This window comes from Eretmochelys imbricata, chromosome 3, assembly GCF_965152235.1.
Source record: "Eretmochelys imbricata isolate rEreImb1 chromosome 3, rEreImb1.hap1, whole genome shotgun sequence".
Taxonomy (NCBI): Eukaryota; Metazoa; Chordata; order Testudines; family Cheloniidae; genus Eretmochelys; species Eretmochelys imbricata.
The window spans coordinates 83,493,855-83,776,840 of record NC_135574.1 but is presented as its reverse complement, the minus strand read 5'-3'; the positions used below and the strand labels follow the sequence as shown (position 1 = coordinate 83,776,840).

Sequence of the window (282,986 nt, the reverse complement as noted above, 5' to 3'; positions counted from 1 at the left end):
CACACTAGTAGGTCACACACTAACTGGCCTTGTACACCCTGCTGGTGCACACTACAAGTTCCCTAGTGCATATTAAGGTAGTCCCTATATGCTAGGGAAATGTTAGTGCATGCCAGCGGGGTCCACATGGGCTACTTCGTGCATGGCAGGCAAGTGCAGACTAAAGCAAGTCCATAGACAAGCCTTTAGTTGCTATGCTTAAGCTGAATGCAGTGACTAGCCACTTGCAATTTCATAAGAAACAACTGCACAAAAATGTATCCACCAGCCGGTGGATTAACATAAGTGAAAATACATCCTACTGATACCAGGGACATTTAATGGAAAGCAGCTTTTCTCATGGTAGAAGGGCTAGCTTGTAGCTAAAGAACATGACTATGAGTCAGGAGTAGAGCTGGGCAAATAATGGATTTGTTGGTTTGCTAGCAATTCCAGAAAACTGAAAAAAAGTTTAATTTAGAAGTTGAACCAAAAATGACATTTTGGGGGCAAACTGAAAAAAACCCAGTAAACATTTAAATGACTATGAATTGCTACAGGCATTAGGACAGGGAAAGAGTGACCCTATAGCCTGGTGATTAGAGCACTTGCCTAGGATGTAGGAGACTTATGTTCAAGTCCTTTATTCAATAATTATTTATATGAAGTAGAACAGGTTCAACAAGAGTGATTGAGAGCACTCCACCCCAGAATATCCCATAGCCCAGTAGCTAGGATACCCCCACAGTGTGGAAGATCCAAATTCAAATCCCTTTTCCACATCAAGCAGAGGATAGTGGGATTGAACTGGGTCTCGCACATCTGAGGTGAGTGCCCTAACCGCTAGGCTAAAAGTTATAAGGAAGACAGCATCATTACTTTCCCCATTTGCGACTCCAGCCTGAAAAGTGAAACGTTTCCATAACATCTAAATGACTAAGAGCAAAGAGATCCCAGATCCATAGTGCGTTCTTCCATAGAGACACAATGCTACTTTGTTATATATTCTATAAACACACACTATATAAATGAAACATCCAGAAACTAAACTGGAAATTGGCCTAAATATACAATAGCTCTAACAACAAGGAGTCCTTGTGGCACCTTAGAGACTAACAAATTTATTTGGGCATAAGCTTTTGTGGGCTAGAACCCACTTCATCAGGTGCATTGAGTGGAAAATACAGGCGCAGGTATAAATACATTAAAAGATGGGAGTTGCCTTACCAAGTGTGAGGTCAGTCTACCAAGACAATTCAATTAACAGCAGGATACCAAGGGAGGAAAAATAACTTTTGTAGTGGTAATGAGAGTGGACCATTTCAAATAGTTGACAAGAAGGTGAGAGTAACATTAGGGGGAAATTAGGTTTAGGTTTTGTAATGACCCAACCACTCCCAGTCTTTATTCAGGCCTAATTTGATGGTGTCCAGTTTGCAAATTAATTTGATGGTGTCCAGTTCTGCAGTTTCACGCTGGAGTATGTTTCTGAAGTTTTTTTGTTGAAGAATTGCCACTTTTAGGACTTTCATTGAGTGACCAGGGAGACTGAAGTGTTCTCCTACCGGTTTTTAAATGTTATAATTCCTGATGTCAGATTTGTGTCCATTTATTCTTTTGCATAGAGACTGTCCGGTTTGGCCAATGTACATGGCAGAGGGGCGTCTGAATCTCTTTGCTACAGACATTTCTCATCCCCACATTTTTTGCACACCTTTTAACTCAAAGCCTGAAGCCAAACTATTTCCTGCAAGGTGATAAGCACCCTCAACACCCATTCTCTCAGGAAGTGCTCATCACCCTTTAATTTTAAGCTCTTTGGGGCAGAGACCCTGTCTTTTTGCATGCTTCATGTGCACATATGGTGCTGTACAAGTAATAAATAAATAAAATAAATAGAGTATTTTTAGCAATAAAGGAGTTGTCAGGCAATTTTTGAGGACACCTCAGAGCATTCACAGCTGGAATATGTCAAAAGACTCATAAGAAAGCAATTTGCATTTTAATGTCACTATGCTCTTCCTTGCATTATAACCCCAGTTTGGAGAAAATGAACTTTAATCATGCTCTCAATAAAGAAGTGATACAGATGTGATATACGGCATATTTATGTTTGCTTTAATTTCCTGTCAGCATACTAATCTCTATCAAAGTGAAATGTTTTCCGAACCAATTGCCCACAATGCCTTAGTGAGTAAAAGATAAAGCAAACTAGCCTGTTTTTTTATTTCTGCTTCCCTGTGGATCTGCAATCTGTCAACAGGTCAATGCTGTATTTACATCACCTTCCCACAACAATCAAAGGATATTACAGAACAGCAATTAAAAGGGGAAGAAGTAAGAGTCACTACCTACTATCCCTATGTGCTGGGTGGCAGTGCCCATAATCTATCAACACTGTAAATCACAATTATATATTAATTTTCAAGTTAAGAAAATTCTCTTTTGAATGTCTAATGCACATGACACAGGAACATGGGGAAATAGAGTCAATATGTGTAATGACCCAGCCACTCCCAGTCTCTATTCAAACCCAAGTTAATGGTATCTAGTTTGCATATTAATTCAAGCTCAGCAGTTTCTCACTGGAGTCTGTTTTTGAAGCTTTTCTGTTGCAAAATTGCCACCCTTAAATCTTTTACTGAGTGGCCAGAGAGGTTGAAGTGTTCTCCTACCGGCTTTTGAACGTTATGATTCCTGATGTCAGATTTGTGTCCATTTATTCTTTTGCGTAGAGACTGTCTGGTTTGGCCAATGTACATGGCATAACACATATTGAATCTATTTCCCCATGTTAAGTATCCTCACACCTTCTTGTCAACTGTCTAAATGGGCCATCTTGATTATCACTACAGAAGTTTTTTTCTCCTGCTGATAATAGCTCATCTTAACTAATTAGCCTCTTACAGTTGGTATGGCAACTTCCACCTTTTCATGTTCTCTGTATGCGTATATATATAGATATAGATAGATATCTTCTCACTCTGTGTTCCATTCTATGCAACCAATGAAGTGGACTGTAGCCCACGAAAATAAATTTTTTAGTCTCTAAGGTGCCACAAGTCCTCCTGTTCTTTTTGTCAACTGATAGATGAACTATGTACAGCTGTTTTAAATTAATCGTTTCTACTTGTGTTAAGACAGCTCCTTCCTCTTGAACTGAATTAAAACACAGTCATGGTACTTTATAAAAGAGCTTGGCAGAGACAAGTTTTCAGAATTAGCACTTTTAACTCTCACCGTAATAAATGTCTGACTGCTGCATCAAACTGTAGAAGCATAACTTCTCTTTGAATGATTAGCAGTTGGGCAACTTTGTTAGGATACAAGGGGTTTTGAAGGCTGTCAATCATTTTTTGTAGCTCCTGAAGTTCAGTTCCTATTGTTCCCAGGATAATAACAATAAATCCATCAAATTAGCAATAGGAAATGCATGCTACTATGTATTGGCCTAGTGATCTATTTTAATCTCACCAGGAGACTTGTGCTTCTGGAACAAAATAATTTTTGCTGTCTTCAGACATTGTTTTCAGCCTTGCAAAAACATGCTGTAGGGAAGAAGTTATGGCAATTGGAGGATTATGGGGACATAGTTTGGGCAGGAAGAGAGAGAGAGAGGGACAGGCATAAGGAATAAAAGATTACAAACCTCTTTTAAAAATGGTTCTATTAGCATTCTTACATAAAGCACAAATTTTTAACATACCACCAATGAGAAAAAAGGTTGACTCAATCCTTTGCCTATTGAAGTCAATAGTCATTTTGCCATTGACTTCAGAGGGAGCAGGATCAGCTAAGCCTTTAGTTTATCTGCCCCTGGTCACCCCAGGTCTGTATTATGATGTGATCCCACCAGCCTCTGTTTGTCGCCCTGCTCCAGAAGCACTGGTCTACATAGGGGCCATCAGCAGTTATACCAAGTGTCATGAACAGCACCAGGCAGTTAGAGTCTACCATGTCTGTGTCCTCCTCCTCCATCAAAAGCTCTGTTAAGTGCCTGTGGTGGGTCAGAAAATGCCACTGAAATGTCCACCAGCGTCTCGTGGAAGCTGTGCCTGTTTCCTGACACAGGAGTGAAAGCACAAACAAGAAAAGTTCTTCAAAAGACTCCTCCTTCATGTTGCTGGCTCCAGAAGCTGGGAGTGCACAGACCAAAATGACTGCTGGGCAGGATCTGATAGCAGACTGTTCCGTGCAGGGTGCACAGTCAAGTTTTCCCCTCAGTGCACCATGGTCAAAGGGCTAGAGTGGCCACATTTTGGGAGGACCCCAGGGAGTCTGGGATATAGTTGGTTTGACTTGGGTCTAGGTGATGCAGTGTGGATGCCAGAGTTCCACGTTTGAGTCTGGGTAAGAATATTCTTAACATAGGGTTAAAAATCAATCAGTGTAGCTGCTCTAACCCAGAGTCAGCTGATTAGAGTCCCACTAACTCTGGGCTTACATTGCAGGGTAGACATACCATTAGGGAGCTGATTCTGCAAGGTACAGAGCACTTTCTTCTTCAAAGACACCCTTAGCATTGTAGGATCATCAGGCCCAGTATGTTTAGTTTTTTTAAACCAGCAAAGAACATTTCATGTTCATCCAACACTTTTCATCCTAAAGCACATTATAATCTATTGGTGTATAGAAATCTTCTCCCTAGGTTCTTACGTTAGCACCTGTCACCATACTATCTGAGTGCCTCAATTTGCTTACCCACCACTGATGGGACTCAAACTCACAGTCCCTATCTTAGAACACCAATGTCTTATCCATTAGGCAGCTCAGATCACCATAACTACCAGTGAAATGTAGTCACTTCTGGGCAGAGGGGTGACTACTAATGAACAGTGAAAGAAGAGGATATTTTTGCCAGGGACAATGGGCCAGAACAATCTTATGAAAAGTGTTAAGGGAATATCTAACTTCTGAAGAATCTGTCATTGTATTTATTTGGATTTTTAAAAGTGTGACATATGAAATAAAAATATATTTTACACAACATTCCTGTATGCATTCAATTGTGCGGTTCTGACCGATGATCATTATGAGCTCAGACTTCCTGGTGGTTTTCAGAGCTTATTAAACATGTATTTTGCTCAGCCACATATTCCTTAAATGAAGTCACTAGTACATTTGAGTGTGTTTTTTAGTGTGCGCTCACTGTACTAAGTCCTTTTTGCTAAGTTAAATGACCCAAAAAATTAAAGTCAACATAATTGTATTAAAATAAAAGGGAATGCACATATTTATGATTTGCTATGGTTCTTTTATGCAGTGAACTTTTTTATTTAAAGGCAGACAGACTTAGAACATTTTTTTTTTAAATCAGTTTATTTTGGGTGTTTGATTATAAGAATCCTGCTTATACATCCACATAATAGCATAAAAATTATCACAAGACAAATTCTGCACATATACAACTCTGACTGGACACAGCCAAGGGAAGAATTGGTCTCTTTCATTTTCAAGGAATGAAAGAAATTTCATATTTAGACCTGATTTTTCATTCATTTAAAAATTGTCAGGCCAGAAAGGAAGCTTCCCTCAATTTTTCTTTTAAAATTACACTTACACTATCATAGTCAGATCTCCAGCTGCTCAGTCTTTGAGCAGTGCAAAGTTGTATAGCTACGTAAATACACACACACAAGCATGCGGCTTGAAATGTCACACAAATACCACATATGGCAGCCTACATATGCATTATACACCACCACAAAAATTTTCTGTTGTAAATATGCACAGATGTGTCCAATGTTTTGAGAATGTAGCCCACTGTATACAGGTATAATCCGACTGCTGAAAACCATCCCATTGCTGAGTGCATTTAGAAAGCTGCAATACAGCTTAACTCGAGTCATAAGTAAAATCTATTATGTAACAGATACCATTTCTGCATACAATATACATTTCATCTGTTTTATCTTTTGGAAAAAAGGTTACACAACTGATTTAACAAAGGAAACAAAATCCTGCCTTTTTAATCTGCTGGTCAAAGATAAAATCATTATAAGTTAACCAAGCAACCGGAGGCCAGAATGCAATGCTTTTTGCTACCTTGCTTGGTAGAGACTGAGTGCTGCAGGAGGTGACAGCTCCCATCCCTTGGCATGATGTGTTGCAGAATTCTGACAGTCTACCATTAGTGAAAGGAAGCAAGTAAGTGCAGAATATAAGAATGGGACTTTCTGATAACTTCACACTCCAGTTCAACATGTGTCTCATCTTTAAGATATCTTTCTTTCCTCCCTCAGGATTTTCTGCTTAATTTATGTTTGTGCTCAGACAAATCAATGAATTATCCTGTTTACAAACAGAATAAATCATACAGATTATTCAGAACAAAATCATGCAAACAATACCCAGGTCAAATCTTCATAGCATCACTGCGTGGGGCCTTTATGTGATAAAAATTAGAGCATATTTCTTTAGGCTAGCACTGTGAATGTTTTTGTTCTAAAGATGGACACAGGACTTTAAAATGCCCATCTCCTCTAGTGATGCATTCCATCATAAAAAGTATCTCACAGAAGGGCTGAAGAATTTAAGTTGTGGTAAAAAGGAAGGTCCTTTAGCACTATTTTTACACTGACCAATGTGTTCCAACAGGTTTTGTCCACTCCAGATTGGGGTTGAGGGACACAAAAGTGTCTGAAACATTTTCAATAATTGTTGAACAGTCCACACAGCACACTTTCCCCACAGATAACTGGTGATGCTCAAGCAGGGACGAGTGTTAGGTAAAGCACTGTGGCGCTGCTTCTCAGTTAGAGGAAAGCTTCAGAGCTGGTGAGAGGTCAAGTTTCAGTCTAGGAACAAGAGGAGATTTTAGACCAAAAAGCAAAGTAAAGCCAAAGAAGTCACTATGTTACTCACTCAACAGAGCTGCTTCTTCCATGCATTCGGATATCTTCTGACTCTGATGCCAGATTGACATTCTGCTACTTTTTACTTGTATTAACAGTGCAGAGCCCACAGAACTATCGGGAAGAGAGCTGGATCCTAGTCTGGCACATGCATCATCATCAGAATTGTTAAGCTTCTGTAGCAGAATTTCTGGGCTTGAGTCCCCTCTGATTTACACCCAGCGGAAGCCAGGAGCAATTTCATGGGTGTCAAACACAAACCGCTCTCACATCAGTGCGAGAGGAGAATCTCTTGTTGGTGCTGAGTGATCCAGAATGAATACAGTTTGTCTTTCAGATTCCAGTCTGAGTTTATAGCACTGGCAGCTAGGAAAGCCGTCTTCGCACTTGTAAACTGAGCAGATTTTATCTGAAAAGTTACTGGGATACATTTTTACAGAGATGATGCCATATTTACAGAGAGACTTTTCAGAGTAGAATCTCATTTTACAAGAAATATAGGATGGTTGCAAGGCTGGTTCTTAAACTGTTAGGAGTCATACTGAGGAAGAGTAAAGGTGAGGAGGAGGTTTTCTTGGACGACAAAGAAGGGTCTCAGGTAAAGTCTTCAGATTGGAACGTAAAGATGTCTAGGACTGTCTGTCTGAGGCTTCTCCTATCTTTGCCACAGGAAAAAGTACTGTGATTTCCACGCCACTCCATAATACCATGTAACATCACACACACACACACACACAAATCAACCAAACAGGCTTCTTTATTCTGAAATTTAGAGGTGCTAGTTGTAAACGGCCTTGTACTTCTGTCAGGATAGACATGCACATTGCATTTGTGGGATTTTTCTACGCAAATAAGGCTTTGTAGTAGTCATTTAATCTTAGTTTATTTGGTACAGAATTTCTTTGTGTTATAAGAGTATTTGGAAAGCAATCAATTTTGCAGCGCAGTCCGGACAACTTTCTTGTTTAACCCCAGTTTATTGTACAGCAGCCAAACCCTCCCAATTTAACCAGTGCACTATCCTGTAATCTCTGGCTTTTGGAACATTATTGCGCTAATATTTGCGCTTGACCGGGAGTGAAAGGCTGGTGCAAAAACCAGACATTACACACATGTCCTGAAATTATCAGGTGTTTGTCTTAATTAAAGGGCATCTGCTGTTCAATGGCTCTGAGGCCAAACAAGTTCTGTTCCATTTGCAGAAGCATCATTTCACATTGTAGGAGCCATATGGTAGAAAGACATGGGAAAATCTGACCAGCCCAAAGGATTTAAACAACTAATTATTACTTATTCTGAAATTACATTTATAAGACCTGTGTGGTGGGAGGAGGAGGAGGAGGTGGTGGAAGGGCTAGTGATCAAAGCACAGGATTGGGAGACAGAAGATGTGTCTTCCATTTCTGGCTCTGCCACAGAGTTGTTTTGCGTCTTGGGCAAGATACTTAACTCCCTTGATACCTGAGTTTTCTCATCTGTAAAATGATGCTACTTACTTACTTCACAGGGGCGTGGTGAGGTCACATTCATTCATGTTTGTAAAAGGCTGTGAGATCACAAAATGTGCATGGTGGAATGTACTGAAAGCATATGATATTAGGGCAATTTAACTGATTTAAACCTCAAGATGTGAAAATATGGGGGTAGGCATAAAGGTATTTTCTGGCACTAATACATCATCGTATACTATATATTTAAGGTAAAAGGCAACATTTCAGTCAGTAACGGTCCTCTTTTTGTTGAAAGGTTTTTCTGATCTTGTTCTGACCATTGATGGTGATGTATTTGTTACTTACCGATCCTTTCGTTCCCTCCCCAGTCCGCGGTTAGAGGCTCTGGATTTAGGGAATCAAAACAGTTTGGGGAGTTTCCTAATTGAGCAAAGCTGAAAAGGTACGAAACAATGTAATGAAGCGCTGCCACAGTCTGCAGGCTCTGCCTGAGTGCTCTGTAAGCAGCCTGCAGATAAAATAAACATAGGGAGAAAACACTTCAAATGTGAAAAAAACACATAGCCATAGCAAATATTTATGAATGAAGGTTACTGATTATTTGTATCCCAGTAGTACCTAGAGGCCATAGTCAGGATTGGGGCCCACTGGCCGGGTGCTGGACAAACATAGAACAGAAGACTGCCTCTTCCATGAAGAGCTTACAATCCAAAATGTTATGTTGTACTACTGAGCGTTAGGGCTCCTAGAGTCTTGAATGAGTGTCTTTTTGTACCAGTTAAATAAAAACAACTTTTTTCCCCATGAAAAAGATAAATAGATCAAGAGCAAACAGGCAATTTGTCAGAAGCAAAGAATTGGTATGTTACGATGTCTCCCTATTTTACCTCCTCACATTTTAAACCCCCACTTTCCTCTTAGCACAGTGACTACAGCCAACATCGCTGCTACTTCCCTATACATTTGGGGAAGTGGGGGGGGGCGGAGACAGATGGATGGACAGCAGGGGAAGGGTTAGGGACATGCAGGCTTGTCTGTAGGCAGAGGGGATCCAACATGGCTGATTTTAATAAAGTAACTGCATTACCCAGCTATCCTTTTATCTTTTGCTCCTGTGTCTCAAACACAGAGGATACAACCTTTTTTCTTAATGCCTGTGACCTGACACACTACTCCAATGGCACATCCTAATTGTAGCAGGCATTCTCATCAACACATTGTGAGTTTGTTTATTTCCCAGGGCTAGTCATCTCTAACGACAAAGCAACATTTCAACATGTATGAAGAATGTGGTCTGTCCTCCAGATACATTTATATGCTTTGCTTAAGAAAACAAAATCTCTCTTTAGGTTTGTAAATACCAACCTTCTCTGGCAGCATTTTAAACATAATCAGCACCTCAGAAGGGTGAGGGATGAACCACAAATTGAGGAAGGCTTGCCCATCAGGAGGCAACAAACGATGTGGTCGTGGCTGAAATGACCTGAGTTATATGGGGAAATGATAGATTCCTGTCACTTTGGAAAGTTACAACTAAATAAAAGTCTCTGAAAATAATTTTTAAATCTAAATACTACAATGTTGTAATTTTCACTTAAAACTTGGGCAAAAAAAACCTCTTGCTAGCTCAGGCAAAACTTCCATTTGGGCTTGGGATTTACCCCAAAGATTTGGAACAGCGAGAAATAAGCATATTTCAGAAATCAAATGACCGCTAAAGGCGAGACTCAAAAGCCCATTGAATTCTATAGGAATCTTTCCATTGACTTCAGTGGGCTTTCAACTAGGCCTTATAGTGTACCAATCTAGGAGACCAGAATGCTCTGCAAAAGGCTTCTCTGAACCAAATACACAACTGTCACTTATGCCAAATGGCCTCTCTCAATCAGAGTGGTATTGTTTATTCAAAAATAATAAGCCATGGGCCAGCCCTGCAAAATAATGAAAGAGCAACACACAACAAAAGAGACAAACTAAAGATGAGAGCTTGGTGCCCATTCCTACAAGATCCTGAATGTCTCCTGCAAGGTGCTGAATGGCCCCAATTTCCATTGACTTCAACGAGAACTGAAGACATTTGACACCTCACAAGAGGCACTTTGTAGGACTGGCTCTTTGATCCCGAGATAAAAATGTTCAGCTTTGGCATAGGATAGCACTGTCTTGCATCATTCTCTGATGACTGCTTCTGTTTGCCTCAGGAACAACACAGCCAGGCTCAAGGGAATCACACCCAGCCCTGTTTGGAAGGAGTTGGCCCAATGTGGTGATGAAATGTTATAACGTGGGAGAATCAGCAGGGATTCTCAAGATTCTACGATCCTCCCTCTCTTGGTAAACAAAGTTACATTAGAAATGTAGAACTTGGATAATGTAACTTCCTTCTTCCATAGTAATAGGTAGGGCTACAACAATGAATAAGAATTAAAAGTCTACAATGAATATTTGCTAAAATTCCTGTGCAACTTTCAGTAGACAGCCCAACCTTCTTGTCAGAACATGTTAAATTATAAAGTTAGAATATGCATCATGTATTTTTTTGTTTTTCCACATAAACAAAACAGTCATTTCTTGTCTCAGTGCACATGAACATGAAATACAATATTGAACTAATTTAGTCTCAGGTGAGAGGTTTAAACTCAGTGGGAGCAGGGATGCTGGAACAATTTTTATAGTGCGGGGCCTGAGAGCCATTGAACCAAACTGTAAACCCTGTATGTAGTGGAAAACACTTCAAGTCAGGGGGTGCTGCAGCACCTATGTTCCAGCACCTATGAGTAGGGGAATTAAGTTTGATTTAAATCAAAGTGAGTTTTATACTTATTAATTATTATTGTGATTAAAGAGAGAGGTCAAACAGCAGAAGGAACAACTTGCATCTGTGTGTGGGTGGAATAGCAAATGGTTAACTGCAGTGTGTTGTAAATGAGAGAATTACCTTTGGGTAGGATTTATTTAACCAGCTGTTCATTACCTATTTTGCATAAGGAATGATAAGAACAAACTGTACCCAAGGAAACTGTACTTTACCAGATGACATTACTGTTTACTCTCTTTATCGGTTTCTTCCATTTTACACCATTGCCTGGAAGCCATAACAGCAGGGAGAGACCAAGTATAACAGCTGCAGTTCACCCCAAAGGCAATGCTCTCAGTAGTGAGCATGCTCCCATAGCATGGATATCTGTATATTTAGTCTCTCCATCAAAGAGGTCTGTTTCCCCCCTCTTTGATGCACAGATAGCTCCATTTAATTTTAAATGGTGTTTTCTCCAGAGTTGTTAAGGAAAGAATGCCCCTCCCCTCCCCAAGAGGTCAACGTCATTTATTTCTGCTATGATGTGGTATGTTATATTAACTTTTCAGAAAGATACAAGACAACTTATATAGCATCCAGATGAGGCCCTGGTGATACCTGGGAAATTATTCAGAATTCCACCCCACCCATCATCCTAGCTCCCCTCCCCCCCCACACACACACTTCAGAAAGAGCCAAAGCACAATTTAAACTTAAAGATACTAGGTAAAACAGACTTTCTATAATATAAAACAAATACCAATGTTTCCCTTCCCCCCTCCCCCCTTCTTTCTTTGCCTTCACACAGTAGTTGCCAGAAAATCTTTTTAGAGAGAGGTGAGTGAGGTAATATCTTTTATTGGACTAATTTCTTTTAGAGAGAGAGAGAAGCTTTCGAGCTACACAGAGCTCTCCTTCAGGTCTGGGAAAGATACTAAGAGCATCACAGCTAAATGTTTGACTATCTTAGATAAATTAACAGAATTATCTCAGCATTTGTGCATTTCCTGTCCTTTAGCAGGGAATATTGCTAATACTCAGGTAACATTAGCAAGTTACCTAAGGCAAAACTGTAAAGATGGAGGGTAACCACTTTATTATCCAATTTTTTTCATGGCACCTGATCCAGAGACTCACTGAAGTCAATGGGAGTCTCCACTGATTTTAGTGGGGTTTAGGATCAGGTTCCTTGACACACCTTTTCTTTGTTTTTTTTTTTTTCAATTTTTCCCATTTGGACTAATTCTTCTGTTATTGTTCATTTATTTTTCTCTTTTGAAACCCTCTTCTTTTACTCCTGGGGGAATTCTGTGCCAAAAAAATTAAAAATTCTGCACACAATATTTTAAAATTCTGCACATTTTGTCAAAATAACACTATATAATCATGCCAGTTTAGGTTATTTTGGTAGTTTATTTCAAATACCTGTCAGCAACTATGTCTGTAACAATATAGACAACAACAAAAAATTTCCCCAGGAGTAGAGATTTAAAGAAACCCCTATGACAGTCCCCATTTCTCTGCCCCCCTCCTGCAGAGCCCAGCTATGCCACGCCCCTTCTCCAGACATTCACACCCCCTCCCTCCCAGAGCCCAGATGCAGGGATTCCCCAGCCCAGCCACCCACACGCCTTCCCCCACCCCAGAGCCCACCTGAGGGGCCCCGCCAGCCCAGACACTTGCACCCCCTCCCCTTCATAGCCTAACTGTGCCCCTCATATGCAGATACCTGCATCCCCCTGCCCCAGCAGAGCCCAGGGATCCAGAGTGAGAAACAGCCTGATGCTGTTTCTTGCATGCTGCCTCCTTCCTTCAGGTCGTGCCAGGAACTGCAGCTGTTGGGAACCCTCCAGCTCCATCCCCCTACCCCCCGCAGTGTCTACTATTTGCAAACTAGGGAGCTGGGCTCTGCTGGGTCCAGTGGCCTCTAGTGGCACCCAGCAGCTCTGTGCACCAATTCTGCAGGGAAAAGGAAATTCTGCACAGAAGAGAACTTTTCTTACCTGTAACTGGAGGTTCATTGAGATGGGTGGTCCCGATTTGTATTCCAAACATAGGTGCACATGCGCGCCATGCACTGGAGCTGGAAGTCTTTCAACGGCAGTGTCCATTGACCTGCACGGCTGCCCTATGTCACTACCTGCTCTATGTGAGGTTATAAGAGGTTATGCAGGGTGACGCCCTCAGTCTCCCTCTTTCCACAGCAGAAGGAAGGTGGTCGGGTATTGGAATACAAATAGGGACCACACATCTCAAAGAACCTCCAGTTCTAAATAAGTAATCTCTTCTTCTTCTTCGAGTGACGGTCCCTATATGTATTCCAAACACGGGTGAGTACGGAACAATGATCAGCTTGGAGGTGGGTGCGAGGATGCGAAGGGTAAGACCTGCTGTAGAACAGCACAGCCCACTGATCAATGGTGTAGTGCGCTGTGAAGGTTTGGACAGAGCACCATGTTGCTGCACAGCAGATCTCATGCCAGGGTACATCCGCCAGGGAGGAATTGCGTGTGCCCACGTGGAGTGCACTGTGATTCTGCCTGGCGGTGTTGCAATGGAGTGCACATAGCGTTCTGTAATGCACTGAGAGACTCAACTGGACATACAATGCAAGGAGAGGGCCTGCCCTCTCAAACATTCCCATGATGGTTACGAAGAGGCATGGGGAGGCGTGAAAGGCCAATAGAAGGCCAGTGCCCCGTGGATGTCCAGGGAATGCAATGTCCTATCCACGGGGGTGGCGTGGGGTTTAGAATGGAAGACTGGGAGATGCATGGACTGGTTGAGATGAAACTCTGAGATGACCTTTGGGAGGAACTTAGGGTGAAGGTGCAGGGAGACTTTGACTTTATGGAAAACTGTATACAGGGGCTCAGCCATCATGGCTGCCAGTTTGCTGACCCACTGGGCAGAGGTAATGGCCACCAGGAAGAGGACCTTCATGGATAGGTGAGCCAGGGAGCATGTGGTCAGGGGTTCTGTGGGCACTGGGAACAGGGGCACCAGCAGGCCAGCTCCTGGTACCTAGTGTAGATAGCTTGGTATGGCAGGTATGGGCGCTGCTGGAACTGTGGCTCAGATTGTCGGCTGCAGGTGGAAGCTGTGTAGATCCTGAGGGACCAAAGGGTCGCCCATGAGTCCTTCAAGGAATGCAAGGCCTCGTCCATCTTTGCACAGAACAGCTTGTCATTGAAAGGGAGGTCCTGCATGGTGGATTGGACCTCCCTCGGAAAGCTAAATGACTGGAGCCATGTGTCGCATTTCATCACCACGCTTGTGGCCAGGGAGCGGGAAGACGTGTCCACCGCATCCACCATGGCCTGGAGGCCGACTTTGGCCATCCAACAGCCCTCATACAGCAGGGCCTGGAACTGCCGGCACTTATCTCGTGGGATAACCTCCAAGAACTCCACCAGTTTGGTATTGTATAATTGTTGAAAGTGTACTTCACTAGCAGAGCTTGACAGTTAGAAATGTGGAATTGAAGGACTGTGGAGGAGTAGAGTTTACAGCCCATGAGGTCCAGGCATTTCAATGTCTTATTTGCGGGGTGGAAGAGGCAGAGTGCTGGCGCCCTCATTCCATGACTGCATGCACGACCAGTGAGGCCAGCGGTGGGTGGGAAAACAGAAAGTCAGCCCCCTTAGCTGGCATGAAGTACCTGTGTTCCACTTTCTTGGGCGTGGGGGCGCACGACACCAGCATGTGCCACACTACTTGTGCAGGTTGTAGAATGATGTCGTGAATGAGCACAGCTACACACGTCAGGCCCTAGGGCTGGAAAATGTCCAACAACTGGTCCGGTTGGTCTTAGACCTCTTCCAGGCAGTTGCCCAAGTCAAGGGCCATTCTCTGTAGCAGCTCCTGGTACTGGTGGTGATAGTCAGGAGAGGAGAGGGTAGGTGGGATCAGGGTCTTGTCCAGAGAGGAGAAGCCTGCCATTGGGGTCAGCAGTACTAGCAGAGTTGGATCAAGCGCCAGGTCCTCCTCCCGGTCCAAGACTAACGGAGCCAGTGGAGGGGCTGATGTGGGCTTGTATGATGCCAACGACAGTGGGTATGGGCAGCGATAAGGGTCCCATGTGGGCCAGTGGTGCCAGAAGGCAGGTGTTGATGCTACTGCAGGCCTGGAGCGTAGGGTGCCAGAAAAGGCAGGTGAGCCCGGGAGTCTGCACTACACCTCAGAGTCCAGAGAAGCCTCCATCAGTGGCAGAGCCGTCGGTGTGGGCGGAACCACGACCAGCAGTGGTTGGTCACAGCCGAGGAGGAGCGGCTCGTCTGCCAGTGAATGTGGCCGGGGAGACCAAAAGAAGCGGTGAAGGCAGGTACAGCAGCTCTAGGTGGGATGTGGGGACCACTGGATTCATCTGGCCCAGTGTCCAGGATACATCCCACTGTCTGCCACTCCGACGAGGGGTACACAGAGTGGAACCTGCACAGTCCAGATGTGGCTGAGTAGCGCACTCCAGTGGGCTATTGGGAGCCTCGGTCCACTCAGGAACTGGTGGTTCTGGTGGGTCTTGCTTCTGCTTCACCTTGCCCCCTGCCTTAAGGGAGGCCCAGTGGAGTCATCATGCAATGTCTCACCCGATCAAACCTGGCTTGGAGAGGAAACGCAGTGCGGCACAGAGGTCTGTGATGAGGACTTACTGCAGTGTTCGTGAGAGCACTTGCGACTGTTCTTGTGCATCTTCTCATGTCTTGGTGGTGCTGATGGATCTGAGAGCGAAGCCAAGGGTGGGGTGCTCACAGCCAGTGATGGGAGGTGCACAGCCAGCACTGACCATCCAGGATCAGACTCCGCATGAGGCCAGAGCACTTCCGCCATGAGGAACTTGCAGAGGCACTGACGTTGAGTGTCACGGGTCCTTGACGGGAAGAACTTGCAGATATTGCAGCAGGTGACAAGGTGTGTCTCACCCAGGCAGTAGGGGCAGCACGTGTGCTCGTTGCTCACGGAGAATGAATGAGGACATGAGGTGCAGTTCTTGAACCCTGAAACGCAGGGCATAATCCCTAAAGGGGATCAGGGGAAACCCGGTAAGGGGCTACTATGTACCCTAACTAACTAACCTACCATTTACAGAAGTACAAAGGGAAAGGAAACAGAACTATCTACCTACCTACCACAGACCGTCATTCTCACAGAGTGCACAAGCGTGAAGAGAGGATTCTGACTCTGACCATGCAGTAAGAGGGAACTGAGGGCATGTCGCTCCACACAGCCTCTTATAACCTCTCATGGAGCACGTGGCAATGTAAGGTGACTGTGCAGGGCAATGGACATGGCTGCTGACAGACTTCCAGCTCCGATGCATGGCACACATGCACACCTGCATTTGGAATACATATAGGGACCATCACTCAAAGAAGAGCACTAATTCTGTGCAAGTTCTGCATTGCGCAGTGGCACAGAATTCCCGCAGGAGTATTCTTTCTTCTCTTATTTGGCCTTTCATCTTATATTCATTTTTACTGCGTGTTTTCTCTCTTCCTTCCCTACCGTTCTCTTTTCTTCAGTTTCTACCCCTCTTCCACCCTCTTCCCTCCTCTCCACTTTTTTCATCCAATTGCAAATCCTCCTGTGATGAGAAACTAGAGTGCACATCCTGCTCACCTTTCAAGTATCTGGCCAGTACAAACATAGATGATAGGCTTATTTCAGAGAATAAGAAGGTGCTAGAATTAATTTCCTGAAATAATACTAAGGTAGGATGGAAGCTCTGATTTTCTCTTGAACTGTAACTAATTGACAGTAGACAAGGTGGTCCTAAGCTGTTTTTTTTTTTTTCATTTAAATTATACAACTGATAATAAATGACATACAGAAAGTGTGGACAAAAAAAAGCAGGGGGTGGTGTTGGGAAGTGTGATGGGGGCTATAGGGTGAAGGCTGAAGGAAAGAGGGACAGTTTTAAAATTACTCTTTCCCCAGTTTACAGTCCGGCTGAGTTACTTTTAATTGACTTTCTAGCGTGGAAGCACTTCGCCATTTCAAATGTAGGGAGAACAGCTGCTTGTTGTTTGTTAATAGCAAGCTAATTAAAGCTGTCTTCTAGCATGCCCCAAACTAATGCTGAAAGGGCAGTCAGGCTTCTGAGCTAGGTGGTGGGTGAAAAGGGGTCCAAGTAGTCCACAGAACCTTAAATAAAGGATTGATTCCCTCCACCCCCGCCCCCTCACTCTCTCTCTTTTCACCACAAGCTACATTTCATAGTTGAAAGAGATGTTGTTTAACAACTCCCCCGCTTCCTCACAAAGTATTTTTAAAGAAATGCAAAACTAAAAAACTAAAAGCAATATTGACTCACTTCTTGGATGGTGGAAGGGAGTTGGCCCAATGCATCAGCCAATACCTTATTAACATGCACTCTGTCACGACCTATCGATATAATAGCCCACTGAGGGCTAAATGGCCAAACCATTCAGCAGCAGAATCAATGCTAGACAAGTCTTTCCATGCAGTGTGATGGATGTTTCCGAACTGTTCTATAGACTCTCCCTCTCTACTAGACATCTCCATTTAACCCTAAGAACAGCAACCGGTCTGTAGTATGAACTGCAGAAGGATAAACACCTCAGTAGAACTGTGCTCATCTGGCAATTGTGTGTTTGATTTAGTCCTTGCTAAGCAGCCAGGCTAAGGGAGTCAACTAGAGTCGTTGATCTGTGATTAACTGATGCTAGTTCTTAATCCCAATGGGTTCAGGGACAGAGCTAGAGCTTGTACTTGTTAACTTGTCACTTGTTAACAAGTTTCACTTAACTCTGAAATAGAATAAGACAACTTTAGCTAAACTGAATTAAAGATTTTATTTCAGACTGGAAATAAGGGTTAAATTTTTATGACAAAACTAATTAACCATTGGAACAATTTACCATGCATCTCCACGACTGATAACTTTAAAATCAAGATCGGATTTTTTCTAAAAGATCTGCTCTAAGAATTATTTTGGGGAAGGTCTACAGCCTGTGCTATACAGGTCAGACTAGACGACCACAATGGTCTCTTCTGGCCTAAGAATCTATGAACGTAGGGTTTACAGTCTGGACAAAAACTAGATTAATTTGATTCTCCCATCCATGCTAGTGGAAGTCTTTGGAGTATTTGAATTCCCAGTATGCAGACTTTCGCAGGCACAACCAATTGTGTGCACAAAATCAGAGGTCAACTGGACACTGGCAGAAAATGTGGCTCAAAGTGCATATGGACTATTATCTACACTGTTCTTTTCTCATCTCTGCTTGCTAATTTGAAACTCTGGCAGCCAGGGACAAATGGTTGAAGACATTACAAACCTGGGATCAGCCTCAAGGTTTTCCTTTGAGTCTCTGTTCCCCTTTTTCTCTTGGGATAGCCCAATCATGAAGTATTTGTCTCTGATGACAGGGAAATCTTCTAGCAGGATTTTCAGACTATTGTAGTATGCAATGATCTGGCCTCTCAGGGCATACTGTGACATACGATGGCTCAACCTAAAAAAAGGTACCAAATATTAGCATATAGCCTTTATATAAAAATTACTGTGCAGTGAGTCATCCATCCAGATAAACTGTACTCTTCCTGGCTCTAATCTCTTTCCACACTGACACATACTTTGGCAACTTCTACTGCAAAGTCATCAGATTTAAAGATAGTAATTCTGCTATGCTGTAACACGCAGTGGCACCATATAGCAAAGCTGCTTAATATTTTGTACTGCTGCAACACCTTTCACGTGATATTCTCACAGCCCTTTAAAAACATCAATGAATTAATGCTCACGGCAACCCCTGTGAGGTAGGTATTAATACTTAATTCCTCTATGCCTTTTTGTAATATAAGTGACATCATGAGTTTGTGTTGGACACCTAATTTATTAAACCAGTCTATTCAATGCTGTAAATATGTTTTGTTTTTCTCTTCTCATCCAGTCAAATTATATGCAAATTGCCATCGGTGTTTGTTTTTTGTTTAGTTTTATAGATAAACTGGCATCTTGTTCAAGGATCTAATCCTGCTTCTGTTGAAGTTGATCGCAAAACTCCTATAGTCAGAAATAGAAGTCAGAGTGGGACTTACAGCTGTAAAGAATTATAATACTGTCAAGTCAAAGCAAGTGTAAAAATATCCAACTCAGGTTTGAAACTCTGATTCTTCATGTTCCTCAGTCTCTCCGGTCACCCTAGCACATGGACTGAATTTACAGAATTATTTGTGGACCAAAGCCAGCCACTCCATCACCACTAGGTCATTCTCTGATTTACTGCCAACTACTTACCACAACTCTACCCTCATGGTGAAGACACTCCCCTGACCTTTTCTCACCCACAAATTACCTCATCAACCTCTCTTTGCATCCTGGTTCTAGAGGAAGAATGGCCCATTTCCCATTTGTTCCAGCACACTCTCTCCAATGTTACTTGTGCTCCCTCTACCTCCCCCACAATCTCCCATTAACCACCAGAAGCCTTCCTCTCTTTGCTTTATGACTAACTATAAAAAATTGTGAAAAACACATTATAATAATTATATAGTAATCTAATAGAAAAAGATCCTTTTCAAAGTAAAGCCTTGGCCATTCTCACATTTCAGTTGCACAGGATTTAAACAAAAAAAACCCAAAAAACAAAAAGAATGAAATGTATATATTTGATGTACTCACTTATGACAGTATTCAGCAATAACTTCTCTTTTGATTTTTTCATCTTCATTCTACAAGATAATATTTTCTTCTTAGTGACATTTCTACAGCATTTGTATACCTTGCATCCAAAAGACCATAAAATATATATAACAACATTTCCTATTATAGAAATGCTACTTTATTGATGTATTAAATAAGGTTCTGGTTCAAAGGCAACATTACAAAGCAGTCTAATTCCTTTCTTCATAAAAAACTTCGATGAGAATGAACTTGGAAATGATTTTGGCCAGTACAGCAGATCCTGTAAAAATTTATATCAAGCCAATAGTCAAATTCAACAAAATTATTAGAATAGTTTTTATTCAGGACATATGATATTAAACATAATTTAATGACACATTGAGATATTTTCCAAAAAGTATTCAACTTATAGTTCCCCCACAAATATTCAGTCAGCTTATTGACCTGGTTCCATAGTTTGTGAATATACTAAACTGAATTATGTATTTTGATTAATTTGTTTGATCAAATATTTGATGGGGCTTCGACTGCCACCCCATGTCTGTTCAGGACCATGCCTAACTTGTAATGCATTTAGGAGAAGACTTGAGTCACCAGCAAATTCAAGACAGGATCCAAGTATCTCAGTTTCTAGATACTGGATAAGGATGATTTTCCAGACATATAAAAAATCTGGGTCCAATTTAGAAAGCTCATGGTAAAGACATGTAATCTGATGAGGTTCAACAAGGACAAGTGCAGAGTCCTGCATTTAGGACAGAAGAATCCCACACACTGCTACAGGCTGGGGACCGCCTGGCTAAGCGGCAGATCTGCAGAAAAGGACCTGGGGATTACAGTGGACGAGAAACCGGATATAAGTCTGTCATAAATATAAAGGGAAGGGTAAACCCCTTTGAAATCCCTCCTGGCCAGGGGAAAGCTCCTCTCACCTGTAAAGGGTTAAGAAGCTAAAGGTAACCTCGCTGGCACCTGACCAAAATGACCAATGAGGAGACAAGATACTTTCAAAAGCTGGGAGGAGGGAGAGAAACAAAGGATCTGTGTCTGTCTATATGCTGGTTTCTGCCGGGGATAGACCAGGAATGGAGTCTTAGAACTTTTAGTAAGTAATCTAGCTAGGTATGTGTTAGATTAGGATTTCTTTAAATGGCTGAGAAAAGGATTGTGCTGAATAGAATAACTATTTCTGTCTGTGTATCTTTTTTGTAACTTAAGGTTTTGCCTAGAGGGGTTCTCTATGTTTTTTAATCTAATTACCCTGTAAGATATCTACCATCCTGATTTTACAGGGGGGATTTCTTTATTTCTATTTACTTCTATTTTTATTAAAAGTCTTCTTGTAAGAAACTGAATGCTTTTTCATTGTTCTCAGATCCAAGGGTTTGGGTCTGTGGTCACCTATGCAAATTGGTGAGGCTTTTTATCCAACATTTCCCAGGAAAGGGGGGGTGCAAGTGTTGGGAGGATTGTTCATTGTTCTTAAGATCCAAGGGTCTGGGTCTGTAGTCACCTAGGCAAATTGGTGAGGCTTTTTACCAAACCTTGTCCAGGAAGTGGGGTGCAAGGTTTTGGGAAATATTTTGGGGGGAAGGACGCGTCCAAACAGCTCTTCCCCAGTAACCAGTATTAGTTTGGTGGTGGTAGCAGCCAGTCCAAGGACAACGGGTGGAATATTTTGTACCTTGGGGAAGTTTTGACCTAAGCTGGTAAAGATAAGCTTAGGAGGTTTTTCATGCAGGTCCCCACACCTGTACCCTAGAGTTCAGAGTGGGGGAGGAACCTTGACAAAGTCAGTGTGCCCTTGTTGCCAAGAAGGCTAACAGCATTTTGGGCTGCATTAGTAGGAGCACTGCCAGCAGATTGAGGGAAGTGATTATTCCCCTCTATTTGGCACTAGTGAGGCCACATCTGGAGTACTGCATCCAGTTTTGGGCCCCTCACTACAGAAAGGATGTGGAAAATTGGAGAGAGTCCAGCAGAAGGCAATGAAAATGATTACGGGGCTGGGGCACATGACTTATGAGGAGAGGCTGAGAGAACTGGGCTTATTTAGTCTGCAGAAGAGTGAGGTGGGATTTGATAGCAGCCTTCAACTACCTGAAGGGGGTTCCAAAGAGGATGGAGCTAGGCTGTTCTCAGTGGCAGCAGATGACAGAACAAGGAGCAATGGTCTCAAGTTGCAGTGCGGGAGGTGTAGATTGGATATTAGGAAAAACTATTTCACTAGGAGGGTGGTGAAGCACTGGAATGGGTTACCTAGGGAGGTGGTAGAATCTTGATCTTTAGAGGTTTTTAAGGCCTGGCTTGACAAAGCCCTGGCTGGGATGATTTAGTTGGGGTTGGACTAGATGACCTCCTGAGGTCTCTTCCAACTCTAATCTTCTATGATTCTATGACACAAAATCTATTTTTCTTCCTCTAAAAATTAAACACAAATTGATAAAAATGAAAGTAACATAACAAGAGAGACTTGATAAAAAGTCTGCCTAGTCTAGTATTTTGTCTCATCTGTAACTAAAGCCAATGTTGGATGCTTCACCAGAATAACATGTAACTGAAATGCTGTATTATGGATGAAAATTTCTTCACAATCCCAGCTGGCAATATTCAAGCGTGACCCCAATTAGCCTTTTTAATTTAACCTAGTAATAACAAATCGCAATCTGCGGTTGTTTTTAATCTAAGTATCTATAGTCAGATGTTCAGCTGTGGCGGAAAAGTACCCAGAACAACTGAGGATTGTGGGAGGTTCAAGAGGCAGCCTTTAAACTCCACTGATCCTGGGACTACAGAATTGTAAAACTGAGATTAGATGAACTATTCATGAAACAAACTAAACTCACGTCAAGTTCAGTTTCCTTCTCTGCTAGAATTCTTATTATTATTTTAACATATAGATTCTTTATTTTTGTTCTTTGTAATATATTTTAAAGCACTCTCGCTTAGATACTTCTAGAACCCCATCACTGTAGTATCTGAGCACCTCAGAATCATTAATGTATTTGTACTCAACACCACAGTGAGGTAGGGAAGGTCTATCATCCCCCTGTTACAGATGGGAAACTGAGGCACAAAGAGACTAAATGACTTGCCCAAGATCACAGAAAAGGTCTGTGGAAGAGCAGGGAATTGAACCTAGGTCTCCTGAGTCCCAGGCTGGTGCACTAACTGTCATAGTTCTGGACAACTGCACCTGTATTTTCCCTATATGGTCCTGCAAGGACTCTCACTCTAGACTTCAGGCTCCCCTGCCCATCACCTCTTTTGAGTGGAGACACGCGTCTCTCACCCTTCTGACTGGGATATTTCCAGGCTGCACTGTCCTTTGACTAAGCAGGCCTGTTTCCTTTCTCTTCAGAGGCTAACATCAGAGTGATTGCCAACAGTTATGTTACACACAGCACTTCCTATGTAAGTCTGTTTTATTCTTACGGTAAAAGCACTACAGAGAAAACATACTAAAAAACAATAAAAGAACATATGCACATGCTAATAAGATTACCAGAGTTCACCCCAGCACTAACATGGGCTTTAACAGGAGCAGTCCATCAACATCCCACTCAAGGGGTTTCCTTGTGATTTCAAGTTAATCACAGCTTCAGCTCAGACAGGCACACAGTCTTATGGGGTCTCAGTAGGGCCAGTTCTTCCAACCCTTTCTTAAGGGAATCCTGTCCATTTGCTGGATCAGGACAAAGACCCAGAACCTCTTTAAAACCAGGCTTTTAATCTAAAAATCCTATTTTTGTCTGGTGGTCCATGGAGACTCCAGTTGGGGGGAGGGATAGCTCAGTGGTTTGAGCTTTGGCCTGCTAAACCCAGGGTTGTGAGTTCAATCCTTGAGGGGGCCATTTAGGGATATGGGGCAAAAATTGGGGATTGGTCCTGCTTTGAGCAGGGGGTTGGACTAGATGACCTCCTGAGGTCCCTTCCAACTCTGATATTCTATGATTCTATGAACTGGTGTATGCCAGCCTCTACAAAGGGTGGCTTCAAAAGGCTGATAACTGGAGGAATTACATTAGCATCCCCCTCTTCCTCGAGGAGTTGCATACAATTCCACAACACCACACACAGACTCTAAAAGGTATTAAACTTAACAAAGTTTATCTTAATTCCACAAGATTTGTCCAGGATATTGCCAGTCTGTCACTTTAACCTCCTCTCCTTAAAAGTAATGGCAGGTTGAGAATTAGGTTGATGCCTTTTTACAAAACAATGCTATCAAAAATCTTAATGTAGTGCTGAAGGTCATCAAAATCTCTCTCTTTCTCAAATAATAATTCTTTGGCACACTTACAGGGTTTTGCATTCTGCTGCCCATGATTTCTTTCTTATGAATGAACGTGTTCAGCATCATGTCCCATGGCCCCAGTTTCTCCAACTGAATGGATACAAAAGCTTCTGGAGGCCTGAATGGTAAATGAAAATACTGTATCTGTGCTGCAACTGGGAATGGGAAGATTAAGCCATCAGAAGCAAAGCAAATAGAGCCAATCTGAGCCTCTCAGCTATTGCTTTAGGTTAAAACACAATGCCCCAAAATAGTTAATTTAATAATAAATTCTTTGCACATAGATAACAGAGTATAGTAGCTGAAAGAGACAAAACCCAAGTACAGACTCGCAATACACATCTTTGGTTTCATTGTAAGTGAAATATATGGAAATAGAAACAAAATATTTAAAAATATTGAACCATGGGGTTAGAAGGGACCGCAAGGATCATCTAATCTAGTCTAATCTCCTGCCAAAATGCAGCATTTGTCTCCTCCCCACATTAACAGGATACCTGTGACAGACTGGGAGTATGTCTGAGTGAATTGGGAATTACATGTTGTTTTGTGAATTCCATTTTGTTTATAACCGTCACTTTCCACTGTAACTTTCATCTCCAAGAGGTCTAACCATGACACAGGCAGCAAAAGCCATCAACTCTGATGATCTCTTAACACCCATCCATAAGAGCAATGAACACTACACAGAAGGTTGCCTGGGGAGAGGGTGGGTCTGCAGTTCCTCAGCCTAGACTACACAGGGAAAAAGGGGAGAGAGACTATATTAAAAGGGGGCTGCTTTTCTGAGCTGGGGACCCAAACCACCAGCACAGGCAAGAAGTCCAGGCCAAAAGGGCATGATGGGATGGCCTAAGGACACTGACCAAACCTCAGACCCACAGTGAGATCAGACTTGGCAGGGGACTGCATTCAGGACTATGTTATCTTCCGAAGATCTGTAACTCTCTAGTGCTATGCTTGTATTCCTGTGCTATGCTGTATTCCTTGCTTTAATTCCACATTGTCTTTGAAGGGTTTAACTTGAAACCAGAGCTCCCCAGCCAGGTGATCTTGGAAGGGCAGAATGAGTCTAAGCATCTGGGGGCTCAGGAGGGTCATGCCAGTTGTTCTGTGATTTAAGACAGCTGAACTGCAGGGTCCCACTGCCCAAGGAGGATGTCAGACATGAGGTCTGCACATGGGAGTCTGCCTGAGAGACCCAGAGCTAGGGACAGTTACCAGTCACTAACCAGACTCAGGGGGCTTAGAAGCACTTGGGCCCCAAAATTTAAATGTATTAATATCCATCGAGAGACAGGGACTGGGCCAGGATGTAACAATACATGGTCCAGTGTCCGTCTAAAGGGTGCCCTGTAGAATACGAAGTTGTTGGTGCAGCCACCAGTGACTGTTTTTCTATTTCATTTCCAGATTTTGAATTTCTTCCACTTGCTGAGCTGCTCTGACTCTTCAAACTTAAATTTGCTTCCTAAAATATTAAGAATACCAGTCTGTACTTATTCTAGTGGGAACACTGCCTGTTAAACCAATACAGATTTGTAGTTCCATGAGGCTGCTGTACTCTTATGGTATAATAATTCACCTGACACACTGAAAGCTGAATAAAAAAGTTCTCGGTGAGCATAAGAATAATGAAACCGTGGAGACAAGGAAAGTTAGAGGCAATACACAATTTATAATCAGACAACATTCTCCACACTTCATCAACAACGAAGAAAATGGGGATGCTGGGGTTGTTGGCTTCACCAGAAGAGTAATCCAAAAACTATATTTAAAATATACTGGAAAAAAAAAAAACCAAGGTGAAAGTTCAATCTAGTAGTTTACGTTTAACACAGTACTCTACTGTATTTGCTTTTCCCCCCTCTGTCTCTGCTGCTGCCTGATTGCGTAATTCTGGTTCCAAATGAGGTGTGTGGTTGACCTGTCAGTTTGTAACTCTGTGTTTGTAACTCTGAGGTTCTACTGTATTGACTTGTGGAATAGAACTAGGAGACGTCCTAAGAAGCACTCTGTTTGTGAAGGATGATACTCAGTTCCTCAGAGGAAAGACTTGCAGTCTTTAAGATTCTTCTAGATAAAGTGATGGCAAGTAGGACGCATGTTTTAAGAAACAGTAAGAAAGTGCCACTGGAAAGGGCCTGAACAGTACAGAGATAAGGGTACCAAGGACAAGAATCACAAGAATGGTTAAAACATCTAACCATTTTACCTGTTCTTTGAAATCTGATGACATGGGGCTGATAGGCCAAGGATGTTCCAAATTTTAGATTTAGAACACTTTGTAGATTGGAAATTTGTCCTTCAGGAGTTAAAGCAGAATCAAAGGATATATGCGACCTCTGGATATATATATATTTTTTAAATCAACATCCTTAGAAATTAACCTGTAGAAATATCTCATCTAGTGCCCAAGGTCAAACTGAGTTGTGAATTCCTTTCAAGATGAGGCCCAACAGAGAGATAATCTCCTTAGGATATCCAAAAGTTTGGAAGCTTGGAAGCTGAGAAGCAAATTTTGCACATTAGGTGCAGGGAGTTGTTGATGTACTATAGAACACAGCAAGAACAGTCCTACTTTCTGCATAAGAAGGGGAGGGACAACAGACACTTATATTCAGTCCAAAACCAAGAGGCACCTTTGCCAATATGGTATTAGAATTCCTGTTGCTTTTCCCTTTTTATTTAGAATTGTTTTGTGTATTAGAGGAATGAGGGGAGAGAATGCATACAAGAAAGACTGGCCAGCTTGACAGGGTTGCTATATTAGGTTGCTCTCCTTCCATAAGCACTGATCTGCCTTGGAATACTGTAAACTTGCAAATGTCTCTACTCAGGAACAACCTACCTGTGTTGCTATTAAAAGATAGATTTGTTGAGTGGAGAACCAATTCTGCCTGCTTTACTGACTGTCATTTGGGCCAATCTGCTTTAAAGTTGCTCAAGCGTTTGAAACATTGAGACAAAGGCTAGATGAGATTTTGTACTGCAAAAGATTATCAGAGTTTCTGGTTACTCCTTGGTGACTGATGTAGGATACTGTCAAGGTTCCTTCCCCACTCTGAATTCTAGGGTACAGATGTGGGGACCTGCATGAAAACCTCCTAAGCTTACTTTTACCAGCTTAGGTTAAAACTTCCCCAAGGTACAAACTATTTTACCTTTGCCCTTGGACTTCCACTGCCACCACCAAACGTTTATCTGGGTTTATTTTTATTAGGAAAGCATTGTTTGGAAACGTCTTTCCTCCCAAAATCCTCCCAACCCTTGTACCCCACTTCCTGGGGAAGGTTTGATAAAAATCCTCACCAATTTGCATAGGTGACCACAGACCCAAACCCTTGGATCTTAAGAACAATGAAAAAGCATTCAGTTTCTGAAAAGAAAGATTTTAATAGAAGTAAAAAGTAAAAAAGAATCACCTCTGTAAAATCAGGATGGTAAATACCTTACAGGGTAATTAGATTCAAAACATAGAGAATCCCTCTAGGCAAAACCTTAAATTACAAAAAGACACACAGACAGGAATATCCATTCTATTCAGCACAGCTTAATTTCTCAGCCATTTAAAGAAATCATAATCTAACGCATATCTAGCTAGATTACTTACTAAGTTCTAAGACTCCATTCCTGTTCTGTCCCCGGCAAAAGCATCACACAGACAGACTCTTTGTTTTTCCCTCCCCCCAGCTTTTGAAAGTATCTTGTCTCCTCATTGGTCATTTTGGTCAGGTGCCAGCGAGGTTATCCTAGCTTCTTAACCCTTTACAGGTGAGAGGAATTTTCCGCTGGCCAGGAGGGATTTTAAAAGGGTTTACCCTTCCCTTTATATTTATGACAGATACGTTTGTCATGTTGTTAGAGTATCTCAGGATCTGGAAGCCCAGAAGAGCTAATTTTATTGCTTTCAAGTTCTAAGATATTTATGCCTTCTTTCAACTCTTTTAATCACCCCATCTCTGGCCTCTTTTATGCTGTGTAAAGACAGCGAGGGCAGCACAAATGATTTCTCCACCACAAGAATAGCAGAGGACAGTCATAAGGCTGCCTCCTAAGGACCAGTGCACAAGCCCTGGCATAGGAAATGTCAGGGTGGGGCTGCAGCACTTAGCTTTGCAGCCTGGAGAAGTTACCATTACTTAAGACACAGGCCTAGGTGATTCTTCAGCCCCAGAACAACCTAGGATTGGGAGGGCACAAAGGTGGCTTAAAGCTACTTTTGCCCTACCATTCCCCCTAAGCTATGAGCTCTGTACAGAGCTACTTAGAGTCCTGGCATAGAATCTCACCCCAAGTGCTTTGCACCAACATGAGTTAACCCATCAGCTCCCAAAGCTAGAAGGCTCACTCTTGTTCTAACTACCATCTTCTCTGGAGCTGACACAGAGGACAACCATTCATCAAGCCTGGACCTCTGGAATCACTACCAAAGAGATAATTTATGGGATATGCTTTCTTGATCATACCTGAACTTCAGTCTGGAAATTCAGATGTACTGCTTATGTTCCAGAATTTTGAGCTAATACATGATACAATATGACCAGATGGAGCCTGCTGGATGGTTTCCTGTCTTTCTGTATATTGCCTATGGAGGGCAAATCTTCCTCTAACAGGAATGGAATGCTTGCACTTGATGCATCTCTGTCTTGACTAAAAGATGAAAGAACTGGCTATAGAAAAGGTTTCTTTTCAGATCAGTATGAAATCAGAATCCTGTAGAACTACTGGTGCCTTCAGAATACAGGCTGCTGCTTCCTTGAATGACAAAGCCCAGATCGACATGTCACAGAGGAAAGGGTAAAATGTGTGCCCTGGACACATGGACTGGTCACTGTGATTACTCAGAACATTTGTAAGAACCATGGGAGAATATGACTGAGGAGGTTCTTGGACTGGTAGTGAGCATGGCCATGTGTGACCCTGAGGAAATAATAATGACATTGCCAAATTGGTATGGTGCATGCCAATAAGAAGTCTCCGGAGGCCATGAAATCTCCTGGAGAAAATGCAGTGATTATGGAGGAAAGGATTGCTCTTTGTTTATAATGAAGAAAGTGGAGACTAGCCCCAAGAATTGCTCTGCGTCTGGAACAGACTGCATGGCACCTAAGTTGAAGAGATGATATCTTTCGAAGAATCAAATGTTGTTTTATAGGAATCCTAAAAATTGAAGATTGGATGAAAATCTCTCTGAGCTTGGAACAAGATCAGTTTCTTTCCTTCCTCTTTTGTTGGCGGGAATTAAAGAAATAGCCCAGAAGCTTGTACCAGAGGAGGAATAATGAAAGGAATAGGAGAAGTTAAATTGCTACTGGCATGGAAAACACATGTTTAAAAACAAGGAAAATAGGAGCCCTAATACTGACATGATCATTCTGACTGCTGCAGGCAGAACTTACAGTGGGCCGACAGGCAGACACAACCCAACATTTCTTTAGAAGTGCTTGGGCTGCCCTGGGCTGCTAGAGAGAGAGAACACATGCCCCCCTCAGTAAGGATTAATGGAGGCATTTTACAGAACGCTACAACCATTCTGACAAAATGTGGCAACAAAGCATAACTAGAACCACTGATGTAAACCCAAGATAATACTGGTGGGGTAACAGTGAAGCTTTTGGGACACTTTAATAAAACTAGAGTCCACAGCACTTGGGGACTCTTAAAAGAAGCAAGGATCACAAGAGGATACAAATATTTATTGTAAAATGATATCTGGCCACCATTATTCTTATGTGTAAACTGAGAGAGACTGGGGGCCACATCAACATCAGTCACCATTGTGATAAAGGTACTGACTCTGGATAAAAATCTTTAGCCTATGAATGATGACAATATAAAAAGTTCAGACTTATGGTCACATGTACTGAGGAAAGATATATGGAAATTCACCAGAGTGATTGACTCTGTTTGAATATTGCAAACATTGATTATGAAAGAACATTCCTAAACAACTATAAAGCCAAATCCACCTGAGGGCTCATACTTCTTCTAAGACTTTGACAACCTACTAGGGGTTTCCAACTTACCCTCTTTACCTTTGTGCTGATATATGTAATTTAGACATGCTTTTTCTTTACTTCTTGGTCTTGAATAATTGATGCATGACCTGCCCAAGCCTTCTGCTGTTGCTGCTGCTCTGCTAGTTCTATTAATTGTTCAGGTTTATATTTAGACAGATAATATTTACTGACTGTGAATGAGTAAAATCTAGTCCAGAAACAGATGCAGTAGTAATTGAATGATTTATTGCTGAGAGGAGACGTCTGTAAACTAAATGCATAGTCACCGCCTTTCTAAAGAAAAAAGTCATAACAATTTTAGACAGTAAAATTGTTCTAAGTGTTTGGAAGACCAGTCCATATTAATAGGGGGAAGCAAGTTCTTTCCAAAGTAAAGAATATTCCCAATAGTTGGTTGAGAGTCATGGCAGCAGAACTTGTATTGCATTGCAGGAGAATGATTTGGGAATGACTTCAGGATTAGAGAATTCTCTCTCTCTGGACCGCTCTTTCTCAAAGGATTTTGATATTTCAAAATGTGGTTTCACTGATTTTCACTCTGTGAAAGGGGAGGAGCCCCAATTTTAGGGCAGTCCAGCTGGTGGGCTGCAAAGGAGCTGCAAGCCCAGGAACCCCAGGCTCTGACAGAAACCTGCCTGCGTTCCATTAGAACTATGGCATCTCTGCAAAAGGTTCAGATTTTGCAGTATCAGCTGTTCTATCAGAATTCTCTGGACCAGCTCTGTTCAGGATACCAAATCTCTTGGGTTAATAGTGCTCAGGTATGAGATGGGAAATAATGGGTCTAAATCAGGTGTGCAAGTTACATATTGGTAAGCAAGCCTACTCTGGTATAACTTGTATGCTTCAGGGGCTAGGAAGTATAAGTTTACATCAACAAAGACTCCCTTACATTCACCTCTGTTGTGGGGGAAAGATGAGTGTGTGGGAAAACCTGCTCCTAGAACACACTGCTGGCTGCCATTCAGAAGCACTGACATATACCAGCCATAGGGACATGCAAACTGCTGAAGCACAAGGCAACCCCTTTTCCCATGGCGCCCTAACAGCAGCCAAAGTGCTAGGGCTGAAAGCGGTGACAAGTGAAGTATGTTTTTCCTTTTCTTTTTAACAGAGAAAGAAAGTGAGTGATGAGAGTCTCATGGGAAAAGGGGTCAGCATCAGGTGCCTCCTAATGGGAAGATATCAGGAGGCAGACGTGGAAAAAATGTGACACCATTTTTTCCACATGTAGTATATAGTAAAAGTATATGACATGGGCTTTGCTCAGCATACTGGCTGCAAAAGAAGTAAGTGGGAGTTACTAAAAGAGGGTGCACTGGGGGAACGGGGGGGAACCATCAGCCCCAGAATAAAAGGGTGGACAACAGCTCTCACAAACTATATGCAGGGAGGAAAACAAATAAAGGGAACATTCATAGAGTTTCTTTCATCCTGAAGTAGCTCTATGTATGTTAAAAGTTTTAAAATTATATACAGGGATCACTTAACCCAATCACTGAAATGTAGCCATCTCTGGGTGAAACACAACAGTTGTGTAACAGCATACAGGAATACCATGCAACAGTTTGAGACATGATGGGAAAACAGCTACTGGATACTGTACTTTAAATGCAGAATTAAAACATTGTCAAGCAAGGGATGCAGAACAATGATGACTGTGTAACCTTGGGATGGTTTATGAACCTGTTTGTTTAACTTTAGACAATTATGGTTATCTTCCCATTCAAGATGGTGTTACAACTGTGCTGCCATTTGCAGAAGGCAAGATTACAGAGAGGTGACACGAGTTGCTGGTGCTGTTACATGATGGAAATATCCCCTTCTTAGAAGATCATAGACGTCAAGGCCCGAAGAGACCACTAAGATCCTCTGGCTTGACTTCCTGCACAAGACAGGCCATAGGATTTCATCCAGTGATTCCTGCATCCAATTTACTCCATGCTCCTCAGATTCTTTTCTATGGTATTTTTCAGCTGTACGTGGTCACCTGGATCAACTAATATGCATTAAATGAATCACTGATGTGAAACCTTCTTATTTTCAGGTAATATGTTTGCAAAGAATTGCTAGAGTCATTTTGTATTTTTACTGTTAAGTAAAACAAAATTAATATCTAACTGAGCACCAACAGTACTTGCACCTGACGTTAGCTCCCAAAACCTTACCCAATGGGGTTAGGGAACGAAATGCTGCTGACCTTCATGTCCATTGTACTTGTAGGCCTGATCATGTAACAAAATGAGGCTTGCTGAACAGCAACAATAAGAGCATTTTTTTGAGTGACTTGACAGGCAAGGGTGATCTGCATGTTCTCCACTCCAAACTGGGACAAGAGCTAAAGGGTGAAAACACAAAAGTGTTAGCAATTTCCCCCATAACATAAAGGCAAGTTATATACACTAATTTTTCCTTGCATTAACTAATCTCCAGAAGTGGCATTAATCATTCTGCTATTGGTACATATTCATTTAAACATGGCTAAATGCTCAAGTCACTTCACTTCAGCTGCATTCATAAATTTGTATTCCCCAAGGAACTTAAACCAAAGATCTATACAAATGGCTACGAGAGAGGGATGCCATCAGACTACAGGAGGGGTTCATATAAAGTAAGGTTAGGATGTTGATTATTTTCATGTTGGTGTTTGCAATGGGTTTTTAATTATATATTAATTATTGGTAAAGAACGTGGGTCATGGATGGGGAAATTGTGGAAAGAAATAAGTTTTGAAGGACTGGGAAAGTTCTGTGTCATGACACTCTGCACCATACAATTTTGTTTCTACTTTTTGAACAGTACCATTGTTTTAATGCAATGGTGCAAAAAGTGAAAGATTAACAGTGAAGAATCTGTTACTTTGAAATAGTGTCGGAAATGAGAGATTCTTTTTCTTTTCACCCTGAAAAAAAATCCCTTTTCTGCATTCTTTAAAAAATAAAAATTTATATATATATATATAGGACCAAATCCTGATTCATTTATTTTTTTATTCATCGGTCCTTATACTTTGGCAAAACTCCCATTGACTTCAATGAGAATTGTGTCTCACTAAAGACATTAAGATTTGGCCTTCAGTTATCATACAGAGGATTTGACTGATATTATCAAGGGACAGTTCTGAAAAGTGAACAAAATTACACTGTTACATACAGAAAGACACAAAATAATAAAAACTTGGTAAGAGAAATGTACATCACCTAACACAATGAAGCCAAAGCTAATTGAGGCCTTTAAGTGCTACTGCAATATAATTGTTAAATAATATGTGCAGTGAAAGATTTTGGTTTCCTTTGGAAATAAAAGCATCTAGTCACCTGAATAACACCATCTCTTGTATGAAAGCTAAATTTTCCAATTTGATTATTGTCAATCTCTTGAATGCTTAACAATAAATTAGATGGAATATATCTGCAAGAAAAAATATATAACAATAATCCATAACACAGAGAATGCATCAAAGAAGCCAAACTGAAGGAAAGAAAGGTAATGCTAAAGAGCTCTGTATTTTCTGCCTCCTTCCCTATCACACAAAGGAATGAAGAATTCCTTCTTCAAATAAAAAGGAAGATTAGGGTATTACTAAATATTTCAGAAGCATTTGAGAGAGAAATAAAGTGTTCTGTGAAGTTTGTGGCTGAACACAGAGAATCATGAATTCTTCCCCATTTGGCTCTAGGATTTGGGTTACGAAGTGAAAAATCAACTTGTCAAGCATCATTTAAAATATTAGTTCCTAACCTTTTGGGATGCTGTGCTGTCTTCCAGACAATGACATCAGCCACAACAGACAGTGCCTGCCACTGCCCACAATTCAGTTATGCACATTCTATCCTGGAATGAAGATTCAGCTGCTTGGAATTGTATGTTTGGAGCAGCCCAGTCTCCAATGTGGATTAGACGCAGTGCTACTCAAAGTGGTGGTCCGCGGACTGGTGCTGGTCCGCGAGCCATCAGCTGCTGGTCTGCGCGCACATTGGAAAAAAAAAATTGCCGGTTCCCCACATCAGATAGCTTGAGAAGCACTGGATTAGAGTATATACAACTGATTGGGAGATGAGTAGTGATTTATCATTCAGATGGGGAGGGGAACCTGAATCCTTCACAGACATACTAATGATTGAGAATCACTGATAGAAATTATCCTTGCTGAAACTGGTAAGAAAAATGGATTTTCCTACTTTATTTTCATCCTACCAAAAAACCCTTGATTTTTTAAAATAATTTATTTTATTTACCAGGTTTGTAAAGGTGAAATCAAAGCAACTGTAAAATTTTCAGGGCCTGACACCTGCATGGTTGCATAAGAGGAGAAAGGGAGGGACACAAGTAGTCCCTCCTCTGTGCAGGGGTTGGTTCCAGTTGCAGTCTAGGCTAAGATTTAAAGTTGTTATTCAATGTATAGTAGGATAAACTTTGGAGAGTGATTTCTGTAATCCAGCAACTTTACATTCACAATTATGGACTAACCAGTAATTGGTTTTTAGGGTCCTGTTTCACTATTTGTAGAAGTCTGGGAACGACTGTCTGTCTCCTTGGTCCCAGCTCTCCAAATGAGGGACATTTTGAGAGAGTTATCACCCATTTTACTTCCAAAATTACCTATGTTCCACACAGATTTGGTGCCCCTACCCCCACTTTTATTACTGCACATCTTTACATTAGAAATGCAGAAAAAGTTACCTATGGCTAAGGAATCAAATTACACAGCATTTCAAGTTTCCTGCATGAATAATCTGTGTGTGCCCTTCACTTATGGTGGGCCTTACCAGGCTAAGGGATATGCTTGGTTATGAGCTGTCTGGGAAGATACTTAAACACAACATGTCCTGTGAAACATAGCAAAGTTCTGGTTTACCTGTCCACACTACTGTCATCTTCAAGGAGAGCTGTAATGAATATTGGTGGGGGCTGGTCTGCTTTCTCCTTGTGAGATGCAAATTCAAAGATCACTGGCCTCAAGTATAAATGGAACTCATCAAAACCCATCTCCCCTGCAAATGCTTTGTACATCCTGAAACAAAAATAGGAATATTTGGTAGAGTCGCTTCATTTTTTAAAAAAGTTTAGTACTGCTGTACATACCTACCTAGAAATCCAATATCTATTAAAAATTTATCTAATGTGTGTGATGAGGTTTATAGGTCCTACACTAAACCAGAGCAAGGCATTGGGCAGTACTGAGCCAGGGAGGCCCTGCTCCAGGTGATGGGACAGTTTAAAAAGGGCACTGCCAGCCCAGTGAGATGGGGGAAGAGGTTACAGGCTATACCAGGAGCTGTAGGCAGAGCGAATGCAGCCTTAGTAAGGCCCCACCTGGAGCAGTGATCCATATTCCCCACGGTCTCTTTGGGGCCAAGAACCTATGAGAGGCCCTGAAGAAAAGGATGTTGTCCCCCGGCAAATGAAAGCAGATACTAGAATAACTGAGACCATGCCCCAAAGCAGAGGAGCCACAGCCCAATAGGAAGTGCCCCTATGGGGGGCTAACTTCGAATGGACCAGTGAATGGTCCAGACACTGCAACACCCCTTTAGGGCCTTGGGTCAGGACCCTATCCCCTGCTCACCCTCCCCTCTGTCGTGACAGAATCTTAAGCGGGGAAGATGGGCACACAAGAGAGCCTGAGTGCTGCTGTATACAACCCAGCAGGGTATCCTCCAGGACAGGTAGACTGAAAAGAACTGTGAAGCCACTGCCTGACCATTAGGCCAGCGGCTATTGGACTGACCTGCTACAGTATGATACTTTCCCTAAAATTTTAATGATACTTAGCCTCTGTCATGTTTTCATTGATACCAGAACAAATACTGCTCATTGTGCTGCTGATATTCATTATTTGTTTATCACTGACCATGTGATTGACATATTACAGTACACAAAAATAAAGCAAGGACAAGAAGTTTAATGTTTTATGCAGTGTCTAAGGGAGAGCCTGTGAAGAGATTCAAAGAGGGGTATGAAAAAGTCAGCCTGACATGTAAAGAAGATAATTTTGTCAACCATGTTTTGGATAAACTGGAGGATAGTGCTTGGGAAGAGGTATGGGTGACAGAGAGGAAATTACAGTAGTCAAGACAGGAGATGATCAGACCCTGAACAAGCATTTTTACCATTAGAACAGAAAATCTGTGGAACTTGTGTTGTAGAAATCCTTAGTTCAGCACAGTCAGAAACATTATAACAAAATAGTAGGGGAAGAAGAGGAAGATGATCCCATAGGACCATCAAAATGTTGGCTGTTTGGACACACAGCGACAGAGTAATAAGATAACAACACTTCCTTTTGTCATAACAATGGGTCTCTGAGGAAGACAAATATTATGCCTACTTTATAAATAGGTAAGCTAAGTCATAGAGAAGCTATTTAGGCTATGTTCTACACTAGACAACTTACAGTGACACAGTTAATGCAGTCTAGGCATAACCTTAGTGAATAAGTGGCAATGCCACAAATAGGACCCAGAAGTCCCAATTCCCAGTCCTCTAAACTGTAGCTAACGCTCCCTGGCTCTATGGGAATAGCAAAAAAGTGAAATAAAAGAAGGAAGAAAAGGGGAGGCACAAAAGGGTGTCACATACAAAAGAACAAGGTCACATTTGGGACCATTAAAAAGTACATACACATCAATTAACACTATGTAGGAAGTGTATGATAAAGGAACTCTCAGCTCCAAAACCAAAAGGGCTCGGTATGTTTATGCTACAGACTCAGCTTGTGAAATGAGTTGCTCCTTAGTTCACCATATAGTCAAGTGAGCAATCCATGCAATGATATATTTACTTGTGTGTGAGTGTGTTACAAGGGGACACAGTGGCAAAGAAGGAGAGATACACCAAGAAAACCAGAAAAAGGGGGGGGGAGACAGAAATGTGGGAGGCAAAGGTTAATATGGCAATAAAGGAAACAGAAGAGAACCAAATTGAGACTGAATCCATCCTGTCTCCATGTTCCCCCACATTTACATGTCTTATAATTAGACTGTCTTGACACACTTACTATACGTGGACATTACTAAGGAACAAAGCAAAAAGACAAAACAATGAGCTGTGTGGAATAGTGTAGATAGCATATGTATTTTTAGATATAAATCAGTTTTCACCATTGGAGAGGCCAACAAGTAATGGGTGATCATTCTGGCAGGTCCCAAAAAGTTTCATTAAAGCCCTGGCACACACTAGAGAATCAACAAATTTAGTTTCAGTCACTTCATCTTATTCTGCAAAGCTGAAAAACAGGTTATTTGCCTTTCCGAAGTTTCAATCCAAACCCCAGAGTCTTTCATGGCAGATAGCTTAATGAACTGTGATCTTCATTACATCAAAGCAAGATACAAAATTAGCCGCTTAAAATATCACATTGAATAAAATACTTCTGTTTATACTGATGTTCAATCTACCAGACAGAATAATTTATCTGAAACAAATTATATGTTTAAATTGATTTACATATGCATCTTGATCCCTTATTTTCCCTTCAGACCTTTTTACAAAGCCTCCCTGTATTCCTACAGTAAGACAATTCACTACTGGTATTTTAAGGATGTATTTACTTGCCATCTCACAGATTGCTTGGGTTTTTGTGCTCGTTTTTTTTTTTTTACTGAGAAAATTCCAGATTTCAGATTAGGGTTCTTTGGAAAGATTTCTGTAAAGAAAACTCCCCCCCCCAAAAAAAAGTTTTTCCATAAAACAAAGTATTTTGTGCAAAGCGTCTGCTTTACATATATATTTAAAAAAAAAAATTTAGCCACTGACAACAAACATTTTTGTTGTTGTTTTTTTGACAAAAAGTCAAAATTTTCCATAGGGGAAAAAAATCCCAAACTTTTCCAGCTAGTTCTATTTCAGATCAGTGTGGTCAAAACAGGACTATATTTGCCTGCTGTTCGTTGAATAAACTGTAAGATACTGGGCTTCTTAACCTGTGTGGATCTCTTTGGCATGTTGTCATTTTATTTTTAAAAGAGGCACATGACCTTAAAACCATTGCCACAGAAGAGGCCGCATCTATCTCCACTTGGTTAATGATCAATGTAATTCCCCTTGGTTACCCTACTCCAGTAAGGTAGACAGACCCCCATTTTCACTAGATAAAGGGCCTACTCCTGCTACCTTTTTAGTGGGAGTTTGGCCACTGATTTCAAAGGCAGCAGTATCTAAGTGCAAAAATTTTCATGTATCTTTTATCAACCTTAAGTTGTACCTCAGTTTATTAAAAACATGAACATTTGTAAATGCTACGTAGACAACTCTTCCATGTATCAGGAGGAGAACAACAGGTGGCATCACATGTGCTCTGTGCTAACCTAGCCAACTGTGCACTCTCCAGGGCTGTCTCTATCAATCGATGGCGGAGTGTGATGAGTTCCAGGAGTCTGGAGAAGATATCTAGAATAAAGGCTTGTTTTTCTCTGCCTTGCTTCTTTTCTTCATCTGCTCCTGACTCTAGTGCTAACATAGCAATATCCCGCACAAGGAGTGGGTCTTCTAGCAGCGTGTCTGCAAATAACTGCAAGGAAAAGAAGGGAAGGGAGATATTATTATTAATCACATTTGTTACGGGAGTGCCTAAGGGCCAACACCAAGAATGGGGCCTCATTGGACTAAGCTCTACATAAAAGAAGAGTAGATGGTCCCTGCCTTGAAGAGCTTACAAAACATACAAGACAGCTCCTTGGTAGGAGAAGGGATATAACACACGTACAGAGTGAACAATGGGATGGTGGCAAACAGGATGTTAGCATCATACTTTTCTGTTGTTGGTTTGATGTGTGGAGGGGAGTGAGTTTACATAGGAGGGGATAACCTAAATGGAAAGAGAAGGGAAGGGTGAAGAGGGTAAGAGGGACAGTTGTGGAATGAAGTTGACTTGCATGTTTTTGTTTTTTGCTTGGTAATTTACTTCGTTCTGTCTGTTATTACTTGAAACCACTTAAATCCTACTTTTTATATTTAATAAAATCACTTTTTGCTTATTAACTAACCCAGAGCAAGTAATTAATTCCTGGGGGAGCAAACAGCTGTGCATCTCTCTCTATCGGTGTTATAGAGGGCGGACAATTTATGAGTTTACCCTGTATAAACTTTATACAGAGTAAAACAGATTTATTTGGGGTTTGGATCCCATTGGGATCTGGGTACTAGAGACAGGAGCACCTCTTATGCTGTTTTCAGTTAAGTCTGCAGCTTGTGGGGGACGTGGTTCAGACCTGGGTCTGTGTTTGCAGCAGGCTAGCATGTCTGGCTCAACAAGACAGGGTACTGAAGTCCCAAGCTGGCAGGAAAAACAGGCTCACAGGTAGGTCTGAGCATATCAGGTGGCATTCCCAAGGGGGTTTCTATGACCCAACCCATCACACCAGGGTCTCAAGTCAGGCAGCCAGAAACTGAGGAACAGACAATTAGGAAAAGTGTGGTTTAAGTGACTTGCTGAGCATCACACAGGAACTCTTTGGCACAGGCAGGGTTAGAATCTAATCCTCCTGGTCAGCATTCAACTGCCTTAAACACGAGACCCTCCTTTCTCTTCCTGCAATTCCCTGCTGCATTCACCACGAATCTCAACTTTTTCAACAAAAGAAATAGGGGTCCTGCAGACAACAGATTCCTTTACTACACAACCAGTTTCAGTCTTACTTGTCCATCCAGTCTCAGTTCTTCCCCCTACCCCACTGGTTCTCAGTTCCAGTAATGCTCCATCTCAGTTTCCCTCTCTCTACCCAACCAGACTCCATTTCCAATTTTCCCCACACATGCACTGGCTCCTTCTCCCAACCTACTTTCCCTACCCCACCACAGGTTTGGTTCATCCCCCATGCATTCAAATCAGGCAGCTTCCTCCTCCATGGTGGCTGGGCTAAGTAGAGTGGGGTCATTGAGAGCACAGGAGAGACAGACAGTCTCCTTGCTCTCATTTCAGGTACCTGGATCCTGACCTGGCAACCCCTCACAGCCCAGAGCTTCAACTGCAGAGACAGCCCTGCACAGGCCCAGTGTGGAGCATACACAGTGCAGACAGAAACTAGAAACTGCTAAAATTTAAGAAACCTTGACTGAGCGTGTGTGAACTATAATATTTCACAACAATGACCAATAGGCACTTGCCTGACATAAAGGCCACTCCCTGGCCAAATTTCAAATCCCTGCTCCAAAGCTTGGGGGCATTGGAGCTTTTAAAAGAAAAGGTCACCAGATTTTTATTTATTTATTTATTTTTAAAAACATGAGAAAACAAAGCATTTCCCTCTAGCCTCATTTTTGGAAATTTGGCTAAAAATTTTCCCAAAAATCAACCTGAGGCTGACACCAACCATGAGAAATTTCATCCCAAATGAATAAAGTTTGGTGATGTTATAGGCAACGGAAAATAGGATATTTTAAATGGGAAGTGTTGGGCAATCTGAATAGTAGGCAGTGTTACCAGCCCCACCTATAATAATATTTGTGCATACATCTAACCTTTTAATACTAATAACTATTAAACTGTACACACACACACACACAGAGTAAACATAGGGCCCATTTCTGATCTCAGACCAGTTTTATGTTTGTGTAACTTTTTTTTACTTCAACTGACTATCCTTAAATTATTGTGTTTCGTTGGTGTGAGATCAGAATAAGACGCTTTTTTTTCTTATCCCTGTGCCTTTAAGTTGGGATCTTTTGCATAAGAAACAGACAAAAAGGACTTTGATCAATATATAAATTCCAGTCAAATAACTAAACCAATACTAAAAGATTGTAAAACTAAAACATTAACCACTAAACAAAGAACATGTATGATAGCACCAAGATCTTTCCATCCTTACAACACTTACTCAACTGGATTTACAAGTTACAACAATTCTCACATAAAAAGTACAAATTGAACCTACATCTTTCTGAATTTGAGAGCTGTATGAAGATTCAGGCTTTTCCATGGTCAGCCATTCATCCACTGCTAGCTGAAGTACTTGTTTTTCTAGACTAGTCGCCTCACTGGGTGTTTTTGGTCTACAGATGCTATAGAACTCCTGAGAGACGTACTCAAGAGCTTTCAGGATTAAAGATGCCAGGCCCAGGGAAGGATGAAACTCCAGCAAGTAAATGTTCTTCAAAGTAGGGCTTTAAAAAAAATGACATTCATTAAATTGGTGAATTTATTGGAGAATATGATCACTACCAAAGGAAAAAGATCCTGTTTTATAAGCAATTGGCAGGACAAACTTTTATACTGGTGCAGTGGATGCTGCTTAATAGCAATCCTTATATTAACTTCCAGTTAACAGTAACATTTCACTGGGAACCCATCCCATCGACTTAAACGATAATAGGATTTGGATATCAGCAACATCATGCTGATGGGAACACTGAGCCTTGGGGTGGCTTTGGGGGATCGGACTGTCGCTTTGGTGGGTGTGCATGAAAACTCTGTGGGCATGGGGGAGGCAGTTACACCTTGTGTAAAATTAATATGGCTACTATAATGTTATGGAGGTTAAACTATACGGAAGGAATGTGCATTTTCCCAAGACATGTGCAGTGTATATTGGAGAAGGGGTAAAAGAAATGCAAATAAAACATGGTACTTAAATAAAATCCTAATAGGGCTCCAAAAGGAGCCACAATAGGTTGTGCTTTCTTTTTCAGATCTCTGTGTGATTTGGAGCAGGAGATGAAAGTGGAAAGTAATCAGAACTCTGGTGGAAGTAAAATGTTTCCCTTTTAAGACAGTCTCTGAGCTGCTAACAGCTTTGGATCCAAAAGCAAGCTAGTAAGCCTCTCTGTAAATGCAAATTACCTAGCTGATGGGCACAAAGGAGCTGCAAATAATGAATACATCTGGTCAGCAAACAAGTTACTAGAAGACTCAGATTATGGCCCTCCAGGAAAGGGAGGTGAAAAAACAAGTCAAGCCTGAAAATAAGGGGAACAGGTTAACCTTCAGGTGGGGGGGGGAGGGTGTGTGTGTACACAGTGCTAAAATCTGAAGCTGTGTCTCAGCTATTACCTGAGAATAAACGTAATGCTTGGTACAGCAGAGAAACTATTGCAAACTTGCTCTGTTGTACAAGAGGGGAAACTGAGGTACACCACCTCATGAATTTCAGTGAGTGGGGTAATTCACTAGCCTGACTATAGAACAAAATAAGGACAGCTTGGAGGTAATTCTTCTGTTTTTCCTGCAATTAGCAAGGAAATTTGTAAAAGAAAGTGGTATTATTATTATTAAGCAATAATCTGTCCCCACTAGGGGGTGGTGGAAATTGTTTCTTTTGTTTTTCAGACACTCTACAAGCAAGCTGGCACCAGCAGGAAAATTAACCCAGAATACCATGGATCTGTGTTTTGTGTTTGTCTGTGGTGTTTGTCTTGTTGCTAGCATTGTTGTGTTTTAATGAACAGAAAATCCCATGATGTGAGGGGGGGAATGGGGGGGAATTGGAATCATGTTTTTCTAAGTGGGGGGAATGAGAACAGGGACACAGGTAAGGCTCTGTGGTGTCAGAGCTGGAAAGGGGGACACTAAGGAAGGAAACTGGAATCATGCTTGCTGGAAGTTCACCCCAATAAACATCGAATTGTTTGCACCTTTGGACTTTGGGTATTGTTGCTCTCTGTTCATGCGAGAAGGACCAGGGAAGTAAGTGGGTGAAGGAATAAGCCCCCTAACACATGCTGCTTATTGAAAAATATTTTTGGAAGAAAGGCCCAGGCCGCAGGAAGGTTTGTGGGGTTCAGCCAGGGAAGGAAATCTTGGGATGTGCCTTCTCTGGCTGCAACCTCACAAATCTCCCTGTGCCTGGGGACCACAGAGGACATAAGGGGCGGGGGTACCTGCAACCCTGCCCAGTGGGGGAGCCCCTGCTGGAGTCCTGGTGCTGCAGGCTGGGAAGGGAGGCTGTGGGTAGGGCAGTAGCCAGGAGTGGGACTGCAGCCCAGATGCCAGGGCTTTCCAAAGGGAGCAGGGGTGCTGGGGACCAACAGAGCTGCACAGTACCTCTCCCTGCTGCTGCCCTGCCCACAGCTTTCCCTCCCTGTGGAAAGCCTCGGCATCTGGGCTGCAGCCTCCCTCCCTGCCCACAGGCAGGTTTGTGGGGCCAGTGTTTCCTTCCCTGGCTGCAGCCTTGCAAATCTGCCATACACTTATTAGCAACTGCTGGATAATAGCAACTTTTTGCTGGCAAGTGAGGAGCTGCTAATAAACAGAATCTACTGCATATGTATTTGGCATGCCACTTTTGTAGCACTCAAAAAAAAAAAAAGCTCTGAACTAAATCCTTCTGAAAGTGGCAGGAATAAGTGTCTATTGCAAGTGATTAGTACACAAACTACAATGACTTTAGCCACCAGCTGGAAACTAAGACTTCCACAGGCAGAAATCAAGCAGCTCATCTTAAAATAAAGTAGAGGAGTTAATAAAAAAAATTACATATGAAAGGTATGTAAAAGGAACTGTAAAGTCTTTATTTGTCAATGAAAGTAGAGAATAAAAACTTCAGTCATTCGCTGCTCTGATGCATCTGCATACTCGACCCTCAAACCAGATCACTGTACTATAACTAGTGGTCACACTTAATACTAATACTATAGCCAATTACTGCAAAGATATATCACAATATTGATAGAGTGATTCTAAAGTTATGGGTTGTAAGCCAATGGTCTGAATGGACTCTCCCCTACCATCTATTGATGATATGGGGGAAAGATCTCAGGAGCAGACCATATTTGCCTAGACACACCTACTTTGCCTAGATGACCAGCAGATGCAGCTGCTTTGCCAAAATGAACAATTTTAGCTGTTTGGGGTTAAAATTCACTTAAGTCTTGGATGCAGGGGTAGTGAAATGTTGTTACCTTATTGTATGAGTGAAGGGCAGCAGAACTGTACTTAAAATGCCCTAATTGAGGGGGTCCCCCTAAACTGAACTTCACTCACTAAGCAGGGGGTTGTGATGCCAAATCCAAGTGAAAGTCAGAGAGGGTGGGAATAAGTACTCTTACCTGGTGGTGCAGAGTCTGTTTAAAGGGTCTTAGATACATTTGACCCTCACCCATCAGTGTTTAAAGACAGAGCTGATTTGATTCAATCGAGAGTCTTTGTTACTTCTCAGTGATCACTAGAGCTGTAGGCACTGAGAAGCTGATCTAGGAGCTGAGCCTTAGATCCGGTGTGGGGACAGTGTAGTGTGAAAAGACGACACAGAAGAGGCAACAGCAGTGAGGTTCCCCATTACCCAGTGAAATCATTAATGGGTCTGGGCTAGGTGGTGGAATCTCAGCCTCACAGGTACAGGCAGCAGAGGCAGCAGCTGCAAACCGAGGTGGAGGCACCACTCAACTACCCACCTGAACACACTACTGGATTCTGGGAGTTCACTGACCTCAAACAACCAACTGTTAAAGGGGTGCAGCGGAAGGAAAGGGACATTGGTCCACTGGACTTTCATGCTGCAAGGTGGAAAACTGAGGCAAAGGACTACTGCCCACGATACTGTGGGGAAAGCATTTACTCATTGTTCGAATACTTTCAGATTATTGTTGTGTTTTCCAAAATCAATGTGGTGTTCCCTCTCCCCTTAATAAAAGTTATCTCGTTATACACAACTTTAGTGCTTGCAAGTGAGGAAGTATTGCCTATTAGAGGCACCCAGGGTGGTGATTAGTTTTCCCAGGTTTCTGGGTGTGGGCTCGAACCAGTTCTGTTTTGCAATGTTAAGGGGAACCCCTAGATATTGAACCCAGCCCTTATTGCTGCCACTACCATCTATCGGAAGGTAATATTCTGGGACTGACAAAAAGCTGCAACAAAAAATAGTGATCCTGAAAGTGAATTTTTGACATTAGTATTATATACACCTCTTATAACTGGGAATATTAATTTCCCAATGTAATGCAAAAATGAATGAATTAAATCCACTATCAGGAAAAAAGAATCACTTTTCTTGCTCAGATGTCTCTCTGGCAAACCATAGGGTGTATTAAATAGTAAAAGTCCTAACATGTTAATCTTCATTAGATGGCCCTTCCTCAGGCAATTACAATTTGGGATCCAGCACCTTAGACAGCAAGTTTCATTATCTGAAGACAGAAATCAATTACAACCACTAGAACGTAAAACTTACTTCCAACAAGACTGGCTGTATTAAATTACTCACCAGTTGTTGTTCAGAGAGATAAGTTGCTTAGCAATTATATTATGGGGAAGTCCAAATTCACTGATACCACCTGTTTGATCTTTTCGCCAAATCTTTTGGACATATTCCCACTGGGCATCTATCTGGAAATCAGTAATCAAAACATGATATAAGTGACATTAACAAACAAAACTCAAAACGTATCTATCAATGTTCAAGGCAAAACACAAATTCTTTTGAGTTAAATATTTTATTTAGTTGTCAATTGAGTTATATTAGGATTGTTTGGGCCCTAAATGTTGATGGCTACCATTTTTTTATTAACAGTGCTACTAACTACAGTAAGTTCGCACATGGGGCCTTCTGTCTGAGGATCACAAAGAACTTTACAAGAGTTCACTAATTACGCCTCCAAACTTCCACTTTGCGGACTGGGGAACAGAGAAATGAAGTGACTTGTGCAAAACTACATAGAAAGTGTGTGGCAGAACTTAGAATAGACCCCAAAGCTCATGACTTCATTTTGTACTTTAATTACTTGGCAAGGCTTCCACTCTCTTCACAACTATCTGCCAAACCGTGAAGTGTATTTTAAAAACAAAGTATTAATGATTTTTGTTTACATTTTCTTCAGTGGTGGAAAGGAGCAGCATCAGGCACTCAGACATGAGCTCTCAGTCTCCCATTGCATTGTGAACTTGAGGGTGACCACAGAATCTAATTTTATTTTTTAAATTTCCAGTTTGCTCAGCTTTTCTTCTTGTCTCCAATTTCAATAGATGAAGTCTTTTAAAGTGTGTATTTTAAATAGAACCCTGCAATCTTTCCAACATTCACTTTGTGATTTAAGTGCAAGTCTCAGCTTTCTCCTGTTGACTTATGGCTATTTAATTTATGGAGCATCCATCCAATTTCATTGTTAGACTAATACTGAGACGTTACAACCCAGCTTAAATAGAAGCACTGCAAACCTATACCCAGTACACTTGAGGCTTCTTAGTGAATCAAAGTTATCAGTTCAAGTATCAGTTCCCCCCTCCAGTTCTCCCACAGGATATATTGTCAACAAACCCTACTTACATGTTGGTTGAATATCTCTCTCACCAGCTGCAGCTGAAGCCTTAGGCAGATGCATTCATCATTGTAAGTGTTCACAAAATACCTGAGGCTGAGATCAAATCGTGGGCGTTTGTGCATGATGTCAGTTATTGCTTGGGCCAAAGCAAATCTTTCTTCTGTATCCAGAGCATGCTGGTAAGCCTCAAAGTAACCATCTAGAAGCTGAAGGGATATTCAAAAGTGAGTACAGGTAACAGGGACTTGTTTTCCTTTTTACTAGCCAAATATTCATTTTTTGCTGGTAATGGAGAGATTTCACGTACAACAGAGGGGCAAGCGAGACCAGACCATACCAGTAGTCTGTCTAGTTTGGTATCCTGTTTCTGACAAAAACCAGTACCAGAAGCTTCAGTTCAAGACATTTCAACAATAACCTACCCACATAAGAAGTTTCTTCCAAGCCCCAGGCAATTAGCAGCTGGTTTATATCCTGAAGCATGAAGGTTTTATCTATATAAAATTAAACACCTCTTTAGAGCTTCAGAATCTTTAATGTACTTCTCCTCATGACACCCCTGTGAGATAAGTATTACTATCCCTATCATATTGATGGAGAACTCAGGCAGAGAGAGGCTACATACCTTGCTCAAGATCACATACAGAAAATCTGTGGCAAACCAAGGAATTGAACCCATTTCTCGCAAGTCCTAGGCTAGGGCCCTAACCACTGGACCATCGTAATTCCCCAACACATGTAGACTAGTATTATGCCCCTATCAAGCTCCATGCCCCTACCAGCCTGAAAGTTCCAGCTTCACCTTGAGACACCATATATTTCTATTTGGCAATGGCTGTCACACATACACGATGTTTTCAAAAAATTTGAAGTATCAACCAATTTAAGAAGTGCAAAGACAATGAAGGGGTGATATGATTAATAGAGACTTGCTGAGATAAACAACTGGATATAGATATACATACCCCTTCTACCACAACAGCAAATGCACAGGGGGTTTCTGAGATTTCTGTGTGCATGTATTTCATGTATGTATGTATGAAAATGAATCCATTTTTAGTTAGAGTTCTATTTACTAAACTCTCCTTGCTTGGCACACAGAGACTCCCCTGTGCTCTTTCTGCTGTTGTGATGTGGCAGAGGGCCTGTGCTGGGAATAAGAATGAAGTAGAAATGGGTGATTCAAGTGTGTGAGAAGGGCCTTTACTCTGCTCTTCGGAAGCATCCATCTATGCTTCCTTGCACTGGGCTTTATGCCCTCACGATATAATGCTATCACCACTCTCAGCTATATAAACTTATTATTGTTATTTATTATTTGTATTATTGCTCTAGGCATGGACCAAGACCACATTGTGCTAAACACCATACAAAATAGTTTTAAATCATCCTCCTCTAGGTCTCTTATTCCATTCTTGTCTAATCTTTGTCTTTCAAATTATAAACTCTTTGGGCAGCAATGACCATGTGTATTCATTGGTGTTCTGTCCAGTGCTCTTGCAAGCTAAATTCCCTAAATTCTGTTTTTCCAACTGTTCCAGTGAACAGCAAATCACTTAATGTGGATTTTTGAGTTTGCAAATGAGAAAAGGTTCTGCTTTACGTACAATCCAGTGAGTATGCTTGCTGAGAATGTGAGAGAGACTTTTGTACTAATCCACAGCATTTCATTCACTGATAACGTAACTGTCAGAAGTATTAATATTTAGAAACAACTATGCGATGCAACACATGAACATTTGTTTAGCAATATTGAAAACCATCTCTATCATGTTCTCTAATGTAGCCAGCAGTAGCAGGTTGTGTCAACTATATGAATCTTCCATATTGGAAGATTAATAAAAAAATTAAATAATGAATTGGAGATTAACTGGTATGTATTAATAGTTTTCAGAGTTTCCTCACTGGGTGGGAATGTACCTGACGTTTATTCTCTAAGAGAGCAGCTTCACAAGTCCAAATGTCAAGCAGCACTGCAAAGCGATCCACAGATGCGTGGGCCCATGCTAAGAGGTTGTCATCACTGGATTGATGGTATGTTACATGGCCTAGGAAAGAAAGTGAACAGTGCAGTAAATGTTGGTGTTTTTAATGGGAGACATCTCCAACTGGTCAGCACCTCTTACAAGTGACTAGTCTGATGGGACTTACACAAGAGACAAAATAGAAGCAGGCCAAGATAGGTTTTAGAGTAATTTATTCATACCAAATTTTCTGAAACTTGATGTCACCCTATTTATTTACAAAAAGAGAGACTCTGTTTTACCTTTACCAGAGAATAGAAGGCCAGACAGCAGATTTAAAATTCCACAGGTTCTGGAGGCCTCTATACAGTCTAAAATGCAAACACCAAGTGTCTGGGAAATTTTATTTGAATATGTGTGATCCATCGAACACACACATTCAAACAAATGCTGTTTGGTGTAAAGGGAAAAGAGGGATGGGCACTGTTTGGGAAACTCCAGGTAAAGAGACATAAGTCAGGATAAGATCAAAGAGGTTGAAAAGTACATTTGTTAGTTTGTCAGAGGATTTAATCCTAGTTGCAGTTATCTCTACTTCCTCACCCCAAAACCTCAGAGCTCACAAAGGAAACCTGCATACACAGCAGGAGGCACAGCAGTGCAAAGAGCTCTTCACAGTGCTGAAACCAGAGTCTTACTTTCAGAGGACTTCTTCTTAGAGGAAGTTAATTGTAGTTAGTTTAGTCCTGGGTGTGAAGTAGAGGACAAAACATTGATCTGCACTGGCAGCCAATGAGACTCCTCCAGCAAGCAATGATTCCAGCTGGCTGGTTATGGTTTTATTTCTTAATAAATATATGGAGAAGCAAATCAAAAGTGTCTGCATAGCTCATGAATTGCGTGCCTAGTTAGTTTCATTTATTCTCCCCATTTGGAAAGGATGCTATTACATTAAAAATGTAGTTTGCTTTGTCAACAAAAGATAAATCCCATAAAATGGTCTGAAAACTCAACTTTCTCAGACCAAATTCAGCCTTAGTGCAAGTGCGTGACACTCCACTGGCTGCCCTCCAGCTCCAAATTGCAACAACCATCCTTTATTTTGATAACTGGACAGGACAAGAGGATTTTGAACCCAACACTGCTGTTCCTGAACTGGCTGAAGGGGTTACCATTAAAGCATTTATTGCCTACGATAGCAAAGCACTCTGCCTCCTCATCACACTCAGTCCCTGTTGATCCAGTCACAGAGACTGGAACCAGGATCTGTGGCATGGGAGCGTAAAGAACTAGGACAAAAATAATCCACAACAGGCCATGCATTAATGGACCTTTGGTGAGATGGGAGACTGAAGATTTAAGTGATTTACAAACACAGAAACTGCCATACCAGATCAGGATAATCATCGATCTCAGTACCAGATGCTTCAGAGGAAGGCTTACAAAACCCTGCAGTAGGCAGTTATGAAATAACCTGTCCACAGGGAAAGATTTTTCCTATCCCATCCTCCCCCCACATTAATGCTTGGCTTATGCCCTGAAGCAAGATGTAGGTACACCAGCCTACTAAAGCTTGCCAGGCTTATTGCTATCCAAATATGTGTAATTGATTTTAAAAACGTGTGTGTTAGTTAAAGCTTTAAAAAAGTGTGTTGGAAGGTCATATAACATATCCCTCCACAATTAAAAATAATTCCTCTCCTGTATCATTAGAAAACTTTTCCTCTACATTTTTGAATATATATATATATATATATATAATATGCATGTGTAGCTGTTTATTCATGGTTTTCTAATCTTTCTTCCCTCTCTGTTTCCTTGATTGTTTCATCTCCTTCTCCCTCCTTCCATTTCCCCACAATCCAGTTTCTCTTTCAGCAGCAGTTTGTAACCCAGTCACTTTCAACTAATTTCCTATGGTAAAAAAACTAAATCTGCAATGTGAAATAATTAGCAGTTTAGTTTTTACCACAACAGAGAGAAGGTTAAGAGTGGGTGGAGATGCATGAAGTCCCGACCTGCCTTTTGAGCAGCACTTTCAGAAGCAGCAGTAGTTTGAAAACTATAAACTTTTTCCTCCTCTAGCCCATCCCTGTCACCTTCAGTTGCATATTTTCACCCCACTCTCAGGCCACTTCAATAATCTTTCTTCCCTCATTAACTCTATTTAATATAACGAGGTCCCAGGTGTATCTTGTGGGCAGAGCACTGGAGTGGCATCAGCAATAAGTGACAATCATTCCAAGTGCTCGGACACTGTTGTGATGGATGTGGTATAAAAACCTACATAGAATGAGTAGGAAAGGATCCAGGTGTTCAATCGGAAAAATGGCTCTGCACAATGTCCATAGCCACACTTCAAAAAAGTCATCGCACAAGTCCAGTTTGACTCCCTGCTTTTGAGCTATCAGCATTTGATCTTACTTTTATCTTGTTCAATGTACTGGCTTGCCACGAGCAGCAGCTGATTTTCGAGGTCCTTCAGGTCCTTTAAAGCTATATCGTATATGATGTAAGCCCCTCGCTGGTCCTGTGTGTGAATGTATCCATCTTGAGTGGTGTAAAAGTCATCATGATTTTCCACCTCGGAAAACTCCATGAACTGTGCACTGTGGACCTGTGCAATGGCAAATCCAAAGAGACATTGTGATACAAGCAATCAGTTTTACAAGACATGCAATGATGCAAACCAATATATCTAAGAGCAAGCCTGAGCCTGAAAGAGACAGTCTGCAAGGTCACCAAACAGCAATAAAGTACAGCCAGAAATAAAAACTATACAAGAAAAGATATCACATTTCTGTGCTTCTACCTTATGAAAGCTATTTTGTTATATTGTGATAAGGGTTGTAAATGAGTTTCCATTATTAGCCTGATTTTGCCCTCACGCCCCAAAACCACACACAAAAAAAAGTCATATAGGCCTCAAAATTGGTAGGTTAGCTCAAGATAGATTTTTTTTCTACAAATAATGAATCAGACAAGGGCTTCCTTAATTATAACACTCAAGCAGGTGTTCACAATTTTTTTCTAAAGTCTTCTATCTTTCTGCCACTTTGTAACAAAAAAGCAACAGAGAAGAAAAATAAAATTTAGTTTGTCAGACTCCTTTTCAACTATTGTTTTCCTTATCATCTTTTCCAATTCTGTAATATTGCTTGTCATGCATTTCTGTGTTATATAACATTTTGAAGGATTTGGGTAGAACCCCCAAGCATACAAAAGGTTTCGCCATCGCCATTTGGGTTCTGAAATGGTGTATTAACTGATGTGTGTGTGCTGGATTTTACAACATTTATTTGCAGGTACTGAACCAATGGGATAGTTTAACATTTACCTATACCTTTTATTCCTCTAAAATCAACAGCATCTTTAAAAGAGTTGGTCCAGATTATCTACTCTGGCGCTGTGCCACTATTCAATTCTGTTCAGTAACATCCCTGGCATGAGCTTCACATTGCAATTAATAGGAGTGGTGTGGCTTTCAAAGCAGTAGAAGCGAAACCAGAAAAAAAAGCACTTTTCTTCTAGAATAAAAGTGTCCATATGGGGAGTATGGTATGACAGTTAATTTCCCAGTGTAGACAAACCCTTGGCATACAGCCGCAGGGTGACCAGACAGCAAATGTGAACAATCAGGACGGGGGTGGAAGGTAATAGGAGCCTATATAAGAAAAAGACCCAAAAAATTGGGACTGTCCCTATAAAATCGGGACATCTGGTCATCCTATACAGCCGTGCCTTATTTTAATTTATTTTTTAAATCCAGCAGGGACATGATCTGTCTGGCTGTTTTGGCCCCTGCTGGAGACATCAGTGCCCTGATACCTCTGCTTAAGAAAAATCTGCTCCGGCCAGGCCACTAGTAAGATCTAGTCCTCCAGAGGCCTAGAAGGGCCAGAAAGTGACACGAACCAAGAGGGAGCCAGCAGGCCAGTTAAGAAAGCTTGTCTGCTTCTTGTAGTGCTGGGTGACTCTGGGAGACCGAAGGAACTCCCCAGAGTAAACCCAGACCCCCAGGGCCTTGTTGGGTCCTGGTCTTAAAGTGCTGAAGCCAAACACCTGCTTTTACATTTGTTTGTTTAAAGGCACAGGCCACCAGATTCTGAATCGGTAACTATTTATTGTAAACTGAGGCAGGGACCATCTGCAATGCCATGCCTTGACACAGGGGGTGCAACAGCAGTAAGGGAAACCTCTTACAAGAAGTTACTTTATTTACTTAATATCTTTTTTGCAAGATCCTTATTCTTCATTTATATGCAAAGTCTGTTTTTACTTTTCTGTGTCTAATACACCATCCTAATTCGCACTGTCCAATATTATAGTGTAATATCTTAACACTGCCAGCCTTCCTCCTCTCTTTGGTTTTACTAAGATCCTCCTCTTGACCCTAGGAAATCAGTGATGTCAAACAAGTTTACCTCTCCCAAAATGCCTTCCAAAATTCCATTAGAAAGAGAGATGGGCAAAGCAGAATACTTGCCCTGGGCAAGGCATTAATTTTAATTATGGAACCCTCACCACACCAAATAAATCAATGCATTGCCCAATGCTCTTTAACTGTCTTAGTAGTAACAGAATGTTAACTGCAGAGATCTGTGCTGGACTAGAGAAATATTCATATTTCACTAGCCAGTAAATGCCCACAAAAACCTATGTTTAATTTAAATGTAGTATTAGATCAGTTTGTTAACATTCTTTTCTTCTTTCTGCTAAAATATGTGCTCTTTGTTCTTTACTTACATTTCTGAAGTGAGTATTAAGCTTCAGTGCTCTCAGAAGTGACAGGGTAGGGAATTTGTTAACATTTAAAAAATCCTTTATAGCAGAATCAAGATAAGCTTGATTTAGATAAGTAACTGAGAAAATTTCACAGTGAGAAGCACAATACAAGGCAGAAGTTTTAAGTACCAGTAAATTCCTACATCAGTTGAGGGAAGACCCTGAAATTTTGCTTTTTCACCTTACCCCCTCAATTTTCAATTGGTCTTTGCTATTTGTTTCTCCAATTAGACCACAGTCTGGAAGTGGTCACCACAAAATATTATGAAATATGAGGACAATCCCACAAAATTGGAGAATCCACCCCCCCCCCCCAAACAAACAAAACAAACAAACCAGGGAGCATCCCTGCAATGTTTATGGTTTGGAGCCACATTTTAAATACACCTCAACCAGGCCTTCAACTTGATGCCCACAATTGTTTGTGGGTACAAATAAGGCTTTTAAAAATCCAGCTGTACATCTGTGCCTTCAGATCAGGTAGCTGTGTGTCTAGGAGGTGTTATTAGTGCCCACCATTATTTGTGCCTGTCATTTTCTCCTGTAGCTGTTCAGAGGCACTAAGACCACAAAATCCACATAGGATTACAAAATAAATGTTAACACCCTTCACATACTTCCCTCCTCAGTGCATCACTACACTTGACTCTGTCTACCTTGATTACAGCAGCCTCCAATGAGAAAATGCTGTTCCAAGCCAAATCCTAGGACTGAAGGAGGAGGGATGCAGCCCCGAAGGATTTTTAGTTTCACTCAGTATATTTCTTGAATGCCCTTGCATCCTGAAACTGAGTGTCATGCCTCTGATGCCTCCAGTCTCAACCAGCCTGAGGTTGGAATGTGAAATGATGGCCTTAAATCTGGGTTTCCTGCACAGCAGTGTGATGTATTAACTGTACACTGAATGCCCAGCTCATAGATTACAGTCTTATCAAAATGATATAGTCATAATACAAATTAGCTTGTCCAACTGGACTCCCATGTGGGGTGAGAAGTATAAAACTTGGCACCATCAGCTTGCAAGTTACAGCATAATCAGTTAAAAAAGCAGAGCAGGCTTGAGGATCTGTCAATTAGTCTGCCAGGAAAGCAGTTGTATTATTATCATAAACTTCCTAAGAGACAGCCTTTGCAGTATATTAACAAATCATATTAGAAACTGTTGTTAGGGAAACACTGGAGGATGTGCTACCAATTGCATTGCCAGTTGAACTGTTGTTGGTTTAGTAAATAATATTTATCTTGGCTTCAGTTGAAGTTCAGACTTATACATCAGTACCTTTGAATTATCCTGGGAAAGCACAACGATTATTTCACTATCACTCATAATTACACCCTCTCTCCCACCACCTCATCCTCAACGCCCCCACCTCACACACAGAGTATTTAGCCTTCACTTTCCAGATCACAGAGTGCTGGGAAAAATGTGGTCAGGTTTGTTCCTTACACCATCTTCCACATTTTGGGAGAGAAGGAGAGGGAAATAAAGAAACCTTATGCAAGTGAACTCATCATAACCCTGCTGTAAAGTAGTTCATCCAACTGGTACTATGAAGTATTTTTCAAGCAAAAAGGGAGCCGTTTCAGAAAGAGAGAGAGAATGCAGTATATACTCAGTATGTCCAGGGAACACACAATGGCATGCTATGGTACTGCACATGAATTTGTTATGGCTACCTTGCAGTAGTAGAGCCAGCAGCAAGTTTTGAAGCTCACCCTGAACAGGTTTCATAGTACAAACACATTGTTATAGATAAATAATATTATAATAGTGTTCTGTGCATTCCACATATTTTACACAGGGAAAAAAAATTTATATGTCAAAATGCTTTAAAATCTTATTGAAATTATTTTTTTGTATACCTTCACCTCTAAAGCCAAGTGCCATAGTTACAACATTCCACCTACACAGACCTCAGAGGAAGATTTAAAAAAAAAAACAACCCTGTAACTAATACTTCTCGAGATTTCTAAAATGTTACTTAAAACACCTTTTTCCATACACTGTATTAAGGTCTGCTATCTCAGGGTCCCCAGGCTAGAACCAAATGCCTTACCAACTGCATATACCTCCCAGTTTTAGGCCATGATAGATCACAAGACAACAGGCCTTAAAGTTGTCAGGTAAAGAATCAAAGGAGGAGAATAAATGCAATTCAGATAGGATAAATTGCTGAGCTATCACAACAAAGTTTGCAATGGAGAGAGAAAAAGACTAAAAAAATCCCAAAGAGGAACATATTACATATTCCTATTTCAATCTACGTTTTGGATGACCTTTTTATAGAGTTATTGAATGGATCACCTTGAAGTCAGCTGATGTATAATGGACATAGTGGCGAGAACCAAGACCACCAGAAACACCAATGCCTCCTTTGACAGCATTTACCCAACAGGTATCTTCAGCACTGGGGACTAGATTACCAGCACGCAGGGTGAGACCTGAGGTGCTGATTGTTAAAGTTCTCTCAACAGATCTGAAGTAGTTCAGGATTCCCAGGCAGACCCGCTGAAACAAAGGAGATTCATAAACATACATTACGGTAGCTTAGGTAGGATTACACGGACTTTATGCCCTTGAAAAATTAACTCTGACATGGGCTTTTGTTTTTACCTGGAGGTCTCTGATTCTCAGGTGACGTAAGTAAAGGACGGACAAGTAGGCTCCTTTCCTCATGATAAGGTCCTTATTGTTAGCCTCTGTGCCCTCATCTAATCCCAGCAGCTGCAAGGTGGTTACGTAACTATACCTTTTTCCAGACAGAAGAAAATTAAGTCATTGTTCCTCAAACTGATTTCTAAAACCCATCTAAATTAAAGAGCCCTTTCATGTCCTGTCTAGAGTGAACTACTGCCTATTGAATTAACTGCCATGGAAACCTGCAGCATAGCACAACACAATACAGAAGAGAGGACTAATGTTTCTGGCAGAGTTTGAAGATGGGACAAGTGTAAGCATTTATTTTTCTTTACCAAGAAGAATATAGTTTTACCCTCTTTCTTTCTTCTTCCTGGAAGATCCTGGATTCTTGCTGAGACTGATAGTTTCCATACCCTTCTCATTCATAGCCACAGCAGGATTATTATCCTCTGTGTTTTGATCCTGTTTAAAAAAAAAAAACGGTTTTGAGAAGATGCTTACAGTTCTTGTTGTCAGCATTATACAAAGGCCTTATCATAAAAACCAGGGTCCAGGGGTGGACCTGCAGAGAGCTCATTGCCAGACTGGGGACTAGCATGAGCTACAGCAAGGGAAAAATCAGCATGGACACAGAAGAAGATTGGAAGCAAGTAAATCCCTCAATTAAAAGGGTGACTGGAAACAATTTTAACTGATTTTTAGTAAATTTCAATTATTTGTATCTGAATTTCAAAAGGCCTAAAATCACAGATTTCCCATTCAAATCAAGAAGGGAGCCAACATTAGAATAAGCCTTAATTTATATTTAAATGAGGAATAACAAGGAGTCCGGTGGCACCTTAAAGACTAACAGATTTATTTGGGCATAAGCTTTCGTGGGTAAAAAAACACTTCTTCAGATGCATGGAGTGAAAATTACAGATGCAGGCATTATATACTGACACATGAAGAGAAGGGAGTTACCTCACAAGTGGAGAACCAGTGCTGACAGGGCCAATTCGATCAGGGTGGATGTAGTCCACTCCCAATAATTGAGGAGGAGGTGTCAATTCCAGGAGAGGCAAAGCTACTTTGTAATGAGCCAGCCACTCCCAGTCCCTATTCAAGCTCACATTAGGGACTGGGAGTGGCTGGCTCATTACAAAAGCAGCTTTGCCTCTCCTGGAATTGACACCTCCTCATCTATTATTGGGAGTGGACTACATCCACCCTGATCGAATTGGCCCTGTCAGCACTGATTCTCCACTTGTGAGGTAACCAGGGGTGAAAGTGAGCCGGTACGGGCCGGTACTGCGTACCGGTAAGAACCTGCACCGGCCCGTACCCAGCCCACATTAAAGCATTGCCGCGGCAGCGCTTTAATGTCCCTGCCCCTTTTGCCTCCCCTGGTGGCGACGTCTGGTGGTAGGGTCCGTACCGGCCGGGCCGCCAACAGGGGAGGCAAAAGGGGCAGGGACATTAAAGCGCTGCCGCAGCAGCGCTTTAAGGATGGTCCTTTGCCGCTGCGGCGCTTTAATGTTGCTGTGCCCCCCCGTCGGTGGGGGGCGCAGCAACGTTAAAGCGCTGCCATGGCAAAGGACCCTGCAGCGCTTTAATGTTCCTGCCCCTTTTGGCCCCCCTGACCGCCAACCGGTGGGGGGGGGGCAAAGGGAGGAGCTGCCCTGGGGCCGGCGATTTAAAAGGGCCCAGGGGCTCCGGACGCCGCTGCCGCTACGGCAGCAGCGGCGACCAGAGCCCCAGGCCCCTTAAATCAACACAGGAGCCCTGGGCAGTGCAGGCCAGCCGGACTGGAAGGGCTACCTGGGGGATGCTGACCCCCCCAGCTCCACCCCTTCCATCCGAGGCCCCGCCCCTTCTGGGGGCCGGAGCTGTCCCGTACCGGTAAGTGGCCTCAGTTACTTTCATCCCTGGAGGTAACTCCCTTCTCTTCATGTGTCATTATATAATGCCTGCATCTGTAATTTTCACTCCATGCATCTGAAGAAGTGGGGTTTTTACCCACGAAAGCTTATGCCCAAATAAATCTGTTAGTCTTTAAGGTGCCACCGGACTCCTTGTTGTTTTTGTGGATACAGACTAACACGGCTACCCCCTGATACTTAATGAGGAATCTAATTCTCTCTCAAGTGGACCTCCTCTGAACCTACATGCAGGCATACAAATGAAGGATCAAACCCAGACTCCTAAGGAGACTATCATAATAGTAATTGGAACTATATCAGTCCCCCACTCCACCCCAGTTCAGGGCTGTAGATAATATCTTTGAAATACTTTGTAGTGATGTCTGTTTTTCTAGGCCCCTTCCACAATAAACTTTAAAAAAAATGTAAAAATTATTCAGGAAAGTAGCTAGTACTGCCCATCCATCACCACCTCCATCAAGGCCTGATTCCAATCTCGCTTTCTCTGGTGTCATCAGGAGTTACTCCCCTGAAGTCAATGGAGTTACACTGGTGTTAAAACTGGCATTTATTTCTTAAACCACCCACCCACGCAAGACTAACACATTTATTTGGGCATAAGCTTTCGTGGGCTGAAACCCACTTCATCAGATGCATGGAGTGAAAAATACAGTAGGCAGGCATATATGTTACAGCACATGAAAAGATGGGAGTTGCCTTACCAAAGTGGGGGGTAAAGGCTACTGAGGCCAATTCAATCAAGGTGGAAGTGGCCTATTCCCAACAGTTGACAAGAGGGGGTGAATATCAACAAAGGGAAAATTACTTTTTGTGGTGACCCAGCCACTCCCAGCCATCATTTTCCAGAATCATTCAGTGCTGTATGAACAATCATATATAAACCCACCCCACAATCCTATGAGAAACAACATCCTAGGAGGGAGACCGAGTTTTGGAAGATAGGGAACTTCATGGTCTCCCTACAGAAGCTTTCAATGCAGAGGTTCTTCATCATCACTGATTAAATGAAGGTTTTCTAAAAAAGGAGTTACTAGTCCATACTCATAGTTACACAAGTTTCACCTGATCTACCCCTTCAGAAATACCTGCTGAAGCTCTGAGTTGCTATAAATTCTCTCCCAGATTCGATCATAGTTATGCTGTCTTGAGCGGTGAGAAGTCACAAAACTTGATCGCACTGGACTTGGCTATAGCACTTCTGTAGCATGCTCCTGGAGAACGTCAATCACTTGCTCCATGTCAGAAACCTTATTGCAATCACATCAAATATCCAAGAGTTAAGATTCACAAGGCAAAGCTAAAAGCAAGGCCATCTTTTTTTGAGGAGTTGGGATGAGTTCTAGGGAATTTAGCAAGGCAGCATAGCACCTCCATCCAATCTATTATATACCTGCAAATGATTGCTGCTTCTCTGCACAAGTAAATTGTCTGTTTCCCTCCCTCCCACCTCCCCAAAAGGCTGAAGATGTCAGATGAGACCTCCCCATAGCAGAAGACTACAAGAGAGCCACCTGATTTGGGAGAGAGAGATGCTTCATTTCCTCATGGAGGTGGATTGGTAGAGGGACAAGAGGACAGCCTCTTCCCCTCAGTGCCACCTCCCCTCCAACTTCCTATGCCACCTCTTTATTCCCTTTATTGACCCCCCTCGGTGTGACATACTATACCTTGGGGGAGTGTCTTGTAACCCCCATATTCCTCATCTATATATAACTGTGATATTGCACATAAAGCATGCCCTGTGAGGTATCAGGGAAAAGGCTGTCATCAGCTGAGAGTTACTGTTCTAGCAAAATATGTATATCTTTAGTGCATATGAAGTTATGCGAATTGTGTTGTATGGTTGTCACTAAAACCTGCTGTAAGTTGGGGAATCAGCCAGATGATAGCTCCCCAGAGACAACAGCAAGGAAAGTAACCAACGCCCCGGGCGAGGTGTCAAACAACCATCAGCCGCCATTGTCCAGCAAGGGAGTTACAATTCAATGACTGACCTGCATGAGGCCACACCAGGGGAATTGCTCAACCTTGCCTGGGGACTCAGCAATGCCCACCAGACATGCCTGGACATTGTGTTCTCCAAGCACATGGGATTGAGGGTATAAAACAGAACATAGGGGGCCCACGCTTGGCCTTTTCTCCTGCCCCCACCTATGCTGCAAGCAATAAGAACATGGAGAAGACTTAAGACTCCAACAGAGAAGAATGGCCCAGGTTTCAAGGGTAAAATCTGTGTACTATGAACTGCAACATCCAGTGGGGTGAGAAAAACTGCTTAAATCTAGATGTTGCCCAGTCTAATAGGATTGAGAGTGTAGACTGCATGCTTATATTTTATTTTATTTTATTTTATTTTGGTAACTAACTGACTTTTTGCCTATCACTTATAATCACTTAAAAATATCTATCTTTTGTAGTCAATACATTTGTTTAACTGTTTATCTTTACCAGTGAGTTTGTATGAAGTGTATGGCAAAACTGCTCATGTTTGCAAAGGCTATGTCCACTTTCCATTGATGAAGTGGTGAACCAATTAATAAATTTGTATTGCCCATCTTGAGCAAGACGGTATATTCCTGAGGTACAGTGCTGGGTGGGACGTGGCTGGTGCCTTTCTCTGTGTGATTCATGAGTGGCTCTGAGTGCGTTCATGCAATCTAGCTGGGTATGGGGCTCCACATGCGGCTGTGCTGAGTGATCACAGCACCTGGAGGGGCTTGCTGCTTGTCACTGGCAAGGCATTGTGAGAGACAGCTCAGGCTGGAGAGAGTTAAGGGGGTACAGCAGTCCCATGCTCTCCCCGGGGATCCCGTCACACTAGGTATTTCAGGCCCTGCCCTATCCCAAACTTGAACATTATTTCTGTAATTCCTCTTCTACCCACCAAAAAACAGTAATACCATTTCTCCTCAGCAAGGCCAACAGGATTTTTTTTTTAAGTTTTGAGAAAAAGGCATTATTGAAAAATAAGATCCCCAAAAAGGATTAGCAGATTTTTCACAGTGTCAGTGAGAAGACACTGTTTTTAGTCATCACTTCAAAATTCCTTTTTGGATTTATTTATTTTATCCAAACTTGCTGGAAAATTTCTACTCAGATACAAGATTTGGCATGTGTAATTTCAGGTGGATTTGTTTCTTTGGGGAATTTTTGGTGGGAGGAGAGGGGTTTGAAAATTGGGCCTACAATGAGACGCCTGTTTCAGTCTTACATATGGAGCAGCTACAGTCAGTGCATCATATACATCTTTTCTTCTATATCACATCTTTCTATTCCTTAAAGGGATCCATCAGAGTGAAATCTGGTCTTTTTAAAAAGTTTAAAAGTAGTGTTAAGTACAACCCTTGCCCCCAACTCACTGTCCATTTTGTGGCATTATAGTCATTTAATTAATAAATAAATACTAATAAAACCACCACCCCTATCACCTACCTCGCTATTACAGAGTGAGGTTCATCAGTAGATATTGAAGTGCTTTATAAAGAAGGTCAGTATCATTATCCCCATTTTAGAGATGGGGAAACTGAGGCCCACAGAGCAGTTACTTGCCCAAGGTCACCTAGCAGGCTAGTAGCAAAGCCAGGAACAGAATCCCCCAGTCCAATGCTCTATCCATGAGGCAGCACTGCCTCTCTATCTTCCTATTTATTCATTTTTTTAAATCTCTCCCCTGTCATGGTGTGAAAAGACTCACACAAAATAGAAAACTGACCAACTCTGCTCAGAGGCAGGGAAGCTGAATATACACCAAGTGCTGCCAAAAAGCATATATTAAACAAACTAAAAAAAAAAAAACCCTCTCTCTATTCTTGTCAGTAATTTTATGTGTTACAAGTAACGCTAGTAAATAAAAAAGGAGAGAGATAAATAAGTACTATTTTCAAGTTGATGGTGTCTCTGTAATAATCACTGTTAAGACTGTTGCAGCTCTCATAGGAAGGGTTTCTGTTAATGTAGTGTTATAGAATCATAGAATCATAGAATATCAGGGTTGGAAGGGACCCCTGAAGGTCATCTAGTCCAACCCCTGCTCGAAGCAGGACCAATTCCCAGTTAAATCATCCCAGCCAGGGCTTTGTCAAGCCTGACCTTAAAAACTTCCAAGGAAGGAGATTCCACCACCTCCCTAGGCAACGCATTCCAGTGTTTCACCACCCTCTTAGTGAAAAAGTTTTTCCTAATATCCAATCTAAACCTCCCCCACTGCAACTTGAGGCCATTACTCCACGTTCTGTCATCTGCTACCATTGAGAACAGTCTAGAGCCAAGAATTATTAGAGTTATACTTTAGGAGCAAACATAAGGCTATGGGGTCTAGGATTTTTACAATAAATATTCTGCATAATTCTTTTGAATTAAGGTGCTGGAGGTCATGCTTTGGAAATTAAGGCATAATGATCATTAAATCAAACTTTCTTGTTAAAAATAAATGAACAAAATATAGGCACGGGGACTGAATCAAAAAGAAGCTTTAACAGAGACAAATTAAAAATCAAGCTCCACACAAAAGCACCATTTCTCATTCATTTCCCACATAAACCACAATTTTCTGTCATGCACATTATTTATTGAGTATAATCAATGAGTTCCACCCTTTGCCGGTCTCTTGTTCATACTACCCTAAAATACAGCAAAAGACTAAAAAAAAATTGGACGGTTTTACCTTTACTATCAAGTACTTTTTGTATTCCTATATTTTCCCCCTAGATTTATTTTAAACATTGGTAGAGACTGGGACCAAAAACACAAATAATAATAATAATGCCACCTCACCTATTTGGTAGTCATCAAAACCTGCTTACCAACTGCAGTTTTGGTCAGGCTATAAGGGATCTCTGCAGGTCATCTAGTGCAGTGGTTCTCAAAGCCAGTCCGCCGCTTGTTCAGGGAAAGCCCCTGGCGGGCCAGACCGGTTTGTTTACCTGCCACATCTGCAGGTTCGGCCGATCGGGGCTCCCACTGGCCATGGTTCGCTGCTCCAAGCCAATGGGGGCTGTGGGAAGGGCGGCCAGCAAGTCCCTTGGCCTGCGCCACTTCCCGCACCCCCCATTGGCCTGGAGCAGCGAACCGCGGCCAGTGGGAGCCGCGATCGGCTGAACCTGCGGACACGGCAGGTAAACAAACTGGTCCTGCCCGCCAGGGGCTTTCCCTGAACAAGCGGTGGGCCGGCTTTGAGAACCACTGATCTAGTGAATCCGCCCATGCTGAGGCAGGATTAAGTACACCCTGATACAGGTATGTTTAACCAGTTCTTAAAAACCTCCACAGATGGGAATTCCCCAGCCTCCCTAGGTAACCTATTGCAGTGCCTACCTATCCTTAGAGTTAGAATGATTTTCCTAATATCCAATCTAAATCTCCCTTGCTGCAAACTAAACATCTTGTCCTACTCTCAGTGGACAGAGAACAACTGATCACTGGCCTCTTTATATCAACTTTTTACATATTTGAAGGTTTAGGTCTGCCCTCAGCCTTATCTTCTCTAAACTATTGGTTTTCAACCTTTTTCACTTGTGGACTCCTAAAAATGTCAAATGGAGGTGCAGATACCCTTGGAAATCTTAGGTATTGTCTGCAGACCCCCAGGGGTCCATGGACCACAGATTGAAAACCACTGCTCTGGACTAAACATGCCCTGTTCTTTCACCCTTTCCTCATAGGTCAGGTTTTCTAAAACCCCTTATTTTTGTTGCTCTCTTCTGAACTCACTCCAGTTTGTTCACATCCTTCTTAAAGTATGGTGCCCAAAATGGGACACTGACCTCCAGCTGAGGCCTCACCAGTGTTGAGTAGAGCAGGACAATTACCTCCCAGGTCTTACACATGAGATTCTTGTTAATATGTCCCAGAAAGACATTTGCTTTTATTTGCAATGGCATCACATTGTTGGCGCTCATTCAATTTGTGATCCACTGGAACCCCCAGAGCCTTTCCTGCAGTACTGCTGCCTACCCAGTTATTCCCCATTTTGTAGCTCTGCATTTGATTTTTCCTTCCTAAGTGGGGTACGTTACACTTATCTTTATTGAAATTCATTTTTAATGAACTAGAATAATTTATTCCCTTGCTCCACTCCATAGAAGAGAGAATAATCTTCCCCATTCTTCTCCAGCTGGCAATCCCCGCCCCCCTCACCTTTCATCTCCCCAAAACTATCAATGACATGCCAGATTTCCATATTGTCCAAGACTTACTGCAACAATTAGTGAAGTGTTACTCTATAAACTCATTAGAAACTAGTGTGGCTACGGAATATCCATATCCAATCTCCAAGCCTATAAACAACTACACTACAGGATGTTACAGCACAGCACTACAGCAGTGCCTTAATAATATGGTGATACTACAGTAAAGTCTCTCAAGAGGCTTCTGAAACAAGAGTCATGCAAGATTAATGCACATGTTCTGTATGAGTTTCTGGTTCACATAATATTTCTTTTCCATTTCCAAGATTACACGGGAAGCTGAACTGCTAAATGCTGTGAGAGATGCTATTCTCGTGGTATTTCAGGCCCTACCAGGATAATAAGTGCCAACAATTTCACTAAAGTGCCTGCTCTTGTGAGATTTCTAGATAAATTCTTCAGGCTTAATTCAGATCTAGTTTACAACAGTGTATGATAGGAGTAATGCCATTGACATCAACTGTAAAACTGCTGTATGCAAGATCAGAATCAGGCCCAAGAGATGTAAATACCTGGAGTTTAACCTGAACTATGCTCTGGAAATTTTGAATGCTTAGTCAAGTAACCAACCTGCATTCTGAATCTTTTGAAATTTTCCTAACCTTAATACTCACTGAAAACAGAAGAAAAAAAATCTGCATCAATTCAGTACTGGATCTTCAGTTTGTCTGAACTCTACAGTCTGAAATGTAAGCCTGACACAAGCTTTTTGCACAGGCAAGCTGTTTCTCCAGGGATTTAAAGTTCCCAAGAGCACCAGTAAATAAATAGAATATATTTAAAATATCCTATTTACTTACCTCTAAAAACTTTGATTGAAGATGCAATAGTTCATCCACTTTTTTCCATTGCTTCAGTTTTGTCAAAAGCTTTTGCTGCCAGGGATCTTGTTTGGGCTTAATCTGGTTGACAGAAAAGCAAGGGAAAAATTTATAAATAGGACTTAAATGTCATATGTGGATAGAAGGCAATATACAATAAAGTATACGCATTACATTCATTTTCATTTACTTTTTTGCCTGGAGTGAAAAATCAGAAATAGACCCATTGTATATGACGGTAGTTAGACATGATTCTGGAATTTTTTTTTTAAAAAGTGGTCATTTAAAAAGTAAATGGCTGGAAAGTGTCTTGCCATATTCTGAATTGTAATTACAACAGTTTACCAACAGAGCAAAAAGGGAAAAATCACTTATTTCTACCTTTATAAAAGGAATCCAGTTGGCTCTCTTTTTCAAAACCATGCTAGGTCCTAAAATATCCCAGTTTTCTGACCCAGGCACCCCTGCATCATATACTGGAAAGGTTCTCATTGTCTGCTGTTTGCTGAAGACACTTCGAAATTTCTGGATAACCTGAAAGGCATATGGAGGAGGTTCTCAACAGGTTTCACAAAACAGGACAAGTTTCCAATATTAACCACTGAACAATCAACTACAGTATGTCCTAATCTCTTCCAGTTGGTCATATGAACTCACTGATAGGATCTATACCTGCCTATTGACACACAGTACAGGTATTCTACATTAACGCCCAATCCTGAAATCATTTCTGCACATGCTTAGTCTCAATGAGGTCCAAAGGGACCACTCGTGCTAAATTTTAAGCATGTACCTACGTGGCTATTTTATTAGGGGCAATATACACTTTAGATAGAATTAATATTATGTACCTGCTCTACATCCTGGACATGTAAAGTAGTAAAATAGAGAAAATTGTTCTCAAACTGGTAATTTTCAACCTGCATGGATTTGGTAAAGTAACTCTTAATGACCTGTAAAAGCCAGATTCCTAGTGGTGGTAACTAATGCCTGTAATACATACTAAAACTAAAAGGGAAAAAATTAAGAAATGAGCTTGTGTAAAAGGGCAGGAGGGTGACTGGGTAGAATAAAGCTGTGGAATCCTTCATTTTACTAAGAACAGTAATGTTAAAAACAACACTAGGATGTTTTAGGCTATTACTGTAGAATATGTTTATAAGGGAAGCTATACAGGCTTTTTACTGCTCTCTATATAAATGTACTTCCAATCAAGAACACAGAATTCACAACACTATTCCTGCAATGCAATACAACCTACAATACTTGTGTTCTCCTGCCAAACCTCATGAGCATGCTCATGAACATTTTGTAATGCTTTAGTTACCACGGAAAAAAGCTCCATCTCATTAGCAGAGTTCTTGAGATTCTCCGTATCATAGCAGACACCAAAGTAAGAGAGCAGAAGTTGGAGCTGAGGTTTCAGTTCTTCAGTTTCTGTTGTGTGTTGGGGCAGTGTGAATACATCATCCTTGCCGAGTGGTCCTACAAAAGGCCAGAATCAAACTAACAGCAGTTTGTAGCAGTTACTAGCAATAGCTGAGAAGCAGTGGGTTCTGGAACATGCTGCAGTCCTTTATTGGGGACTATACAGTACTACTGTTTTCTCACTTCTTTTGTATGTACAGATTAAATTAATTAAGATCCAGTGTTTAGTCTGATAGGGAACAACCACTGGATTCTAAATGGATATTTTTATTAAAACCTCCACCATCACCAAAGACAAAATACTAATAGCTATTCTCGATGCACAGGCCTACAATATAACGTGCTGTTGTTGCTGCTGCAGCAGTAGCCATCTGCCAGCACAGAAACAAACTTTACTGCTTGAATTTTAATGACATCATTGTCTGCTTGAAAGCCACGGTGCCAATAGCCTGCCAAATCAAATCTTCACAGTCTACAAGCAACTAAAGTAGATTTCTTTATAATATCTTTATAATAATCGCATGATTATTACCACTGTGAATAATACTGTTGTGATAGTGGTATGAGTTTTTCTTCAACAACATGCTTCCAGAAACAAGACCCGCTCTTCTCATGTCTGTATTACGGATGGGTGAACCAGCTTGAAATAACCCCCCTTCCTCCCAAATAAATCACCCATTTTTAGAATATTTTTGGGGAAGTAATGAAATGGTTAATTGTTTTTTCCCCTTATTCCTTTTTCCAGGAACCAGACCTGCCAAAGTCTTTTCAGCCAACCTAATTATCTGTGTTGCCTGCAAATTTTGTTACCTTACTTTTCTCCCCATTTTTCAGACGTATAGTAAGTATATTAAGACTGGTCCTAGCATGGAACTTCAGGATATCCTCTGCCAAACCTTTGCTATGCTGAAAATTATTAATGACCATTAATTCTTATTTTGTTTGTCTGTAAGCCAGTTTCTAACCCTTGACAATTATTCACTTCTCATCAACAGCTATTTAGTTTCTTTAACAGCAGAAAGTCCAAATAAATATCAACTCCTTTATCCAGTATTTTGCAGACATACTCATTGAATTCTAATTGATATGTTACAATTCACTAAAGTTCAATCAGACTCATGGGGTTTCAGTGGAACTATATATAACCAAATACATTATCTCATTGCTTTGGCAGTAATGGGCCATCTGTGTTCCCATTCTACACTTCACTTTGTCTTCGCTTTTAATGTTTTGTTTAATCATTTGTTGTTTAATCTATGTGGCTCAGATCTAGATAATAGATGGCTGAAGTCTGCAATGTTAATATAATACCGTACAAACATTAGATAACGAGTTATTGAAGTAAACACAAAAATAAGCTAAGCCACCTTTGAGTAGCTTTTTGTTACTATAAGGTCCCATTCCCCTGCAAAGTGAATACCACATGTACTCTAAAACATGCTGCATGGTATAAAATGATGATATTGTGGGGAAGGAAGGCAATCAGCAATATTTCCCAGGATAGCCCACAGTGATAAAACTAACAATACTCTAAAAATATTCTCAAAACCACTGGGTGATCCTTTGCCAACTCATTCTCTACTACAAACTCAAGCAATATGCTCTTCCCCTTCTTGCAGAAATGAGGAATAATTTGTACGAAGTCACAGAAGTGGACATGCCACTCTTGTGCCAGATTCACCAGAATTTTCAGGAAATATAGCCACTAGAATCATAGTAGCATCAATATCCCAGCAGATTTCAATGCATTTCCATTCTCTCTGTTGGCATCCTAGCGCTGTGCTGCTAATGACATTCCAAAATCAGTAACATGTGTGTGAACCCACTCTGACAGTGGTCACAGAGCAAGTGTTGAGAGACATGGTAACTTATGAGGCTCTTATGATCTATGTGTACATGGAAACATGAGGCTTGCAGTGGCTGGTCCTCCAACTTCTTCCCCCTTCTATCAAGCCATCAACCCCTTTCAGGGCAGGTGCTCTGCCATCTTCATTATAGTGGATGGCAGCAGGGGACATTTCATACAACTGCATTTTATCTCTGCTCCAAATCTCATACCCTCCTCTATGTTAGAGCCCACGGATGCATCCTTTACCCTCCTTTTCCCTTCCTCTCCTCTCTCCACCAGAGCATTTTTAATCACTCACTTATGAACAAACACCAACTCCAAGCCAGATTGTGCCCTGCTGCTGTACAGGTGCTCCCTCTACAGGTGATAACCTACATTTGCAGTCCATGTGCTTATTAGTGTTAGCCCCTCCAAATGGAGTCTCCCCTCCTTTCCCCAACAAGTCCCCAACAAGCTAGGCTGACTCTGCCCCTTCACACTGCTCAGCCTAGCTTCCTAGCTGCAGAGGGGAGGACAGGCTGCATCTCTCCCTGCCCCAAAATGTAATAGGTGCCATAGACTCCCTGAACACCTAGGAGTCACAGCTGGGGCATGGGTGGTCTGACCTAATGATCAGAGCAGGAGTCAGGAGTTAAGCCACATCAGATACCAGGAGGTCAGAGTCCAAGACAGGCCAGATGCCAAACCAAGAGTCAGGTATCAGGAGACAAGCAGAATCAGGTTACCAGGAGATCAGTAGGAAGTAGCAGGAGCAGGTATTGCAGGAGAAGCAGTCATAAATAGATTGATCCCAGTTGCAAGGACAACTTTCTGTTCCTGTGCTGGGTTTGTATAGAAGCTGTAAACCAGTCAGGACCTCCAGCATTCTGCCAATCAGATTCCAGGACTGGAGTCCTCTATCAGGGTTCAGCTTCTATTGGGGCAGTTGCTAGCGGGTCACTAGGTGGCAGGTTGGAACTTATTAGTGCCTAAGTGCTCTAAAAGACCTGCAGTCCCTGACATTAGGAGGTCCCAGAGGCACCCCGTGCCTGTAAAGTGAAGTATTGGATTTAAACTCTGAGACAGGGATGTGTTGGCTTCTTTAACCTTCCTAACATGTGGGAATGGTTTCAAACAGCAGTGCCCTCATTTCATATACCAAGCACCCATTGGGTTGGCCCTTTAAAATGGGTTGGCCATTTAAAAGGAGGGGCTGCGGTTTTCGGTTAATGTGCAGCACCAACCCAACTAACCCCCCTCCCCCCCACACACACCCCCAATGCTCTGGGATGATCGCTTCACCCCTCCTCCCACCACATGGCTAAAAGCAGGGATGATTTCTGTTCAGCCACAGGCAAACAGCCCAGCAGGAACAGCCACCTCTGAAGGTCCCCTTAATAAAATTCCCCTATTTCAACCAGGTGACTATGAATGATATCACTCTCTTGAGGATAAGACAGAGAGATAAAGAACGGATGTTGCTTGAATGCCAGCAAACACCGGGACCATATGCTGCCATGCTTTGTTATGCAATGATTCCAGACTATGTGCTGCTGGCTGCCGTGGTAAAGTGTCCTACCATGGAGGACAGAATAAGGCTGCCCTTCCCAGAAAGCTTTTGCAAAGGCTTTGGGAGTACATCCAGGAGAGCTTCATTGAGATGTCTCTGGAGGATTTCCGCTCCATCCCCGTACATGTTAACAGACTTTTCCAGTAGCTGTACTGGCCGCAAATGCATCCCAAGACTTCAGGGCAAACTAGTCATTAAACACGCTTGCTTTTAAACCATGTATTATATTTACAAAGGTACACTCACCAGAGCTCCCTTCTCCACCTTCTAGGTCCAGGAGCCTGCCTTCGGTTGGTTGGGAGGGTACTAGATCTGGGGTGAAAAACGAGTTCCCTTCTCCACCTTCTAGGTCCAGGAGCCTGCCTTCGGTGGGTTGGGAGGGTACTAGATCTGGGGTGAAAAACAGTTCCTGGCTATCAGGGAAAATGGTTTCTCCGCTTGCTTGCTGTGCTTCAACCTCCTCCTCCTCATCTTCCTCGTCCCCAAAATCCGCATCCCTGTTGTGTGAGAGTCCATTGATGGAGTCCACGCACAGGACTGCGGTAGTTGTAGGGACACCCCCTAGAAGGGCATGCAGCTCATCATAGAGGCGACATGTCTGGGGCTCTGACCCGGAGTGGCCGTTTGCCTCTCTGCTTCTTTGGTAGGCTTGCCTGAGCTCCTTAAGTTTCACACGGCACTGCTGCGGATCCCTGTTATAGCCTCTGTCCTTCATGCCATTGGAGATTTTCAAATATTTTGGCATTTCGTCTTTTCAAACGGAGTTCTGATAGCATGGATTCGTCTCCCCATACAGCGATCAGATCCAGTACCTCCCGTTTGGTCCATGCTGGAGCTCTTTTGCGATTCTGGGACTGCATGGTCATCTGTGCTGATCAGCTCGCCATGCTGGCCAAACAGGAAATTAAATTCAAAAGTTCACAGGGCTTTTCCTGTCTACCTGGCCAGTGCATCTGAGTTGAGAGTGCTGTCCAGAGCGGTCACAATGGAGCACTCTGGGATAGCTCCCAGAGGCCAATACCATCGAATTGCGTCCACACTACCCCAAATTGGACCCAGCAAGGTCGATTTCAGCGCTAATCCACTCGTTGAGGAGGAGTACAAAAACTGGTTTTTAGAGCCCTTAAAGTCAGGAAAAATGGCTTCATAGTGTGGAAGGGTGCAAGGCTAAACTGATCTAACGCTGCTAAATCTGACCTAAACTCGTAGTGTAGACCAGGGATAAGAGGAAAGGTCATCTCCAGTCTCAAACAAACAGAGAATTTATTAGCAGTCATCTCTGACAGTAAAAGAAGCTGTAATTAATATACCCAGCTGTCTAAAATCCGAATGTATAAAAACTCAAAATCATCCACAATCTTTTTTCCAGTTAAATACACCCCATTCTCCACATGGCAATGACTACTTGGATAAAAAATTAGTGGCATTTGTGACATCAGATCACCAGTTTACATCATGCTTTTAGAATGAAACAACAAAAACCTTTTCAAAAACAAATTTTTCCTTGTATATTTTTAGGAAATTTAATGCTAGTGAATGTTCTAGATTGACATCCCTAGTTACCTGATGCTCTTGGTGGAAACTAGAGCTCATCAGAAAGTGGAAAGTAACTTTTTCCTCATTTAGCAACAACATCCCAAGTTTTGCACAAGCACTAATTAAAAACTAAGTTAAACATTATTCCTTATTACAGTTTCCCTGATACACACTCGCCTAAAATACTCTCCCAGGCTGTTACAACACCAACCCCCACAACTGTTGCATAGAATCACACTAGCACACAGTAGTTCTTGTGCTACAGTTGGGCCTTTCGCCAATCACAGAGGTTCAGCACATGCCAGAGCAGCGAAAGTTTCCTCATGTGCGCTGCCAGTGTGCATCTACTCTGGTTTGTGGTAGAAATGGAGGGTTGTTTCAGTTTCCATGTCCATTCAGTCCTTGGCCCCTTTTAGGAGGCTGCCAGTAAGTGCCAGTTGTGGTAATGGATATGATCTGGACAACAGTCCACTAGAAAATGCACTGAAACCACCAACTTGTGTCACAGAGATTACCAAGTAGATTGAGTGCTAGTGACTGGCTCCATAACCTATTACCTCTTCTCTGAGTTTCCTGTCTTTAAAAGTTTGCTCAAATATTAAGTAGCATTTTTTTTTTAAATTGATAAACCTGCCATGGTGGAAGGTAGAAACAGCTTTATCATCTCTGACACTGTGCTTCCACACTGCTAGCATAACAGAATGCTGGAAAATAACCATAATCTGTCTGTGTCTACAACCAACAGGATTCTTGCAGTATCCACTTTATCTTTGCTGATATTTTCATTATGTATATTGATTTAGAGTTGGTAAACAATACAGATATTTACAATACAACTGCATAACATACTAACCAGAAAATGCAATCAACAAATTTACTATGCTCACAGTCACTAAACATTTTATATTTAAATCAATAAGAATAGGTTGTCAAGAGGAGCATTTAAACTATTGTACCCTAACATTTATTATTTCATAATGTCACATTTTAGCTTCCACCACTAATACAACTCACAATTTATTTTCTGCGAGAAGTGTTTCTCCTGGAAATGTAAGGAACCTGCGCTGAACGAAACAAGTGCTACATTCTTTGAAATACAATAAATGAGGGCATGGAAAGCTGGAATGGGTAAGAGCCTTCCACTTTCCTGGACTGGACTCGACTCTTCTTGAACTGCTTTTGCTTCATTTTTAAATGATAATCTGTCAGGGAGATTCAGAAGGGGCCTATATTCTAAAGCCTGTGGTTTTCAGCCACAAAAACAGATTTTATTGAATAAACCCATATAATTCCACAGCTGCCAAGTGATGTGGTTTTAATGACTTAGTAGCTTGCTGGGCTAAATGTGCGATTACAGTGTTAAGACCATTGCCATACTAGTTTCAAAGCTCTGGTATTTTTGAGCATTACAGTGACAGGGGCTCTTTACGAGAATGTATAGTTGGACTCATAACACTAAAAACGTCTGAATTACAAGTGGAGGGAAGAAAACAAACATAGTACCAGCAAAATGTTTTTGAAGTTTCTAAACTATATTCTGCTAACATATGGCATATGAAGAATACTTTGGGGAGGGGGTGATATAAAAGGTCTTTCTGATGCTCTTGAAATGACCTACATAATAAATAGTAATGATAACATTTGGCATCTAGTGGTTACCTTTGAAAATAAACCACAAACGTGTACTAAAAGGCCACACGTTTATGCCCCCAAACACTTGTATTCAATTTTCCTTTCCCTCCACTCACAGTACATTCTTAGGGTAGGTGCTGTGTTCTCCTCTCTTGCTGGAAACTGCATAGCACATTTTATGTGCTACCATATGAACACCTTTCATCTGAAGATCTCAGTGCTTTACGGAAGATCCTTATCCTTTATGGCTTTGTCACTTAAGTGCAAGACAGCCATCTCAAACACCATGAACATATCATGCACATATGCAATATTTCTATTTTTTGATTTCCTACCTGATAGAGGGGATAAAGCTGTTCAATAACACTGCTGTGCCTACAAAATCTCTTCCATCTAAGCATGTGTAAATATTTACTCTGGACAAGATGAGTAATTCTGTCTGTAAAAAACTTTAATGAAACCAAAAATAAACAAAGTGTCACACTTGAGCAAATGGTAACAATTTAACATTATGGGGAACTAAAGTAGAATTGAGAATAACATAAGTGAGAGAAATAGTCAGTCCCTTAGTATCCCTGTTCTGCCACCCATCCTCACACTGAGAGGTAACTTTCTCTACAAGTAGTCCTAGTAAAGAAAATGGTTCTACTCATTAGTAAGCAGTGGTGCAAGTAGAGCAGTACCCTCCAATACGCAGTATCAGCAAGAGATTTTTAGTGGGTATGGGATACTGGAAAGACTTGGGGAGGGGGGCGCTGCTGTTTAAAGGTGTTTAAACAGTGTTTTCGATTCTGTTTCTCCCCATTGTTCTGAATTATCCATGACATCCATACTGCATCACATCAAGTCCAAATCATTAGAGGAATGTCTCTGCTTGCACTGACCAGAGGATGTTTGGAGTCTGATGTCAGCCTAGTTCCTCAGCCTGACAGGAATCAGGTGTTGTCCCCAGTGTACACAGAATTCTTCTTTGCAGCCAAACTAGTCTAACATGCATTTTGTTAACTGGAACTGGAGCAGCAAAACAAAGAAAACAAATACCTCATTTTCCAGCTTTGTTCATGAGAGAACTATAAGTGAAGATTACAATGCCGGACACTGACAGCCTTAAACCAGCCAGCTGCCACAAGAATCTGCCTAGAACTTTGCTGAAAATATGTTCCTCATCTTAGCAACGGAGCTAAGTCTTATCACACATTTGCTCGTTTTTATTCGAATGAAGCTCCTTCTGATCTGACAGCTCAGGCATTGTCAGTTTCATCCAGAACAATTTACAAACTTGGACCCTAATCCTGTAAACCCTTAATCATTTGATCAATCCCATTGAAGACAATGGGACTATTTGCATGACTATGGATCACTTTTGTGAGCCGGTAAGAGTTTCAGGAGTCTGTTCCTATAAAGGAAGTTGAATCCCCCATTGAAATGCAATGTTTGAATACAATACCATACAGCAGTTTATGACACAGTTCTACTTAAAATTTGTCTTTTAGCAAGTCATACGTATGCTGAAATGGCTCCTCACTCAAATCCCATATTCCATATAAACAGACCGAATACTACATATTTGGGGGGAAAGTGAGTAGTTAAGCATGCTGATCATTGTATATACAAAGTGGGATGTCAGAGGGGATGGGGAGAGCATGGGAGCCTTGGGCTGGGGCCGGGGAGGAGTCACATGATGTCCCCTTGTGTCCCTCCCATGAGTGCAGTACCGGCAAGAAATGATTTCTATTTGCACCACTGTTAGTAAGGTACTAATCAGCATGAGGAAGGCAGCAGAATCTGTCCCACTAGGATTAGCAACTAAAAAAAAAAAGCTTAAGAACAAAGGATACAGAAACAGATGCGGGCACACAGTAGTACAGGAATGTTGTTCCAGCCCATCCCAGCTGACTTTGATCCCTTTTCAGATTCCAAACCAAGTAGTACAAGAGGTTCCTTATTATCCAAGGAAATGCTTTAAGCACATCCATTTTCAAGATGGCCCTTAGAACAGAATTTTGTTTAATCCTTGCTTTGAGTCATAACTCAGTCACCATCATGCTAGGACATACATGTTGAAACATTGTCCGAGTCTTTGAGTAGCAAATAGAAAAGTTACCTGGTGCAGCAACAGAGGTAAGCTTTCTGCTGTATTCTCTCTTTTCAGACAGCTCTCTAGCTCCCTCTGCATGACATCAGCCTGAACAACAAGAGGTTTTGCCTCAGCTACCTGCAAGCACAGGTAATTAGACATCAAGCAACCTTTGTGGGCAAATACAGATACTCAGGAAAAATGCTATGCTGCGTTCATGTTTTGTAATAGGCAAAACCACCCCTCCCCCCACAAAAGTCTAGGCAGAAGGCTAATTTTTCACAATCTGGAATACAAAATGATTGATTTTAAATAAAGAAAACCTATCGTTATGGGCTTCATCCTGTAGCCGTTGAAGCCAGTGGGAATGATCACATGGGCAACGGCTACAGGATTGGGCCAAAAATTATCAGTATCACAAGAACAGCTGTTGTAGAAAAAATAAAGGGTTGTGTTGTTTCACTACTATACAAACAATTATATTAGTACTCTATCCCCGTACTCCTTATTGTCAAAAATGGAGACAGTTACACTTTTGTTCATTTAAAAAAAAAAAAAAAACCCACCTTTAACTGAAGTTAGTTCTCAGTTACTGTTTACTAGCATGAAAAAAGTCACCTTTAAATATATTCTATAGTCTTCAGTTACCTGTAAACCTTTCTTTAGTATCACCTCCCTTTCTTTTCTGAAATACGAAGCGTCCTTTGGTATCGGAACAGAGCTATAGAAAGATTATCCAAACGAATATTACAGACAGATAGAAAACAATGCAGTGTCAGTTAATTAATATATTCCTTTGTCATAATTTGAAAGGCCCAGTACAATTCAAGTGGTATAAATCAATGGTAAATATTATCCACACTAAATATCCCTTTTTTAAGGCAGAAAAGTTTAAAAAATTAGAGAGAGAGAGAGACAGACAGACAGACAGACAGACCGACCGACCGTGTGTACACCTGGGCAGGGCTTGCAAGCCCTACTCAATTAAAATCCTCACTGAAATAAATAAAGACTTTGCCTGAGTGAGGCCTGAAAGACAGGACCCAGTATTTATTGACACTGAAGACCAAGGCTGTAAAAAGGATAAGAACCAAATCTCTCTCTCTCACACACACACAGCCTATGTAGATATATTTAAAAATTTTACACACTAAAAACTATTGTAAATATTAAATATTTATACTACTAAATAAAAATGAATGTGTATGTTTTAAATACCAACCAAGTGCCCACTCCTCACTTGAGTATGAGCTGCAGAATCACATCCAAAAGCAATGTATAGGAAACCATATTAGAACACTTAAAGACACCCCTCTTCAATGAAAGAAGTGAGAGGATTAATTAAAGCTGCAGGGAGATTTTAAATTTTGTTTTGGGATTTAAAACATAGAACAGCACTGAATTTCCAAAAAGAGTTTAGAATTAGCTTTCCCATACTACACAGTGAGTCAGTAGCAGAGCCAGGACTGAAAGAAAGAGTCAAGGTTCCTGGTTCCTAGGTCTGTGTCCAAGCCTCTAGATCACTAGGCATGTAGGATTTCTAACAAGAGGAAACAAAAGTGCATGAAACAGACACTTATAAAATACATAATTGACATAATCGGTCCTCTTTTCCTCATTCACCAAGAGGTTTTCTTTACCTGTAAGATCTATCTGGTGTTCCCTGAAGTACCCCATTGTCTTCTATTTCTGTCTTCAGCTCTGCCAGTTGAGCAGCTAGTTCTTTTTCCAACTGCTGGACTCTCTCAGTGGAAGAGATCTTGTAAAATTCATCCATATTGTAAACCTCAGTGCTTTAAGTCTACAAGCAAAGTACAGTATAGAATATGACAAGCCTAGAGACAGGGTTTTTCCCCTCAAGAGCACATTACATTAGCTACATGCACAGAGATTTTCTTATATTTCCAAAGACTGAGGTTTAAAAATAAAAAAAAAAACTCCACAGAGATCACAGGTTGTATGTGCTGCATATGAGATGACCATCAGGACATATATTATAATGAACATTGTGAATTTTCTTCTGGTGTGGGAAACACCAGATCCACTTGAATTTCTAAAGAAATCCCGTATTAGAAATAATTTCTATTCCTGACTCTGGAATTACACTCTTTGCATTCTTGCATTTTGGGATTTATTGAGTAAGTCTCATGGAGTTTAATCACATTGTTGCTGAGTGACCTTGGGCAAGTCACTTCCCCCTCCCTGGGCCTCAGTTTCCCGATCTGTAAAATGGAGGGATACTGATACTGGCCTCTTTTGTAAAATGCTTTGAAAGGAAAAGCTCATCGAGGGCTGAGGTGAGGCTTGGGGTTTTTGCTAAACAATCAAAATTGATAATGCAAAGTCACTTGGTGTGACACAGTCCCTCCAAAATCAATCTCTGCTCTCCAGCTGTACTATAGACATTCAGGCAAAAACTGTTCAACTCTGATAACAAGTACACAAATTAGTAATAAGTAACAATAACCAGCATCTTATTCACACTGTATAAGATTATGGAACCAATTTTAATTTCCTGAAAACATATCATGCATTTGTTACATTGCTACTGAACAGTAACACATGCTTTTATATATATATATATATATATATAAGCAACCAAACGTCCACATTCTATAAGGGGATATAGAGTGTGGAATTAAATAACAACCTGGACTTTGAGTATTATTTGTATTGTGATAGCACCTACAGGCCAGGACCCTAATATGCTAGGCATGGTACAAATATATAACAAAAAGAAGGTCCCTGCCCAAAAGAGCTAACAACCTAAGGCCCCAATCCTGTAAACATTTACTCACATGAAGTCAATGATACTATTCTAGAGTAAAGTTAAGCACATGCACAAGTGTTTTCAGAACTGGGGCCCAAATTTAAGACAAGATACAACAGACTGATGTGACAAACAGACAAGGAATGCAAGCGAACAAGTAAGACAGTTATGAACAATGCCTTACCACTATCAAGTGTTTTTGATGCATCACACCATGGGGGAGTTTTAAGGGACAGACCCAAAGTCCACTGAAGTCAGTGGGAAGACTCCTACTGATTTCATTGGGCTTTGGATCAGGCCCTACAGGAGGACAATGTAGTCTCCTTGTGGATTCCCCAGATGTGGGTGAACTGATGAAAATAGAACTTTTAATCTGAAATAAGAACATATGCTCCCATATATCTAGTTTCTTATTTTGCTGCCATAAAGTTATCACAATTCTGTATGGTACTTTTATGTTGGGAAGCAAATGTTTCTCAGTAAATCTTTCAGTCCACACAAACATCTGTAGTTAGTTATATTAGTAAGTATCCAAGTCTTGATGGGATCCTGCCTTGCTATTTTTCTAAAAGTGTTTTTGCCATTCCTATTCCCAGAACACAGTGGATTTATTGAGATGTCTAATGGCCAACCCCTACTTATGCTGGGAAGAAGATTGTAACATATCTTTTCAAACTGAATTCCTTTTGTACGGAGACAAAAAAAATATTTCCAGCAGGTTTAAGTAACAGAGTATTACTGGTTTCAGAGTAGCAGCCGTGTTAGTCTGTATTCGCAAAAAGAAAAGGAGTACTTGTGGCACCTTAGAGATGAACCAATTTATTTGAGCATAAGCTTTCGTGAGCTACAGCTCACTTCATTGGATGCATCGGAGTATTACTGTTTAACGTGTGCTAGTATATTTGATTAAAACTAGAAACGTGAACAGTTGTTGGATACAATTTACTTTTCTAGGTATCCCATTATATTGTTTGGCCTGTATCCTTTGTCCTGCTTTCACAGAATCATAGAATATCAGGGTTGGGAGGGACCTCAGGAGGTCATCTAGTCCAACCCCCTGCTCAAAGCAGGATGAATCCCCAATTCATTTGCCCCAGATCCCTAAATGGCCCCCTCAAGGACTGAACTCACAACCCTGGGTTTAGCAGGCTAATGCTCAAACCACTGAGCTATCCCTCCCCCAACTGAGCTATCCCAGTTGTAAACTATTGCCCTCGATTAGAGCACTAATCAGTTCTCTTGTCATTGATCATTTTATGCAAGACCAATTTGTATAACCCAGTGTAAGGGGTGATTACTCTCCTTTGGGATGGGTCATTGTAACACTTGTCTGCTGCCTCTGTAATAATCAAAATGCGAATGAACATAAAAAGTTAAATGTCCTTTGCATTTGAAACTATTTTCTTTCTTCTATGTATGATTTAAAAGGACTTGTAAGAGATTCCAGACCAAGCCCTCACTAAGCCAAACTTGCTGCTTGAGTAAAACAATGGTTTGAAAACTCTCCTACATATTAATCATTTACAGAATTCAAGACTGGGATTCACAAAGGAGTCTAGGGAATTAGGTATCTAAATCCCGTTGAAATTGAACTCCAAACTCTCATAATAGGCCCTGATCCTGAAAACACTTAGGCACGTGATTAACTTTACTGCTATGAGTAGTTCCACAGATATCAATGGAACGACTCATGCTAGTAAATTTAAGTACATGCCTATATGTTTGCAGGCACAGGGCCTTGGGCTCCTTTAAAAATCCCATCACAAGTAGTTAACAACTGCTTCCAATTGTAAATTTTCTAAATAAAAAATAATTTAGCTAATCTCCCCACTCCAGGCAATGCTGAGATACTACTCCAAAACAAACTCTTGCAGTTGCTGCCTTTTAGGAATGCATTTTTCATTTCTACATTTTTTTCCTCTAGCTAAGGAAACTTTGAGGTTTACATTTTATTATCTATACTTTACCTCTTTTTAATGCATATTACAGTACATCAGTTCTGTTTTACTCTGAGAAAGGAAACCCATGTTGAAAAATGTAAACAGTTCCTGAGAACAAATAATAGTGAGACATTCATGTTAAAAAATGGGTTGAACTGTTTGGTGCTGAAATATAAAACATGCATAAAAGTTTTTGAAAAAAGAAAAGGAGTACTTGTGGCACCTTAGAGACTAACCAATTTATTTGAGCATAAGCTTTCGTGAACTACAGCTCACTTCATCATGAAAGCTCATGCTCAAATAAATTGGTTAGTCTCTAAGGTGCCACAAGTACTCCTTTTCTTTTTGCGAACACAGACTAACACGGCTGTTACTCTGAAAAGTTTTTGATTAAATAAATGTTAAAAAACTGTTTTATGATCAACTCACCTCTTTTCTCCAAAATCTCATCTAGACTCCAAACTGAACACGTTTGACATAAAATTGAGTAAAGATCTCAAGTAACTACCTCTCTGTCATGAACCATTTGTACCTGGTTTCCTATTCAGTCTCCTCCCACTCCACAGAGACAGGCAATCTGAGCGGTGTGTAGTAACCTATTTATGTCGATTAAATATTTTATTACACATTTGCTATGCCATTCAAAAGTTGGCCCTTCCTCCATTCTGTAAACAGAACCACAGCACCAAAATCTCCATTGCCAGCTTCAGAGCCATACAATACCTGCCTAACTCCCCCGAAGTTGCTGTCTGTCAGCCGCTGCTACCAATCAACCCTTGCAGTGAGCGAAGCGTTCCGATCCTCTCCCTGCAGCGATAACACACAACAACAGTCTGTCCCCCGCTTCCTAGAGTTAACAACAGAATCAAAATCAGGGCGCAGAGGAAGCAGCTGATACATTCGCCACTTTCCCAGCGCGTGGACAGGCCCAGGTGTAACCATAGCAACCCCAGTACACTGAACGTTCTAAGGGGCGGGGAAGCCCAGCGAAAGGATCTTCCTGGGCTTCCAGACAGGAGCTGCAATTGCCTTTGATAGTCTCTGGCTCTGAAGGTGCAGGGACTCCCTGGCTTCTGGTGCTGTCATTGTGCAAATACGTTCACCTGGTACTTACACACAGGGGGGGAAACTCTGGTTGTTTCTTGTCTAGAGTTAACAGCAGTGGGCCTATGGTTTATTGCTTAGGTGTAGGATCCCCTGCCCTCTTGCGAGAGCTGACTGCAACCCTTTGGGCTACCTGGGACATGATATGGCCCTTAAGTGTTTAAAACTTTTTGAAAATAGGCTGCTGGGTCTGGACTAGGTACAGGGGTTCCCATAGTAGCAATGTTGGCTCTGCTAGCAACTCACTGTGTGGTAACCTTAGTTTTCCTATCATAGAATATCAAGGTTGGAAGGGACCTCAGGAGGTCATCTAGTTCAACCCCCTGCTCAAAGCAGGACCAATCCCCAATTTTTGCCCCAGATCCCTAAATGGCCCACTCAAGAACTGAACTCACAACCCTAGGGTTAGCAGGCCAATGCCCAAACCACTGATCTATCCCTCCCCTCCTTCTGAGATGTTTGTCTACTTCATAGGGATAGCAGGAAATCAGATGGTTTAAGATAAGAGGGGCTCCTAAGGTGAAATATGAACCTAAAATCAGAGCAGGCTCTTTGCAACTGCAGAATATTGCTTCTACCTCTAGCAATGCCGACTTCAGTGTATAGAAATAGGTTTCCTTTCTTCACCCAAGTCCCATCTGTACTAGGAAAATAATTAAAATGCCTTTTTAAACACTAATGTAGACAGGATTTGATATCCTTAAAAATAAAACCATGTTATCGGATCATGATCAATCCTTGGGGTCAATTTGAGGCTACCCCTACCAGTAAACATGTCTTTAAAAGGTGTGTATGCTAGTGTTTAAAATTGTGTTGGGGAACACATTCTAAAACACAACCTATTTTTCTAGTCCAGACATGCTCCATAAGAGAAATTCTAGATTCAGCCTCTGGCACAATTTAGAGGGAAACAGACCAGAAATAAACGTTCATTAAACTTGCTGGTCTCCCACCAGTCACCAAAGCTTTAAAACAATTCACTAAGTTTATAAGACTCCCAGTTAGTCAACTTTTTAAAAAAATTAATAAATTGTAGTGAATCTGTAGACAATACGGCTCATACACCACAAAACATATGCAGTCTTCTTTCACCACTGGGAGGTCACTAAGCACAACCAATTAGTCCAAAAGTGCTTATTATTTATTTATTCCACAACAGTGCAGTGTTGTCATCTTCTGATTAAAGACCCTCTTCTGACAACACCAACTGCAAATCCCTGGAAACAGAGTTTGGCTCTACTTTTTGCAAGGCCCTATCTGCAAAAAGATTTGTGGGGACCACCCAGCTCTCTTCACACTGGAGATCAGTAGCAGAACTTCACTGAATTGCCACAACACAACAATGTTTTATTTCTGGTGTATGTAGACTTATAAAATTACCCTTAATTAACATGAGTTGCAGAACGCCACTAGAATTTTGAGCTGTAACTGGACAAACCCTTCCCCTTGCTACACTCCAGATAGTATCAATGCTTATAGCCAGCAGGTTGGGCGTAGACAATAATTCCCAGGAGAGAAAAAAAAAAATCTCTGTGTACTCCACGGATCTGGGAGTAGAAAAGGAAGCCATCTTTACAGCAGCTTCTATTCCTTTCCTACCATGAAGCTGCTGAAGCTTGCAGCAGGTGTGGCTAATATGCCTTTGTGTGAAAGTAAAAGGCAATTGCTCCTAGTTAATTTCATGGTGGTGGTTTTTTTGTTTGGTGATTTTGTTGTTAGCTTGTTTTTAATAGGAGGTTTATTTATGCTCTTACAAAGGCACTATTTCCTTGGAAGCTTCTCATGTTGAGAATTAAGGGTCTACCTTGACAAGTTCCTTCCTTCACCTACTTCTGTTTTTAACACCGAACCACTGATTTATCCTCTTCAAAATGTTAGGATATAGCTATATTTTGTTAGCATTACCATCTCTCCCTATCTACTCCTTGGAAGGAAAAAAGCGGTGCAGAGACAGATAGCACTAAATCAGGGATTTATTGCATCAAGGTGATTATAATATCAAGTCTGAATAATTAGCTTGTGCATTCTGCCATATTTACATGAGGGGAAAGAGGAAGTAACCCTGGAGTACACAAGGGGACCTAGGCATTACAGCACTCAGCATTACTGTGCCTAACTTTTAGGTACCTAGAAAAGTCACAAGAACAACACTGTGATCCACCACATTGAATTAGGCACCCAAGGCCCTTTATATAGCGAATGAGGAGAGATAGGCACCTAAAAATGCAATCCACTGAGCCAAGCAACTAGGTAGGCAGTCACCGAGGCCAGTCAAATGGAGATGTGGACCAAAAGGGTGTATCATAAGCCTCATCCCCCCCCTCAGAGATAGATGCCTAAATCCAGGCAGCAGGGAGACGCCCATCTCTGCTTGTGATCCATGAATGGAAAGTTGCTGCATGGCATCAGGCATCTTAGGCACTTTTTGCAGGAATGAATTAAGCACCTGCCTCTCTCCACAATCTCTCCTGTTGAAGCTGTTCCACTAGTGGATAAATAATGAAAGATTAAGAAAGAATCATTCAAGTAGGGGGACCAGACCAAGGTCTCCCATTTCTTAGGTAGGTGCCCTAACAACTGAGCCAGAGAAACATGCTAACCTCCTCTAGCCCAATAACTGGCCCTCTCCAGACAAAGTATAAAAGAATCATTGGGCCAGAGTGCAAGAGAGACAGTCTGTGGCCCAGCAGATAGAGCATCCACTTGGGGGGGGGGGGGGAGACCCCGGTTCAAATCAATCTAGAGAACAGGAAAAACACTGCGTTCCACCAAGCAGTGGGAAATTAATTAGGTCAGCCAGGGGAGGCAGTATGGTGACTCCCAACCCCCACACGCAAGTGCTTATGCCAATCTATAGCTCCACTGAAGCGCTAACAAGCGCCTCACGTTGACAGCACAAGACAAAATAACTTTCTGAGATGTACATTATCTTAAGAAATGTGTTTGAAAGACATACTCATGAGACACCCCTGGACCTCTCAAAACCTACCACTTCACTTGCCCATTAAACTCCCCACTGGACAGCATGCACAAAGCTCAGCTGCCACCAGGTTTCTGCACACACAGGATGCAAATACCCTATATGGTGAATTTAAAATTCCCCCTTCAATAATAGTGGAGGGACGTGATCTCACACTCAGGGAGATGGGCAGAGTAGAAGCCAAGATGAGTTGTCACATACGAAGGCCAGTGGTCTCACAGATACCGTTGACTACTCCTAGGAAGTAGTCCATGGGAAGGCAGCAGTCCCATGGAACTCTGTTTTCCTTCTGGTTGGCTTGGTAAGTCAATGTATTTGTGAACAACTGATTATGGCCCCCAGGAACTGGTCTAGGACCCTGGAGGCTGTAGACTTGCTGATGGCAGTAGTCTGTGCAGCAATCCGCTGAAAGGATCCTGATGCCTGTATCCCCAGAGTGGTGCTGATCCAGTGGCGACCGATAGTGGCTGCCTCCTGTGTACAGTTGTGGAGAGGTTCTCATGAAGAATGTAAAAGGTGTTGGAGAGTGTCTGGGCCCAGCACATAGTACCAGATGCAGGCCCATTGAGAGATCCCCATGAAACTGTGGTGGGATTGGTAAATTCACCAGGTTGGCTGTGGTGGATAGCCTCAGCCGAGGGCTCAAGGTTGGCCTTGGCCTGAGACTGGTGGTTGGGTTGGACTGCCTCTGTCCCTGTTCTTCCTCCTCTTGCTGCCATAACTGGTGCTGCAACATGAAAATACTGTTTATCATGCTGGACCTTGCTCCCTGGCATCCCACTACCCTGCCTAGGAGCAGCTCAGCTGCCCCCCATGTCTCCCTTCTTGCTTCCTAGCCTTTTCCCAGCCCTCTCCCCGCTTCCCTTCCTTGGTTATCTGTGGTTCCCCTTCCCTACCCTAAGCGGTCTCTAATTTGTGCCCCACTAGAGGCCCCATTAGCTACCCTCTGATGTGTTAACCCAATACCTATCCCTGTCCACCTACACCTAGCACTAGCTGACTGCTGTCTCTCCAACAGATCTTGCTTCTCTCTCTCTCTCTCTCTCCCCCCCCTCCCCTTCTGTCACTCAAAACCTTGCTCACGCTCACATTCTGCCCCCTGCGCTGCATGGGCTGGTAAAAGCCAGGTACTAGCTGGTCTCGGAGCACACCTACCGGATCAGGCCCAAAATGAGAGAGAGGTATTCCTCTGCCTAGCTTCCCGATTCATAGATCGCAGTTGGGGTTAAGCAAGCAGTAGGCACCCAGCTGCCTAATGCAGGCCAGCAGTGTACATGCTCCAGGGGCTAAAACTTGGGTGCCTAGGAACTTTTACAATGGAAATGTAGGCACTGAGTCAGTTTAGGCACCTCACAGCTGAGTGGGAGTTTTATTCATCACAGTGGTGCTATGTATGCAAACTTAGGCGGCAAAGTTGCTTTGTAGATCACACCCTAAGTACTAAATATTAGAAGTAGAGTGTACCTCTGTTGTACTAACAGCAGCAAGCAGCTGAGAGTCTGAAAACTCCACAGCTGTAGTGGATTGGGTCATTCATTACATATTTGAGTACAGACAAGGGTTCTAGGCCAGGTACACACAATGGCTTCAGCCATCTTTATACATGTTTCCACTACACGGGTTTATTACACGATTTAGGCAGGCTCTGTTAACAGAGTTCTAGGCTAGGCATCTACTTAGGTTTTTAAGGATTGGTCCCTTCCATGTATCCAGCCAAAATGAGTTTAGCAATATTTATATTAAAAACATGGCTGTGGCAGCAGTATAAAATGGTGCCTTATTAGCATTAATTATAATTAGGCAGCATTAAAGAGTCAGATATGGTGGATTTTTTTTTCTTTGTTTTAATAAAAAGAACCCACACCATATTTGAACCAATACAGGCCATTTAAACCCTATGACTAGCAAATGTGTATAATACAAGCCATTGCACTTTCAGAAAAAGTACTTTGTAGACAGAAGACCTTTTTGCTCTATCACTGCAAGTGACTTATTGCCAAACTCCCTCTGCAAAACAAGCAATCTTCAACATCAGTCCATGAATGCAAGCACTAAAGTTTATGTCCTAGATAATTTTACATTACAAAATTAGTAAGTGCATGTTCATGACAGACATGGTACTTGTCTGCATTAAATTGCAAGAACCCAAGTATTCAGTCCTCACAAAAGGAAGACTCCCACTTACTCCACTGGGAATTTTGGCCCTGTTAGGGCTGCAGAAGCAGGCTTTAAGTATCTCCTTTGAGCATGGAGGAAATGTGATAATCCTGAGTTTCTGACCTACATTAAAGCAGTTTTCCTTTCCTCCTCTACTTCATAATTAATTATTTCAGAGTGTTTGCATGTACGTTGATGAGGAGGAAAGTGGGTAAAAAAACAGATTGCATTTCTTATATATTTCAAAAGATAGTTTTTAATTTTGTAAGTTAAAAGAAATTGGGACACTTCATGAAACAGTTAAAACAGATATTACAAAATATGTATAGCTACAGGGAAAGTGAGTAACCCAAATCTAAGTTTCAACTGAAATTTACTATTCGGTTAGAAAATATTTAGACATGGCATAAATGAAATACTATTCATTTAATTACATTACATATTCATTTAATTCTGTCTAATATTTGTTAAATCCAAACCTATGAAAAAGTGTCAGACTTTTTTTTTTGGCATGCCAGTAAGAGGCACTACCTATATAAATATGTAAAACTATTGTTCCCACACGATATCATCTTTTTTCAGTGTTGACTGAAGTTTCTGCACATTTTTTAATAGCTGAAGCGAGCTTTTGCTTTTCTGCACAGGACAGGATTTTGATGCTCTTCCGCTTGAAGTAACTGGAATTTCTCTTGTTCCTTTTAGGTCATCAGATTTTGGTAGGACATGAGCTGACTGTCTCTTCAATTTCTGAGCTTTTTGCTTTAATTTGTGGACCTAAAAATGAAGATATATGCATGAAAGTTTTAATGCTCAGAAAGGATATTGGCTAGAGACCCAGGCACCACTTAAGAGCAACAATCTCAAACACCAACTATAAATGAAAAGAGAGGAGAGAGAGAGAGAGTTTAGCTTTCCACCACATCAGATCACTCTCCAGTCAACCCCTGTACTCTACCCCTGACGAGAAGAGTAAGGCAAGTCGACGGGAGAGTTTCTCCCATTGACCTCCCGCAGTAACTTGACCTAAGGTACATCAACTCCAGCTACGTTATTCACGTAGCTGGAGTTGCATAGCATAGGTTGACTTACTTAAGGCTATGTCTACTCTTAAAACACTACGCAGGCACAGCTGTAGCACTATAGCTGCACTGTTGCAGGGCTTCAGTGTAGACACTTACTACAGCGATGGGAGCGGTTCTCCCACTGCTATAGGTAATGCACCTCCCTGAGAGGCAGTAGCTAGGGGTTAAGTCAACTTAACTACATCTCTCAGGGGTGTGGATTTTTCATATGCCCAAGAGACGTTGCTATGCAGTGTGACAAGATGGCCATTGTTAGTCTGGTGGATCCTGTGCTTTTCTTGGCAGGGAGGTAAGATGCCACCCCTTGCCCCTGTTCTTGGGGTGTCGATGGCCCCGCTAGTGGCCCAGGAAGGTGCTAAAGGAGGGAAGCTGGGGAGGGGTCTGGGTTTGCTCCTCACTCTGAGCCCCAGCCCCTCTCAACCCCTGTGGGTTCTTCCCCTCTTCCCCCTTAGGTGGGGTACCTGCAGTGCTTAGATGCTGGGGAAGGGAGTCTCCCTCCCCTACTGGGCAGGGTCCCCCTTACTTCAGTTCTCTGATTTTCCAAGTCTTGCAGCAAACCTCCAATCTCCAGTCCTCTCCTCTTCCTCTGTCTGCCTGAAGCAGGGGGGTTTATTAGTTTCCTAACAGGGCCTTAATTGACTGCAGGTGCTCCAATTAACCTGCAACCACCTTCCCTAGTCTACAGGGAACCACGCTTTAGTCTTGAGTTTATATATTTCCCCTCTAGCACTCTCCCACTGCTCCCTGGCCCTCATGTATCATAGATATAACTTTTCAATGTAAACCAGCCCTCATCAGTTATAATATCCTACTTATGGTAATGTTTTCCACTTTAGCTTCTTTCCAGATGTTCAGTATCAGCCCTTGAATCTAAATATTTACCTAAAGCCTCAGCACCTTTGAACCTATTTGTCTTGGAATCCCAACGAGACTGTACATTCTAAAGGTAGGCACTGGCTCTCTCTCTCTAGCAACAGCATGAAAAATTATTTTCATCATATTCCAATAGTTTGCTTCTAAGTAAACTCTTTAAAAATTTCCTTACACTAGCTTGGTGTTTTTTCAACTTAGATATCTGTTCCCCTTTAATTTCCATTTGCTTTACAAGACAATCCAATTCACGTTCTAGGTCTTCACGAACTTCACAGTTTTGAGTTTCTTGTATCTGCTTCAAGAGTTCTTGATGCTCACTGTTAGAGACAAAGATATTAGACAATAGTATTGGTGGTATATTTGAACAACATTCTTCTTACATGTACTTTTGTTACATTGCACAAGTTTCAACTCCAGGAGGTCTCCCCACTAGAGAAATAAAGCAGGTTAATCATCGTGACACACAACTAATACTTTTTATACTAAATAAATACATAAAATAAAATACAATACTCAAACGTTCATATTTTTTCCATTACTTATTTTCCTTCTACTCTGAGCCTGCAGATAGTATACTCATTTTGGTACATCACAACTATTTCTCTATCAAGATTGAGGAAATAAGCACCAGAGAATGTGCTGGTACTGCAGAATCATGCACAATGGCTATTTGGAATGTGAAAAATTAAAGATCCCATTAAAGTAAATAGCAGGCAATATACACAAAAAATGTATACTGGCCAATTCCAACCCCTATCTAAGTTGCCCCAGAGTAAGAGCACTTAACATAATTCAGAAAAACTTGTTTTACAACCACTAATGAAAGTTATAGTTCTTTTGTCAAATTAATCAAGTAAAATTAAGAATTCTATTGGGCAAAATTAACTGCATGGTTTGTTGCTACAGGCAATTACGGTTCCAAACATTTCACTCTACAAACTAATGATAGAAAGTGTAGTTTAGAGCTCCCTAATGCATATAGTAAAGCTAAGCTATACATTAGTTACAAAGGATAAGAACATTTCACAGTTAGAAGTTATTGATCAACAAGTTCTTTGTGGCAAAGGGCCATGCCTTCTTTTATATTTTAATACAATGCCTAGCACAAAGCGAGCACAACTGAAAATAAATAATTATTTCTTCTCTTCATAAATTCCTCCAGCTTAAATTGCTACTCTAAATCAAATATTTTCTCTGATTGGCACACAACTAATAAGGGAGTTATAACTAGATATTTGTGAAGAGATTCTGCAAACAGCTTTGATTAATCAATGCCACGTGTCCTGAAATGAAGATCAACAACTATTTCAGCATGATCTGTAACATAGGAATTTTAAAATGCTATGTGGATTCAAAACACATATGCTATTTACAAGGACTAGATGGACACCAGCAGGACATCTAGTCTCCAACCCATGCAGTTGTCCTTCTGGACTAATCATGTCCCTTTCATCTCGGGCCTCGTCAGTCACAATAAGGTCAAAGCTGGCAACACCCCAACAGCAATATGGCTTACTCTTCTAGGTATCAGATAAAAGGTTTCTCCAAAAGCAAACCTACCATTGTGCTGTGTGTAGCTTTGAGGATAAGGATATCCTTCAGGCCTCATTTTAGACAGCCTGCTGCATGAATATCATAGGTGCGGCTTTAAAAAAAAAAAAAAGCCCCAAAAGTACAAAAGAACCTCCACTATCTACTCGTGAAGCCGTTTAAATGCAAGGGCTATAAAAACTTCCCAATGAGAGAAAATCCTATCTGCAAGATCCACCCAAACCCCACTCCCCAAATATTTTTAGACCCAAACATGCTCTAGTACAACCTCTAAATAGCCCTCACATGGCTTCAGCTTGCAGCCATTTTTACTCAGAGCATCACAGTCTTTTTATCCTTTGGGGGATAATACACAGATACATACTTACAAGCTCATTTGGCCTAGCTCATCTTGTATCGCCAGCAAAAGGTCAGATAGATTTTCAGTGACAGAAGATGATGTGGAACAAGAGGATACAGATTTGCATGCAATAGTTCGTCTAGAAATCCTGTGTTCAGCTGCTTCTGGACACCGTGACAAGACACATGGACTACGATGTTTCATCATATGTAAGACACTTTGTACATTTGCACTAACAGAATGGCTGGAGCTGGCAGACTTGAGAGGAGAAAAGGAAATTTCTGTAAGCAGCTATAATTAAGGTAATTAATGGAAAAATGTTCATTTAAAAAGAACGTGGACACATGTTTAAATGAGAATCTAAATCAGGCTCACCTTCCCAGCCACAAAAGGCAGCATCCCAGCCTTTAGGCAAAATTGTGGAGGATGTACTTTCTTCAGAGCAGATTTTTTCTGACAGACGGTAGACAGAAGACATGTTTGCCTAACAGTGCAACCTTAAAATTATTCTTTCAAATTAGACTGTAAACGGTTTGAAGCAGGGGCTGTTTTTGTTATGTCTTTGAGCAGTGTCTAACACAACAAGGTCCTGCCCCATGACTGAGGCTTATAAGTGCTACCACAATACAAATAATAAAGAAGAGGGTAACCCAAGTATTTTGTCAACAAACCTTTCCTCCCCCCCCCCCCCCCCCAGTGAGAACAAGTCTGAGCTACACTTAGGCAACAAATCTTTCCATACAAAAGCAGTGCTCCATAATAGCTGGTGAAATATGCAGTCTCAATTCATCTCCTTTAATGGGTATTAAAGTTTTCCTACTTCTCCCCAATACAGAAGAATTTCCAATAAGACTGAGATCTAGTACACAGTTAATCTGACAACTCAGTAGTAGATTACGATTTGAGAAATTTAGCACTGTCTCTGTGGCATTTAACAGACTCAGTTTTACAAGTCATGTCATTTTAGCAGACCTGCAATGCCTATGGATGAAAAGAATGCAGTGGGTGAAGTTCATCTTGCCTTCAGTATGACACTTGCTACAGCATTTCAAAAAAAAAAAAAAAAAATCCTAATTCAAGTGGTCTTTGAAAGTAAATTCAAAAATCGACTAAGGGCATGAACACAGGCCAGTGAAATGGCCGCGCATAGTTTAAGGTTCTGCTGGAGTGTGCAAGTTTTCTATTTTAAAAGTAGGCTTTACCACATTAAACATATTTTAGTTATCTAAAGAGAGGGAAAAACAGCATGTTATATTTCCAGAGTAAATGACAGAGTATAGAGAGCCAACAGAACCCCACCCATCACCACTTTTCCAGTAGCATCCCTATCACTCCATGAATGAGATGCTACAAAAATGAGAGGCATGTTAGAGACATTATCACTGTGCAAATGACAAACTTGCATGTTACCTTTGCAGTTTTCTTTTTCCGGTTTTTCTTTTTTGGCTCATTTTGAGGCGACACTGAAGACATTAAAATTCTATTTATCTCAAGCCCAGTTTGAAGCTATAGTAATGAGAATAAAGTATTTAAATATCAAAATTTTTTAAATAGCACAGATTGAATCTTCATCCACACATGAAAGAGGATTAATTAGATGCATTACTAACTGAACTCTCTGGGAGGCAGGAGGATTATAAAAGAGGATATGGAGACTGAATAGGATACAGGATGTCATGGTATCAAATATACCTTGCAACGCTGCCTTAGAGATTGCTATTTCCAAACCCAAGTACAGCAACTGTATCTCTTGGACTACCACAACTAATGCTGCAGTGAGCTAGGGATATGGCCATTTAAAGCGGGAAGAGGTTTGGACAACATAGGAATGGACATACTGGGTCACCAACGGTCCATCTAGACGAGTGTCCTGTCTTGCAACAGTGGCTAGAGCCAGACACTTCAGAGCAAACCAACAGAATAGGGCAACTGAGTGATCTATCACCTGTCATGCAACATTTAGCATCAGTCCCATTGTCCAAGTGAGGGTTTTTTCTAGGGATTACTTTATAATTACTGTTGTCTAGACAAGATTAGTGTAATAGGGCAGTTACCATTCATCCCTTTAAGGGATGAGGCCTCTGTCTTTGCACATATAAGCAGACCTGGCTAAAAGATGATAGTTCTACTGCATCAGCTCAAACTACTCCAGCCAGATACTTCACTGAGCGTGAATCAAGAGAAGGTTGAAGAGAAAAGTCATGGCACCTGACCTGTAACAGAAGGTTTCCCACCCCAAAACCAACTCTGATAGATCCTGGATTATGGTAAAGTCTGACTAGTAGTCAGCATACTGATCACATTACTGCACCAGAGTCCTTTCTTGCACTGATGGAGTCTCTCTGCAGTGGCACTGAAGACAAATTAATTGCTCTAGGCAAGCTTTGTATTATGTATTTTTTTTAATAAGGTCAGACATGCACAGAAGGCTTATGTGCTAGCAAAACCAGTTAAGGGACAGACCCAGAGGATTGTGTTTTGGACTGTGGCATTCAGTTGAGTCCTTGAGGTGTTGGGGTAATTCTACAGTTCCTGACTGATGGAAGCCAGTGAGGTTGTGGTGGAACTGCTGTAGGAGGCGACTGCAATGGTGAAAATGGGTAAGGAGCTAGATTCTCTTATTGTAAAATGCTGTCATATGTAAAACACGGGAGGTAATTGTCCTGCTCTGTTCAGCGCTGGTGAGGCCTCAGCTGGAGTACTATGTCCAATTCTGAGTGCCACACTTTAGGGAAGATGTAAATAAACTGGAGAGAGTCTAGAGGAGAGCAACAAAAATGACAAAAAGGTTTAGAAAATCTAACCTATGTGGAGAGGTTAAAAAAAAAAAAAGTGAACATGTTTAAATCTTAAGATAAGATGACTGAAGGGGGACCTGATAACAGCCTTCAAATATGTTATGGGGCGTTATAAAGAGGACAGCGATCATTTGTTATGTGTTGACCACTGAAAGTAGGACAAAATGTAACAGGCGTAATCTGGAGCAAGGGAGATATAGGTTAGATATTATGAAAAACCTTTATAACTATACAGGTAGTTAAGTTCTGGAATAGGCTTTCAAGGTAGTTTGGACAAACACTTGACAGGGATGGTCTAGGTTTACTTAGTCCTATTTCAGCACAGGGGGCTGGACTAGATGACCTCTTGAGGTCCCTTCTAGATCTACATTTCTGTAATTGTTAGGTCTGTGCAACACAAGAGCTGAAGAGTAAGTATTCTTCTACAATAAACTGCAAAAAGAACTGCCCTCTTTCAAAACGGCTGCTACCTAGTATAGTTCTCAATGAGAAAAGGAGTACTTGTGGCACCTTAGAGACTAACCAATTTATTTGAGCATGAGCTTTCGTGAGCTACAGCTCACTTCATCGGATGCATACCGTGGAAACTGCAGAAGACATTATACACACACAGAGACCATGAAACAATACCTCCTCCCACCCCACTGTCCTGCTGGTAATAGCTTATCTAAAGTGATCATCAAGTTGGGCCATTTCCAGCACAAATCCAGGTTCTCACCCTCTGCCCCCCCCCACAAACTCACTCTCCTACTGGTAATGGCTCATCCAAAGTGACCACTCTCCCTACAATGTGTATGGTAATCAAGGTAGGCCATTTCCAGCACAAATCCAGGCTCTCTCACCCCCCCACCCCACCCCACCCCACCCCACCACACACACACACACACACACACACTCTCTCTCTCCTGCTGGCAATAGCTCATCCAAACTGACCACTCTCCGAGTTTAAATCCAAGTTTAACCAGAATGTTGGGGGGGTGTTAGGAAAAAACAAGGGGAAATAGGCTACCTTGCATAATGACTTAGCCTAAATTAATAGTATCCAATTTGCAAATGAATTCCAATTCAGCAGTTTCTCGCTGGAGTCTGGATTTGAAGTTTTTTTGTTGTAAGATAGCGACCTTCATGTCTGTGATTGCGTGACCAGAGAGATTGAAGTGTTCTCTGACTGGTTTATGAATGTTATAATTCTTGACATCTGATTTGTGTCCATTTATTCTTTTACGTAGAGACTGTCCAGTTTGACCAATGTAAATGGCAGAGGGGCATTGCTGGCACATGATGGCATAAATCACATTGGTGGATGTGCAGGTGAACGAGCCTCTGATAGTGTGGCTGATGTTATTAGGCCTTGTGATGGTGTCCCCTGAATAGATATGTGGGCTCAGTTGGCAACGGGCTTTGTTGCAAGGATAGGTTCCTGGGTTAGTGGTTCTGTTGTGTGGTATGTGGTTGTTGGTGAGTATTTGCTTCAGGTTGCGGGGCTGTCTGTAGGCAAGGACTGGAGGCTACGACTGCTCATAGCGAACATGCCCACTTTTAAAATGACTACTGTCTCTCAGTGTTCTTAGTGTGAGTAAAATCAAGCTGCACTCAGGGAAGATGGTGGCCCTGGCAGGAAAAAATCAGTTCATGGAATTCTTTACAGAAGATCATTTATTTTTCAGCCTCTGATGAAGAAATTTTTTATTTAATAGTGAAAAAATGAATCTTACAAAGAAAAAGGTCTCTAAGTGTAGCCAAATGTACAGGATTTAACCATATGGAAAGTTGAAAGTCTGTGTTATTCTATTAAGATAGTTCAGGACAAAAAGTTTAACTTAGATGCTAAGTTGCTTAATTGACCCATTTTATAATTAAATTTTAAGTTAAACTAAACTATAAAAATTCTCAGAAAATTCATTGTTTATTCAATGAGAATGTACTCTAATTTTGAGGCGAATGTGCTGTATTCTTCATGCATTTAAAAGAAATAAAAAAAGGTTGAATCCCTGCTTTAAGTTCAAAACACAACTCAGCCTTACCTATGGAACTGATATTCTAGAAGAAGCCAACTGTACATAATATAAACCTCATTAAGCAAAGCTTATCATCCTTTGGAGTTGTCAAGTTAGCGTTACAGAATTTTTCCAAGCTAATAAACAGGTTATAAAAAAAAAGTGTCTTGAAGAGAGACACTATTTCCTCAGCGATAAATCCAGTAATTTGGCTATCCTACCTGAGCAGCTTTGTCTTGTATTAACTTACGCTGATGCTCTTCTTCACAAAGTTTTTCCTCCAATTGTTTGATCTTGTCCTGAAACAGAACACTAGTATGGTTAGTCACATTTAAGGCTGCAAGATTTGAAGGAATCTTGCAATAGTCAAAATTACTAATCTTCTTAAACAGGCTTAAATTCCTCAGATTTATAGGAAATGAAGTCTGAGGTAGAAGGCAAAGTGAATGTTGAGATCTTATACTCCTCTGCTGGAGCTACAGTTGATAAATGGTCTGTGTATCTTAGCACAAAATTGGCAACTGTGGCACAAAGAAATTTGAAATGAACTGTAACTGCACATGGTCATGTTAGGATTACTTACTTCTGCAGTTCTCTGTGTAGTGCTAAGTCTGAAGCACTCTTTTTCTAGGACTTCAAGCTTTTCAAGTTTTGCATGGAGCTCCATCTGATTCTGATCTTTTTCCTTTTGAAGCTGAGTCTGGAAAGAATAAGCAAAAGTCAAGTTTGGCAGCTGATAAAATAGTTGACACCCCAAGAAAATCTCTCACCACAGTGAACTTTGTTTTAACAGTTTACAATTTTAAGTATTAAGTTCAGTGCTATGAAAAATGCCAGACAGACAAAGCAGTGTTCAGTTTCCACCACTGTCAGAAGCTGATAAAGTACATGTAGGAACTGAAGAGAAACAGTCAAATGAAAAAGAGTTTCAATTCAATTATATCACATAACTAAAAACTGACAAATTTAAGTGTTTAAGTTTTTAAGTATACAAATGCTAGAAGCCTCCATACTAAGATGGGTGAACTTGAGTGCCTGGTAATAAATGAGGATATTGATAGAATAAGCATCAGAGAAGACTGGTGGAACAATGATAATCAATAGAACACTTAAATACCAGGGTACAAAGTACCGTATATACTCATTCATAAGCCGAATTTTTTTTTTTTTTTTTTAGTAAAAAAGGGAAGCATCAAAGAATGGGGTCGGCTTATGAACGGGTATAGAGGGAGAGGTGGGACACAGCCCCTCCCCCCAACAGAAGGGGCAAGGAGAGGCAGCACAGCCAGCAGAGCCAGAAGGGAAGAGGCGGGGCCAGAGTCTCTCCACTTCTGGCCACGCAGCTCTCCCCCCAGCTGCTGAAGCAGCTGCAGCTCTAGGGCTGGCAGGCTGCAGCCGCACTGCTCGGCCCCACCCACCAGAGCAGGTTGTGGCCATGCTGCCTGGCCCAGCCTGCTGGAACATGTTGCAGCCACGCTGCCTGGTCTGGCCCACCGGAGCAGGCTGTGGCCGTGCTGCCCAGCATGCCGGACCAGCTCTGGCCAGGCCAGAGACATCCTCCCCTGGCCCTCCCCAGATAAGGTGGGAAGGGATGGGGTCATGTCGGGGGTTGTCACCGGGGTTACTCCCCTGACCCCCAGCTTCTCCCCCCCAAAAACATTTCCCCATCAGTTGCTGTCCCGGCCCATCAGGGTAAGCAGCTGGTGCGCCGGGACACTTTGCTTACTTAGGTTTACCTCCGTGCCTGCGGACGCTCGAGGTAAACAAACCATCTCAGCCCACCAGCAGCTTATCCTGATGGCCTGGGAGCCAAAGTTTGCTGATCCCTGAATTATAGGGTCGGCTTATGAATGCTTCATAAAAATTTTCCATTTTTAAACTTATCCATCTTGGTGGGGGTCAGCTTATAAACGAACCGGCTTATGATCGAGTATATACTGTATATAGGAATGACAGAGTAGGTCGTGCTGGTGTGGGAGTGGCATTATATGTGAAAGAAAGCATAGAGTCAAATATAGTAAAAATCTTAAATCAAACTGCACTATAGAATCTCGATGGAGAGAAATTCCATGCTTGAATAATAAGAGTCTACCAGTAGGAATATATTACTGACCATCTGACTAGGATGGGGATTGTGAAATGCTCAGGGAGATTAGAGAGGCTATAAGAATAGAAAACTCAATAATAATGGGAGATTTCAACTATCCCCCTATTGAATGGGTACCTTTCACCTCAGGACAGGATGCAGAGATAAAATTTCTAGACACCATTAATGACCGTTTCTGGTAGCAACTAGCCCAGGAACCCACCAAGGGGAGAGGAAATTCTTGATTTAGTCCTAAGTGGAGTACAGAATCTGGTCCAAGAGGCGACTCTAGCTGAGCTGCTTGGTAATAGCAATCACAGTAATATAATTAAATTTAACATCTTTGTAGAAGGGAAAATACCAAAAAAGCCCACCATAGTACCATTTCAGAAAGGGGAACTACATAAAAATGAAGAAGCTAGTTAAATGGAAATTAAAAAAAAGATACAGTCACAAGAGTGAAATGCCTGCAAGCTGCATGGAAATTTGTTAAAAACACCATAATAAGAGTTCAAATTAAATGTTTATCCCAAATTAAAAAACCTAGTAAGAGAACCAAAAATGCCACTGTGGCTAAACACAGTAAAAGCAGCAGTTAGAGGCAAAAAGGCATCCTTTAAAAACTGGAAGTCAAATCCTACTGAGGAAAATAGAAAGAGCATAAACTCTGGCAAGGCAAAGGTAAAAGTATAACTAGGCAGGCCAAAAAAGAATCTGAAGAGCAATTAGCAAGAGACTCAAAAACTAACAGCAATTTTTTTTTTTTTAAGTACCTCAGAAGCAGGAAGCCTGCCAAACCATCAGTGGGACCACTGAACAATCGAGGTGCTAAAGGAGCACTCAGGGAAGAACAGACCATTGAAGAGAAGCTAAATGAATTCTTTGCATCAGTCTTCACTGCAGAGGATGTGTGTGTGTGTGAGAGAGAGAGAGAGAGAGTGTCCCACTCCTCAGCCATTCTTTTTAGGTGACAAATCTGAGGAACTGACCCAGAGTTAGGTGTTAGTAGGGGAGGTTTTGAACAGATTGATTAATTAAACAGTAAGAAGTAACCAGAACCAGATAGTATTCACCCAAGAGTTCTGAACAAACTCAAATATGAAATTGCAGAACTGCTAACTGCGATATGTAACCTGTCCCTTAAATCAGCTGCTGTACCAGATAGCTAGAGGATAGTTATTGTCATGCCAAATTTTTAAGGTTCCAAGGTGATCCTGGCAATTACAAGCCAGTAAGCCTAATTTCAGGACCAGGCAAGTTGGTTGAAACTATAGTAAAGAACAGAATTATCAGACACATAGATGAACACGATTTGTTGGGGAAGAGTCAACATGGCTTGTGTAAAGGGAAATCATGCCTCATCAATCTATTAGAATTCTTTGAGGGAGTCTACAAACATGAACAAGGGTAATCCAGAGCATATAGTATACATGGACTTTCAGAAAGCCTTCGATAAGGTCACTCACCAAAGGTTCTTAAGCAAAGTAAGTAGTCCTGGGATAAGAGGAAGCAACTGGTTAAAAGATAGGAAACAAAAGGTAGGAATAAATGGCCAGTTTTCAGAATGGACAGAGGTAAAGAGAGGTGTCACCCAAGGATCTGTACTGGACCAGTATTATTCAACATATTCTTAAGTGATCTGGAAAAGGAGGTAAACAAACAGTCAGGTAGCAAAATTTGCAAATGATACAAAAAACTATTCAAGATAGTCAAGTCCAAAGCAGACTGTGAAGAGTTACAAAGGGATCTCACTAAACTGGGTGACTGAGCAACAAGAGAAACAGATGAAATTCAATGTTGATAAATGCAAAGTAATGCACACTGAAAGACATAATCCCAACCATACATACAAAATGATGGGGTCTAAATTAGCTGTTATCATTCAAAAAAGATCTTGGAGTAAATGCGGATAGTTCTCTGAAAACATCTGCACGGTGTACAGGAGAATGTACGCTGTACAGCGGCAGTCAAAAAAGCTAACAATTTTTGGACCCATTAGGATAGGGATATATAATAAGACAGAAAATATAATGCTGCTATATAAATCCATAGTACAACTACACCTTGAATACTGCATGCAATTCTGGCCATCCCATCTCAAAAATGGTATATTAGAATTGGAAAAAGTACAGAGAAAGGCAACAAAAATGATTAGAAGTATGGAACTGCTTCCATAGGAGAGCTTAAAGAGACTGACTTTTCAGATTGGAAGAGAGATGACTAAAGGGGTATATGACAGCGGCCTACAAAATCATGAATGGTGTGGAGAAAGTGAGTAAGGAAGTGTTGGTTACTCTTCCACATAAAAACATATGAACCAATGAAACTGATAGGCAGCACGTTTGAAACAAACAAAAGGAAGTACTTTTTCATACAACTCACAGTCAACCTGTGGAACTCATTGCCATGGGATGTGGTAAAGACCAAAACTACAAGTAAAAAAAAAAAAAAGAAAGAGAGAGTTAACTACATTCATGGAGGCAAGGTCTATCAATGGCTATTAGCAAAGATGGTCTGGGGTGCACACCCCCGCTTTGGGTGTCCTAAGCCTCTACCTGCCAGAAGTGGACAACAGGGGATGGGTCACTCCATAATTGCCCTGTTCTGTTCTCTGAAGCATCTGGCACCAACCACTGTCTGAACACAGGGTCCTGGGGTAGATGGACGACTGGTCTGACCCAGTATAGCCATTATGTCAGCTTGCCCACAGAGCGTGCAGGGTGCAAGCAGCAACAGGCCTAACTTCCCTAGGGCTGAGCTGCTGCTGAACCTCAGCCAGAACCACCAACTAAACCATGCAGTTGAAAGAGGCAATTGTCTAGGGCACTGGAATATTAGAGGCAGCAAGTATTCAATACGTTTGCGCGCACACGCATAAACTATGAATTACCTAGATAAGGACTGCTAGAGTCAGACTGGACCTGGAGGAATAGGAAAATAGTGGTCACAGAATGCGTGAGCAAAGTGCTTGTCAACAAAAGGTCTCAACTGGCATGTTCCCTTCTGCCTCCCACCTTCTAAATGTCATGGACTTGTGTAAAGGAATGCTAAACTCTATTACACAGTTCAGCCACTACATGGCACTGTGTGTAAAATACCTTATTTACATTAGCCTCAGCCATACCTGGCAGAGCATTAAAGGATCTTAGAACGAACACAACTAGTGTGTACCTTGTGCAAATGCAAGTTCTGTAGCCAGTCCATATCTGATATAGGAACATGCCACGGTGTCAGAAGTAAACAGAAAGAACAAAGCAACAAAGGCTGCAGGATCTCATCAACATACTGCTCTTCAGTGCCCAACAGAACTTCAGCTTTGACAAACCTTCACAATGGACAGACAGTAAGATTCTGAATTACAAAATTCAGAATTGCAAAAAAGCTCCACTGGGAAACTGTAGATATACCAGTATCTCTTTTAATGTAGGTGATGGAGAAGAAGTCAGAGCATCTCTTCATATCCTTTGATTTTACAGAAGACAGTCACAAAGAGGACTATGAAAGTGTTCTGGCTATGTTTGATGCACCTTTTATACCCCAGAGAAATGTGCTTTTTTTCCCCCAACCAGCGATTCAAGAACCAGGGGAAAAAATGTTGAATGTTTTATAAGAGCTCTGCATACATTGGATGAAAACTGATTTGGGGAATACAAAACACGAAAAGTAAACAGAGACAGGTTATTGGGTTAAAATATTTCACAGTAGCTAAATAGAAGACAGACTTAATCCTAGCCATAGCTATTCAGAGAGCAAAGCGGTCTGAACTAGTCAAACAGAACACTAGGTAGGAGCAATTTGAAATCCCTGAAATTAGCTTTGAAATAAGACAGACACTTGAATGTTCAAAGTATTACCATCAAGCCCCCAACGCAAGGAAAGAGAACTCCCAGGCTAAAAAGGAACAAATTCCAACCTACATGCACAAGGTGTGGAAAAAGTCATATCCCAAGAGATGATGCATGTCCTTCCAGAGGCACATGGTGTGTTAAACGCATGAAACATGAACATTTTGCAGCTGTTTGTTGCACCAAAGGAGTCGGAGTTGATTGATATGACAGATAATCAAGAGCCATTGTTTCTGGGATCTAGCACTTCTGGTGACAAAGAACCTGCCTGGAGAGTGAAAGTGAATACTCATGGCAAAACTATTGACTTGAAAACTGACTCAGGAGCAGGTGTCACAATACTCTCAGAAGGCACTTACAATCACCTTCAACCTCTCACACAGCTGAAGTCACCCGACACCACTCTGAATAGCCCTGGAGGTTCTCTGAATTGCGTGGGTCAGTTCACCACAGAGACAACTTACAGAGATAAAAGCTTTTCATTCAAAGTGTATGTGATCAAAGAATCACAGACCAACAACCTTCTCAGCTGCAGTGTGGCAGCCATGATGGGCTTAGTGAGAAAGATGGAAGAACTTGGTGGAATATTTGGTAATATTAGACTTTTGCAAGGAGATCCGGTACAAATAACCTTAAGAGACAATGCTGAACCTTATAGTGTACATGAACCTCACAGGACTCCTATCCCATTACTTCATAAAGTGGAAACTGAGTTAAAGAGAATGGAAGGGATTGGCACATTGAGAAAATCTCTGATCCAACAGCATGGTATGCCCTAATGATAGCAGTAATAAGGAAAAATGGAAAAATATGGGTCTGTGTGGATCTTAAAAAAGACTTAATGAAACAGTTGGAGAAAAATATATCCTACCAACACTGGATGACTTCCTCCCCAAAGTGAAAGGAGCTACAGTAACCTCCAAGCTGCATGTCTTGAGCAGACACTGGCAAACTCCTTTAGTCCAAGAAAGTGCTCGACAGACTACACTTATCACACCTTTTGGGAGTTTTTCCTTGTGAAGATTACCTTTTGGGATTACCAGTACACTTGAAATTTTCAAAAAAAAAAAAAAAAAAAAAAAGGCAGAACTGTTAACTATAACTCCATATATGGATCTTCAATGGAAGAATACAACAAAACCTCAAGTCCTAAGCCTAGTCAGTGAGCCTGGACTGAAGCTAAACAAGGGAAAAATGTGTTTACCACCTATCCCAAATCGAGGTTTTTGAGAAACAAAAATGGAATCATTCCTAGTCCTGAGAAAGCAAAAGCAATTCAAGCAATGCACCAACTAACATACCAGAACTGAGACGTATACTGGGGATGGTAAATTACCTTGGTCGATACCTACAAGACCTTTCTACAGTGACAAAACCACTGAATGAACTATTAAAGTCCAACACACCTTGGCTATTGGGGCCAGATCAAGACATTGCCTCCTACGAGGTAAGAGAAATTATCTCAGTAGCTCCTGTTCTCAAGTACTATGATGTGAACAAACCCACAATGGTCAGTGAGGATGCAAGCAGCTATGGTCTAGGTCAGGGGTGGGCAAACATTGTGGCCCGAGGGCCACATTGGGGTTGCAAAACGGTATGGAGGGCTGGGTAGGGAAGGCTATGCTTGGCCCCCTACCCCAATCCCCCCCCTTGGCCCCCGCCCCCTATCCACTTTCCGCCCCCTGACTGCTCCCTTCAGAACCCCTGACCCATCCAACCCCCCCACCCAATCCTTGTCCCCTGACCACCCCGTCCTGGGACCCCCGGCCCCTATCCAACCCCGCCCCCCCGGCTCCCTGTCCACACCCCCACCCCCTGACAGGCCCCCTGGAACCACTGACCCATCCAACCAATCCTTGTCCCCTGACGGCTCCCTCCCGGGACCCCCATCCCTAACTGCCCCCCCCCCCGACTCCCCCTGCTCCCTGTCCCCCGTCTCCCTGGACCCCCGATCCCCCACCCCATATCCAACCCCCCTCTGCCCCTTATCCAGCCCCCCTCCTGCTTACCACACCGCTCAGAGCAGCGGGACAAGCCTGGGAGATGGACGGGTGCAAGCCGCGCTGCCTGCACAGCACCATACTGACAGGGGAGAGGCTGGGGGCTAGCTCCCTGGCTGGGAGCTCAGGGGCTGGGCAAGACTGTTCCACAGGCTGGATGTGGCCCACGGGCCGTAGTTTGCCCACCTCTGGTCTAGGTGTATTTTTGCAACAACATGAGTGGAAGCCAGTTGTATCTTGCTCTCACATTCTCACTGAAACAGAAAAACAATATGCACAGATTGAAAAGGAGTGCCTGACAAGAGTATGGGCATGAGTTTTATTAAACAGGTATCTGTGTGGATTGAATTTGTTTATGATAATAGACCATAAGCTGCTTGTAACCCTCATCAATGGAAGAGGCCTGGATCAAGCACTGCTGAGATGCCAGTGTCTACTGATAAGGTTAATTAGATTTAACCCAATTGCTAAATATGTTCCTGGGAAAAATCTGGTAGAAGCAGACACACTATCAGAGCCCAGCATCGCACTCAAGGATCCATGAGCTGGAAGATAATGTAAAGGCATACGTGAAAGCTATGGATGCATACAGACCAGTGTCAGAACAGACTACATCTGTTACAACAAGCAACCTCAACAGACATGCAACGTGAGCAAATTCTAAGTTACTTTAGGGTCATCTGGACCAAGTATCTAAAGAACAAACACGAAGGAAGTGACAAGAGACTACTTTGTGGTGCAGGGACTATTAAGTCATGAGTAAAGGCCATTTCATATTAATTCCAAATGAAAGGAGAGGAGAAATCCTAATGTCCTTCATGGGTGAAATTTAATGATTAATTAAATGACACAAATGGACCAACCAGTCAGCTTGGTGGACAGGCATCAGCAGGGATGTGAAAAATAAAGTTATTTTATGTGAACATTGCAGAGCTAACAGACCAACACAATACAAAGAACCTTTAGTAACATCACCCCTATCAGACAGGCCTTGGAAAAGACAAGCAGCAGATTTATGCAAATTCAGAGGACAATTGGTCACTATGGACTATTGTGATGCTATAGGATTAAAACATGAATATGTAGATCATTGTTGCTACCACTGTTATACAAATGCAACAAATCTTGTGCAAAAGAGGTCATGTAAGGTGTCAATGGAAAAGTTATGGTTTGCTGAATACGATTATCCTATTTGTATACATGTATCATTTTCATATTTGAAGTTATGAATATTGACTGTATATCTGTATTTCAAATGTGTTTGCTCCTGGTAACACCCTCAAGGTAGTTTACATCCAGTCTTGCCAGCACACTGTGAATAGACTATTCAAGTTGATGGCCCATCAACAAACACAATGGGCCATGGAAGAAGTTTATCCCCGCCTGATAGACTTTCCAGCCAGAATATGGGTAATGGCCCCTGCTATGACTCATTGAAGTATGCAAGGGCATGTAACCACCTCGTGTAACACTGGACTCCATCTTGTGCCTGCACGTTTCCACTGGCTGTACTGAGAGCAGACCCTCCACATGGGAGAAACTGTAAAATGCCCTGGAAATATCTCCATTTTGCCTCTTTCCTGCTTGGATCTCTGGACTATGGACTTAGATTTCTCCCATTAATATAATCAAGGGACTGAGGACCTTCCACTCTTTTGGAAGCAACCAGAGACTTAAGCCAGCAGTTTATGCCATCACTGCTTCAAACCTAATCCAAGAATTTTCAATTATTGTATGTATTTGATTCATTTAACCAATTTTAACTCACACCTTTCTTTTTTCTTATAAGCCAACCTTTAGATATTAGATACTAAAGGATTGGCAACAGCGTGATTATTGGGTAAGATTTAAGTTATATATTGATCTGGGTATGTGGCTGGTAGTTTGGGATCAGAAGAATCCTTTGGTTGATGAAATTGATTTTAAATAACCACTCATCATTAAGTCTAGTGTCTGGGAATTGAAACAAAGACTGGAATACCTAAGGAAGCTGCAGTTCTGATTTCTTGTTAGCCAGTGTGGTGAGACAGAAGTTTACTTTTGTTGCTGGTTTGGTATATCTTATGGAAGAATAACCACCAGTTTTGGGGTATTTCTGCCCTATTTCTCAGCAGTTTGTCCTGAATTTGGTATTCTCAGTTGTGACTCACTGAAGCACAGGTACATTCCCAGGTATACAGAAATAACGTACTTGAAAGATATAACGTTGCATTATTATTGCTTTTGCTCACTTTTGTCCATCACAAGTTGTTCTGGAATACCATGGACCACAATTCCCTGCAACAGAATTTAAGTAATTCTAAACTAAATATGATTTTGAGCATATTAATAGCAGCCCACAATACCAGCAATGAATGGAGAACTGAGAGAGCTATACAGACAGCCAAGAAAATCTTACAGCAGGAAGATCCATTTCTTGCTCTTCTGAGTTACAGATCAACACCAATAGCAGCTACTGGATACAGTCCAGCACAACTGCTGATGAAAAAAACAACTCAGAACTACTGTTTCAAGTTTGGGAAAGAATCTATGAAAAGAGCAGTCAAACTAGATACAATGGCAAAAAGAGCCTAGGAACACTTTTACAACAGACATAATTCAGTTAGAGAGCTGCCAGCTCTCGCGTCTACATAAATCCACAGTACGCGCACATTTTGAATATTGCATTCAGATGTGGTCGCCCCATCTCAAAAAAGATATATTGGAATTGGAAAAGGTTCAGAAAAGGGCACCAAAAATTATTAGGGGTATGAAACGGCTTCCATATGAGGAGAGACTAATAAGACTGACTTTTCAGTTTGGAAAAGAGATGACTAAGGGGGGATATGATAGAGGTCTATAAAATCATGACTGGTGTGGAGAAAGTAAATAAGGAAGTGTTATTTACTCCTCCTCCTAACACACGAACTGAGGGTCACCAAATGAAATTAATAGGCAGCAGGTTTAAAACAAACAAAAGGAAGTATTTTTTCCACACAACGCAGTCAACCTGTGGAACTCCTTGCCAGCAGATGTTGCAAAGGCCAAGACTATAACAGGGTTAAAAAAAATGAACTAGATAAGTTCAAGGATAGGTCCAGCAATGGCTATTAGCCAGGATGGGCAGGAATGGTGTCCCTAGCCTCTGTTTGCCAGAAGCTGGGAATGGGTGATAGGGGATGGATCATTTGATTACCTGTTCTGTTCATTCCCTTTGGGGCACCTGGCATTGGCCACTGTCGGAAGACAGGATGCTGGGCTAGATGGACCGTTGGTCTGACCCAGCATGGCTGTTCTTATAGAAAAAAAAGGATGGACAACTCCAGCTGTCGTAAAGAAAAGGAATTCAGCACCCAGATCATATGTGATCAAGACTGCCAGTGGAGAGTTCAACAAAAAACATTGACATCTACAGTTTGCTCCTCAGAAGGAACAGATAGCAGGTGCAGAACAAGATGACGAGGATTTTAGACCAACCAAAACCAGTCGTTGCAACTAATGGACAGCCAGATGACCAAGTTGTTACAAGTTTGGGTTACGTAATTAGAAAACCAGTAGGATTCAGAGACACTTAACAGACTAAGTTCAAAGACAGTGTGATAGTGTAAATGTAAGAACTTACAGAGGGAGATGTAATGGAATGTGAAACTGTATACTGTTCAGCCACTAGGTAGCATGGTGTATAAAATACCTTATTTTAACAAACCTCAGCCAACACCGGCCAGAGCATTAAAGGATATTATAATGAACATATCTGGTGTGTGTCTTGGCTACAGAGCTTTCTCTGGGCAAGCTACACCTGACACAGGAACATGACAGCTTATTAGAAACTCCACACTAGCAAGCCATTTTGTGTAATTCTCTGAATAGCTCACCGATGATCATCACTTTCCGTCATTACCAATCTGAGCAGAACTGGGGAGATGCAATATGTAGGAAGTACAATCTTGTGCTCTTACTGTTTCATTTATTATACTAAATACTTCACCTGTTGCTCTAGAACCATATTCTTTTCTAGCTCTGCATTGAAAACCATTTTCCTCATGTAATCCAGCTGTTTCTCGAGTAGGGAGCAGCGGGATTGTGCTGCACTTAACTGCACACTAACATCTGTGGAGAGAGACAGACACACACACAATGTAGAATAGTATTTTTGAGTAACATTTAGCCTGCCCCTCACCCTATGTCTTGGAGATTTCAAAGTTTTTGGGTTGGTATTTTTTTAAATATAAAAAAGGGTACTTGGGCTGGGCCAGTGAAGTGGTTAACAGGGAGTATTTTAACATGTGCAAGACTCAGGATGTGTTTCCAGGTCCAGACCCTGATCTGTGTTACTACTAACTTCACAGGAGTTCCTCACCATTTACACCAGTATAAACCTAATCAAATCTGGTTCCCTCCTGCCCCCTCCTTACCTTTCATCAGATTGGGGGTACCATATAAGTAGCACCAAGTTCTGACCTGTAGTGACGTCCTGGTTCTTTTAGGAGTGCCACCAATGGACATCTCATCCAGCCAACCTCAGCAAGCAAAGACTGACTGAGGGGCTGCTCCCTGTGTTGCAGGCTGGAAGCCCTCATGATCACATGTGAAATAGCTATACTTCTCACAGAAACAGCTACTTGATAGGCTTTATTACATTCAGTATCTAAAGCTGGTTTATTCAGCACCAAGCAGAAAAGTAACTCGATTGACCAGATCAGACCAGGAGGATGAGGTAGACGAGGCTTTCTTCGGACAACTAACAGAAGTTTCCAGATCACAGGCCCTGGCTCTCATGGGGGACTTCAATCACACTGACATCTGCTGGGAGAGCAACACAGCAGTGCATAGACAATCCAGGAAGTTTTTAGAGAGTGTTGGAGACAACTTCCTGATGCAAGTGCCGGAGGAACTAACTTAGGGGTTGTGCTCTTCTTGACCTGCTGCTCACAAACAGGGAAGAATTGGTAGGGGAAGTAGAAGTGGGTGGCAACCTGGGCAGCAGTGACCAGGAGATGGTAGAGTTCAGGATCCTGGCAAAAGAAGAAAGGAGAGTAGCAGAATACGGACCCTGGACTTCAGAAAAGCGGACTTTGAGTCCCTTAGGGAAGGGGATCCCCTTAGAGGCTAATATGAGGGGGAAAGGAGTCCAGGAGAGCTGGCTGTATTTTAAAGAAGCCTTATTGAGGGTGCAGGAACAAATCATCCTGATTTGCAGAAAGAATAGCAAATATGGGAGGCAACCAGCTTGGCTTCACAGAGATGAGCTTAAACACAAAAAGGAAGCTTACAAGAAGTGGAAACTTGTACAGATGATTAGGGAAGAGTATAAAAATATTGTTCAAGCATGCAGGGGTGTAATCAGGAAGGCCAAAGCACAATTGGAATTGCAGCTAGCAAGAGATGTGAAAGGTAACAAGAAGGGTTTCTACTGGTACGTTAGCAACAAGAAGGTTGTCAGGGAAAGTGTGGGACCCTTACTGAATGTGGGAGGCAACCTAGTGATAGATCATGTGGAAAAACCTGAAGTACTCAATGCTTTTTTTGCCTCAGTCTTCACAGACAAGGTCAGCTCCCAGACTGCTGCACGGGGCAGCACAATATGGGGAGGAGGTCAGCAGCCCTCAGTGGTGAAAGAACAGGTTAAGGACTATTTAGAAAAGCTGGACATGCACGAGTCCATGGGGCCGGATGCAATGCATCCAAGGGTGCTGAGGGAGTCGACTGATGTAATTGCAGAGCCATTATCTTTGAAAACTCTTCGCGATTGTGGGAGGTCCTGGATGATTGGAAAAAGGCAAATATAGTGCCCATCTTTAAAAAAGGGAAGAAGGAGAACCTAGGGAACTACAGATCGGTCAGCCTCACCTCAGTCCCTGGAAAAATCATGGAGCAGGTCCTCAAGGAGTCCATTTTGAAGCACTTGGAGGAGAGGAAGGTGATCAGGAACAGTCAAGATTGAATTCACCAAGGGCAAGTAATGCCTGACCAACCTGATTGCCTTTTATGATGAGATAGCTGGTTCTGTGGATATGGGGAAAACAGTGGATGTGATATATTTTGATATTAGCAAAGCTTTTCATATGGTTTCCCACAGTATTCTTGCCAGTAAGTTAAAAAAAGTATGGATTGGATGAATGGACTATAGGGTGGATAGAAAGCTGCCTAGATCGTTGGACTCAACAGGTAGTGATCAATGGCTTGATGTCTAGTTGGTAGCTGGGTATCAAGCGGACAGCTCCAGAGGCCAGATTTGTTCAAGATCTTCATTAATGATCTGGATGATGAGATGAACTGCACCCTCAGCAAGTTTGCGGACAACACTAAACCGGGGGCGGGGGGTAGATATGCTGGAGGGTAGGGACAGGGTCTAGAGCGACCTAGACAAATTGGAGGATTGGGCCAAAAGAAATCTGATGAGGTTCAACAAGGACATGTGCAGAATCCTGCACTAAGGACTGAAGAATCCCATGCCCTGCTACAGGCTGGGGACTGACTGGTTAAGCAGCAGTTCTGTAGAAAAGGACGTGGGGATTACAGTGGATGAGAAGCTGGATAGGAGTCAACAGTGTGCCCTTGTTGCCAAGAAGGCTAATGGCATATTGGGCTGCATTAGTAGGAGCATTGCCAGCAGATCAAGGGAAGTGGTTATTCCCCTCTGTTCAGCACTGGTGAGGCCATATGTGGAGTACTGCATCCAGATTGGGCCCTCCCTACAGAAAGGATGTGGACAAATTGGAGAGAGTCCAGCAGAGGGCAATGAAAATGATTAGGGGGCTAGGGCACATGACACATGAGGAGAGGTTGAGGGAACTGGGCTTATTTAGTCTGCAGAAGAGAAGAGTTAGGGGGATTTGATAGCAGCCTTCAACAATCTGAAGGGAGGTTCCAAAGAGGATGGAGCTAGGCTGTTCTCAGCGGTGGCAAATGACAGAACAAGAAGCAAATGGTCTGAAGTTGCACAGGGGAGGTCTAGGTTGGATATTAGGAAAAATTATTTCACTAAGAGGGTGGTAAAGCACTGGAATGGGTTATCTAGGGAGGTGGTGGAATCTCCATCCTTAGGGGTTTTTAAGGCCTGGCTTGACAAAGCCCTGGCTGGGATAATTTAGTTGGGGTTGGTCTTGCTTTGAGCAGGGGGTTGGACTAGATGACCTCCTGAGATCTCTTCCAACCCTAATCTTCTATGATTGGTAAGGCAATATTTGGTTAATTTTTATTAAAAAAAAATTCAGACAAATTATGATGATTGGATAGGACTATACTCCTCAAAGCTGAAACTAGAACCTGCATTGAATAGCAGCTCGCCAAAACATGAGCACTCCTTCAGTTGAGAGAACTAACAGCTATATTGACTATTTCTATTATTAGTATGGTGACAGGTTTGTCACAGAGGTAAAGTTGCCATGAATACCATGACTTTTCTTTGTGTCCGGGGTTTCACAGGTTGTGGAGCTGCGTGGCGCGGGGGGGTGTCACGTGGACCATGGCCCCACCACTTATGCTTCCACAGCCCAATTTGGGACAGGCAATCCAGCAGCGCCAGGGCCAGGAAGGGCGGTAGGGTCATCACAGGAGGTGGACCCTGCCTGGACTCTGTAGCAGAGAGCTGGGCTAGCCCTGTGGGACAGGAGCCATTGCTGGAAGGTGAGTGCGGGGTGGATTCACTCTGCAACACTCCCACCCCCAAGGCCTCTTTCCCCTCAGGGTAGGACCCAACGCCTCTCCACATACTTGTAAATCCCTCTGCTACACTTTAAATGACACACCTGTGACTTTACACCATTTCCTCCTAAACCCATGATTTTTACTAAATTTATTGCGACTGCTCCAGGATTTTTGATTAAAAAAAAAATAGATGACAAGTCTGCAAATCTAATTATCACCATTGGAGAGAGACCTTTTTTCTGTTGTATCAATTCCTCATGTGCTATATCTTTCTCATTTGTTTCATGCTGCAAGGTCTTTTTATACTGGGCAGCCTCAATGGAAAGGCAGCTCAGGTTATCTTCAGCCTGCGACCTCTCCAACTCTAGACGACGGATCTTTTCTTGAAGAGTTTTGAGGGCTGACATCAGAGCTGGTGAACAATTGAAAAATAGTGGATTTTTTAAAAAAATAAATGTTTTACTGCATTGCAATATAGTGTTAGCCATAAAAAACTTGTATCAATTCCCAAAAAACAAACAAATGTTTAAAAAAACCAATAAGGGTTATGAAATGACAGTGTACTTTTTACATAATCAACATTACAAACAACTGATATTTGAAACAACTGTTTTGCTTCCCCCAGTGGTGTATGTGTTTTTAAGGACATATACTCCATTTTCCTTTTTAAATGGAGTAGAAAAGACCATTTAAAAAAGAAGGAATACATGTGATAAACAACTCACCCAATTGTTAGAGAAGAGCCACAGCACCCACTGGAGAAGTTAACAGTGGATCCCATGGAGATCCAGCACATTCAGTGCACACCTTACAAAACGCATTTGTTTTGTATGTCGCTAAGTGAGAATGTGCTGTGTATACATGCATAGCCATCTTCACTCCAAATGCTAGTAAGGAGTGCCAGCAAGTTGTAGCAAATTAAATATCAGACCAAAGACTAGAGCTCAGGTCTCTAAGTTAAACAGCCAATGCCTAACTTGCAATGCCTCCTGGAGAAGGGTGAGTAATCCTTTTTAATTTCTAGATTTCAGAGAACTTTGCAGAAATGGGTAAGCATTGTTTGCCCAGTTTTACAATTAGCCTAAATACAGAGATTGGAAGCAATTTGCATCAGAGGCACAGTGATCTACTGAATACAACATGGGCTTGCTACTGAGATTAGAAATTAAGTCTTGTTTCTGGCTCAGTCGTGTTTTCGGTGTAACCTCTGCACTTGATTTATGCTCTGCTCTTCTGTTACCCAATCTCAAAATGTGCACATTCCTTATAGGTCACAGGGACATTTTCATAGGGATGGCAGGAAGGAGGAGGAGGAGTACATTTTAACAGATCCTAGATTTTTCTCACTTCTGAAAGCCAGTTTGACACTCAAAGTAGCTCAGATATTCTGTTGCCCCTTTTTCTCCCCAATATCTCCTTTATTGAAAGAGAACTACTTCCACTGCCAAATAATGGCAATTCCTTGATTATTAAGCTATTCTTGTCCTTGGAAAAAAGCTTCTTGCATGAGTCAACCTCAACATCTATTTAGGATTCACTTATTGTGGCATCATGTGATTGTTTTGGACAGATCGAAGGGAAAGTTAGACACTTTGGAAAAATGTCAAGGAGGAACTATTTTTACATTTCAAAAAAGTATTTGTTCCCTAACATAATGTGTGGTTAAAACTGTGCTTTCAAATGTTTATGATGAAGTATCACCACAGCTACAACTTTTACTCCGAAGATGCTATTGCCTCTCCATAGTCACACGCTTACAGAGAAAGGGCCCAGTTCTGACACAAACTAAGCACTCTTTGTGACATTCCAATAGCACACACAAGCCTTAAGGTTTCCCGTACACAAACGGAGGACTCCCTTGGTGGGGGGGAAATAATGTCCCCGCTCTCCCTGCCAGCTACCCCCATTTTCCTCAGAGCATGGTTGTTGGCTGGATGATGTTGCAGTGACCCCCAGCTGGCACAATGGCCCCTAATGTAGAGAGGCCTAAAACTTGGAGCAATACTGCCCCTAAGATCAGGGAGTAGAAGGCAGAAATGTGGTATAAAACCACCTTAGATCTTCCCCTAGGTGTACCAGGCATTATTCCAGTGTACCTGAAGACTAAGCTCCAGAACTGTAGTCCGACAGTTTAAAAAAGACAACCCAACACACTCTCTCTCTCTACCTAGTAGCAGAAGCTTGTGTAAGAACCCTCTTAGGAGTCAACTAAAGAAGGAGCCTTAGGTTCTTCCTATGATTAAGCCACAGTAGAAAGAAACATGTTCACATACATAGTACCCAACGTTGCTCCCACCAAATGTGAATTATTTGCTATTGATTTAACGGCAACAAGACTTGGCTCAAAACTATCCATAACCAAAATAGTTTATAACTTTGGTTCTTTACAATGTATTTTCTCCTCAAGTTTTCCAGGGGATCTTATGCAGGAAGTTAAGTGATTTTTGACCTAGAGGGAAGCAAACAATGTCACACAAAAATCAAAAAGAAAAGGAGTACTTGTGGCACCTTAGAGACTAACCAATTTATTTGAGCATAAGCTTTCGTGAACTACAGCTCACTTCATCGGATGCATGTAGCTCACGAAAGCTTATGCTCAAATAAATTGGTTAGTCTCTAAGGTGCCACAAGTACTCCTTTTCTTTTTGCGAATACAGACTAACATGGCTGTTACTCTGAAACAAAAATCAAAGTTTCAAATCAAAGCAATGCTAAAAAGAAAGTGATAAACTTCAAACTCTACAGAAGCAATCTCCAATTTTCAAGCAAAACAGATTTCACAGCCAAAAAGTTAGGAGAGGTGGCAACCAGCTTCTAGGATACAGCCCCCAAGTCTGGGGATACTACTCATTCTCCACACAAGCCTCCAGTCCAATGAACGTTAGTCATTTAGATCATAAGTAGAACAGACAAGGCAATTTGCTTAATAGAGTTAAAAAGAACACTTTTTTTTGTGGCTTTACCTTGGTTGTTTGGGGCAGGAAGCATGTCACCAATGGTAGCTGTTGCCTTCTTTGACTTGCTCTGACCAAAGGTAGGAACAAACATTTTATCTGGAGGCTGCAGAAAGCTTCCTATGAAACTTTGCTTTGATTCAGAACCCATGGTCTGTAGAAGGAAAGATATACATAATGCCATTATTTCCTAAATGGACTATTATTATAGCACCAACAACTAATCCAATGCCCTGTCTTGAACAAGCCCTAAGTTTGTATCAAATGAAATCAACTGGGTTGGAAAGAACACTGAGCAAGTCAGCTGGTCCTTCCCTCTACATTGTGTCAAGAATACTGCAGCTTAAATAACTCCCAACAAATTCCTTAAAAAAAAAAAATCACCAATGAGAGAAATGCTACAGATTCCCTTGGCATCTTGTTTTATTACCAAAAAGATTCTTAAAATTTTTCCTTCTTGACTTCTGAACACATTTATTCTGTTTAACTTTTTGACCAGGGAATAATGCACTCTTTTCCTAACATCCTCATATATTTACAGGACACTTATGTCTGATCTTTAATGTACAATGAGCATGCCTTTTTCCCTACATATACTTTACCCCACCCCAAACCTCTGAATCCACCAAAGCAGGTGTTTTTTAAATAAACATGTGGTGTCCAAAATTTAATACAGCTGAAACCTAATAATGGCCAAGCAAAAAAACCCCGCCTTCCTTTTCTTGATTTAAATATGCTGTATTCCCATTAATACAATCCAGTAAAAGAATTCCTCCTCCCCCCCGCCACACTCCTCATTTTGTCAGAAGCAGATTTTCAAGGGCATGTTTATTCTGCCTAAAATAAAATAAAAAAAAAAAAAGACAGTTTAACTGTATTTGAGATACAGACAATGAAGTTTGGACTAGGTGATTTAGTAAAGTTGACCCTCAGAGCTCAGCCAAAAATGTTTATTCCAGGATAACTAACTCAAGTTCCATTCAGATATTTAGATTAGAAATTAAATATTCAAGATCTGACTATTAGTTATATATTCCACCCAAATGGAGAAAAAAAAATTGACAATAAGAACATGAAAAATGCATTTCTTAAGTGTTTTTCAGATGTGTTGGATTATTGATTGTGTATAAACAATATTTTGCTTACTGCATTACTTTACTTCTAATTTGACCTTAATGATGCTCAAGACAAAATTAGAAACAAGTTTTAAGAATGTCAGTTGTTTCATGGTTTCTTAACCCTACTATTTCTTACGGTGCTTTATTTAAATATATCTGTTGGATATAGAGAGGCCTAACATCAAAACTCTCAGTCAGAACTTCACAGCTCAAGTTTACCTCTATTCAGTTTTATTGCAATCGTGTTTTAATGACGAGTTCATAAAACTGCCCTGCTACTGTAACTATGGATTGTTTGGAGGATTGTTACAATCCTTGTAACATAATAGTTACTAGCCATCCATTCTTGACTCCTTACTATCTCAAAGTCAGCTCAAATGCATAAGCCCCATTTTTACTCACATTCCTCATTATTTTTCACAAATTAATTTGTGAATTTCCAAGGCCTTATACAGTGTTTCTTATTTCAAATTCAACATCTTTGGTTTTAACTTGGGTCCCAGAAACTTGGTTCTGTGCTGTACTTCAAAAGTTATAACAGTCACAGAAGATGACAGCTTTTATCAAAACACATCAGGCACGTGTAAGATTCCTTTAACAAGCCTAAATAATTAAACTCTAAAAGAGCGACTGCAATACCGAATTAGGCAAGTGTTAATCACACCATCACAGCTCAGTGGAAGACAATTCTCATTACAGAAAAGACATTTACTTGCAGGCCTAGTAATACAGTAAAACTGTGGTTTCATACAGCAGATTAAAATACTGCAGCAGACTCACCTTTTCTTCCCCGAGTAGCAGAAAGAGGGTATTGTCTGCCACAGAAGATTATTTGCTGTACCACTTCCAGCATGAACCCCAATGTCTACTCAGCACAGCATCGTGGTTTCTGTTTAGACAAAGTAATTTACACCACTCATTTGGTGGCTTAACAAAAGGAACCAACAGGAAGAAGCAGGAACCCACAACATACTACAGCATTTATCTAAATAAAGTTAGATCCCAGACGAGAGTCAATTTGAAAAAAATATTCAAAACAGAAAAAAATTTCCAGAAAAAGCGGTCAGTATTGATGTTTCAGAGGGCATTTAAAACAGAAAAAGAGCCAACATCTTGCTATGCTGCATCTTCAAGCTACTCAAGAAATTGGAGATTCTCGGTTGGATACGTTCCTCATGTTCTAAATTACTATTAAATAGCTGCTATCAAGCTCAGAAATCTTCTGGTCAGTACATATCTGATTTCAAGACACTCTCACAGCTAACCCTTCAGATGAACTAGAGCTTGTAGAGGTTTCCCTAAGACCTGGGACACAGCCAAACTATCACAGTCCACTCTGACAACTTTCGTTAGATAGTTTAGCGAACAAATAATTTGTTCAAAATCGTGTACAAATCACCATCCTGTCCTGGAGAGTACTTCAGCCCATAACATTCCAATGCAGTTTTATTGCTACTGACAACCACTGTATTCTAGGATGTCATACAGAACACTGCAACATCGTATCTACTACAGATTACAAACCACATTATCTAAATTGAATCCTGCCACAGTAGCTCTTACTGATGAGAAAACCTTCTTCACCAGGACAGGAGATCATATGCAGTCTTGATTACTAAGCAGCAGAGGATAAAATACAGTAGACAATTCTACTTGCATGGGGCAGGAAGCACAGGAACACATAAGTAAGCTTGCATTACATTATCTCATGATCCTTTCTTTCCAGTTTATAGGAGTTTAATACCCAAAGGATATAATTCGGTAGCTGAACAATTTACCGGAGGCTTAGATTCACATTCAGCATCACAACCCCTAACTTTTAGGCACCTAGAAAAATTACAGGAACATCAATGCAATCCACAAAGTCTGAGTTAGGCACCTAGGCTCTCTATACAATGAATGGAGAGAGACAGGCACATTAGAATATGATCCACAACAGACAGCATGCTACATAGAGAGCTCCCTTACTTAGCCAATGGAAGACGCTGATGGCAGGGGTGCATCTTAAGCCTCGCCCCTCTCACAGACAAAAATGCCTAAGTCCTCACTACAGGTAGGTGCATATCTCTGGTTGTGATTCTCAGCTGTGAACCCTCTCCTGGAGTTAGGTGCCTCAGGTGTGCCTAAAGTGATCACTCTCCTTACAATGTGTGTGATAATCAAGGTGGGCCATTTCCAGCACAATTCCAGGGTTTAACAAGAACGTCTGAGGAACGGGGGGGCCTTTGTTAGGCCTGTCCTGTAGTAGGTGAAGTATGCATCCGATGAAGTGAGCTGTAGCTCACGAAAGCTTATGCTCAAATAAATTGGTTAGTCTAAGGTGCCACAAGTACTCCTTTTCTTTTTGCGAATACAGACTAACACGGCTGTTACTCTGAAACCTGTCATCATGCAAGGCACCGCATTTAGCCGTACGGAGTGGAAATCTATCAACTGCATGAAAAAACTTGTACAGATACAGACATCTTCCTTTCCAAATGCAAACAGATGGACATCGTACCAAAAGGACTGAAGGTAAAAAAATCCATTACAATCTACATACCACACAGACTATGCTGACAGCTTGTGCCACACGCTCTCAAAGAAACTGCGGAACCACCTGATCAACATCCTCTACAGCAAACAGGGAGAGATAAAGAATGAGCTCTCAAAAATGGATACTCTCATAAAAAAACCAACCTTCCACACAAACTTCCTCGTGGCTGGACTTTACTAAAACACACACACTTTGCTTCTCTACAAAAGAAAAAGAAAGCTAAACTTTCTGAACTACTACATGCCACAAGGGGCCACAGCAATGGTTCCCTCAACCCACCCAGCAACATTGTTAACCTATCCAACTATACTCTTAGCCCAGCAGAAGCAGCTGTCCTATCTCGGGGCCTCTCCTTCTGCCCCTCCACCCCCATGAACATGATACAGTTCTGTGGTGACCTAGAATCCTATTTTCGACATCTCCAACTCAAGGAATATTTCCAACACACTTCTGAACAACATACTAATCCACAGAGACCTCCCTACCAACACTACAAAAAGAAGGATTCTAGGTGGACTCCTCCTGAAGGTTGAGACAGCAGACTGGACTTCTGCATAGAGTGCTTCTGCTGACGTGCACGGGCTGAAATTGTGGAAAAGCAGCATCACTTGCCCCACAACCTCAGTCGTGCAGAACACAATGCCATCCACAGCCTCAGAAACAACTCTGACATCATAATCAAAAAGGCTGACAAAGGAGGTGCTGTTGTCATCATGAATAGGTTGGAATATGAACAAGAGGCTGCTAGGCAGCTCTCCAACACCACTTTCTACAAGCCATTACCTTCTAATCCCACTGAGAGTTACCAAAAGAAACTACAGCATTTGCTCAAGAAACTCCCTGAAAAAGCACAAGATCAAATCCGCACAGACACACACCTGGAACCCCGACCTGGGTTATTCTATCTACTACCCAAGATCCATAAACCTGGAAATCCTGGGCGCCCCATCATCTCAGGCATTGGCACCCTGACAGCAGGATTGTCTGGCTATGTAGACTCTCTCCTCAGGCCCTACGCTACCAACACTCCCAGCTACCTTCGAGACACGACTGACTTCCTGAGGAAACTACAAATCCATCGGTGATCTTCCTGATAACGCCATCCTGGCCACTATGGATGTAGAAGCCCTCTACACCAACATTCCACACAAAGATGGACTACAAGCCGTCAAGAACACTATCCCCGATAATGTCACGACTAACCTGGTGGCTGAACTTTGTGACTTTGTCCTTACCCATAACTATTTTACATTTGGGGACAATGTATACCTTCAAATCAGTGGCACTGCTATGGGTACCCGCATGGCCCCACAGTATGCCAACATTTTTATGGCTGACTTAGAACAATGCTTCCTCAGCTCTCCTCCCCTAATGCCCCTACTCTACTTGCGCTACATTGATGACATCTTCATCATCTTGACCCATGGAAAAGAAGCCCTTGAGGAATTCCACCATGATTTCAACAATTTCTATCCCACCATCAACCTTAGCCTGGTCCAGTCCACACAAGAGATCCACTTCCTGGACACTACAGTGCTAATAAACGATGGTCACATAAACACCACCCTATACCGGAAACCTACTGACCGCTATTCCTACCTACATGCCTCCAGCTTTCACCCTGACCACACCACACGATCCATTGTCTACAGCCAAGCTCTGAGATACAACCGCATTTCCTCCAACCCCTCAGACAGAGACAAACACCTACAAGATCTCTATCAAGCATTCTTACAACTACAATACCCACCTGCGGAAGTGAAGAAACAGATTGATAGAGCCAGAAGAGTTCCCAGAAGTCACCTACTACAGGACAGGCCTAACAAAGAAAATAACAGAATGCCACTAGCCGTCACCTTCAGCCCCCAACTAAAACCTCTCCAACGCATTATCAAGGATCTACAACCTATCCTGAAGGATGACCCAACACTCTCACAAATCCTGGGAGACAGGCCAGTCCTTGCCTACAGACAGCCCCCCAACCTGAAGCAAATACTCACCAGCAACCACATACCACACGACAGAACCACTAATCCAGGAACCTATCCTTGCAACAAAGCCCGTTGCCAACTGTGCCCACATATCTATTCAGGGGACACCATCACAGGGCCTAATCACATCAGTCACACTATCAGAGGCTCGTTCACCTGCACATCTACCAATGTGATATATGCCATCATGTGCCAGTAATGACCCTCTGCCATGTACATTGGTCAAACTGGACAGTCTCTACATAAAAGAATAAATGGACTCAAATCAGATGTCAAGAATTATAACATTCATAAACCAGTCAGAGAACACTTCAATCTCTCTGGTCACGCGATTACAGACATGAAAGTTGTGATATTACAACAGAAAAACTTCAAAACCAGACTCCAGCAAGAGACTGCTGAATTGGAATTCATTTGCAAATTGGATACAATTAACTTAGGCTTGAATAGAGACTGGGAGTGGCTACGTCATTATGCAAGGTAACCTATTTTCCCTTGTTTTTTCCTCAAACCCCCCTCCCCCCCCCCCGTTCCTCAGATGTTCTTATTAAACCCTGGATTTGTGCTGGAAATGGCCCACCTTGATTATCACACGCATTGTAAGGAGAGTGATCACTTTAGATAAGCTATTATCAGCAGGAGAGTGGGGTGGGGGGAGAGAAAACCTTTTATAGTGATAAACACCCATTTTTTCATGGTTTGTGTGTATAAAAACATCATCTGTATTTTCCACAGTATGTATCTGATTAAGTGAGCTGTAGCTCACAAAAGCTTATGCTCAAATAAATTGGTTAGTCTCTAAGGTGCCACAAGTACTCCTTTTCTTTTTAAGAAGAAGATAGCAGCTTTGTCTCTTCTCCTTCTCTTCCTCCCCACCCTATGAGCATCTCACTGTTTCAAGGGAAATGCAGAAAGGCCTGTTAGCCAGCCCTTCTTCCAGCCTCTTTTTGGGGGGCCAGGGCTGGAGCTCTTACTCCTCAGGGAATAGTGGCTGCTGATGCTCAGTAAAGCATCTGCAGCAGCATGAAATTGGCAAGATTATTGATCAGTTTCACCAATGCCTCTGGAACAGTCATCTGAAAACATTAGAGTCATTTTTAGTGTCATTTCAATTATGTCTTGAGACTCAGAGGCTGTGTTACACTAGCTTTTTTGGTGCTAAGTCTTACATCATTGCAATTCCACCAGTGATAGCAACATTGAGAAGAAGGGCATCCTTTTTATCAGTGTAAGATTACACAAATAAAAGCAGAGAGAGTGGCAGACTGCAGTTTGTGGACTACTGGTACTCTGCAGGAAGCTGGCTGCTCACCTCCACATTTCCAGCTGCTAAAAAAAAAATTAATTTTAGGTGCTTGTAGCCAATTTTTAATATTTTCATAGTATAACTCTTCCATGTAAGCAATTTCCAGAGTTGCCAACGGGCTATTATCATGATTAGGAGAGAAGATTATCTCAGATATCATGATTTGAAAGAAGGAGTGGTCCACAAAAGTGTCTGAGAATTCTTGATTTAGATACTACGCTATTGCCTCCATCATTTTTTATGCCATTAGGAGATTTTCTTCCCCCACCTCCTTTCCCTAAGTGCTAGTTTAGGCCAGACAAAATGACATCAGTTTACATTCAGATCAGCTATTTAATGTTATCTTTGCAACATCATTTAAAAACAAAGTTTAAGTTTTGAAAAGGATGTCTTGTGTCCCCACAACACCCATCAGTGAATTCTCCCTGCTGCATGTTGGGAGGCCTTTCTGAGCCATGAATATTATTTAATACTAATATTTATATTTAGTTTGCTTAATATTTGTAGGGTGACTGGTTTAACACCCAAATGTCTCTCTTTTCAGAGAATGTACCATAGCTTATAATGGACAATTAATCATTCTCTACATGTGTATGTAACTACACAGCTACAGCACTGAGGTCCCATACAGACATCTGAATAAAGCCTGAACCAGCAACAAATGACTCTCCAGGAAACCTACTGTATTCAGCCCAATGTGACAAGAAACATGTATCAGGAAAGTAAGTAAGTAGCCAGCGTAAATTCAGGTATGATCGGTTCCATTTTTACCCTATATTGTTTGCATGAAGGCTCTGTTCAACACTGAAGGCAGATCTACGCTACAGGGCTAAGTCTACCTTAATAACGTAGCTGGAGTTGACATAGCTTAGGTCAACTTATTGTGGTGTCTACACTGTACTGGGTCGACAGGAGAAACTCTCCTGTCAACTTACTTTATGCTTCTCATTCTGCTGAAGTACTGGAGTAGACGGGAAAGTGATCTGTGATCGATTTAGTGGGTCTTCACTGGACCCGCTAAATCAACCCCCAGTGGATCAATCGCCACAGTGTCAATCCAAGGTAGGTGTAAACATACCGTAAGTGGTAGTCTACACTAGAAAAGTTACACCATGTAAGGAGGTGAGACGATGATTAGGTAAACTTACCTCATGTAAAAGGGTAAGGGCCTAAGTGTATTTAATGGATCATATATATCACATATTAGATAGACAAGTGCATAATCAATATAAATGTAGGCCTAGTTTAGTTTGGTTCATCAGACCTTTGGAAAGGAGCGCAAGACAACTTTTTGGCTAACTAAGCATCTGTTATTTCACTTCTTGAAATGTCCTTGATATTTAGGTAAATAACAAGGATGCAGTAACAGTGAAAGGTTGTGATGACCCCACCAAATATGATCAGGGTAAAGAAAGAAAGTCCCTGTCAAATATTAAAATTAACAATAAGAAAACTATTAATAAGTAGATAATCAAGTTATATAATTTAGGGTGTAATGCAGAATCTTATATTTGGTCATAAAATATTATTACTCGTTATGTAATGAATCAGAGGAGGGGGTGTGGATAAAAATATGGGGTCATCTTGAGCATAAAAGTGTACTGAAATTTAAGTCTTTGCCTTTGTTTGTGTACAGCCTTGTCTGTATGTACTAAACCAGATCACTGGCAGGTCACTCTCAACTGATCACAGTGGTGTGGTACTTTGTACCTCTACTGATATAAACCTGTTCCTTGGATCTGAACTCTGGAGTTAGCAGTGGTTTTGTCTGCTACAGCAAGCAGTGGTTGTGTGCTTTGCTGGGTTCATAAAATAACCTGTGGGCCAGGTTGGTGGTCCTGAAAACAAACTTACACACCAGTGTGGCACTCTGTACCTCAAAGCAGCACCCAGGAACCCCCATATTCACCAGTCATATAATTATGATATATTTCATACAAAGCATGCCATATCATAACTTTTCATATATCTTCTGAAACCCATTGTTCTGTCAAAATATGTATATCATGTGTGTGTATGAAGTTATGAGATTTTGCTATATGGTTGTTACTGAAATATGTTGTAAGTTTGAGAGTCTTCACTGCTAGTTCTCCAGTGACAAATGAGGTGACCCATTCCCAGGATGGTGCTAAATAACCATTAATCAGCAGGGGAGTTCCAATCAAGGGATTTACAATGCTGTAAGAGGGCTGTGCAAGCATCGCAAAATGGGGGATTGCTCAACTCTGTGACTCAGCAAAGTCCACCAGGACATGTCTGGGTTAGTGTTTTCCAGGCACACGGACTGAGCCCCCTGCCGCACCCCACACCCTTCCTGCACCCTGACCCCCTGCCCTGAGCCCCCAGCACCCCTTAGGGGCAGGGAGGGAGCGGAGTTGGGGTGGGGATTTTGGTGAAGGGGTTGGAATGGGGGCAGGGAAGGAGTGGGAAGATGCAGGGCAGGGGCAGGGCCTCATGGAAGGGATGGAGGGGGGTGGTCAGTGGTGCGGCCCTCGGGCCAATGTACAAGTCCTTATGTGGCCCTCGTGGTCATTTGAGTTTGAGACCCCTTCACTAGAGAGGTTTGCCACTTTAACTATACCAAAATAACTGAAGTAGCAAAAACTTCATAGCCCGCAGACCCTGTGCATAAAGGGGCAGAACAGAGGACTTTGGCATATGGGAAGGGGGACTGGAGGGGCACACAACCAATGGGATGGGGAATGGGGCACACGCAACCTCTCTAGCATGGGTGGTTGCAGGAACTTTTTGAGGGGGATGGGAGAGTAGTACAAACGGAGTTTGTGGAGAGATAAAAGGAACCTCTGGTGTGTCTAGGGTGACCAGACAGCAAGTGTGAAAAATCAGGACAGGAGGTGGGGGTTAATAGATGCCTATATAAGAAAAAGCACCAAATATCAGGGCTGTCCCTATAAAATCGGGACATCTGGTCACCTTTTGTGTGTACAATGCACTTGGACTGAAGCTACAAAGCATGTAACCTTCTATCAGCAATACTTCCTTTCTCCCCCGGCCTTTGGCCTGTCTCATTATGTAGGCACAGAACTCTAACTATAAGTTTTACAGGACTTAGCATAATGATGATGCTGCATCTCAGTGGGGGGTCTTTGTATTTGGAATATAGATAAACAATAGTGGAAAATTAGTTTATGTATTTTTAACTTCATTATGAATATATAAGGGAGGCACAGGTATCAAGCAACTGAAACCTAGTTCATTAAGAAAGGAAGTAATTTTTTACTCAGACTATCAAAATTTGGATTGTTTACAACTATTCAACTGAAATAGGAGAGTTTTTTTTAAAAGATGCAACCACCTCCACCCCTTCAAAGAACGCCTAGAAAATTCCCAAAAGGAAGAACAACCCCACCACCCAGACTGGACATTCCTGATATTTCTAGAATATAAAAGACAAGGCGGGGAGAGGGGAAGGGGGAGTATTTTGAAGCAACTTTCAGGCCATCTAAATAGATCATATACGACCACAAACCCATTTTTCCCTTTGCGGGGCACTGTTTAACCAGCTTGTTGTTTGAACTGTTAGCTCCTAAGGCCACAAGAGAGACGCTGCTCACCTCCATTAGCGAGGTTTCCACGTCCCTTCACCACACCTGCAGTACAAAAGCAGCCCACCAAGCCAGGCTCCCGCTTTTGTACGCGAGGGTATTAGCAGCAGCCCGATGACCCGATCTACCACCCGCGTCCATTTCTTCCAGACAGCTCCGCTCTCCTTGGAGAGGCTCCTTTCCCTGGGTCACTAACTCGAACCGCTGCGGGGACGCACCGATGAGACGGGGGAGGTTGCACAGCCAGCCCCCGGGTCTCCTAACGCAGCTGAGGCCCGAGCGCCCGCCGCAGCAGGCGAAGAGCAGCACCGTGCCTTGGCTCTGCCGCTGCTAGTCCCTAGAGCCACCGGCCCCGGCCCCGGCCCCGGCGGGGCGGCGGGCGCTGGAGAGGGCGATGCAGTTACCGCAAGCGGATTGCGAGGAAGGACGCCGGGCCCCGAGCTGAGGGGAAAGGCAGGATGAGCCGAGGAGGAGAGAAGAAGGGAGTGACAGGGACAAGGGACCAACCCTCCCGCAGCGCCACCTTACCTGCTCCTGCCGCCTCCTGGCCCGCGCTAGACTCGCGGCTGCTGCGGGGAGGGGCTGCCCGGGCACAGCTTTAAATGTGCCGCCTTCCCTCCCGCTCTTCGAGCCGCGCCCGGGCCCTCTCCTCAGCTCGCTCAGTGACTGGCGTGCAGCCGTAGCAGGCGGCTGGGGCTCCTCCCCTCCAGCGGGGCTCCCCGCCCCACTAGCTGAGAGCGATCAGAGGCCCTGAGGCGCTGTGAGCGGTGCCCTCCAGCCCTGCTTAGAGCGGAGCTAGTCGATACCCTTTGCCAGTCGCCTGCCGCACAAGGGTTCCCCAGATTGTTCAGCTCCCTAGCATTTCCTTCGTGTAGAGCGGACCCGGCCCCCACCTGTGTCCCTTTTTAGCTAGCTGTCCCTGTGCTAGCAACACATGCCCTTCAACAAGCGGCTAATCTCCTAGTGTAGACAAAACTAAACTGTTTTCAGCCCCACCTCCGATATCCACAACATCAACCTATAGCCCCGTCTGGACGTGCTCTTTAGTGAGTTTGCTACCCTTGCTTCTCTGCAGGAGTGAGGAGCTAACAGAGATTTTACCACCAACTCATCTTGCCCTGCACTGAGTAGGGATTAGATAACTGGGTGATAAGAACACTAGTGCCTCATCTGCATTAGCACTGGTGGAGCTTCAGCACAGCTAGTAGAACAAGGTCAGATTTCTAGTGAAAATCGAGGTCAGTTTTTGGGTCATAGGGATTCAAAAGCGTATGGTCAATCTCTGATTAGAGTGTGGCCCATGTTGCTCTCATTTTTGGGACATATAGAGAGATGGTAATCCATAAAAAACTGCATAGCTCAGGAACACTACCTTATTTTAAATAAAACACCTGGAGAATGTAGAATAGCTGTAGTGTCAAGTACAGGAAGTGATTGTGTATCAGAGGGGTATCCATCTTAGTTTGTATCCACAAAAACAGGTGCATCTGAAGAAGGGGTTTTTTTTACACATGAAAGCTTATGCCCAAATAAATCTGTTAAGTCTTTAAGGTGCCACCAGACTTCTTATTGTTTTTGAGGAAGTGATTATAGATCTTTAGCACAACTTACCATGTCACTGATACCTGAATTATTAGACACCAATAATGTGCTCTACACTACAGAAGGACAGAGTCCAGTTATAACCTCCTATAATCAAGTAATTATGACTTTCACAAAAATGTTGTAAAGGATGGAAGCCTGAAAATGTCTGGCAACATTAGACAACATGTAGTTTTAGTTTATTGAAAAACAACATATTTGAAGGGTTTTGTTAAGACGGGTGAATAGTGCAGGCCTATAGTCATACTAAATCCTCACCATTGGCAATATAGACATCCTCCACGCAGTTATGTAACTGTTTCAAACCTGATTTGCCTTTCAAAAGGTACCAGTTGTGCAAACTGTGATGGCTTCTGTGATGCAAACTTTTAAAAATGTAAGGTGTTCTATTTTGATGATTGATTTTCACTCTTTCTTTTCTCTTAAAAAAAGCTAAGATACGGATCTGTATTTTAGGAAAACAAAGCTATCCATCTTCAAAACTGACCTATTGGGTATGCAGAGTCCATAGTTTTATTCACCTTTGAACACACTAAGCCCTCAAATGTACTGAAGGAATGACTCACTGTTTACTGACACATTAAAACAGCAATTCAGTTTAATTGCAATAACATAGGCAGTACCAAGAAACTCCCAGTATGTTGGCTGCTGCTTTATCCCCTTGAGACAACTGTGGCTGGCAAGAGACTGCTTAGATGTCTGTTTCGTGACACAATCCAAATGGATCTCAATTGTTTCCCCCCCACACGCTTTGTTTTCCACCAGGAACTAAGAGAAAGGTTAAACAGCTGTATAGTCTATCCTAATAAGTTATTTTAAAACCAATACCACTCTGATATGCAAGAGCAAAGAACTGCTCTCTCCCACTTGGAAAACATATCATAGGCAAACCTCACCCCTGACATATTGAAGGCTGAGGTCTAAACTCACTGGAATGCCCATTCGCTAAACCCTGCCACCACCATTTTAACTAGCATGTACTATAACGCTGCTCAGAGCGAATCTAAGAATTTTGCACCAGTGTAATTTAACACTAGGACAAAGGGGGAACTTTCCCTAAACTAGGCAAGATAGAAACATGGTGGAGGTGGCGGCAGCAGCCACCTATCTATGGTAGGGCACCCACCATCACACCTCCCAACATTTCAAGTGACTAAAGCGGGACAACTGGTCATAGTCAATCCCTGTGGAGCCATCCCCACTGCAGCCACTGGCCCCAGTACCTTGCACACCTGTGCCATGCTCAGTCCCCACCATCCAACCCAGCCTGCTTGGGAGCAGCATCACTCCCCATTCCTGATCTACCTTGCAGCTAGTGAGCATACCTGAGGAGGCTGAGCATACCCAGGAGCAGCTGAAGCTGCTGCCCTCCCTATCCTTTTCCCTGCCAATTGTACACGCTGTGCACAATGTGTATATAGCATCAGGCACCACTGAATGCAGGAAGCATTCTACTTCAATCAGGTAAGGGAGTGTTGGGCATCAAAGTGGAACAGTCCCACAAAACTCAGGACTATTGGGAGGCATGCCCACTGTTGCTAACAGTCACGGGGCTAAATCAGTGCTAGCCCTGAGTTGACACAACACTTAAACACATGGTTAAAGTTAAATATGTGCTTAAGTCCTAATGAAGTCCTACTCTAAATGGGTCTTAAGCAGGTGATTAAACGATTTAGTAAATCAATGGCTCAGTGACAGAAGAGAATTAAAAAAATCAAAATAAAAAACAGAGAGAACCTATGGGAGTAGTCACCTTTTTGTCTGCAAGGTGCATGCTTGATGATAGACTCAGGATTGGATAAACACACAGAGCTTTCAGGACTCCACCTTTTTGATCAAGTCACTGTGGAAGTTGTACTGAAACCCTTTAATTCTTAAGCCAAAAGACTCATGCAAAACTTCTCGGGGGGGAGGGGATAAAATTAGATTTACAATTTTCTCTTAGTAGAAAGAAGGGTAAGGGGGAGGAGAAGAGTGGAATTACTATTAGATATATTGAAATAAGGCTGGGAAATAACCAATGTTGAGGAAACCAAATATTTTGTAAGCAATCTTTTTGTCACTAAGGTCTCAGTCCTGTGAAGTATCCAATGAGGTATCCATTGAGCCAAATCCTCCACCCATTTTAAGTTAAAGTTTTGCTATTTATTTAATTGAAGTCAATAGGTCCAATTCCACATCTACTACGGTTTTTCAGTCATAAGTCCTTCATAAAATCAGGTCGTAGGTGCTATAAGAAAATAGCATTCAAGCAAATTAAGCATAACTCTTCTACACAGCTAAGAGCTGAATTTAGCAGTTTCAGGGACTAGGTTACAAGCTTAGATTTATTAACAATTGCCATATTAGCATGCAACTAGATAGACTAGGATACATTATTCACAGCTAAATTTCTTTTCCTTAAATCACTTAATAATAATTAAATACAACTCCTCTGCAGTGAGGAAATAAGAGTTGTCTACAAAGAACAAGCATATAAATTAATAAAATAGCCTGTTTCTTCTTCCTAATAAATCCTTCTCATAACTCCTCCCTCCAATGACTCCCATTTCCATCATCCACATTTCCCCCATTGTTCTCCCTCATCCTCCCTCTCTTAATTCATTTTTTATCATCCCTCTTTCATTTGTTGCTCTTTTTTCTTCTTCTTCCTCCTCCAATCCTTTTTTTCCCATATCTTGTTCTGCATTCACTAGCAACAAAACGTTATTTGCAATGAAATAAAGGAGCAGTTTCTTCCCACTCATAAGAAGCTCTATTTAATTTGCTCCTCTAATACTTAATTGTCTTAAAGCCCCCTCCTGAGAGGTGCTGTATACTCTTAAAGCTGATTGGGATTTAAGTGCACACATTACCCCCAGCAGAAAAATATAAGTATCTCCTTTCCTACTGTGCTTGTTTTCTAGTGCTCAGGCCTGCAGTGCTATTGATATTACCATGCTATCTTCTATCTGCTGTTACTCACCTGGCCCTCTTCTATTTCACCCCACAACAATTTGCATTTGCCAATTAGAGCAGAAGCAGTACAAGAAGCCTTCTGGAATGTGAGGAAGGTCTGAGTATCCTGGCAGATTGGTAAGCAGGAGGAAATAATTGGGCTCTGCTCAGGAGCTCCTGAGCCTCATTAGAAAATTAAGACTCAGATGTTACAGGGGGATGGGAATCAGTTCTCATTCAAAATAGGAGGGAAACCATCTTCATGTGGGAGGGCTATGGCAATAACAAAAGGGTTAAACAATGATATTGATCAGAAGCGCAAGTGCAATAGTAAACAAAAAGACATATTTGGGCTAGGGTAGGGCAATTCTAAAAGTAGGTGGTTTTTAAAGACAATTATAATGGAGAACTAATGAGTTAGGGAATAGTTATTCCTAGTACTGACTTATTCTGAGGTATATTAATAGGAATGTCATATGTAAGACACACAAAGTAATTGTCACCCTCTACTTGGCACTGATAAGGCCTTACCTGGAGTACTGTGTTCAACTCTGGGTGCCACATTGTAGAAAAGATGTGGGTAAATTGGAAAGAGAGTGGAGAAGAGCAACAAAAGATTTAGAAAACCTGACCTATGAGGGAAAATTTAAGAAACTGGGCATATTTAATCCTGAAAAAAAGATGACTGGGGGCGATGGGACGTGATAATAGTCTTCACCTATAATAAGGACTTTTATAAAAAGGAGAGTGATCAATTCTTTACTGTGTCCACTGAAGATAGAACAAGAGCAATGGGCTCAATCCCTAGCAAGGGAGATTTAGGTTAGATATGAGGAAAAACTTTCTACCTATAAGGATAGTTAAACTCTGGAAGAGGCTTCTAAGGGAGGTTGTGGAATCCCCATCAATTGGGGTTTTTAAGAACAGGCTAGACAAACACTTGTCAGGGATGGTCTAGGTATATTTGGTCCCGCCTCAACGCAGGGCCTTCCCAGCCCTACACTTCTGTGATAAGCACTTTTAGAGCAGGATAGTTTTTGCCTTTTAAGTCTCAAATATTTAATGAGACTATTGGAATATGAGTCTTGTTACAACTTGCTGCCACGGGCAGGTGAAACAGCTTTATTTTGCTTTCTGATGGCCTCACTATTTCTTTAGAATTTGTTTCTAAAACACGCTACTTTCCTCCCAAAAGTTTTGTCATAGAACATGCTCCCCTGGATACCTCTTAAGCTATCCAGTAGATGGGGTAGATTTTCTATCATGTAACTAAGAGACCATGAAATGGAACAGTATAGAAACACATAATTTTAAAGACTCACCACCAATTTTCCCTCAGTGATTCACCTGCCGCTGAAGATTCATCAACCTTTGGATAACAGGAACATTCTCCTTTTGTATACTGGACTTTTGAGAAGAAAAATAAGAAACAAAACATACAAGGCCAGTTTCAATCATGGCAACAAACAAACATCCAAGCCAGTTTACAGCCCAAGCATTTTTCAGCTAGCACCTGCAACCAAGAATCTTTCTCTAGGCTTCTCCTAGGGCCATACTTCCAGGTTGCTGCTTTGCTTTCTTACTGGCTCTGCGTCTCTGCCAGTTCCTTGTTCGCTCTCCCAGCTATACTTTTTCCCACACTTACCCCTACTTGGTCAGAACAATACATAGTAGAACCTTTTGCCCATATGGTCCTACTTTCTAGGCAGACTCCATTTTGCATTTTATGTGGGCCCTTTAACTGTTCCTTATAGCAATCTTAACTGAAGGGGACATTCAGACATTGATTTTACCAAGATTTTAATTCAGCCCATAACAAGGTTTATCCCATTTTACAACTGTACTAGTATTGCCAGTCCTAAACATTCATAATCCTGAGTCAGGACCCAAAAATCATGAAATTGATTTATAAATCATGATTTTAAATAAATATATTAGGTTATTCACTTTCTAGTTTTTAAAGCTTTAGAAGTAATGTTTCCAAGCTTTCCTCCCTAACCATGTGAGTTAGAAACTTTTCTTTTTTAATGATAGCTGAGAGCCTTACATAATCACATGATTCCAGGAGCTGAGGCTTCAAGAAAACAACCAAAATTGCAGGAGTGGACAATACTCTATAAATACACAGTAAGAGGTATGCTGGATCCTGAATTGTTTACAAACCAGTCAGACACACAAGAGGTTGGAGAGGGGCAGAGATGAGGACACAGGCATGGAAAGGTAAAGTGACTTGTCAAATGTCACAAAGCCCTGTCTACCAGACCCTTGCCATGACACTGGGTATAGAGGAGGTAGGAGCACTGGAACTGGATTTGCATTGATCCTTGTGATCTCCCTGACACAACAGGACCAGCCCGGGAAACTATTACCCAATACCCAGCCCTCTTTCCTACCTCCAGCCCATGGCCGGGCTATGCACATTGCCTGATGGGAGTTGTAGTTTTATTCAATAGGCGCCGGAGTTCGGCTGGACTACAAATCCCAGTAGCCCTCACAACAGAGAGCGGCTCAAACAGCGCTATTCCTCATCTCTTCGTCATCGTGATTGGCTCCGAGTTATGTCTCTGAAACGTGATTGGCTGAAAGGGTTTGTCTGTCACCAAGCGGGCACGGGACAGGTTGGGATATTACAGTTAGACGAGGGTTGGGCGTAGCTGCTGTCATCGCGGGCGGGCGGGTGGGCAGGAGGTGTGGTCTTTCGCTGCTCTCCTAGCGGAGCCTGGGGCACAAGGGGGGCGGGGTCAGTGTAGTTCGCTTCGGCTGCTGCTGCCGACGAGGGGGCTCCGGCCCGAGCGGTTCCCGGGACCGGACTGCGGCGGCCCTGCCCGGGGGTCGGGAGCCGCCCCCACCTTCGGGCTGAACTGCCTGAGCCGGGACGTGCCCTCTAGAGTGGTGGCAGAGCCCCCACGCCCCGCTTCTCCCTATGGGAAGCTCCCCGGCTCTGCAGCCGCGGGGGCCGAGCCCTGCGCGCTGATTGCAACCCCCTGCGCTGATTGCTGCCGGGGACGCGGGGGCTGCCCAGGCTCCAGCGAGAGCAGAGCTCCGCAGCCCTCCTCACCTGCCGGCTCTCGCCCCGGCGCTGCCATGGTGAGGGGAGGCCGGGGCCCCTTCGCCGAGAGCAGCATCTGCCCGGGGAGGCGAGACGCGAGGCGGCTCTAAGGGCGAGAGCTGACATAGCCGCGGACGCCCGCGGGCTGGTGGTGACATCCATGGGCTGGGCCCGCACTTTATTTTTCCTCGAGAACTGTTGTCGTTACTTCTACACAAGGCGAAGCTGGTGAAGGTTTGGGCGGCCTGGAGCCGTTCAGAGAGCGAGGGAGGATGGAGGAGAGAGAGGGAGAGGTGAGGTGGGATGGGCTGTGCAGCAGGGATGCCAGCATCAGAGACGCTGCCTTGGAAAACATCCGGCAAGCTGTTTTGCGGAGAACAGCACAAATTTCTCCTGTAAAGGAGGATCCTCCTCCAGAGTCATCGGAAGGACGCTTGACTTCTGCTACAGCTCTGGACAGATTGAATGAGATGCTGGCTCGCCTGCTCATGCTTTCCAAGAGATGCCCCTTTAGAGACGTGAGAGAGAAGAGTGAGTCTATCCTAAAAAACGTTCAGGTAAGAGTCAGTGCCCCTTTCAGCAAACACCCCTCCAACTTCTTATCTCTAAAGCATCTTAGAATTCCTCACATTTGTAACTGGCGTTATCATGATGCAGAAAATAACATAAGGGAGTAGTGCATCTTCACTTGTAAAAACAGGAAAGCTTTCGTGTTTGACTCTCTAGACTATGTTGTGATGTTCAGTCTGTTAATAGAATGACTGCTAAATTCTTAATACTATTTTGCAGCTGATAATCTTAACTTGAGACATAACCAAAATACTGGCGAAGTTTAGTTGTATCAAATGAGTATGTAACACTGATAAAGAAGTAATCTCCCCATGTGAAAATGTAACGTTCTTAGTAGAAGTGCAAAAAGAAAAGGAGTACTTGTGGCACCTTAGAGACTAACCAATTTATTTGAGCATAAGCTTTTGTGAGCTACAGCTCACTTCATCGAAAGCTTATGCTCAAGTAAATTGGTTAGTCTCTAAGGTGCCACAAGTACTCCTTTTCTTTTTGCAAATACAGACTAACACGGCTGTTACTCTGAAACCTGTCATTAGTAGAAGTGCTGTCTCTTGGACATAATCATCTCCTTTTGCAAATGAATTCCTGTGCAAACTTTCACAATGAAAAGTGGGTTTATTGTTGGGACACAAGTACCTCCAGGACTCAATATATGCCTGAATTTTTGTTTTAATGTATTTGTCAGATGTTACCAGGGCTGTGATTATGCCAGTCTTATTAATACAAAATCAAGAATGATTCACATGTTTGCCAACTAAAAATAAACGAGATTAGTATGGGAAAACCTCAGATTTAAGATTGTTAGAATATATCAAGATCTTTAAAAACATGCTTTCTCCTCTGAAGCTTATTCTCTAACTGTAATCTTGATTAGTAAGGTCAGTCTGTTAGAAGTGAAAATACAAATCCCAAACCCAATAGAAATCTTAATTGTTGGTGGCAGATAAATTCACAAAGACTCAAGGGTTTGATCCTGGGAAGAACTAAACTAAACCTCTATCATGAAAGTTAAGGTCTTGCAGTATCTAGTGGGATTGAGCTCTAAAACTGATATGTTAATAATAGAAACTTTCATAGTTTCTTTGTTTTGACTCTTCTGAAACCTTCACAAATGGCTAGTAAATATTGTTGTTATCCTTCCACCAAAGGATATCGCAGCACGTTAGAAACACTACCTTTATGCAATAGTTATTCCCTTTTTACAGATGAAGAAATTGAGGCACAAATATATAGGTGGCATGAACTAGGCCACAAAGGAAATCTGTGGCAGAGCTGGACCTAGAACCTAGATCTCCTGGCTCTCAGTGTTGTGATTTTTCTCCTTTCTCTCATTGCATTCATAGACTTTTATTAATTTTAGTTGCAAAATAAAATACAATTTCAAAAACATTTTTCTATGTTATCTTCAGCTCGTTCTTGTTTTGTTTTTTGTTACAGTTTGAACTAAGTACAAAGGGAATCTTGGTTTACATTTTTCAAGGGTGTGTAATTATCTGACCAGGTGATCTTTTGCATACAGACTAACTCATGCTGATATGGATATCAAAGCAACATTCTGGCAATCAAAATTCAAAATGATAAATCCAAGATGGTGCATGAGGAATTACTTTCAGATATCCTCATATTAACACTTATTTTTTTAATGATAAACTCAATGAGATCCAAAGATGAAAGATTGAAATATTGTTAAGTATTTTTCCCCAGTAAAGAAATTCAGATCAGGAATAAGGCCCAACCTTTTAACACTGAGGGTAATTAACCATTGAAAGAAGCCAGACTAACTGCCTTTCTGGAAGATCTGTTCTTCTGAAACCCAAATTATTGGGCACAATACAGGGATGACTGGGTGAAGTTCTATGATCTGAGGTGTACAGGAAGTTAGACTAGGTGATCTAATGGTCCTTTCTGGCCTTAAAAGTTATGGAACTATGAAAGTTTCTGACGTGTTTGAAAATTGAAAACTTGTTTGGGGATTTTGCTGTGGGCCTTTAAAAAGCCAAGAAACTATCTGGCAGTATGTTATCAGTTCGCTAACAGTTTGGACGTAATAGATCCATATCCAGAAGTCACATGACCGTATATAAGCTATTGTGATTAAAAAAAAAAATAGGTAATGGATGATAAAGGTAAGGGCTACAAGATAGCAGACTGCTTGCTCCTAAAGATAGAGGCTAAAATAAAGATCTCATAGCAAACTTAGGAGAAAGTGTTCTTCTTTTGTTCACTTCTTTGTTCTCATTTATTCTACAAGTGTTTTTTCTTTTCAATGTTTTGGTAATTACTTTTGAAGCCTGGTGTTCTGATTAATTTTTTATGCCTATAAATCAATGCATAATTTTGTTAGATTTCAGCAAACATTTGACCTTTTTGGTCTTTTTCTGCTTGATTATTACTGTCTCTAATCTTTGAAGCAGTAATTTGGGGAAGTGAGGTGGAAAATCTAAGTAGTTTGTCAGCCCCTTAAAGAAGCCACTAATATTTTAGAGGAGAGTCTTGGGGAGATGCTCTTTATTTTCATCTAAAACAAAAAATTGAATTTGGTGGCAGTACCTGTAGATTTTAATGAAACTTCAGAGCAAAGGCCACTAAATGGCCTTTGTTGGCCAATAGTGATGTGTGGGAGGCCACAACAGCCTCCCTGAATGAACCATAATGAGTTTCACATCAAAATTGTATAATACTCATAGGAAAACATTGCCCTCGTAGCTGTTATGGAACAGTATTGCTGGGAGATCAGGACTGGATTATTTCTTCCATTTTGTAGACTGGTTTGCTGGCTGTGAAACTAAGGAAAACATTATATACCCATCATCAAACACCATTTTGGCCCAAGTCCCCATTCGGCTACATTCTGCAATGAAGATAAAGAGATGCTTTATGAAACATTCAGTTTATCTGTGAAACATGCTATTTTTAGATTAACAAAGGGGTAAATAGCTCAGTGACATTAAAAATGGCTTGACATTTTATAGGAATAGCATCTGCACTTTAGCTAGTATAGAATTAAAAGGTCTATTAATCATATTTTAGGACATGAAATGATACCTCTGTTCTTAATTTCCCTATTAAACTCCAGTGATATAGTACTGCACAATATGGAAGTCATTCTTTATAAAGAATTGCTTTCAAATACAAATGAATTCAGAGTTATTTAAAACTTTTCTCTTTTACTTCATTAATGTTCTCATCTGTGACAAAGTGTTAAAGAAGTTACTATGTTTAATTTAAATTCCTACTAATTAGTTTTACATGTTAATTTGCAGCATCTTAATTTTTATCTTGTATGTTGCAGAAGACATGTTGTAGCGTGAGAACGTACTTAATCAGACAGTTCCGCCTATTTTGCTTAGTTCAACAATCTGAAAACTCAGTAGAAGAAAGAAGCCCTTTTTTTGACACACAAACTTACTTAATTCGAGTGCTTGTTCTTGCTGAGAATTGACATGTCACCTGGAAAATACTAGCAAACTGAATCACTTTTCTTTCTGCTTGGAAACTGACTAGTCAGAAGCCAGATATAGTGTAGAAAGTAACAGAAAGGAAATGATTTCAACCCAGCTGGAATACTCTTATTAAAACATAGCTGTTTAAATAAAAATATTAGAGGAACAACATGATCTTGAACTACGTTTGCATCTGAATGTTTTACATACTATCATTACAGGAAACACCCAAGATTAATATATCTGAAAGAAACTTAGTTTTTTCCGTGTTACTTTGTGCATTTGTAGTTCTTTGCATATAGTCAATTGCACTGTATTGTTTGTCATTATTTGTACTGCTCTATGAACTGTTTTGGAGGGAGCTCACATGCATGGTTTCCCCTTGTATTTACAAGTAATTTAGCAACAGACCTGATGTTTTTTGAGTTTGGGGCCAGGAGGATATCTTTTCTTTCTGGACCCCTGCATAGGAGATCTAGGCAAGCCTTTGCTTCTGTTCTCAGCCCACTGAGTGGGGCAGCCTAGTGGAGTGGGAAGATAAGGGAGACTTCTGTATTGTTCATGATAACAGGAAACTGATAACGGGGGTGGGTGGGTGTTGAAGAGACACCTCATGGTTTCCCCAGGCCCCTGCATGGAGCCAGAAAATGGGGAGGAGTATGTTCAATAGAGTCCTTTCTCTCCCCAACCGCTGCATGGGAAGCTCCCTTACTCCCGGACCCATGCATGGGTCTGGGAGTATCTGGCTGCAGCTGGAGTAGATGCCCAGCCCTTTCCCTCTTCCACAGCACCTGGGATAGATAGCTTGCAGAAGCAAGCTCCCCAGTTTGGCTCAACAGACTTGGGTGGTGGGCCTGGTGATAGTGCTCTAAAAATAAATGTGTAGACAGTGCTTTGAAGTTGCAGCTTCGGCTCTGAAACCTGTCCCCCCTCAGTAGGTTTCAGAGGCTGAGCTTCGAGCCTGAGCCACAACTTCAAAGTGCTGTTTTTCATACTGAGTTTTAGAGTGCTAGCCCAGAGTGTCTCGACCTTGGCTGGGAGGCTTGTTTCCATGGGCTGTGTTGACTTAAGGTATGTCTGTGGTTCTTATCCAGGGGTACCTGTACTCCTGGGTATACACAGAGGTCTTCCAGGGGTACATCAACTCATTGAAATATTTGTCTTATTTTATGACACACTACATAAAAAGCACTAGCAAAGTCAGTACAAACTAAAATTTTGTACAGTGACTTCTTTATACTGGCAAAGAGTCCTGTGGCACCCTATAGACTAACAGACGTATTGGAGCATAAGCTTTCGTGGGTGAATACCCACTTCGTCAGACGCATGTAGTAGAAATTTTCAGAGGCAGGTATAAATATACAAGCAAGAATCAGGCTAGGGATAATCAGCCTAGACACCACGGTGCAAATAAGTGACAGTCACTTTAACACCAACCTATACCAAAAACCCACCGACTGCTATGCCTACCTTCATGCCTCCAGATTCCATCCCAGAAACACCACACGATCCATTGTCTACAGCCAAGCGCCAAGGTACAACAGCATTTGCTCCAATCCCTCAGACAGAGGCCAACACCTACAAGTTCTTCACCAAGCATTCTCAAAACTATGACAACATAATCAACATACCCTTAGAGCCCCGGTCGGGGTTATTCTATCTACTACCCAAGATCCACAAACCTGGAAATCCTGGACGCCCCATCCTCTCAGGCATTGACACTCTTACTGAAGGATGTTACCTATCAGGTTCTATTGAACATCAGAAAAAGAAGTGTTCACCTTACCTGTTGCTAGATTTCTCCTGTGGTGCCAAGGTAAACAGTTGTCATTCTCATTTACTTTGAGCAGTTCAGATGTGCTGGCCACTCATTGCACCATGTAAGCTTGGCTTACAGGGGGTAAATAACATTTCTGGACTGGGTCTTCGGTTGTCAAGGCAGTGTCACCCAGAGAATATGGTGCTAGAACAGGATTCAGGAGACCTTGGTTCTATTCCAAACTCTTTCAATGGCTTACTGTGTAACCTTAGACAAACCACTCTGCCTCAATTTCCCCTATGCAAGATAAGGGTAATGATGCTTTCCCTTGTTAAACACTGAGCTTTAATGAAAAGTGGTAGATAAAAGATAAGTGTTGTTGCTGGACAACAGGATTTTCCTTTAGAGTATTTCAGTATATTATTTGGGTAGTTTAAATTGACCCTACTACTTGCATGATATTTAATGCTTAATTTGTAATGAAAGAGGTGCCTGGGCTCAAGCAATTTTTTTACTTTCATTATTAGTGTGGCAAGCCCAGAGGTGCTGGGGCTATGTACTGCCAAGCCAAGAAGTGCCGGGGCTCAGCCATGGCATAAATTAAGCACTGATTGTACTGTAAAATATTTTCATGTTTCCGTATGATGCTTGCAGTCATTCAGTAATAGTGGAAGCTTCCCTCAGATTAAATTCATAATCTATTCAGGAAGGATTTGTTTACATATCCTCTTTTTCTAGGATAAAAAACAAACCCACCTGGTAAATGCTAATCTCCTTACAGATCAAACATGTAAAAATCCAGCACAACTTCTGTTCACTTAGTACTTCACTGTTTAGTAAATGAACATATGTATTTTGATTTTTTTTCTGCATTCTCTTCTGCCACCACTTTGAATGTATTTTCTGTGTCTTCCCAATCATTCAAAGTGGCCAGGGAAGGGAATTAGTTGCCTGCTATTGAAGCCTCTCCTAAAAAGTCCTGTTGCCATTCCATCCATATGCTAATGCTGAAAATACTTGCAGCAATATTTGCTTTGTTGGGTGCTCTTCGTGCTTATCAGTACTGAAAGGAGTATTGAAGACAAGATATGACTTGCCTAAACGAGATCTCCTGTTTCTGAGGCTGGCAGAGACTACAAGTATTATCTGGTAGTGATCTTAATCTTCCTGGTGGAGAGAAGCTTCTAAACCTCTTTACCAACATCAGTCTGCTTTGTGAGATAGGTAAAGTTTCTCGTTTACTAGATGAAGCAAATTAATTAGCATCAAGGGGGTCATAAAGGTCTCTTGTATTATGCTTGTGTATGGAGTGTTTGCTTGCATAAGAGAAGTATGTCAGGCATGTGTCTTACTTTGGAGAGTTTTCCTTAGGACTTGTCTACACAGGGAGATTTTTGCGAAGTGTCTTGGGTTTGTTTTTTAATAAAAAATTGCCACTGTGTACACAATACCATCCCATCCTGTAAATTATATTGCCAGTTATTGCAAATTGTATAATCTACTTTAGAAGTGGATTAAGTTAATTGTGGAATGAATTAGTGCAGAGTGAAGTTTTGTGGCTGCATTTTATTTCACCATGACTTGATATTCTTCGAGTGATTGCTCATGTCTGTTCCACAATAGGTATGCATGCTCGCCACGTGCACTGGTGCCGGAAGTTTTTTCCCCTAGCAGTACCCATGGGGGGTGGGGGGAGTCCCCCAGCGACTCCTGGAGTGCCACCTCCTTGGTGTGGTATAAGGGGAGCTGCATGCTCCCCCCCCACCCTCAGTTCCTTCTTGCCGCCAGTGAAGGTACGTTGGAACTACTCTGCTTCAGCTTTGCTGTAGCTTGTCCCCAGAACTGCTTGTTCGTTCAATGTTTGGTACCTGTAGTTAGTTAGCTGTTTAGTTAGTTCAGTTAGAGCGCCTGGACCGGGGCATGCCCCGCGCCCCAGGTTTTAAGTTGCGCAACACTTGTGGGCGATCTCTGCCAAGGAGTGACCTGCACGGAGACTGTCTGTGCTGTTTGGGAGAAGCCCATACCAGTGATTGTTGCAAGATTTGCAAGTCATTTAAGCCTCGGACCAAGAGAGAAAGGGACTTTAGGCTCCGGGCCATTCTGATGGAGTTGGCACTGATCCCGACTCCAGTGCGCCACTCCGAGTTGGCACTGCCGTGTCGGTGCATGCCGACCCTCCGGCGCCATCGACCAGTCAGCACCGCTCCCCGTTCACAGGGCACACCAAGAAGGCTAGAAAGACACCACCTTCACAGTGGCACCGAAGTAAACCTGGGACAGAGGCTAGACTCATGTGGGGCAGTCCTCAATCCCCACGGGCCTCTAGACCTCCGACTCAAGTCGAGCAGAGTAGCCCGACTCATTGGGCGCAGGCCTCCCCGAATGTCTGGGTGCTCTCCACACTGGAGGCCCTGCAGGTGACCCAGGATGTTATGTCCATGCTGGTACCAGGAGCACCGCTAATGTCGGCTCCATGCTCCAGAGGCAAACCGCTGCTAGGATCACCACAGTTGCCCCCGGCTCAGTACTGGTCTCGGTCAAGGGAAAGTTCCCAACGCTGTTTGCCGCCCCGCGACCATTCAGGGCAAAGTCCACGTGGATCACCCTGGACTCCCACCAGACTGTCTGGTTGGGTTCTATCTGACCAAGACTCTCAGCAGCGCTCCACCTCGAGGAGCGAATATCGACAGGACTGAGGCAGATTTTGCCAAATCTGGGGTTGTCGCAGCCGGTCATGATGTGGATGTTGACACCATTCCCGTTCGGAATCCCGCTCCATGACTCCACCAAGACATCGCCTCTGCAGCCCCGGGCATCCATCGCTGTAGTCTCGCCATCGTGCGTTGGAGCCAATTGCAGAGCAGCTGTTACCGATGGTACCGGACTTCCACGTTGGGGTTGCGGTCCCGTGGTCGGCATCGCTCCTGGCACCGCTGCTCCTCCCGGTCCGGGGATGGTGGCAGGTCGTACGTCAGCCCAGCCTCCAGTTGTAGTCATCCATCGATGGGCCAGGCCGAACAACCGGCTCCGCCAGTGTCACAGGAGGTGCAGTGGCACCGGGCACCGTGGCCGGCCCAATGATACCAGTGGGCGTTGTGGCTCCCGACGAAGCCCCTGGTGGGAGCTCGCTTGGTGGCTGGAGCCTCAGAAGGACCATCAGCCTCCCTCTCCAGACCTCTGAGGAAGGAGTCGGTGGGATGTACATCCTTGGCACCATGCCTGGAGACCAACCAGGTGGTGCACCCTCCAGTGCCAGCAGACACCCAGAGTACCGCACCGGACTCCTTGCCCTTTCCAGATGAGGCGATTACAGCCCCACGCCCCTCCATCCTGTGGGAGGATGGGTACTTCCACATTCATATATTTGAGGGGCACAGATGCTTCCTTTGTTTTGGGGTGGTGGTGCAGAATCACTACCAATTTATGGTCCTCCCGTTTGGCCTGTCCATTGCCCCCAGGGTATTTACAAAATGTATGTCGGTGGTAGTGGCCTACCTCAGGTGCCGGGGGGTCCAGATCTTTCCCTGTCCGAACGATTGGCTGGTCAAGGGCAGCTCCCGGTTGCAGGTGAGGGATCACGTGGTGCTCCTCCTGTCCACATGCACCGCTTTGGGCCTGTTAGTAAACAACACCAAATCCACGTTTAGTCTCGGTTCAACGCATAGAGTTTATCAGGGCGCTCCTGGATGCCTTGTAGGCCAGAGCGTCCCTCCCACTGGACAGGTTCAAGACCCTTAAGGGGCTCATCAACACGGTCATCAGGTTTCTGGTGGCAACAGCCCGAGCATGCCTCCAGTTCTTGGGACACACATCGGTGTGCACGTACATGGTCCATCACGCCAGACTTGGACTGAGACCCCTCCAGCTCTGATTGGCCTCAGAGTTCTCCCAGGTCAGGGACAGGTTGGACAAAGTCCTCACCGTACCTGACTCGGTGATTGCCTCCCTACGGTGGTGGTCTGCCCCAAGCAACATGCTCCAAGGAGTCCAGTTCAGGGACAGGGCCCCATCACTGGAACTGGTGTCCAGTGTGTCGGACCTGGGTTAGGGGGTTCAGACCCAAGGTCTGTGGTCGGCTCAGGATCTGACCCTACACAACGTCAAGGAACTGGCATGCATGGCCTTCCGCTTGCACCTGGAGGACAGGGTGGTCAGGGTCCTCACGGACAACACGGCCTTGATCTCCTATATCAACAGGCAAGGCGGGGCCTGATCCTCTGCTGCGAAGCCCTCAGGCTGTGGGATTTCTGTATAGCCCACAACATCTGCCTAAAGGCCTTCCATCTACCGGGTGCCCGGAACGCGTGGGCGGATCGCTTGAGCAGGGACTTCTGCTCTCAACACGAGTGGTCTCTCCACCCGGAAGTGGCTGACAGGCTTTTCTGAGCATGGGGGACTCCCCAGGTGGACCTGTTTGTGACTTGGCAGAATCGGCACTGTCCCTGGTTCTGCCCCAGGGGGACTGAGACAGGGCGGTATCTCTGATGCCTGCCTCCTGTCCTGGTCAGGCCAGTTTTTCTGTGCCGTTCCCCCTGATCAGCAAGGTCCTGGAGAAAGTAAAGACTGACAAGGCTCGGGTCCTCCTGGTTGCATGGCCCAGGCAACATTGGTACGGGACCCTCACAGGCCCAGCGGTTGCTCCGCCGTGGCAGTTGCCATTCCTCCCAGACCTGCTCTCCCAGGACTGGGGCTGCCTCCACCACCTTACAGCATGGCTGCTCAGTGGTTAAGTAGGGAGGAAAGGACGTGCTCAGAAGGGGTTCAGTGCGTCCTCCTAAAAAAGCAGGCGGCCCTCCACGTGCCAAGCCTACTTGGCAAAGTGGTCCTGGTTCTCCAGATGGGCAGATGAGCGGGGCGTTTCCCCAGTGGCCGCCCCGATCCAGCTTAACTTAGACTACCTTCTCCACCTTTAGAGCCTGGGGCCTGGCACCCTTGTTGGTCAAGGTGCACCTGGTGGTCATATCAGCCTTCCATCCGCCGGAGCAGGGTCACACGGTATTCTCCCATGCTATGGCTGGCCAGTTCCTCAAGGGGCTGGACCATCTTTTTGTGTATGCTAGGCCCCTGGTCCCACAGTGGGACCTGAACCTGGTGTTGGCCCATCTGACGGGGGGGCCCCCATTTGAGCCACTAGCCATGTGCTCCTCGTCCCACCTCTCGTGGAAGGTGGCCTTCCTGATCATGATCACATCGGCCAGGTGGGTCTCAGAGCTCAGGGCCCTGACCTCTGAGCCTCCATACATGGTTTTTTAAAAGGACAAGTTCCAGCGCCGCCCACGCCCTGCATTCCTCCCGAAGGTGGTCTCCACCTATCACGTGGGTCAGGACATTCTTCTTCTGGTCCTCTGCCCCAAGCCCCACGCATCCAGTGAGGAGTGTCATCTTCACATGCTCGATGTTCGATGGTCTCTGGCTTTCCACCTTGAGCTGACCAAGCCATTCAGAAAGTCCTTGCAACTGTTCATCGTCTTGGCTGAGCGCATGAGAGGTCCGTCGATCTCCACTCAGCAGCTCTCCGAGCGGATCACTTCACGCATCCGTACCTGTTATGATCTGGCGGGTATCCCACCACCACTGATTGTGAAAGCACACTCTACTCAAGTGAAAGCCTCATCGGCTGCCGCCTTGGCCCATGTCCCCATCCAGGACATTTGTAAGGCTTGGTTTTCAGTTCACACATTCACCTTGTACTATGCGATCATCTCCCAAACCAGGGATGATGCCAGGTTTGGCAGGGCTGTACTCCGTCCCGAGAATTTGAACTCCTACCCACCTCCCACAGATATAGCTTGGAATCACCTATTGTGGAATACCCATGAGCAATCACTTGAAGAAAAGACAGTTGCCTTTTCCGTAACTAGTGTTCTTTGAGATGTGTTGCTCCTGTCTATTCCACTTCCCGCCCTCCTTCCCCTCTGTCGGAGTTGTCTGGCAAGAAGGAACTGAGGGTAGGGGGAGCGTGCAGCTCCCCTTATACTACGCCATGGAGGTGCCACTCCAGGGGTTGCTGGGGCGCTCTCCTTCTCCCCCCAGCCCCCGGGTACTGCTAAGTGAAAAACTTCCGGCACCGGTGTACGTGGTGAGCATGCACACCTATTGTGGAATAGACATGGGCAACACATCTTGAACACCAGTTACAGAAAAGGTAACTGTCTTTTTCCAACTATTGTCCCACCCAGCATCTTTTCATGCCTGGACTCTCTTGCCTGTTTCCTTGTGTGCTCTCTACTGTTCTGGGGTCACCTTGACAGGATGTCACCTCCTCTATTTAAATGCTTGTTTGCAGCCAAGATCATCTCCATATGTGATTGCAAACTCCTGAAGTTGCATATGACATCATATAACACTGTTAGAGTAGCCATGCTATGTGCAGATGTACTGGATTTTCTCAGCATTTGGGGAAAGAGATGGTCCAGCTTGCCTTAATCAATGACAGCCATCGTAATAAGCATACATATGCCCTTACAGCTTAGCAAATGCCTGTGAATGGCTACCTCTGGAACAGTGTCAATACTACACCGAAGCAAGGAGCTCTGTCAGGCTTACAAAAATAAAAGACAATAACAGGATCTCTAGCAACACTCAAACTACCTGTCCCTACTTCAAGGAGTTGGAGAGCATATTTCCTGGGAGGTCATAATTGAAGCTGTTTCTTGAGGACAGCACCGAAGGTAGTGAGGCTGTGGACCCTAAGGTCATCCACAACTTTGAGAAAGAGGAGGAGAACTCCCCTGAAAGCCAGGATCTCTTCTCCCACACAGGAGCCTGAGGGAGACTGAGGCTATGTCTACACTATCGCGGTAAGTTGACCTATGCTCTGCAACTCCAGCTATGTACCTTCGACCCTGCGGTAACTCGACCTACACCGTGGTGGGTCAATGGGAGAAACTCTCCCATCTACTTAACTTACTCTTTTCTCCTCAGGGGTAGACCAGAGAGTGAGATGGGTCGACCAGAGGATGATCTGCTGTCGATTTGGCAGGTCTTCACTAGACTTGCTAAATCGACCGCCAGTGGATCAATCTCAGAGTATCGAACCCGGCTGTAGTGTAGATCCCTGAGAGGATCATGCGGTCCCCACAAGCCAGATGGCCACCTAGACTGATAGTCCTATGAAGCAGAGCTCTGCAAATAAGTATTAAGTACTGTATTAAATTGACATTTAATACTTAAATACTAAACAAATGTAGAGGTGGTCTGAATGAACTATCTTCTGGGTGACCAATGGGTGCTGCCATCCAGGGCAGATATGTCCTAGGACCCTTTCCATCCTCTCACTCCTCCACATGTGCTCAAAATGATATCCATGCCAGGGAAGTTCAGAAATCTGTCTCTGAGCCATCCTTATATTAAATCTTATTTCAGGAAGCTGGTCTTGGCTCAGGACATTTCTAGGGGGCTACAAATGAAAACTACAGAATCTTATGTTAGGGCTGGAAAGGCCCTCCTCCAAAGCCAGCTCCTGCCCCTGTTAGTGTTCAGTACATCACTAAACGCTTTTGGTACCTTAGCACAGTGTTTCTCAACTTCTCAAGGTTCATGGACCCTTATTTGAAGTAGAATTTTCCTGACACTTTTATAGTAAACATAAGGTTAGGAGTAAAAAATGTGTCCATGACACCAATGCAAGCTTATATAATTTTGTTTCAACAGGTTGACAGAATACTTGACCTTGCAGGATAAGGATGTGCAAGGAGCCAGATTTTCTTTACTTTATATTGTAATATTTTCAACACTTGTGGTGCTGCTGGTATCACCCACACTGACTGATAACCTTTCATGACTTTTACTTGGGGTCATGACCCACCACTTGAGAAACACTGCTCCAGCAGCAAAGAGTCCTGTGGCACCTTATAGAGCAGGGGTCGGCAACCTTTCAGAAGTGGTGTGCCAAGTCTTCATTCACTTTAATTTAAGGTTTCGCTTGCCAGTACTACATTTTAACGTTTTTTAGAAGGTGTCTCTCTCTATAAGTCTGTATATTATATAACTAAACTATTGTTGTATGTAAAGTAAACAAGGTTTTCAAAATGTTTAAGAAGCTTCATTTAAAATTAAATTAAAATGCTGATCTTACGCCACCAGCCCTCTCAGCCCGCTGCCAGCCTGGGGTTCCGTTCACCTAGGCCGGCAGCAGGTTGAGCTGGGCCTGCGGCCAGGACCCTGGCTGGCAAGGGGCTGGGAGCCAGAACCCCAGACCGGCAGCCGGCTGAGCAGGGCTGGTGGCCGGGATCCCAGACTGGCAATGGACTGAGTGGCTCAGCCCACTGCCGGTCTGGGGTTCTGGCTGCCAGCAGCGGGCTGAGTGGGGCTGGTCTGGGATCCCGGCCCTGCCCACACAGAGTGGGTACCTACCTTCTCCCTGGTTCTAGCCCATTCTCTTCCCCTCTCTCTCTCTCTCTCTCTGCACTGAGCTGAGGGTGGGAGTGCACTGAGCACAGGGCTGGGGGTGAAGGAGCAGGCTGGGAGTTGGGGTGTAGGGTCTGGCCAGGAGCTAGAATGAGGGAGGGGGCTCAGAGTTGAGGTTTGAGTGTGGAGCGCTTACCTGGGCAGCTCCTGTTTGGTGCGAGGGGTGCAGGTGGAAATGTAGGGGTGGGGAGGGTGCAGGAGCTCCCTTTTGGTGCTCGGGGTGGTGGTGGGAATGTGGGGGTTGCAAGAGTCAGGACATGGGGTGTGAGGGGGGCTGGGTATGTGTGTGGGGTGCAGGAGTCAGGGCATGGGGTGTGGGGGGTGCAGGGGTCAGGGCAGGAGGCTGGGTGTATGTGAGAGGGTTCAGGGTAAAGAGCATTGGGGGTGTGGGCTGGAGTTGTGGGGGGTGCTCCCAGCCCTTTGCCCGGAGAGGCTCACGCAGCAGGCTGGAGGGGATATTCCCTGATTCCACCCCACGGCCCCGTCCCCGTCCCCGTCTCCGTCTCCGTCTCTTCTTCGCCTTCTCCCCGGAGCAGCGAGCACGCTGCAGCTCCTCTTCTCCCCCTCCCTTGCAAGGGCCATCAGCTGATCGGAGTCAGGGAGGGAGAGGAGGAGGCGCAGGAACGCAGCAGGCTAGGGGAAGAGGCGGGGGAGGGGGGAACTTGTCTGCTCTGCAGCAGCAGCCAGGACGGGGAGGGCGCAGAGAAGAGCGGGCCAGGCGGGCAGGATTTTTAATGGCAGACTGCTGCCTGCCGGGGTCCCAGTGTGGGTTCGGCAGCAGGCTGAGCGGGGCCTGTGGCTGGCACTTGGCAGGCAGCAGCGTGCCATTAAAAATTGGCTCGCATGCTGTCTTTGGCACGCATGCCATAGGTTGCCAACCCCTGTTATAGACTAACAGACGTATTGCAGCATAAGCTTTTGTGGGTGAATACCACTGAATTGGGTATTCACCCATGAAAGCTTATGCTCCAATACGTCTGTTAGTCTATAAGGTGCTGTTGGATCATATTAAAGAAGTTCTGTATTAAAATCACAAATGAGTTTGATTCCCCATAGTTTAAATTCCAGGGTATTACTAATTAAGAGGTCTCCTGGTTTTTGGTACTGTTTCTCTCCCTCTGTGTGAAACTTGCAAGCTGCTAATTGCGTTAGTACGTTCTAAAACAGAGTCGGTTCTCAAAGCAATTCACACAGAGACTCAAAACAATACTCTGTAACAACAGAAACAGCACCCAGAGACTCCCCGCCCTTTTGTTGTATTAACAATTGTGATTAAAATAGAGCTAGAGGATGTATGTGGATGGATGCTTGGTGTGGATAATAACTGAATGATCAGGGAGTGCCAGCCTAAGAATCCAGTGTCCATTGGCTGAAGAAGGCGTCAAGCGGAAATAACCAGAGGACCCACCCGGAGGGCAGACTGGAATCCACCCAACAGCCTCAAGAATGGGAAAACCAAAGAACAAGATAACATCTAGCAGCACGGAGCCGTCAAGAATGTGCTATCTGCTGATTGATTCAGCAACAGCATGATGAAGCAATTCCCATAGACTGGCATAGGAAGAAATTCCTATAAAAATAGACTCTAAAAAGTGAGAACTTTGGGGGTCTGATTCTGCAAACCAACTTCCAGGAGCATCAGATGAGCATCTGACAAGGCCCTGCTCCCTCCTCATGTCCAGGCCACCTGGCCAGTGGCTTGGCATGAGCAACTCTAAGGCTGGTAACTATGATGATAACCTTGCAGAACCTGTGTGTGTATATGAATGAATGAATGTGAGAATAAATGAGATTGAATGGAATGTTATAGCTATAACTAACTGCTTACTAGGATTCTTTCTGTATTCACAATAAATGTGGTATTTTGCCTTTTTCCCTTTAATAAGATCCTGCTGGTTTTTAATTTATTGGTACAACAGTGCCACAGGACTCTGCTGCTTTTACAGATCCAGACTAACACGGCTACCTGTCTGATACTGCTCTAGCAGCTTCTCTTGTCAAGTTATTCTAATGTAGAATTGATTTCATCATTAGGATGACTGAAAGGTGCAAAGATATGCTTGCCTTTATTCAAAGAAATTCCATACACACTCTTTACAAAACATTGTAAATTAAACAGTGGAACCTGTTGTAATACTGCTTCTGTGGGAAATCCTTCCAAAATTTTCTGTGCCAGCATCCTAGCATATTTTTCTATGAAGTGGCCATTGCTAACTATCCTGTTTTGTTTTGATTAGTAGTTCTGATGAGCATGAAGGGTAGCTAGAGCTAGAAAACTGTTCTTCTGCAATTTTGATCAGTCTAGAGCTTCTCATAGTTGGGACCTTTTGTATCCAAAAAGTGGAGGAGGGAGCAAGCATCTGCTGGTGGTTTTGTTTTTGTTTAGCTGTATACAAACATCTGAGAACAGGAAGCATAAACCTTTCTTCATCTGTTACTGATCTGATTGTTCAGCTACCCAGTTCAACTGCAGACAATGTGGATTAGTAGACTTAATTATAAAAAATCCTAATTTATAAGTGTTATCTGAGCTTCGAGATAAAATGTAGACCTTTACGAGCTAATGTTTAAGAGGTCTGTAGACTCAAAAATACAGAGCTCTGGTCATGTTCTCCCTGCAGGATGCTGACTTGGATGGCTGTTTGGATCACAGCACTGGACCTGTGTACTTTTGGCTTGCTGAGCCTGAGTAGAGTCCAGGCACTGCCTCTGATTTAGCATCTCAGAGTGTGCCTACAGGTACAGATTGTCTGTTTAGCCTCCCCAGCTGGAGAGCTGAAACTTCACTTTTTAGGCTCTGAGATTAGTGCTGGCTCCCTCAGGCTCTCCACTAGCTTTATTACACCAGAGCTCCAACCTTGTGGGCACTCTGGTTTGAAGCTTACCCCTTCAAAGCTTACCCTTGATACCTGAAGCAAATAGATTTTGCACAGGATTTCTAACACAATCAGTCTTAGCTTTATGCAGCACTAGAGCAAAATAAGAAATGCCTGAATGCAGTTCCCTACCTCAGTTGTCTCACCGCTCTAGAGTGTTCTTTGGGATTAAATCAGTTTTCTGAGGAGTCCGGAATCCTTCCCTTTCTCTCTCCGTCATACATGTGATTTCTTCTTGGGAACATGGAGTCAGTCTGACTCTTGCAGTCAGTGTCCTGTGGTCTGGCAGTTAAAAAGATTCCCCATCAATCCAGTAACCTGCTCCTTTGTTTCAGAGTAACAGCTGTGTTAGTCTGTATTCGCAAAAAGAAAAGGAGTACTTGTGGCACCTTAGAGACTAACCAATTTATTTGAGCATAAGCTTTCGTGAGCTACAGCTGCATCCGATGAAGTGATCTGAAGCTCACGAATGCTTATGCTCAAATAAATGTGTTAGTCTCTAAGGTGCCACAAGTACTCCTTTTCTTTCTGCTCCTTTGTGTTTCTCTGAGTCCCTCTCCAACTTCCGAGAAGTCTGTGTCAAACCTCCAGGCTTTGTTCTTCTGGGAAAGTTCTGTTTCTTCTCCTCTAGAAATCTGGATAGAACTGGTTTTCCTAGGCGTCAGCCATCCCATTGTTCTGTTTGAGCTTGTCCTATTTCACAGAATCCTAGAAATGCAGAGCTGGAAGGGACATTGAAAGGTCATCAAGTCCAACCCCCTGTGCTGTGGCAGGGCCAAGTAAACCTAGATCATTCCTGACAGGTGTTTGTCCAACATGTTATTAAAACTTCCAGTGATGGGGATTCCACAAGCTATTGGAAGCCTATTCCAGAGTTTAACTACCCTTATAGTTAAAAGGTTTTCCTACTATCTAACTTGAGTTTAAGCCCATTATTTCTTGTCCTACCTTCAGTGGACCTAGAAAACAATTGATCACTGTCCCCTTCATAACAGCCCTTATTGGCTGATAGCCCTTAACTACTGTCTCATTCAAAGACATCAGAGTGTCATTTCACCTGTCTCCTTAGCACAAGAAGTATGAGGGAAAGAACACAATACAGATAATCATAAGAGCGTAAACAGAGTTCATAATCTCAAACAGAATTAATTTATACAGAGACTGATTCACCATCCTATTTGAAATGCCCAAACCCTGAATCTTCAGTATCGGGAACGACTGCATCCAGGTGTCTACACTACAGAGACTATATTGGCATAGCCATGTAGTGTAGACGTAGACTATGCAGACAGAAGGAGGTGTTCTGTAGGTGTAGGACCATAAATTCCCCAAATAAAGGCTATATCTGCACTTAACCTGCTACAGTGGCATAGCTGCAGTAGCACTTCAGTGTAGACACTTTCTACACTAATGGCAGGGGTTCTCCTATTAGCTGTAGTTAGTTCATCTCCCAGAGAGACCGTGGATAGGTTGAGAAAAGAATTATTCCATTGATTTAGTACTGCCTACACGAGAGGGCATTAGATCAGCATTGCTACGTCTTAGGGATGTAGCTATGCAGATGTAATTTTTTAGTGTAGACCAGCCTGAAGGTAGCTGTATTGATGTTGATATTGAGCTCTCTTCTGTTGATATAACTGTCTACATGGGGATTGTCAGCATAGTTGTCTGTTGGGGTGTAGGTTTTTTTTCACATCCCTGACAGACACAGCTATGCTGATGCTACTTTTCAGTGTATACCAGGCCTCAAATAAAAAGAGTAAAGGTCATTTTGCCATTCTGATTCCTAACTTTCTGCTAAAATGCTGCTTTAACCTGTGTAGTATTAAGATCTGAATCCTTGTCAGTAAATCAGTATTTAGCTAACAAGTCAGTGTTCACCTTTAACATCTTAGTTCTAAAATGGAGTGGCTCAACAAAAAACCTTGCCTCCAAAACTCTGTAAAAGTCCTTGAGAGGTGAACTTAACACCAGTAGGTGTTTGGATCATTTGCATCACCCTTTCCCTTTCAAAGAGGCGCAGTCAATCACTCATCATATACAAAGTATTAAATACAAATCCACAGACTCCCAGTTTAAATATAAAAAGGTTCATCTTCATGAGTGATGGACCAAAAATAGATGGAAAATTAAATCAGCTTTTCACAAAACTGCCAAACAAATATCAAAGAAACTTGCAGTAGTCTTTTTTTTTTTTCTTTTAGCTCCTGGCTTTTTCAGTCTATTAGGGTTGCCTCCATCCTTCTGAAATAAGTCTACTGGAAGAATACTGATTATGGTTTCATAGCTCAGAGATGACCACTGTGGGATAGCAAAATAGTGGAGGAGGTCAGAATATTTTTTCCTGTACATACTAAATGTCCTAAACTTTTTTTAAAAAAAATATGGTGTTATATTACATGTGTTCCAGTGAGTTGTTCACAGCTAAAGAAAGTTTCAGAGTGGTAGCCGTGTTAGTCTATATCAGCAAAAACAACGAGGAGTCCTTGTGGCACCTTAAAGACTAACCCATTTATTTGGGCATAAGCTTTCATGGGCTAAAACCCACTTCATCAGATGCATGGAGTGAAAAATACAGCACATGAAAAGATGGGAGTTGCCGTACCAAATGGGGGGTTAGTGCTAACGAGGCCAATGCAATCAAGGTGGACGTCACCCATTTCCAACAGTTGACAAGAAGGTGTGAGTTTCAGTAGAGGGAAAATGACTTTTTGTAGTGACCCATCCATTCCCAATCTTTATTCCCAATCTAATTTTGATGGTGTCCAGTTTGCAAATTAATTCCATTTCTGCAGTTTCTTATAAAAGTCTGTTTTTTTTTAAAGTTTTGTTTGTTGAATTGCCACTTTTAAGTCTAAGTGTCCAGGGAGATTTAAGTGTTCTCCTACTGGTTTTTGAATGTTACATTCTTGATGTCTGATTTGTGTCCATATATTCTTTTGCGCAGAGACTGTCGGGTTTGGCCAATGTACATTGCAGAGAGGCATTGCTGGCACATGATGGCATATGTCACACTGTGGTGAACGAGCCCCTGATGGTGTGGCTGATGTGGTTAGGTCCTTTGATGGTGTCATAAATATAAAGGGAAGGGTAAACCCCTTTGAAATCCCTCCTGGCCAGGGGAAAGCTCCTCTCACCTGTAAAGGGTTAAGAAGCTAAAGGTAACCTCGCTGGCACCTGATCAAAATGACCAAGGAGGAGACAAGATACTTTCAAAACCTGGGAGGAGGGAGAGAAACAAAGGGTCTGTGTCTGTCTGTAGTCGTCTTGGCCGGGGATAGACCAGGAATGGAGTCTTAGAACTTTTAGTAAGTAATCTAGCTAGGTATGTGTTAGATTATGATTTCTTTAAATGGCTGAGAAAAGAATTGTGCTGAATAGAATAACTATTTCTGTCTGTGTATCTTTTTTGTAACTTAAGGTTTTGCCTAGAGGGGTTCTCTATGTTTTTTAATCTAATTACCCTGTAAGATATCTACCATCCTGATTTTACTGGGGGGATTTCTTTATTTCTATTTACTTCTATTTTTTATTAAAAGTCTTCTTGTAAAAAAACTGAATGCTTTTTCATTGTTCTCAGATCCAAGGGTTTGGTTTGTGGTCACCTATGCAAATTGGTGAGGCTTTTTATCCAACATTTCCCAGGAAAGGGGGGGTGCAAGTGTTGGGAGGATTGTGCATTGTTCTTAAGATCCAAGGGTCTGGGTCTGTAGTCACCTAGGCAAATTGGTGAGGCTTTTTACCAAACCTTGTCCAGGAAGTGGGGTGCAGGGTTTTGGGAAGTATTTTGGGGGGAAAGACATTTCCAAACAGCTCTTCCCCAGTAACCAGTATTAGTTTGGTGGTGGTAGCGGCCAGTCCAAGGACAACGGGTGGAATATTTTGTACCTTGGGGAAGTTTTGACCTAAGCTGGTAAAGATAAGCTTAGGAGGTTTTTCATGCAGGTCCCCACATCTGTACCCTAGAGTTCAGAGTGGGGGAGGAACCTTGACAGATGGTGTCCCTTGAATAGATATGTGGACAGAGATGAAAACAAGGTTTGTTGCAGGGTTTGGTTCCTGGGTTAGTGTTTTTTGTTGTGTGGTGTGTAGTTGCTGGTGAGTATTTGCTTCAGGTTGGAAGGCTGTCTGTAAGCGAGGACTGGCCTGTCTCCCAAAGTCTGAGAGAGAGGGATCGTCTTTCAGGATAGGTTGTAGATCCTTGATGCGCTGGAGAGGTTTTAGTTGGGGGCTGCAGGTGACGGCTAGTGGCGTTCAGTTACTTTCTTGGGCCTGTCCTATAGTAGGTGACTTCTGGGTACCCTTCTGGCTCTGTCAATCTGTTTCTTCACTTCCCCAGGTGGGTATTGTAGTTTTAAGAATGCTTGACAGATCCTTGATGGATTCTTGATGCGCTGGAGAGGTTTTAGTTGGTTTCTTCTTTTGCTAACCCTCAGTGGATCAGAGGGTAATAGCCTGTAGAATATGGGGTCAGAGTTGCAATGGTCACATAAACGCCACCCTATTCCAGAAACCTACTGATCACATGCCTCCAGCTTTCATCCAGACCACATCACGCAATCCATTGTTTACAGCCAAGCTCTAAGATACAACCGCATTTGCTCCAATCCCGCAGATAGACAAACACGTACAGGATCTCTATCAAACGTTCTTAAAACTACAATACCCACCCACCTGGTGATACCATCATTGCTCTACAGTGTTAGGTTGAAAAAAGTAGCATAGTTAATTGAGGCGCAAAATGAGGACAGACACAAGAAAAGCAGCAGGCCAAAACTCTTATTAAACTTAAACAGAGGGGAAGGGTGCTACCTGCCGGTCACCCATTCTTATCCTATAATTCAGGGTAGGTTCTCCTGAGCCTACTGCTCTGGACGTAACTTACTCTGAGTTCTATCCCCTTGCTTCCACCGATGAGGGGAAAAGAGGGTGCAGAAGTTTGGGCCCTGACCTTGGTAAGGACCACAGGACACATTGTCTCCAGTCCTGTCTCTTGTGGATCCGAAGTGTAAATTTCAGTGTTGTGTGCTGGAGCCTGGGTGTTATCCACTAACAAGCTGGGCTGATGCTGTGTTCTTAAAATAGGTTTTTGATCCCCTATGTCAGTGGTTCTCAACCAAAGGTATTTGTACCCCTAGGGGTACGCAGAGGTCTTCCGCGGCGGTATGTCAACTCATCTAGATATTTACCTACTTTTACAACAGGCTACACAAAAAACACTAGCAAAGTCAGTACAAATTAAAATTTCATATAGACGATGACTTGTTTATACTGCTCTATATACTATACACTGAAATGTAAGTACAATATTTATAGTCCAATTGATTTATTTTATAATTATATGGTAAAAATAAGAAAGGAAGTAATTTTAAAGTAGTAGTGTGCTGGGACACTTTTTTGGTCTGATTTTTTTGTAAGCAAGTAGTTTTTAAGTGATGTGAAACCTGGGGTACGCAAGACAAATCAGGCTCCTGAAAGAGGTGCAGTAGTCTGGAAAGGTTGAGATCCACTGCCCTATACATCTATTTTAATACTTTATAACTTAACATAACTATTTTTGTTTGTTTAAAAATCCATACTATGATACAAGCATTGTGCTTTGTAGCAGGACTTTCTAAATTATATGATCATTTTAAATCATACATACTGCAGACTGACTGGAAACCATAATTGTTTTCTTCACTTCCTTTTGGATTTCGGGAGTTAGCAGTAGGATGTTCTCAGCTGCATGTCCTTCCCCTATAGGTCCTTCTCCTGTTTGTGGGTCTCTCTCTCTCTGTGATCCTGAGTCTGAGTATCATACATCATGCTGGAAAAAATTCTTCATTGAACTTCCCGCTGAATGTATTTTGCCAGCTGAATGTTTAAGCCTATTTAGTGCTGCGCAGGTGCTCAGGGAACTTTCCTAGCGGGGACCTGCCCTGGCCGGGAGAGGGGCGCCCCTCCCTTAGCCCGGACCTGCCATGGCCAGGGTGTCCCTCCTCCGGCTCAGACCTGCCACGGCTGGGGTAGGGGCACCTATCCCGTAGCCCCAGCCCTGGAGCTGCTGTGGGGGTGGGGGGAGAAGTTCTCTCTCCCTGCTGTAGCCACGGAGTACCCTCGTGCACCCCAAACGCCTCATCCCTGGCTCCACCCCAGAGCCTACAGCCCCAGCCAGAGCCCTTAACCCCTGCACCCCAACCCTGAACCCTCTCCCACACTCTGAACCCCTCGGCCCCACCTCCACCACATTAATTTTGTTATGTGCACCAATATGAAGGTGGTGTGTCACACAACACCTCCATATTGGGGCACATAACAAAATCTATTCCGCACATGTGTGGGGAAAATTAGAGGGAACACTGGTTCTAATCTAGATTTGCACTGATCAGAAGGAAAAGTGAGACAAACAAATTCATTCCTCCCCGCTTAGAGCCCTTCAAGCCATTGTCCTTGTGAAGTTCCAACAAATGCCTGGTGAAAACTCTCAAGTTTAGAGTTTTGTTGTTGTGAAACTGGACACAAAGAACGGGACATTGATTGGAGACCACTTTATTAGGAAGACAGTTTTTTCAGAGCGTGCTCTCTGATTGGAAAGGCCAATCCACGAGTTGACTGCCAGAGAAGAACTACTGTTCACTTGTAGGACAGTCAGTGTTCAAGCAAATGACTGAGCTCCAGGAAATTGCTTCAGTACACCTCTCAATTCTTCAGGAAAATTAACTGACTTCTGCTGCAAAGAAACTTGTGCATGACAGTTTGAGTGAGAGGCAGAATATCCAATATTTGTCTCTGTGAATAATTAGTTGCGACATATACAAGAATTAAAGTGGGTGTGCCTCACTGTCTGGAGTAGCTCACAACTGAGAGTGCCAATCTCAGGTCAGACTGTCAGGAAACAGGGCAGACGCCCCAAACTGGTAATATATTTTATAATTAGATTTTACCAACCCAGTTACAAATGTGAACTCCTTAGGCTCTCCAGCCCATTTGCCCCCCAGACTACTGGACTTTGTAATAAAGGCCCCTTATACCAAATATAAACTTACATTAGGTTACTCCCAAACCCAAAGGACCACTTAGTTACCCTAGGTCAGTGGATACTCTCAATCTCACACCAAAGACAATGCTGGCAGCAAATTTATCTACTAAACAGGGTTTATTAGCTTAGAAAAGAAATGAGAGTTGTGAGGTTAAAACAGGTAAAATACATTCACATGTGACAAAGTTTGTAAGTCTCAAATATTAAGAGTTGTAGAAATCTGCTAGATTTCCAAAAGTTCCCCAGGGTTACCCAGAGTAATTCTGGGGATCTCTGTCCACTTGTTTGGTATTCTACCTTGTTTAGAATCCAAAACAGTTCAGAGATGCAGGATCATTCCCATAAAGCAATATTTATAGATCCTGCTCACAGAAGATAATCTGAACAGCGTACTCACCCATGTGGGTTTTCCTTTGTTTGCTGTGTGTGAGGAATGCAGATTGAGTTTGTGAATTTTCATTATGAACTCAGTGGCCCTTGCCTTCAGGTTAGTAATCTCTTCTTCATTTACATTTCCAAGGCTCCAGTTGCGTTTTATGGGTAAACATAATTACTGGGATATATACTATGTAAATTGTAATGTAACAGCATACAACAATCCTTCATTAGTTTTCATGAAGTTTACCCCAAGTAAATTCTGATCTTAATACTAACACATCCTTTTGATCCAGGGTTAATTAAGTGCAGGGGTATACATAATGTGAATAGATAGCAATCAACAGGTTACAAAAAAGTGAAGACAATGTCATTCACACTTCCTTTGAACTAAATTAACACTTGAGTGAATTAGTACACTTAACATTCTTTTGATATTCATGGACGAGTTAATTGGGCTATTGCTCTGACCTGAGCTGGCCTATCAGGTGAAATTCACTTCAGTGCAGGGTCTGGGTTTAAGTGGTATAAAAGTCCATTAGTAGGTCCTCTGCATTATAGTGAACTTTGCCCAGCCTGAGTAGGAAAACAGTTTCTAGATTAACAAGGTATGCAGCAATGAGTTGGTCTGCACCTGCTAGAATACTTCAAGCTAATAAATTAGCTAAGATGTACACATTTAAGATATTCTTTGAGTCACCTTGGTAATCATAGTGTTTACTAAAAAAAATTGACAGATTTTATAAGATTATTTTTAGTTTAAGTTTCAGAAAACCAGAACAGACTATAGTTTTTAGATAGCCTGTGTAAACTCTAATTTCTGTGGGTGCTTTTTAAAACACAAACAAACTATTCTCTTAAACTGTGATCAAACAAAAGTTTGCATTGCTTCTGTGGTATGAGTGCAAATACTCCTGTACTCATTCCTTTCTCCCTCATGTGGAGTTTGTGGCCCTCTTCTCTCCCCCTTCTCCCCCCCCCCCCAATGTAAACAAACCATACGTGTATCTGTTTAATTGGGAACTCTTTATTCTAGATTGAGAACACTGTAATGAAGAGAGTTTTTGGTGCTTAAGTTTGTCACTTTGAACTAAACAAAACTGGCATGATTTCTCTGAATTGTGAAGGTAGAACTTATTTGGTGTTCAGTGTTGTGCATTAAGCATTTGTTCTCTAACAATTACCAGACTGTAGTTACAAAAATATTACTGTCAGTAAACAGTGGCCAAAGTACTGCTAAGAACTGTAAATGGTAAATAAAACACTAAGTAGTTCATTTCAAACACAAAAGTACAAACTAATTTAAGCCCCCATGTGTCAGAGGCCCATTGGTGGTTCATGACTGTATCAGCGAGTTACAGGCCGAAACCTTGAGAGCTAAGGGTTACCAGGTCCAGACACACACACTGATCGTCCAGAGCCTTGGGCGCATGGGAGCCCAGTAATGAGCGAGTGCAGAATCGGTCAACTCTACGCTTGGCTGATGTCCGACACCATGAGTTGCCGCACCATCAGGTGGTCGCAGGATGTCTACATAGAACACATCACCGGGTATCGACAGTACCAGGAGGGATGAGCTGGAGCGCTGATGAGAAGCACAGTCAAGAAAGTAACTGAAATCTTTCCTCATGGATTCTATTTCAGTTACATCATGTATAGTTCATTCCATGTATACTTCAGTATACATGGACAACCTACCTAATTCTCAATTACTGAGGGACAGACTTCACTCATTGATATATTTCTTTCCACAAACAAATCGCCATAAAGTTTTCATGAGTGATGTACCCGAGTATTCGGATTCTAATATCTAAACTGTATTGTTAAATCTATTCACCTAAATTTGGGTTATTGCTGATTATGTACTCTATCATATGACTTTTAAAAGTGAACTTTGTATCTGTGGATATCTAAGCACCATACCCAGATGTACAGACACTCTATTCTCAACCTATATGTTAGTTAACATTCTTTATAGATAAAGCCAATGTTAAAAAAAATTGTGAGGTATCAAAGCTTACATCCTGTTGGTCATCGTAAGCATTGTGAGGTATAGGTACTGGTGGTGGTCAAGTAGTTTGTTTGCTTAAATTATGTAACAAGGCCCAGTTGATAAACAAGAGTCTCCCAGACAACTGAATGTTAATTTACCTGTCTGCTTAGGTTTCCGATATAAAATCAAGCATTGTAGATGCCAAAACCAATGGGAGCTGCAATCGCATGTAAGTCAACAGAAAAAGTCTGGGGGCTGAGGGAAATGTGAAATCAGCATGGGGAGACATTGGAAACTGAAACTGGGGTGGGGTGGGGAGGGCAGGGGTTGTCTTATTTCTGGTCTTTCTAGTTTAAAAAAAAAAAGAGAGAGAGACAAACACACTTTGTTCATCACTGAGGCAGCAAAAAGAGCTTTTTGTATCCCTGAAAACTGGATCCTGGTTCTGCAATTGATGATGCTGTGAGGTTGCTTTAGGTGGAATTTTGTCTGAGACAGATTTTAGCTTGTTAAAGTTTGGTTTAGTTTCTTAGTGTGGAATACTTCTATTTTTATTTTTAACCATATCTTTTCCATTATCCTTACTCAGTATCATTTACGTCGGGGGTTCTCAAACTGGGGGTTGGGACCCCTTGGGGGTCGCAAGGTTATTAAATTGGGGGTTGTGATCTGTCAGCCTCCACCCCAACCCCCATTTTGCCTCCACCCCAAGCCTCACTTTGCCTCCAGCATTTATAATGGTGTTAAATGTATAAAACAGTGTGCTTAATTTATAACGGGGGGTCGCACTCAGAGGCTTGCTATGTGAAAGGGATCACCAGTACAAAAGTTTGAGAATCACTGACTTAAATCTCTCTTTTTTTTTTTTTATAAACTTCTGTTTTATCATAAGTAGATTAAGCAGAGTGTGAACGCTTATTTGGATCAAACAAGTTGATGTGTACACTGTGAATCTGGTAATTTTCCTGTGAGTGTCCAGTGACAAGGGTTGGTAACTGCAGGGGAATGCTGAGAATTAGGGTGCACCAAGTGTTACCTGCAAGACAAAATAAAAGGGCTGTCAGAATCCTGAGAAGTGTGTCAGGGAGCTGCCATCCAGGTTAGCACCAGCAAATCTTTCTCACCTGAAGCAGGGGGGTTACATGGTAACCTGCAGTTTTGGGCATGCTGAGAAAGTGTCACACCCTGATCCTGTAAATACTTAAATGTGCTTAACTTTGAGCAGTCCCATTGATTTGGGAATACTCTCAGTACTAACGATAAGCACATAAGTGTCTAGGATTGGGGTCTTAAGTATTATCCATGTGCACTCATGGCGTTGCAAAATTAAAACCCTGTTTGTAGCCAACTTCTAGTATATGTATGAGATGGAGAACTTTATGCTAAAATAAAAATACTTCAGAAGGATGGAATGACTGCTAAGGTAGTATACTTGAGGGGGAGACTTCATATCTTGTCACTTGTCTGTTTTTTACTTTCAGTTTATTTCAGTTCTCAAACTTGATTGCACCGCGACCTTATTACAACAAAAATTACTACATGGCCCTGGGAGGGGATGGAGCCAGAGCTGGAGTCCTGCTGCCCCTGGCTGAAGTCCACAGGCTTTGGCTTCAGCCCCAGGCCCCAGCAAGTCTAACGCTGGCCCTGACAACGGCATTAATGGGGTTGTGACCAACGTTGGGGTCCCAACCCACAGTTTGAAAACTACTGGTTTATTTGATTAATTTCAAATTTCATTAGCTTTATAATACAGCTCAATGTAAACATAATTAAACAGCTATTCTTTGTGCTATTTATAGCTACGGTTGAATAGTATTTTCACTGACTTTGCTATACCCCTCTTATGATGGCATCGTGATATGGTTTATATCCCATTTAAAGTATCTCTTATTCGGGGTTCTCAAACTGGGGGTTGGGACCCCTCAGGGGGTGATGAAGTTATTATATGGGGGGTCAGCCTCCACCCCAAGCCCCGCTTTGCCTCCAGCATTTATAGTGGTGTTAAATATATAAAAAAGTGTGCTTAATCTATAAGGGGGGGGTTGCCCTCAGAGGCTTGCTATGTGAAAGGGGTCACCAGTAAAAAAGTTTGAGCCACTGCTCTTATTGGTGATACCATCTCATTACGTTTTCTCCTGAGAGTCTTAAGATGTAGATGTATCTGGGTTTTTTGTCTGAAACTTGAAACTGAAGAGGGGGTTGCACTTTTAATCTTGGGAGCGCAGTAAGAGAAGGATGAGATTTCAGTCTACTTGGTGGAAATGAGGAGGGAGCCTGTGATCCCAGATGCACCAGAGATATGAAGGGGTGATGGGATTTCAACTCTAACCATAGCTTGGGAGCTGCATGTTTGTTTCCATTCTAATTTCCCATCACCAACTTTATGAAACACTCACCTTTTGGCTGACACAAATGTAGCTATTGGAACATGAACTTGATTATTTTCTGGCTCACATAAAACTAGATTTTTTTTTTAAAATTTTTTTTCTGAGTTTCAGTTGCAAAAATATTCATAATTCATATTGATATATACGTAAGAAAAAACCCTGCTTGTCTTTTACTTGTTTGAGCAAACTGATCTCGAAGTTTCTTAGCACCATGGAGGATTCCATGTAATTATTTGATTCATTCACTATACAGCTGCAATTAAAATTTAACTTTTTGTTTTGAACAACATTCTATATTAGAATTCCTGAGTGCTAATGTTAAATTTGCTCTCTCAGCTCTGCTGCTACTTTGTGTGTGCACATGTGCATTCAGTTACTCTTCAACTACATGATCACATTACTTTTTCTGCATTCAATATGCTGTTTGGATGGTGCTTATGAAGGAGTTGGCTATTCAGATTTTTGTCATTGATGTTCAGTTTAGGGTTCTTTCTTGCCTCATTCACTGTCCAGCCTACAAGCTGAATACAGATGCAATCTTCGGGAAAGAATAAGGTGATCCCATAAAAACTATTATAATGCATACTACAAGGGAAAGAGTTATAGGTCCCATGGAGAATCTTAACTTTGACTTTCCCTTTTTGAATGCTTCCCCATTCAAAGTAAATATTCTTTTAACAGTCAACAATTTGTAGAAGTAAAATGGTACTCACACCTTCTTGTCAACTGTTGAGAAAAGACCACTTCCATATTAATTGAATTGGTTTCGTTAGCACTGACCCCCCCACACTTGGTAAGGCAACTCCCATCTCTTCATGTGCTGTAGTATGTATACTGCTTACTGTATTTTTCACTCCATGCATCTGATGAAGTGGGTTTTAGCCCACAAAAGTTTATGCCCAAATAAATTTTAGACTAAGGTGCCACAAGGACTCCTCGTTGTTTGTTTTTGATAGATCAGAAGTTGATCATGTGGAACTCGTCACTAGACCACATTAGAATGCTTTGCCTTGTACAGTGTTTACACTCAGTGAGTCAAGGGCTTTTGTGGAGTCCTGCCTTGATGGGTTCAAAATTTTATTCTCTTTCCATGCATATCCTTTCAGATTGCATTATATGCACCTAATCATTCAGCAATACAGTTCCCCTTAGTGTTCTTACATCTATCTGCACAGACCCAATAGAGCAGTGGCACTTCACTTAACATAACAGAAACCAGTGTGCATGCATGGAATATGGTTTTTAAACTTCTGTCAAATCAAAACTGATTTTCATTGGACTATTGAAAGATATGTCCCCAATCTAAGGACCTTCCAAACTTCAAGTTTCACCTCCTACTGAGTTGATAGGTATGTTGGGTTTTTTATCACAATTTTAAAAAATATAATCTCACTCTGTTGTCAAACAGGTGAAATATTTTTGCTCAAACTTTCCAAAAACTGGTTCCTGGGCTAAGAACAAACATGCAAAATTTCAGCACCAAAGTAATGAAAAGCATTTGAAAATGACAGTTGTGTAGTCTTAACCATGTTGCTACATTCTCTGCCTATTTTGCTGGTAAAAGGTAGCATGTTTTTCTCTAGGTGGTCTTTTACATCTCTTTTTGGAGCCTTAGAATCTTTCTCTGTACCACCTCCAGATTTCCTCCCCTTCACTTCACATCCCCTCACACTTGAGGGCAGTATAAATTCATTATTGAGGAAGTAGAGTACTCTGATGTTTCCACAAACACTTCTGGGAGATATAGATTAAACTGGTTATTAAAGTTTTAGTCCCCCTCTCCCCACACACATTTCTCCCTTCTCCCCACTTACAGAGAGAGGGGGCGATTTAGTGACATACGTAGAACTCCTCATGAATGGAATAAGAGAGCCAACAGTATCTTTAAAATCTAGCACAGACAGCTCTATAATTCAAATGATAGAAGTTGCTATCCTGAAAAGAAGTTATTAGCCTGACTCAGACGGAATTATAACTTGATTTTTTCAGTGCAAGGTGTAATGATGCAAATGTCTAATCCTCATAACTGTCTTCTGAGGTGAAATAGAACCAGCAAACAAGTCTGGAGGAACTGCGCCAAAAAAAAAAAAAAAATCAGGTTTGAGACCAAAGGCTTAAAATAAGTACTCCATATCCTGCTGAGTAAGCATAGGATGAAGCCCAGAAGTTTTTCCTCAAATAGTAATAGGAAGTGTTGATATTAACACAAGTCTCTGAAAGACAGTGAAGTAACTCCATTTCTTTTTCCCCACTTAAGTGGACCTTACAGGAACTAGATCAGTACCATCAAAAGGAACATAAATGCTTCCAAGTGTATTGTGACAAAGTTCCTCCTACCTTGGTGGGTCCTTGCTTAGTGCTCACCTTGGAGCTTCATGGCAGCCCTCAACTTGGCCATTTTTTTCTGAACCCACAGTCCAGGTCGACTCCTCATGTGTCTGACCAGGAGTTGGGAGGATTTGGGGGGAACTTGGGCCCACCCTCTACTCTGGGTTCCAGCCCAGGGCCCTGTGGAATGCAGCTGTCTAGAGTGTCTCCTGGAACAGCTGTGCGACAGCTACTTGGCTACTTCCCCATGGCCTCCTCCCAGCACCTTCTTTATCCTCATCATAAGACCTTCCTCCTGGTGTCTGATAATGCTTGAACACATCAGTCCTCCAACAGTCTGCGTTCTCACTCTTGGCTCCTAGTGCCTCTTGCTCCCAGCTCCTCACATGCACACCACAAACTGAAGTGAGCTCCTTTTTAAAACCCAGGTGCCCTGATTAGCCTTTTTTAATTGATTCTAGCAGCTTCTTGATTGGCTGCAGGTGTTCTAATCATCCTGTCTGTCTTAATTGTCTCCAGAAGGTTCTTGATTGTTCTGGAACCTTCCCTGTTACCTTACCCAGAGAAAAGGGACCTACTTAACCTGGGGCTAATATATCTGCCTTCTGTTACTCTCCTATAGCCATCTGGCCCGACCCTGTCACAGTATATTCAGGCCAAATGTGGTAAGTTTTTGCAAAACAGTTAAATGATGTAATACAGTGTACTAAATGTGCAAATACTTTTTTTTTCTCACTACTATTGTCAGGTTGACAAATATATTATTGGATACAGTGTATGTCATTCAGGTGGCACTGTGCTTCATCTTAGTTTTGGTCCTGCTTTTGAGCAGGCGGTTGGACTAGATGACCTCTTGTGATATTTTATGATTCTATGATTAGTTCTTTTGATAGCATTTGATTCAAGCTCATTAGTCTTGAGCAGTAGTAAACCACATTGGTGGTGGTTGTCTGCTAAATGTTTCCCATAATTCTAGATTTTCAATCTGATTACTGCAAAATATTGTTTGTTTATAATAATGTAAAGTTAGTTAACTTGGCAAAGTTTTGCTCTTTCTACATGACAGGTCTCAACAGACTATGCTGTTACCTTTTTTTACAATCTTTTGTCTTAGTCTTATTCCTAAATATGTGCTCTGCCTTCCACATAAATTGTGTGATCTTGCATGTGTTTCCACCATCTCTTCCTTAAAGAAGTATTTTCTCTTCATTAACATGCTTGAAAGGAAGAGATGAAAAAATAAGCCAGACCACCATGTTTGTAAATTGGCGCTGCAGCCAGTCTTTGCTGGGTTAATCTACCAGCAATGTCCAAGATAGCTCATTCCCCTTCTTCCCTGCAAGATAAAGTTAGGGTTTTAGTTCATCCTGAAGGTTCTTTGCAAAGTGGTGAATACCTTTGAAGATGGCTGTGACAAAATGGGAATACTTTGTAATATACTTGAGGCCTGTTTGTGCCTCAGTTTCCCCTTTCTGCTGCATTGTTACTCAGTTGGTAGAAGGAGACTGCTCTCAGAGCAGGCTAAGAGAGATGGGTATGGGTGTCCTCTAGCTGTCTGGGGCTTGTCCCCATATCAGTGGAACATTTGATAAGACAATGGCAAATCAAATTGCCCTGACATTGACACCTAAGAACCAATGACCCAGGGGATTTGGATTTTCCCACCTCTCAGCAGAGAGGCTGAGCAACATTCCCCAGCTTGAGAATAAAGGACTGGGAAAGTATGAGGTTGGGGTATAAGTGTTGGCTGTGGGAAGCAAAAAGAAAAGGAGTACTTGTGGCACCTTAGAGACTAACCAATTTATTTGAGCATAAGCTTTCGTGAGCTACAGATCACTTCATCGAGTGAGCTGTAGCTCACGAAAGCTTATGCTCAAATAAATTGGTTAGTCTCTAAGGTGCCACAAGTACTCCTTTTCCTTTTGCGAATACAGACTAACATGGCTGCTACTCTGAAGGCTGTAGGAAGGGCTCTTACCTGGAGTCTGAATAAATAATTCTTTATTAATGTAGTCTTGTGCCCTCCAATCCATTGTGTTGCTTGGGATTGATAATCAGACTGACAGGCCTATAATTATCTGGGTCATCCCATTTAGCTTTCTCCCATTCTTCTGAAACTTCCTTATTGTTCCAAGATTTATTGAAAATTCAACATTAATGGTCCAATGAACTCTTCACTCACCTTCTAAAAAAACCTCTTGGATGCAGGTTATCCGTACCTACTGATTAAACATCCTCATGAATTACTGTTGGAATGGAAAGTGTCATCTGACTTTCGTCCAAATACAGAATATAAATATGTATTGAACACTTCTGTGTTTTCTGCATTATTATTGATAATTCTGCTGTTTCTATCTAATAATGGCCCAAATACAACAGTTAAGATTCTTTTTGTTCTTAATATACTTGTTGTCCTTAACTCTGCTGGCCATAGATTTGTCCCTTTGCTTCCCTTATCCCTTCCCCGCTACTCCACACTGATTAGCCCTCAACTGCAGTATTGTGTCCAGTTTTGGGTGCCGCATTTCAAGAAAGATGTGGACAAGTTGGAGAAAGTCCAGAGAAGAGTAACAAAAATGATTAAAGGTCTAGAAAACATGACCTCTGAGGGAAGATTGAACAAATTGGGTTTGTTTAGTCTGGAGAAGAGAATACTAAGGGGGGACGTAACTGTTTTCAAGTATATAAAAAGTTGTTACATGGAGGAGGGAGAAAATTTGTTCTCTTTAACCTCTGAGGACCGGACAAGACAAGAAGCAATGGGCTTAAATTGCTGCAAGGGCGATTTAGGTTGGACATAAGGAAAAACTTCCAAACTGTCAGGGAGGTTAAGCACTGGAATAAATTGCACAGGGAGATTGTGCAATCTCCACTGGAGATTTTTAAGAGCTGTTTAGACAAACACCGGTCAGGGATGGTCTAGATAATACTTAGTCCTGCCATGAGTGAAGGGAACTGGACTATATGACCTCTCGAGGTCCATTGTAGTCCTATGACTCTGATTGTGCAGGGTTGCTAGTTCATCAAAGAACTTTTGAAGTAATATATGCTGTTAATGCACAATATTTTAGGAAGGGAAAATAGGTAGGGCAGGAGTCAGTGGGAGGAAATGAGACAAACCACTTCTAACTATCTGAAATTATGAATGTAGAAAAACTCAGTCTGTGGAAGACACTATTTAGTGCCACTGTTACTTAATAGAAAATACATACATGACTAAGTAGTAGCTGCTTAGATTTAAGATGTAGCTGAAATGGCTGAAAGCATACAAATGCTGTAATAGAATTATTTTCTTCTAGATGTTTAAAAACGTTCATTTTAACACCTAAGAGTACTTTAACGGTATACCACTACAGACTCCAGTATTAATTTAACAATTAAATTAATGTCTTGCTAGAGGGATGAAAATTTAACTACTTATGGTTAATATTCATACATTATGGTAGCACCCAAAAGTCCCAATTAAGGCCCCATTTTACTGGGTGCTATGCGAACATAAGATAAGAGTTTTTGTCCTCAAATTCACTTTTTTCTTTTTACGAAGTATTACTAGTTTTAGCCCTTGCTTTAAATTATTCAGTACAGAATCTTATCTGTTTAATATGAAATTTTAAAGATTGTTTAAATATACATTAATTTACTTACCCTTTCCCAGTAAAAGTTAGTTTTAGAGGTTTTAAAAAATGACTGACACTTAAATTAGTTGGTAATTGATGTTTTAAGTGCTACTAGTGTTTGCATAAGCTTTACTTTATTATTACAAATGCAAGGCTATAGCAAAATAATTAAAGGGGAACTGTCAATGTGGAAGTTAGGCTACTTAATATCTAAATCTGTTAACTCACTTTTATCTCCACGTCTAGCTTTTTAAAAAGCTTTTTCTCTTCCTTTTTGCTATGAGAGACCGAAACAAAGAGGGGAAATTGATTAAGACCGTCATCCTGTAAAGACTTGTACGTTCTTAACTTTAAACACATGAACTGTCAGACGACTGCTTCAGACTTTTTTTCTGAATGCTGACAAGCCATCCTGTAGGTGCTCTCTCCCACCTCTTACAGCACATCAAAATGGCATGGCAGCTCTGGCTTCAGGCATCTGGACTGGGAGTTAGTGAGCTCTGATTTCCAGTGTGACCTCAGACAAGTGAGGTTCCCAACTTGTCAGTTTTCCCCAACTATAATATGAAAATAATGCTTTTTCACCTTTTACAAAATGCTTTGATATCTACAATTGAAAGTGCTGTAAATGCTAAGTTATAGTTTTTTCCTGCGTAAGATCCAGTGCCTCCAATTTACTTTACACCCAGTTGCACTATGTGTGAAAACGGAGAGTACACAAAATTTGGCTTTAGCAATCCATGAATCATTTGAATGTATGTTTGTAAATTCTGTTCGGGGCATCAACAGAATTTTTTCTTTTAATGAAAACTTGCATGTAAAAACTATTTCTTTTTTGAGTAGTGTCCCTGTGGGCGCTCCACTTCAGGTGTCGGTGTGTTTCTGCACCGCAGATCAGAGCTTTTCGGTAGCTGTGCTTGGTCGGGGCACACATGTGCAGTAGTCCTCTCACGGTGCTGTTGGCACCTCATGTAGCTTGCACAAGGCCTGACCCTTCAGTTCGTTCTCAACCGTCCTCGGTTGCAGATGGAGCTCAGTGGCAGTGCTGCCTCTTCGTTTTTTCTCTCTATAGAAAGAGTTGGATTAGTTGTAGTTTAGTAAATTACTTTATAAGAGGTGGGAGAGAGCACCTACAGGATGGCTTGTCAGCATTCAGAAAAAAATTCTGAATGAGGTCGCTCTCCTCAGTGCTGAGCTCGAGTACAGTGAGCACTTTTGAGGCTCTGGGCACCCTGGCACTGACCCTCTATGGACCTCTGCTGAGCCCCGTCACTCCGGATTGGAGTCGAGACACTCCTCCATGGCTCCAATCTCCTTGGTGCAGGAGTCGGCACAGAGATCATTACAGCAGAAAACGCCACCCCACTGGCACTGACTCAGTCGTCGGCGCCGACAGACAGACCAGGAACAGCACTGACCATCTCAACAAAGGCACCAACTGCATCTATACCAGCGGCCCTGCTGCCACAGAAACAAGCAGTGCCACAGCAGTTTCTACAGCACAAGGATAAAGCAATCCCCTCGGTGCCGCAATCCCCCTTGCTTGGTACCGTGGGCTCTCCGGGCCAAATACCTGAGCAGTTATCCACTTCTCCTGCTCCCCAGTCTGTCTCCAGTGATGAAGAGGAGGAAGTATGTGGAAGCCGTTTCTCTTCCCACCACTCTTCACCCACAGGATGAAGACCGTTATGGGAAACTGCTAGGACCAAATCTTGCCAACCTTGTGAGATGCAGCAATGATACAGACAACCCTGGATGTGTCCACTGATGCCCTTCCCCATGCAGTGGCCCTCCTGGGTCAATACGCTAGGCTCTTGACCCCAGCCCAAAGGGAAATTCGTTCTCCACCTTCCTCAAATAGGGAGACATCAGGGACATGGGAGAGGAGGAAGAAGGTTCAGACCATGCAGACACTTCTCTGGCCCGTAACTCGTGGTCCTCCCCTGACGAGGCAGTCATACCACTGCGTCCAAGCAGGGTGGATGACCTGAAACAATTTCAGGAACTCTTTTTTTTTTTTTTTTTTTTTTTTTAAAAGAATAGCTGCCAACCAAGACATCTCTCCTCCTCCCCCGTCCCCCGGGCTGGGCTGCTGTCTGGCATAGGGGTACCAGTTTAATAATACTGCGAAGGGCCCCATAAATCCTAAGGACGGCCCTGTCCACTTCTTCCAAAGTCGCTCTACCAATCACTGATACTATAATGTAACCAGCAGAGAATATCTGGCAGACCCCTGCTTCGATACTACCTACCAGCAAACGAGCTGGCAAAGTAATTCGTTCTAGCTAGGAGGATGGACTTTCTCTTCTCTCATCCACTACTCAGTTCCCTAGTTGTGGAAGCCATCAATCACCACAGCAAACAACCTTAATTCCGGTCCATTCCACAAGGCAAAGAGCACAAATGTTTAGACCTTCTCAGTAGAAAGGTATCATCATCATCATCAGCTATGCTCCAATTCAGGGCAGCCAATTACACCGCCCTTCTAGCCAAAAAGTACAATTTTGCTAACTATGGTAAGCTGCAAGAATTCCTTGTAGCCTTACCGGAGGAAAAATGCCCCCACTCAACGCTATCATGATGGAGGGGGCAACTAATCACCTGTACAGTCCTACAGTCCTCAATGGACACTGCTGCGAGAACAATGGCCAGAGCTGTCATAATGTGCAGGGCCTCGTGGTTGCAGTCCCCCGGGATCCCGAAAGAGCTCCAACATAAGGTGAAGGATCTACCATTTGATCGGGAGAAACTTTTCTCCACAAAAACTGATGTCCTTCACTCAGTGAAGGACTTGCCTGGAGTGGCTCAAACTTTAGGCATAGACACACCACCAAACAAACTATGTTGGTATCAACCATACCAAAAGGGCAGACACACCTCTTTCCATCTCCCACAATACACTGGCACTTCGACCAGAACAGAAATAAGCAATGCTCACAAAGATATAGGGCTCCCCAAACTCAGTCCCTGTCTTCGCAACCATCTGCCACCAAGCCACAGTTTTAAAGTCTTGGTCGAGGGCATGAATAACCTCCCCCACAATACAGCGCTCTTAGATGCTCCTACTCAACATTTTGGTCACTGTCTGCACCCATTCTACCATGCCTGGGCAGCAATAACAATTGATCAATGGGTAGTGGAGATTATGGGTTATGCCATCCCTTCCCTGTCCCTGTCTAGGGACCCCTTTCACGAGCACCTTTTTATCACAGGAAGTGAACCATCTTCTATAATTAAGAGCTGTGGAACAAGTTCCAACTCAATACAAGGGGAAGGGCTTTTACTCCCATTATTTTCTCACCAAAAAGAAAAATGATGGATGGAGAACCATCTTAGACCTTTGGAAGCTCAACAAATCTGTGAGGAATTAGATTCAGAATGGTCACACTGGCCACTATCTTCCCAGCACTAGACAAGGGGGACTTGTTTTGAGCCCTTGCCTCCAAGATACTTATTTTCATATTCCCATACATCCGGTTCACAGAGGATTTCCAAGATTCACGGTGTGCCTCAATCATGATCCGTAGAGAGTACTGCCTTTTGGCCTTTCCACTGCCCCTCGAGTTTTTTCTCCGATGTGCAGCTCAGGAATGCACTGACTCCCAAAGTGGGCACCTACAGGGGGAACATCTCGAAGAACCATCGTTACTGCACAAGGTGAGTAACTTTTTCCTAATATTTGTGCTTTGAAAATTGAAACTGCATATATTAATTTTCTTGGTGCATTTAAGCACATTACAGTTTATTATTCATTTAATTTACTGTGAAGTATTTTTGACTTATTTTCCTACTGAACAGACTTGACTAAACAGATTTTGCTCAGACTTTGAGAATGCAACTCTTGAATTAAGCTAAGAAAACTTTGAGTATGAATTATGGAAAGAGGAATTCGGAATTAAAATGGCTATTGCAACCTTAATTGTAATTGTTATCAATGCTGCATCAGGATACTTCTACATTATATAAAAAGCTTTTCTCTCTCTTAGAGTCTTTGCTTAAATTCTCGTGGTAAAATTTTCCTTGCCTTTAGCCCTCTAAATCTTTTCAGTTGGCATTTAAATGCAGCCACCTTTGTGGAACGAGGCAACTGTTAAACAGTGCACAGCAACACTGCACAATTATTTTAAGGCAGGAGACAAAGAATTACATTGAAATTATAGAGGAAAGCAGAATTCACTCAAGTTGGAATTTGGCCAGGAAATTAGAGCTATCTTACTTAAGCGTTGCGTACAATAAAAACTGTTTAAAAGCATGTGTGTCAGCATTTGCAGCCAACTGACCTGTAAAGCTGAATGCATAGAGCACTGCTCTGAAATGGTAACTGCCTGAGTCAAGCTAGAATGACTCATAATGCTATCACAACCCTATGTGAACAAATGTATCACTATCTTCCTGTGTTCTTCATATGTCTGTATGAAGGATGTAAGATTTAAATAAAAATGCTTTTATTCCAGCTACACACAGTTTCCCATGCTGTTCTGTTTGTGAGAGTAGGAAGATTCTAGGTAGCTTTGACTTAGGGTATGTCTACACTACAAAATTAGGTCAAATTTATAGAAGTCGGTTTTGCAGAAATTGTTTTTAATTAGTCGATTGTGTGTGTCCCCACACAAAATGCTCTAAGTGCATTAACTTGGCGGAGTGCTTCCACAGTACCAAGGCTATCGTCGACTTCAGGAGTGTTGCACTGTGGGTCGCTATCCCACAGTTCCCGCAGTCTCCGCTGCCCATTGGAATTCTGGGTTGAGATCCCAATGCCTGATGGGGCAAAAAACATTGTCGCGGGTGGTTCTGGGTACATGTCGTCATCAGGCCCTCCTTCCCTCCCTCCCTCTGTGAAAGCAACGGCAGACAATCATTTCGCGCCTTTTTTCCTGAGTTACCTGTGCAGATGCCATACCACGGCAAGCATGGAGCTCGCTCAGCTCACAGTCACCGTATGTCTCCTGGGTGCTGGCAGACGCGGTACTGCATTGCTACACAGCAGCAATAACCCATTGCCTTGTGGCAGCAGACGGTACAATAGGACTGGTAGCCGTCATCGTCATGTCTGAGGTGCTCCTGGCCGCGTCTGTCAGGAGCGCCTGGGCAGACATGGGCGCAGGGACTACATTAGGAGTGACTCAACCAGGTCACTCTCTTTAGTCCTGCAGGCAGTCCTATACCTGTACCATCTTATGGTGAGCAGGCAGGAGATGAGGATGGCTAGCAGTCCTATTGTACCATCTTTTGCTGAGCAGCCAAGAGATGTGGATGGCTTGCAGTCCTTCTGCACCGTCTGCTGCCAGCCAAAGATCTAAAAGATAGATGGAGTGGATCAAAACAAGAAATAGGCCAGATTTGTTTTGTATTAATGTGCTTCTCCTCCGCCCCTCCCCCCCCCCGTGAAGTCCTGCCTGAAATACCAGAGGGAGGGATAGCTTAGTGGGTTGAGCATTGGCCTGCTAAACCTAGGGTTTTGAGTTCAATCCTTGAGGGGGCCATTGTGTGTGACAGTTGTTTTTGTTTCTCCTTGATGTAAAGCCACCCCCTTTGTTGATTTTTAATTCCCTGTAAGCCAACCCTGTAAGCCATGTCGTCAGTCGCCTCTCCCTCCGTCAGGGCAACGGCAGACAATTGTTCCGCGGCTTTTTTCTGTGCAGACGCCATACCACGGCAAGCATGGAGCCCACTCAGATCACTTTGGCAATTAGGAGCACATTAAACACCACACACATTATCCAGCAGTATATGCAGGACCAGAACCTGGCAAAGCGATACCAGGTGAGTAGGCGCCGTCAGCGCGGTGACGAGAGTAATGAGGACATGGACACAGACTTCTCTCAAAGCACGGGCCCTGGCAATGCGGGCATCATGGTGCTAATGGGGCAGGTTCATGTGGTGGAACGCCGATTCTGGGCCCAGGAAACAAGCACAGACTGGTGGGACCGCATAGTGTTGCAGGTCTGGGACGATTCCCAGTGGCTGCGAAACTTTTGCATGCGTAAGGGCACTTTCATGGAACTTTGTGACTTGCTTTCCCCTGCCCTGAAGCGCATGAATACCAAGATGGAGCAGCCCTCCCGGTTGAGAAGCGAGTGGCAATAGCCCTGTGGAAGCTTGCAATGCCAGACAGCTACCGGTCAGTCGGGAATCAATTTGGAGTGGGCAAATCTACTGTGGGGGCTGCTGTGATACAAGTAGCCAATGCAATCAAAGATCTACTGATACCAAGGGTAGTGACCTTGGGAAATGTGGAGGTCATAGTGGATGGCTTTGCTGCAATGGGATTCCCTGACTGTGGTGAGGCCATAGATGGAATGCATATGCCTATCTTGGCACCAGAGCACCAAGCCGGCAAGTACATAAACTGCAAGGGGTACTTTTCAATGGTGCTGCAAGCACTGGTGGATCACAAGGGACATTTCACCAACATCAACGTGGGATGGCCGGGAAAGGTACATGATGCTCGCATCTTCAGGAACTCTGGTCTTTCAAAAGCTGCAGGAAGGGACTTTATTCCCAGACCAGAAAATAACCGTTGGGGATGTTGAAATGCCTATAGTTCTCCTCAGGGACCCAGCCTACCCCTTAATGCCATGGCTCATGAAGCCGTACACAGGGAGCCTGGATAGTAGTCAGGAGCTGTTCAACTACAGGCTGAGCAAGTGCAGAATGGTGGTAGATTGTGCATTTGGATGTTTAAAAGCACGCTGGCGCAGTTTACTGACTCAGTTAGACTTCAGCGAAACCAATATTTCCACTGTTATTACTGCTTGCTGTGAGCTCCACACTATCTGTGAGAGTAAGGGGGAGACGTTTATGGCAGGGTGGGAGGTTGAGGCAAATCGCCTGATCGCTGGTTACACGCAGCCCGACGCCAGGGTGGTTAGAAGAGCACAGGAGGGCACGGTGCACATCAGAGAAGCTTTGAAGACCAATTTCATGACTGGCCAGGCTACGGTGTGAAAGTTCTGTTTGTTTCTCCTTGATGAAACCCTCCGTCCCTTGGTTCACTCTACTTCCCTGTAAGCTAAGCACCCTCCCCTCCTCCCTTCGATCACCACTTGCAGAGGCAATAAAGTCATTGTTGCTTCACATTCATGCATTCTTTATTCATTCATCACACAAATAGGGGGATGACTACCAAGGTAGCCCAGGAGGGGTGGTGGAGGAGGGGAGGACAAGGCCACACAGCACTTTAAAAGTTTAAAACTTTAAAACTTATTGAATGCCAGCCTTTTGTTGCTTGGGTAATCCTCTGGGGTGGAGTTGCTGGGTGTCCGGAGGCCCCCCCACTGCATTCTTGGGCGTCTGGGTGTGGAGGCTATGGAACTTGGGGAGGAGGGTGGTTGGTTACACAGGAGCTGTAGTGGCGGTCTATGCTCGTGCTGCCTTTCCTGCAGCTCAACCATACGCTGGAGCACATTAGTTTGATCCTCCAGCAGCCTCAGCATTGAATCCTGCCTCCTCTCATCATGTTGCCACCACCTTTCAGCTTCAGCCCTCTCTTTAGCCCGCCACCTGTCCTCCTGGTCATTTTGTGCTTTCCTGCACTCTGACATTGTCTGCCTCCATGCATTCGTCTGTGCTCTGTGTGGGAGGACAGCATGAGCTCAGAGAACATTTAATCACGAGTGCGTTTTTTTCGCCTTCTACTCTTCACTAGCCTCTGGGAAGGAGAAGATCCTTTGATCCTTGAAGCACATGCAGCTGGTGGAGGAAAAAAAAGGGACAGGTATTTAAATAAGACACATTTAATAGAACAATGGGTACACTCTTTCACGGTAAACCTTGCTGTTTAACGTTACATGCACAGCACATGTGCTTTCGTTCCAAGGTCGCATTTTGCCTCCCCCCACCACGTGGCTAGCCCCTCCCCGTGGCTAACAGCGGGGAACATTTCTGTTCAGCCACAGGCAAACAGCCCAGCAGGAACGGGCATCTCTGAATATCCCCTTAAGAAAAGCACCCTATTTCAACCAGGTGACCATGAATGATATCACTCTCCTGAGGATAACAGAGAGAGATGAAGAACGGATGTTGTTTGAATGCCAGCAAACCTACACTGCTATGCTTTGTTGTACAATGATTCCCGAGTACGTGCTACTGTCCTGGTGTGATAATGTCCTACCATGGTGGACGGAATAAGGCTGCCCTCCCCAGAAACCTTTTGCAAAGGCTTTGGGAGTATATCCAGGAGAGCCGCAAATGCCAGGGAAAATCAATCCTTAAACATGCTTGCTTTTAAATCATGTATAGTATTTTAAAAGGTACACTCACTGGAGGTCGCTTCTCCGCCTGGCAGGTCCGGGAGGTAGCCTTGGGTGGGTTCGGGGGGTACTGGCTCCAGGTCCAGGGTGAGAAACGGTTCCTGGCTGTTGGGGAAAACCGGTTTCTCCGCTTGCTTGCTGTGAGCTATCTACAACTTCATCATCATCCTCTTCCTCGTCCCCAAAACCTGCCTCTGTGTTGCCTCCATCTCCATTGAAGGAGTCAAACAACACGGCTGAGGTAGTGGTGGCTGAACCCCCTAAAATGGCATGCAGCTCATCATAGAAGCAGCATGTTTTGAGCTCTGACCCAGAGCGGCTGTTTGCCTCTCTGGTTTTCTGGTAGGCTTGCCTCAGCTCAAGTTTCACGTGGCATTGCTTTGGGTCCCTGTTATGGCCTCTGTCCTTCATGCCCTGGGAGATTTTGACAAAGGTTTTGGCATTTCGAAAACTGGAACGGAGTTCTGATAGCACGGATTCCTCTCCCCATACAGCAATCAGATCCCGTACCTCCTGTTTGGTCCATGCTGGAGCTCTTTTGCAATTCTGGGACTTCATCATGGTTACCTCTGCTGATGAGCTCTGCATGGTCACCTCTGCTGATGAGCTCTGGACAGCGTGGCAAGCTACAGGCAACCATACAAACAGGAAATTGAAATTCAAAAGTTTTGTGGGCCTTTTCCTGTCTACCTGGCCAGTGCATCTACGTTGACAGCGCTTTCCAGAGCGGTCACAATAGAGCACTCTGGGATAGCTCCCGCAGGCCAATACCGTCTAATTGCGTCCACAGTACCCCAAATTCGACCCGGCCGATTTAAGCGCTAATCCCCTTGTCGGGGGTGGATTAAGGAAATTGATTTTAAGAGCCCTTTAAGTCGAAAAAAGGGCTTCATCGTGCGGACGGGTGCAGGGTTAAATCAATTTAATGCTGCTAAATTCAACTTCAACTCCTAGTGTAGACCAGGGCTTAGTGTTGTGAGTGAGACTTGAGTAGTGCCACTTCTTTAAAAGTGAGGTATCCCTGCAGAACCCCACCTTCTAGAAGATAGAAAATCATGGCACTCCAGCTCATTGCTGTAATTTTGGATTCACTTCTATGAGAAACAAGTCCCCTGAAGCCACTTTTAGATGATTCCAAGTTTTGTGTAGGATTGGAAAGACAAACTTGAATCTAAGGCATATTTATTGCTGTATATGGTTTTTTCTTTTGTGACATTCAGGTGTACTTAATATAGGATGTTTTTGCCATCACTGTTGCTGTTCATATTTGTTGCATCTGCTTTTCTATTTTGAAGCTTTACCACACAGCCTGATCTTTGCCCTAAGCAGCCATCCATTACTGGGATTGTAGACAAAAACAGAGAAAAACAAGCCTCCCTTCTTAGCTGGGGTTGGACATTGTGCTACAGCTTTGTGATTGGTTGAACGGGAACACCACTGGACTCTGTTTATTTCCTAGAAATAAACAAGGTATCTTTAGTAATTTGTGTAGAAATCTTTAATAGTGCTTTTAATATACAAATAAACTGAGCAAAGATACTTAACCTCTTTGGAAGCTATCTTGGTGTTTGTTTAAAGGGTGAAACAAATTTTGTGATTTTTTTTTTTCCCCTCCCCCCTTGAGTGCAGTGAATCCTATGTGGGTGGTTTTCTAGATGTTTTTTGTAGGTGGATGGTATGATAGAGAATTCTGTTTTCTCAAATTTTATACTTAAGATGAAAGTTATTTTTCGAACTTTATAATGTATTGACATAACCCCCTTTAAGTATCAGACTGTTTATCTTTAAAGCTAATTTTCTGATGAGATCTCTATTAAAAATGATCAACATGGTAGTTTTAGATGCAATATGGCCTTTTTCTTTGTTAAGGACTGATAGCTTATTCGTGATTATGCGCTAGTGAGGTAAGACGTGAGCCAAAGGCTTTACTTCCTATAGTAACATAGCCTCAGTGTATGTTTTAAGATTTCTTGGATATTTACTTTTATAATTTGGGATTTAAAAAATACAATTCATCTTACATTGTGTGCATTTTATGATTTTATAGAAGCATTATTGAAGCAGATATTTGCATGGCTGGGTTGAGGGTTCTTTGTTGACACTAGAGATCTTAGAGCAGCACAGCCGTACCATTCAATACCAACGGAAGAGAGGTCTCGCGTCAGCATAATTAAACCATCCCCAATGAGTAGCTGTAGCTATGTTGGCAGGAGAGATTCTCTTCCGCCGACATAGCACTGTCCACACCAGCGCTTTTCTGAAGTCCAGGGTCTGTATTCTGCTGCTCTCCTTTCTTCCTTGTGTCAGGATCCTGAACTCGACCATCCCATGGTCACTGCCTCCCAGGTTCCCATCCACTCTTGCTTCCCCTACTAATTCTTCCCTGTTTGTGAGCGGCAGATGAAGAAGAGCCCTGCCCCTAGTTGGTTCCTCCAGCACTCGCACCAGGAAATTGTCCCCTACACTTTCCAAAAACTTCCTGGATTGTCTGTGCACTGCTGTATTGTTCTCCCAGTAGATATCAGGGTGATTGAAGTCCCCCATGAGAACCAGGGCCTGTGATCTAGTAACTTCTGTTAGTTGCCTGAAGAAAGCCTCATCCACCTCATCCCCCGGTCTGGTGGTCTATAGCAGTCTCCCACCACGACAACACCCTTGTTGCTCACACTTCTAAACCTAATCCAGAGACACTCAGGTTTTTTTGTAGTTTCATACTGGAGCGCTGAGCAGTCATACTGCTCTCTTACATACAGTGCAACTCCCCCCACCTTTTCTGCCCTGCCTGTCTTTTCTGAGTGTTTTTTATCCATCCATGAGAGTACTCCAGTCATGTGAGTTATCCCACCAAGTCTCTGTTATTCCAATCACATCATAATTCCTTGACTGTGCTAGGACTTCCAGTTCTCCCTGCTTGTTTCCAAGGCTTCTTGCATTTGTGTATAGGCACTTACGATAACTCACTGATCGTCCTGCTTTCTTAGTATGAGGCAGGAGTCCTCCCCTCTTGCACTCTTCTGCTCGTGCTTCTCCTGGTATCCTGCTTATCTCAGGGCTTTGGTCTCCTTCCCCCAGTGAGCCTAGTTTAAAGCCCTCCTCACTAGGTTAGCCAGCCTACTTGTGAATATGCTCTTCCCTCTTCATTAGGTGGAGCCCATCTCTGCCTAGCAATCATTCTTCTTGGAACATGATCCCATGGTCAAAGAATCCAAATATTTCTCTCCAACACCACCTGCGTAGCCATTCGTTGACTTCCACGATTCAACGATCTCTACCCAGGCCTTTTCCTTCCACGGGGAGGATGGACGAGAACACCACTTGCACCTCAAACTCCTTTATTCTTCTTCCCAGAGCCACATAATCTGCAGTGATCTGCTCAAGGTCATTCTTGGCAATATCATTGGTGCCCACGTGGAGAAGCAGGAAGGGGTAGCAATCGGGGGGCTTGATGAGTCTTGGAAGTGTCTCCATCACATCGTGAATCCTAGCTCCTCGTGTAGTTCCCCTTTCTGAAATTAAATGCTACAGTGTTGGGCCACTGTGGTGTTCTCCCCACCACAGGGGATGTTAAATTTAATTATATTATGGTCACTGTTACCAAGCGGTCCAGCTATATTCACCTCTTGGACCTAATCCTGTGCTCCATTTAGGACTAAATCAAGAATTGCCTCTCTTCTTGAGAGTTCCAAGACTAGCTGCTCCAAGAAGCAGTCATTTAAGGTGTCAAGAAACTTTATCTCTGCATCTTGTCCTGAGGTGATATATACCCAGTCAATATGGGGATAGTTGAAACCCCCCATTATTATTGAGTTTATTTGAATAGCCTCTTTAATCTCCCTGAGCATTTCAGTCACTATCACCATCCTGGTCAGTAATATATCCCTACTGCTATATTTTTATTATTAGAGCATGGAATTACTATCCATAGAGATTCTATGATACAGTTTGGGTCATTTAAGATTTTTACTTCATTTGATCATATGCTTTTTCACATCTGGTGCTACTCTCCCCCAGCATGACCTGTTCTGTCCTCCTGATATATTTTGTACCCTGGTATTACTGTGTCCCGTTGATTATCTTCATTCCACCAAGTTTCTGTGATGCCTATTATATCAATATCCTCATTTAATACGAGGCACTCTAGTTCACCTGTCTGATTTAGACTTTTAGCATTGTTATATAAGCACTTTAAAAACTTGTCACATTTTAGCTGTCTATTACATGATGTAATTGAATGAGAATTCTTTTCATTTGATTTTTTTCTGATCACATCCTACCTGTATTTTAACTTCCTCTCCTCCTTACTAGGACATAGAGAATCTCCATTAGTAGATCCTCCCCATGTGCTCCTCCGCACCTGTCGGCTTTTCCCCAGACATTAGTTTTAAAACTGCTCTACCACCTTTTTAATTTTAAGTGCCAACAAGCTGGTTCCACTTTGGTTTAGGTGAAGTCCATCCTTCCTGTATAGGCACCCCTTTCCCAAAAGTTTTCCCCAGTTCCTAATAAATCTGAACCCCTCCTCCCTACACCATCGTCTCATCCATGCATTGAGACCCTGCAGTTCTGCCTGTCTGTCTGGCCCTGCACATGGAACTGGAAGCATTTCAGAAAATGCTACCATGGAGGTCCTGGACTTCAATCTCTTACCTAGCAGCCTAAATTTGGCCTCCAGGACCTCTCTACTATCCTGCCCTATGTCATTGGTACCTACATGTACCACGACCACCGGCTCCTCCCCAGCACTCCATATAAGTCTATCTAGATGTCTTGAGAGACCTGCAACCTTTGCTTTAGGCAGGCAAGTCACGATGCGAGTCTCCCGACCATCGCAAACACAGCTGTCTATGTTCTAATGATCAAATTGCCCATTACTAATACCTGTTTCTTCCTAAGAACTGTTTTACCAACAAAACTGCTAGTGTAGAAATCAATAACCTACTTGCCCTCCAAAAATTCCTTGCCCATCCAAGGGAGGAAAACAGTATGAAAAAAAAATTCTTTTGTAGTAGAAATGAGACAGACACACAAAGCCAAGAGGCTTATGAAATCTTGCTGGGTTTTTTGCGTTGTTTGTGGTTTTTTTTTTTTTTTTTTTTTTGGGGGGGGGTTTGAAACAAGAAGTTTCATCTTTTTAATCTGACAGCTGGGAAGCACTGTGCAAAAGAAAAGCAGCCACAGGGATTATCCTGCAGGAGAAGGGACAAAGACAGATAAAGGCAAAAGGGGAGGATGGGAGAGAGGGGGAGAGACTCTTTCCCTCCCCCTCCTCCCCCAATGGAGGCCGACTAAATACCAGAATGGACTCACTAAAGGAAGTAAAAGATTAGTCGGATTAGGATTTAAACAGATTATAATTCATTCTTGAATATTTACATTTTAATAACTTTTGGAAGTAAATGGTTATTCTTTAAAATGTGAATTAAAAAAGTTCGTGTTTTGGATAAACATCCATATTTTCCTTACATTAACTGAAATAGTAAGTAAGTTGTTTAGATATGGAAGTAATTGACATTTTTTGTGGGGAAGACAGTTATACTATTACTGTTCAAGAATTCCCTGTTTATCTTCTAGTCTGATATAAACCTCCTGTTCTAAAAATCTCATGCATTTTCTTGCAAAAACAATTAACCCCCCCTTACTTAAGTTTGAGACTCCTTGCTTTTGTAACTGAGGTGATGAGGAAGTAATCCGCTTAGGAGGGTGGAGGAATGATCCAGCCAAAAATATATGAAGAATTCTGGTCTTGCAAGCCCTGTAAAGTTCCCTTAATCAGCAAAATGGTTGGCTTACCACAGAAGCCCCAAAAGAAAATAACTCCAGTTCTGTATCTGCAAGTTGTGAAATAGGTGTGAAGGAGCAGCCAACTGTTAATGCAATTGAATATTATAGTATTGATTCTTGGGGTTGTTTTTTCATTCCTTTCCATAGCTATACACAAAATGGGAGTTACAGCTTTTGGGGGGGGGGGTGTACGAAAGGAGAGGACAGGAATGCACGTTAATAAATGGCGAGGATGGAAGGATTGTGTGATTGGGATATGCGGTGAATCTTTTTTTGCCCTGATAACTGGTGGTCATGAAGGAAGGGGAATTCTCTGAATTGTGCATGATTCTTTCCTCTTTTTGCTGAAAGCTCTGTTTTAATGGGCATGAGACAGCCCTTCACATCGGTATCTCTTAGGGCCCCAGTTTATTAACATTCAGCTGGCATAGACCAAGAGCCATAAAGGCTAATTTATGGGATGAGACCTTAAACGATACCAACTTGAAATCTATTCAGCTTCAGGAAGTGAGTTTAAAATTAGAGGTAGGTATAGTACCTACTTGTGACTCCCCCTGCCAACTTTTGTGGTTTTACAATCTACTTTTCTTAAACTAAGTTTTCCCTATTGCTGTGTGAAAGACCTACACAAAGTGAAATTGATTGTACACAGTGCATTGGATAGCACTTTAAGTAAAACTGAAATGATAGGTAAAAATAGTTTCCCTCCAATCTCCTTTAGTTAGAGTAATAGCTGTTACTTGAAAGAATAGTAGGCTTTAAACTGATGTAAAATAAAATAACAATTTCATTTCAGTAAGCTGCACTACAAACCTAGTGCTTAAAGTGAATTTCGAGGTTCATGGTTGACTGTGTGGATGACATTTGCCTTCCCTTTCACCCACATTAATGGTTCTGCAGTGCCTGTGGAAATGTAGATGAGCCAGCCAATGCCTTTGGGCAGGATGGCCTTTACTAAGGGTACGTCTTTACTACCCGCTGAGTCGGCGGGTAGTGATTGATCTATCGGGGATCGATTTACCGCGTCTCATGTAGACACGATAAATCGATCCCCGAATCGATGCCTGTACTACACCTCAGCAGGAGGAGTAAGTGGAGTTGATGAGGGAGCTGCCGTGGTCGACTTGCCATCATGAGGATGGCCAGGTAAGTTGAACTAAGATACTTCGACTTCAGCTACGCTATTCGTGTAGCTGAAGTTGAGTATATTAATTCAAACCCCCCACCCCAAGCGTAGCTCAGGCCTAAGGCTGGTGTTTCACTCTTTAATTGCTAGTAAAGAAGATCATTGGAAGTTACCAATGTGTCCCTACAACACTGAACCCATAGGGAATAAGTACAGATCGCTGTTGCTGCTACCTTGTTGATGGAATGGGTTCTTCCTTCATTTCCACCCTTTTCCTTTCCCTTCTAGGAGAGTTGAGGGGGAATTAATCCCCTGCAATAAGGAGGTGGTGCAATAAGGCAGCCAGCTTTAGTTATACCCTACCGCTACATATTTTTCCTCTTATGAAGTACCAAAGGACCCAAGTGCTCCTGGTGATGCCAGGAACAATATCAAAATGGCAGTATATGCCTTTAGGCATGGTTCAGTACTGAAGCAGAATTCCAACATTTTATCTTCAGTTTGAAAAAATCTTAAGTTTCAAATCAGGGTGAATTTGATTTAAATCCATGATTTAAATCACTAGTCACACTATTTAATCATGGTTTTCTATATAAAAGTGCATTCTTGTTGATTGTTATAACCTTAATACAAATTCTTCACAACTCAGATAGATGTAGGTTTCATTTTTAGAAGGTACACACTATACATTTTTAAACAGTGATTTATTTTGAAAACTTTTTTCAATCAGTTTTACAGCTATATCCGAAAATGAATGATTGTTTGGTTATTTCATTTACCAAAGGTAATTGAAGCAGATATTTTTGAAGTCATTGGGAGGTGAACTATCTCTAATTCAACAGGTTAATCATTAATATTTGGAGGATTTTCTTGCCATGCTGTATTAGGAGGAGAACATCACCAGAGAGATATTTAAATTGTTTTATTTAACTAAAACAACAACGTTAAGTATTCTGTATTTTTTTCTTCAACAGCAAACATACAATATTTTAACAAAAAAGCATATGTCCCTCGCTTCTCACATTTATCTCCAGATTTCTTCTCCTTGCCCAGATCTATTCTGCCCCCAACAATCTTCTATTCATTTAACTTTTTAAAACTTCACACTTTTAGAGAGAAGTAAGGGATTGACTCTGTGTACACAAATTTGGAGAGGGACAATAGAGTTGAGGTCTGCTATTCCTCACAGTCAGTCAGTCAGTTATAAATAAAAAAATAAAAAAACATTTTTGCTGGTAACATGCTTGTTAACTCTGGGGAGACACATCCACAGTTTGAGAACTGCAAAACTGAGCATCTCTGGTGGTATCTTCTAGACTGAGCACTACTCCAATTGGGTAGATAGAAAGATTAACCTAAATAATCTATACAGAAGCCTGTAGAACCCCATAAGATTGGGTCCCTAATCCATGAACTATTGGAACTCATTTACAAAACTTTTCTCAAACATTATAGACGCTCCCCAGGTTACGCAAGACCCGACTTATGCAAATTCGCACTTACGGAAAAAGTTCCATAAGCCAGAAATAGGATTTTCGAGTTGTGGAAACTTTTGCATAACGTACGGGTATACGTTTCCAACTCACACAAAATTCGAGTTATGCAAGGCTTTCTGGAATGGAAGGATTGCGTAAATCGGGGGGCATCTGTACAGGAATATATTGTCTCATACCATAGAATTAGAATTTATAATCCCTATTCCATGATGAGATATCTTTGAGCTATAATGTATCTTTATCTTTAATTTGTTTTTTTAAATAAAATTTTTTTATTCAAATGCTTTTTGAGGGAGAAGAAACCTATCATTGATTTTTATCCACCCTGGGTTTCATAATTCATGCTTGCATTAAAATCTGAGTAAAAATCTTGGAAAGGTTTCTATGCTGGTGTCTTCTGGTATCATGTAAAAAAAAAAATCAATTTGTGCACATCTTTGTTTCTTTAATTTTATTTGTAGGTTGACAGAAATGTTATCCCTTAAGTCTGGAAAACTTCCGTTTGGGAACTGGTGATTACTGGCAGGCAAGAGTTCTAATTTCTGCACACAAGGTAGTGTCTCTAGGTTTTATTTTAGGAATAATACATTAGTTCTCAATACGGTGGCTATCTTTTTTTTTTATAGTCTGAGGTGAGGTAGTATATTTTTGACTTACTGCTTTAGCACCCAGGAAAAAATGATAGTGAAGGCATTGAAATGCTGCATGCTTTTCAAACCAGAGCTTCTAAGTCCAAATTCTTCCACGTGTGTGGCAAAACTTGTGGAGAGTCATAGTAAAAATATATTAGGTTTTTGTTTTCATAGAAAAGTGCAGTAGTCTTTAAATGTTCAAATATTGTGTTTTTATACTTGCCACGGTAACTGCTGTGCTGACAAGAGACATACAGTATATGAAAGGCAGGGCAAGTAAATCTTGTAGATCATGCTTGGCTTGAAAACTACTTTCCTTTAGTGTGTTTTAGCATATAATAGACAGAATCAGTGCTTGTTTAAACAGCATTATCTCAGAAGACCATATTTTGCATCCCTGTCTCTGTGTAAACAGTTGTTTACCGTAATGCCTACAGTAGATTATGAAATGTTGCACTTGCATCTAATTTATACAAACATCAAAAAGGAAGCACTGGACTTCTATAGCATCAGGTGATCAAAAATTCAGATAGAAACAGTATAAGACACAAGTGCAAGTTCACATTAATTTAAATTATTTGCTTTTGGTAACATTTTTTTGCTGGACACAGTTATTTAAGAAATACACCCATCAAGAGCTGGAAGCCCTAGTTTCTGGTTCCTGCTCTAACACAGGTTACCTGGTCATCCTTCTTCAGCATGTCAGTAATGTTTTTGTCTCCACTTCCCTATTTATAAAATGGGTGTAAAGGTGTAATTCACAGGGATGTTATGATATTGAGCTGTTCTGCGATCCCAGGATGGAAAGATCTACATAAGTGGAAAGTATTATTCATTATTGTGGATGTGTGTAAAGTAATCCCTCAGGACCAAATATTTAAAGGTATTTAGGTACCTAATGATCCATCTAGGTGCCTATGGGTATTTTCAAAAGCACCTACAGTGCCCAACTTCCATGGCCCTAATTACCTTTAAAATCTGGGCCCTTAGTGACTACTTATGGGGCGAGGATATGAGAGAGGAAATGAATCATGAACAATAGATGTCAGTCGTATCAGAGTTTCCGACATGATGGCGATGAAGGCAGTATAACAACCTATATAGAATAGAATCTGAAAGTCTATATGAAAAAAAAGTTTGAAAGATGCTTGCTTCATCACCCTAATGTAAGTATCCAGTGGTTAGCTCTCAAGGTTGAACTGCTCTGAATTTTGTGGTTCCACTTCATGCATTCCATTCAAATTTTTTTAAAGTGAATTTTAAAGTTCAGTGGCTCATTATATGGTGTGGAACAGATATCTATGGCACTAAATTTTATTTATGCCTTAGGTATGGTCTGTAAAAGATGTTTAAAATAACTGTATAGGAACTTGATAATATCCCTTTAAATAGCTTTTGGGCCCTCACTCTCGTCTGTGTAGAATAGCAGTGTATATAGGTAGGTAGGTAGGCCGGCCTTTTATGTTGTATAAATAAGCATGATTATTTGGACCTCATTATGGCTGTGGTTTCTTCATATTATACATGTGTAAAGAGCAAAAGACGTAATTGGTGATGATGATAGGATCCTTATCCAGGAATACAGTGATAGTAGAGCACTAGTGAAAATGAAAAGGAAACTACAGTCTGCAGCCAGTGGAACTGAGTTAACTGCTAACTTTAAATAAAAATGTAGAAAGAGTTAAAAAGTCTGGCTATTGGGGGGTGGAGGGGAATTGACTTGCTTGAGAACTCATTAGGACTTGCTCTCTGATATTGAAAGACTAGGGTTGCCAACAGTCTAATCACACAAACCCAAACAACCTTGCTCCACCACCTTCCCCACCCCTTCTCTGAGGCCCCATCCCACTCACGCCATCCCCCCTCCCTCGTTCGCTTGCTGTCCCCCCCCCAACCTTCACTCACTTTCACTGGCTTGGAGTGCAGGAGGGAATGTGGGCTCTGGGCTGGGACCAAGGGGTTTGGAGTGTGGGAGGGGGCTCCGGGCTGAGCCTGGGACAGGGGGTTGAGGTGCAGGAGGGGGTGTGGGGTACAAGCTCTGGGAGGGAGTTTGGGTGCTGGATGGGGCTTACGACTGGGAGAGGGGATAGGGATGTGGGGTGCAGGCTCTGGGAGGATGGGGCTCAGAGCTGGGGCAGGGGGTTAAAGTTCAGGCTCTGGGAAGGTGCTGGAGGGGGCTCAGGGCTGGGAGAGGGGATGGGGGTGGCAGCTTTGTAGAAATTTTGGTGGTGCCCAGACTCCACCCCCCCACCTGCCTAAGGCTCTGAAAGGGAGTTTGGGTGGGGGAGGGGGTCTGGGGTGCAGGCTCTGGGAGGGAATTTGGGGGCAGGAGGGGATGTGTGGGAATGGGGTGAGGGTGTAGGCTCTGGGATGGAGTTTGGGGGCAGGAGGGAATGTGTGGGAAGGGGGTGAGGGTGTAGGCTCTGGGACAGAGTTTGGGTACTGTGTGCAGGCTCTGGGCTGGGACAGGCTAGGGGTGCAGGAGGGGATGAGGGGTGAAGGTGCTGGGACTGAGTTTGGGTGTGGGGTGGGGGTACAGGCTCTGGGAGGGAGTTTGGGGGGCAGAGGGAGGGGGTGCAAGCTCTGGGAAGGAGTGGGGGGGTGCAGCACTTACCTGGGGCTCCTAGGCAGGGCAGTCTGGGAGTCTCCATGTGCTGCTACTCCCAGGCACTGCCCCTGCAGCTTCCCATTGGCTGCAGGGGCACTTGGGGTGAGACACAGACCCACCCAGGGGCTGCAGGGAGGGGCCAGCAGCCATGTGGAGCGAACAGGGAGGAAGCCGCTCAGCTCTGCTGTGCTGCTGATGGTGAGTGAGGGCCTTAGACTGTTTTAAATGGCCCGGGGGACGTGCAGGGGATGGGGGCTGGGGGGCAGAAGGTGGGGCCGAGGGAGAGACCCAGCCCCAAACATTGCTGGAGGCGGGCCCTGGGCCAGGAATATTCCTGGGGGCCAGGAATATTCCTGGAGCCCAGGCACCACGGGTCCATAAGGCTCGCTGCCCATAGGTGGGGATGCAGGGTGCAGGCTCCAGGCTGGGGCAGGGAATTGGGGTGTGGGAGTGGGTGAGGGGTGCAGGCTCTGGTCAGGTGGCGCTTACCTTGGGCGGCTCCCAGTTGGCGGTGTAGCAGGGCTAAGGCAGGCTCCCTGCCAGCCCTGTCCCTGCGCTGCTCCCAGCAGCAGCTGGCATATTCCTGCAGCCCCTGGGTGGGCAGGGGTCTCTGTGCATTGCCTGAGCGCTGACTCTGCAGCTCCCATTGGCTGGGCTCTGTGGCTTATGGGCGCTGTGGGGGCGGAGCCTGCCTTAGTGCTGCTGTGCTGCTGACTGGGAGCTGCCCGAGGTAAGCAGGGCCTGTGGGCACTGCCCTGAGAAGTGGCCTGCGGGTGCCGCCCCTTGCAGCTCCCATTAGCCGTAGTTCCTGGTCAATGGGAGCACCTCCTCCCCACTCCCACCCAGGGGCCGCAGGGATGTGCCAGCTGCTTCTGGGAGCAGTGTGGGGCCAGGGCAGGCAGGGAGCATGCCTTAGCCCTGGTGTGCCACCGGACTTTTAGCACCTAAAATCTTCCGGTTTGGCTTCAGTAGTCTACAGGAGATAGAGCCTGATTCCAGGAGACTCCCAGCGAAACCTGGAGGTTTGGCAACCCTATGAGAGACTGGAACAGTATATAATTGCTAACTGGTATAATTGAGGAAAAAATGGCAGTTTGAGGCCTGGTTTATACTACAAAGTTAGGTCAACATAAGCCACCATTGGTGTTAACCTACTTGTCTCCCACTGATAGTAAGCTCTCCATTAGGCAGACATAGGAACACCACCTCCCTGAGCAGTGTGGATTGATGTACTGAATTAACGCAGTACAATGTAGACACTGTGTTACCTATGTCCATCCTAACGGTCCTCCAGCATCTATCCTTTCATGCCCAATGCTGACAACTCTGGTCACAGTTGTGAACTCCATTTTCTAGGGGTCTTTGAGACTAGCATTGCCTGCCTTTAAACCTTACGAATTTTTGAAACACCTTTTCCTGATTGTCCATCTCAGCAAGCCTACTGAACAGCTCTCTATTGTTGCATGCAACTGCCTAGCTGACCGTGTCCAGCTACATGTTCCAGACATGCTCCCACCTGAAGTAGACAGTAGATATTGCATCTCCTGGCCTGTGAGGAGAAGGGGCTGTGCAAGTACAGCTATGGACCAGCTGGAGAAATTAGGACATCTATGAGCGGATTGCGCAAGGGATGCTTGAGTAGGGGTATAATAGGGATCAACAGCAGTGCCGCATGTGAAAGCAAAGGAACTGCGGCAGGCATATTGGAAGGCCAAGGAGGCCAACCGTTAATCCAGTGCTGAGCTGCAGACCTACCACTTTTACAAAGAGCTTCATGCCATACTTACGGAGACCCCACTATCACCCTGCATACCATTGAGGATACTTCTGAGGAGCCTGAGTCGCAGGCCCCTGGCATAAACAGCAAGGACAAGGAGGAAGAGGGAGAAGGATGAGGGGGACCTGTGACAGGTAGGGCCCAGCTCTGCCACAAGCCAGGACCTGTCTGAGTCTTCACTACAGTCCTGTCAGTCCAATACAGGCAAACCCAGTTCAGGGAAAGGAACCTCGGGTAAGTGTGTAAATTTATCTCCCATGACCGTGTTGGTGACCCCAACTTAGCAAGACACAACTATCAACTTTTCATGAATTTACTTGTACTAGAAAAGATAACTATCTCTCTGTTGTATTGCTATCTGGTTTTCATGCCCTGTAGAGTTAGGCGGAGGTCCATGTGGAGCAGTTTATGTAGAGAGAGATGTCCCTTAAATCCTCCTGAGGGAGCTCAATGAAACTTTCATGGAGGTGCACTGCAATCCACTCCTGAAGGTTTTCTAGGGATGACAACCTTATTTCTTTCTCTGCAGTAGGTCACTTGCCCACCATTGCAGTAAACAGGCCAGAACCATACTGTCCTGGATGGCTTTGGTTTGCCAGGAGCAGTTATGCTCTCTGTTCCTTTGTGGCCCTTAGGAGTGAGATATTAACTAAAATCACTACTGCCTGTGGAAAGTGGTGCACGTATACAGTGCCATTGCCCTATACTCAGTTTCATGCAACCGAGCAATTCCCTCCTCATTTCCCTCGCTCCTGGTAGGCCATACTCACCAGGGCTGGAGCTGTGAGTGGTGCTGTGCATATGCACTCTGAAGCAGAAGTGTCAATAAGCATGTCTTTGTTTAAAATGTTAGGGAGCAAGTTCTGAATTACTTTTTGCTTTCCATTGTGACTATACTGATGATCAGCTCTGTTTTATGTGTAACTGCTGCTGTTGTGGCCTTGAGGGGTTTCCCCCTCCACACCCACGGAATGCCTGAGCCAGATAAGGAGGAGAAAGAAAAGGACTCAGGATGACACATTCAGCAAGATCCTGCAAGTTTGTACTGCATCAGACTGTGAACAGAAGGCCTGGAGGATGAATATTGCATACTGTTTGGAGAAGAAAAGAGCAGACAGGAGAGAGGCCCAGGAGTTAGAGAGGGAGATGCACCAGGACATGACTGGATTTCTCTGGCAGCAAACAGATGATGCAAACTTTTGTGGACCTACAAGTTCGACAATCTGTCTCCCCTCCCTTTGCAGTCCACGGAGAACTCCATTTCAGTACCTCCCTACACCCTCTCTCAGCATTCCATTATGGCTTCAGAGGTTGCATCTCTACCCCTACTACTGCACACCAGGATTAAGGACAACCACAGTTTCACATACTGAACTGTGAGAGCCATAGTTGATGTGTGTAGTGTGACTGGGTCGGGCCATATGAGAGTGGTCCTATTGAAAATTTCAGGGGTAGAAGGCAGGTATATTAGCCTCAGGATAAGCAGGTCCCATTTCCCCTGATAATTGAACAGGGGTTACTCCAGGATAATTAGGACACCTGGGGCCAATCAAGGGCCTGTCAGAACCTGTTAAAAGCCTCCCTTCTAGTCAGATAAATGCTCAATAGGAGCTGTGGGAATCGGGTGTGCTACTGGAGAGCCAGATGGTGCAGACACTGACGAATGCCAGGAGGGAGATCTCACAGGTACAGAGGTGAAGAGCAGAGGAAATCCTGCCCAATAGGGTGTACAGCCTTTCCAGGCCCCAGAGGTTTGGGGGAAGAGACCCTGCCAGAGGGGAGAGACTGAACTCTGTGTCTGGCTTGCTGCCGCTATGCCCGGAGGAGCTACGAGAGACTAAGAGGCTTCCCTCCCCACCATCAGGGAGCCCGGGAGGAACCTCTGCTCCAGCAAAGTGGGGACAGTAAACCCAGGGGCATGGGGAAATTCCCAGGGAGAGAGGAATCCCCCAGCCTGCTGCTAAGAGAAAGCATGGAACCCACTGAGGCGGAGAAGGAGCTCTTCCACAGTAGCCTAAATAGACATGAATGTTCCTCACTCTTCTTCAACACTGCTTCATGAATTTATTACAGTTTTCAAGTTTTGCTTTTAACTTGCACAGAATTTTATTTTGAAGTGTTTTTGTTACTCAATAAAATTATTGCTAGGAAAATAATTCATTTAGTAGTTCCCAACATATACTGAAGAATGCCTGGTAGTAGTGAAAGCACCCACTTGTTGTACATTGTGATACAACTCATAGGATCAGTGACAGTGTAATAATCATAAATGTACAGCAAGCACCACAAAATAAGTTAATTGTTGGTGTTTTGTTCATAGATGTGCACCACTACAGAATTCCTAACAGGCCCCCAAACTCTAGGACAGGTAGAGCACAGTACACCACAACACATTATTGTGGCTCGCTGTTACAGTGCTCTTTCAAGGCCGCCCTGAGCCATATGTTGAGCTCTTCTGGTAGCCCTTGTTGTCTGGCTGTTCAAACTCAGCAGACAGCTGCTCCGTCTCTACCCCACAGCAACTTACCTCCTTTTGCTTCACAGATTTTATGCAGGACACAGCAGGCAGCTATAACAATTGGGATATTTTTCTTGCTGAGATCCAATCTTGTGAGAAAACAACATCAGTGCCCCTTCACTCTACCAAAAGTGCATTCAACTGTCATTCTGCACCTGCTAAGCTGTTAGTTTAATCTTTTGTTGGGGTTGTCCAGGTGGTTGGTGTACAGCTTCATGAGCCAGGGGTGCAAGGTATAGACTGGGTCCCCTAGGATCATTGTTGACATTTCAACATCACTGGTGGTAATCCACCTGTTAGGAAAGAGAGTCCCTGCTTGTAGATTTCTGAACAGTCCTGTGTTCTTAAAGATGCAATCAGCATGCACCTTCCCTGACCAGCCAACACTGTCAGAAGTGTCCCTAATGATCCACTGATGCTTGCATAATGATAGAAAAACAGCAATTTCTGTTGATGTATGCTGTGCCAAGGTGATCTGGTGCAAAATTGGAACTGAATCCTGCTCATGCTGTACAGTGCAGTCTGCATAATGTTATGATCGATATCATTTGTAAGTCATATTTTTTTGGGCAAAATCCATTTTTACTGGTAACTGGATACCAGTAGCCTGCACAATATCAGGAGTAAATGTGTATTGACAGTGTATTCTGTATTTTTCCTTAACAAAGCAAAGTAGTTGGGAAACGGTCTCTGTTGGAATCACATTTCCATGTACATTGGGACAGTTCACTTTCTGTAATATCCTTTCCATCCTGTATTTCTTGTTAAAGAATCATAAGTTGGCTGTGATTAATTTCTGAACAGGAAACATCTTGATGCCCTCAGTGCTTTAAGTGAGAAATGAAAATAAATCCTTAAGGGGAAGCTAAGTAACCACCTCCCACGCAGAAGTATTTTTTCCTTCTCTAATTTCTACATGATATGTATATTAAAACGTTTAAGGTTCTTTCCCCATGTGTGACTGCTTCCAACTTCCATGTATCAACCCAGCATAGAAAGTTATCTATGTGATGTCTTGTTTCAATTTTGATTCTAATTTTCCTACTCAGACCTAGAATTATAGGATACAAATAAGTGTGTTGGTTTTGTTGCTACTGGTCAGAACTTGGATGGGTGGGATATTATGCGGGAGAGGTGGTAGCAAAGCCTATACCTAAGATGCCAAAGGGCTGGTTCCTTGCAAGCAGATTTTGTACCATTATAACTAGATCCATTTAGAAACTGATACCCGCTAGACGAGGGTTGTTTCTACTTAGCTTGTCTACTGTGGCAAATTGCCGGCACAACTATGATGGGTCTCGCGCTTTCTCTTCTTGGGTGGGGGTTAAGGGCACTGTTTCTTGCCCCTGAACTGGGGTATTAACTGCCTCACTAGCGTCCCAGAGGAGGGGAGTGGAGAGGGAGGGACCTGGGCCCACCCTCTACTCCAGCCCAGGGGCCCCTAGGGATAGCAGTAAACCAGTAGAACTAGCGGTTCCTTCCCCTGGGCTACTTCCCTCTCCTCCCCTTCAGTTTGTGGGGCTTCCTGCCCTCCCTCTGCACAGAGCAGGTGTCCCTTTACTAGGGTCATGGTCTTCTTAGCCCACCGCAGCACTTCTCCAAACTTTTCTCTGCTTCCCTCCAAACTGCTCTCTGCTTCAACATCAATCCACTCTTGTTTCAACTCCTCCAAACTGCTCTTTGCTTCAATGCCAATCCACTCTGCTTCAACTCCTCCTCTTGTCTGATTGAAGCAGGGTTTTTTATCATGTGACTGGCTTCAGGTGCTTTAATTAATTTATAGCAAACTTTCTTCCCTCTACAGGGAATAAGGCTCCCTTCTAACACTCTCCTGCTGCCCTCTGGCCATACTGTATCACACTACCAATAGCAGTCAAGATGTATAACAGTGCACGGTACCTTGGGTAATTACTAGAGTGGCTAGCCTGTACTGAAGTCCATGTTTCTGCAGCTTGACTGCTACCAGTACTTGAGCTAACTAGCCCTAAATTAGTAGGGTATAAAAGCATATGCTGCGGTCGCACTTCCAACTGTTGACCTACCCAGTGTGGGTATAGTTATATTGGCATAAAGATGCTTACATTACTATAGCTTATTCTAGAAGATAGTTTCCTCAGGAAATTGGTAGGAATAAGCTATTCCATAGCAGACTGTTTTACGTCACTATAGATTTTAACCTTCCAGGAAAATTTTTCTACCAGCCTGAATTTTCTTTTTCTGCCTATTCTTCCCAGCTAACCACAATATATAGACAACAAATTCCTGCATCTTGTGTAGATAGATAGAATTAGATATACCAATTAAGCACCTTCATACTGGTATAGCTGCATCCACACTAGGGGCTTGTGCTGCTTTAATTGTGACTCTAACTTCGTATAATGGTAAATCCACATAAATTTCTTGTTGACAAATCCTAATATTTTTCCTTATAAAGGATTCTTGTGATCTTTTCTTTGAAACCCTATCACACCTCCAGTGTCTGCAGCAAGCCTTTAATGTTTGTGGCGGGGGGGAACCAACAGAGCTACAGAAAGTGCCTTTTTCCTGGTTCCATGAAATACCATTCAGATTTAGCTAAGATATGAAGTATTAAAAATAGGTCTTCCCTTGTTTCACTTGCAAGCATCACAAAAACTTTGGCAACATGCCAAAATCACTGAACATTCAAAGGCCAGGTTTGCATTGTTGCCACAGCAGCACCATCCCCATCACAAGCGGCACTGGGAATACCAGGCAGCTCCTACACCAGCTGTAGCAGAATGGGAATGGAAGAGAGGCAGGATGGGCTCTGTCCCCCTGTAAATCCTCAGACTCCTAACTTAGGCCACTGACGCTATCTTCCTCTCCAAAGGCAACATACAGGGCAGAAGGTTTCATAACTCTGGGAGATGAGATGAGAGGGAGATGCTGGTTGGCTTCCCCTGAACCCAACAACTCACCCTGCTGCAAGTGAACAGTCCTAATGTTGCAAACAAAGGCTAGTCCTATAGCTCAAGGTAGTAGTACTGTGCTCTGAGATGTTTAGGGTTCAGGGTTCTAATCCCACAGACTCATGAGTGGAATTGTCACACATGATATAATTTGTCTTTACCTTTTTCCTTTAAAAGCAATCAAAAAACCCTAGGAACTTATGTATTCATATGAACATGCACACTTTTCCTAGCTGTACTGGAAGAATTTTATTTAAATTGCACAGTCAAGCAGTCCAAAATTAGGAAATGCCAGATTTACAGTTGTCTGTGCAACTTTAAGTCTGTCCCCCCTATGCATATGTATTATGATACAGCTTTTAATTACCCAATGAAATACTTTTTTCCCCCAGGACCTTTGTCGGATTCAATGCACAGAATGGACATAGGAAATGCCAGCTTTTCAGTTGCCCCCTAACTTTTTAAGTGCTTAACTTTAGAAGAATATTCAGGTTGTCAGATTTTTGTATGTGTAATATTATATAGGTCAAAGAATATCAGAGTAGCAAAAGGGAAGTCCCTGTACTCTCTCATATTGTCTCAGCTCTCTGGTGGAGCTCAGTTGCATTGTTACAGTCTATTCCAACACTCACAGGAACTCAGGAAATGCTGATATTGCAGAAAACAGGAGCATGGTCAAGAGCAACATACAGCTTTGTTCTATTTTAATTGCTTCCTTCAGCTTTATTTCTATAGTGATAAATTGTGTACTGTATCTGTTGGGGATAGAGAGAAAATTATAAATTGTAATTCAACTTTTTATTTTCAAATGTGGTTTGCAGATTCAAATAGCTAAATACAAAGCTATAACACATCCTTTCATAGCATAATTAGAGCATTACAGAGCAATGAATGAAATGCTGCACAATTGAAAACCAGAACCTAAAATAGGGGATTACCACCCGTCTTCCTCTGTCTCGTACTTTGTGGTCCATATCTTTTTCTTAATGTTAGCTAAGCCACAGAAAATGTGAGTTCACTTCGCAAGATTGTACAAAATGACCGTTCAGTATGTACCTTTAAATCTGTCATTAGATTGGCAAGGAACCCCAAACTCTAGAGGGTCAAACATCTGATCTCTCCTAGTAGTCTTGTCTTGGCTGTGACTTTTGCAGTGGTCTGACAGGAAAAGAAAACAAGGCTATAATGTCAGTGCTGCCAGTTCAGATACAGGAATGAATATATATATATATTTAAACTATCATAGTCTGTACACTTTTTGCAGAAAGGGGGCATCCTTTAAGCAAGATTTAGAGTCATTATTCGTACATAGGCTAGATGCATCTTTAACTTCCATATGAATGAGGTATTTACCAGCATACGACTTCCAATCAGATGATAAATAGTTGTTCATAACAGGATGGACCAGACAGCCAGTAAAACATTCCCAGGTTACTAAATTAGCACTTGATTGTTTTATTTTGAATGGTAAAGGAAAACTACAATAATGTACAATAATACATTAGAAAGCAGAATAAATATTAACTAAATTAGAATTCCTATATTGAAAATGAATGTTTAAAATACATTTTTTAGAAATATGAGTCACTATTTTAGTATCTCATTCAGTGGATGTCATCATTCTTAGTGAGGCTGCCATTTAATGATACTGGATTGTACTTCACAGCAGGAGACACAGTTTCATGAGACAGCATAATGCTTAAATTCAAGTTCTATTAGCAATAATTGTAAATCAAAGTCAGATTGCTTAAGTACGTTCTTAAGACACTTTTTAAAAAAAAGTATAAGCTAAATTACCAATTGGTTTAAGCAGCTGTAAATTACCAAAACCTAAAACTAGGACTTTCAAGTGATTAAAAAAAAAAATCGTGATTAATTGCGTGGTTCATCTCACTGTTAATAGAATATCATTTATTTAAATATTTTGGATGTTTTCTACATTTTCAAATATATTGATTTCAATTACAACACAATACAAAGTGTACAGTGCTCACTTTATATTTGTTTTTGATTACAAGTATTTGCATTGTAAAAAAACAATAGAAACAGTATTTTTCAGTTCACCTAATGTAAGTACTGTAATGCAATCTCTTTATCATGAAAGTTGAACTTACAAATGTAGAATTACCTACAAAAAACCTGCATTCAAAAATAAAACAATCTTAAAATTTTAGAGCCTGCAAGTCCATTCAGTCCTACTTTTTGTTCAGTCAATCGCTCAGACAAACAAGTTTGTTTACATTTGCAGGAAATCATGCTGCCCGCTTGTTTACAACGTCACCTGAAAGTGAGAACAGGCATTCTCATGGCAATGTTGTAGCCAGTGACCCAAGATATTTACGTGCCAGATGCGCTAGAGATTCGTATGTCCCTTCATGTTGCAACCACCATTCCAGGGGACACGCGTCCATGCTGATGACAGGTTCTGCTCGATAAGTCCAAAGCGGTGTGGACTGATGCATGTTCATTTTCATTATCTGAGTCAGATGCCGCCGGCAGAACGTTGATTTTCTTTTTTGGTGGTTTGGGTTCTGTAGTTTCCACATCGGAGTGTTGCTCTTTTAAGACTTCTGAAAGTATGCTCCATACCTTGTCCCTCTCAGATTTTGGAAGGCACGTCAGATTCTTAACCCTGGGGCAAGTGCTATAGCGATCTTTAGAAATCTCCCATTGGTACCTTCTTTACGTTTTGTGAAAGTGTTCTTAAAATGAAAAACCTGCTGGGTCATCATCCAAGACTGCTATTAACATGAAATATATGGCAGAATGTAGGTAAAACAGAGCAGGGGACATGCAATTCTCCCCCGAAGGAATTCAGTCACAAATTTAATTAATGTATTTTTTTTAATAAGAGTCATCAGCGTGTCCTCTGGAACGGTGGCCAAAGCATGAAGGGGCATACGAATGTTTAGCATAGCTCGCACATAAATACCTTGCAATGCCAGCTACAAAACTGCCATGCAAATACCTGTTTTCACTTTCTGGTGACACAGTAAATAAGAAGAGGGCAGCATTATCTCATATAAATGTAAACAAACTTGTTTGTCTTAGCGATTGGCTGAACAAGAAGCAGTACTGAGTGGACTTGTAGGCTCTGAAGTTCTACATTGTTTTTGAGTGCAGTTATCTAAGAAAAAGAAATCTACCTTTGTAAGTTGCACTTTCACGATAAAGAGATTGCACTACAATACTTGTATGAGGTGAGCTGAAAAATACTATTTCTTTTGTTTATCATTTTTACAGTGCAAATATTTGTAACGAAAAATAATATGCACTTTGATTTCAGTTACAACACAGAATACAATATATGTGAAAATGTAGAAAAATATCCAAAATATTTAATAAATTTCAATTGGTATTCTATTTAACAGTGCGATTAATTGTGATTTTTTTGAGTTAATTGTACGAGTTAACTGTGATTAATCGATAGCCCTACATAAAACACAAACAACCTACCTTAAAACATGCTCTTAAAAACAGACTAGACACATTTTTTGTTCTAGTTGTGTGCTGTGTGTGGAGTCTTCTATTTCTGTATCCCAGACTGTCCTCTGACTGTATCTCCATCATATTAGACTTAACATGGTCCTAAATGAACTGCATATATCTCCTTCCAGAGTCTACACATGGCTTCCATTCTGCACCACTGTTGACAGCACCATCATCTTCCCCATTACTCAGGCCTGTAAGCTGGAGGCCGTGTTTTAATTTTCTCTCTTCTTTGCCACACGTATCCAGATTGTGTCCAAAGCCTGTTGCTGCTGCTTCCACAACGTTTCTAAGATATGACTTTTTTTTTTTCTGTCTCCATAGCTAAAGTTTTCATTCAGGCATCCTCATCTCCTGTCTTGATCACTGTAACCACTATCCCAACTAGCCTCTCTAACACTCACATTACTCCCCTCTATTCTATACAAAATGAGTCGCTAAGATAGTCTTCCTTGCAATTTGTTCTTAACTTGTCACACACTCTGCTTTTGAATCTCTCCACTGGCTCTCTGTTCTCCATTGCATGAAATTCAAAGTTTTTGTCTTTGTCATCAAAACCCTGCATAACTCTACTCCAGCCTACCTACTGGTTCTTGTCTTTGCTCACCTGTGACCCCCATCTCCTCTGCTCCACCAGTAATGCCAGCTTTATCATGTTGTCTGTTTCTCACAGCCACCTCAATGCTTCCTTCCCTGCCACCTCATGGAACACCCTTCCAAAACTTGTCTCCCAGGCCTCTACCCTCTTGCCATTTAAATCCCTCCTGAAGACCCACTTCTACTGAGACACCTATAAGAAATAAACTGTCATAATGGTGAGAGATGTGCAACTGGAAATAGTTTTATAATTCTAACTTTCAGAAAATAGTTGTACTGGCAAGATGTGGCCAATAACCACAGTTTGTTTCCCTTTCTCCTACCCTTTGTTTGTCTGTCTGTTTTTTAAATTGTAAACTGTTCAGGGCAGGGACTGTTCCTTCCTTCGTTCATATATATTCTGGACATTGTCAGAAATAAATTAATTATAACAGTAATAAGTTATAGCGAAAGGTATTCTTTGAGACTACTTTTCAGAGTAACAGCCGTGTTAGTCTGTATTCGCAAAAAGAAAAGGAGTACTTGTGGCACCTTAGAGACTAACCAATTTATTTGAGCATGAGCTTTCGTGAGCTATAGCTCACTTCATCTGTTATACACAGACTTCGGTATGTTGAGTCTCATGACTACTTTCAGCTGCCCCAGAACATGACCACTAGCCAAGTTATGTACGCTTGAAAGTGGCTAATTGCAATTAGTTAGTGTAAATTTTAGCTGTTCAAAATTGGTAAGTTTTTTTTTTAGGCCTTTAAGAAGTGTATCTTTCCACTATGAAAATTAGTTCCTATTCTCTTATTCTTTGACTAGGGGGAAAAAAAGAAACTCCAGTTTGCCATAGGACCAAGCAGGTTTGGAATTCTGGTTTAAAAGCATCATAGGAACCTTTAGTATTAAGGATTAGAGGGTTTCGTGTGTTCTTTCTGGTGAGCAGGTCCCATCATTATACAACAGTTAGTTGATATGCTGCTATAATGTCATCAGGCCCAAAGAGCCTGTCAGAACATGACTTTAGAAAATGTCACTATACCTTATTGTAAAATAGTTGCTGTAGCAGAGATGAAGAAACAAAACTGGAGTTTGCTACAGACCATGGAAGTTTGAAATAAACCTCTGATGTAGGGCAAAATTTTCAAAGATCCTAAGTGACTTTAAGTCCCATTTTCAAAAGTTTCTTAGTTTTAGGCATTAGTAATCCTAAGTATCTCTATAGCACTTCTATGCATACTTGCAGTACTTTTTTACTTCAGTTATTGTGTGCTGGTTTCCATTCTTCTATTAGGTGGTTGCAACAATTAGTTTTAAGAAGAAACATTGTCCCTCTTCTAAGGAGAGAAGCAAATAAACAAGATTCCAAAACAGTAGTAATCAGATTATGTGAATTTCATTTGTGCCATTTTGATGTTAGAATTGCTCAGCTGCCAGTTTAATAACAAACAGCATTATTTTAAGCCTTTGACTTCATTAAAGCATACCCATTGCCAAGCTTTTCCTTAAACTGGCGATAGCAGATGTTGTTAGTTAGCCCCATTGCATATTGTGTGAATGTTGAATAAAGAGGGAAGATAATCTTTAGTTTAAGTATATATTATGTTTATTCCACAACCCAGATCACATGTCTGGATGTGTAGCTCTTTGAATCTTGTTTTCTGTTAATTACTTTCTAAAAACCCCACTGAAAAGTTACAAAATGTATTGCTTGGTCTCTGTTAAATAAACAATTTTTGAGTACTCATCTCAGGATATGTTGGTCACATCACAAAATCTCATTGTATTAAGATATTTTTCAAGAGTTCTTTTTAAAGTAATTCCTTTGTCAAAAGTATTTGGTTTATATGTAGGACTTTAAGTTGTTCTCTTTGCCAAACCAATTTTTATATCCTATGTAGCACAAACAAAATTTTGAATTTTTATGGCAGAATTTTAAAATGGTGAGGCCTACAACAAGCTTGGCTACTGGCACATAGGTATGGTATTGTGCTGCCATAGAGAAGGCCCCACTATAGTAACAATTTTCAAATTCTCCTTACCAGGCAGGTGGTGCCATTTAGTTATGCTGCTTAGTATCCAGTAGTGGCACTGAGAGTGTTTTGGAGTAGGCGTCATCTGGTGGTTTTTCTGGCCGAAAGGAGAATTTATATAAGCAGTAGTCTCCAGGATAGGGTGAAGGTTAAGTCATTGTGACAATTTGGAACTTAATCTGTTGAAAAAAAATCCTTGTTCTACTAATAATGATGGGAGAAATACTCTTTGTGGAACAGGCAACACAATTAAAATATTTAAATTGTGTCCATATATAATGTGGAACATAGCTTTAGACATAAGTTCGTTTCATTGCTAAAGCCCATACTAACAACTCTTTATTAACTATATGAATTCTCTGGAAGTGATGAAACTTGGGAACCAATATGTCTAGCTACATTCCTCTTAACACCACAGACTTGCCTACACAGTGACATCAATAAGCCTTGAATTTGATTTGTATAAAACATGTGTGCTCATAGCCTAGTGGTGGCGTATATTTAAATTTCAGATGAGCTTTTCCCTTAACGTCCCTCCCCCTCTTTCTCTTTCTCACTCTCATCCTCCCCCTAAAGCCTCCTTTTCAGAGGGAAGTTTACCATTTCTTCCACTCATAAGTTGTGGACATCTTCACTCATCCATTTTTCACCTTCCAGTTTCCCACCTCTGCTCTGGACCCCTCCCAGTTTTCACCCTCCCCAAGATGTTGATCTCACAAAATTGGGAGGGAGCTTTTAAGAACTGGTCTTGCTGTTGTTGCTTGGTGCTTCTATGCCTTCTGAAAGACTACTCCCTTCCTTTTTCCCAGTTGGCCTGTCGGTCTCTTTGGCTCCTCCTGTGCTGTGACACTTGCAGAATAGGAGCTGGTGGAGGAGCTGAAAGAAGTGTGTGTGTTGAATGGCTGGCTGGGAAAAGAGAGTGCATGTGGGGAAATGTTGGTGGCCAGCCAAGAGTGTTGGATATGGGGGTGGCAACCAGGGAGCCATAAAGTTGGGTGGAAAGTCAAATGCTGGAAGTTGGCGAACAGATTAGTTTACAATGAAGACAAGACAATTTATATTGATTGTGTATAAATATCATATAAAGCAGTCATATGCTGGTGTTCTACAGTGCTAATGGCAAGACTTGTGACTAGTTTCATGACGGGGATAAATCCTGTTCCAATTTAAAATATTGCTACTTTCTTTGGCAGTAAAAGATATATGTTCTGAAGCAAAATTGGGATTCTTCTTGTATTAGTTTGTATGCAAGTAACCAGAGTGCTGTTTTAATTCACAACTATTGATATCTGGGCTGTGGGAATAAGCTAAAAGTTGTATAGGTACGCCTGCATGGAGTTTTTTGATGTGTGCCTTGTAAGTGAATTGTGGAAGCCTGTCCTACTTCGGGTCTTGAGATAGCACTGGTTGAGATTTTTCCATTGGAATGGTTTTCCAACAAAAAAAAAATGCAGTTTCACTCATTTTGAAACTTTTTATGCAGGGGAAGTCTCAATTTTCCTGAAAATTTTTGATTTTCTGTTCAGAAAAATCTGAATGAAATAATTTTGGGTTGGTTTGATGAGATTTGGAATATTTCAGTCCGTTTTGAATCAGTTCAATAAAATCTTAAATTGCATTTTCCAGTACTTAACCTTAGGATCTGAACTTGAGCTCCCATCATTTTCTCCTGTGGGTTGATTTCCCATAATGCACTGTGGATTTCCTTATGACTAAGCTGTGTGATGCAGCATGGGACTCAAATGACTTGGGTATATCAAGTTCAGAAGCCTGGTGCCCCTGTTTTTCTTGAAGTGTCAAGCTTCCTGGCTGGACTGTATCTTCCATGAGGCACCTAAAGTCATTGGATTCCTATGATGCGTAGCACAGAGTTTGGTCACAAGAAAATTCACATTGCATTATTGGAGATTTAGTCCTCCAGGTAGTTCATCCCATGAATGGGATGAGAGAATGTGGGCCCTGAACTACAAGTCCCATAATGCCACTATGAGACAATGCATTTTAAGATTGAACTCACCTGAAGTGTTCCAGATCAGTTCAATATATTGATCTGAAACATTTTTATTTTGGGAATGTTAATGTTTAATTTCAATCAAAAATGTTGAACAAAATGCTCTTTCTGAACTGAAAATTTTTGGAATTTCCGTTCTGTGAAAAATTGCAAATTTTAGCATCCCTGATTTGAGATGAAAACAAATGTTGAGATGTTAGACTTTGCTGTGGGGTGGAAACTCTGAATTTCACTCAGCCCTGTCTCTAGGGCTATATGTACATGTGCAAGAGAGAGAGACTGCAACAGTCTTTATCTATACCACACCATCTTGCTTTACCGTTATTGAATAATAGCATCAGACTTAGTTGGTTAGTAGCTTTATCAGATAACCACAGAGTAATTCTACAACCAATTACAGTATATGCAAAAATGAGTATGGAACAATGATGCCAATTGTCTCCTACAAAAGAGACTCATCCTATGGAACCATTGCAAGATTAATGATGTCAGGTTAACTTGGACTGGACTACTTGGCTAAATATGGATTGTGCTAATCTTCACTGATGTTTTTTCTTTACAAATGTCAATGCGGGATCTTTTTTATACATCTTGAATTGCTGTTTAAGTGTAATGAAAGAGAATGAAATGGGTATTTCCAGTATTGGTCCTATAGGTGGGGCATGTTTCCCTGGCAGGAAAACACTTACATATATTTTAAATATTTCATTTACAGATGATTGACACAAGAAGTTTGAATATTTAACTGGCGTTAAGCCAGGCCTTTGAAATGTGAACAATCTTCTATTTTTATTAATGGAACTTAAAGCTAAATAAGTAGTTCTATAGTTGATCTCCTTGAAGGCAGTTTAAAAGATAGCTTGTTAAAGAATGCAAAGTTAAGTCCTGATATCTTACATTTCTACCTAATTATAAGAAAGTTTTGAGTTAACAAGATATTCAAAACTACAAATTCTTCTCTGTGTAGATGTAGTTTGAAATAATTTAATCCTTGTTTCAGAACTTTGGAAATCAAAGCTAAATTGTTGCAAAAGCTAACTTGCCACAGACTATTGTTTGGTTTTTCTAACCAATGAAATTGAAAAAGGAAAAGAAAAAACTTGCTAGTTAGCTCAAATTACATAGCAGTATTTTTCTAAAGAAATGTGGTAGACTGAGTCAAATTCTTACTAAAAATGTAAATCATATTGACCAGTTTCATTAAAACATATAAATAAATTCCTATCATATGCCCGTGGCATCCTAGACAACTAGATACTGTTAATTGTCTTAAATAAAAATACTAACAAGCCAATGCACAGCTTGCATACACATCATGACATTACTCCTGGGGGAATTCTGCACCACTGCGCAATGCAGAATTTTGCAGAAGTTAATGTGGGTGCAGAATTTCTTTTCCCCTACAGAAATGGGCTGCAGTGCTGCTAGCCACCACTACGGGCTGCTGGACCCAGCAAAGCCAGGTTCCTGGCAGCTGCAGTTGCCAGCATACCCTCAGGGAAGGAAAGGCCGGCACACAGGAAACTACGTGCAAGCCTGGGGCTGAGCATCAAGCTGTTTCTCCCTCTGGATCCCTGGGCTCTGGAGGGGGAGGGGGCAGGTGTCTGGGCAAGGGAGGGTCCCTGCAGCTGGGCTCTGGGGGGAGGGGTTGTGAGTGTCTGGCTCCCTGGCTGGGCTCTGGAGGTGGGGAAAGGGAGCAGAGAAACAGGGACTGGGTTGACATAGGAGTTTCTTTAACTCTCCACTCTTGAGGGGATTTTTGTGTGTCTCTATTGTTATAGACATACTTTCTGACAGGTATTTTGAAATGAATTACCAAAATAATTGAAACTGGCGTGATTATGTAGTGTTATTTTAACAAATAAAATTTGCAGAATTTAAAAATATTGTATTCAGAATTTTTAAACTTTTGGCACAGAATGCCCCCAGGAGTAGATAACTGTTTACTCTATAAAGGGTGCCAATCTTCAAATCTAAAACTTCTTCCCATTTCATCTCCCCTCAACCATCCCCATATTCCTGCCCAAATATGAGTTTTATAGTGAGTTCTAAAGGTCAACACCTGTGGGCTAAATTTAGACCTAGAGGAGTTAATCTCAGATCTAGAGGAGTTAATATCAGTTGAAGGGACCTCATTGAGAATACCCTCCCAACAACTCTGCCTCTCTCATACCAAGGGAGCTCCAGCTCAAGTACCTCTACTGATTTCAGTATCACCTGAGAAGAGACCGGGCTTCTCAGTTAGGCAGGTCCCAAAACATTGAGAGCTTTATTGTTCAAAACTCACCCCTTAGATTTCCCCATAAACTAGTAAGCAGCCAATGCAATAAATGTGGTATTCCTGGAATTGGTTTGATTGGACAGGGGGCAGAAGAGCTCAAAGCACAATCATACTATGAGTGCTAGGGACATCAATCATATTGTTCTTTACTATCCATACAACAATTCACAATTTAAATTTTACTTCCTTAGTACTGTAGTGTTCCATTACCAGTTTCCCACTGATCCATAGTCTTTCAAGATAGACGAGACCTGAATTTCTAATTTAAAGAGCAAGCAGAACTTTCCTTCTCCTTTTAGTAGTAGAAAGGGGAGATAAGAACACGATTTTGTTGTCCTCTTAAAGTCACAAACCAATTTTTAACTGCTTTGCAGATCATCTTCCAGTAGTACAATATAAATACTTTAATAAACAGTAGTCCACTTCTAAAAATAAATCTTTGCCAATTTGTGTTAGTTATGTGCATAAATATTCACATTATTGCAATATTTGATCATAAATATTCCTTTAAACACACATTCTACCAAACTCTTGCTTTTTATTTTGAGCTAGTAATGAATAGTGCTGAGACTGTATGGCAGATGAACCCCTTTGGAGGCTTTTAATTTGTCAAATTCTAGAACTTACTCAGTTTGGCAGATCACACAGAGTGGGGGAGGCTGTTTCCCCTTCATACTTGCTTGTGCCTCTGTCAAACCACAATATCACAGTTCAGGCAATGTGCTTTTGTTTTCTGTGGCTATATTATCCTATCTGAGATATGGGGAGGTTATTTTTGCAGCAAACAACCCTCTTAATGCCTTAATGGTTGTGTGACTAATTACTGTCCTGTTCCTTTCTATACTAGTTCTGTGGACCAGCATTTTCAACAGTAAAATGGTATAGTGATAACAACCAGAAGATCTTGATTACTATATAATTGTCTAGACAACTGTATGTTAGTTTTGAATTACAACTAAAGATATGTGGAACAAGGATAGTATGGATTTTTTTTTAATGTGAATGTCTGGATTCTGCATATGAAATTTGTTAAACTGTTCATAACTTTTTAAAAAGTTTGAAGCAAAAGGGCAAATTCTAAATCTTGTATTCAGCTTGTTGTTGATCCAGTATTAGTAGATGTATGAAGTTCAAATACCTATAGTTAGACTAAATAGGCTTCCTGTCTGCTGTTTTTCATCTAATTATTTCATATGGCACAAACTCCTACATTAACTTAATATATTAAGATTGGTGTGAAGATTTTGAAAGTGAGTCTTTCTGGTTGAATCAGGTTCATAGATCTTTCTTGCTTCCTCTGTTCTGCAATGTGTCTGACCACTGCCTTAATGAGGTAATAAGTCTGTCCAAGACAGTGGCTGTATTGTGATGTTCTCTATCTTGACAGGTAGGCAGAAAATGAGTCCATAGTGTTGACTGGCAGCATGGGGGGATCAGAGGTGATCTGTGAAAGTCCTAGGAAGCCAAGTGAGGAGTTGTCTTTCTCTTTGTCTATATCCTCATCTTAAAGGGGGGGCATGGGGTCTTTCACAAATGCCCCTCTCTTCTCCACTAGGATTTAGTTGGACCTTCAGCCCCTCTGTCTTCCAACATAGAAACTAACTGGGGCCTTCTGCCCTCTTCCCTCCACGTGCAGACTATTTGGAGGTTTTCCCTTTCAGTCACTATTAGGTTCTCTACTCTTTTTTTTTTTTTTCTTTCTTCCCCTATAAGAGCTAGCTAGAAGTCTTTTCACCCTCCTTCCTCCATAGGTGGCCTAACCTGCTACACTTATCCATAACCATATACTTGCAAGGGTGTGCAGCTCCACCTAATCTACTCCCATCTCCATCCTCACACAGGAACTTCCAGGGAGTTTCCACACCTACTTCTTTGAGTGTTTGCATATGTCCATTCCACTGTAGGGGTGTGGTTGCCTCGTGCACAGTAATCAGAACATTTTCCCTCAGTTGTACCCTTTGGGGTGGCTTGAACTCCCTCTGTCACCTCATGCCACTGTATGCTGAAATAAGAGGGTGGTGCCACACCCAGCCTCCCTCAGTTCCTTTCTCACTGCCAGTGATAGTTGTCAGAGCAATCTTAGACTAATTATAATAAGTGCTTCCCTCAGTCTTTTTGTATATATACCCTCTAATTGTTAGGAATTAGTTAGTTTTTAGCTAGTTTGTACGGATAGATTTTAGTCTTAAATTTTTTGGACAAAGCTTCTGAGTACCAGCCTTGGTGCCAGAATGATGCCACACTCACCAGGGTTTAAGTCCTGCCACACTTGCACTAATCCCATGCCGGTCAGTGACCCGTACTTATCCTGCTTAAAGTACTTGGGAGAATTCCATAGTAGTAACAAATGTCACATCTGCAAGGGATTTAAGCCTCACTCAAAGAAGGACAGAACAGTGACATTCAAGTATCTACTCATGAAAGCACCACTTCAGCCCTCTCGAAATCACTGCGCACACAGTTCTCAGATTACCATAGCCTTGGTGTGAAGTGCACCAGAAATGTCTGTGGCTCCTCAGTCCTGTACCAAAGAAAAGGCTTAGACTTTCCTCAGATTTAGTACTGTGCTTAGTCGTGTCAGTGCCTAAGCCTAGTAAAGGCAGAGACTCTAAGAAACATGTTGGGAAGAGTCTTTCAGTGGAGCAGTCTTCAGCTAAATAGAAGCAATTGCTACCTCTGGAGCATGTGCCAGGTCTGTTGAGGGTGTCCCCTGAAAGCTCTCTGAGATAGTCATCAGCCGCTGCTGCTGACCACTGCAGAGGCATATGCAGCTGGGAGAGAACTATGTAGTACTCGGTACTGGTATCTCTGGCAGTGCAAGAAGGTTCAAAATTGGTACTGATGCCTGTGGCTATTACCACAGTGTGTCAGGAATTCATGGTACCAAGCCTCTGTATGTGCAAGCCGCCAATGATTTCCCTGGTACCTCCTTTCCCAGGCTCAGGGTATCAGTCCCTGGTACTGAGTAGCTCTGCATCACCCCCCCCACCCCCCCGCATGTCAGATGGTTCAGACTCTTTTATCTTCAGATTCAGTGGTACATTTGTCTGTGTTCCGTTCAAGGCAGAGGACATACCCTCCATCAGAGACTTGAGAACCGTGGGCAGTGCATCTGTCTTAACACTGGCCTGCTCCTCCTTCCAAGTAGCAATAGCCCAGTTAAGATTGGGTCCCAGGCCCATATCAGTTGTCATTCTCGACACCATGGGGAGTTTCTCCCTCCTGCTAGGTCTTCCCTACAGTCATCTCATTCTGGGTCATAGAGACCTCTCTGAGGATATCATCACTGAGAACATTATTCTCTGATACCCAGTACCAACATTGGTACTGAGCACCCAGAACCACCTCAGGCCGCTTCCCAACTGCAAATCATGGAGTAGCTACCACCTCAGAATCCTGTGGCGTCCTCTTTCTTGTCACCAGACAAAGCAGTTGATGCAGTAAGCGATTCAATACCACTAGAATACCACTGAGCTCATCAAGGTTGTTTGAGAAGGGTGGCCTCTTTTCTTGATATTCAGGCAGAGATGGTGTGTGAAAGCTCCCAGAAGTTGGTGGACATCCTGATATTGGTGGTCCCTGCCAGGGTGGCTCTGCCAATTAATGAAGCCATTATGGAGTGAGGCAAGGCACTCTGGCATATGCCGTCCTCCTTACCTCCTGCAGCAAATTGAACTGAAAAGAGGTACTACATCTAAGGGATATTAATATTTTATTCCCTCTCTTGGATTCCTTGGTGGTAGCAGCTGCTAATGAATGGGAGAGACAAAGTCACCAAATATAGATTCCAAAAGGCAAATAAGTGAAGAGGCTGTACTTGTTCAAGCATAAGCTTTATTCTACAGGGAGGATGCAGCTCATGATTGCAAACCAACACACACTCCCAAGCCACTAGGATTTCATCCTCTGGGAAATAGTTATAAAATTTAAAGACAAGCTGTCTAAGGGTTGTAAGTAGGAGTTTGCAGTAATTATGGATGAGTGCAAGCTGGTTGCCAGAATGGTTCTTCGGGCAACATAGATGATGCAGATGCGGTGGCTCGAACTATGCCATCAGCTATTACCATGAGAAGATGTTTGTGGTTACAGTGCTCTGGGCTCCCCGCAGAAGTCCAGAAGATCATCCAGGACCTCCCTTTTGAATGTCCCTCTTTCCGTTTTGAATAAAACGGAAGATAGGCTCCAAAGTCCAAAAGATACAAGGACAATACTAAAATCTCTCAGAATCTATACTCCAGTGACAAGAGGAAACCGTTCCATTCTCAATAGCCATACAGACACCAGGGTTTTCCAGCCTCAGGACCTGCCAAGGAGAAAGGACAGGGATTATTGGACATTTGCAAAGCAGCGACTTGGTCATTAGTTCATACTTTTATGTCTCATTATGCCATTGCCCATCAGTTCTGGGTGGATGCCAGTTTTGGATAGGTTGTCCTTCAATCACTGTTCAGGTAGACTCTCTAAGACCATCTCCTTATTTGTCTGTTTGTGAGTGGAATGGACATATGAAGCACTCGAAGAAAAGATGGTTACTTACCTTGCTGTAACTGTTCTTACATGTGTCCATTGCATGACCTTCCTTCCTTCCCTCTGTCGGAGTCTCTCCCGTATGAAGGAACTGAAAGATTTTTGCGGTGGAGCCACCCTCTTACACCAACACGTAGTGATGTGAGAAAACAGGGCACTCAAGCCACCCCAATAGGTGCCAGTGATGGAAAAAGTTCTCTGATAACTGTACACAAGGTGAGCACACACCTACAGAGGAATGGATGTGGCTATACTGAAGAACAACTGTTGGAAAAAATGGTTACCTACCTTTCTGTTTCTCCCACTCATATTGTGGATTCTCCAAGACCTCCACGCCACCCACCTTGAAGGGTTTTTGGGGACTTCCTATCCTCCTTTGTGTTTCTCTCCACAAACTTGTGTGGAAATCTTGCTGGGGGCATCTGAACGCCTAGATAATGTCCCCTCTCTCCCTCTCACCGTTGGGACACTTTCTTGGGATCAGCTCTTTCTATGGAGCTTTCCCCAAGTGCATGAACAAAGTTGCTGTGGGCTGAAGTAGCTGTTTGGGCTCTCCCAGCCATGGAACAACTCTTTTGGTTGGGGTGATTGGAAGGAGAGTGGTAAGGATCAAGTTTCCAGCCAGAACAGAAGGGGGCCATGGAACAGCTGAGTTATCCAAGGCATTAAATGCTCTCTAAGCACTCTAGTCCTTTAACATTAGTAGCAGGGAGGACCCCCTAGAGGAACAATGGGTCTGTTAAACTCATAGACTTTGAGGACAAAAGGGACTATCATGATCATCTAGTCTGACCTCCTGCACATTGCAGGCCACTGAACTTTCCCCACCCACTCCCTATAATAGACCCATAACCTCTGGCTGAGTTACTAAAATCCTCAAATCATAACATAAAAAGTACAAGTTACAGCAAGCCCACCATTTACACTCATTTAAACCTGAAAATGACCCATGCCCCATGCTGCAGAGGAAGGTGAAAAACCCTCAGGGTCTCTTGGGGCAGAAGGCCCCCCTGGACACCCTGAAACAAGTGCTCTTTTTCCTACACCACACTACAGGTGCATACAGCAACCCCACTCCTGATAGTGGTTGCATAACATCTCCCCCGGAGATCAGTCTGTATGGATTGGAAGGTATGTTGGGGGGGGAACAAACAACATTTCAGACAAGTGCAAGAGTTGTTGCTAAAGGTGGATAGGGGAGTAGGGGCAGGGCACTTGTTCTACTGTCTCAGGAGACGGAAGCCTGAACGCTTTGACCTGCTCCCTTTGTGGCCACTGTTAACTTCTGGCCACCTCGTCAGGGCAGCTCTTTGAAATCGTGCAGACAGTAATAGGGAACAGAAACATTGTCTAAAACATGCTTTCAGGGTGTAAGATTGGTGGGATTCTTTCTCTTACCCCTGAAGGAGGGATAGAATCTGGGAAGAAACTTGGAGGGACTAGCCAGATTCCATCTGTGCTTCCAAACCTTTCCTGAGGGCACATCTATGGACTGCACTGGGAGGAAAGAGAAATGCCAGAGAATGTCCTCTGCCTGGTCTTCTGTGGAGAGAATGGGTGAGATCAGACCCTGGATAGATGGTTCCCAGGGGCAGTTGAAAAGGGAGCAGGAAGAGCTGTGTCTTGTGTCTCACCCTTGCTACTTACTCCCCATTCTCTATAGCAGCTGAGGCTCTGTCGTTGAGGACATCTGGGCTGTTTGTTGCTGCCCTTCCTGGTGGTAGCTCTGTTCCCATCTATGGTATCTGAAATCCCTATGGGAGAATCAGAGTTCCTGAGAGTCCTTAAATCTTCTGCACTTCCCACCCACAACACACAATCATCTCCAAAATACTTCTTTTTAAATAAACACTTCTTTAACCCTGATATGCATAGCAGTTAATTATTTTCTTCAAGAATGTGGTAATTCTTTTGACCCTGTAGGTTCAGACTGTGGAAAAATCTTTGTGAATGTTTACTTTAAGCTGCCCCCCCCCCCCCACACACACACACATTAAAAACTTAGCTGTTGTTTGAACTCCTTGAATACACATTTTTATAAACCATCTTCATGTATATTGATGCAGATTAAAAATATAGTACACTGCATTTCATTTAATCAATATGAAGGAAGGATGTGGAAGATTACTTCTGGGTTTCTAAAGCTTTCTTTCAGAAAGTAGTGAGCCACAGTTCCAAGTTGCTTCTTCCAGCCTCTTAATTTCTTTGGCTGTAAATCTTTGTCCTGATGAAAGCAGGCAAACAGCTTTGACGCCAGGCTGGAATGGAGCAGTAAGTGCCAATGTGGAATCTTGACTCTGGATTATATTTAGCTGAGCATTTTGCTGCAGCTGTGTTATTAGCTAATAAATTTTAAATAGGGCTTTGCACTTTGTTTACTATTGCTGTGGAGGACTGGCAGAACTCGCACAAAATCTTTAGACCTATATTGAAGTCTTAAGTCAAGAATTTTAAAAGGTTGGAGTTTAGAATTCTTGATATGAATATATAAAATTGCGTGATGGGGTTAAAAGCAATTCTTGACAAAGGCTGCTTCGTGTTTGGACATTTAGATTCTTAGGTTAGTCCTTCCCTTTCACCACTCAATTTACAGTTTCTGGTCCAACATGATTGCAAAAAGACTATTTTTAAACTGTATTTCAGTGAAACCAGTATCTTCTTTCTTGCGTTAATCCCATCAAATGGGGTTCACTCCAAGAGTCCTTTCCTTCCAGAGTGCTCTGTTTAATGCCATATTATCTCTCACTCCACATGCTAACTTGCCTTCCTTATGACATCCTGCCTTTTCTTCTTTGATTGGTCTCTTTTTCCTTCAATTTTGATCTGTTGGACTTTCTTACCTACATAGTTGTCAGTACTGTGTCTCATGCAATCAGATCAACTGAGTCTACATTCCCTCACTTTTTCACTTATGGGTGTTACCTTGAGCATATCTGACATACACATTCCTCAGGTGAACTTTTTTTGCTTACACCACTCATCCATCTCAACATTTTCCTTTCTGTGGAACAGATAATTTGCACGTTTCTTCTTTGTTGCCTAACGCTCAGTGCCATACATCAAAACTGGATGGACTACCATTTTATAAAAAGAAGAGGAGTACTAGTGGCACCTTAGAGACTAACCAATTTATTTGAGCATAAGTAACATTCATAAACCAGTCGGAGAACGCTTCAATCTCTCTGGTCACTCGATTACAGACCTAACGGTCGCAATATTACAACAAAAAGACTTCAAAAACAGACTCCAATGAGAGACTGCTGAATTGGAATTAATTTGTAAACTGGATACAATTAACTTAGGCTTGAATAGAGACTGGGAGTGGATGTGTCATTACACACAGTAAAACTATTTCCCCATGTTTATTCCACCCCCCCCACCCCCCCGTTCCTCTGACGTTCCTGATAACTGCTGGAAATGGCCCACCTTGATTATCACTATAAAAGGTCCCCGTCCCCCGTGCTCTCCTGCTGGTAATAGCTCATCTTAAGTGATCTCTCTCCTTACAGTGTGTATGATAACACCCATTTTTTCATGTTCTGTGTGTATATAAATCTCCTCACTGTATTTTCCACTGAATGCATCCGATGAAGTGAACTGTAGCTCACAAAAGCTTATGCTCAAAGTGGTTAATCTCTAAGGTGCCACTTGTACTCCTTTTCTTTTTGCGAATACAGACTAACACGGCTGCTACTCTGAAACCTACCATTTTATAGACTCCCTTTTAAACTTACTGGTATATTCCTGTCACATACTACGCCACTTACCTCTCTCCATTTGAGACAGGCATTTATTATCCTAGCTCTCATTTTGTCCAACATTTTTCTGGATTCTGGAACCCATATACTGAAACTTTATAGCATTTGTATTGTCGGCCCATCTAGTTTCAAGAATAATTCTTCAGTATTCACATTTATTGAAACTATATACCATATACTGTTTATCCTCTGCTTATTTTGAACCCTCTAACACATCTCTCCATTTATCACAGGGGTACTCAAACTGGAGGTTGTGACCCCCAGGGGGTCATGAAGTTACTATGTGGGGAGTCATGAGCTGTCAGCCTCCACTCCTAAATCCCCCTTCTCCTCCAGAAAAATATAAAAAATGTGTTTTTAATTTATAAGGGGGTCACACTCTCACAGACTTGCTGTGTGAAAGGGGTCACCAATACAAAAGTTTGAGAACCACTGATCTATCAAGATCCTTTTCTGGACTGACTTTCTCCTCGCTGTATAGAATGATACCATCTGCAAACAATTTTGTATGTTCCTTGAGGGTATCCAGGATGACAGTAAACAAGAAAGGGCTCAGTGCTGATCCCTGATGCACTCCCACCTTTACCAATAGTTTGTATTTCACCACTAGAAGTTCTGATTATTGACATTGCACCTACATACGTGACTTGAACAAGCCACGCATCATAATCTGGTAATGTTTTTCCCTCATACCCCACCGGGTGTCTTCCCTTGGCAAGCTTTTCAAAGGCCTTTTCCAGATGAACACCAGTGGTGTTAGAACAATTTTTATAGTGGGGGTGCTGAAAGCCATTGAACAAAACTGAAAACCCCTCTATATGATGGAAACTACTTCTAACCAAGAGCATGTTGCCACACCCCCAGGTCCAGCACCCTGATGAACACCATGTGAATGTTTTATCCTTTTATCTACATTTTTACAACAGCTGCCTCAATGCAAAGACAGCATCCATTGTTGACCGTCCTGGCAAGAAGCCATATTGATCTGCACTAATATCTTCATTTCTTAGTCTTATTGAAGACTCTCTGTTTTGTTGTATAATTCATCAGGTTCATACATCTATACTTTGTATGGTTGCCAGCATTACCTTTTCCTTTGTATATTGACATCAAGATAGTTTTCCTCCATGCATTTGGTATCTTTCCCCATCTTATGATTAAAATGAATGGGGATGTCAGCAGATGGACGCCCTCTATTCCAAGCTTTTTCCATGCCTCAATGGGGATTCTGTCTTGGTCTATGCCCTTATTATTTTTCATTGCTTTTATAGCATTTGCCATGTCATCTGGTGTGATTAGGCTCTTCTGCATCAAAATTCATCATTTTAAAGTTGCATTGCTCTCTTGGGTTTTCTTCATTTAAAAGCTGTTCAGATACCTTTTTTTCATAGATCCTTTGTGCGACTATCAGTCAACACCCACCAGTTTCATCTTTGAATCTCACCTCCTTTATGTCTTCTGTCATATGCGTTCACCAGTCTGCACACTTCCCCCTTTTCTTTGTTCTTGTGTAAAGTTCCTTGAAGACCCGTACTTTTCCAATTACATTCCTAGCCATTTTCTTTACAAACATCTATTCCTCCGGGTCTCATTTGCTCCTATTCTTTTGCCAGAATTTAAACTTTTTTCCCTTTATCTTTTATCACTTCTTGTATTACAGTACTTAACTTCTCCACCAAATGCCAATGGGAGATCTGCATGAAGATCAAGATTAAAATATGGCTTTTATGTACAATCTAACAGGGTACATTGAGCATTTTGAAATTATGGATCATTGCTATTTCTTCCCTAGTTCCTATTCCGTGCCCTTTAATCTTCCTTCTTTTTTGTTTTTCTTTCCTCTTTGTCTTCCCCTTTCTTCTGCATTTCTTCATTTTCTATCTTGCATCTGTTCCCAGTTTTTTCTCCTCCAGTCCCCATGGGCTTCACTCTTCTCCTGTATATAAAACTATTTCATTACTAATTATTTTGACGCACAAATTGTCATTGTTAGGCGTTAGCTTTCTCACCTCAGTGAAGTTAATGGGGGTGGGCAAGTTAACACCAACCAGAGCTGTTGTTTGAGGCTGCCTGCAGCCTCAAGAAGACAACATTGTTTTGGTTTACATTTATTTTATATTGAGGAAGTTAATTTTGTAACTGTCTGCTAGGAACTTTTCTTTAAAACGAAATTTAGATTCTGCAGAATCTCAACTATTCTATGTCAGACACCTAAATACATCAAGGGGGTTAGACCCACACATAGGATTGATGTATAACTCCTGTAAGCTGTAGTATGTGGGTGTTCTTCATTTCTGAATTGGTACAATTTGTGTATCAATTTAAATTTGTAAGTTCTTTGTGTGATCCTTTGGATTAAATAGAAGATCATTATTGTCATCAGCTACGTAACAAAAGGATTATGCTCAAGTTAATTACCAAGTATTCATACAGGGCTCTTCAGTTTGTAGTCCTGAAAGAAACGTAAAGAAGCAAATACAACGTTAGGCTATATTAGGATAGTGATAGAGGATATGGTAAATATGACAAGATGGTATAGTAGATCTTCGCCTTGAATGCTCTTAAGCTTTGGTTATCTCCCAAAAGGCATAACAGAAATAGAAGAAGTCCAAGTAAGGGCAACAAAAGTTAACAGCAGAGGTTTGGGGTTGAAATGAAGTTTTTATGAGGCAAAATTAAGACTAGAATTATTTGGTTTGGAAAATGAGAGAACATAAGGGGTATTTAAAATTGAGTGGAATGAAAAGTCCAGTCATGTGCACTTGTTTTCCTATTACCGTAGTACAATAACTGGATGCTCTGTGAATTAAGAGGCATCAAATTTAAAAAGAGAAATAACATATATAAACAGGATATATTGAGGCAAATAGCATTAGAGGGTTTTTTTTAAAGCAAAACCACTGTGATGGGTTCCCCAGGGTGTAACCTGGAACTGAGGTACCATTGAGCCCTCTATCCATCCAACCTGGGCTTCCTTTACACTGTGGTGCTGTTGCTAAGCCACAAACCTCTGTCAGGTACTGTACTTACACAAAAAGAAAAGGAGTACTTGTGGCACCTTAGAGACTAACCAATTTATTTGAGCATGAGCTTTCGTGAGCTACAGCTCACTTCATCAGATGTAGCTCACGAAAGCTCATGCTCAAATAAATTGGTTAGTCTCTAAGGTGCCACAAGTACTCCTTTTCTTTTTGCGAATACAGACTAACACGGCTGTTACTCTGAAACCTGTACTTACACAGCCATCCTCAGGCAGGGACACACACCCAGCTGAATTACATGAATGCTTCTCCCAGTTAAGTCATGAACTAACAATAGAGAGGCTCCAGCCGTTTCTCCCAGCTACCCAATCTAGAACCCCAGAGCTGTGCCATCTTACCCTGGTCAGAAGCCTGACCACTGTAAGTTTATTACCCAGTCCACCACTTCTACAAAGGAAAGTGGACGTGCACCAGCCCTTGCAACTTGAGCAGATTTCCCAAGTACTCCAACTAAAACACACTGTTTTAGGTAAAATATAAAACACTTATTAACTACAGAAAGATTTTAAGTGATTATAAGTAACACACATTGATTGGTTACCTAAGAAATAAAAGTGAAATCGCAATCTGAGTTCTTAAACTAGACAGGATTTGAATCAAGTAGTGTTTCACCCTGGTAGATGATATAGTTCCTTAATATACAAGCTGGAATTCTCCTTTCCAGTCTGGGACCACCTCCCCAGTTCAGTCTTTTTCCTCCAGACGTGTTTCCAGGTGCTGAGTTGTGGGGGGAGTGAGGCCAAGTGATGATATCACTTCCCTCTTTTATAGCTTTTTACAGCTTGCTGGAAAAAGCTTTTGCTATGACATGGGTCAAGCAGTCTCCATTGTCTATGCGCTATCTCTGAGAAATCTCCATTGTATCCAGCTCTTAGGATAGTCATTGAGAGTGTGGACTCCCTTTAATGGGCCATCAGCAGTGTCTAGCTGCTGCATTGTTGTGGTACCTGAAAGACTGGTTGTGGGTGTTCCTAACCTTACAATATATTTCATAACACACACATAGCATAACTTCCCATGCAGTGATAGCACATAAAGATTAATATCCTGTTGGGTTGTAACAGGTCAAATCTTTTAAAATGATACCTCACAAGGCATACGTTCTACAAAACATAACATAATTATGTGACAGATGAATATAGGGGTTCCAGGGTACTGTTTTGGGCACACTGTGCCACAAACCCCGCATAAAAACTTGCATGAATAAGAATATAATCTATTTATACTTGATACATAATAGGTGTAACATTATATAGGCTAATTAAAGCATAACACTACAATAAGGTAGAATCAGGAAGAAAATTTCCCCTCCTCTTTTACCTCCCCAGCGGAATTGGCATTGCCCAACTAGCCAGACACTTTGGATTTTGCCTTCTTTAATACACATGGCATATGCCACTGCTAAAAACTAGATTATAATGTTTAGCACTTATGGATGCTTTATAGCATCAAAGGACTTTACAAATTCTTAAATAATCCTAGTACCATCCCCCTAAAATAAGGAAAGTGAATATTGTCCCATTTTACATATAGGGAAATTGAAACAGTGATGAAGCAACTTTCTGAAGGCTACACAATGAAACATTTATGGAGCTGGGATTAAAACTCAGGACTTTACAACTCTCTGTTCTATGTTCATCTGTCCAGATCACACTGCTTCTCAAGATTATATCACTGGTCTGTTCTAATATGGCAGTTTTTCTTACAAAGACATGTCCATTCTAAAATAATGTGTTCTAAAAACAGTGGTAATGCTTATCATGAATACGATTTCTTCTTTTGTATCTTAACCATGTTTCGTCTCAAACGCCTTTCAACCAGGAAAATCATTAGATTTCTGTTTGCTTTCTAATGATGCAAAATTGAGTCCTATTTTCTTTTATTCCACTATCTGTAAAGACTTTTCAATTGACTGTAATCACTTTTAACAAACAGTTTAAATATAATCAACAATGATTATAGGTAGTGATCATTTAATAATTCCGTTTCAGTTAAGCACATATTTTTCAGTGGAATGTTGCTACATTAAATATCATAAACCATTCACGTACCATCACTGGCTCATCTATGGTGATCTTTATTGTGGGACACACGATCAAGTGAGCTGTAGCTCACGAAAGCTTATGCTCAAATACATTTGTTAGTCTCTAAGGTGCCACAAGTACTCCTTTTCTTTTTACTGGCTTATGAGTAGACAGTAATTTAAGTTTTCTATCATTGCAGTGTTAACTGCAAAGTCAGCTTTGGACTGATGATCCTTTATTAACCGCTGTTAATTCTTATGCACGTTTTATGGGTAATTGGAGATGCTGTCTTTTTGGAGAGGAGAACTGGTGGAAGATAACATCTGGTTCATTTTGTGAATTATTGACAACTTGTAACTTGAGGATGTTATACAATTCCAACCTTAAAGATTTGTCAAATTGATTGTAAATAATTCAGCTGTTTGTAAGAGAAGGTTATAATGGAATGAAACTGACTACTCTGTTTAATCAGTGCAGTGAAAACACCTGTTGTAATCAGTTGAAGTTGACCCAAGAGACCTTGTGCAAGTGTTTACCCAACAAAAGAGTGATATGAGACACAGTAACTAAAGTGCAAGGAATTTACAAGTTCCTTGAGACTAAAAGCTCTGCTTAATGAAAGTTAAAAGCTCAACTTCAAGAAATGTATAAAATCTGCAGACACATTCAGCACAGCTTTTAGTCTGTGAGATCACTAGTAGAGGTGGGCAATTTCTTTTTCTTTTTTTGGATGAATACTTTATTTGCCAAAAAAGGCAGTTTCAGGTTAACAAACTATTTGTGAATTTTGGTTCAAATTCCATGAATTGTTTCATCTGAAAAATATGGGGGATTCTGAAAAAGTCATGCATTGTTTTAACATTTTTTTTAAATGAAACATTTTGGACTTTTCATTTCAAAACATTTTTATTTTGAATTTTAGCTTATTTGATTTTGTTTAAAGGGTGAGAACCTTCTGAAAATGAAACAATATGTTTTAGTTTGTGTTGAGCCGATAATTTCTTTGACCTAAAACTAATAAGCTGTTATGGGATAAGAGGGAAGGTCCTCTCATGGATCAGTAACTGGTTAAAAGATAGGGAACAAAGGGTAGGAATAAATGGTCAGTTTTCAAAATGGAGAAAGATAAATAGTGGTGTCCCCCAGAGGTCTGTACTGGGCCCAGTCCTATTTAACATATTCATAAATGAATTGGAAAAAAGGGGTAAACAGCGAGGCTGCAAAATTTGCCGATGATATAAAACTACTCAAGATAGTTAAGTCCCAGGAAGACTGCAGAGCTACAAAGGGATCTCACAAAAGGAGGTGACTGGGTAACAAAATGGCAGATGAAATTTAATGTTGATAAATGCAAAGTAATGCACATTGGAAAACATAATCCCAACTAGATGTAAAAAATGATGGGGTCTAAATTGGCTGTTACCACTCAAGAAAAAGATCTTGGAGTCATTGTGGATAGTTCTCTGAAAACATCCACTCAATGTGCAGCGGCAGTCAAAAAAGCTAACAGAATGTTGGGAATCATCAAGAAAGGGAAAGATGACAAGACAGATCGCCTCTGTATAAATCCATGATACGCCCACATTTTGAATACTGCTTGCAGATGTGATAGCCCCGTCTCAAAAAAGATATACTGGACTTGGAAAAGGTTCAGAAAAGGGTAACAAAAATCATTAGGAGTATGGAATGGCTTCCACATGAGGAGAGATTAATAAAACTAGAAAAGAGACGAGTAAGGGGGGGGTATGATTGAGGTCTATAAAATCATGACTGGTGTGGAGAAATAAACAACACTTCTTTATTTACTTCTCATAACACAAGAACCAGAGGTCACCAAATGAAATTAATAGGCAGCAAGTTTAAAACAGGCTAAAGGAAGTACTTCTTCACACAGCGCACAGTCAACCTGTGAAACTCCTTGCCAGAGGATGTTGTGAAGCCCAAAACTATAACAGGGTTCAAAAAAGAACTAGATAAATTCATGGAGGATAGGTCTGTCAGTGGCTATTAGCCAAGATGGGCAGGGATGGTGTCCCTAGCCTTGGTTTTGCCAGTATCTGGGAATGGGTGTTGGGGAATGGGTCACTTGATGATTACCTGTCCTGTTCATTTCCTCTAAAGCACCTGGCCACTGTTGGAAGACAGAATACTGGGCTAGATGGACCTTGAATTTGACCTAGTGTGGACATTCTTATGTTTGTTTTTTTTTTCAGTTTCTCACTGAAACAAAATTGGGTTGACCCAAAATGATTCTTTTTTTTTTGTTTTGTTTTGTTTTTTGTTTCACCACTGAACCAAGTAATCAATTCTTCTTCTTTGAGTGATTGCTCATGTCCAGTCAGCTTAGGTGCGTGTGCTCGCCACATGCACTGGTGCTGGAAGTTTTTCCTTCAGCAGTATCCGTTGGGGACCAGCTCTGGTACCCCCTGGAGTGGCACACATATGCAGCAGCATATAGGGCGCCACTCGCCCCCTCCACCCTGAGTACCTTCTTGCTGCCAGTGATGGTGCATGGAACTGTTGCTGCTTCAGCTAGCGCTGTTGCTTCTTGTTCATTCAAACCCATTTACCTCTTGTATATTATTGTATATCGTTTCCCTATAGTTTTAGTTTCCCTATTTGTTAGGGATTGAATAGGTCCCGAATAGGACGGAGCATGCCCTCAGGACGGAGCATACCCTGGTCCCCAGGCTTTAAGCCCTGTGATCACTGTAAAAGGCCCATGCCCATTAGCGATTCACATGAACAATTATTTACAGTGGTTGGGCGAAGGTCACATTCGTGATAAGTGCAAGATCTGCAAGTCCATCAAGCCCAGGACAAAGAAGGAGCATGGCATTTGCTTGAAAGCGTTCCTTATGGAGTCTACCCTTAACCCAATGTCGGAGCAGTGCTCCGATTCGGCGCTGAGCACCATGACCTCGGTGTGCAGCACCCCGCCAGTACTGTCTGTGAGCCAGCAACGGTCTCCTTCCATGCTCCAGCCAAGAAGCCAAGGAAGACTGGGTGAGGAAGGTCTACAGCTTCTTGCAAGGGAAAGGACAAATCTGGGGTGGACCAAGGCACCTCTTCACACGTTTGGGATCTCAGGCCCCAGCTCCGCTCTAGTCAGGTAGTCCAGTCCACTCCCCGCGGCTACCCTGGTTAGCATAGGAGGTCCTTGTCAGCTCCAGGTGCCGTCCATGCTGGAGGCCCTGCAAGCGGCGCAAGAGATTATGTCCCTCCTGGTGTCACCCACTCCAGCCCCTGCAGGGTCCTAGAAACAGGGTAAACCCAAGTTTTGAACCCCCACAGTCTCCACCTCTACGGCAAAGCTCCCCACCATGGGGGACGTCCCGCCACTGGTCACCCTCTCGCAGCCAACATGTTTCTGACCGTGATAGGCAGAAGCTTTGCAGCCCTGCCCTTGTCCGAGGTCTGGAGACTGGATAGAGAGGCTTGAGGTGTGGCTCACCAGTGACCGGGCACAGACCTCTGTAAGCACGTGCTCCCCAGCAGGAGTTTCAGAGTTGGTGCCCGGAATCTCTGCAGCACCAGTACCACTCCAAGGACAGGTCAAGGGACCGACGGGACTGTTCCCTGGACCTTCGCCGATCCCTCAGGGCGGCAGCACCACATATGGCTATATCTTCACAAGGCCAAGCCTGTTCTGGTTCCCGGTACCACTTGTGAAGCATGAGGCATAGATCACTGGATCAGGGCCATCACAGATTCACCAAGTGCCAGTGGTCGTGAAGGCCCTGATCCAGATGCTCGTTGAGGTCAGCCAGATCCAACTCTGGGAGGAGCGACCGGTACCGATCGGGGACAGAGCCACCACTCAGCCTTGTCTTGGTTGCAGGGGAGCAACTGCTTGGGCTCTAGCTCGGGTTTGGAGCGAGGTTCCCTAGCTGCGGGACAAGCTCTGATACCTACGGTGCAGATGACGGCAGTGGCACCGCAGCCGGCCCCGTGGCCTCAGACTCCATGGCTGGCACAGTGGTACCCATGGGGGTTCACTCAGCCCTCCCAAGCCACCCGCTTGGTATCCGGAGCTTCGGAGAGACCAGCTACCTCTCACCCGCCCCCCTCTAGTTCAAGAGGCCTTGGCTGCAGCCACCCCATTGGCACAGGAGAAAGTGGGCAAGCAAGCCGCCTGACCATCTCTGGTTGCGGAGGACCACTTGGTACGGGCTTCCTCCTTGTTGTTGCCAGACAAGGCTATAGTGTGGCTCCCTCCTCTGGTTCCCCAGGATGATTCTATGGTGCATCATGAGCTGCTAGTGGGTCGCCGCCAACCTGGGCCTCCAGGCGGAGGAGTTAGAGGAGCCACAGACTCCCTCTTTGATGTTCTCTGCCCCATAGCCCCAGCCAGAGTAGCTTTACCCTTACATGAAGGGGACACGAAAATTACAAATGCCCTCTGGCAAGCCCCCGCCTTCTTGCGCGCCGCCATCTTGGAGATCGGAGGCAAATACTTTGTGCCATCCAAGGATCACAAGTACCTTTTATACCCACCCTGCTCCCAATTTCCTAGTGATAGAGGTGGTCAACCACAGGGAGAGACAGGGTCAACCGGGGGCTACTCCTAAGAATAAAGACTCAAGGAGAGTTTATTTGTCCTCCAGTCTACAGTTGTGGGTGGCCAACCATCAGGCCCTCCTAGGCCACTATGATTTTAATATGTGGCAGGCCATGACCAAGTTGATGGACAACACAGTCTTGATGAACAACACAGCCTCAATGTTCTATATCAACAGACGGGGTCGCTCAATCCTCGCCCTATGCCAAAAGGTACTCCATCTTTGGGACTTCTGTGACTATGGAATCCATCTAGAAGCGTGTCATCTCCTGGGGGTCCAGAACACATTAGCAGATCACCTAAGCAGGGACTTCTTCTCTCACCGCGAGTGGGCTCTCCACCCAGAGGTAGCCTGCACAATCTTCCAGAGGTGGGGATCTGTCCAAGTGGATCTGTTCTCCACCAGGCAGAACAGGAAGTGCCACCGCTTCTGCCCCTGATGGGCTCTTGGCAAGGGCTCCCTCTCCGATGCCTTCCTCCTGTCCTGGGCGGGACACGTGATGTATGCGTTGCCTCCCATAAATCCCGCTCATCAGCAGTGTCCTGGCGAAAACCAAGTAATCATGATTGCCCCAGCATGGCTGCGCCAACCACTGACTATTATCATAATTTATATGACATTTGTCTCTAGGGGCCAATTGAGAAAGGGGCCCCATTGTGCTAGGCACTGTACAAACTTAGTCCTGTCCCAAAGAATTTACTTCTAGATAGACAAGACAGACAAATGGTAGAGAAAAAGGCTATAACCTATGAGCATAGTTAACACTGATAGTCTGCAAATGCTAGGTTAGTATCACAGTATTTTTCAGCTTTGAGTGAGGTTAAGCGAGGTTATTTTCTGCGGCCCGCCAGCTCCCCGTGCCCTCCCGCCCCCAGCACTTACCTAGAGCCGCTCTGGCCCAGCGCGCGCTAGGGGCAGAGTTGGCTGCCTGCCTGCCTGTCCTGCCTCCGCACCTCTCCAGGAAGCGTCCAGAACCTGGGGGAGGGGAGGGGAGGCACAGGGGTCTGTGTTGCCCTTGCTTCCAGGCACTGCCCCCCCGCCTCTCCCACTGGCCAGGAATGGGGAACCGCAGCCAATGGGAGCTTCGGGGGATGTACCTGGAGGAGCGGCCAGGGGAAGGGGTTGGAATGGGGAAGGGAAGGGGTGGGAAGAGGCGGGGCAGGGCCTCATGGAAGGGGTGGAGTGGGGGCAGGGCTGGGGGCAGTGAGGGGGGTGTCAGTGATGCAGCCCTCGGGTCAATGTACTAGTCCTCATGTGGCCCTCATGGTCATTTAAGTTTGAGACACCTGATCTAAAGAAAGGGAGAGAGGGGGCTTTAAAATGGAAGGGGGATAGGGCAGGGTAGGAGGCTACCACGGAGGACAGCTGGGAGGAGGCTGAGGTCAGTTGTACATAATTTGTGCACAAAGTGTGATTTCACCACAACACCCATCCTATCACTTTCCCATTAATTCCTAAATCTAAAAGAAATTCCAAGCTTTTCTTCCATTCCGTTCTCTTCATCTGTCCACTTCACTGAATGACCGACCTGTGTGTCCTGAGTTATGTGGTAAGCTGAGTTAAACGAGGTTCCTATCAAGTACTGGATCTAGCAGCTCATAACCAGACTTGTTATGGGAGGGATATGGATAAGTTAAGGAGAAATATGTAGCAGATCTTTAAAAGTTTTTGTTTTACTTAGTTGGTGAGGGTCCCTTAATCAAGCTGACCCAACCCAATAAGAATAAGTACTAACAGATTCCATTACATAAATGTAGTTCAGAAATCAGTGGTTTATCTAAAATAACCCGTAGTACAACTCACTTTTTTTTTTTGGTCACCATTTTTATTTTTCTCTGGTTGTGTTGGTCAGTGCTAATAAGGGAGATACTAACAGAAGGATCACATAGGGGAAAAAAATCCTTTAGGTCTACTAATCTGTAATTCTTAAGCATGTTCAAAAACTCCTTGAGCTTTGGAACATTCTTTCTAACTTTTTTCCTACCCACTTCTTACACAATAGTAAAAGTACTTTTGTAAACAACCTTCAAATTAGGGTTAATCCCTAAAATGATATCGTCTGCACCCCCTGAACAGCAGTAAAACATGGAGGTTAGCAAGCTGTATTGTACACAAATTGTGTTCTATCCCAAAGTAAAATATACAGTATAATTATAAAATACTCATAGTTGTTACTAGGTTGAAAATGTATCTGTTTTTCCTGGCAGTGCACTTACATTTTTTTAATCTGCAAATTAAATTTGCTGACTCCCTAATGTAGTCCCTTCTTGTATTGTATTGTATTCTTTTAATTGCAATCTTGTAAACAACTACCTACTCCTTTCACCCCCTTGAGACAACTAAGAACAAGGTGGGATAGAGGCTATAAATGGTGTTATCAGGAAGTTCACAGTGATGTCACACACTCTAGCATAACTGCTTCAATGGTTTGAGGAAGACTTCTGTGTGTGAAGGGAGAAAATGTAATGAGATTGATAGTAGAATAATACCATATATTGGGGGGAGGAGGGGAACTGATACATCTCTTTCCTTTAAAATCACTTGATAACCTTACTAGTATTCCATTTGGGTTGCAAATTGAATTTAGCTAATATTTTGATAGTTGACAGGGTAACATAAAACAAATTTGCCTTTGTAGCAGCTCCTATTAAATGTTTGGAAAGCACTATATAAATTCTAAGTATTTATTGTGGCATTCTGGCTCTGATGTTGCAGCAAGCTGTTATGAGAGCATGTTCTCATTTTAACAAGACTTTACCAACAAAAATATTTTGTGTTTATATTCGTGTAAAACTCTGTTTACAGGAAACAATGCGTTTAAACAGTGTAAATGTGGAGAACAGAGTATTTTAAGAATTTAATAGTCTCTCTAAAGGCATATGTAATTGTTTAATAAAACCCAGTAACTTTAAAATAGACAGCTACCCTCAGGACAGGTTGCTTTAAATAAGAATATAAAAGACTTTTAGCTGCCAAGTTGAGAGTTCTGTTTCTCCTGTGACAGTTGACATCCCTGATTACACAGGTTTAACCAAGCTGCATTCCCTTCCCTGTTTTAGGTGCTTGTGACTGAGGATGTCTTCAGCTGTTTTTTATTTTTAGGACATATCCAATATTAAACTGATAAGAACAGATACTACACTTGATCTTAGCTCATAGAGCGTTTGCTGGGCAAACACAACTGTAGTCAGCAACCATCTACCATGAAGCTGGTTGCTCTAGTTTAAGTTAAGAGAAAAAAGTGCTGGGTGACAGAAATGCTTATTACAATGAGCATTTTCACATTAATCCATTCACCAAATTGAAATCACACTTGGTGCTCTGCCACTGATATGTTGTTCCAAAGAATTTTAAAACCATTTAGAGGACTCTTTTACATACAGTAGTGCCCCTCATTTTGGTAGCTTTGCATTCTCTTTTTGTTGATGATAAAAAGACATGCATGTAAAAAAACTGAGGGGTACAACCATATGTCATGGCTATATGGGGATATCTGCACCTCAGTCCCCTTTCTGGTCTTTCTGAGGCCTGGTCTACACTACAGAGCTAGGTCGATGATGGGCAGCTTAAGTCGACCTAACTCTTTAAGTGTTGACATTAAATGTGGCTCTCACCAATGTAAGTCACCCACGACAGTAACTTAACTCCACCTCCGCAAGACGCATAGCGCTTAAGCTGATGTAGTTAAGTCAACACGGTGTCAGTGTAGACACTGTGTTGCTTACATTGACCGTTTCTGCCTTTCAGAAACGGTCCCACAATGCCCCACAGTGGCAGTTAAATCTGTGCAAGTGCTCCTATTGAGGACACGAACCACCAACACAAGTATAGTATGGACAAGTAAAACAGATTCAATTACTGAAGTGGCTGTACGTCGACGTAACTTATGTTGACGCAATTTTGTAGTGTAGACTGGCCCTGAATGCAGCCCACTGGCCTCTGCCCTTTATCTGTCTTGGGGTGGAATCCTGTGATTCTTCCACTTGTACAGCAGGACCCCTGTGTATACCAACTGCTTTTTACTGTGCAGGCCTATCTCTAAGCACCTGTTAGGGTCTTCCTTTGGGAACCTCTGACCTGTGATACTGACTAGCAGACTTCTAAAAGTATTTTTATTTAGCAGCTGGAACAAAGGTTTAGAGAAGTTATTTTAAAACAACATAAACACACATTCTGTCTGAACTTCTGCACTGTCAGATAGTCCTTTTGCTTCAGTTACCTTGCAGATTGCTTACCCAGAGAGACAGTGCACGGAGCTATGTCTACATTGCAGTGTAAGCCCAGAGTTCAAACTCCATCTCAAGCCTATTTCCTTCCCCCCCCCCCCCCCCCCTACACACACATTGCGCTGATCCAGGATTCCAGCACCGTACAGAGGGCTTGAGTCAAGCTGGGACCTGGGGTTCAAGCCCTGTTGGTTTGCAGTGTAGACACAGCCCCACTGGATTTGTGCTCTGGCAGTCTGCCACAAGTTTCCCACAATCCCATGAGCTGACTTTCTTTGTCCCCTGGATAGTCAAGTTTTCCCAGCCTGCACACATGAACAAAGGACTAGAGCAGCCAAACTTTGGAGGGCACTAGAGAGTCTGGAATATGGGTGATTAGACTCAAGGCTGCATAATGCAGTGTAGGTGCTGGAGACCCAGGTTGGGACCAAGCCTTCAACAATTTCTAACCTACAAATGTGTGTAGATGCTCAAGCCCTAGATTAACGAACTAAGGAGAGGTTAAGAAACCCAGGATTTGCTAACTCAAGTTCTAACCCTGGGCTTACATTGCAGTGTAGACATATCCTCTGAGTCTCTCTTGACACCAGCTCTCCATCATGGTTCTCTTTTATATTCTCTTTCTCTCAAGGATGCTGTGTTTCAGAAAGCTCCTCCTTCTTACTTGTGGAGTTCTGAGTCACATTACCGTTCATCATGAAAGGGGCAAAGTCCTCCTTCCTAAGGATTTATCACAGGGTGGACAAACTACGGCCTGTGGGCCGGATCCGGCCCATCAGGACTTTGGATCCGTTCCGTGAGATTTCCAGCCCCATGGTGCCGCGGGGCTAAGGCAGGCTCCCTGCGTGCCCTGGCCCTGCGCTGCTCCTGGAAGTGGCTGGCACCACGTTCCTGCAGCCCCTGGGGTCGGGGGGGCAGAGGGCTCTATGTGCTACTCTCTCCTGCAGGTACCACCACTTGCAGCTCCCATTGACCTCTGCTCCCCCACCCTCTCCTGCAGGGGCTGCAGGGATGTGGTACCTGCTGCTTCTGGGAGTGGTGCAGGGCCAGGGCAGGCAGGGAGCCCACCTTAGCCCACTGCGCCCTGCTGTCACCCCAGAGCCACTTCAGGTAAGCGGCGCCAGGCCAGAGTCTGCATCCCAGCACCCTGCCCTGAGCCGCCAGTGACCTCTCCTGGGGCCCCCCCTGCACTCCATACCCCTTCTGCACCCTAACCCTCTGAGCCCCCTCCCGCACCCCAATCCCCTGCCCTGAGCCCCCTGCCACACCCCTCCCTGCACCCCTTGCCCTGAGCCCCCTCCTGCACCCCAACCCCTTGCCCTGAGCCCCTTCCTGCACACCGCACCCCCTCCCATACCCTGCACTCCCACCCCCACCTGCAACCCCAGCCTCCTGCCCCAGCTCTACATTCATGGCTCCACATGCAATTTCCCCACCCAGATGTGGCCCTCGGGCCAAAAAGTTTGCCCACCTCTGATTTATCAGGTTTGCTCCACTGGCACACCAGGGAATCACTCTCCTTCCTGTTCTGTCCCAGGCACGTATGATTTGGATTATAATTTTCAATTGTTTAGGCTATAGTATTATACATGCCCACTTCCTCCAGACACCGCCTGTAGACCCAGGCAGTTCTTAATATAAAACACACCTGTGCAATCATATCTTAATTACAGTTCAACATAAGAATGAGTACAGATCAATACAGTTAGGAGGAAGTCCATCTGAGAGCTGACTTTTATTAGAAAATGAAGTACTTGTGCAAGTGAGGAAGAAGAGAGAATAAGACTGAAATTACTATTAGAATGCAGGGACAAAGTAGCATTTTTCTCATAGATCATGGAATACATAGTTTGGACTTTATATCCAGTTATAAGCTTTCTTTTACCTCTAGGTTATCACCTGTTCAAATCAGAGCCAATTCTATAACCCCCTTTCTCTCATAAAAAGATGTATTGGTTCCTTTTTAAAATTAAATCTTTTAAATTAATTTTTTTTCACTGATTCTTTATTCTGTCTGAGGTTTGAGAGGTGCCAGAAATCAGCCAACACTGGATAACTTTGAAAATATTGATTTTTTTTGTTTTGTTTTGTTTTTGCTTTTTGTTTGTGGGAACATTTTGTCTATTGCAATGTATGTAGTGTATTTTGTGTGCAACTTTAGCACATTTGAATGTGAGTGGGTATATGCAGTGCTTTCCTTTCTCAATGTGTTTTGAACATAGTATTTTTAAGATGCTGTACCACATGCAACAGTATGGGTGACCTACCAATAGTAAGTGGTCTCCTCTCCCTATAGCAGCAAGTCAACCTGAACGGTTTAATAATGTTCTTTAAGGAACAGTGGCTTTAGGGCTAACTTTTTTTTTTAAAGTGTGAAACCACTTTAAAGGTTTTGAACTGAAATTGTTAGCAATTGTTCTAATCATGTTTTGACTTGATTCCGATAACAAACAAGTACTAAAGAAACTAAGTGGGTGAGTGTAGCAAAGCGACGACTCACTGGTGCAGCATCTCCTGCTGGTTGTCTTGGGAATTAGCTCTTCAGCCTCGGAGTGCCCTCTGCTGGCCGGTGTCTCGCCTGCCTCAGGCCCCCATGTCCCTCCCGGACACCAGGGCCCTTTACCTCGGGGTGCTGCCCCAATGCAGTGCCCCCACACTCCAGGTCTCCCCTCCCAGGGGAACCCCCAACCCTCTAAGCCCACCTTGCCTCAGTGGCTACTGCCAGTCTTCATCTAGCCCCCTTTCTGTGGGGCAGACTGCAGTCTGTAATCCACTCATCACTGGATTTGGACCTGCTGCCTTTCTTGCCCCCAGCTGACTCCCTGCAGCCCCAGTACCTCCTTTGGCTTTTAACAAGGCCTCAGGCTGGAGCTCGGTTCTGTGGATGAAGGGAAAGCAGTGGACGTGGTATTCCTCAACTTTAGCAAAGCTTTTGACACGGTCTCCCACAGTATTCTTGTCAGCAAGTTAAAGAAGTATGGGCTGGATGGATGCACTACAAGGTGGGTAGAAAGTTGGCTAGATTGTCGGGCTCAACGGGTAGTGATCAATGGCTCCATGTCTAGCTGGCAGCTGGTATCTAGCGGAGTGCCCCAAGGGTCGGTCCTGGGGCCGGTTTTGTTCAATATCTTCATTAATGATCTGGAGGATGGTGTGGATTGCACCCTCATCAAGTTTGCGGATGACACTAAACTGGGAGGAGTGGTAGATACGCTGGAGGGTAGGGATAGGATACAGAGGGACCTAGACAAATTGGAGGATTGGGCCAAAAGAAATCTGATGAGTTTCAACAAGGACAAGTGCAGAGTCCTGCACTTAGGATGGAAGAATCCCATGCACCGCTACAGACTAGGGACCGAATGGCTAGGCAGCGGTTCTGCAGAGAAGGACCTAGGGGTGACAGTGGACGAGACGCTGGATATGAGTCAACAGTGTGCCCTTGTTGCCAAGAAGACCAATGGCATTTTGGGGTGTATAAGTAGGGGCATTGCCAGCAGATCGAGGGACGTGATCGTTCCCCTCTATTCGACATTGATGAGGCCTCATCTGGAGTACTGTGTCCAGTTTTGGGCTCCACACTACAAGAAGGATGTGGAGAAATTGGAGAGAGTTCAGTGAAGGGCAACAAAAATGATTAGGGGACTGGAACACATGACTTATGAGGAGAGGCTGAGGGAACTGGGATTGTTTAGTCTACGGAAGAGAGGAATGAGGGGGGATTTGATAGCTGCTTTTAACTACCTGAAAGGTGGATCCAAAGAGGATGGATCTAGGCTATTCTCAGTGCTAGCAGATGACAGGACAAGGAGTAATGGTCTCAAGTTGCAGTGGGGGAGGTTTAGGTTGGATATTAGGAAAAACTTTTTCAGTAGGAGGGTGGTGAAACACTGGAATGCGTTACCTAGGGAGGTGGTGGAATCTCCTTCCTTCGAAGTTTTTAAGGTCAGGCTTGACAAAGCCCTGGCTGGGATGATTATTTGGGATTGGTCCTGCTCTGGGCAGGGGGTTGGACTAGATGGCCTCCAGAGGTCCCTTCCAACTCTGTTATTCTATGATTCTATGATTCCCCAGCTCCTCTTGCCCTTCCCCAGCACTGCTCTGCTTCAGGTACCCTTTGCTCCTTCAGGCAGCTAGGTCTATCTCTCTCCGAAGCTGGAGAGAGACTCCTTGCCTTCTGGCCGTACAGCCCTTTTATAGGGTCCTGATTGGCTGCCTCTCAGCCTTTTCTGATTGGCTCTCAGCCCCAGCCCTCAGCAGGGGCTGGCTTTTAACCTTTGCTGAACTGGAACAGGGTGACTGCTCTGCTACAGTGAGCATATAATACCTGTACTATTAAAGTGTGACCAAATTGCAGACATTTGCACTGCAGACCTCAAGTTTCTGTAGTTCTACTGACATTCCACGCAAATAAATCACAGATATTCTCATATGATTTTACAACTAACTGCATTACAAGAGTCCCAAATCTTTAGTTTACAGTACTGTGTGTATTGTTGCTAGAATTAAAACAAACAAACACAAAAAACAACCCAAGAACTTTGCAAAATACCTAGTAGTTTGTCCCCATATTGAGTTTGGAACAATGTCTTTAAGTGTAAGATAATAAAGATCTTGGAAAGTAGGCATGAAGGAATTTACAGAGGCAACTGTTTCCGAAGTTGAATAGGAAGATACTGAGCTGGACAGAACTGAATGATGAGAGAACAAAAACAGTAATAGAATCAAATGATATTGAAAAGAGGAGCTATATAGTTAGTGGGGACAGACAAATAAGATTTAAAAGGAGAAAGTGGCCCATGACTAGAGTACTACAAAAATCCTTCATTCCATGGAACATAGAGTGAAATCCTCACCCCATCCAATCCACTCTAGCTCCTTTCCTCTCTTGGCCAGGATTGAGTGCTGCTCTCACCATTTCACTCAGAGTAGTCTCCTTGCACAGGCATTGTAGAAGACTGCCAGTCAGCAGCCTTCTGTGGACACCCTTGCAAGACCTGACATGGAAGAATAGAAGAGCGGGGGGGGGGGGGGGGGCAGGAAGAGTTTGTCAGGACCAGGCCCCTGAGTGCAGCCCTGCACAGATTCCTAGCAACACTGCAACCCAGGCAGGCTGCTGTAACTTAGGTCCCCCAGAGCTCTGTAAATTATGACGGGGGGCCTCTCCAGCCCCCAGAACAGCCCAGAATAGGGAGGGTGCAAAGGAGACTTAAAGCCACTGTACTCCACTATCACCCTGGGCTGTGAATTCTGTGCTGTGCCTGTCTGGAATTTTGCCTATAATCTTTCTCATTTTGAGGCAGTAAGTGGAGAAGTATTTCAAATTTAACTTTTTTCATAAAGACACTTTAATATTTTTGAAGCAGTTCAATAAATCTTTGTCAACACTGATGTATTTTGTTAAATATAACTATGTACAGTAAGGAAATGTACTATATCATTATAACTTATTTTCAATCAAGTCTGCCTGTTTCAAAACTTGCTAGATTCAGTTTTGACAGAACACAATTGGGAAACATGCTTGAGGAGGTTGGACTTCACTGACATTTTGAGAAGTTGAGCCCTGTACTTGTTTGTCTGGTCTCTGATTGGCTGAAGCTGTTGCTAGGCTCATTGCTTTGTTCTTAGGCAAAGTTAGAAATTTGAATGTGACCTGTTTGAACTGCAATGTCTGCTGCTGCTTTTTTCAGTTCGATCTCCTGATTCGCTCTTGCTCTTTTGTACTTTCCTATTGTATCCTAAGTTGGTCTAACAGATGCATTTTTAACTATGACAAGTAAAAAATGTTCTTATTGGTTGCACTAGCATTAGTAACTTTTTACTTTTAATATTTTTACTTGACAACTTTTTTTCTATCACAGAATAGCCTACTAAGCCTTTTGCTAAAAGGTTTTAAATTCTTTATCTTTGCAAGCAATGAACATTGAGTTGATCAGTGTTAATCAAGAGAAGTAAAATGGTTAGTACTTTATCTGGAATATGAAAGAAGTTGTTTTAAAAACAGTTGGGGAAATAGTGAATAAACTTTTACATGAATGGTAAAAGACTGAAACACATTGCACTAAAAGAATAGTAAATATAAACACAATTCAGAAGTCTGCATTTGCTCAAATGCTCCCTATGTAGAAGTAGGCTATCTGGAAGAATTAAATCTTCCATGTATATTTCTTGGTAAATGGTTTTTTTCAGTGCCTTGATTGACACTAATCTCAGTGTTAGTACTAATCTGAATACAAACGTCAAAGCCCTAAAACTTGCAAAAAAATAAACGATCCTCTTTGAGACCAGTAAACTCAGATTTCAGCCACAGGCCAAAACTTCTAAGCAACATTAGCCCCTCCTTTCAAAGGGTGAAGGCTAATGAATTCAGCACTAAGTTGAGTTGAACAGAAAACCAATGATAACTAGCAGATTAAGTAGAATGTGCAAGATGCGTCTGTTCTGCCAGACTTCTCTTGGTGGAAAGGGCTTTGGGCTGGTGTGCAGAGTTTAAAAATGAATGAAATAGGGCTTTGTTGTTATGATGGGGAGGTCAGTTGTGGTGTTTTCAACCTATTGAGTTCAGGTTTTGAACAGTACCCAGAGCGTGGGATGAGTGCTTTCATAGTCTGAATGAATAATGTAAGTTAATTGTTAGAGGTTACAGAATAGTGAAACCTAGTTTTGCACCCTCTGCATCACAAAGCTACAAAGAAAGTTGTTTGTTGCTTAAGTCATGGCAATGTGCTTGTCACTGTACAGGAAATGTATGAAAACAGATCCTGCCTTGAGATGTTTTCAATCTGACAAACACATAGTTAAGACCAGACACACTGGGAGATCCAGAGAAGAGTGCAAGTTTGGAGGTCACTGGAACTTCTTAAATTTTCTGTATAGATTTCCTACCCACCCAGCTTCCCCCACTCTAGTGCGGTGTTAGGGTGGAGAAGGCATTTAACTTGGGTTACAGTTAAAATATAGAAATTGAACTTAAAGGAACTGAAAATCTTTTGGGTTTCACACTCTGCTGCTCTCAGGCATAGGACTGTACCCTTGGAGGTGTCAAGTGTAAGAGAGTAGAAAGTCTACAAAACAGCTCACAAAGTCTGGAACTGCTGACCGGAGGGCACCCAAGGCTGTAAAGCCATCGTCCTCATTCAGTTTGATTCCATTCCACTTGATTTAATTCATTTTTGATGCACTTTAGTATGAGTGCCTTCCAGACTAGCTTTTGTCACAGGTGATTGATTCTCTTGTCTCCTCAGCAGAGGGTTTTTTAAAGGTTTGTTTTTCTTTTAATGGCTGTGGGACGTGCATTATTGAGGACAAAGCTAAAGAAGTGTGCCTTGCGCTTGGAATGAGAAGTGGTGATGTTTGAGGTGGTTCTTAGATCCTCTGGGAGTTTGTTCAACAGTCTGGAACCAGCCCCAGAGAAAGCTTTCTCTTGCACAGACTTGCTTTTCCCTTGCGGGTAGCGCCGTTGTGCTTCAGGAGCAGAGTAATTGAATGGTCTTTAGCTCAGAATTTCAGGCAATCTTTTAGGTATCCTGGGCCTAGACCACTGAGTACCTTGAAGATGAGAACAATGTTTTAGGCAGAAGGAAGGGCTTCTGGGCTACATTTTCCCAACTTGGGGTGGGCGTAAGCAGAGGGCTTAAAAATTCAAAGAACAAATTTAAAAGGGAAAGCTAGAGTGGTACAGAGAATAGACAAATAAGGGTTAACAATGTTTTTATTAAAAACTGTCAAGGAAACTTGGAATGAAAAATTGATTAATAGACTGAGTAAAAACAAGATGCACATGGGGGGGGAAGCTTTCTAAACTTAGCTTGATGGTGAGAAGAAAATATCTAGCAGAGCTCTAAATAAAAATTACAACATGAAAAAAAATTGCCCCTCTGCCTTTCCATTTTTGGGACCAGAGAGATTTTTTTCAAGGATGTGCTAGAAATGTACTTAAACAAATCTGACCCCTTGCACTGTCATATGAGATTTTGGATTTGGTTTATTAAACATTATTGACGTGTCAGTGATTGCTGGGAATTGTAATGAGATGCCATTTTGGACAAACTTTGGTTAAGAGAATGTTACAACTTACGAGGCAATTTAATAGTCTACCTAAGATTAATAGCCTCCAGAGGACAAAACAGAATGTGGGGTGGGGCATGAAGCCATCCACATAGAATTTTCTTTTTTTTCCCCTTTGGTTTCAGATCTGTCTTAATCTGTCATGTGTGGAAAAGTAATTTTTGTGTTCAAATAGGCCCATTCTAATGAATACAGAGTTTATAAGACTTTTTAAAAAAAAAAAAAAAAGACCTGAATTTTGTCCTGTCCCTTCTCCTTCTGAATCCAAGATGGCTACTACCTTAAGTGTCATAAGATGCTAGATTTTTAGAAGATTGTATTTTGTCAGTTGTGATGCCTCTTGTTTTTGTGTTTAAAATTGGAAGCCAGCTTTATGTGACTAAGCTTTAATTGTAAGCTTTTCATAGGAGAGACTATGTTCTTTCACTTCATATAGTTACCATCTAGCTGTGGGTGCTACCATAATAATAAATATCCGTTCTAGTGACATGCAGTTTCATATAACTACATAGCTGTGAATGTAACTTTCTGCAACAGTAGTTTAGTAATCTAGAGCTGTAGTGTTGCAATCTCCTTTTTTTTTTTATTTTAGTGATGGGCACAAGCAGGCAGCCAAGAAGCAAGTTTTTTGGCATGTAACTCACTGTTTCTCTCCATCAACCTCTGGGGAAGGTGTGTATCTTAATTAAAAAAAAATCTGGCAAGGAGCTCTTTCTTCAGAATAACCCGCATAAATACATCTTTAATCCACCTACTTACAGTAGTCTTAGAAGCCATAAATCCTTTTTTTGTGTCCTTGCCAAAGCATAAATAATCTCCAGATCTCAACTCCTTACTCTATATAAATTAAACTTCAAAGTACTTTTAGTGTCTAGTAATTCTTTTCCTTGGTTGTGGAGGAGGTCTTTAAATTTGGATAAACTGGGTAAAATGATGCTTGGTGAAAAACTGAAATCTTGAGTAAAGGCAGGAATTACTGAAGAATGACTATCTTTGGTGGAATAATAAAAAGGGGTGTTGTGTGACAAGGCAGTTAGTCCATTTGCCCTTTAAGGATGAAGATATGGCTATAAAGAAAATAATGCCTAAGGGTAAATATAAAACTGACATCTCAAATGCAAATAAGGCTCTAAGAATGGACAGTAGGTGTAAGGCCCAGTCTATAGTGTAAAACCAAGTATTGATTATATTTACTGTATGTGACAGAAACGGTGTTCAGGGACAGCTGTATTGTAAATGCCTTCCGTGAACATCTTGGGTTATTTCAGACTAATAAAATGCTAAAGAAAGACTTGAGTGGAAATCATTCTCAGAAGCCATTATAGAGGCACCAGTTGCAACTTTGTGTAATTAACATAGAGTCCCTTTTTGAATTTAAAACAGGTATTCAGTCTCTTGGTCATGTGTGAAAAATATAGTGTATCCTCTCCAAATTTATAGCAATTACTCTTTGAGTACAAAATGAATTTTCTGAAAATTGACAAGTTAATCTACTAGGGTTAAAATTAATTTTAAAACTGAGCTCTTTGAGAGTTTTAGCATCCCAGTCTTTTTTGTTCCAAATTATCTTAATAGTGGAATAATACTCTTCTTTCCTTACAGTTACAATTATTTTGATATTGAGTTTAATTGTTATGATTATGGACAAAATAATTGCAAAAATAGTAACCACCAAGTTGCATGTTGGAACAACATCAGCCAACATCCTGGATTCCTCTAAGTCAGAGTTCAGACCATGACACAGCACAGAGACCGATCCAGTGGCACTAAAAGACAACCACTTCATGGCCATGGACACACACAAGGTTTCCGTGGTGGTCATCAAAGTTACAGGACTAGCTCCAACTCTGTCTCTTTTCTGGTCTCTGAATGCACCCCCTCAGGTGTTGGGCTTTGTGCCTTTACCTGTCCTGAGGCGGAATTATGTAGTTCTGCTCTTAGACCAGGCCTTGGGTGGCAGTGCCCTGTGCTTACCCAGCAGATCCGACTGCATTGTGGCACCTGTCATTCTTCCTTACAGAATCTGAGACGAGCGGTATATACAGTGATAAAGTAGCCTTCTGAAAACTGTAGCAGGAGCAGAGAGAATTCTCTTGTGCCCTGTCCTCTGGAACCCCTTGAGCCTAAGGTCTTGTCTACACTTGTCAAGATTCCTTCCCCACTCTGAACTCTAGGGTACAGATCTGGGGACCTGCATGAAAACCCCCTAAGCTTATTTTTACCAGCTTAGGTTAAAACTTCCCCAAGGTACAAACTATTTTACCTTTTGCCCTTGGACTTTATTGCTGCCACCTCCAAGCATCTAACAAATATATAGCTGGGAAAGAGCCCGCTTGGAAACGTCTTTCCCCCAAAAATCCTCACCAAACCCTACACCCCCTTTCCTGGGGAAGGCTTCATAAAAATCCTCACCAATTTGCATAGGTGAACACAGACCCAAACCCTTGGATTGTAAGAACAATGAAAAAGCAATCAGGTTCTTAAAAGAAGAATTTTAATTGAAGCAAAAGTAAAAGAATCACCTCTGTAAAATCAGGATGGTAAATACCTTACAGGGTAATCAGATTCAAAACATAGAGAATCCCTCTAGGCAAAACCTTAAGTTACCAAAAGACACAAAAACAGGAATACACATTCCATTCAGCACAGCTTATTTTATCAGCCATTTAAACAAAACAGAATCTAATGCATATCTAGCTAGATTATTTACTAAGTTCTAGACTCCATTCCTTTTCTGTTCCTGGCAAAAACAACACACAGACAGAGAGAATCTTTTGTTTCTCCCCACTCCAGCTTTGAAAGTATCTTGTCTCCTCATTGGTCATTGTGGTCAGGTGCCAGCGAGGTTATCCTAGCTTCTTAACCCTTTACAGGTGAAAGGGTTTTTCCTCTGGCTAGGAGGGATTTTAAAGGTGTTTACCCTTCCCTTTATATTTATGACAACACTACACAGTTTTGTCGACAAAAGTCAGTTTTCGTCACCAAAACTAAGCACTACAAACCCAGGACATTCAGAGTTAAGGTTACATTTAACAGAAATCCATACGTATTTTAAGTATGAAAATGTATAGATTCACAAGGTTTAAGGCCAGAATGGACCATTAGAACATCTCATCTGAACTTCTGTGTAATTTCACCCAGTTACTCCTGTATTGTACCCAATAACTTGTGTTTCACTAAAGCATATCTTCCAGAAAGGCATCCAGTCTTTATTTGAACATATCTAAGAAAAGGAGAATCCACCACTTCTGTTGGTAGTTTGTTCCAATGCTTAATCACCCTCAGTATTTAATGTTACATTCAAACTGGCAACAGTCAATTAGAGCGACTGCTAAAACATTTGTTTTCCTTTAGCTAACCAACTGAGAGAAAGAAAAGAAAGAAAACTTAATTAAGAACATTCAATTCCACATTTAATGTGGTAGAGCAAGTCAAAGCACTCAGTTACCACTTAATTCTGCAATCACTTTAGCACAGCAAGTCACATGTAAGTCACATGACTTAACACTCAGCTCTGCAAGCAGCAAGGTCAGTTATGCCATGTCTACACTACAGAGTTAAGTCAACTTAAATTACGTTGATGTTCATAAGCCGCTTTAATTACATTGGTTGTGTACGTCCATACAACACTCCTCGTATTGACGGAGCACGTCCATAGTTAGTGCTCTTGCATTGATAGAGTGTGTTGTATCCCACTGTGCAATTTGCCACATTCTGCCGCTGGGAGCTCTGGGAACGGATCATGGTGCATAATTGAGGTACGCTCACCATCCAAGGAGGCAATTCTTTCCATCCCATCACTCCATGAGTTTCTGACTTCATTTTGTGCTGTCTTTTAACAGCTCTTGTTAACTGTGCACCTACCATCTCTGCCTGAAAGCATGGATCCTGAACTGCTGACCAGTCTGGTGAAGAGTGTTATGAACACAGTGCGGCTGGTCCTGCAGTATTTCATGACCTGTGAATCAGAAAGTGAACCGGTGGTGCTTACCCTTCTGTGTACCTCTGAAAGAAATAATTCATGATTGCTGCTGGCATTCATGGACCAGCTGCACATAGTAGACCGTCGATACTGGGCTCAGGAAACAAACACTGAGTGGTGGGATTGCATTGTGATGCACTTATGGGATGACTAATGATGGCTGCAGAACTTTTGGATATGTAAATCTACCTTCCTGGACCTGTGTGCTGAGCTCGCCCCAGCACTGCGATGCAAGGACACCAGACAGAGCTGCCCTCACTGTGGAAGAAGCAAAATTTGATCGCTGTGTGGAAGCTGGTGACTCCAGACTGCTACTGGTCAGTCACAAAAGAGTTTGGGTTTGGAAAATCCACTGTGGGGGCTGCAGTGGTGCAAGTGTGCAGGGCCATTAAGTGCCTCCTGCTACAAAGGACTGTGACTCTCGGTAATGTACAGGAAATACTTGATAGGGAATCCCATTGCCTCAAATCTAACTGTGGTGAGGTGATAGATTGGGGCCAAAACTGGGTTATGCATTCAGACCATCTTGAGTCAGAGAACATCAACTGAAAGGGCTACTTCTCTACAGTCTTGCAGGGACGAGTTGATCACTGGGGCCGCTTCACTGAAATCAATTAGGGGTGGTCAGGGAATGTGCATGATGCACGTATCTTTAGGAACACTGGACTGTATAGAAAGCTGCATGCTGGAACATTCTTTTCAGTCCAGAAGATTCAAATCAGGGATCCATAAATGCCCACAGTGATCCTGGGAGACCCCACCTACTCTTTGTTCCGGTGGCTCATGAAGCCTTATACCAGGAACCTAGACAGCAGCAAGGAGCGCTTCAACAATAGGCTCAGCAGGTGCCAAATGAACATTGAATGTGCCTTTGGCCAATTAAAAGGTTGCTGGCACTGCCTTTTTGGCAGGTTAGACCTGAATGAGGAAAATATTCTAGTGGTCATAGGAGCCTGCTGTGCCCTGCATAACATTTGCAAAGCGAAGAGGGAAAAGTTTCCCCAGCGTAGAGCATTGAGATAGATCTGGCTGCTGATTTTGAGCAGCCAGATACCAGGACAATTAGAGGGGCACAGCAGGGAGGCTATTCAAATTAGGGAGGCTTTGAAGGAGCATTTTGACAATTATTCCCAGTAATGTGTATTTATGTGATCTGTTTGGCCACACAATGTTTTTTTGCCACCTTGAATGACCCCTGTAGTCCTTACTTCCTGAGCATTAATTGTACTGAGCAAATATTCCTGCCTATAACCACTGTGCTTGAATGTTAATACCAACTAATGTGTATACTACAAATAAAGACTCATTTTATTTCAAAGACTGAAGTTCAATAACAGAACAAAACACAAACTTTTTTGTCAAATGGGACATGGTAATGAGGAACAGTCTCAGTTATGGCTCTCTCAGCTGTGTGTAACTCCAGCTTTCGTTGTGAAACCAATCCCTAGGGGTGGAGTGCACAGGATACTGCAAGGGACTGGGAACATGTGAGGAATGTAGTGGGGGAGTTTGGGGAGGGCATGGAACCAAGTTCTGTATTGATTGCAGGGAGAGTCATGCATGGATGTGCTCAGACTGTAGCTTAGTGAGGCACCTGAGCACCTCTGTCTGGCCCTCCAGCAGCTTTATCATCTGCTCTTGCCCCTCCTTTCCAGGCTGTACAGCCTGAGTCTTTTATTGATTGTTTCCCTCCACTCTCTGGTTTCACTATGTGCTGTATCTGTTGACTGCAGCTCTTTGTGAAACATATCCTCTTTACTCCTCCTGGTTCTCCGCCTTACCTGACAGAGGCGCTCCACTGGTGTGGAGGAGTGGGTCTTCAAGGGCACATCTGCAGAAGCCAAAGAAACTATGAACAGAGACAGTATTGTGAGTTTGCTCACAGTTGTGAATCGCAAAAGTGACACACCCCTCTTTCTCACTGTCCCTTTGCTAGCACACAGCTTGGCAAGAGTCCGAAATATGGTGAGTTCGGCAGGGGTGAGGGAAGGGAAGGGGGAATGGGGCAAGAGGGGACAAAGAGTCTGGGTGGTTTGCAAAGAGGGTCACTACACATGCCTAGGGACAGTATTCTAAATACTGGCACCCTTTCCCAAAAGCTAGGGTAATCAAACCCAATATCTCGCTCCTGACGGTAACCCAAGATACAAGGGTGCACCTCCTGCATGCATGCGGCTTCAGACCGGGTCCATATGTTGCTCGCCTGCGTGCTGCTCTGGTCCCTGCAGAAATAAATGCTGGTTGACATGGCAAAGTTTCCTACAGTGGGGGAAGAAACAAGGCAGCTCTGCCAGGGAACCTTCGGCAGAGGATTGCAGAATACTCCCAGGAAAGTTTCCTAGAGCTCATTATGCAGGATTCCCAGAACATTCCAGTATACATTAACAAACTTTGCCACTAGGTCCCCACTACATAGTTGCATAGGCTCATTTGTTAATTTCTGTCACTTATCCCTCTTCTACCATATAATAAGGTATACGAGTAGGGCCCTACGAAGTTCATGGCCATGAAAAATGCATCATGGACCATGAAATATGGTCTCCCCTGTGAAATATGGTCTTGTGTGCTTTTACCTTAACTATACAGATTTTACAGGGGAGACCAGCGTTTCTCATATTGGGGGGCGGTCACAAGGTTATAGGGGAGGGGGTTGCTGTACTGCCACCCTTACGTCTGCACGAGCTTCTGAGCTGGGTGGTTGGAGAGCAGCAGCTGTTGGCCAGACGCCCAGCTCTGAAGGCAGTGCCCCGCCAGCAGCAGCACAGAAGTAAGGGTGGCAGTACCATACCGTGCCATCCTTACTTCTGTGCTGTTGCCTTCAGAGCTGGGTGGCCGGAGAGTAGCAGCTGCTGACTGAGGGCCCAGCTCTGCAGGCAGCAGTGCAGAAGTAAGGATGGCAATACCATACTATGCCATACTACTTCTGCGCTGCTGCTGGCAGCGGCTCTGCCTTCAGAGCTGGGATCCTGGCCAGCAGGATCTGCTGCTCTCTAGCTGCCCAGCTCTGAAGGCAGCGCCGCCACCAGCAGCAGCACAGAAATAAGGGTAGCAGTACCACAATGCCCCCTACAATAACCCTGTGACCACCACACAACTCCTTTTTGGGCCAAGACCCCTACGCTTAGAACACTGTGAAATTTCAGATTTAAATAGCTGAAATCATGAAATTTATGATTTTTAAAATCCTATGACTGTGAAATTGACCAAAATGGACTGTGAATTTGGTAGGGTCTGATACATGAGAACTCAATCTCCTTGCACCATTTTGGGATAATTATAACATACCTGTACTTGTTTTACCCTTAAATTACTGACATAATCTCAACCTCTAACTTCATTTTAATGTAGTTTGTCTTGGCATAATTAAGAGATAAGGTCCAATAGAAGGACTCTGGACGTTATTGCTGAATGTACTTAGAGCAGACACATGGACCCTTAGGGTAGTGGGATTTAAACCTTTGTGCACTCTCCTGAAAGAAACCTGGGGAAAGTAGGTAAAACTCACCAAAACAAAAAGTTAAGAACAGATTTTTATGATGTATTCAGTAAATTTCATTTACCAAAGATAATGGAAGCAGGTATTTATGAAATCATTGGGAGGTGAACTATCTCCAATTCAACAGGTTAATTATTAATATTTGGAGGATTTTCTTGGAAGGCCAGGAGAACATCACCAGAGAGACATTTAAATTGTTTCATTTAACTAAAACAACAATGTTAAGTATTCTGGATTTTTTTCTTCAACAGCAAACATAATATTTTAACGAAAAAGCATATGTCCTTCGCTTCTCAAATTTATCTCCAGACTTCTTCTCCTTGTCCAGATTTATTCCGCCCCCAACAATTTTCTATTCATTGAACTTTTTGAAACTTTGCACTTTTAAAGAGAGGTAAGGGATTGATTCTGTGTATACAAATTTGCAGAGGGACAAATAGGGTTGAGGTCTGTTATTTCTCACCTCTATTTATTTATTTTATTTAAAACATTTTTGCTGTTAACAAGCATGTTACCTCTGGAGACACAAATCCACAGTTTGAGAATTGCAAAACTGAGCATCTCTGATGGCATCTACTAGACTGAGCACTGAGTCCCATTGGGTAGATAAAAAGATTAACCTAAATAATCTATACAGAAGCCCCTGGAACCCCATAAAATTGGGTCCCTAATCCATGAACTATTAGAACTCATTTACAAAACTTTTCTTAAACATTACATGAATATATTGTCTCATACTATAGAATTAGAATTTATAATCCCTATTCCATGATGAGATATAATGTATCTTAATTAAAACTATCTTTAGATAGGGTTTTTTCCTCAAAAATCCGTTTTAAATCAAAAAGCTTCTGCCACTGCCCCTGCAGGAGAGAGCAGGGGGCGGAGAAGAGCGGGCCAGGCCAGGTCCCCTTTGGAGCATGAGCCCTTTGCCATTGCTCCAGTGGTGCCATGGTAAATCCAGTACTGCATCTAGAAACTATTAAGCAGCCAACGTAGAGCAAAGAACTCTCAACCTGCAGCTGAAAAACCTTCTGTTCAGTAACAGGGCGACTACGTTCTTCATCCATTTATATTTTTGGGCTCAAGGTGTAGTCCCACTTGAAGTCTTAAGATAATAACAAAGGCATGAATTGTGGTAGCAAGGTCCACGTCTGAAAGAAATGGTTGCAATTTCATAGTCAGACACAGATAGAACATGCAACCGTGGATGTTGCTTTGATATGATAATCTAACCATTATTCCTTGGAAATTTACTGCACATTCTGTGCACCTCACTACTAGAATATTGTCCCTGATGTTAACCCTGTCTTTTCCTTTGTTTGCTTTTATAAATGTAACTCTAATATATCGCCTTAGACCAACATACATAATTTTGCTATTCCTTGGTGTTAGCATTCTTCAAATACTTGTGATTATGAATGTTTTTCAACTTTCAGCCAAGCTGTACATTTTAGTTAATATTCTTTATTCTTTTACAAACTTAAAATAAAATTCACACTTTATAAGCCTTTGACTATATATTTATATTGTTTCCATTTAGGAGGAAAACATTCTAACTGTATTTTTTTGTACACAACTACTTATTCCAGGTTTGTTATTAAACCTTGAAAGCATATTCTGATATCGTTTAAAAACAGTTTCTACCCCAGGTAGATTCAGCACTGATGTCATTTGCACGCCAAACAAAATTACTGTATGCCAAAGTAAAACGTTAGTCTGTCTGGACACTCAAAGTTGAGAACTGGATATGCTTAAAAGGATACCTTAAAGATATCTTGGGTCCAAATTACAGTATTGTGGGTTTAACTATTACTAAAATAAAATGTTTAAAATCTATAAATCAGAACTTGAAAAACGTATCAATCTCTACTAACCTTGGACTAGGTTTGCTAGTAGGGTGAAAAGTACACTTGCCACCAATTCACCCATAAATCACACCCCTTTTGTACTGCACCGAATTGTGACATGTCAATCCACTTTCTATTTAACAAACTTAAAAATATGTGACATCAGGCTTGACAGTGGCTGAGTGTTCTGGCCCCAATATGGCAAAGTATTTATGGATGTGCTAAATCAATAGGACTACTCACATGCTTTTCTGGATCTGGGACAGAGTGCACAGCACCTAGCAGGGTCAAGCCCTTACTATGACTTTCTTGCTTTTGTTTTACCTTCTTTCCCTTCCTCCTACTATCATAGATCATGGTGTGTGTATTTATATATTGCTGTCAATGTCTGTTGCCTGATCTTGACAACTGTGCCATGTTAAAAACAAAACTAAAAAATGCACAGCTTATTCCTTTTTCTAATTCAATATTTATTTGACAGTCCATTGTTTTGTTTTCCCCAGGTCTTCATAATTTTATACTATTTTACTTCATATGAATATTAAAATCTTAACCACTCATGCCTCTTAAATTGTCATTATGACCATGATTTTTGAAGCTCTTTAATGGGCTAAAAAATACTAGTAACTAGAGGCTACTAAAGCTTCCTATATTTTGTTAGTTTTTCTGCACTTTGTGAAACCACAAGGAAAACTGAAATAGCAAGGATTCAGTTTACATTTGCACCTCTACGAGAAATAAAAACATCAGTTTTTTTTCTAAACAAGTGTGAAAGCAATGTGGCTAGATTTTGTCCTTAGTCATACACCACAGTATAGTTTCAATTCTGTAGATGAGAAACAGGGAATAGTGTCATATAGTGACTTGATACTGTCTAGAATGTTTATAATCAAAACTGATTTTTATCCATTGTTTTAGCCATCAGTGTTCTAAAAGTAGAGCATTATGGCATGCTACAATAACATCTGTTATGCCCAAAGAGCACACTTGATTGAGATTTTTAAAGTAAACTTTAATTTTTCATTCTCTTCCTGTGTATGCAATTTGCACTATTCTTCTGTTTCTTAACAGCAATATTTGTGTTTATTAAGAAGTGTGCTAACTGTAGTATATAGTACCTTTTTAAAAACCTTAAAATTGGCTAGTATGACCTTCTGGGTGAAGAGGGGTGTGTTTAAGTACTTGGAGTCTGTAAGGTTAGTGCTGGGCCTGGAGGGTGTAGTTGGCTGGACAGCAGGTTCCAACTCTCTGAGGGGGTTGCCAGATAGGTCTGAAAGTGTGCCTAGGGACCCAGAGATTGGGGCACTGGCTGGGCTCCATTCAAGCTCCAGGAGCTTGAAACACTATGGGGATATAGAGTGGCAGAGGCTTGAATTTTCCTCACAGCAGTCCAGGAGGGAGGGGGGCAGCTCTCATTTGGATCTGTGACAAAACTGTTGCTAAAAATTATTTGAAATAAGTGATAGGAACTCTTTATTAATATAGTAGAGATGAGTGCTGCTAACTCAATTTTATCACAGATCTCACAAATACTTGGTGGTTTTCTCACACCCCATCTCCTGAAGTAATAGGATTATGAGTTGCTCAGGACTTGTGTACATAGAAAATTTACCAGCATAATTATACCACTATAATTACATAACTCCCCTTGTGGATACTTTTATTTTGGAGTTAGAGTGTTATAGAATCTAAGGCCAGAAGGAACCACTAGGTCATCTAGTTTGACCTCCTGTATATCACAGACTACAAACACCACCCAGCACCCATATGCTAAACCCAGCCACCAAAATGAAATCAAAGTACTACAGCCCACAATAGACTAGACTGTTACGTGTCACAAGCAGAGAATAGGAGGGACCGAGATACACCAGTGCTTGAGGCCCCTGCAGTGATGGGGAAATGATAAAGTGAGATATACCCAGATAATCCTGGCAGGTGACACATGCTTCCATGCAGAAGAGAGACAAAAGCCCCTCGGGGTCACTGCCAATCTGACTTTGGGGAAAAAATCCTTCCCACCCCACATAGGGCGACCACTTAGAGCCTGAGTATGTGAGCAAGAGCCAGCCAGTCGCCCAAGTACTTGTCAGGGAGAAAGCTCGGTGCCATCTCAGAGCTCAAGCCTACCCTATCCCATGTCCCATTTCCAGCCAGGGGTATCCCTGATGCTTCAGAGGAAGGAGATTAAAATGTAACCCTTCTGCCAGGTGGAGCTGGCAGCAACCAGGGCTGGGTTCAGTATCTATGGGTTCAACAATACAATATAGAACCGGCTCGAGCCCCCATCCAGTGACCTGAAGAAATTACACACTACCTCTGGGCACTTCTGAGAGGCAATACTTCCCCACTTGCAAGCTCAAAGTTTGAGTGTAGAAAAGAAACTTTTATTGAAAGGAGGGAAGTCACCCGACATGAATTAGGGAAAATGCCACAAGCAGGACTCATAATCATAAAACTGTGAGCAGGACACCCATCCCAGAGTGAGTGGGGCAGTGTGTTCTACCTCATGTTCTTGAGTTCTACAACCAAAAGTTCCTTTACTGTGCCTCTCTCTACTCCCTTACCATACCCCACTCACTGTGGTTGTCCTTGGTCAGTGAGGATCCAGAGGTGCATCTGTGTGAGTTCACCTCCCACATGGGGAAGAAAGCACTCTGCTTGCTCGGCCATCTGAGCACTTGCTCTGGCTGCCTGCCTTTGTTCCTTCCCTCTAGTCGCCCTGCTAGCCGCTGTTCCTTTTTGCTGGCCCCTTGCTGCATGCTTGTTCCACTCGCCGGTTGCCTCTCTGCTGTGACCTCTGCAGATCAGTCTCTTGAGAGTCCACCTAACTCTTAGTGATTATCAGTTCTTAGTGATGCAAGCTGGGCAGAAACGCTGTTGCCCCACAAGTGTTTGCAGCTCTAGTGAGCACTTTACATAACAGAAACTGCTATTGGAACCTATTTAGCTCTATCTTTGAACAGTGGAGAGGAATAGTTTAAACAAGACCGAGGACCCTTAGGGAGAGTCCATATCTCCTGTCTGGAACACCTGTCCCCATTCCTATTATTTTCACAGGGATCTGGCATTCAAGCCCCTGGCTTAGCGAGTCTCTTTCAACTGAGGGTGACCTCTCAATTGGGACAGACTTAGCACAGTTCTGCTCCCCTTTAATCATACAATAAAAAAGATAACATTGATAACATTTCACTACCCCTGCATTCAGTATTAAAGTGATTTGTAACTCAACACCAGCCAAATTTGATCACTTGGAGCTACACAGCTCCTGTCTGCTGGATACCTACACAGAGTAGGTGTGTTCACGTAAATACAGTTTGTTCCTGAAGTCTCTCCCCATCCCCAACTAGCTGTCAGGGGAGAGTTCATTCAGACTCTGCTTACATCTAAAAAAACCCACCCAAACCCCAAACCTTCGTGTAGTACATTAGAGGAAAAAATCCCTTCCTGATCCCTGCCTGGAGGCTGTTGCAGAACTTCACCTGTCTGGTACTTCACATGGAGATTTTCTGGGGTAGACAAGCTCTCAGCTAGTTTCTGGTGCTCCTGGTATTGGAGGGAAAACTTGACAAAGTGAACCCCAATGGCTCAAAAAACAAAAGGCAAATAAAAAGAACCTAACATTTATTATTTTAAAATCTCATGATTTTTGGAAGCTTGTCTGGTGGAATGAAATCCAGTGCCTTTGAAGTCAATGGGAGTTTTGCCAGGATTTCACCATGATTTTTTTGAATGCTTGGGTCAGGCTTGTTTGATGTGTTTTGTACCATTTTATATGAAAACATATTATCTGTCTCTCCTAAAACACATTTTTTATAGAGATAATGGAAATCAGGTGTCTCAGAGTAGTAAAGAACCATTTTAATATTATTTGTAAAGTTTTCTGGCGGAGAATTTTCTGATAACCCTTCCAGATTTTAATTTGATACCTGGTGCGCTAGCTATAGTAAGCATTTCAGGTGCTCCAGAGTGAGACCTCTGGTGATCTTGGATAGCTTTTTGCAATGGAAAGAATTTAAGATTTTGGGCCCCAGTCTTGCAAATGTTTACATATGTGCTTAATTTTGCACATAAGAAGTCCTATTGACCACAGGTACTTAAAGTTAAGCTATGTGCATAAGTGTTGCAGGATCACGATCTTTAACTTCATATCTGATCTGCCTCTTTATAGCCTTCATATAATACATTTTTTGAACTGTTGCTAAGAAAAGTCTCATTGTGAGAACTGTCTTCATAAGAGTGAAAGTACTAGAAATACCCAAAAGGAAATTGTACGTATTCTTTAAATAGAAGTAAAACTTAAGTAACCCTGACTTCTAAATAACATTCAAGGTTTGTCAAGGGGGCATATATTTTTACCAGAAATACTGCTGATAGAAGAATGGGCCTCTTCACCTTGAATAGGATATAGAGGGACCTAGACAAATTAGAGGATTGGGCCAAAAGAAATCTGATGAGGTTCAACAAGGACAAGTGCAGAGTCCTGCACTTAGGATGGAAGAATCCCATGCACCGCTACAGACTAGGGACCGAATGGCTAGGCAGCAGTTTGATATGAGAAGCTGGATATGAGTCAACAGTGTGCCCTTGTTGTCAAGAAGGCCAGTGGCATTTTGGGATGTATAAGTAGGGGCATTGCCAGCAGATCGAGGGACATGATCGTTCCCGTCTATTCGACATTGGTGAGGCCTCATTTGGAGTACTGTGTCCAGTTTTGGGCCCCACACTACAAGAAGGATGTGGAAAAATTGGAAAACGTCCAGCAGAGAGCAACAAATATGATTAGGGGACTGGAACACATGACTTATGAGGAGAGGCTGAGGGAACTGGGATTGTTTAGTCTGCGGAAGAGAAGAATGAAGGGGGATTTGATAGCTGCTTTCAACTATCTGAAAGGCGGTTCCAAAGGGGGATGGATCTAGACTGTTCTCAGTGGTAGCAGATGACAGAACGAGGAGTAATAGTCTCAAGTTGCAGTGGGGGAGATTTAGGTTGGATATTAGGAAAAAACTTTGTCACTAGGAGGGTGGTGAAGCACTGGAATGGGTTACCTAGGGAGGTGGTGGAATCTCCTTCCTTAGAAGTTTTTAAAGTCAGGCTTGACAAAGCCCTGGCTGGGATGATTTAGTTGGGGATTGGTCCTGCTTTGAGCAGGGGGTTGGACTAGATGACCTTTGAGGTCCCTTCCAACCCTGATATTCTATGATTCTATGAATTGTCCCTTAGAATATATGCTAACTACTTATGCTAAACTATCTGTGCGCTCTTGTATTTAGTTCTAACACTCTGGGTATGTCTATTCAGCAATGTAAGCCTGCCCTAGGATTAGTGGGATTCGTCAGTTGACCCATGTCAGGGAACCATTGGATTGAGTATTTACACTGTATTTTAACTCTATGTTAAAGATTTTCTGACCCATACTTGAAGCTAGTGCTTTGGCGTCCACTCTGCAGTGTACAGACCCAAGTCAAAGTAACCCTATCCCACAGTACCTAGTACGCACCCGCTCCGCCCCCCCAGTGTCGACAGTCTAGCCATACAACTGTGTTGCACTGTGGGAAAACTCTACTGTGCCCATCTTGCTTCCTAACTGACAGTGCTATTGATGGGGCTCAGGTGCCCATAAGGAGCACGAGTTCATAAACTACATAATTAGCTCCTTTTGGTGTCCATCTCAATAGAATGACTGCAATTTGAGAAGGCTTTATACTGCACTACCATCTAATCTGAGAATTGGGCCCCCGCCGCATCCCAGGAGGCAGGGATAAGGGATCACCAGGAGGCTGTGGGGAAGTTTGGGGGCTAGCTCCCACTTACCACCCTCACAATGTATGCTGCCTGGACATCTCTGCACACACAGCCCCAAAGAAGGCAGTGGTGGGAGGGGGTGGTTAGGTCGGAGCAAGGGACAGAGAGCAGAACGGGACAAAGAGGCTGCCCTGCAGGGCTCCTGGACCAGCACAGCTGGGGGAGGGATGACCCCCAACATCCTGGCAGCCAGGAGCTGCCTCCCACATATCAGCTTTGCTCCCTGCTCTGGCCAAGCTCTGTGTAGCAGTGAGGAGGAGCCAGAGCAGGAGCTGCCGCTGCTGTGAGAGGAGCAGGAACAGGGAGCGTGCTCAGCCAGGCAGAAATAGTGCTTCTGACCACTGTGCTGGCTGCCTGCATTGCTGCTCCTCTGCTACCAAGAACTCTGGAATACATCTGGAGGACTTCCGGGACCTGAGTCAAGCCAGGACCATACACATGCAGGAAAGCAATGGGGCTTGGATCCTAGGTCTCAGCTCAACATGGGCTTGGACCCTTGAGCCCTGCAGGGTTTTGGGACCCTAGGTCCAAGACCTAGGTTAGCACAAATGGTGTGTGGATGCAAGGGGGTTAGGCTTGCGCCCAGGCTTATACTGCTGTGTAGACATGCTTGCAGAGTACCTTTCCCAGACCTGAAGAAGAGCTTTGTGTGGCTCTAAAGCTTGTCTCGCCTACCACCAGAAGTTAGTCCAATAAAACAGTGGTTCTCAACCTTTTTTCATCTGCAGACCCCTAAAAAATTTCAAATGGAGGTGCAGACCACTTTGGAAATCTTAGACATAGTCTGTGGACCTCCAGGGGTGCACAGACTGCAGGATGAAAACCACTGTTCTTTCGTAACGACAACCTTTTGTGGATCCCTTAGACATAGTCTGTGAACCCCAGATTGAGAACCATTGCAATAAAAGACATTCCTTTACCCACCATGTATCTCTCTGTTGGAAGGCATAGTCATTTAAATTGAAACCACAGAGATTTCTCATAGTGGGATAACGTCTTACATCTCAGATTTCAGAGTGTTAGCTGTGTTAGTCTGTATCAGCAAAAACTATGAGGAGTCCTTGTGGTACCTTAGAGACTAACAAATTTATTTGGGCATAAGCTTTCATAGGCTAGAACCCACTTCATCAGATGCATGAAGTGGAAAATACAGGTGCAGGTATAAATACATGAAAGGATGGGGGGTTGCCTTACCAAGTGTGAGGTCAGTCTAACGAGATAAATCAAAATAACAGCAGGATACCAAGGGAGGAAAAATAACTTTTGAAGTGGTAATGAGAGTGGCCCATTACAGACAGTTGACAAGAAGGTGTGAGTGACAGTAGGGAGAAATTAGTATTGGGGAAATTAGGTTTAGGTTCTGTAATGACCCAACCACTCCCAGTCTTTATTCAGGCCTAATCTGATGGTATCCAGTTTGCAAATTAATTCCAGTTCAGCAGCTTCACATTGGAGTCTGTTTTTGAAGTTTTTTTGTTGAAGGATTGCCACTTTTAGGTCTGTTATTGAGTGACTAGGGAGATTGAAGTGTTCTCCTACTGAGTACTCCTTTTCTTTTTGGTTTTTGAATGTTATTCTTCCTGATGTCAGATTTGTGTTAATTTATTCTTTTGCATAGAGACTGTCTGGTTTGGCCAATGTGCATGGCAGAGGGATGGCATATTTTCTTTTGAATAGTTCCTTCTGAACGCAAGCCAGTTTTTGTCTGTGGTGTTGCAAGAGAGTTCTTCCTTGGTCCTTTGTTATATTTTGGCCTGAAGTAAGGAAGCAGTGGGAATTAAACTGTCTCTTTACTAGTTTATTTAAACTAGCTCTGAAAATATAACCACTCTCACCATCTTGCTTCTCTTTTCCATTTGTCATCTAAGCCCTTTCTGATGTTCAAGTAGGTATGGAGCAGTAACAGTCTGGAAAGACCTTGCCCATTTAGGAAAGCTAAATCCCTGTTCTGTACCAGGAAACAGAGTAAGGACCTAAAGCGCCTTCACACCTGTAGTCAGTGTAATGGTATACTGCTATTCTATCTTCAAAAGTAGAAAATGTGCCTTGTCTTCTCAGAGGTAATTGCACTCCATAGAGGTGATGACATTAGGGAAAGAAAGAATGTAAAGCTCAGCTTTAGAAATGTCCAAAGCCACTGCCCAGGGTAAAGTTTTCACATTCCACACAATGTTCTGGCCTCAATGATTTCTGCATTTGGCCGCAGGATTTATGAACCCACTCCAAGAACAGCATAAACAGTTTTTCAGTGTTCAGTTTTATATTTAATTAAAGTTCAAAGTTCATGGTCATGTTATTCCCTTTACAGTAATTAGACTTGTTAGAACTAGTAATCTGGATGTGTAGCAGTCCAAATCCCAGACTGGAAACTTTGTTTTTCGTGTTAGTTAAGGAAGTTTCTTGGGTTCTGAGCTGTTGTAACCTAACCACCTCCTCTCAAAGCTGGGGTAAGAATCAGGCATTATCGTCTTGTTTAGATAGTATGTGGTACCTGAAACTTTTGATTTAAAATAAATATTTAAGATGTAAAATAATTAACAGAACATAGCTTTACACTTTTAATATGGATGTGAAGAGTAAACCAAATTTTACCCAGGACCTTGAACTTGAAGATGCTGTATTTACTTTTGGAAAATGGCACGAGACCAGACATGTCAAAAGTGAAAAAAAACGCAGAAATTGGGCTTCTCTCTTTTTTTTTTTTTTTGGCCTTAATTGGCTTGTGAGTTTCTTGTTGGCTAGTTTTAGCTTGTATCTTGTTGCTTGTTTGGCTGGTAGCTTGTTGCTTCTTTTTTTTGATCGGCTCCCAGCAAGCAGGGGCAAAGGGGGGCAAGCAGGGGAAGGGGGGGAAGAGAGTCAGGGATGCACAGCGGGCCCACCACAGTCCCAGACTGCATGCTGGGGGCTCTAGTCACATAGAATGTTGGGGTTCTTAGGGATTGGCTTGTTTTGGCCTTGTTTTGAAATGGGATTAGCTTGATTTTTGGCTTATTGTGAAAGTCAGGGTGCTTATTTACCATGTGAAGTTAGCAACTATGCATAAAACCCCAAACCAGAACAGAAAGCTATAGTTGGGTGGGGATAACTGGGCCATCTGGGGATTTAACAGCACTGGAGTTCGGTGAAGGAAATACAGACTGCTGCAAACAAAGATTGTGTGTTTTGCTGATGAGATTGCAAAACATGTTTGCACAGGGATATTATGGTCTTGGGGCAGGCGCTTTCTGGCAAAATTGCTAGAGGACTTTATTTAAAGTCACACATGTATATGCTACATGTTAAGCTCCTATGAGCTAGCTGTTAAAAAGGCTTAATTACTTTCTTGTTTTAAAAAGCAGGTAGAGGCTCTTAAGTGAGGATGGATGGAGATGATAGATGATTGAGCGAATACATGACTTTCTAGAAAAAAATAATTTTTGTCAAACAAAAATACTGTGGTTTTTTTTCTGCCAGAGAGAGGAGCAGAGGATGCAGGAGCTGAAGAGGGATCTCCCTTCCCTCACCTCATGTGTCCCCAGTAATCATTGTGATGGCATCTGAATAGCTGACCTCTGAAATGATCTGCCGGATGAATTGGGCAGTTAATAGTTACTTTGTAATTTAAAACCAGCTGCCTAGGCTCAATAGACGTCACCACTAGTGTCCTCAATAAGGGGCAGTTGAAGCTCTAACATTTTTCTGTGCAGTGCCAGGACTGAGGCGCAAGAAGAGCACACTCAGGGTTGCATCAGTGGATGTTTGCAGTGTAGTGTCAGAAAATGTTTCTCTGGCACATTTGGCTCCCAGCTGTAAAATCCGGGGTTCACAGTTGCTGCTGTGCATACCCGGCTCTCCCGGCCATGCTCCCTGACACAAGGGGAGCGGACTGCGACTCAAGGGGGGCACGGCTGGCTGTCCCGTGTGGCCGGCTGGCTACCCTCGCTGGGTGCCAGGGCTCCTGCGGCAAAGGCACAAATTCCCCGTGGAACTGCAGCCCCTTCCCCAGCTCCCGCCCGGGCCTCTCCGCCCCAACCCAGGGAGCGCGCGCTTCGCTTCGCTCCGCCTCCCTGCCCCTCCGCCTCCCGCGCATTGGTGGCTGGCGGGACGGGGGGCGGGCTCCGCTCGGCTTGTTTGTGCCCGTTCCGCAGCTCCCCCCGCCTCCGGGCGCTTCGCTTTAGCCTTGGCCTCGCCGCTGCCTTGGGCAGAGGGGAGCTGGCTGCGCGCTGTGCAGGGACGGGCCCGCTCCTAGCCTGAGACGCGCTTTCCCTCCCGCAGGCATGAGGCTGGCGGCCACGGCCAGCCACAACCAGGCGTACGCAGTGCAGGGGCTGCTGTGCAACCACTGCACGAGCCGGGGTCGCAAGGTAAAGGTGGGGTGCTGGGGTTGGCCAGGAAACAGAGCGCGGGGCGGGAGGCTGGTCTGGTGACGGGGGTCACTTGTTTTGTTTGTGCTGAGCTGCTGGGGTAGCCACCAAAGCCACGTCTGCCTGAGTCCGGGACGGCCCCTCAGCTGGGCTTCACCTGTGGGCTTAGCTTTGCCTTTTGTGGGCTACGTGTTCTGCGTGTTCTCCGCCAAGCCCAGGTGTGAATGCCCTTTCGGAGGGGAGAGCCGCCCAGGGGGTGTGCGGCTTGCTCCTGTCCGCTTGTTCCCTAGTGGCGGGATGTCTTTTGGTGGGAGGCTGGGTGTAACAAAAAGACATTCAGAATTGGAAAATAGAGCCTGGAACACCAGGACCAACCGCCTCTTACACTGTGGAGTGGCTTCCAAAGGGAAGTTGTGACAGTCCCATCATTTGAGTCATTAAAAAGTGCCCAAAGCCAATCCCTGGGAATGCACTGTAGGGAACAATCCTTTATTGACAGGGAGGTTGACCAGGTTATGTAATAGGGCTCTTCTATCTCCTTTTTCTGTGATATACAAGCACACTGGCTGTTGATGTGGATTTGTCATTAGTCTTCAGAGTTAATATACAGGTGGAATGAATAGAGTCCATTCATGCTTCTCAGAGCTCTTTATAAACAAACAAAACCACTAATTTTCTCCTCTGGATATTCCAGTGTGACAGTCTTCTCTGCATGTGTCTCAGATTATTAGCTTTTTGGGGCAGTGACTGTTGTGTTGTGTCTTGTCAATTCTAAGTAAATAATATTGTTCTGGCCTGCTCTCGAGACTAGGGAAGAAAACACTTAATTGGGTCATATTTGCATGTGTAGCTTTAGGTATTATGATACTGAACTTAAATAACTCTGTTAATGGCATAAAGCAGCACTGTCCAGAAAATATGATGGTAAAGTTTGGTGCTTCATATTCAAAATTAAGTTTTGTGGTTTATTATTTGTGTTGCAGTCTTAATAGTATTTAAACTTTGTTTATTGCCTTCCAAAACCATGCTGCTTCCTCCCAGCCTCCTTTCCCCTTCCTTAAAGCTCTGGTGTTGCGAGTTTTGCTTTGGAGCTGCTCCAGTGATCTTAATACATATTTATAAAATATTTTCAACATGCATATTACAGAGATGGCACAGAAGGTTTAGACACTGGTCCTTTTTAATCCCAGCCACTTGTGACCTGAGTGAGTTTGAAACCAAGTGAAACAAGTTGTGGTCTTGGTATAGTTCCAACACAAACTCAACTTCTTATAAACTTGTGCCAGCCTTTTCCTAGAGAGGGAGAGTATGCTGGCATAATAGAAGTGCCATGGCTAAAACTTCATTTAGATATATCTCCAGATGTGTATGTTAATATTTAATTCTAGAAGAGCCAAAAAATCACTACTACTATGTTTTTATTATTATTTATAATAAGTGAACAAGAAACTTGGGAGTCTGTATGTTTTTGGGCAGATCACTTATGCTCCTTGTGCCTCAATTTCTCCATCTGTACAATGCAGATAACATTAAGCAATTCTGAGTGGGTGTTGAAAAATGTAATATTTTAAAAGTATTCTGAAATATTTAGACAGAAGGAACTTTCCACTTCATATCTAACTTGTAGAGCTAATAATATTTTAAGATCTGTTTTTAACATACAATAAAAACTTTTACTTTCTTTGTGGTGATTAAAATCAAGTACAGTAGGCCTATTGAACTTGGTAGAGTTTGTAGGAGAACAGAATGATTATTTGTAATCATTTAAATCTGTATGTGTGAACAAGCTGAGTGCTTTTATTCTGGAATAGCTCTAGTTGTTCCTGCACAAAGGAGCTGATGTCAAAATTTTAAAATGGGAAGAGGAAAAGAAATAAAGATTCAGCAGATGTTACCTTAATACTAACTATGGTTTGGGTCTGAAAATGCCACAGTGCGCTCTGGAGGCTTTTGGGTTGGGGTGACGGTTTTAGAACTAAGTAAGGAAAACTCCTGGACCACCAGCTCTGCTACCACCGTGTCTAGAAAGAGCTTTGGTTTTATTTTTGACTTGTGTTTACAGAAGTAGTATTGTCCCTTATCTAATCCAAATTCTTCAAAGCTTTTAAGGCCTGTTGGTGCAGCTGGATAACTGTTGGGGATTCTACAGTTATAGTAATGAGCAGAATTGAAAGCCTGACTTTTAATTGAAGAATGTATCAGCTCACTGATGGAGTTACAGGGAAATCAAAATAACTTGTACTGTGGTGGCAGTCTGTGCAGTAGTTATCGTTAAGATCTAAACAATTAAGTGTTCCAAATTCATAGCATTTCAGTGTCACTACCATTGAGTTATTGGTTTGAACTGATCTTTGAAGGGGAAGTAGGGGACTGGGGATAACATTTCCAAAAGCGTGTAAAAGCCTAAATCTCTCTGAAAAATCAGACTTAGGAGCCTAAATCACTTAGGAGCTTTTGGAAATTTGACCCTAAAAGAATAGAAAAGATGCTAAGAGTATTTTTAATGTAGGCATGAAAATATACCAATATGAGATGATTCTCCATAAAAAGTGAATCCCAACAAAACTTAATTCTAGTCAAAATCATTCCTCTTGCAAATAAAATGTATTTGGCTCTTCTTAAAGGCTGCTTTGTTTCTTTAGAACTTGTGATTTTTGAGGTGGTTATGTCTGTATCCAGTGGCATTTGGTACTTCATGAGGACACAGAGAATCAGATTATATTAATACTAATGTGGTTGAGTGAAGTAAATTATATTCCCACTCTGCCTACAATTTGTGCGGAAATGTTCTGCTGTTGACAGTGATTTTAGTAAATACACAAATGTATCTTTCCCAGACTTGCGACGCTTGACATTGTTATTGTACTGAAGGTAAAGAGACTGTGCATGACATCAGGGAAACAAACTGTAGACTGGTTTGTGGTCGGTTTTCAGCTCATGAAAGTCCAATTAGTTTATTGCAAATTAACAATTGATAACAGTACACCATCTGGTGCATCATTCTGGTGACAGAACTATAACTGAGTTTTGAGAGAAATTTTTATGGTAACAAGGGCAAATACATCAGTGCTTTAATAGTTGGTAACCAGTGATCAGAGAAAATATCATAGAGTGAGTGCAAGTGCTGTAGCAATAGCTAAAGTTAAGATGGTCTAGGCATTCCCATTCTAAAGGTCCTGTTTCATTTGCTCATAACTTCAACCTTTTGGGATGAAATTTCCCATGTTTGACCTTTGTCTAGGGGCAATGTGTTTTGTTTTAATGAGAGTAGAAATACATACTTTCTCCAAGTATTACACAATTGTGACTTTTTTGGGAACATCTCTAATAATAAAGCAGCAAGATCTTGGGGTAGAACCCTGAAACTTGTCAGGAAAATAGCTCTTCAGCAGGAGAGGTGCCTTTCGAGTCTGCCCTAAAAATGTCTTGATTTGGCGGTTTTGAGGCATTGAAAAGCCATACGTAGTTTTGTAACGCTTGAATAAATATCTTCCAGCATTTTAAATGAAAGCGAGCTGCAAGAAGCATGTGTGAATGTAGAATTTTGATGTATGATTAAAACAAATGTACTGAACAAGAGGTATTGAATGAGGCAGGGTGTAATGAGAGAGGAGTGGTTATTAGGAAACATAATTAATGTTGTGCACCTGCTGCATTAATTGTGCACCATTCAGTCTTCACTTTGAGGGCCAGATGCTCAGCTAGCATACATTTGCATAAACAAATTTCCACCAGCTGAAAAACTTGCCCTGAGAGAGTCCATGGAAGGGCACGGGCAAAGGACTTCAAACACCCAGATTCAAGTCTTTGCTCCACCACAAACTTTCTCTATGATGTTGGGCAAGTCACTTACAGTACATCTATGCTGCAATCCAAGGTGTGATTATAGCATGGGTAGACATACCCATGCTAGCATGGCTAAATATAGCATTGTAGATGCAATGGCACAGACTTCAGTTTGGGCTATATGAATATGCTGGGGACCCTGGGTACATACTCACATTGCTAGCCTGCACTTCAGCCTATGCCCCTGTAGCTGTACTGTTAGTTTTAGCAGCTAAGTGTGGGTATGTCTAGCCATGCTGCAATCGTACCTTGGACACCAGTGTACGCATAGTCTCTCTGTCTCAGTTTTTCATCTGTAAAATCAGGACAATAGCACTTCACTTCTGTGAAGTAATGGGTACATTCATTAGATGTGATGCACACAGATACTATAGTAATGGGGGTTGTGACCCAAGAACCCTCTAATGCTAACTGGCAAAAGAGTTACAGGAATGTCCTGATTCTGGAATGTACATTCTGGTTCACCAAATAATGTCATGTGAGGTGTTAAATGAAAGTCAGGGACACTCTAGTCATGAATATCATTGTGAATTGTAAGCACAGATACTGTGTAAGGAGTTAGGTGTATATATACTGCAAATATGTTCTTAGAGTCTAGGTATGAGTCAACTGCAGAAATGAAAGATTTCTGTCAGACAAGATATTTTGTTCACAATGGATGCACAGTTACATACGAAGTTATTGAAGAGATGTGAAGCCAACAGAGAGAGAAAGAGTAGCTGGGGGTGATTATGCTGTCTCTGAGTACGAGCAATAAACTTTGGGGTATAAGTAGAAGGCAAAGATACCCGCTTATCGTGCACAAAGAAAGTAAACAGACAATGTGTTTACCTTCATGACAATGGGATCTCAGCCAACCTTGGCTGAAAAAAGGTGTGGAGGACTTCCGGGGTGAGAAACTTCTTTAGACATGAGGTTAACCTGCTCAGTTAAGTCTAGTCTCTAGAAAGCATGTTATTTTCTTTTTATCTGTAACTGTTTGTTTCCTGTATTCTTACTGTCACTTGAGTCTTAGATCTTTGATGATAAATTTATTCTTGTTTTCTCTATAAATATATCTAAATGCTGTGATATTAAGCTAGGTGCTGATCCTGAGTTGAATTGTACAGGCTGGTGTGTGTACTGTTGCCTTGGGGACAGCAGACCTGGTATTTCTGTGAGTGTTCAGTTGATAAGGGGCTGGACACTACAGAGAAATGCTTCAAAGGGATTCTGGGGCTCTGGTGCACATATTGTTAAACTGTGAGGCAAAGTAAAGGCAGGCATAGGCAAGAGGAGATTGTGTGAGTGGCTAATGGGCTGGTGGTGTCAGGGAGCTGACACCCAGTTAAGCACAAGCAAGGCTCCTTCATACTGGAGGTAACAAGGTGACTCTTAGTCCAAGGTACTCTGAGAACTGTCACAGGAGCTATTTAAATTTCATAGGTAGAGTGAGATGAGGCTCCTGTGTGATGTATGATTTAAAAGTATATTGTAATGCATAATGAGGTAAAGCTAAGGTTGGGCATTTTGTGACTTTCAGTGCTTAACTTTGCAATGTTAACATTCTTTTATTCCGGCTTTTAAGATGGAGCAGACATGACAGATGAAGAGATTTGCTATTGCTTATTTATACTGCAGAAGCACCGAAAGGCCCCAGTCATGGTTGGTATCATATTGTGCTAGGTGCTGAACAAACACGGTCCATATCCCAAATAGTTTAGAGTACCTGGGATCATAAGTTCTCACAGAAGAATTGCATCTTGGGGGATTTGAAGGACGAGAAAGTAGTAACCTTATAGTTAGATAGGGAGGGATTTCTGTAAAGAGGACAATATGAGTGGGAGACAGTTGCAGAGGTAAGGACAAGATACTTGAACTCAATGTGGTGGAAATGGAGGCCTAATGCAAAACTTCTAAGAATGGAGTGACATGTTAGAGCTACAGGAAAGGCCTTTGTGAGAAGGGGATCATTCTAAGTGTTAGTAAGAGACTGAAATTATTACCTTGTCAGTGTAGTATTTGAAACATGGGATACAGGGAAAGTCTGAGTTAGACACAGCTGGGAACTGAGGCCCAGAGACACTAAGTGGCCCATAGTCACACAAGAAGTCTGTGCCAGGCAGATTTGAACCCAGGTCTCCCAAGTCCTAACCACAGGGCCATCCTACCTCTCCCTTATTGTGCCTTTTAAAAAGTTATGTTCCATGAAGGTGTTTTCTCTCTTTACTTACATAACTGTTTTTTAATTAAACCTTCTTCCTGTAGCATAATCATTATATTGAGGGGACAAGAAAGTTGAAGGTCAGGACTTGCTCATATATTTTAGACTGTATTGGGCAAAATAAATTAGTAATCTTATAAGTCTCAGGTTGTAGAACTTTGAGGCTTTCTTCCTGTAATTGTTCTGGGAAGGGGAAAGACTAAAACTTAGCTGTCCAAGAATTAAACTAAGATTTTTTTTCTCCTGCTGTGTATGAGTTGGCAGCTAGGTTTGGAGACATCTGTTAAATTAAATGTTACATAAAGACCTTTTTGTTTTCTCATTGTCACTTGGATATAAGATCTTTCTTTAATTTATCAGTATATGGTTGCCAGGACAAGAAGTAGCTGGCCTCTGATGGGTAAGATTCTTTTGAGGATATAAATTCAGCCCAACTCCGACACACATTATATTACAGATTTAGTTGACAAGTGTATCATGTTTTTGAACCTTGTGACCTGCAGTAGGAAAAGACTCCATCACAAGCCTTATCCTTCCATGTAAGATTTGAAAACACTAGTGGTAAGGACACCTTTTAGTTAACCCTTTCCCCGAGTATAACTCAAGAAATGAAAACATCTGATTTAAGAAGTCAGAGGCACATTAGACAAATAGAATCTTAAGATTACATGTGGGTACCATGGACAAGGGTCAGTATTCATTCACTCTGCAGTCTGAAGTTTGTAGCTCTTTTCTATTAGGGAAAAGTTCAGGAACTGTAATTGATGGATCAAGTTACTAGATTTTTTTAAGACAAATCAAGGTTATTGTAAACAAGTCACAAGCACCAGTCTTGCTTATTATTGGTCTTTTTTCTTGTATTTGGATAATATTTCTGTTTGTGTAAATTCACTGCATGTAAACGAAAGCTTAGGCAGCAACTTTTTTTAGATAAGACCAATTGACTTCTAGAAGCCACGTTCTCCCCTGAGAAGGTCCAAGTAATTCCCATTGAAGTGCATGGTTATTACCTGGATCCTGAGAGGATAACTGGGCTCAAAATTCCCAGGTGCAGCAGATTTAATATGAAGCCGCCTTCAGTTGAGCAGGTAGAATAAAAATAACCAATGGTTGTGATATGGATAACTCTAATCTCTTAGGTATGGAGATATGTTGTCTGTGTTTCAGCAAAAGTTTTGTGATAAACTGTTTTTTTCAGGTTGGATGCAATTACCTGTCTTTCTCTCTGTCAACTTAAATAGCTAATTAACCTCTCAAGTTTTTGTTTGTTTGCTTTTTATTTGCAGATACCTTTAGCGATTCACACACATCACTAAGGTTGAAAAAAACAATTGGGTTAAGTTTACAGCTGTTTCATTTCCTGACAGATGCACAGAGATTGGTATGTTGGTTTACTGCAGATGTGCATCAATCTCATTTTGCATCAGTGACATAAAACATAACTGGCTGCTATGTACTGAACTCCTTGTTCTGGACACTCTGCCAAGTATTTTATGCAAAATGAAGGTTTTCAGTGAAGGAGGTTTTATTGTTTTTAACCAGAGCAGTATGATATACTGTAAACAAGTATGGTTAGTTATGAAGCATGCGTAGAAAAATAATTGGAAGTGTACAGAGTGTACCACTAAAACAAGCATAGCTCTGTTTGTTTGGTGAATTTTTTTTCTTCCCTGAAGCCACAGCTGAAGTGTTTATAGCTGAAAACTGAGATGGTGTAATTTTCTTTTCTAGGAACTTGGAATTAGAATTCCTAGACCACTGGGACATGGACCCAGCAGATTCATCCCAGAGAAGGAGGTATGTTGTTTGCAAGTACACTGTGAGCTGTATGCTTTTAAGGTAAAATCATTTAGGACCCACATGGTTTTAGAAAAGCAAAATATTTTGCACACTGTTGATCATAATAAATCATCATGAGACTGGCAATGGTTCTGCTAAACTAGAAAGCAATAATGGCCATGTGGAATTCTGGAATTTTACACAACCATATTTTACAAAGGAAATGCAGAGTTGTTTTTCATGATGATAATTACTTGTCCTGTCCCATCTGCAGTATTCAAATGTGGGCGGGGTCCTCTTACTGGTCCAGAGGAGTGTCTGTCCCGGGGTGGGCAAACTTTTTGGGCCGAGGGCCACATCTGGGACTAGAAATTGTATGGCAGGCTCTGAATGCTCACAAAATTGGGGTTGAGGTGTGGGAGTGGCTGAGGGCTCTGCTTGGGGGTGCAGGCTCTGGGGTGGGGCCAGAAATGAGGAATTCAGGGCGCAGGAGGAGGCTCCTCCAGGGGGCAGGGTGAGGGCTCCATCTGGCGGTGCGGGCTCTGGGGTGGGGCTGGGGATGAGCGGTTTGGGGTGCAGGAGGGTGCTCTGGGCTGGGATTGAGGGGTTTGGAGTGTGGGAGGGGGATCAGTTCTGGGGTTGGGGTGTGGGGGCGGGGCTCATGGGTGCAGGATCTGGGTGGCGCTTACCTCAAGCAGCTCCCAGAAGCAGCGGCATGTCCCTTCCCTGGGTCCTACGCGAGGCACGGCTAGGTGGCTCTGCACGCTCTCCCGTCTGCAGGCACCGCCCTTGCAGTTCCCAGCCAATGGGAGCTGCGGGGCCGGTGCTTGGGCCGGGGGCAGCATGCAGAGCGGAGCCCCCTGTCTGCCCCTAGGGTTAGGAGTCAGACGGGGGCCAAGCCCCAGACCCCGCTCCCCAGCAAAAGCTCAAGGGCTGGATTAAAACAGCTGGCAGGCCTGATCCAGCCTGTAGCCCATAGTTTGCCCACCCCTGCTCTATCCCTTAGTTCTGGTGATAGTTGTTGTTTTTCTTATGAGCTCTTACCACTTCTCCAAATGAACAGAAGTTTATCATTTGTTCAGCTCAAAGAGCATGTGATAAAGCTCTTTCAGTGCTGCTCCTTGCATTGATTGGCAGGAGAGACTCGTGTAACAAGAGGATTTATTGATGTGACTGTGGTCAGTTTTCTGGGAAGTTTGAAGTCTTTATCCTGGGTTTTCCACTATTGCCAGGTACCCAGGTAGCGCTTACATTTTTTTTTACTTAACTAGCATTTACGCCTTTTATAGATACTGTGGTTAACCTTCACTACACTCAGCTGTGTTTGCTTCTGTTTTCCAAAGTGGCTGCGCTATGCTCTTGAGAGTAGTGTGTGCTGGCCCTGCCAGAGATACAAGTATTCTTATTACCTACATGCCATCTGAATTTCAATGCTGCACCTTAAAATGTCACATGCAATACCCTCATACTTTATTAAGTTTCTTTAGAACTCCTAGTTAACATTAGATTCTCATTTAGCAGAATGGACCTCCCAAACCTAATTGGGGCCTCTGAGAACTATGTGATATAAATATTTAATCATAATTTTGTCGATATGTTTTGGAAAAACGTTTCTAAAGCCCTCTTTTTAATTCAAACAGATTCTTCAAGTGGGAAATGAAGATGCCCAGATGCATACATTGTTTGCAGATTCTTTTGCTACTTTAGGCCGTTTGGACAACATCACCTTAGTGATGGTGTTCCACCCACAGTATCTAGGAAGCTTTCTGAAAACTCAGCACTATCTACTGCAGATGGATGGTCCATTGCCTCTTCATTACCGACACTACATAGGGATAATGGTATGTTGGAGTGCAGAGCAGCAAGCAGAAATAGCCATTTTGGCTACTTGCTTTAATCCTTTTTATAACAGATGTTAACTACATTTTTGTGTTTTCAGCTGAGGGAGGGCCTTCCAACGTATGTTAAGGGAAATGCCAGAGTAATTACCTGAAGTATTTTATGTTTTATAGAACACTCTTTGTTTTTTTTTCTAAATACAGTTTTATGAGATCGGTGCTTATGGTATAAATGCTCATGCTTTCAGAAATAATGGGAGGAGGAAAAAAGATAATCTTAGTGTCCTATAAATAGGAAGATTATTTTGCCATCAGATTCCTATGTTCCTCAAATCTGTTTTTTAAGCCAGGTTTTTAACAATCTGTGTCTTGTCCAGCACACCTCAATATAAACAACTTTACCATTCAGTCAATATTTCAGAATCTTCAGATCCCAACCAAATTTCCTGTTAGATCCCAAAATTGTCATAATTAACTGTAACAGGTGTAGATTGTAGTATTCATTGTGCCAATGAAGCACTCTGTGTCCATTTAAGTTATCTTGAAACTCTGAGCCTTATCTAAACTAGCAATGGAAATTGTTATTTTTTGAGTAAACCATGTGTAATCACATTCCTTACTGGAAAAGTGCCAGTTTTTCTGGCTTTTACAGGCAGAACTTTAGAATCAGCTTCCCACAAACCAATTTTAGATTAGACTTTAAAGATGTAAAATCAAAACACTGTTATGGTGAATGTGAATGAAAAATGTTCAGTTGTATATTCTTAAGAGGAATAATTGAAACAAGCTACTGTGTTAATCATAAGTTGTTTTAATTACAGATTTTGACCACTGCAAAATCTTACATTGTAATAACGATTTGCATCATTGCTATGAGCTGATTTGCAAAGATTCTTCTGCATTATAATTTCTTTTTTCCTTCTAGGCTGCAGCAAGACATCAGTGCTCCTATCTAGTTAACCTCCATGTTAATGACTTCCTTCATGTTGGAGGAGAGCCCAAATGGCTGAATGGCCTAGAGAATGCACCTCACAAGCTGCAAAATTTAGGAGAATTGAATAAAATATTGGCTCATCGGCCCTGGCTTATCACCAAAGAGCATATTGAGGTTAGTCTTCTCTTATGCAACACCCTACACGTCCTTACTAGACTAAATGCAGTCTAAATTTCTTGGGGCTGAGGAGGGAGCTCGTTTTTTTTTCTAGTGGTTTTATTTACACTTTGTTGCTGAAATATTGTAATCGTTATGGAAATGATCTATCACGGTCTCATCTCACTGAGTAATAGAGTTCTTATTTAGAAAGCAATTCTACTGGTACTTTGGAAGAATTGCATGTTAATGTATCACAGTGTGACTAGTAGCCCTGATCTATAACCCTCAGTAGGATGGACATGTGTTACTTAAAATGTAATGGTATGTCACTGGCACATAGCACCTGATTTTGTAGGCTCTACATGGGGCTGTGTGGAACCCATGTTTAAAATGGCTGAGGCTCTGAATGACCCAGCTTGAGACTTAAAAGTAGAGGGTGCATGTTCAGATACATACCTTCTTAAAACAAGATTATTATACATTTCTCTTGAACTCGGGATTTTCAAGATGATAGAATAGGTGAAGATCAGCACATTTTTAACAGAATTATTGAAAACTGTATTTTGAACCTAGAGACTCCAGTCTACTGTATATGCATGTAAAATGTACATATTCCTCGACACTCTCACACTTAAGCAACTTTTTAAAAGCAAATTTTATATATAAAAACAATAGACGCAATAACCTGAAGTATAATGCCCTCCTTTCTAAAGCCACTCTTTGCCTCCCGGCTGTTGCTTTCCTCTCTCCAGAGAAAGGAGGAAGAGTGTTACTTTCTCTGAGAAACATCTGCTGGGGAGGGAAGCAGAGGCTGGCCTTGCAGGAGGGGAAGAAGCATACTCTTTGCAAAGGCTAAGAACCTCCCATTTGTTCCTGTCCGTAGGGGAAGCTGGGGTTAAAGCATCCTGTCAGCCACAGATAATTCCTCCCACGTGGAGCCACTGGGGAAGATGGAGTCTTGAGCCATGTTTCACCCCCAGACTTTCTTTAGGCAGCTTATTTGCCATGAACTGCCTGGGGCTTTCCGAGATTGCAGAGATGGGCTAAAACCATCCAATTTTTGCCTGTGCCTGCTAAACTTGAAGGTTTGAGGTAGAAGCATTGTTTTACTAATGGTGCTAAATTGAAAAACCAGCCAGCCTGACTTTAGTGGAAACCTGAAAGCAAAATGAAGCCACTTCAACTGATCCAAGTGCTATTTTTGGGCAAAAAGTCATCTATTTGGCTTACCCATGCAACCCCATTACCACAACTCCCGCCATTCTTCTGTTAATGGCTTATCAGTAATAAAACCAGCAATACAAGGATTGATTATGGCAGTGTTATGGGCTGCGGGGAGGAGGAGGGTATTAGTCTCTTGAAATTAATAATATAATGAGAATGTGGCCAGTTGCCTCCTAACCTGTTTGTTTGACCCCTTACCTCACTCTCTGTTTGGTCCTTTTCAAGGGTAAGCTCTGCATTTGTCTGTGCAGCTTCTAGCTTACTGGGGAAAGACATAACGAGAGAGCTTGAATTTGAGAGAGTTTGTGGGACTAGGCTGATTAGGTTGATGAAGTTTCTGAGCCACCAATAGTTTTTTTTGTTTTTTTTTTTAAATCTTGTGTTGTGTTTCTTTTAAAGCAACTTCTGAAGACCGAAGAGCATGGCTGGTCCCTGGCAGAGCTGATCCATGCCGTTGTTCTACTTACACACTACCATTCACTTGCTTCTTTCACATTTGGCTGTGGAATCAGCCCAGAAATTCATTGTGAGGGTGGCCACACCTTCAAGCTTCCCTCTGTCAGTAACTATTGCATCTGTGATATTACAAATGGCAACCATGGAGTGGATGAAGCTCATGTCAGCCCAGCCGGAAGCATTTCAGTAAGGATCTGTTACCATCTAGGAGTTTGTTAGAACTGGAGATTATGTGCTCAAGTTCATATTGTGGTGTTTCTGCATTAATCCAATAGGTGGATGAGATCTAGTTCTGCATCTCCATTTCACCCAACTTTAGTGGCACAATAGAGTGATTTACCCAGAGTGTGGATGAACCTGGATGAGGGTTAGGTGGTTTAAGCTAAACTTAGATCAAACTGAAATGATAGGCTGGGGGAAGCAATCAGAAGTGGCCGTTATCTTTATCCCCTCAGTTGAGGGTGTCTGCCTTCCATTTGTCATTCGAGTTGGCAAACTCGGGGTTTAGTTGGTCACTCTGCAGCTTCTAAAGGTCCAAATAGCAGCAGTCACCAAGGTTCCTTTTTTCATCTGTGCTTTGCTGGAGGGTGAACACCTATTCCTTTTACATGAGACCCAGACTCCACACCCACAGACCATTCAGAGTCTTCTGAATGCCTTTATGTTAGGCAGTACATCTTGCCCATTAGTGCTCCCTGATCTGCCTTGGTTTTCAGCTGGCTGTCATTTGCAGTTAAAAGTCAAAGATTATGATCTCCGGTTTGGGTGCTGGTTAACTCTTGAAGACTTTGGTATAAACAGAAGAGATCTGGAGGCACAGGGCATTTTTAGTGTGGGCTCCTTGGCTCTGAAACTGATCTCCTGCTGTCTTGATAAGGGTCTGGGTTTGTGGACGATAAGGGCGCAATGCAAGACAGCTATTTACCCAGGCTTTCCCTGGAAGAACAAGCATACTATGTGAGGCAAAGAGGAAGTGGAGGACTGATTGGGCAAAGGTGGGAAAATTGAAAATGAGGATATTCTTTGCAGTGGCCTGGGGGATTTTTGTTTTAGAGTTCATTTTTAATGGATATTGAGCCAATAAAATGTGTTTATGATTTGAACAATACCCAGAGTCGAAATGCACTTATTTTGACTTATAATTTTATTTACAAAGTGGGAGACTAAATCTTTAATAAAATCACACTGGACCAGTTAGATCAGTATATCTTTAAATAAGTGAAGTTCTGGTCTTCCTAGAAAATATTTTTAAAAAGATGCAAATCAAGGCTGGAGTATGAACTTTAGCTTTAACTTTAAACTTTTTGGCTTGACAGTTTGTATCACAACTGTCACGTTCTAGTATATAGAGCAATAAAGTGTGTTCGTGTGTGTCTTAATTTTAAGACTACAGAATCTTTCTGTGAAGTTGAAGCACTTATGGAGAAAATGAAGAAGCTACAAGAGTGCAGAGATGAAGAGGAAGCCAGCCAAGAGGAGATGGCCACACGTTTTGAGAGAGAGAAGAGAGAAAGCATGTTTGTGTGTTGTTCAGGTAAAAATACATACATGGTGATTATTTAGACTTAACTAAATGTGTTGGAGAAATCAACATACTTTTAATGTCCACCAGTTACTAAAAAAAGTGGTATTTTTGTTGTGTTTTGCACAAACAAAAACTTAATTTAAAAAGAATTATGGTTAGAGAAGTGTGATTTTTAAACAAACCCTTAAAAGCAAGGAGGTGCCGAGTTGTGTGGCATCTCTTAAACATACCATAATGCCCACTGACAGCCTCCATATCTTCACAAGGAACTTTAATTTTGCCTCCAACAGATAAAAAAATGCTACTCAATTAGGCTCCTACAGTATAATGTAAAACCTAATTACCTCAGCTACAGTAGCAAATATTAAGGACTGATGTGCACAAGTTGAATGTGGGGTGTGTGGTTTTTCAGGGAAATACAAGATTGTACTAAAGGTCTGCTACAAGCCTAATGTCATTCTGGGTTCTTCCACAGAAATTCTCTCCAAATTAAAATGCGGTTTGTAAGATCTAGAGCTCTGTTTTCCTGAACTTTTGATCCAAAAAATTCACTTACTGCCCATGAAATTCTGAAAAAAAAAAAGTAGACGCAGGATGTTTGATACTTGTGGTTTTTGCATATATATGAAAGAAGCTGGATTTTTCGTTTAAGAAATTGCCCCTAGAGATCCATACTCTTGCAACTGTATTAGGCTGTACATATCCAGAACTTTTTATAATTAGTCTAAAGAGGTTGTGTGCACCTTAAAAAGTGCAGAGATTTTCTGTAAGTGAAACCATGCTTATCCCACAGCAGCCGCAGTTCCTAATTGCTTACCCAGAGGAGAACCCTGATAAGCAGAGGATAAAGGATGAATAAACGATGAATAAACTGTGGAGCCAATTTCTTTGGATTAGTTTCTTGAATGTCTATAAAGGTCTGATACTCTGGGTGATATTACCATTCAGGCAGCTACACCTGTGTTCCCTCTCTGTGATCACTTGAGTGTACCCACTTTAGGCACCTGGTTCCTCAGCCATCACCTCTCTTGAACGGACACCCATGTCTCTCTCCCTCCTGACCAAGGTTTTTCCAAGCTGCACCGTTCCCTGCCTGCACTGTGATATCCTCAGCAAGCCACATTGCTTAAACAGGCCAGTGTCTGTGCTTTGCTTTTATCTCTGAAGGCTGGGAACCACATAGCTTTTTCTAAGTAAGCACATTCTTTCTTAAGATGAAAGCATTACAGAAAAAACATTAAAACAATAAAAGAACCTGCAAGCCTACTAAAAAGCTTAGCAGAGATCACTACAGCTTAACCTCGGTCTGTGGTAGGTGTCAGTCCTTCAAACCCACAACTGGGTTTCCCTGTGGTTACAAGTTCATAACTGATTCAGATTTAGAACTAGAACCCAGACTGGGCAGAACAGCGGTTCCTTATACAGCTTGGGCCTTTGATGTTGGCCTTCAGTAACAGGTAATCAGCAGACAAAGACCCTCTTCTTAGGCCATAGCTTCAAAAGGCTAGTTTTTTTTCATAATGAGAGTTGGGGAATAGGCTTTACCTCTTAGATATTCCTCAGGAAAATCATTTAATGGTTTTTATTCTTAAAGTCCATTCTTGTCTGGCACATTGTTTGAACCTCCAGGTCTTACATATCACCCCATTTAGGGGTTACATATAGTCTTGGCCCACAATAATACATAAATCATTCATTTAATACAATGGACCCCAAAGATACCTAAACTTAATTTAGTAAGGTCTCCCAAGGATATTGCAGGAAATTGCCATATCTTTCATAGGTTCTATCATAAATTACTAACTTCTCCAGTTACTACTAGGTAACCTAGTTTTGCAAGAGTTCCCTGTATTAGGATTGTTTCTGGAGGGGAGAGACAAGTGGGATGTGTTACCTTGACTTATTGTACTGTCGAGAGAGAGAGAATCCACAATAACTTCACAGGTGCTTTTCCATTTTTGTTTTCTTGCTGGAATATGCCGAGATTAACTTGTGAAACTCCTACTGTTTACTTTAACAGAGGAGGAGGAATCAGCGCCAACAAGAGATGTGTCTCGACACTTTGAGGATACAAGCTATGGGTACAAAGACTTCTCCAGACATGGAATGCATGTGCCTACATTCCGTGTTCAGGTAACAGAAAAGTGATCAGTAAGCAGCATCAGAAAATGCATACAATCAGTGTGTTAAATTGTTCCGATCACTTAGAACTAGTGACAAGTTGTGATGCAAACTATTGCCTGGAGGACAAAAGAGGATTTATTTTTTATTTTATTTTACAAATAAGCACTCTTATCTCAAGAGCAATAAATTTATAGTGATTATACTTGATAAAAGAAATTGAAGAGCTAGCTCTTCAGTGTGTAGTCAGTGTTGCTTTCTTTATTTTAAGGACTATTCTTGGGAGGACCATGGCTATTCCTTGGTTAATCGTCTTTACCCAGATGTGGGGCAGCTGATTGATGAGAAGTTTCATATTGCTTATGATCTGACGTACAATACAATGGCCATGCACAAAGATGTGGATACTTCCATGCTTAGACGTGCAATTTGGAATTATATCCACTGTATGTTTGGAATAAGGTTGGTCCTGTCATCTTCCTTATATAAAACAATTAGATTTGGTAGTATCTCATCATTTTTTTTTTTTTCCTGATGGAAGGAAAGCCATTTATTATGCTAACAGTGATAAATTTCATTGCCACGATAGCAATGCAAGAACAAGACTCTACTTAAGTGAGATAGAGGTGCATATTTCCAGAAAGTAAGTCTCTGTTCACAGCTGGAATAACTAATTGTGTACAGTAGTTTGAAACATAATTTCTAAGTGAAACACTAGGATTGTGGGATAGGAAAATGAAAGTATTTTCCTTTCACTTCTGAACAGATACGATGATTATGACTATGGTGAAATTAATCAGTTGTTGGACCGCAGCTTTAAAGTTTACATCAAAACTGTGGTTTGCACTCCTGAAAAAACCACAAAAAGAATGTATGATAGCTTCTGGAGGCAGTTCAAACATTCTGAGAAGGTACTGTCTGCATGTATTTTGAGGAGCTCAGTAGATTTGGTAGTAATGCTAGTAGCCATAGTGTGCTACAATAATAGTGTTAAATGCTATGATAATCGGAGAATTGTGTTTCAGTTATGAAATTATTTAGATCTCACTTCTGTTGGATAAATATACTGAATTTGTTGAATACACTTTTCTATAAGCATAACTTTTCCTTGTCTACTAAATATGCTAGCTAACAGACAAACCAAGTTATTTGCTGGTCAGTATGCAAGCTTTCTTGTTATGTAGAGGGAAATAGATAAGTTGCTAAACTACTTATCTATACACACAATTTAGTTCACAAAGACTTTTCTCTAGGGCCAACTGAGAAAATCAAGGCCATTGTACATCATGACAAGGGGCCCCCTGTGGCCTATCTCTTATCATGGTCCATGCCCCAGAAGGCAGTGTTATGGGACGCTCTTTTGCCCTGGGATCAGCAGCCCTCCTCCCAAAAGTACTTATCCCTAAACAGATAAACCCCAGGTGCTATGTGAGTCAGTTTCCCTGTGGTCTTCTCCAGCCACAAAGTTCTCTCTTATGATGGTGTTGGGAGGTGTTTCCCCTAAGCAGCAGATCTTGGGGATAGCACCCATTGATGTTTATGGTGTCAGCACTATTTCAGGCTGTCTGCAGGCTCTCACAGACATCAGTTACACGCAGTTGATGTCTTCAAGCTTTTGTTTACAACTATGGAGCCAAGAAACTGCTTACATTTTGTTGTAGTAATGTAACTCTGTGATCTGGGGCCCTAGGCCTACAGTGCCTGTGCCTTAGGCCTGGTCTACACCTAACACTTGGGTCTAGCTACCTACCTCGCTCAGTACTGTGAATAATTTCATGCCCTGGGTGATGTAGTTAAATCAACCTAACCCCAACCTTAGACACAGCTAAGTTGATAGAAGAACTGTCCTGTCAACCTAGATATCCCCTCTCGGAGAAATGGATTTGCTGCAGTGATGGGAAAAAACCCTTTTGTTGCTGTAGTGTCTACACTACAGTGGAGTTGTTGCAGCTGTGCTGCTGCATTATGTCTACACTACAAGTACCTTTAACCTGGCCCTGCTCTTATCAAAAGAGAGTGATGTCTGATAGCATCAGACCTCCTGCTTCTCTCACCCCACGCCATGCCTGCCCTTTAGCTTCCCTAAGATCCTTTGAAAATGTTGAAAAGTTGTCCTACACCTGTAGCATTTGCTGGAAACCTTTCCCCTCCTACAAGCTCTGTGGCAGGGAGAGAGCTACCTGTATGTGTAACTTATTTTTTTCTTTTTTTTCTTTTTTTTTTTTAAGGTTCATGTTAATTTGCTTCTTATAGAAGCTCGGATGCAAGCTGAACTACTTTATGCTCTGAGAGCTATAACTCATTATATGACCTGATACCTTTGGCCGACTAATGACGATGGAATGTTCAGCAGATACAGCCTCTAGAGTGAACCTACTAAGCACCAGGACCAATGGTCACTAGAAACTAAGAGACTTTGCCATAACTTCTTTAGTTTCAGCTATTTCATTGTTGGAATATCACTGTTGCCCCTGAGCCGTGACTGCGTGGCAGTTGAAAGGACAGAGGTGTGTCAAAGTGCTGCCTGTTCACAGTATTGGGCTTTAGACAGCATAGGAAACCAGGACTTGTGGCAATACAGCAGATGGTAAATACATAAATCTTGTATTAAGTTAAATACAATGGGAGCTGGAGCATAAGAAGAATTTGCTCCAAAAAAAAAAGTGCACCTTGATGACTCCTGCTTTTGATACAAGAATAATTTTAGAAAACCTGGATGCTGCTATTTGTGCTGGTGGAATGAACTGTTCCAGTTAAGCTATAAGCGAAAGTGAGCACTGCTATATTCTGAGCCTACATTGTGTGTGGTTTTAAAGAAAACAGGTCTCCTTGTTTAGCATCTTTTTAAAAATCAGAACTAATCTTCCTTTGAAGGTAACAGAGATTTCTCTTACTGTAGTATCACCTTAAAGAAAAACATGTTGTAGGACAATGTGTTCAGAATTCTTTGGTGAAATCCAAAGCGCGATGGTCTTCCAGGAGGGAGGGGATGGGGAAATTCAGTCCTGAAAGCTATTTAGATAAGTGTAGAACTACATGAATTACCCCTTAATCTGCTTTCCAAGGATGAACATTTTCTGTCACTGATGCCTATTCTTCTGTTGTCCTGTATTTTTTTTGTTTCTAGGAGCTAGCTAGGGTGTGGGAATGTTACACCGACTGTTCGGCAGTCCAGAGTTTCACAAGCCCAGTGCTGGTCTTAGTTACTTAAGCAGCTGCAAAATCATTAAGCCGAAAAACCTCTATTTTTTAGTAAATCAAAACATTAAAATGATAATGTTCAATATACAGTTGGTTTCAGAGAATACATGAAACACTTATGAGTGTGAATTGCTTTTGAAATCTGTCAGTATTACTGGTATTTTTAAATAAAGGATAGCAACTTTTTTATTTGTGTTTTATTTTACACCATCTTACTGCTTTAAACTACTTACCCATCTACTCTGATACCCACTACACTAAAGGATCAAAATCTTTGAGAGGCACAGCTGAGCAAACCTACTATATACCTTGTGAAGCTGACAGAACCTCCGTATTAATTATTCAGTTGGTTAGATTAAGAGGGGTAGCAAATAGTTTTAGGGGGGAAAATACAAAACTCACCCCAGTAAAAATTTTAGTTTTTCAGTCAGCACCACCTTCTCTTACTTGCTCAAGACCATTCCAGCTAATTTTTGTTCCCTCCCTGACTCTGCTCCCCCCATGATCTATGAGAAGAGATTTTCCAACCTGCTTTTTCCAAACCTGCTAGCTTAAACTGCCAGCTCCCTAGGTATTTTCAAAAGGATTAAGTGCAAAGATATAAAATACTAGTGACCTTTAGTGAGTCTAGTTCTAGAACTTCTGTAAAATTTTCAATTATTCAAAGAAACTTTCATGGGCTAGAATGGGTTAAAATCAAGCAGCAGTTGGGAAGGATAGAAAAGACATTTGTTAATCAATTAAGCCATTCTTCATTTAGTTAACTCTTGAGTCACCATGTATGTCACTGAAGAATCATCTACTAAATACTGCCAGGTTTAAACAAAAACTTTACTCGCTCTTTTGTACAATGTAATAGATAGTGGGGATTTGTTAATGTCAAAATCTTCTTGACTATGTTCCCGTAATTTATTATAATAGTACTTACTACATATATGTAGTCTTCTACAAATCTTATAGGGGTGTGACGATTAGTTACGAGATCCTGATGTTGGAGATTGGGAAAAGGAGACAGCGATTTACCAGGTTACAGAGCAACTCAGTGGCAAAGCTGGAATTAAAACAAGATTTCTGGCTGCCAGCCCTTTGTGCTCACTCAACTAGATCAAGCTGGCTCTTGTTGCAGATGAGCTAGTATGAGCCTAGAGGGATATATGATTGCTCTTTAAAACAATGTTATGATATAGGCAGAGCAGGGCCCTACAAAAGGAAAGATGCATTAGTGACCATGGCCCTCAAGCGCCATGAGGATTTCAGAATCTCAGCCAGAGGTCATGAGTCTAATTCAGGATTGGGTGGGTGAGATTCTGTGGCATCTAATGTGCTGGAGATCAGACTCGATGATCATGATGGTCCCTTGTGGCCTTAGTTTATGCATCTATATACAATTGCTGTGGTGTGTACCTATTGAAAGAGAGACAGACACTTAAAAGAACATAGGTTTCGGAGTCGCAGCCCTGTTAGTCTGTATTTGCAAAAAGAAAAGGAGTATTTGTGGCACCTTAGAGACTAACACATTTATTTGAGCATAAGCTTTTGTGAGCTACAGCTCACTTCATCGGATGCATTCAGTGGAAAATACAGCAGGGAGATTTATATACATAGAGAACTTGAAACAATGGGTGTTACCATACACACTGTAACCAGAGTGATCACTTAAGGTGAGCAGTGACCAGCAGGAGAGCGGGGGGGGGTAAACAAGGGGAAATAGTTTTACTTTGTGTAATGACCCATCCATTCCCAGGCTCTATTCAAGCCTAAGTTAATTGTATCCAGTTTGCAAATTAATTCCAATTCAGCAGTCTCTCGCTGGAGTCTGAAGTTTTTTTGTTGAAGAATTGCCACTTTTAGGTCTGTAATCGAGTGACCAGAGAGGTTGAAGTGTTCTCCAACTGGTTTTTGAATGTTATAATTCTTGACGTCTGATTTGTGTCCATTTATTCTTTTACGTAGAGACTGTCCAGTTTGACCAATGTACATGGCAGAGGGGCATTGCTGGCACATGATCACATATATCACATTGGTAGATGTGCAGGTGAGCGAGCCTCTGATAGTGTGGCCGATGTGATTAGGCCCTATGATGGTGTCCCCTGAATAGATATTTGGACACAGTTGGCAACGGGCTTTGTTGCAAGGATAGGTTCCTGGGTTAGTGGTTCTGTTGTGTGGTGGCTGGTGAGTATTTGCTTCAGGTTGGGGGGCTGTCTGTAAGCAAGGACTGGCCTGTCTCCCAAGATCTGTGAGAGTGATGGGTCGTCCTTCAGGTTAGGTTGTAGATCCTTGATGATGCGTTGGAGAGGTTTTAGTTGGGGGTTGAAGGTGACAGCTAGTGGCGTTCTGTTATTTTCTTTGTTGGGCCTGTCCTGTAGTAGGCGACTTCTGGCTCTGTCAATCTGTTTCTTCATTTCAGCAGGTGGGTATTGTAGTTGTAAGAATGCTTGATAGAGATCTTGTAGGTGTTTGTCTCTGTCTGCGGGGTTGGAGCAAATGCGGTTGTATCATAGAGCTTGGCTGTAGACGATGGATCGTGTAGTGTGGTCAGGGTGAAAGCTGGAGGCATGTAAGTAGGAATAACGGTCAATAGGTTTCCAGTATAGGGTGGTGGTTATGTAACCATCGCTTATTAGCACCGTAGTGTCCAGGAAGTGGATCTCTTGTGTGGACTGGTCCAGGCTGAGGTGGATGGTGGGATAGAAATTGTTGAAATCATGGTGGAATTCCTCAAGGGCTTCTTTTCCATGGGTCCAAATGATGAAGATGTCATCAGTGTAGCGCAAGTAGAGTAGGGGCATTAGGGGACGAGAGCTGAGGAAGTGTTCTAAGTCAGCCATAAAAATGTTGGCATACTGTGGGGCCATGCGGGTACCCATAGCAGTGCTGCTGATTTCAAGGTATACATTGTCCCCAACCTGAAGCAAATACTCACCAGCCACCACACAACAGAACCACTAACCCAGGAACCTATCCTTGCAACAAAGCCCGTTGCCAACTGTATCCACATATCTATTCAGGGGACACCATCACAGGGCCTAATTACATTGGCCACACTATCAGAGGCTCGTTCACCTGCACATCTACCAATGTGATATATGTGATCATGTGCCAGCAATGCCCCTCTGCCATGTACATTGGTCAAACTGGACAGTCTCTACGTAAAAGAATAAATGGACACAAATCAGACGTCAAGAATTATAACATTCATAAACCAGTCGGAGAACACTTCAATCTCTCTGGTCACTCGATTACAGATCTAAAAGTGGCAATTCTTCAACAAAAAAACTTCAAAAACAGACTCCAGCGAGAGACTGCTGAATTGGAATTAATTTGCAAACTGGATACAATTAACTTAGGCTTGAATAGAGCCTGGGAGTGGATGGGTCATTACACAAAGTAAAACTATTTCCCCTTGTTTACCCCCCCACCCCCGCTCTCCTGCTGGTAATTGCTCACCTTAAGTGATCACTCTGGTTACAGTGTGTATGGTAACACCCATTGTTTCAAGTTCTCTATGTATATAAATCTCCCTGCTGTATTTTCCACTGAATGCATCCGCTGAAGTGAGCTGTAGCTCACAAAAGCTTATGGTCAAATAAATTTGTTAGACTCTAAGGTGCCACAAGTACTCCTGGTTTTTTTGTTTTTTTTTAAAGAAAATAGTTCAGCTACTACCCAAAGAAATGGTTTGATATTAATTACAGAGGTGTTGCGCACACTTTTTTATTCTCTGATTTAGTCCATTAGCAATCTGCTTCATTTATTTCTACCTCTGAACCTTAATTGTGAACAGCTTAACTGCTACTTGAATTTCAGATGAAAACTAAACCCATTTTAATGGATTAGGAACATTCTAGAAATAGCTTAGATGCTATAGCCCAAAAAGCTAAAATATTATCTAAATGGTGGGGGGGGGGGAGAGAAGAGATTAATAAACTGTCACAAAATTGTAACTAACAGGAAGCATCTGCTATTTCCTCTCAACAGGATTTTGATGTTCCATAGAGTAAGAACTTGGCTTTAAAGGGCAATTCCTAAAACTTAGCTTTGTTTAACTGTATCTAATTCCAGGCAGCAGTAAAGACAAAGGGGATATTCCTGCTCTGAAAAATTGAGTTACAGTGGTGCTCAGAGAGCTATACTCTTCCTTTTGCCAACAGAGGCAGCTAAACCTAACGTGTATTTTTCTACATGGCCTAAAGAGGCTCTGATCTTTCAATAATATTCCAAACAGTCTCTTGTTTCCAACCCTATACCCACACACACACATTTTCAAGCATTACCACACTGCACTGCTTTAGATGACAGTTATGATACCATCAAGCTTTTTGGCCTTAGATATCACCCCTCACTGTTTGAATATTAAGAAAAAACCTTCTCATTCTAGCTGGAAGACATGGTTACCTTACATTAACTGTAGTTCTTTGATGGGTGTTGTCCTCTTATATTCTACTGATGGTGTACATGGACCCCGTGTTTGAATTTGGATTCTCTTGGCCAGCAGTGTTGGTTGGGGGAAAGGTTGCTCCTATGCCCTCCTTAGAATCATAGAGTGTCCTTGTGCCTCTGACTGAGGGCATAGAGGCCATGGCAACCCCAACTGCCATATATGGACAACACAAAGAATTACAGTTACTGCACAGTAAATATCTTTCTTCAAGTCCCTGTCTCTATCTATTCCACTGTTGGTGGTCCACAAGCAGTGACCTAGATCACAGGAGGCGAGTGATAGGAGTCTGCCTAAACAATGAACGTGAGGCAGCCCTACCAATGTAGCATCAGATTTTTGAGTACTTAGAAATGCTGGGTAAGTATATGTACTGAACCCCTCTCCCCAGCAGGTGGCTGCCCTATGTGTCTCTAGTATTGAATCACTTCTCTAAAAAGCTAAAGAAGTTCCCTCAAGAGCGAGCTGTCACTCTTAGTAGTAGGTCTAATTTGGCTATTTCATAGTCATTTCATACATTTTAAATCCAGTTAGTGTTAATATGGCCTGATTTTTGGCCTATGCTGGTAAACTAATCTGGGGGATACCATATATGGCTCAGTTCTAGTTGGGTACAAAAGGGATCCTGAGAACAGCTAGGGGGTGAAGCTTGCAATGTGACTTCAGGAAAAACACAGGCAGCTGTATTACTTGGTTAAGATGGCTATGACCTCTGACAAGAACTTCAGGTGAGGTGTCAAGGTTGGAGGGTGAATATACGGTAGGCTTAGAGCCAACAGATCAAAAAGGCATCAGCCAGTTCTTTGACTCTGCCCTCCCCTGGACCAAACTGTTTGCCCCCAACAAAAACAAATGTCAAACAAGCACTTCAGGTGGGGGTCATCCAATCATAGATGAATGTCTTGGATACGTGTTCTGTTCTGACCACACACAGTCACTTGTCAGCTACCTGCTGCTCCATCAGCACATTCTACAACATGGGTCAGCGTATGGCTATGGAAGTGATTTTTGTGATGGATACAGTCAGTGATGAGCTGCCAAAATCTTAACAACCCGTTCCCTATACCAAGTTCTGATTTAAGGGATGTGCCTCTGTCCTGCCCTCCCCAGGTCTGTTCTCCATCCCAGGAGTCCTGCAGCCCTTGCATCAGTGGGGTTCCTCCCTGCATGTGGGGTGGCAGCTCCCTGCAGGCAAAGGCTGCGGTCTGCCCAACTCCCCACCGTGGGATGTGAGTGCCCCACATAGCAGGAGCAGGAGAGCCTGGAGGGGGAGGGGGCTCACCCCAGCACATCCAGCTCCACTCCTGGCCCTATGCAGTGCCCAGTCACATGGTGCCTAATCTCCCTGCCCAGTGCAGCGGGTCACGCTTGCTGGGCCGGGCAGGAAGCAGCATGGAGCCCGACCGTGGCTGCTGAGTGAGGCGGCCTCTGCACACTGGGCCTCAGAGCGGCTGCCCAATGCAGGTACCAGCTGCAGCGCAGCCCCTGCCCCGAGACAGGGTGTGTGCCCCCTAAACAGTGCTGCTCCATGCACCCCCCTCTAGCACCGAGCCCCTTCTCCAGCCAGGGCCGGCTCTAGGATTTTTGGTGCCCCAAGCAAAAAAAGTTTTTTGGGCCCCGCCCCTTCCCAGCCTTGCCTCCTCCCCCGGGCGTGCTGAATTCCCCCCCCCCCCCCCCCCAGCAACCAAGCTCGCCTGCTCCCCTGAACATGCCACGGCTCCGCTTCTCCCCCCGTCCCTCTCAGGCGAGGGAGAGACAGTGTGTTCAGGGGAGCAGGCAGAGCGGAGGTGGGTGGGGGAACACAGGAAGTAACGGGGATGGTAGAGGAACCGCTTCCTCCTCCTTATCCAGCCCCAGCCCAGCCCCCTTACTGTGCTGCTCAGGGCAGCGTGTATGGATGCCTTGCGGCCCGCTGCTCGCAGCCCCACTCCCTTACCATGCTGCTCAAAGTGGCAGGTGCTGTGGAGTGGTCCAGAGCACAGCATGCTGAGGCTCTGCAAGAGGGGGGAAGGCAGGAGAGGGGCTGGGGGAGCCTCCCCCGTTGGGAGCTCAGGGAGCCCTAACAACCGATTCTAAAACTGCTTCTAAATTTAACCCCCAGTTCCAGCTCACCCCTGGATACAGTAGTTCCATAGGTTTACAGTTTCCTGATATAGGGGTAGTTCTTGCTCCCCCCTGTTTTCTCGTATAAAGCATGGCTTTATTGCCATAGGGTCATCCATCACCATTTGAATGGTCAGACCCTTTAGAACTGGGAAGAAAACTGCATGCCTAATGAATATCCCTTGGTCCCAAGGTAATTATGTGAAGCCAGGCTTATTGAGAAGTCCACATTCCATGTCTGAAGGTTATCTGGGGGACAGGGGTCCCCATCCTAGCATGTAAGTATGTCACCAGAGTCTTTGATGGTCAAGAGAAGGATACATCCTTTGAAAGTTTGCAAGGGCCTTTCCCCTAGTTTAATAATGACAGGAGTTCTGGAGGGGGGAAATTAACTGTGTATCACAGTGTATGTCTAGTTGGCAAATAAACTTTAACCACCATTGCCTGCAGCAGCGGTGAAGGCTGGCATGCTGAGTTACATATGTGCAGGAAGCCCTGTACTCCAGAAGTTCAAGACAAGTTCTTAAAGGTATCTTGGGATGAAGTTACAGGTGGTTGGTCAGATGTACTATGGCTTAGACTCTTTATTTGAACAGAGAGGTTAGTGCCGTTTACAGAGCCCAAAAGTGCCCTATAAGCACCATCTTTTGAATAGGTTTCAAAGTAGCAGCCATGTTAGTCTGTATCCGCAAAAACAACAGGAATACTTGTGGCACCTTAGAGACTAATCAATTTATTAATCTCTAAGGTGCCACAAGTACGCCTGATCTTTTGAATAGGATCTAGTACCAACTTCTTTGTTTACTCTTAGTCCTAGAGAATTATAGAGCTGCAGGGTCTGTTGTGAAGTTACCTGTTGCTGAGACATCCCATGACTAAGACACTTGTTTAAGTACCTCTTCTGCAGTAAGCTGCTGCTGCTGCTAGGCATTTTCTGAATATCCTCAGTGCTGTCAATAGACCAAACTGTTTCACCCTGTTGTGGGAATGAATTGCCTACCTAAAACCTTCTCTGCAGGTAGCATGAATTGCTATATGAAAATAAGCATCCTAGAGGTTGAGAGCTGCACACAAGTCACGTAGATCTAAGATTGAAATTATTGATAGCAGAGTCACCATCCTGAATATGAGCTTGCAAATGGAGATGTTCAATTGTTCCCAAACCAGATAGAGCACCAGCATCCCCTTTTTAGGGAATTAAAGGCATGAGTAAAACTTCTTCCCCCTTATTCTTGAGGTACTTCTTCCACTGTGATGAGAGTTAGAAGAGAGTGCACCTTCTGCTACAGCATGCTTTTGTTAAAGGTCTCTCTGAAAATGGAGAAGGTCTCTCTGAAAATGGAGAAGGATGGATCAGGAATTGGATGGAATAACTCCACTCCACTGTGTACTACTGGAAACTGTAATCTTTTTACAGACCCCATGAAAATGAAATAGTCGCCAAATGGAGGGGATATCACAGGAGGATCCAACAGAAATTGTACATCTTTCCTGACTAAGGAGTCAAATCTGCTGCCTTGAGCATGATGAGGGGTGGCAGAAGCAGATGATTGCCTGCTCTGATGAGTTTCTAGACCTTTCATTAGCTGCTCCAACAACCAAAGGTCCAGGGATGGTGTGTATAAAGTTGCTCAAAGCCCTTATAAGGCATTTGACAATGGCAGTCATTCTTTTTGATATTGGTGCCAAAGAACCAGCATGTCTGCCAAAGCAAGTTAACTGGCTCTAAAAGTCCCTTATCAGTGGGCATTTTAAGATGTCCAGGAGCTTTTCTTTTTTTCCCCCCTTGGACCACTTCTACTGGAATCTCCAGGGTATCAGCCATCCTATCCAGCAAGTCCTGGAACACTTTGTGATCATTTGGGGTTGAGACAGATGAGATGGACATCACAGCCTCCTCAGGGGATGATGATGGTGTGGTCCTCCACCTGTGAGCAGTCTGTTTGGTTCAGAGTGGGGAAAATTGGGCTAGCTATAATGCTCCTTTGTGAGGTGGTGGTGAGGGCGAACTAGCCCTTGATTAGGATGCAGATGCTGGCCTTTTGGCCTGATGAATTTCCCCACAGTCTCAAGACGACCATGGGTGTTGATAGAAATATGGAGCAGGTAGCCCTATGAGTGGATACTAGAGAATAGTATCCCTCTTCAAGCTCTTATGTCTGGGGTAATAAAAAAGCAGCCCTCAACACCCCTTGGGTGTATACTACCGTGGATTGAATTAGTGACTTCTCCCTACCCTCGCTGTCTGTGAGAGAAGGAGCAGTTTCAGGTGGAGAATGAAGAGCACCGTAAGATTGTGCTCAGTAACAAAGGCGGTACCTTCACTACCAACAGCAAGTCTGGCACCATAAGCACCATGAAGGATTTTAGTACCAAGTAAGTTGGCACTAGTCAGGCAACTAGAGGACATTGGTACTGGGGATATCTGTACAGGGTGGGCCTCAGTACCAAGCAGTCAGAACCAGGCCATTCCTGGGGACCAAGGGATGATGACTGGTGCCTGAATAGGTGCCAGAGTGATCCTTTCCTTGAGCTACTCTTTTCTACTGAGATTTGAGAGGATTTTTGACTACCTGAGGATGGACCCATTGCAGGGGTCCATAAGGAAATGGGAGTGGCATACAAGATTGGTTCCACCATGCTTGCATTGGTACCGATGACTGGGTTAAGGTGTGCGATGGCACCAATGACTGAGTACAGTGCTTTGGCGTCAATGGCAGGGCTGATCTCAATGATACCTTGTGCTTGCCCTCCTTACCGGTGGAGGGTAGAGGAGCCCTATCAGAGCCATGCTTCCTTTCCTTTGAGTGCCGGGACATCATGGGCCTCCTGGAACAGGAGGAAGAGTCCTTGGCCTCAACAGTACCCTTAGAAACCAAGGACCTCAATGGTGACCTAGTCTTTTTTGGAGCTGGCTCCTTGCGCCTCTTTTTAGACGTTTTGCCAGCATGCTTCGAAGACTTACCTTTCTTAGAGGAAGCATGCCCCAAGGTTAATGGGGTGCTGGATCTATCTGGTAACAGATGTACAGCAGCAGTCTCCTGCCCTGGCTCGGAGGGCAGTTGCAAGGAACATTCCATGGCCAACAGTCTTGGCTTTCTCTCCCTCTTCTTCCTACTCCTGGACATAAGGGACAAACGGAAGAAAGACTTCTGGGAGACGAGTGACTCTCCCAGCAACAGACATACTTTCAGTGCCTATCATTTACCCGTACAGCTTCCTGGCAAGAGAGGCAACATTTGAAGCCTGACAAACCAGGTATATTCTGCCAGGAGAAGACACGTCTCCTGGGGGAAAGTTGTCCTCTCATCTAAACTATTACTAAACACTATACAGTAACCTACAACTATAAACTAACAAACTTTGAAGAAAGATAAAAGGCAGCATATGCTGTAAGCAGACCTGCGAGTGGTCTGTCTCCAGCTGAGGCAGTAGAGAAGGAACTGAGGGTGATTTTCCTGTGCACCCCTATATAGCATTTTTGTCTGCCACAAGGAGGCACATGCACAGGATGAATGGACCACTGCAAACTAGAAATCTCTGACTGAGAGCTAGAGAGGCACCTGAACTGGAGCACCCTTAGGGATGCTACTCGAAGAACAACAAACAGCAGTTCCTTTCTGCTGAAATCAAAAAACCTAACTTTGCCTAACTACAACTGTTTACACAACACTGAGTAAAATGCATGAGTGAAGAGCAATGAGAAGAAACTGAGGGCCGCTCATTATACCCCCAGCAGCTGGGGGCACTAAGACACATGGTAGACACACAACTCCCAATGGACACTACTGGCCAAAAGTATCCAAACAAGTATCTAGGATGCATTGCACCAACAGTGAATATACAGCACAAACACACACAATCAGCTATCCCCCAGCTCTCTCCAGCTCTAGTCTGGGCACTGATCCCGTGGATCAGGGGCAGCCTTCTCTCTCCCTTTCTGTTCTGCACAACTAGTCCGATAATACTAAATTCTTCCTCTATTATTTCAAGGACAGAGCCAGGACTAGTCATGCATAACAGAAAGAGGGAGAAAGAAGGCTGAGGCTAATCCATTAGATTCATGCCCAAATCAGAGCTGGAGAAAGCTGAGATAGCTGATCACCAACTTCCCTGTGATAAGGGTAAAGCGCATCATCCCTCCAGCAGAGAGGAAAAATAAGCCCCAGCCAAGAATGGGGATGGTAGAGAGACCATCTCCCAGCAGCTTAGAGTTTAGGCTAACTCTCTTAGGCTAGAGAGTTTCCCCTCTCATCAATGAAGAGGGAAATCCCCAGGAGCATACAGAGTGGAGGGAAAAAGATGATTTCCCCTTTTTGTGAAAAAGGGAGACAAATTCTAT

The 282,986-nt window shown here is 42.6% G+C and overlaps 2 protein-coding genes and 1 pseudogene across 5 annotated transcripts; 1 reads left to right on the top strand and 2 right to left on the bottom strand.

The window, feature by feature from the left end:
• Positions 1–85,928: 85,928 nt before the first annotated feature.
• CEP57L1 (centrosomal protein 57 like 1) lies at positions 85,929–123,348 on the bottom strand. The gene is made up of 11 exons (XM_077811700.1): positions 123,264–123,348; positions 112,747–112,891; positions 110,016–110,195; positions 106,122–106,243; positions 94,807–94,923; positions 94,445–94,522; positions 90,839–90,934; positions 89,804–89,881; positions 89,457–89,686; positions 87,710–87,854; positions 85,929–86,356 (listed from the first exon to the last, which is right to left on the bottom strand). The coding sequence occupies exons 1-11, from the start codon at positions 123,267–123,269 to the stop codon at positions 86,132–86,134; spliced, it is 1,422 nt and encodes a 473-aa protein (XP_077667826.1). The 5' UTR covers positions 123,270–123,348; the 3' UTR covers positions 85,929–86,131.
• A 7,233-nt stretch (positions 123,349–130,581) lies between these two features.
• On the top strand, positions 130,582–272,286 carry SESN1 (sestrin 1). Of its 4 annotated transcripts, none has more exons than XM_077812908.1 (10): positions 130,587–131,399; positions 260,595–260,660; positions 262,283–262,483; positions 263,406–263,588; positions 265,197–265,439; positions 266,640–266,787; positions 268,799–268,911; positions 269,171–269,361; positions 269,666–269,810; positions 271,128–272,286. In XM_077812908.1, exons 1-10 carry the CDS (start codon positions 131,115–131,117, stop codon positions 271,212–271,214), a joined length of 1,662 nt encoding a protein of 553 aa, XP_077669034.1. In that variant the 5' UTR covers positions 130,587–131,114; the 3' UTR covers positions 271,215–272,286. The 4 variants fall into 4 exon arrangements, with proteins under 4 accessions (XP_077669036.1, XP_077669034.1, XP_077669037.1 ...); XM_077812911.1 differs by lacking the exon at positions 130,587–131,399 and adding an exon at positions 182,762–182,828; XM_077812909.1 differs by lacking the exon at positions 130,587–131,399 and adding an exon at positions 252,641–252,814.
• On the bottom strand, positions 224,119–224,214 carry LOC144263328 (U2 spliceosomal RNA; annotated as a pseudogene).
• Positions 272,287–282,986: the final 10,700 nt, after the last annotated feature.

Bases quoted from the DNA above. Each gene is read 5' to 3' on its own strand.
- CEP57L1 (XM_077811700.1), bottom strand. The intron at 110,196-112,746 runs GTAAAGCCACAA...ATTGTTCACCAG, and splicing joins TCCTGCCCCAAACAACCAAG to CTCTGATGTCAGCCCTCAAA. The intron at 90,935-94,444 runs GTAGGATAGCCA...TCATTACTATAG, and splicing joins TACAAGACAAAGCTGCTCAG to CTTCAAACTGGGCTTGAGAT.
- SESN1 (XM_077812908.1), top strand. From the start codon at position 131,115: ATGGAGGAGAGAGAGGGAGAGGTGAGGTGGGATGGGCTGTGCAGCAGG. The intron at 260,661-262,282 runs GTATGTTGTTTG...TAATTCAAACAG, and splicing joins GATTCATCCCAGAGAAGGAG to ATTCTTCAAGTGGGAAATGA. The intron at 262,484-263,405 runs GTATGTTGGAGT...TTTTCCTTCTAG, and splicing joins GACACTACATAGGGATAATG to GCTGCAGCAAGACATCAGTG.